This window comes from Larimichthys crocea, chromosome XVIII (genome assembly GCF_000972845.2).
Source record: "Larimichthys crocea isolate SSNF chromosome XVIII, L_crocea_2.0, whole genome shotgun sequence".
Classification (NCBI taxonomy): Eukaryota; Metazoa; Chordata; class Actinopteri; family Sciaenidae; genus Larimichthys; species Larimichthys crocea.
Window position 1 is genome coordinate 10940383 of NC_040028.1, and position 245964 is coordinate 11186346.

At 40.9% G+C, this 245964-nt stretch overlaps 10 protein-coding genes across 24 annotated transcripts; 5 read left to right on the top strand and 5 right to left on the bottom strand.

Annotated features, from left to right (window-relative positions):
• Positions 1-13223: 13223 nt before the first annotated feature.
• On the bottom strand, positions 13224-30581 carry LOC104928724 (neuroligin-4, X-linked-like). The gene is made up of 9 exons (XM_010743064.3): positions 30229-30581; positions 27951-28933; positions 27094-27246; positions 24247-24432; positions 23256-23706; positions 22211-22424; positions 21549-21673; positions 17956-18565; positions 13224-16308 (listed from the first exon to the last, which is right to left on the bottom strand). Exons 2-9 carry the CDS (start codon positions 28426-28428, stop codon positions 15901-15903), a joined length of 2625 nt encoding a protein of 874 aa, XP_010741366.2. The 5' UTR covers positions 28429-28933; positions 30229-30581; the 3' UTR covers positions 13224-15900.
• A 19471-nt stretch (positions 30582-50052) lies between these two features.
• sona (SON DNA and RNA binding protein a) lies at positions 50053-60687 on the bottom strand. 2 transcript variants are annotated; one of them, XM_027290954.1, is made up of 10 exons: positions 60476-60687; positions 57563-57652; positions 56987-57194; positions 56201-56277; positions 54222-56093; positions 53603-53996; positions 52860-53377; positions 52269-52756; positions 52060-52152; positions 50053-51459 (listed from the first exon to the last, which is right to left on the bottom strand). In XM_027290954.1, exons 2-9 carry the CDS (start codon positions 57588-57590, stop codon positions 52078-52080), a joined length of 3660 nt encoding a protein of 1219 aa, XP_027146755.1. In that variant the 5' UTR covers positions 57591-57652; positions 60476-60687; the 3' UTR covers positions 50053-51459; positions 52060-52077. The 2 variants fall into 2 exon arrangements, with proteins under 2 accessions (XP_027146755.1, XP_027146754.1); XM_027290953.1 differs by having other exon boundaries at positions 56987-57197.
• A 1174-nt stretch (positions 60688-61861) lies between these two features.
• ercc1 (excision repair cross-complementation group 1) lies at positions 61862-65605 on the top strand. The gene is made up of 9 exons (XM_010743086.3): positions 61862-62053; positions 62163-62522; positions 62759-62862; positions 63060-63159; positions 64266-64342; positions 64547-64646; positions 64872-64943; positions 65138-65206; positions 65297-65605. Exons 1-9 carry the CDS (start codon positions 61985-61987, stop codon positions 65357-65359), a joined length of 1014 nt encoding a protein of 337 aa, XP_010741388.3. The 5' UTR covers positions 61862-61984; the 3' UTR covers positions 65360-65605.
• A 992-nt stretch (positions 65606-66597) lies between these two features.
• On the top strand, positions 66598-73242 carry prmt2 (protein arginine methyltransferase 2). 3 transcript variants are annotated; one of them, XM_019267050.2, is made up of 9 exons: positions 66598-66851; positions 66958-67158; positions 69181-69342; positions 70331-70495; positions 70665-70840; positions 72187-72316; positions 72410-72546; positions 72767-72941; positions 73109-73242. In XM_019267050.2, the coding sequence occupies exons 1-9, from the start codon at positions 66765-66767 to the stop codon at positions 73139-73141; spliced, it is 1266 nt and encodes a 421-aa protein (XP_019122595.2). In that variant the 5' UTR covers positions 66598-66764; the 3' UTR covers positions 73142-73242. The 3 variants fall into 3 exon arrangements, with proteins under 3 accessions (XP_019122595.2, XP_019122597.2, XP_010741401.3); XM_019267052.2 differs by lacking the exon at positions 73109-73242 and having other exon boundaries at positions 66963-67158; positions 72767-73092; XM_010743099.3 differs by lacking the exon at positions 73109-73242 and having other exon boundaries at positions 72767-73091.
• Positions 73243-74079: 837 nt separating this feature from the next.
• On the bottom strand, positions 74080-75770 carry LOC109140367 (zinc finger protein 525). The gene is made up of 2 exons (XM_019267053.2): positions 75488-75770; positions 74080-75206 (listed from the first exon to the last, which is right to left on the bottom strand). The coding sequence occupies exon 2, from the start codon at positions 75151-75153 to the stop codon at positions 74113-74115; it is 1041 nt and encodes a 346-aa protein (XP_019122598.1). The 5' UTR covers positions 75154-75206; positions 75488-75770; the 3' UTR covers positions 74080-74112.
• Positions 75771-75921: 151 nt separating this feature from the next.
• On the top strand, positions 75922-94890 carry sacs2 (sacsin molecular chaperone 2). Its single transcript, XM_019267035.2, has 8 exons — positions 75922-76009; positions 77291-77336; positions 78598-78685; positions 79062-79173; positions 79507-79653; positions 79757-81188; positions 82225-82313; positions 82418-94890. The coding sequence occupies exons 2-8, from the start codon at positions 77308-77310 to the stop codon at positions 93382-93384; spliced, it is 12864 nt and encodes a 4287-aa protein (XP_019122580.2). The 5' UTR covers positions 75922-76009; positions 77291-77307; the 3' UTR covers positions 93385-94890.
• A 1476-nt stretch (positions 94891-96366) lies between these two features.
• dip2a (disco-interacting protein 2 homolog A) lies at positions 96367-172921 on the bottom strand. Of its 6 annotated transcripts, none has more exons than XM_019267039.2 (40): positions 172294-172901; positions 129549-129620; positions 125176-125295; positions 124974-125093; positions 121338-121607; positions 119850-119987; positions 118973-119014; positions 116615-116734; positions 115426-115623; positions 114430-114521; positions 113787-113897; positions 112733-112856; positions 112543-112652; positions 112272-112374; positions 111620-111684; positions 111072-111165; positions 110409-110528; positions 110126-110240; positions 109357-109496; positions 108793-108929; positions 108254-108334; positions 107694-107821; positions 107112-107226; positions 106488-106689; positions 106282-106382; positions 105910-105990; positions 105432-105549; positions 105164-105285; positions 104856-104967; positions 104629-104738; positions 104132-104262; positions 103805-103973; positions 103230-103400; positions 102790-102819; positions 100522-100583; positions 99888-99945; positions 99688-99762; positions 98990-99164; positions 98687-98810; positions 96367-98527 (listed from the first exon to the last, which is right to left on the bottom strand). In XM_019267039.2, exons 1-40 carry the CDS (start codon positions 172415-172417, stop codon positions 98275-98277), a joined length of 4833 nt encoding a protein of 1610 aa, XP_019122584.1. In that variant the 5' UTR covers positions 172418-172901; the 3' UTR covers positions 96367-98274. The 6 variants fall into 6 exon arrangements, with proteins under 6 accessions (XP_019122584.1, XP_019122583.1, XP_019122585.1 ...); XM_019267038.2 differs by having other exon boundaries at positions 106273-106382; XM_019267040.2 differs by lacking the exon at positions 102790-102819 and having other exon boundaries at positions 106273-106382; positions 172294-172900.
• A 2520-nt stretch (positions 172922-175441) lies between these two features.
• LOC104928804 (CASP8 and FADD-like apoptosis regulator) lies at positions 175442-179804 on the bottom strand. The gene is made up of 10 exons (XM_010743161.3): positions 179663-179804; positions 179227-179554; positions 179032-179137; positions 178700-178835; positions 177853-177902; positions 177694-177763; positions 177478-177518; positions 177304-177382; positions 176258-176765; positions 175442-176167 (listed from the first exon to the last, which is right to left on the bottom strand). The coding sequence occupies exons 2-10, from the start codon at positions 179520-179522 to the stop codon at positions 176038-176040; spliced, it is 1416 nt and encodes a 471-aa protein (XP_010741463.3). The 5' UTR covers positions 179523-179554; positions 179663-179804; the 3' UTR covers positions 175442-176037.
• Positions 179805-179818: 14 nt separating this feature from the next.
• On the top strand, positions 179819-218132 carry LOC104928816 (protein FAM126B). Of its 5 annotated transcripts, none has more exons than XM_027290794.1 (14): positions 179819-179923; positions 181086-181423; positions 194865-194949; positions 198672-198749; positions 201516-201617; positions 202775-202954; positions 204727-204807; positions 206522-206637; positions 208129-208224; positions 209579-209695; positions 211613-211700; positions 211885-212041; positions 212562-212750; positions 215773-218103. In XM_027290794.1, exons 4-14 carry the CDS (start codon positions 198699-198701, stop codon positions 216429-216431), a joined length of 1836 nt encoding a protein of 611 aa, XP_027146595.1. In that variant the 5' UTR covers positions 179819-179923; positions 181086-181423; positions 194865-194949; positions 198672-198698; the 3' UTR covers positions 216432-218103. The 5 variants fall into 5 exon arrangements, with proteins under 5 accessions (XP_027146595.1, XP_027146597.1, XP_027146599.1 ...); XM_027290796.1 differs by having other exon boundaries at positions 198676-198749; XM_027290798.1 differs by lacking the exon at positions 212562-212750.
• An 8118-nt stretch (positions 218133-226250) lies between these two features.
• trpm2 (transient receptor potential cation channel, subfamily M, member 2) lies at positions 226251-243117 on the top strand. 3 transcript variants are annotated; one of them, XM_027291243.1, is made up of 34 exons: positions 226251-226546; positions 227186-227289; positions 228772-228857; positions 229122-229290; positions 229403-229583; positions 231140-231303; positions 231416-231596; positions 231701-231762; positions 231834-232034; positions 232140-232242; positions 233297-233409; positions 234012-234383; positions 234677-234814; positions 234912-235041; positions 235135-235280; positions 235428-235540; positions 236391-236489; positions 236650-236866; positions 236961-237079; positions 237171-237303; positions 237488-237659; positions 238483-238663; positions 238761-238942; positions 239153-239285; positions 239603-239690; positions 239925-240009; positions 240105-240250; positions 240358-240413; positions 240575-240604; positions 240702-240788; positions 240864-240942; positions 241029-241130; positions 241522-241638; positions 241750-243117. In XM_027291243.1, exons 2-34 carry the CDS (start codon positions 227188-227190, stop codon positions 241864-241866), a joined length of 4404 nt encoding a protein of 1467 aa, XP_027147044.1. In that variant the 5' UTR covers positions 226251-226546; positions 227186-227187; the 3' UTR covers positions 241867-243117. The 3 variants fall into 3 exon arrangements, with proteins under 3 accessions (XP_027147044.1, XP_027147043.1, XP_027147042.1); XM_027291242.1 differs by lacking the exon at positions 226251-226546 and adding an exon at positions 226629-226915 and having other exon boundaries at positions 236653-236866; XM_027291241.1 differs by lacking the exon at positions 226251-226546 and adding an exon at positions 226630-226915.
• The last annotated feature ends 2847 nt before the right edge of the window (positions 243118-245964 follow it).

Sequence of the window (245964 nt, forward strand, 5' to 3'; positions counted from 1 at the left end):
CACTGGACCTTTAACTGAGGACAGCTATAATAATGAGTAAAAGCCACAGCCCATTTATCTAAAGCATCAATCTAAAAGCTGTTTAAATAAAATGCTGTATTGAGACTTCATGTGATAAGACTTTATCATACATTTGGTGTGTACATGCATGTCTCCGATGCCTGCACTACTGCATCAGTGTAAGAAGGAATTCTGCAAGTGTTAGTATGTGAAATCACACCTCGCTTACGTGTACAGCTCTTGTTGAGTCTGAATGAGTCCAGTGTTCTGTTTGCCCATAGCTGCTGGTAGCAATAACACTGATCACTGATCCCCAGGTACCAATAGACCATTCCCTGGCCTGGAAACACACACACACACACACACACACAATCACAAGCACCCAGAAAAACACAAAATTACAATCAAGAAACACACAAATATGGACAACCTTGACCGACTGTCTCTAACTTTATTACCAACACACACACATGCACACACACTTTCGGGGTCAGGTATTACTATAAACATCCTCTCTGGCCTCTGCGTGACCACCTACAGAAAAATAATTACTGACACACGGAAACACTTTCAGACTGAAAGAGCCAGGTACTATACACACACACTCACACACAAACATGTATACAAACACATAAATGTACACGTGCAAACACTTTTGTTTTCAAAGACACGTCACACGGACTAATCTTTCCGCATTTCCTGGATACAAAATATACACATACCAACACACACCCACACACAACAATGCTGCTTGATCCAGTCAGTTTGTTTTCTCCTGGTGTCGCCTGGTTTGATTTGGCTTTTACCTACAAACAATGCAGCCTGCAGAACATTCCCTTTCTTTTCCGCTTGAATAAAGTAGCACGACAAATGACTTATAATAGACGATGCCCACCATCTATTTTCCTGTAAATCACTGCCAACGTTGACAGCCATTTGTGTTAGCTATTGATTAAATGTTACGAGCTGACTGGACACATATTATAAATTATAGTTTCCATTTGGATATTTATTTAATAAAGAGAAGATGGACAAAATTTCATTGGACACACCCTGTGCCATGTGTTGGTGAAGAAAATCTTGTGTGTATGTTGGACTCCATGTTATTCTGGAGTAACGCCTGAGTTTCAGGGAGAGGCATAGCCAAGCATTCAGTTCACATTAACACCCCCTTCAACACACATGCATATCCGGGTGTGTCCACAAACTGAAGCCAAATCCCAAATTAATTAATATTTCTCTTCTCTCACTCTGTGTTGCTTGTTTTGTTTTATTTGAGAAAGAGGTTAAAGGTGTCATGCAGTTTAATTTGTGTGGAAATAATTAAAGAAAATAGCATTTCATAAGGGACTGCTGTTTAAAGCCAAAATCTGATCCACATCCTTGAGATACATAATTCAAGGCCACAACAAACCGGCCAATTTATTATGAATGACCATAACACTCAACAAAATATGAGCGAATTATTATTCCAATGTTATGATGTAAAACTTAATCAGTGGATCCTTCCGTTTCCATGTGCATGTCAACAACACAGCTACACACATGCACACACACACTGCAGAGGCACATAGAGAATGAATCAGGTGGACAGCAGTCAGATTGATTGGCAGAAGGTCAAGGGATCAGAAAGCATGAAGAGTCAGACAGACAGACACGAAGCGTTCACAGTCAGCCTCTCCTTCGATACCACTTCTGTCTCGGGTGATAAAACCGGTTGTCTAGAAATCGGAGGGTCACTGATTTTTCCAGTCCGTGTGTCCTTGAGCAAGATAAATTGCTCCGGATGGCTGTGATGTGAATGTATGCATGAGTTTAGTATCATTTGTGAATATGAAGCGCTGTATCGCTCCTCTGTCATCAGTGAATGGGTGAAGTGTTGTAAAAGTGCTTTGAGTAGTCCGTAGGCTCAAAAGACACTATATGATTACTAGTCCATCCATTTACCTTTCACTCCCTAACACCTGATTTTTGACCCAGACACCTTTTAAGGTGTGAACAGCGGGTAAAAGCCTTAGGAGACATTTTTAGTATGTACAAAAGCTTTTTAAAAAATTTATTTTTTATTGTGTAAAAAAAAAAAAAACAATATTCTGTGTATTTTCTAATATTTATGACTTTTTGAGCAGGGACTTACGGTACATTTTGTTTGTTTGTTTTTACATTTTAATACGAAATCCAGAAAACATCATGACAGTAAAATTTAATGAAACCAGCAGATGTCACAAAAACATTAGATAAAGAGTGAATAACGTAAAATTAATGTTGCAACAAAAATGACAAATTGAATTCCATTAAATATGTTTCAAGAACTGCTTTAAGCAAGAGTTGTTTTTTTTTTTACTATCTCAACTACCTGCATGCCTTCAACATGCCTGTAAGAATTTTACTGCATTTCCACCATGAACCAGGTGTGGTAGTTGGATGAATGGAACAGAGAGAGCAGAGATTAATTTCACTTTTATTGATATAGCACCAAATCATAATCGTTATCTCATGACACTTTCCGCACAGAGCTTATCTTAGACTGCACTCTTCATAATATTATCTACAGAGACCCAACAATTTCATTACAATTTGGAGAGACAGACAGAGACAGCTGATCAGGAGGCTAGATTTTGCCTGCTTGTACTGCAAAAGAGAGAGTAACTAAGTACATTAACTTAAGTTTGTACTTGTACTGTATTTCAAATATTTCCAAACAGCTGATCTCATACAGTTAGTGGTGTAGTTGGCCTTATGTGTAGGAAAATTGAAGTTCTGCCAGAAAAAAAGTTGTCTGACTGCAAGGTGAAGCGCTAAAAAATATTAACAGATATTGATTTATTTTTCTTTGAGGTGGACCTTTTTTATGTGGCTAAAATCAATTTTTGTGCTGACTTCCATCCACAGCAGTGCATAGTTCTGCTTCTGTGTATTTTACACTCTGGAAATACTACAGTACTTTTACTTAAAGCGATAGATATATCTTATGAAATTGTAATTACTTTTAACTGATGTCAATAATTTTTGCAAGCATGATTCCACACTGCTTGGGCTTTGATACTGTAAGCAATTGATCCCTTTTATGATTTATTCCTGTGGCACTGCGAGCAATTAACGGAGAAGGAGGAGGAGGAGAAGTCTGTGGAAATGCATAGTAAGATACCGAAACGGTTGTTTTGATCTATTTTCAAGTGTGTGTGTGTGTGTGTTTGTCTACAAAAGCAATTTTTGTCTCTTTGAGTTAAAAGATTGCAGTTATTTATTTATTTTCCTGACAGAGCAGATTGCAACTTTCAATTCTGCAATGCTGAAGATGAAACTCAGATGAAAGATGGTTATTCTAAGCAGACTATTGATTCCCGAAAGAAACAAACCTTTCCTGCAGAGAGTGTTGTTGGGATAAGTGTTTCTCCAGCCAGTGGATATCAAACCACCCATGAATCTGAAAGCTACTACAAAAAGCGACAACTGTTTTTTATGTCTGAGAGGCAAGATACAGGAGTTACATGATGCTCTTTGGCTAAAGGGAGAACTACATTTCCAGATTCATGGATATTCCATCACTGCAACAATTGCACAGACATACACACTTTGGCTTAACCAAAAGAACAGATTATGTAAAACATCTTTTGTTTTTTTAGTTTAGATCCTGTCACTGGTAACATTAAACTGAAACATGCTGGCTTTCATGCAAACACACGCATGTACCGCTGCACAAAGCCGCATGCATGCTGGGACGCACATGCATAGTCAGGGATTTATTGGGAACAAGGGGTAGGGGCACTTTGAGAGTCACTAATGTCAGAGATAAACTAAAAACAGAGCCTACGGTTAAAATACAAACGCTCCTGGACTGCCTGTGACACACACACACATGCACAGAGTTGCACACCTTTTTTTTTTTTTCCTTTTTTTTTACAAATACACACCTGTTTGACGGCCATGGCCTTGTCTCTGCTGGCCTTGACACACCTGTACTGTTATCTGTCTGCTCAAAAAGAAACTTTAAGTGGGAATCCATCAGGTTTGGCTGCACGGTATGTGTGTGAGAAAGAGAGAAGAGAGAGATGAAACAAAATAACAGGGCGGGGAGGTTGTTTGAAGTGAGTTTGAGTTTGAGAATTTATAAAACAATCGGCCATGGGGAAATGAACTCTGCTGTGCAATGCTGAAACAATCTGCTTCTTCTGAGAGAAACAGTCAAGTGGATTTGTTGTTGGGCAGATAACAGATACTGAACTCCAGCAGACTGTTTATACAACATGGATCTGAGCTTTCAACAAGTTCTACAAAAGAAGCTATTAGCTCTGTTCAATACCCAGGGACAGACAGGACGGCATGAGAAACAGAGGAACAGGCCGACATTCTTTCCGAGCAATCCTGGACTCGGACAGATGCGCATTCAAAGCTGAAAAATATTGTTTCTGTGAGACCGTCTGGTTAAAGAGAGAGGAGGGGTAAAGTGAAGGGGAGAGGGAGCAAACCAGGCAATAAAGCAGGCAAGCCAGACAGAAGGAATGGAGAAGAAAGAACAAAATAGTCACAGGGAGTGAGGAAGGCAGCGAGATGGGAGATGAAAAATTGCCATTCTCCTAGAGTGCTGTGGCAGAGGTAACAGGAGGAGGCGAAGGCGGGGGTGGAGAGGACCTTCACATCAAAGAAGAAGGGGATTATGAGTTTGACCTCTGCAAGAGAGGACAACAAGTTCTGACCCCTGACATCTGTAAAGATACAGTTACCACAAAACATTTTAATAAACACACAGTGTTTGGACCAAGCTGAGGAAGTCGTTATCTGCCATTTTCAGTTTTCAGATTCTGTTTTCCTTCTGTTCTGCATGGCTTGCTTTGTACCTTTATCTCTTCTCTGTCTCACCCAAACACATATATCCACTGAGTTCATAGAGTGAATTAAATAAAAGCTAGCCGGCTTTGTATTCTTCACACTTAAACACACACATACAAAGTCACGGATAAGCATCCGTGGGTGTGCAGCGAATAGGATTTAAATATTGCAGAGTTTTAGAATGACTCCACTACACAGTAGCACACTTCAACTGCTGAAATCACAAAGTGGAGCAATACTTCAGACAAGTCATCTTCTCTCAAATTAAGAAGCTGCAGTTGGTTCAAACAATTAGTATTCTGGTGCCGGTCATGTGCACTGGTAGGAAGTCATATCAGCATAACCATCGAAACTGAAGAGCAGAATACAAAATTGCTTCCAACAGCGTCAACAAAGCTTCACTCGGCAACGGTGGCTGAGGCTGCTGGGAAAACATTTTTCTCATTTCCTGTAGCCACCAAGAAGATCATATTAAAGTCTGAGAAGTGAACAGTTTACTGACATGGCGTTTCAATTTCTGGATGATTCACCAGATTCAGACTTTTGCTGTCTTTTTCAGATGCCAAAATGCATCAGAAAACACAGGCGGCTGTATCTTATTACTCAGAGCAAATGATGCCTTATTTTTATTCATTTATTTTTTTTCATTTTCAAACCACCCTTGACCTTAATTGAAAACACCACGAGGTCAAGCAAGAGGGAATTTGTAAGGAGTTAGGAACGGATATCTCAGTTAGAAAAGGAAGCAAAGACATGGCGTCCTTAATATCCAGGTACCTTTAATTTATACTGGCTGGTTCCAGTTGCTCGTTGGAGTTATACGAGGTTGTACTGTATGAAATATTCAAATCCTAGAGTCGATGTCATGTGTACATTTCTCCAAAATTTAAGCTTACATATATGGCATTCAGACATCAAATGTAAATTATTACTTAAAATAAAGCTTTGGGTTTTGAACGACATCTGGCTGCACAGCAGGAGTGTGTACTAACTGACATACAAGTGGGAACTGGACTGAAGAGGTTAATTAAAGAGAGTTTGATCAGTTCATCTAACTTCCAGGTTAATTCTTCCTAACAAGAAGGTCCTTTCTGCATTTTACGTCTGTTCCTTTGACTTTGTAAGTTCATTTTGTCTTCTACTATAATTAGAGAGCATGGTGTGAACACTATCAGGTATACTCGAGGCCCCTCATACAAGGTGCAGAGGGCTATTTGGTCAGTTTTACTAAGACTACTTTGCACCATCTCAAGGTCAAATGGGAATCCCGTTATAATCAGCTTATCTAAGAACACATCCAGAGAATATTGAGAGAATTTGTGTCCACACTCTTTCTTTGACACACACACACACACATCCAGGTAGTTATCTATCCTCCCAGCTGTGAGCCTTTAACCTTACAGTTACATCACAGCTCAGAGAGACACCTGGGTGTACTTTACATAACACACACACACGCACACACACTAAAACAGACAAACACACAAGCAGGCACATATTCACAAAGGAAAAAAACCTGAAGGATTGCGTGCACGCAGCTACATGCACGTACGCAACAGTCAAGATGCCTGCGCACAGGTCTGGAGCAGGACAGATAAAATTAGGAATACATGAGTCTCAGCAGACTGTGGCTGTGCATCTGTCGAGTGAATCAGCACACACACAGTACAGTACCTGGCTAGCTGGCTAAGTGATTCTGTTTGTCTCATCTGTCTCTACATGACCAGACTGAATAAGCACAGCCATTTGTCTAAAAGAGTCCTGTCAGTGAAACCTCTGAGGCAAGAGCAGCTCCACATCCTGGATGTATAATGAGTGAATGCTGTTAGACTGGGTGACAGCTCCGGTGAGTAAGAGATGACTAACAGTGCTTCAAAAAAATGGTTTAATTTGAAGGCTGATATACAACTTTTATGTGATAGCAAAAATATTAAGTCGACAAAACACAAACGCTGTAAAACTAAAGAAATCCAGGGAGTGGGAGCTAACTGTCCTACGGGTTGTAGAAGTGGGCGGGAAAGAAATATGCAGGGTCCCTTATGTGAGCGGCGCCCACAAAGAAACTAGAATCAATAGCCCTGGATGCAAAGGGGCAGTATTTTCTGGTTGTCCTATAATGTCCAGAAGTATTTGTAATCCATTTATATGAAGGCAGATTAGATTGTGCTGAGCAGTGCAGCTTCAATCCAGAATGCAGCATTTGAACAAGCTAAAATGATAATAATCCAAAGCAATACATCAAGTCAGTTTAGCCTGTCCTGCTTTTGAAATGTCTTATTTGTCAAATGCAGGGTCTGATGTAACATAGTGGAGTTATAACTCATAAGCACGAGGCTACAGGTGCTCTGTAGCTGTATTTACTTGTGGAAGAAAAGAACAGAAAAACAACAATTATATGCTGGCAGACATGGACACATAAGAAATACTGGTAGCAGCTCTCTTGGAAACATCTGGCGATGTTGTTGATATAACAGATAACCTACAGGTTTTACTCTGTGCTCTGAATGTGTGGAAGTGATCTGGTAACCAGCTGACTACGATTTACAAAATACCACCTCAGCTCAGTCTGGCTACTATGCTAATGAGGAAGGGTGCCAAGGTGAGATCTAAAATGGTATTCTGTGAAAGCATTTAATTAGCCTGCATTGTGTGCTGTAATTCGAGTGAAACTAATTCATGCATCCCTTCATTTTTTTATTTTTTTTTTACAAAGAATGAATCATGTCATTAACACATAACTGAGCAGCTTGGCCAAGCCTAACCCAAACATCACCAGTTTGGCTCAGAGGACAAGGAAGAACACGCGCGGCAAAGACTTTAATGAAATAAATGCAGCAACCTTGAATAGAGCCACTCACACATCCAATGGCTGAGGCAGCGAAAAGTGTCAGGATAAAATAAAAATCAGCAATAACACGGGACGATAACAATGAGATGTTTTTTTGCATTAATTCACTACAGTCAGTAATGCATATCATTTTAATGTAGCAAACATACTGAAAAATTAATAAATGAGGCCCGGTGGGGATACGGAGATGTGATGCGTTCTTAAGCAAACACAAGCAGCCAAAACAAACTTACAGCACAGTAGGCTTCAGTGTGACACAGGAGGTCACGTTGCAGTACCAATTAAGGCTGGTTTCGAGGCTATTTAGGGGGCGACGTCATGGCTTCAAGCAGCAGCACGAGAATTTAACTGACTGAGGATGAATGGAAATGAGTTTGTTTTTTCTGCCTGCAAAGAGGCTGGACGGTGTGAGATGATCAGATTTTATCTTCACAGAATAACAGTCAGTTTACACCCTGGTAATGGCTGTGTGTGTGTGTGCATGCATGTGCGTGCGTGCGTGTGTGTGTGTTCGGTAAGCCTTTTTTTGCAGTGAGGAAAGTCGATGCTGAAAAAGCCAAACTTCCTTCCTGTCTGAGCGATATCACAGGCCAACAAAAATACACACACACACACACACACACTCTATTTTCATCTGTCTAACACACTCCTTCTCTACTTGAGGGCAGCAGACAGGGATGATCCCTATGAATGGTACACACCCACACAAACACGCACACATACACACACTCCTCTCAAGCAGCAGGAAAGCCTGGGAATGGTACACACACTCTCCTCCATCCCTCCTTAGGAAAAGGCAGAGTAGTGACAGTATCTCAGTGGAAAGTCTGTTAACATTTCGCAGCAGCACTAAGTTGCAGGAAGCAGTATGTGCTGAAAAGAAAATGCTTACTCCAATAATTGCTTTTATTCTAATAATGTATTAGTAGTAGAGGTATTTGTCCCTATTATGGTCTGTCCTATTTTTACTAGCAGATCTGTAATTTTTGAAAATTGATCTGGTTCTTTATGGACCACTGGAGGTGCATTCACACTCAAAGCAGAGGCTCACTAAAACACACAAAAGGCCCAAAATGTGTGGTATGATTCTCCTGTAAGGGTGAACAAGCTGCTTTGTAAAGAAAACAACTCACATATGGATGGAAAAAAAGAATAACTTCCCTGTCCTCTATGGACTTGTTCCCCTGTGATCACATAATTATTATGCTCTTAAAAAATAAACAAAAACAGCAGAATAGAGTTTTCAAAAAAATGAAACTTTGCCCTGAACTCTCTCCTCAAGACGTTTTCTCCCGTACTTAATTTATCAGGAACAACGCTGACCTCAGCTGGACCGACCGCGCTACTGCTGTTGTTTACGCTCATTTATGAAAAGCAGTGGGCATCAGAGAAGGCTGAATTTATGTGGCGATGCTCCCACAGAGAGACGTCTGACGGGGCATATAATATCAGAGAGAGAGTGAGAGAGACAGGCAGACGGATCGACAAAAGGGGGTTAGACAGGCGAGACAGCAGACAGAGAGATGTAGCAGGAGGATAAATGGTAATATAGAGGTGAGAGAGAGACAGACGGTCAACAGACAAAAAACAAGTGAGACAAACAAGCAGTGAACAGACTAAAGCATCCCACGCTTAATTAATTAGAGAGCCAAAACACTGTGGGGCCATCAGCTGCGTGAAAGACAGTTAGGCGTGTAACATCCCCACAACAGCACACCCACACTAAAGAATCCAGACACGTGCAAAGGCGCACACACAAACACACACACGCTGGGAACCATGTATCACCTCGTCTCACAGCTTTTCAGATGTGCAGAGAATGAAGAAAGCAGGGATGAAATGAGCAAGGAGGGAAGTAAATGAGTTGGGCGAAAAGAGGAGGGTGAAGACAGCACTGAGAGGAGGAGGAGGAAGAGGAGAAGGGAGGAGGGGGTGGGTGGGTGGGTGAGAAAGAGAGACATGGATGGAGAGAGAAATTGGAAGCAGGAGAGGAGAGGAGGAGAAAAGAGAGGCACAAAGCAGAGATGGAGTGAAGATCAGACGAGAGGAGATGAGGCCAGATGAGGTAGAGATAGATGTTAGAGGAGAGGAGGAGAGAAATGGAGTGTGAGATGAAAGAGAGAGAGAGAGAGAGAGACAGGAGAAGAAGAGCAGATTACATGGAAGAAGGAGAGCCAAAAAACACGAGTAGTAAAGTGCAGTGGAGAGGAGTGGAACGAGGCACAGGCAGAGGAGAAAAGAGGAGAAGAGAGAGAGAGAGAGAGAGAGACTGGAGATGCTGTGACCTCACATGCTCGACTGCAATGACGCTTTGAAGATCATCTCAAGGTTGTTAGATAAGAGGGATCCCATTCAGACAGAGGAGAGGAGGGGATGGGGGGGAGAAGATTGCGATGGTGACAAAACCAACAGGAGAAGAGAAGAGGGAGGAAGAATGACGGGATATATGAAATTAAAAAAAAAAAAGGAAGGGAGGAGGAGGAGGAGGAGGAGGAGGAGGAGGCGTAAGACGAGAAGAGATAAGAGGAGGATAGTGTAATAGTGAGAGAGAAAGAGAGTGATGAAGGCCGCAGAGAAAATGATTCAGTGACTCGAGTTGCTATGAGGCATGCAGTAGTGTGGTATATATGGGCGTGTGTGTGTGTGTGTGTGTGTGTGTGTGTGTGTGTGTGCAGATATGAAGCAAGCATGCATTAGCATGTGCACAGTGTGTTTGCATCAGTATCAGCCAACATGCTAAAATGCGAAGGTGTACATTCAAGCATGCATTTGTGTGTGTGTGTGTGTGTGTGGGTGTGTGTGTGTGTGTGTGTGTGGGTGTGGGTGTGCGCGTGCGCGTGTGTGTGTCTTGGCAGGAGTGATTAAGTACAATGAACCTGCCAGCCAGTAAACAACCAGGCAGGCTGTGTCCAATTCCTTAATGAGTTCCCTTTATCTGTTATCCTCCTCTCCTCTCCTCCTTCCATACATCCTTTATTTACTCTCCTTTACATTATCTCATTCACTCCCCCTCTTCATGTCCCATTATCATTCATCAGGCATCCCGCACTTCCACACCTCTTTTCAATATTTCCTTGCTCACCTACTTTTTTTTTTTCTCCAGCTTTATCATCCTCCCACCCTCCTCATTCGTTTCCCCCCCCTGATTCCCTTAGAAAGAAAAAAAAAGGAGTTGACATTGTCACGGTCTTTCAGACTGTGGGATGCAACACTAAGCAGGGATAATTCAAATCAGAATCCAGAACTATTTTCTTCATGTTAATTTTAGCGACACTGGCAGCGTGGCTCTGAGAATGGCAATGCTGCTCTGTCGGTTCACCACTTTTAGATGGAGAGCCGTGAAATTTTCGCATGGTCCCCGCAGAATGAAAAGTAATAACTTTAGTGACCCCCTGACTTTTCATCTACGGCCATCAATGTGTCAAAATTTGACTTTGTCCAATACTGTCTCATACTAACATACTAACCCAAAGCATCACTGTGCCTGTACAACACCACAGATTTACTAACATGGCTATAGACTCTTGTGTAAACCACGCCTGTGTTCAGTCTTTGTTAAACATTCATTGTGTGCCATGGTTTGTCCTTCAAGCTAATTTTACCTCCACTAAGTGACATGTAGGCTACAGTACAAGACGGGCAAGTTGTTGCAAAATATGAGCACTGACTGTTCACAGCATATCACATGTAGGACAGTGAACCTTCGACTGAAGATTTTCATTTTAGAAAACAGCATTAAAACATTTCAGAGTGGAATTAATTTCTGACAGGTATTAAATGAACACTCAGACACTAAATGCTTGAGATTTAGCAGTAATCAAATGAAGCCAGATATTACCTTGAAATAGTTTCCAGATGCTTCACATTCAGTTTTGAAACATTAGTCAGGTATATGTGAAAATGTTCCAATCCACACCATCTGGACACATCTTGCAACACATCACATTTCATTTCTGGTGCTGCACTTAGCAGATAGAGTTCTCACCACTTTCACTGTTTAAAAGGTAAAAAAAAAAAAAATATCCTGCTGAATTAACCTCAATCAAGTTGCAGCCATTCAAGAAAAAGCCAAGATATTAAATATAAGATTTAGTTTAATTAAACTGTGGGAAAATGTGATTCTGTGTCCAAGAGTATTTCTAATTGAACTGGCTTCACTGCTTTCTGCACATGTTGACGGCAAACAAAAAAACACCTGGTCATGACTTGAACGTGCTTTTAAATGTGTTGCCTGCCATAAATCAAATTAACTGCACTTATATCTAGGTAATGGGATTAGATCGGGCACACAGTGTAGGAGACATCAATCTGGTCTGGAAGTCAGCCATGAATTTGGTTCTTTCACATCTCACAGGGTCTCCTTGGCCAGCTGGCAGGGGCTGCTGGTTCCATGATGATTTATTGTAATATCTCCCGATTTTGCTGCAGTAGTGACTTGAGTAATTGTACGACATTAGGCCCTATAGAGCGAAGCTAAGAATAATCCATATGAAAATCTTTTTGCATGGCTTTTGTGATATTTAAAGGAATTGTTGGACATTGTTGGAGAATAGACGTGTTTTCACCATCTTGTTGAGAGTCAGATGAGAAGATCAATACCGCTCACATGTGAGTGCAATACATATGAAGCTATATCAGCCAGCTTAGCTTAGCATAGAGGCTGAAAGCAAGGGGAAACAGCTAAAGGATTGTTGGCTCCACCTTTCTATTTACTGTTTAACGAGAGCATGGTATCAGTCAGGAAAGCAAATAAGTGTATTTCCCAAAATGTTGAACTATCCCTTTAATCCTCGGCAAGTTCTTTCTGCTCTAGTTATTATTTTCTCTGTTTTATCACCAAGTAACATGCTCTGTAAAAAGATAAAAAAATGTCTGCCAACCAGCACCTCCAGCTTCAGTAATTAACATTTTTTATCAAAATATGCAAAACCAAAGTGTCAAAACGACAAGTTGAGGTTTTACAGGGAATATGGGCTGTAACTATTTTCAGTCACTGCTCCGAGCCAAGGAATGGTTTAGCACAAATGCATATTAGAGCACATAAAATGTTAATTGGTGAGTTTTAAAGGTGCAGGTAGATTTTGTTACGTTCAGACATAGCCAAGCTAGCTACTTCCCCCCTGCCTCCAGTTTTTATAATAAGATAAGCAAACAGCGTCCTGGTTATAGCTTCATATCCAGCATAGAGACATGAGATAGTCGTCTTATCATTTATCTCCTAGCAAGAAAGCAAATATTAATCTCCAAATTACTGAGAAACTATTTCTTTGAGGATCAGTATAAATGTAGTATAGTATAAATCAAATGTATCTTTTCAATAACCAATTACCACACAAAAACACACAACAGAACCAAGTAGATCATTGCCTGTTAATATTACAATTAATCCTAATTTACTGTGCAGCATTTGGGAAATTCTGGGAACATTCTCTCTAAATTTCTTTGAACACTATCATAAATATTCTGAATTAAGACATACAAAACATTTAAGATGCTCATAAATTGTAAAATACTGATATTTTTATTTTTCAAAAATGCAGCAGAAATGTTTTATGCTTGACACAATCCAGCCATCCGCTGAGTCAATAAACCCATATGAAAAAAATATTCAGTCAATCAAACACATCCGTTAAATGTTATTTTTTTATATCATTTTTGTAAAAGTTCTTTGCTTGCCATCCACAAATGTCTTCGGCTTTCATTTTTCTTGTATTGTATGTCGACAATTAACTAAAATTTCTCATGAAGAAGTTACCTAGGATGAGAGGAGGTTAAATAGGCCTCACTGTGACAAAGCTGCATGTAGTCGCACAGATGAGGCTGGGAATAGGGTAAGGGCAGGGGGGTGGATGGGACAGGTTTGGGTAAGGAAAGGAGCAGGAAAAGAGAATAAAACATGAAAGTTACAAAATCAGGGATAGGGCCTTTGGTTGAGTTACTGGTTAGGATCAAGTTATGGGAGTTTGGGGTTGGATGTTTCATTGGTACATAGGGTCTTTACAACCTGATAGACCATTTGTCATTTTTTAGTGGCAACCATGACAGTACCACATCTCTGCCATATGATTTGTCAATATGAAATGGCTGGAATCGATTTTACGAATGCTGCGAATCTTATTATCATTATGACACATAGCAGTAACCACTACCGCCCTCGAGCATTTACTGTGAAGTCAGCAGGAAAACCTACAACTTCTCTCTGAAATAAAGTCAGTCAAGTATTTCCGCAACATGTTGGTTTTAATCATTAATTTCAGATCATCAAAAGCACGCCAGGGTGGTAATTTGAAAAAATATTGCTCCATTATCAAGATATTAAGGCTTGAAAGGCGGTATGCTTGGAGGTGTGTTTGCCATCAATGTCAAGCCAAACTTTCGCACAAAATGATGTGATCATCCTTCCTCAGCTCCACCCAAAGCTCCACCTAATAAATCAAATTGGGCTCCAAACAATTGACAACATGGCAGCAAGTTGGAAACCAAACTCCAGGCTTGAGATCGACATTTTTCTACACTTTGGAACGCTTTTAAGCTTCAACAAATCTTAGATTTAGAGAAAGGGAAATTATATTATCGATAAAATAGAACTTGGCTTTATTCTTCCGATCAGTGCCTTTGAGAGGGACAAGGTTTCAGTCAGCATTAGGTAGTTCAAGCAAGGGGCTTTTAAATACTGGGGCCCCTGGTAAGGTGCGAAACATAAAGGTCAGACGAATGCAGAAAAAGCATTCTTGACTTTTTGTGACACACTGTGATTGGGGACCCCCTGAATCATCACCACCTCTCTGCAGAGACATGAATAGATGTCGGGTTAAATTAAAGGGTAAGGTCTTTAAGAAGAGTTTAAGGGATAAAGGAGAATAGGGAAGGGGCTAGGATAAAAGGGTTAAGGGTCATGGTTTTTGGCTGGTGCTCCATCATCAAACCGATATTGCATTATCTACACAGTACTAGTTTATCATTCGATGGTCAAACAAATAGACAGGATGGTGTGAAAAATGTTCTATACTTCAACTACTAAACAAGTATCTAGATGTTTACATAGTTAAGAATTATTGAAATGACTGTGCATAGCAAATATAGCCTTTAAATTAAGGTACTGTGTACATACTACAGTGGGTGAGATAAAAAGACAACCAGCCTTGCTTCAGGACATCTATACAATAATATAGTAATATCTGAAATGAAAGCAATAATGTGGTTAAATAAGTCATGTTTTAATGCAAGAGCAGGTAAATGCTATAAATCATAATATATCATCTGTATCTTTCCATTCTATTTACAAGAGTTTAACACATAGCTGGTTAGAGTGATTCTTCAGTAAGTCTGACAACACTTCAGAGGCCCCTTTCTTCTTCTGAAGCTGATTTCTCTCTCTTGGCACACTTTCCATTCCTGTGTTTTCCATATCACTCTATCTCAATTCGTCTTTCTCAGTCTCGCAGCTGTTAAATCCCTCTCAGTAAAATCTTAATCTCTTTCCCACCATCCGACTAACTTTTCCTTCAGCTAATGTTTTTTTTTGTTGTTGTTTTGTTTTTTTAATCTCCCTCTTCCCGTCTGTCTGTTTTTACATCCATCTCTCGCTGAAATTTGTTATTTTCTCCTCAGCTTAGTTTGATCCTTGGCAGATAGGGCCTTTGATCTTTTAATGGAAAAAAAATTGCTACATTCACATTTCACAGGTTGTTCAAGTTGACATCAGCAGTCTGTGTGTGGTACTTCAGTTCTGCATCTACACCTGCTCTGCTCAGTCCCAGCACTGCTTCACCGTGCAGCACAGGTACAGTAGGAGATGTAAACTGATCCATAACTGACCATTTTGCCACAGCATTCCTCTTCTTCCTCCTCAGTTGTAGAAATAGCAGAAGATTTAATATCCAAAGCAGGTTTTTTTTAGACGTTTGATGGATGTCTTGGCTCGTCTTCTTCCAGGTTATGAGTGAATGATGCATAGAACTGCATCTCCCGGGATCCAGTTTGTCTTCAGTTCCCCGACATGCAACACACAGCTGTCTGTCTTTTCATCCTGTTACTGAAAATGTCTTTCTGTCACTCCATCTGTAACAATCCTGCAGGGTAATTAGTAGAGGTATTTAAGTCTTTTGTATTGTGTGTGTGTGTGTGTGTGTGTTTTGTGTTAGTGAATGTGTGTGTGTGTGTGTGTGTGTGAGTGGGTGTGTTGTAATTATGTCCCTGTATGTGCAAGTATCTTGCTGCGGTTATACACGTGTGGTGGAGTGTGTGTGCGTTGAGATGTGTGTGTGTGGCAAGTGTGTGTTACTATATGGGCTATGGTGTGTGTATCCCTGGTGCGGATGCCCCATCCTCATCCCCACCACTGATCCGGGCGTCATTGGGGTCATCGGCGTCGCTGGGGTAACAGGGTGTGACCCAGGGGTCACAGGCAGCGACCCTGGGGTCAGAGAGGTCATGAGGGGGACGTCGTCAGGTGAGCGGCGCAAGGTGAGGGTGTAGTCGGGCGGGCAGGTGAGGCGCACGGTGTCCAGTGTGCTGTAGATGTCCTGGGTGTCCAAACCGTCCAGGGCGTCCAGCGTATCCAGAGTGTGATGGTGGTGAGCGTTGTTCCTTTCATCTGCTGATGCTGCATCACACTCCAGCTGCTTCACCTAAAAGGTTGGATGGGTGGATAAGGGGAAGGGTAGATGAGAGGATAGGAGAGTAGATAAGGAGCAATGGTTACACAAAGAGACAGAAAGAAACAGAAAATCTGACTCACAGTGAAATAATCAAATCATTATTGAATTTCTGACATTTTTCATTTTCTTGATTAATAAAATAGTCCATAATATTTTAGAATATAAAGCAACAGGAAATAGCAAAAGAAATACCCATCACAATTTTCTGAAGACCAAGGTGACCAGTTGCATGTTTTGTCTAACCAACAGTCCAAACCCTAGAAGAGCAGCTGTTATTAAGCTCCATAATGTTGAGATATATATATATATATATATATATATATATCAGGATATGGCAAATGTATGTATAATCAAGTATAAAATAGTAAAACTGAGGTTCAATGAAATAAATAAAAACTTGTAAATGCAAAACATGTAAAACAACAACTTATATTATAGTATATTATTAGTATTTAAATGCCATTTACTGAATGCAGATAAAATGACATATTTACAGTGTACAATCCAATGAAAATTGATACATAATAATACATAATAATACATAATTATCACTCAGCCTGCCATGTAATAAAAACTATTTCATTTTACATTATGTCTGAAAAGAATGTAAAAGTCTAAATGGTAAAAACTGGCAAAGACTCGACCTGGATGTTAGCGTTATTGGCACTACATACCTCTCTGTGAGCCTTAATCTCACCTTGAGGAGCTGTAAGTTTAAAAAACCCCACCATGACAAAATGTGTGAAATCATCTACTTAAAGACTAAATCCTTGGTGTAAACTGAGAGTTTATTCCAGGTTTTTTTTTACAGCCATTAAAAGCTACAACCAAATGCTGGGTTCAAATAAGACTCAAAGTACACCACTGCTATTTGTCATCGTCATCGCCTACGTCTGAGTGAGTTACATTGATTTTCATGTCATTCTGCCAGGCTATTGTGGCTTTTTCTGATCAGTATTATGTAAAACTCAAGAATACGGTGCATGAAAATCATGCTGAAAAACACTATGCTTGTCACACCGGATCTGATGGTGTGTGAAATAGCATGAAACACCACATGAAAAGAATTGACATTTAAATAAATAAAACACAATTACAAAAGCAGATGCTATGTGGAGCTACATTGCAGCAGTTCAATTGCCAATTAACAGGATTTGTCAGCTATAAAAGAGACCTGACATTTGTGAGATTTCAGCGCGACTAATGGAGTGCAAAAGAGGCCAAATAGTCATTGGATGAATTGGAAGCAATTGGAAGCAATTCAGGCAATTGGACACAGCTCACACATGCACATGCGTCGAAACACACTAACAGATGCACACACACACACTCTTACACCGATAATGTCTGCTGATGACAGGCTGTGTCTCTGCAGAAGTGCTCTATTGGCAGCTTCTCCACGGGCAAGAAAGTGATTCATTCAGACAGTCACTTACACAACCTCAACTGGCTTGACGTTACTTATATTTATACGTGTGATTATAAACCATAAGCACGATCCATAACTAAAAAAATGATGTGACAACAGAAGCACACAGACCCTACACACACTCCAACGTCGGCTTCAGTTGTGGTAAAAATAAAATAGAATAAAAATACAAAAAGCACATGACTCACCTGTAATGACATCAGTCCCTCCCCCTGCAGGTGGGCAGCAACATCCGCAGGTGTGATGTCTCGTCTCGGAGGAGGAAGTGGACGTGGCCGACGGTGCTCCAGTCGCCTCTTGTCTTTCTTGTACAGCAGAGCCGCAAACGCCAGGATGTTGAGAAACAACAGTGACGCTCCCACAGCAATCGTCACTGAGAGTTCGGTTGAGTAGTCCTCATTGGGGACGCGAACCCCGTTTTCCCCTCCACCTTGGCCTAAAGCAGACTCTGGCGGTTGTGGAGTACCTCCTTGTGAACCTGGATGACGTGTACTACTAGGCGGCCAACCTTTGGCTAGACGCTTAGTGTAAGAATAAGGAGTGTCGTCCTGCGGAGAGGGACTATGTGTGAAGGAGGATACGGATTGAAGGAGTTCATTGACATGATGTAAGTGAGGGACCAGCTGGAGCCAGAAGGAGATCTTGGTGGCACGGTAGTGGTCTCTGACACGGGGCTTCAAGCCAATGTGGAGGTACAGCTGCTCTTTAGGGGTGTACTTAGACCAGGCCACCTCCTCGAAACGGTTAGGTTTAGTGTGGATGAACTTGGTATCTTGAGGAACTGGCTGGTTTGGGTCTCTGTAAAGAGTGAAACACAATGTGTTATTTATTCACATGGAGATGGGTTGTGTGCGGTTGTGATGATTATGTAAGTTTTTTGGTGTATGGAGGCGTTAATCATTTGTGCTAGGCAAGACACAGCTTTTTATCCTCTCTGTTCTACAAATAGCTGTAATCACATACAAAAAGATTCACAGAAGAGAAGAAAACAGGAACAAAAGAAAAAACACTTCAATAATAGTGAATTATCCATCAGCAGCTCTGAGAATCTTGACAGATGAAAAACATGTACAAATCTAAAATAAATCACCAAAAGAAGGATTAAAAAGGATTAAATAAACCACAGAATACAAGGAAGCAAGTCACATACTCAGATATTTACATTCAAGAATCACCTTTAAAAAATAAATTACCTTAGTCGAGTGATTCAATGTTCTACCATGTGTGATGCACACATTCAAGGAAAGTATAAATGTCAATATTATGATGCTTTACAGTTTTTTAAATGTCAGAGACGGCAAACAGTGCTGCTGAACGTTTTTCCTCAGCTGGCTACCATCCTCTGAGGAGTGTGAGTGTCTCTCATGCTGGCCAACAGTTTCACCAGCGCTGGCACACATCTTTAAAATCAATATCAAAGTAACATAAGACAAACCCGTCACAAAAAGATTTTTTTTGCACAAAGCAAAAGAAGTAATTTTTTGTCCTGTAAACATAGCTCAGGTGATTTAGTCACGGATCATTGATTTTTGTCTGCTTTATATGCCTTTTACAAACCATTTCAGATAATACACAGAAGAGTGTGTGCTAAAAATAAACTATCAGATGTCTTTATTAGAGATGAATGTGTGCGTACAGTGAAAATCTTCTGAAAAATCACCTATCTGATACGTACGGGCAGGCAATTATTTGTTGATTTATTGACTTATTTGTGTCAGTGGCGAATATGACGTGAATGAAACGGCGGCGCATCTTCAAACGCTTGCCAGTTACACACTATGTGCTCGCTTGTCAGTCAACACCTTATGAATAACACACTAAAGGCAGCTCACGTAAAAAAGACCTACCGGCACACAAACACACACAGCCTGAAGATTTATACGCCCACACGGAGGCTTACAAAATATACATCAGGGAGCATCATATCCTCCCGGTTAAATTAAGCTGTCGCAGAGTTCCATCACCATCTGAGGCACTCTCAGGCAAGTGAAATGTTTCTTCAGAGAAAGTTCCCCAATGATAATTGAAGTGCACACTGAAATTTTATCATGCCTCCTTGGTGATTTTGCTCTGCAGCTTGCCTTGGTGGTAACGACAACACAGACAACAGATGCAAAGAGTTTTTTTTTAATGTCACAGCAGTCATACTCCTGTATGTTGTGAGATAGCAAGGCTCTACCGTGATTTAGATCAAGGTCTAGACTGCAGATGTCTCTGTAAATCTGAAGAGGTCTCAGTGGAGTGAGCCTCGATTGGATTAATTACTGGTAATTACTCTCTTCGAGCAGTGCAGAAAGAGGGTCCACCCTCAACAATTACTTTTATCTTGTATATCATGTCAGAGTGGGCAGATAAAAGGTACCGTTATCAGTATGGATTGTCAGGTATTTTAAAGTTTTAATGCAAATTCTTTCCACGAGCATAGTTGTCTTAGCTACTGGCACATCACTTCATCTTCAATTTAATTAACCGGATCTCAAGAAGCTACTTTTAGCTACTGGCAGATCATTTTAATTTGAACATGTTAAATAAGCTCTTTGTCACATTGCACCAGTTTTGGCGATAAATGAGTGAAGGAGGATGCAGAAGGAGAGAAGATTTATCAAACAGTGGCCAGTTTTTCATTCTTCTTTTAGCACATTACCTTGGCGATCCTCAAGGGCTTTTTTCAAGAGCAGGGTTTCTTTAACTTTCTCAGCCAAGGTCCAAAGAAGATAAGCAGTGTCGAGATTTTGACATGACGGAGAACCCGTGTGCACCCTATGCCAAAATTAGTCCGCAGTGTAGCTTTCATGTTTGTATCTAAAGTGTTGTTGCTCCTCAAACTTCAGAGATCTTTTGAAGGAAAAGACATTATAATACAATATCCTTTGCCTGTGAGCTCATTATTTTTGTTGCTCTTAAACTCCAGTGTTTTCCCCTAATGCATCATAAAATCTTGGCTTCAGTGAGTATAAACTTCCATTCCAAATGAAACCTAATATTTCTGAAAAACTTTTTTTTTCCCTAGGCTATTAAAATGTTACTTATCTTGATAGGAAAACTTGGATGGATTTAGGCGCTTGTGGCCTCTACACACATTGCTGCTAAAGCATTTTTTCCTAATTGTATTTAGCACATGCTAAATAGCTACATATGAACAGCATTTGTGGGAAATACATTTGTTTAATGCTACTTAACAGTAGAGTTGTCTTCTCCCTATTATTCTTTTTGTTTGATTGTCCTCTCTGTTCAAACCCTGCCAGATAATTACACTCCATGCCCATAATTACTATCAATCAATCCAGCGAATTAAACATAAAGAAAACTTATCAAGTGCTTGCCGTTTGTCTTGATCACACCGTAGACTTGAGTCTTGGCTGTCTTTTTTCAAGCATGGAGGAGGTTTGTTCCTGTAAAATCAGGAGTGAGCTGTCCACAGTTACTGCAACAACTCGATGTGTTGCCAAAACCACATCTCTGCAGAGAGTCGGATATAAAAGGAGGAAGAACGACTGATTTCTCACTGACTGCTGTGCATTTTCTTTTTTTACATTTTAAAATGTGATTAAAAGGCTTTCATTTATTATTGTGACACATTCTACATGTGGGTGGGGATTAGATATTAATAGCAGAAATTAGAAATGTATTTCTGTGTCAAAGAACGCAAAAATAAAGAGAATGGAATAAGCCGTGCTTTGTTTTTGTCTTATTTCTTGATTTTCGAACAAAATACTCTTCTCAGTGGGATTTTCTAACTGAAAAACAACGTCTCACATCAGTGTACATTTTAATGGCTCACCCAGTCTTGGCAAAGTTGGTCCAGTAAGTCATGACTACAGCGCTCAGCATCACGTCGTTTTTGGAGAAGTTACAGTTGAACAGATCAGTGGGTCCCACCATGGGCACGCCAAACACGTAGGGCACCTACACAGCCAAACACACATACACACACACATACACACACTTTAGCATAACTCACTGTTGGAGCCAACACATTACATGAAAACTGATTCAACAACATGAAGCTAAACTCTGGTCAGTAAATTCATCTTCTGTTTGACACACCATTCCCAATCAACTGGACTAAAATCCACCCCCACAAATCCCAATTACAAATGCATAGACATGCATATTCAGAGTGTTGAACATAACAAGTATACCTACAACAAAAAACATGAAAAATCAATGGTCCACATCAATATGAGGCAGCAAACCAAGAGCTGATTCATTGTATTTCTAAAATCTTTACGTTTTCTATAATTACCTATTATTATAGTTATCTACATTTTTTCCCTGATGTGTTTTAGTACCTAAACTAGTCACTCTGCTTTTTTTAATCACCTTTATTCCTCTCCTTGATATCTAATCTTCCTTCTGCGACCTCCTACAGGCTCCTTTTCTTCTATAACTGTCATTAATGTTATCCCTGTAAAGCCATTCATCAATGTAACATCAGCTTACCTCATCACCATGGGCAGAGTCAGCCCAGGGCGGTGTGGCATCACTCTGGCAGTGGTGGTAAAAGGAATAGAAGTAGGTTGGGGAGCCATACTGAGCGTGGAGGTCAGCTGTGGCAATCGCTGGCGCAACCCATTGGTGGTCTGTGAATAGCGCAACCAGAGTCTTCCGTCGGGTTTCTGCGTTGTCACGGTCCGCCCAGTCCGTGTACATGAACCTTTAATATGTCCGTTTAAAATTAGCCAGTTAATCAATCAACTGATCAATTGAAATTAAGTCTATTTATTTATCAAGCAGTATACTGACAAATCTTTCATCAAAGAATGCAAAATATTCATACATTTATATTTTGATCAAGGGATTACACTTTACTAATTATAAACACACAACAAAGTCAAATAAGCATATTCAAATATCCGTTTGAGGAAATAGTTTGAGATTTTGGGAAATACACTTATTTGCTTTCTTGCCAAGAGTTACATGAGAAGATTCAGTACAGTTCAGTGTACAGTACACTCTGTCTAAGATGTATAAAAGAAATCCACTTACTAATATCATTAAAGGTCCCTATTAATCCCTACACAAAGAAAATATAAAACATCATGTTGTGGTTTTGCAGGAAGTAATATCTTGTGACTGTTTCTTGGCAAACCTTTGCTGGTTGCCTGGCAACCACACTATTAAGATTCACGGATTGGCCAGCACATGACCCCACATGAAACCGCAAATTGTCAATTTTCCATTTTGTTTCTTTTTGTTTTTTGGTACAAAGAAAGAAACAAGTTAACATAGTAATTAGCGAACTTCAGAGATGTTGGTAGGTATACTTTAGTTCACCTTTGGATAGAGCCAGGCAAGCTGTTTCCTTTGGTTTCCAGTCTTTAGGGTAAGCTAATCCACTAATCATCCAACTGTAGCTTTATATTTATCAAATACATGAGTGGTTACAATGATCTCATATAACTATTGGCAAGAAAGTGAATAAGCGTGTTTCCCTAGATGTCAAACTACCCCTTAAACACATTCAGACATTTACAGAGTCACTCACCTTATGCTCTCTCTCAGGGTATCTCGGCCTTCTGGGTATCCATACAAACTATCCACAAAGTCTGACACAGCAAAGTCAAAGTCCTCAGCCGTGACACCATCCTCCGAGTCCACAATGCCCTCCACAAACTTCACGCCCTCACCCTGATTAACCCCCAGCATCACGTCGTAGTTCAGAAACTCTCCCTGCTCCATCAGAATCTGGGGGTCATCTGGGATAACATCACCATCAATCACCGGGGCAAAAGCCGTGTGATATTTGGCCGGCGTTATGTTCTGCTCCACAAGTTCGCGGTAACTCCGACCCTGAAGGCAGGCGACCAGTTGGGTGCTGTCATCAATGCCGCAACCCACTCTCTCACCAAGCTGCCGGGCGTACTTGCTGGGCTGGTAGTTGACAGCCCAACTGGCTAAAGCGCTGCCGCTCTGGATAATGGCTCTGTGGAAGAGGTCTGAGATACACATGAACACACACATGAATACAAATAAGGGCGCACAGAGCATGTACACTGAGGCACATAGATGTATACATTTATTAATGCACATGCACCCACACAATCATGCATGAACGCACAACCATATGGTTGCATACATACTATATATGTTTCACCCCTAAACAGATGCAGAACAAGAATTTTCAGAGAAAAAAAAAAAAAAACACCTCAAAGATGCAATATTCAAAAGGATGACAGGTCATAGATAGATCACCAGGTTCAAGTAGGTAAGGGTTAAAAGTTTGAAATAATACAGCTCTTAGCTGTATGAGTCATGGGCAGGCTGTATTATTCAGAGAGCTTATTCAGGCATTTACCGGTGAATGAAAGCTGCATAGGTCCACTGGCTACCTTGAAAAGTTTTATAACCCTAAATGTCATTCTTCACTGCACCCACCTCCTTACCAACCATCAAATGTGCACAACTGTCCACCTGCCTGTATTTTCTAAGAATTTTAAATCTTTTAAATGTGCTTTTTGTCCATGATACTTCCTTACCCTCTGAGTAGTGAGACAAGGTGAGCAGGCTAACACAGGAGGCTCCAGCTCCAGATCCAAATACTGTGACCCTGTGTGGGTCTCCACCGAAGGCTGCAATATTCTCCTTAACCCAGCGCAGAGCCTGGATCTGATCCAGCAAGCCGTAGTTCCCTTTAGCTGCCTGGTCACCTGTGCTAAGAAATCCTACAGGCAGACAGAGAGACATGTGTTATTACAAATAGTGGAACATAATAAAATGCTCTACAGAGAATTGAACGGTGAACTGAAGATTTTTTCCTGCAGACTTTTTGGAAATAGAACCTCTTTAACTTACAATCTTGTTCATTATCATACATTTAAAGTGAAAACTAATGAAAACTGACACCCCTTAAAAATCTGATCAAATCAAGAAGGTACATCCATATTCATGTAAGAGAAAATCAACACACACACATAAACCTACACACGCATGCAGCTACAAACACATCCCTTATTCTCTTTACTGCTGACACTGTTAAATAAACACAAAGGATCCTAATGGCTCACTCCACTACGGTATATCTCATTACTGCAGAAGCTAATTTCCACCTCAAGGAGCCATGAACATGTAAGAGCATAATGAGCAAGAAGGATCGTCTTTCTTCTCCATTATACTCTTATATGCTCAGACCGGCTGGAGGGTCATTGTTGAAATAATACATTTCATGTGCTTTCTAAGTAAGATACGTATGGGTAAATGTTTCAGTTTACTTATGTTCTCTACACTAACAAACACACCCTAGGTAAGAAATAATTGTTCATAATTGTACACTGCTTTACATGTATGTGCTCACCTCATGCATCCAACTTATGGTGACAATGATGAGGAAGATGAAGAAGAAGACACAGCTACTCGAGGTGATGGATGATAATGATGATGGTGGTGGTGGTGGTGATGATCATTTTGGAGGTGATGTAACACAGAGGATGGAGATGAAGACAAAACATGTAGGATTGGTTTTGTTTAGGTCGATATGGTGATTACAACCATGGCAACTAGCTTTATCCCCAAAGTCAGAATGAAATAGTTGTTATGTAGATTGTAGATTTACACCATCTTACAAAATAAATATGTAATGAAAACCTTGACATCTTGAAACAGACAACATAGATCTCATAAGCTCAAGTCAGTATTTTTTGGTTTGAACCTTTTTAACATGAATTCAAAATCTTTCTTTGTCTAATTAAAGGAGCAAAGCAGAGCACAGATGTGGCCTTTCCTTTAACATGCTTTGTGTGTACAGATCATTCGCACACACAGATGATCTGCAGAACGTGCTGAAACTGCATAAAGATAGTAATCCAAAATAAGCTCTCTTAGTAATCTTTTACTAAATCTACATCTTTATCAAAAGCCTTATTCAAACATATTTTTTAATATATATATTTAAAAAAAATCATTTTCTGTCACATAAATCCACGTAGTGGATTAAAGTAATGATGGCATGCAGGTTAAATCATTTTTAACATTGCTGAATAAGCCAAATCACATAACTAATTATAAAACATACTGTATGTTTTATTAACCTGATGGCACATTTTAATTAATGTCTTCATGAATTATTAAAAAGTGGGCAAATCCTAATGAGAGCAAGGGCATGATATAACCCAGCCAGTGGAACGATATGCAGCTCATGCATCTGACTTAATCAATATGACGGCTCAGACAAATCTCAATACTAATGCCCTCAGTGTTGTACAGTAGAGGATTCCTTTAAAGTATGTTTTTAACCCTCCTGAATCCCTGCTGCTCAGGCTTTGTAATATTAACAATTACAGCTATTAAATGCTGGGATTCTATGATATTATATTTGTACAGCCTGTGAGCTTTGCATAGCTGTCTAAAATTAGAAAAACCACAGGGAATCAGATTTTCCCTGTTCAGAGAGCAATGAGTCAGAGAGTCATGGAGGTAAAAAAAAAAAAAAGGATCAGATTTGAGTTAATGCTAGTAGTGGAAAAAAATGTCTTCAGGGGGTTTATTTCCACTAGGGACACCCATACTGAACATGTTTTCACTCAAAAAAATAAAACAAAAGGGCATTTTCACATTTTATAGCTCAGTGAAGGATTTAACAATCCAGATGAATGTTATGTAAAAATGTACGCAAATGTGTATTGAGAAGAAAGGGCATTTACAAAGGGTGCATTACAACAATACACCAGCACTTAGCTTTACCAGATCTAATGTCATAGACTAAACTTGCATCTCCTCATCCAATGCCACTTTCTTTTTTGCTTCTTCAGCTTTTAAGGAGGTGCAACTATTCTCCCACCCTCCTCTTTTTTTTTTATCCATTTATTGCCCTTTAGCTTAGCCCCCAAACGTAAAGCAAATTACTATACAGGAGGTAGTGTGATACTGCGGTGATATTATCAGAATACCCAGAGCACCTTGGCAGTAATTGCACTGCTATTGTTCTTGCTCAAAGGGTGGAGCGTGGAGTTGAGGCACAAAAACAGCCATTTCAAAATGTGGATTGTTTCCTCATATATTGCTTCATTGCTTCTATATGTTTTGCAGGGTCTCTGATAAAGTGATGTTTGTCCGCTAGACACTGTAAAAATATTCTTAAAAGGCACCCAAGCAATGTATCTAACGGACATTCATCGGGTGTAGTTTCTGCAAGGCAAAATAACTCAATAGGATGAAAAATAATTGGAATATAGAATCCCAGGTTGAGAACACTGGGCTTTATTTTAAAATACAGCTGCACCCGTACTCAAAGCTTATACACTCATATTACCATAAAGTACTGTTGTAAGTGTTGAGCAAATTAGATAGATATAGAAAATATATTAGATATAGAAGATATATTATTTTACCCAGTACTCCTAGGCGATAGTTGAGGGTTATGACAATGACGTTGCCGTAGCTCGCGAGAACACTGCCATCCATCATGTTACCGGTGCCTTCAGTGTAGGAGCCCCCGTGGACGTAGACCATCACTGGCCGTGGACCCCCTTCCTCATGGATGTCTGGGAAAAAGAACAAAGATAGATAGATAGATAGATAGATAGATAGATAGATAGATAGATATTGACTGTGTGTCTGTGTGTGTTTATGCGACTTTCCAACTGTCCATTTGTATGTATCTCAGCCTTAAATCTCTCGGTGGGTTTACTTTATACATACAAAAGCAGAAAAAGAAATCTGTGGCTCCCTTGCTTATGCTTTATATCTCCCTACCTTCATTTTCTCAGCAGGTGGACATAAATTGAGGCTGTAGAAGTGTTCATGCTTGCCTTGTCCGTGTGCTCGTGTGTGTAGGGTCACATGCATGTGTATGCACCAATATGTATGCATGAGTGAGTCCGTGTCCTTCCCACTTTCCTCTACAAGTGAAGGCGTAAACCCCTTGGCGACTGACGCAGGTGTCTGCATATTAAGTGTTGATTCAACCAGCGGCATACACAAGGGAGGAGGGGGCACTTAAAAAAAGTATTTATTTATTTAACAAGGGTATGTCTGCGCCCTTATAGGACATGTTTTAATCATTTGCCACAGCCAAAATCTTACGGTCACCCCCAAAATACCTCTCTGGTTAGTCAGTGCTGCCATTGTTGCCACTTGACATGAGGTCAAAATTAACCCAAACATGAGATCTTAATTCTAACCCTGCATGCAGATTTATTCACCTTTGCCCCTGAGAGAGTCTGTAAGATCCTTTGGGTTCACTTACCTTCCTCAGTGGGCACGTAGATATTGAGGTAGAGACAATCCTCACTCTGGTGAGTGAGGTACGTCGCCGCTATATCCAAGTTAGCCGTAAGCCAGGACGGCATCATATCTCCCAGCATGCTCCTTTCATCCAGTGACTGCGGGCACACGGGAGCAAACTGTGTCACATTTCGTATTCCTGGCCAGGGTAAAGGAGGCTCGGGTGCCTGGAAGCGCCTGTCACCCGTGGGAGGTCTTGCGTATGGTACTCCCAGGTACTGGATGACGGGCCCAAGGAGGTCAGAGGGCAGCGGGGTCAGGATACCACGGATACGGCCCTGCGCCGTGGAGATGACAGGCACAGTCTGCTGCGCAGATGAGGAGGCCGGATAGAGTGAAAGGGAGAGGCAGAGGGACAGGAGGAGGTATAGAAACCCGTGCAGGGAGGAAAAGGATGGGAGAGGAGATGAGGGGGTTCTCCTGGTCCTCAGCTGGGACATGATGGTGTGTTTAGGGGAGCTGGGAGATGATGGGGAGGGATGGGATGAGAGGCGGAAGGGACTGAAGGAGGGCGAGGGTTACAGCTGTGATGACTCTTCAGAGGTATCTAACACACACACACAGCTGCTGCTCAGCTCGGCCCATAGCACGCACAACACACAGTCTTTTCCTCTTCTGTATATGTGTGTGTGTGATTGGTCTTGTGTGCGAGTATGTGAATCTGAGTGGCTAGTGACTCAGAGTGGGTAGTGACTCAGTCCGAGAGTCCCTTGAATACGTGTCTGTGCGTGTATGTATGTGTGAAAGTGTTTAAGCGAGTGTGTATGTCCTGGACTGGCAATTCGAGCATGTGTGCATGTATATGTGTGTGCATGTGTGTGTGTGTGTGTGTGTGTGTGTGTGTGTGTGTGTGAGAGAGTCTCTCGTTATGTAAACAGTAGCATCACTGTTCCTCTGTCACTCTCTCTCCTTCCGGTCACCCCCATAACAAGTCCAAACTGCCTTCTGGAAAAGAGAAAGAGAGGCAGAGAAATGGAAAGAAGAGGCAGAGAAGGATTAAATTAGTCTTCATTAGAATAATCACGGTGTCAAATAAAGAAAATATCACACAGACACACACACAGACACACACAGCAGGCTTATGCACATCACATCAGAAGAATAGGCTGTGCCACCTCGCTGCTGTTCACGTTAAAAATAGATATGAGAGCGATAGATAGGGCAAACGAGATGTTGTCCGCTCAGCTTAACTCGGCTGCTGTGTCACACAGGAATGGCTTGTGTGTTGTGTGTTGTGTGTGTGTGTGTGTGTGTGTGTGTGTCCGATATGGGACATATGTCACATCCTCACTACACTACTGTTTCACAGATCACAGGACCCGGTTGAGGAGAGGGGAGGTTGAGGGGAGGGATGGAGAGTCACGTCACATGCTTAATTAAACCCTGGATACACCGTAGAGCTCCTGACCTGCATGTAACACACACACACACACACACACACACACTTTGTTGCATGCACACCTTCTTTATGTCTCCCAAAAATAGACACAAACACAGCTTTTTTCTTTCTTTCCAAAGACGCTCAAACACACTTTCTTGATCTCTGTATATGCACACACACACACACACACACACACACACACACACACACACACACACACACACACACACACACAGCTGCTCCCCAGCCGACACTGCTATCTCTCTCTGAGGGCCTTAGGGCAGAATATTAACACTTGCACACACACACACACACACACACACACACACACACCCGCACAGAGGGAGCAACATCAATTTCCGCACATCCACGCGCACGTCCACGCGCACGTCCTCACTAAGCAGCATAGATATTAGAGTGTAAAAATGATCAGTACTATCGCTCCTCCCATGTTAGATTGTATTGGTGTCTGCTGTCCAAGGTGCTAGTTAACATTCCAGTGGTGATCACACACGCTGATGAATAACGCTCCATTTATCAAGGCAAACCCGCCTGCCACCCCTCTCCTTGTGTGTTTATTATACACAGAGAACAGATTTGGAATAAAGAAAGAAGAAAAAAAAAGCTGCATTCTTATTAAAAATCACCAAGAAGAAAAAAGAAGAAGAAAAAGAACAAAAAAAGCTCGCTTGTCAGGGTTGTTTTAAAATCTATCGACACTGAAGCTGACTACGGCAAAACACACACACACACACACACACACACACATACGCACACACACTCTCAAAATGCAAACCTGCATCCTCGCTGCAGTAAAAAAAAAAAATCATCAAATGACAAAATGTAAGATATACCGTACCCAGCCTGGGTGAGTGGTGTGAAATCCCACGGACCATGTTCCCGTTCCCGTCCACCGCAATATTCGCCTCGTGTTTTCGCTGCTGCAGCTTATCCGACGTGCCCAGGATGGGATATTGGGAGATATTCCTCTGCTGCTGCTGCTGCTGCTGCTGCTGCTGGTGGTGGTGGTGGTGGTGGCGTTGGCACGTCTCCTGGGTGAGGATAACCCAAAAAAAAAGAAAGAAAGAAGAAAAAAAACAACAACAACCCTCAAGTCCGAGAGAGGTGGAAACGAAAAGAAAAAAGACGTTTTAGGATGTAGTAGAATTTTTTTTCTCCAAGGAACGCAGGCCCAGGACGTTCAAATGATCAATCTCCCTCTCTTCTTCTCTTCCTTTCTTTCTCCTCCCTCCCCCATCTCTCTCTCTCTCTCTCTCTCTCTCTCTCTCTCTCTCTCTCCCTGTGTCTCTTTCTCTCCCTAGATGCGATTGGACAGTGTGGCAGGCAGCCGCTACTGATCCAATGATACGCACCTAGCTCCGTGAGGAAGCGCAAGAGAAGAGGAGAGAGAAGAGGAGAGAGAATGGAGGAGAAGAGAAGAGAGGAGAAGAGAGGACCGACCTGTGCGGGGAAACACACTCACAGAAGTGCACGCACGGCCATCATCACACAATGCACATTGGTGCATAAACACACAAGGCTCCACAACGTTTGCGCACACCTGTAGAAGGTCTCATTTCACATAAAGGGAACATATGCACAGACAAATGGAAGTAACACTCAATGCATCCTCACACAAACCTGTAGCAAACACACACACACACACACACACACACACACACACACACACACACACCATAACACGTTGAGAAATAGTGCTGGAGTACACAGTGACCTCTTCAGGACCGGCACAGGAGATTCTGTTGCCATTCTATTCAGCTCTGCCTGCAAGCAGCTTTCTCCCCAGGCACTGCATGTGTGTGTGTGTGTGTGTGTGTGTGTGTGTGTGTGTGTGTGTGTGTGTGTGTGTGTGTGTGTGTGTGTGTGTGAATATGGTAATGCAGTGGGTCTGCAGTCGCCACTAACTGTGTTTGGGAACACTCCTCACGTCAGCACAGCCTTCCGCAGCAGCATTCAGAACTTTCTATTCCTCTACTTAACAATCTTCCATCCACCCATCCATCTCTTTGTCTGCCCGCCTGTCTGCCTCTGTGTCTGCCTGTGCACTTGTTTGCTTATTCCTCTGTGTTGCCCTCTACTCATGTCTCCTGAGTCCGCCCCCCCCTCCTCCTCCTTTCCCTTATTTTAAAAACGGGTTGTATCTTTTTTTAATAAGGCAAACTAAAACATGCAGGTCAATTTGTGGAAAGGCTTTGTTTGTACAGATGGGGTGGAGAGGTGCTTTGGAAGGATGACATTGACTTATAGTCTAAGCTTTTACAAAGCCATAGGGCTCCTATAACAGCAAAAAAAAAAAAAAACTGTCACTCATTCCTTTTTTTAACAACAAAAAAAAGCCCTGCATGAGTATCTGAGTCTGTGTTCAGGCTCAGATCGGATTAAAAGGGTATGAGGTAGAGGTTAGACCAAAAAGAAGTTATCAATAAAATCAGAGGAATAACTGTAGAACCGCCAAGCCGTGACTCTATGGATGTAAAAAAGAAGCTAGAGCAATTTGCAAACATCTGGAGCTGTGTAACATGTTTGTTGGAAGTATTCCCTGGCTTATGTTAACATAATGATTCAGGAGGAGTTGATAACATTCAAGCTCGAATAGAAGGTAATACTAAAAGTCTACTATATTATCTGAGTACAGGACCAAAACAGTAATCTGACTAACCTGTGTCTGATGGTGTGTAACACAGAATTATCTGTGAAATCGATATTGGAAACTATTTAGAAAAATCAGACAGAGTACAGACGGATAAATTGATGAACCATCTGTCTGTCGCCATTGCTGTCTTTCGAGCAATTACTCCTAAAACACGTTGTCACACTCAGCTAATGTTGAACCACATAGCAGCTACCAGGATTTAAAGTGTAGTAACAAAGTATATATAATAGCTTTAACTATGGACAGGAATTCCATCTACCATTACCATTGCTTGCATTCTTTGCCAGCCTCATCTAATTGTACCGTCCTGCTCTTGTCCACTAACATGATATCCACTTTGCGGTTTTGACAGTCTTGGGGCTAGACTATCACAACTGTAGCAGCCACATTTAAGTTTGTTTGAATTCAGTTACTTACATTGTTTTGTGAGTGTGCACCCTCTACAGGTGAGGATGGTGGTGCGACTGATTGAATAGCAGCCCTTCAGGTATCAGGTGGAGAAGGCAGACCAGCAGACACCGTCATTGACCGCAGCGTGTGAAGCTGGGTGGTCCTGCGAGTTGCAAGATTTAAAAGACCCATGCAAACAATGCGTTATTTATGTGTTTATTTAAGTTACAATAAATTATCGGCTTCATTCATCAATCAGCTCTCACTGGATTGTTTTTGGTCACAAACTGCGAGTCTGACACTGCACGACTGCTTTCTCCAAGTGGTGAAACAAAGGAACCTGGAAAACTGGATAAAAAGGGTTACAAGAAAAACCCAAACGAAGTTTTGCCACCACAACAACCATAGAATTGAATTGACATATTTCTATGTCTTCGCCCAACTGTGCCATGTGCGGCGTATTTCACCACAGATCTGACGACAAGGTAAAGCGGTGAGAATATGCTCACTATAGGATACACTTTAACGGATATTGATTTTTTCGGGTGGCTAAAACATGTTTTTCTGCTGACTGTCCACATCAGTGCTTTGCTCTTCTTCTGTGCTGGGAGCACACTGACTAATGTTTACTGTAGGTGACACCCTAACTAGACATGCCCGCTTCCAAAAAAACTGAACCCTTTCATCATTGTGTTGTCATCGTGAGACAATGATTTGTGACAGTTTAGGAATGCACAGACAAATGATGTCATCCTGCTCATAGGGGTGTCAGATCACAAAATGCTTCTGTGTCGCTCTGGAGTGCATAGATCAATGACTTTCTTTTTTTTGTCAATGCCATCTGGTATGACACAGGACCTTAAAATGGGGGAAATGCTCATTTCAGCAGGAGTTTTTTCCTTTCTTGTCACAACAGGCCTCCCTTGTCGACACTGTTGAGAGGTGGATTGTAGAAATGAAGGTTTTATGTATTGTATCTGTGTGTTTCTGTGTTGTACTGGCCGTGAAAGCAAATTTCCCTCTGGGATAATAAATCTAAATCTAATTGGGAGGATTTCATGTTTAATGGGGGATTGCAGTGCAACCCTACTATAATAGTCTCTCTATGTAGTTGTCAGCAGACTGTTGTTGCTGACACAAACTTATCACATCATTCATTGACATTCATAGTCACATAAGGAAGGGTTTATCTTCTCTATTTCCTTACATAACACTCAAAAGCACAAGATTCAGGGTCATTGAAAGTATTCATTCAACCAAACTTTAAAAACCTTTACTGATAATGTTCTTACTGTCTCACAGACATTTTGGCCTGTTTAGCATTTTAAGTGCATGCCTTTAGAGAATAACGGAAGGTTAATTATTGAATTGTATCATTCAGTACACCTGTATGGAAGCATCTGCATTAGTTACATTTCTCTACTAATTTATTCCAGGTTTTAGTTCTCGATTTTAATTAGATCCATAAAACATAGCAATGGAGCTCTGTGGCATGCAGTAGATTGGTAACAAAAGAGATAAAGAACTTCAAATACCATTATTTTACAAGCCTGAACTGTACTTTCCATTTAATTGTCCCTTCACCAAGATTGCAAACTGCTTAAGTGCCGTGTTGGACAATTAGATTAATCCTGTTGGTTTTAAATGCTTTTGGCAGGTGAAAGCTGTGTCCTAGTCGGCACAAGGACCTCAGAAAACCTGGAATTAAGCTTGTGTTTTGTTTGCAATTTTAAAATTGTACATTATTTGAAAAAAAAATGCTATTATTAAGAACATGCTATTGTCATTGAGAATACAACAGGCCCCAGATTGTTATGCTATACTGATCAACCTGTTGATTCTTGAGATAATCAAATTAACACTAACAACAATTCTCCAAAAAACTAAAAATGTTATTCAGTCCGTATATTTTTATTTTTCAGAAATAAAAATACTAGACCTCTGTAAATTATTGAAATACAGGAAATGTTTACTCATTCATACAGTGGATTCAGATGGACATCACAGTCCTGTAGAGACAACCACACACTGGAGCTGAGCCAGGAAGCAATTTGGTGGTAGACAAGTGGAGCTCAGCTCATCTCTGACAAGCTTCAGGCTGGTTTTAATTGCCTGTCTGTCAGTCTTAAATCCTTCAGATAAAGCATAATGTACATTTAACAGATACAGCGGATAATCATCAGCATAGCAGTGGAGCTCGGTGTCATTTGGATTGGCCAAATGGGAGCATATGGTGAGAATCTAAAGAAAAAGAACTGAACTGAAAAAGGGGACATTTCGATTAAGCAAAATTCAGCAAAGTGTTCCAGAGATACAAATCCAAAGTGTCAACATAGCCAGTGGCATGCACAGGGCGGTTTTTGCTACATGTGTTCTCTACTGGCACATTGCCATGCTTATTTTTTGTCTGGATGTAAAACCTGGATGTGAAAGTGTCAGGCTTGAAATGAGTTGCAAGCAGAGCTGCTGACGGACAGAGGTTTTTTTTTTTTTTAGTGCCTGGATTTGTGCTTAAATTTAGCAGATTAAATCTCTCACTAACTGCTCGCCTCATTTTTAATTTGTGCCTACACCAGAGGGGTATCTGAGTGACCCATGTGCCCATCTGATCAGCTCTAGTGCTCCTAATAGCACCTCTGATCAGCCTAGTTGCCCTGCAAGTGGCCCCTTGGTCACCCCTAGGGCCTCTCTGGTCATCTGAAGTGCTCTGCTCAGCCCAAATGCCACTCTTGCTTAACTCAAGTGTTGCTATTGTGTGACATTAGGGCACAAATTAACCCTTAACCTACACACTAGAGACATGGCCCTTGTTCATTTTTCACCATTTCCTTATTTGAATCAGTGACTGGAGACTGAGTTTGTCTGTGCATGTAATATTTAATGATATGGCTCATTTGTTTTCCATCCATGTATCCGTATTTCTCCGTTTACCTGTCCAGATCTCATCAATTTAAAACTGTTTTTTACAAGTATCCTACTTTATAGTGCTTGTTCTAAATCATTTTGTTTTATCTGCACAAACATACACACACACACATACACACACACACACACACACACACACACACACACACACACACACACACACACACACACACACATACACACACACACACACACACTTTGTCTAGCCTGCCCAGGTTTAGGGATTTTTTAAGTATTATACAATGCATTCATTTGTCCATTCATCCATCTTATTAAATTAATGTCAGTTCCTCTCTTCATCCCTTAGTCCAGATTAGTCCACCATTCATTCATCTCCCATCCCTCCAGCTTTTCTGTCTCTCCTCCAACACATTTGCTCTGCTCGTCTATTAAATTATCTCTCCGTCTCTCAGCAGCCCAACTCTCTTTCAGTTCACCCATCCCTCCCACAGCTCCCGCTCAGTCTTAAAATATTCATTGATGTCTTAAACACTTTCTCTGTCCCTTTGACACACACTACCTACTCTTAACTCTTTCTTTGCTCCGTGCAACCCTCAGCCACTAAATAACATCACCTATGTTCAGATGGGTACGTATTCACATATATACACATAATTCCTCATTTTTAATTTAAAAATTCCTCGAGTTTAATTGTATTATAAACTGTATGTCACACATAACAGCCCAATCTAGAGACATAATATTGTGATTTTTGAAGTGGATGTTTGTAATTCAAGTAGAACTCGAAAAACAGAAAATGCTGGAAATGGTTTTATACAATGTCTAAAAAATAATGCGTAATAAATCACTGGCTGAACTGGATAATTCACCATTACCAAAATGCATTTTCTCTTGTCATTTCATTACTTAAACTTCAAAGTTGTGCAACAGGAAAATGTAGAAAATGCTGGGAGTGGTCTTATATTGCTTCTAAAAAATAATGCAAAATAAATCACTGGCTGAGCTAGGCAATTCACTCCAAAAAAGCATTTCCTCTTGTCATTTGATTACTTAAACCTGTTACTCATCCATCCCTGTCTTGCTTATCTGTCCCTATCTTTTCTTAAAATTGTTGCTCTTAAACCACATTTTCAGCCTGTTTTTTTTATATGTGGCTTTTACTCTTATCAAAGCTCACGGTCACTGAGATTACATTTCCTTATTGACTGTACACACAAAAATGCAAAGACAGGCGCACAAATGAACGCATTTCTACATGAAGTAGTTTCTATTAGAGTCATTTTCTCTTAATCAGACAACATAGTTTAAATAAAACAAAGACTCCACCGCTGGTCTCTGCATTTCCTGTGTATCTTCTTGACAGTATCTCAATTAAGTCATGATTGTTCCTATTAAATTCCAGTCAACCTGCGTAATGCTGTCTCTCCTCTGTTGTAGCCATGGTTTAAGAAGTATTTTTATCTCTCCCATCATATTATATGGTTGGGCAGTCAAATCAAGTCAGATTTATTTATAAAGCACTTGTCGCAAAGTGCCCTGTCACAGGGCACAACGAAAAGAAAGGACAACCAAGCAGATATTAAAAGAAAGGCTAAATGAAAGACAAAACCAAGAAAACACACAAACACCAGAGTTTCCATGTGCATGAATGTGTCTGTCAGCATGTGAATGATAACATACTGAAGCAAACAATCTTAAGAGACATGCCAGACTAACACAGACCATAAGAAAGGAGCCATAGGGAAAATTAATGGCTGGTCATGTAGGAAGCTTTTATTGCCTAATGGGCATGTAGTCTGGAGCAAAGTCTGACATGTTGCCTGAAATGATAAAATGGGTGGACTGACATGAAGACCTGCATGTTGTGAGTGGAAATTACGGCACAGTACTGTATTATAAATATCTTAAAGGTGCGGCAGGAGAAAGGAGAGAGAATTCAACTGTATATTTCAGATCAGTCATAGTGGTCGAACCTTTGCATTCTCTCCCTCTTTCTCAAGCACGTATCACAAGTAGCCACACTGGATGGTACAGGCATATACTGTAAGTGGTGTCTGTGAGTATAATCCAAAATATTGAACTTTCTGCCTAATTTCATTTGATAAACGGCATATTTCATATACAACAGACACTAAATATATGCAGCAATGTTTGCAGTGTGTCAAACAAATAACCTTTCCAACATCCGACATTTCTATGCCAAATTTGATTAATTCTGTATTTTGATTTTTCAAAATGTTGCTTACCCACATTCATCTAATGCATGCCTAGGCCAGTGTTAGCTATGAAGTCACTGATTTTCTGTGTGCAGTGCGGTCCAGCTCAGTGGCGTTGCAGGAGCATATCAGGTAGTGGTGCAAGTAGCACTGGCTGACACACTTATGGCGTTTTGGGAGCACACACTCCAGCACACAGCATCAGTCCTTATTGGTATTTCTCACAACATCAGAGCAGTGTGAGGAGGGGGAGGGGAGGTCAGAGACTGGGAAGCAGAAGACAGATGTTGGATGGAGATGGGGGTAAAGGAGCAAGTAAAGGAGGTGCACATGAGGTGGGAAATGAGAAACAAGGAGGAAACAAAGAAAAGGCACGAGCAGGAAGAATAATAGGAAATAAGGAAAGAAGAATATGTGGTGGGAGGGGAAAATGCGGAAAATCGGCACAAGTGAGAGACAGGGGTGAGAGAGGGAGAGCTAATAGAGGGGGCTGAGAGTGTGGAGAAAAAAAAGTGAAAAGCAATTAAGAGCGACACAGCAAGGTGAGACTGATGCAGAGACAGAAAACAATAAGGTGTTGTAGAGAAGGGTATTTTATCAATTTTAAAGTAACAGTTATGTGAATTGACTGCGATCACACTTCAAGGGATATGGATATTACACAGGTGAGGATAAGTATTGATTGAATCACAGCACGTATATCCAGAGGCAGTGGGGAAATTGACATGTCGGTGCCATACTCATGTGGTGTGAAAATGAAAGCCCTGTAATTGGTCATTCTCTGTGGACTGGTTTGGGCAGAGGTTAGAGAAAAATAAAAAAAAGCACCAGACATATATGTTGAAATTGATGTTCACAGGATGCAAAGAGATAAGAATACTCCTGTGAACGGTCAAACATGAGATAAACGCAAACTAATCAGCAACTTAATAATGCCTAATAATGGCTGAACAAATCAGAGATGACTGACTGACTTACTGTCGGTGTCCTATGACAAAAAGAAAACTAATAAATTGCATCTGAGTGATCACATTCACCAAATGAGGCTTTTAACTGAAGCACAGAATCTCTATGCTGTGTATTAGATGACTCTTAGTGTCCTGAAAGTACATCTAAACACTATTATCATAGCTTTTTTTTTTTTCATGTTATATTTGGACCTCATAACCTCGTGATAGTAATTTTGCTTTTGTCTCAGCATGTTGCAGAGAGTGCTGCCAATGTAAATCCACAGTGCCTGAAATTGATGTCCATGTATCGCAGCCCTAAAGGGGCTTCCTGCTGTCATCTCACATCAAATAGAAAAAGACGCCCCGGGACTGCAGCTTCTCTATTTCAATATATGTATGTGTGTGAGGTAAAGCTCTAGTTCATCCAACGGGAACACCACACTAAAACAGTGAGTGCAATGTGAGAAGGTTGTGTTCATGAGTGTGTTTCGTGTATGTGTCCATCCCTTTTTATCTGTGTCAGGAGATTTATTGATGAAGGTACCTCTGAGCTATATCCACTGCTCCGGCCCCCTGAATTGATACGGCAGCTGTTCAATCAAGGGACCTATAGTCACTGCTAGGTGACAAAGCATCCTGGAGTGTCAGTGAAATCCTGTTGCTTAACTTCAAGATCCTTTACTGCCTGTCTCAGGCATCTCACTGCCAGCTTTGTGTTGTGACTGTGCTTTAGTCTCTATTCTATTCCTGAGTTTTAATTCCCTGTGTAGAAAACAGTGCGTCAACCCCAATTTGTCAAATCAGTATGAATTTATGCAGAAGCAACACACCTCCTGTTGCGTTTACTTAAGCAGAGTTCCAACAGAATTATTGTCACAATTTTGATTCTTGTTGAGAAAAAGACTTCTCATTAGTGGGACTGTTTAGTTTAGTGTTTCTCATCCTGAAGGATGTCACAGTATGAATCATTCATACACCAAGCTTTCACATTAATACATAAGTAACATACCTAAGATTTTATCAACAGCTGATTGATACCTACCATTGTGCATTTTTCACAAGGTAATTTAACATTAAATAAAATAATAATAATAATAAACCTTATTTCTATAGCACTTTTTAGAGTAGAGGTTTACAAAGTGCTTCAGCATTGAACTTGGCATGCAGTTTTTATGGTGGTACTGATCACTAGGTTTGTGTTCAGGACCTTTCTACCGGGAGGAAGCTCAGTGATCGATGCTGCCGATGGTTGACCTCGGTTTAATGTATTTGTTTGTGTGTGTGTGTGTGTGTGTGCATGTGTGTGTCTAAACCAACCTTGATGCTACAAGCATGCTCTGAGCATACCTAGCAGTATAGTAAATGTGTCTGGCGGGCCATTTTCGTCCAATAATCTCGTGTGTGGCCATGAGCTCTGCCTGGATCACACCCTCTGATGTTTCTACGGCAACCCACACTCCTGTCACAGGCCTACCTTCCCTTCCAACACACACATACACACATTCAGGAGCACAACAACACAGACACAAGTGAACACATTATTACGCAGAACCCAGATTTAAAATATGCAATATGTATGTGTACATAATGTACATATATATATCTACTTACAGCATCTACAATGACAAACGTTTTATTTAGTACAGCATACTTACACATAATTTCATATCTTGCCCAGTTAGGAGGAAGCTTTTTGTCAGACAGATACATTAATCACCAAAAGCAGCTGCTAAGAAAATAATGAAACATGACGGCGTAACTTTGCACACGAGTTTTACATGAAGTGTGAAATGTAATTTTTAGATTTTCTGCACAGGTTATCCATCACATGCATCAAGTAGAGCAGAACTGATTTCCACCAACACGGCTGCTTAATTGAGCTGCTACTCTGCTCGTTTCCTCATTTCCCTCATAAATAAAGTCACAGACCCAAGTGAACTATAACCTGTGAGGCAGCAGTGCTTGATGGCAATTTTCCAGAAACGTTCACGAACAAGCTGACAAGCCTAACTGGAAACATGCGGTCATCCTTCCACACATGGATTATTATAGTGGAAATTAGATTTTTTCAATTTATTTATTCATTCTTAAATAGCAAGTGACAAACGAAATGTAATTTTAATATTAATAAACTGTTAACGGTGTTATGCATTCTGACAAACCTAGCTGCTGAAACTGTCAAATTCAAGGTATGATCCACTGAGAGCTGAGAGAGTCTCTCAGAGTGTATTACTTCACAAAAATCTATTTCCGATGAACATCTCAAACAATGACAGCAGGGGAAAAACTAGACTGGCAGTTGATATAGATGATAATTATAACTGTATTGAGTCACAGTTGTCATTTTTATTTTAATTTTTTTTTTCTTTGGACTTTTGAACAAAGGAATCTTTCAGCATTTTGGAGGGAAATTATAGTTTGCTGGCTCACAAGGCTACCAGGAAAAGTACCACACTGGCCATTTGTTCAAACACCATGCAAAAAATGACTGGGAGGACCAAGAGTGTGACTTTGACACCAGGCCCCGCTATTTGTGTCACATCTTCTAGATACGCTCAAAATATGTATATGATCTTTCTAACCATAGCCAATTAGTTTGCTTATAATGTTTACAATTAACTATACTTCAGCTAAAGGTGTGGAGGAGTGTTTTTTTTGCAAACAATCTATGTTGCATTTATGATGAGTTGTTGGTCTTACCAAGAATAAGATGAGATCATTGACATCAAGTTAATATCTCAGTACGGAGACAGATCAGTGATGGGTTTAGTCTAGATAAGGTGGACATAGTGGAGAAATTATTAAAAAATGCAGTATAGCAGTATAGCCCATAACTATTTACATAAATTCCAGTTAAACCGCACTCATGGAAACACAGGAAATTATAAAGAGGAACAAATAACAGAACAAAACCTCATAAACTGTAGATACACTGAGTCCTACAGACTGATGCAACACATCAGAGTAAGATTATGTGACAAAGAACCTAAAATTAAAACTCAATGGCACCGTCGATGACGTGTCACATGATTATGGTTACCTAGCAACCCTGAAGTGGAACCGGAATAAGCAGATTGTTGGGATCAGAACTTGAGGTAGGAGAGAGGTTGTTTTGGTGTTCGAGAGACATTCGTCTTTGTTTTTCATATGAAAATGTATTCAATAATGTAGCTTAGACAATAATGCATCATCCACACTCCAGTAAATGCAATACATGCCAATAAAGTGTCTTTGAATTTAAGTGAACTGAGCGAGGGAGAGAGATGAGCATGTCAGCACACATATGCTCAAGCATGCATGTATGCATAGAAGCTCTCAAGTGTGCTCACTTGAGAAAGAAAGATGAGGAGATGCAGAAGAGAACATGATAAATATAAAGTAGAAAAGAGTTCCTGATGGTACTGTATGTATGTGCTGCACCACACTGATGCCTAAAGAATCCATTTGCCATAGATTGTTTGTCAGCTGGCTAATAAGCACAAGACTTCAGGGGCAACAAAGGTCGATACCAGCCTCTGAAACAAAGTACTCTTTCCAAAGATACAGATAAGAGCTCTCAAATTAAAAGCCTGGGACGAAGCGTCTTTTGACTAGCAAGGACTGCATCATCAACATGATATGTTTGAAAAGTGAGTGAAGCTTGAACTCTTGTACTTCTTTGGTCTGTTGCTAAATTGTAGGGAAGCTTCAGTGGTAAATCTGTGGTACCCGGGCCCCCTCAGGACCCTTTGGAGAGTGGGATAGAGAGGAAGAAATCTGAGAAAGAAATGTGGTGGGTGGGAGGGTTGCAGAATACTTTGAAAATGCCTGCTGACTTAATTTTTTTTCCCATATCAGAGGAACTGAAATATTTACACATGCCTCCCAATTCAGGTGGATTTTGGAGAATCTTTGGCAACAGAGAAGACTTTGGTCTATTCTACTGTATAACGTGTGAATATGATAAAATATGAACAGATTCCCCATGAATTTCCAGCAGCTTAGACACAATTTTGCTAACTCCAATCTGAGTCTGCACCCAGTGAAAATGACAATATCAAATCAATCAAATCACATCATAGTTAAAACCTGTGTCATCTCTCTGTGCTTCTTTTATGATGCATATTTTCTGGCTGTCAAGGAAATGCAGAGATAAGACTCTGAGCTTTCATCTAGGAAAACAAATACGGGTCAGTGTTGTCATGCAACAAGCATTCACAAGTGGAGAACATCGGGTAACAACAGGAGACAAGCCAAAAGACAGCCTCTTTTATTCTCAAAGTTAAACATGTCCTGCAGGAAAACAGAAGAATAACCAAAACAATGACACGCCAGACTTTCTGTCTTCTCTGTAATATGCACAGTGTTGTTGGTGACAGTTGAAAACTGAAAAATGGATTCTTGATAGTTGATAAAGCTTATACTTAAATACGTACACAGAATACACGCTGTAAGAGTAAAAATTACTGCATATTCCACATTATTTGTCTGATGTTAGATGACAGCACAGTGTATCAGCAGGCCAACCTCTGATAAGGAATATAATATCCACCCACCAAGGCAACCAAAATGAGGGTCATAATGTCATAAATTGCCAGATTTGTATTTACTAGGTTGGTGAAGGTGGACTTGATTTAGTTGGACTGAAGCAGGAGGAAAAATCATGTGAACTCCACAAATGCCTCAGCCACTCAATGAAGTTGCAGATCTAATCTATTTTGCATGGATGCCATAATTAATGCATGCAGTAGTGGGAAAAAAAAAACATACATTTCTTGGCTGTCTCGTTATGTCAGGGTACGGTGAGTTAACGTTAAAAGAGTGGTCATGTATAAAAATGTGTACAAGTACAGTCAGCGGTAAAAGTCTTGGGATGGGAGCCGAGTGAAAATGTTTGTTGCTGCTGAAAGTGAGTCAGCGTTTAACACCTTGCATGAATAAAATGTGCTAAGTGCAGTCCGTTGAGAAAAGCCTTGGGATAGTGTACAATAGACATTTGTCTTTTATGCAGCACATAGAAGAGATTTCAGTACTTGAATTTCTCTAACATGCTGTGCTTTACAAGAATAAAATACGTGTATGACTGCATACATTTCATTCAGTGTTGTATGTCAAATAACCACAATGATTTTTAAGCGGCCTGCAACAAACAAGACACCAGAGAAATATGGGTGGGATAGGATAGGATATATTTCATGTTATATGAAGCTGAAATAATAATTTCATGCCAGTAGTCAGCATGTAAAGCCAGTCACTATGGATTCATTAAAAGTTGGTTTAAGCCTGGCTCATTACCTTAGTCATCTCTGCCTTTCTCATCTTTCTTATTTCTCCCTGATGTATATTCCCTAATAAAGCCAAGGTACAAAGAAATAACCCTGGACTCTCCCTCTACCCATGTTTCCTGTGACTTCTCACAATCTCATTAATGCCATTTAAAGAAACATTTTCAATGTTACGTCTATCAGCGAGTATTTTTTTTTCCAAGTGAAAGCTTAGAAATGGAAGTCCTCTCCTTTTCCTGAAATGGAAAAACAGCCATCACAAAAGAAGATGCATTTTACTATCACTGTGAGAGGTGACTAGCGGATGAGTAAGTAAAAGTGATTCATCTCATAATTAAAGATTACAATAGTTTATCCAGGAATAGAACGTGTGATCTCTCAGTAAGCCAGGGAGACCACTCAACCTACCGATGTGAGTACTTTACATCCCGGTGGCAAGTATGAATATTTGATTACCCAGTTGCAGATTTCAATATTTGATTAGCCTGTTGCAGGTGGGCATATTGTAAAACCTGGATATTTCCATCCCCATGTCTCCTTTACTCTTACAGTGTTCAATATATTTGTAGCAGCCTGTAGTCTTACTAACCTATACTTGGGAAACTACGGACCTAAATATCTTACAAACACAAATCAGTTGTTTTTCATAACAGGCAAGTTATTGGTTCCTGTATGAGTCAGTCTGAATAGATTACTAGCCTATATGTTCAAGTCATGTGAAGGGAACACATGCAGGTAAGTGTCAAAGCATGAATCATGAAGCAGCAGCTGCTCATATGCTTTGTGTATTTGAAGCACATGCATGCTCACTGGCACACACACACACACATAGGATCAAATGCCAACACTACTCTACGTTGATGCTTTTGTTGTGTAGGTCAGCAAGAGCGATGAACTAGATCTTGCTCCTGTACAAGTGACAAGCGCACACAAACACACACAGCTGCACCACTCTACCTTGTTGTAGTATGACCTTACATCGTTTTGTGGCTGTGACACAGTCTTGGTATTCTCACTGTGAGCTGTAACATGGGCGATGGACTGGAACGTCCATGACTCTATTATACACACATCTCAACAGTCGGGTTGGAGGTTTAGGTGTGTGAATACAGTTGCAGGATGCTGGTGCAGGTGACATCCAGAGGGATTTTGGGGAAGGTTGTATATGAAGAAAAGTATTTTTTGCTGCAGTTACATACGTGTTACAGCTGAGTCTCACCTTTGATACTTGAACACATGCCACACTAATCGGTGTAGACGCAAGAGGAACAGACACAGAGACACACATTAACCTTGATCTACCTTGATCTTCGTGAACATCATCATGGGTTTTCCCTCCATCCCTATGACAAACTATACACACACACACACGCACACATACACACACTACCTCTGCTCTCATTCTCGAGCAATGGACTGGAACTAACATACACATTCCCGCGGCTGTCACACACACACACACACACACACAGAAGTGGGAGAGACAAAGAGGACACGTGCACACATTAAATGTGCACAACCTTGCTGCTGTGTTTGTTGAACGCACAAACACACAACACACGATATGAAGTCTGACTCACACAAACACACACCCTCACCCTATAGAAATGAATCACTTGGAGTCACACACACTCACACACACACACACACACACTACACTGTACTATCTCAATGTTCTCATCATTCACACCAACACGTGCTGCAGTCAGGAAGCATCCGTCTCTGTGGCTGACTTCATAGGTCAACTCTGCGACAGTGGCCAGCGTCTCCTACGCCCTCGTGGATGGAGTTCAGTGACCCACATCCAGCTATGATGACTAAAGCCACATTTCAAATACTCCATTTCTACATTAGATATAAAATGAGATACACGACACTTCAATATTTACTGTTTAAAGACATTTAAAGGAAAACACTATCTCTGCCACTCAACCTACCATTGTGAGTACTTTACAGCCAAAATGAATATTTTACATCGAATGAATATTTGATTAGCCTGTTGCAGATTGGTATAATATGAAACCTGGATATTTCCAACCCCATGTGTCCCCATGCTTTGATACTTTACTGTTTTCTCTTTTCATGAGTGGATATATACCTGGATAGACTTCTAAATTGCAACTTTGCTAACTACTTTGTAAAAAAAAAAGAAAAAAGATGACGTCCTTTATTTCCCCAACCTTCACCCCTCTTTCCTTCCTTATGCCCACCTCCAACTGCCCAATCACTGGCCCTCGACCCTATGCCCTACTGCTCCCAACCTCCACCCTTCCCTCACCCAAAGAATTAAATAATTACTTTTAATAAAAGCTTTAATAACTGCTGTCAGTTAATCTGATCCACACATAGGTATGCAACAGCATAGTCATTTTTAAATTTGTTTAAAAAGTTTTAGGATGTGGTGTGTCTTACTATTGCAAACGTTCTACAGCAATTCAGCTTTCAAATATGAATTGTCATTTGAATATTAACCATAGATTAGGACGTGTTTGAAGGATTTTTTCTAAGCAAATGTGCAAATATATATATATATTTAAATTTTCAAACTGGGATGGAAAATCAAAAGAATCATTTGAAATTGCATTTTTACTTTCCAGTTTGCATGAATAATTAAATGGATTAACTTCACTCATCCATAAATTAAGATTTACAGTTGCTCTGTCCAAGCGCCCTCATAAATATTTCATGAGACAGTCATGCAACACGAGTGTCAATCATAGACGTACATGTTCGTATGACTTTGTGGCAGCAGACTCGCCTGCTTTCATACATTTTTTGGTTTGGTAGGATTCTGTCCTGTCAAGGACACAGACACACACACACACTCAGTTTTGACAGTACGATGAACAGACAAGTACAGTCAAAGCCACAACCTTTATTGCACTGCAATGACCAGTACATTGACCCTCACAGTTACAGACACAGCTCACTTGGCTCTGAAGGCAATGCTCCAAATTCTCCTCAGTAAAATTAGTCATCTCATTTTCTCTTTTGTTCTCAGTTCTCGCCCTCTTTTGTCTCAGCCTTCGTCAGCTTTTATCTCAGTGAGCCTCTCATTTCTCTAAAATCCTCTTTTCTCCTTTTCTCTTTGCTGTCTCTGTTGTCTTCGTTAGTCTGTCTCACATTGTAGTGAAACACGTTCCACTCTGATCCAGAACTCTACCAACGAGCTGAATTCATCGGCTTATCCAGTGTGTGTGTGTGTGTTTGAGTGAGTGGAGTGTGTGAGTGAGTGGAGTGCAAAGCAAAGTTGTGAAAAAAGTGTATTTTGCGAAAATGGAAAGCAAAAAGGAGCGGGTGGAAATTATGTGTACATGACCTCCTTTCCTTGATGCCTGACAAAGTTGGTAGAGTGCCTGGATTGGATGGTCGTTGCAAAGCTCTCAGCCGTCCATCGACCAACAGCCATTGATCTGCAAAATCCAATGACTCACTTGCTGCTCAGTATGCAACCCACATACAAATACATCCTTAGTGCTATGGGTAAACAAGTGAACATGCAGACTGACAGGAAGGCCTGTAACTGTAATTACTGATTAATGTAATTACAGTTCACAAATTATATAGTCCCCAGTAGTATAATTGGTTCAGAATATAAAAACAGTTACTAACAGTTACTAGTTTAATGCAGATTATTAACCCTAACCCACACAGTATGGAAATTATTATGGTAAGGAGTGGACAGACAAGATTTATGTGAGGGTTATGTACTACTTGTTTTTGCTGAAGGGATGGTATTCTTCTAGTTCCTAGATTTATATTTTATTTCAGCCCTTGTGAGATTTATCATACAAAATAATCTGATAAGCATAGAAACGATGGCCATACTGTATGTATTAGGGCTTTATTTTTCTCATCTGTTGCCGCTTATTCTCATCAGGGTCACCGTTGGCCTGGAGCCTATCACAGCTGACTTTGGGCGGGGTACACCCTGGACAAGTCGCCAGCTTATTGCAGGGCATACAGAGACAAACAATTAATCACACCTAACAGAGTCACCAATTAACCTAGTAAGTGCATGTCTTGTGGGAGGAAGCCGGAGTACCTGGAGAAAACCCACACAGACACGGGGAGAACATGCAAACTAGGAACCTTCTTGCTGTGAGACAACAGTGCTAAACCAGAAGATTCAGTATTCAATCCCCCTCCTGTCTTCAATCATCTTTGTACAGTTTCCTAATTTTTTTCTATAATACTAAAATACTGGAGTAAAGTATTTTATTTTTTAAGTAAATCAGATGTGTGCACAGCACGAGTCATGCATCTAAGCGTGCATTCACTTAACTAATCTTACATAATGTTGTGAATGAAAAAAATGTGTTGCATTTGAATTCATGCCTCTTGCTTTTCAACCAATACTGAGAATAAAAACAATCATGGACTGCAAACATCAATTATTATTACTCAATCATGTCGACAAGGCAAAAAAGCTAGAAATGTGTTAATCACTTTGAAAACAAGGTGGTAAAATAAGGTGTTGAGTCACTCATGAAAACTTTCCAAGACATAAAAAGGACTACAGCATTTTTCCCTCTTCTTCAGGATTTGTCTCATTCATTTGAAGAGATCAGTGGCACTGTTCAGTCCAAAGCCCTTAATCCACCACTATGGTAATGATTGTATTTTTCATCAAAGTGTATGGCATGGTGAATTGCATTTTAAACCCCATGATAAAGAATAAAGAAGAAACTCTCACTCTTGAGTTTTTAACTTTTTCATCCAATTCAATGAACAAATCCACAGATTAAAGTCTTTTAAGCTTCCTTCATGAACATGAAGTCTGCCCTGGGTCGCTCCTCTTCCCTCGACATATGAGTAAATCAGAAAACTTGTGACTGAAAATAAAAAGTGTTTAATGTGTTAAAGCCCTTACTTTGACTCACTTTGCTACTAGACACTCTGTTACAGTGTTACAGTTGTCGCAGTGTTTTAAGGCACTTTTTGTTGGTGGAAAAAATCCAAAGTTGATTGATTTAAGTCTCTGACCTCCACAATAAACGTTCATTTGAAACAAAGAGAAAGTGCACCACTTGTAGGAGAGTTTCATAACTACAGGTGTTTTCAGTGCCTAAAACATTTTCCAAAAGGATATTTTAATTATCTGAGCACACAGGGAATGACATGGTGGATTCAGCCCACTCCTATTAAAAAAATGTATTCATCTTTCTTTCACATAGGCAAACAGACAAACTGCCCGCACACAAGCAATGCAGCGAATCGATGCAAATCGATAAATTCTACAGTCAGGTTGTACTAAAGTCTTTCATGACTGATCTGAAATCTGGTTGCTGATTCACTGCTAAACAGTGCACAACTGGGCCAGTGTCAAGTCACTTAACATTTATTCTGTGACCTCATTCACACCTGGCAGTGTGGTCTAATTTTAAACAAAGAAAACGTGTGTCCTACCTCACACAGCACAAAAGCTACTTTATAAATCCATGTGGATTCTTTGCAAATTGCAGTTATTCACCTTTTGATCCCACAACAGATGACCTATTACTTCCATAATTGTATCAGCGTAAAATTACTTTGATCAACTCAATGAAGCTTTATTATAAGCTCTGACAACAAGGTTAGTAAAATAGACTATTTTACATCAACTCAACTATACAACCCTTACCATTTCTAGCAGGAATCTAATATATCCTAACCTTGTAGATGTGTAGTAATACACAATGAGCCTTACTGAAGTGAACATGGTACAGGACACAGGTATATACAGATCAATGAGGTTTTTAATAATCATCAACACATTTATGTACAAAGCAAGCGATGCCATACTAAAAAAAAAAAAAAAAAGTAAAAGTAACCTAAAATGCATTTTCTTCTTTTTTTTCTCCATCATTAAAATAGCTAAAGATTATCTGGGGGGGAAATCAATGAAACAGTTCCAACACTTTTGGTACGGCGTCAGTTTAGTTACACTTTGACGAAACCTTCACAGATTTTCTTCCACAGTTAAACAGCCCTGGGCATGGTGGTGGTGGGGTCGACAAAGAAGATCCAGAATCATTTCCTTCTCCAATGAAACTAAAGGAGTTAGGAGTGCAAGATTTCTTAGAAAACAGAAAAACCAATCCCTGCCAGTTTTCCCTAAAAGCACCAATTTCGTCTTTGTTCTTCAGTTATCCAAAGAGACTAAAGCATTCAGCGAAAACACAGATCCTGTTTACCCAGACACAGCTCATACAGAAGACTACTATGGGCCAGGGCAACATTTATAAGTAAAGCAGGTATTAAACATCAGTGGATTTAATGGAAAGGACTAGTTGTTCTTTTCATTGTTTGCTATATATTTCATTCTGTTACGCAGAACTCTCCCATTTGTCGTCTGAATGCGAGATGTGTACATTTCATGTGGGTTTTAGTTCTTTCTTCATAAGAAAAAAAAAGGCGTCTTGAGACAAAGAACCTGATTGTCTAATACACAAAAACTTTGAACGATGTCACAGTTCAGGACACATTTAACTTTCTTCATGCAACTTTCAAAACCACTAAAAGTCATTTGTCACCCCCAGTGGAATAATATGGATTATGTTCTCTGTGTGCCTCCAAAAACAAAAACAAAAAAAAGGCAAGCAATAAGAAATGTTTTAATAATGTAAACAGCAACAGAAACGCAAAATCATATCTCAAGTAAAAAAAAAAAAAAGAAAGCCAAATGTTTATCATGTATTCAGTCACAGAGTGAATTAGAAATATTCTTCTAAACAAGTAATAATTACCTCCATTTATTTACACTGTGAAGTTTAAGTGAGATTGCATTCTCATCCCTCTAGTTTGATATCAGAAAAAGGAAAAAAATACTGAGATACAGTGATAGAGCTTAAGCATAGTACATTTAATTGGATCTTAGTTGTGATCTGAAACTGGGACTATGGTAGGTTTTGCTCGCAACAAAGCCCAACAAAGAAAGACCAGATCAAAGATGCGCTTGGTGCCATTTAAATGGGAAAGAAAAAGAAATAATAATCACACCCAGGGCAGTACTAACTGAATTTAGTTATGTTTTATCAATGAAGTGATCTGTGGCATAGCCAAAATTTGAAACCTTCTTCTTTTTATTCCCGTCCTTCAAAATAACCCTGGCACTATGTTCCAGGATTAACAACGTGGTCACTCAAACAAATCTTCACGTGAGGATCTACCAAAACTTCATCTGCATTGTTAGTTTATAAAACCGGGGACTAGAGATAACCGAGGGAAATACAGTAGAACGAGGAAGCAGTTTCCACTTAACACAATCCTTTAAGAAAGCATAAAAGTAAAACAAATTTAGAGAAACTAATCTTTTACAAAAACATTTGCGCCACTAGTTAGTTTGGTTTTTTTTCGTCTTCAGTCTTAACAACAGTGACTGCTTAAATGAGCAGCAACACTGAGGAGTTGGTGGTGAAAGTCACTATATACACACACACGCACAATTCACACAGACTCACTATACAGTCATACAACTGTGCACACACACGTCGGTGTGTCCAGTTTTCTCAGTGGTATCACAGGTGACAGTCTCTCCATCTCTCACACAGACAGAAACAAACTGGGGAGCGGGGATGGTCTTCTTCTTCTTCTTCTGGGGGTTTATGAGGCTCAGTCAGGTCATCTGTCTGCCAAAGGGAATTGTGGGAAAAGTAGGTCCTTCCTAAAGCGTTTTTTTTCTCTTTAAAAAAAACAAACATTTTTCCTTAAGTCCTTTGAGGAGAGTGACTGTGCAAAGAGAGAGAGAGAGAAAAGACTGTTACAACATTTTGTTTATATTAATCAGAGACAAAATCATCATCAGTTAATGCTTACAGGGTCTCATAACTACCACTTGTCTACACAATAACAGCGAACGAATTGGCACAAAATTATCTGTCTCAATAAATATCTGTATAATACTTAAACTTTGTTAATTATAATAGAAGTGACAACAAATAAAAGTACAATGCGAAACGTCATGTCAGGTATTGGGTAAAATGGCCAGCAGTTTTAGACTTTAAACTTGGAGAATGGGTCCTTACACTGAAGAAAATGTATGTGAGACTTGAACAGAAACTCAATGGTTTGATTGGATTTTAATGGGTCACAGATAAATGACTTAATCATAAATGTAAATGTAGGGAAGAGGAATGGAGGACCCAAAAAAAGGGCAATGGTGAGAATGCTAAGCCAGCTAAGTGAAATGCTGTTAAAGAAAACAAAGAATATTTTACATAATTCATTTCAAAACCCAATACCTACAAGAGAAAGGACTAAAATGAATAAAACACTAACATAAAAGACAGACATACAAAGAAATTAAAGAATAAAGAGTGAAAATCTTACCGTGAGGGCTCGGTGGTTTTAGCTTTCATCATCTGAGACATGGGGTTTAGCAATGGCCATCTCCTCCTTGCTATTTGCGATCATCTTACACTTCTACAAAAACACAGAAAAAAAAACACATCGATTACTTTAAGTTGCCACAGTTGTGCACCTAGACACCATATAAACTTCTTCAGGTAGACAAACATGTCACACTGCCCTCCATTTACCTCTGTAAGCTCTTTGATGGTATGTATGTTCGCTTGCTGAGTGACCTTCCGCTTTGCTTCCTCTATGTGGTCCAAGTTGAGGGTTGGCGTTGGGGGCGCGAGGCACGGGGGAGGCTTGTTAGTGATGGTAGGAAGCGGGGCAAGGGGAGGCATGGCCGCCAGGGCACCCATGTTGGTCAGAGCAGCTGTCATAGTAGCTGCTGTCATACTTGCCATAGCAGCACTCATGGTGATGTTTGACATGCTGGGCATCCCTGGAATATTGGGTAACCCCATTGGACCCATGTTGGGCATATTGGGCATATTGGGCATTCCCATGCCCATGGGGAGAGGTAAAGGTAGAGGTAAGGAGAGGGGGGTAGGAGATGGAGTGGGTAGAGGGAGCTGGAGGATGGCTTTTGGCCGAAGACTTTCAGGAATAGGCACCCCCGCTTTAGCACACATGGCAGCAGCATTAGCTTTGGCTATCTCCAGTAACTGGTCCTTATCTGAGGAAAGAGGGGGTACAAAACCAAACAAAATGAATGAGAAATGCAACATAACAAATATATGAGCTATCAGATTGTTTTAGTTTCTCTCAAAATGTTGTACCTAGTTCAGTAAGCCGTGGAGGAGTCTTGCTAGTGCTGCGACGTGTCCGGGACCCTGAGCGCCGCTGTTTGCGGAGAATGAGAACTGGAGAGTGGCTAGGTTCCCTTTTCCATCTGTCCCGTCTATCAAACGAACGACTGCGAAATGCCGGGCGCCTCCCTCGACCCCTTGACCTAGACCTGCGTCTGCGATCAGAAGAACGAGACCTTGATCGCCTGCTTCGGTCTCCTGACCTGGACCTTTTCCTTCGGCCTGTGGACCGGCTCTTGGATCGCTTGCTTCTATCTGTGGACTTGGACCTCCTCCTCCCACGGGCGTTTGGTGAACGGGATCTCCTCTTGCGGGTTGGAGAGCGGGACTTGGACCGGCGAACCCTGGTCCGTGACTTGGATCGTGATCGCTTGCGCCGTGCAGCCGAGCGTGACCTCCGCCGTCTGGCAGGACTCCGGGATTTAGAGCGTCGCTTTTTCCTTTCTGAAGGAGACACCGATTCTCTTTTCCTCACTGGAGACTTGGACCTGAGGAAGGGTGAATAAAAAAAATATATACATGCACAATACTGACTTTTACACTTACAGTGCAGCATAATGCCACCATTAGGTCTGGTGAATAGATACCTCTCAAGTCCCTGTTTCATGTGGTCTTTAATATTTAATAACTTTCAAGACCTTATAGTAATTAAATAAAGCTCTTTTAGGACCGCCAGAACTGACACACAGGATAAACCCATACACACGACAAACCTGGACTGCTTCTTTCTGGATGTAGACTTGGATGTAGATCGTCGAGGTGACGAGGTTGAGCGCGAAAGCTTTCTACGATCTGTAGGTGAGCGTGACTTTGACAGCTGCTTCTTCTGCACTCCCGGAGATGCTGAGGAGCTGAGGAGCCTGAGGAGAGTTTTAACGGGAGATTCCTCTTCTTCATCTGAGCCTCCTGTACACTCTGACCTTTCGGGACTAGTGCCGGGCTCTTTGGAACCTGACCTGGACCTGGAAACATCTCGTTCATTGGGTGAGACGGTTAACTCCATTTGTTCCTTGGCATTGGGAACAAGCTTCAGGGGCTGCAACTTATCTGAGGGGCTTTCAGTGGGGGGGCTAGAGGCAGCTGCTGGGAGAACGGGCTTCCACGCACCTGCATGGTACATGTTAAATGACAAGGAATAAGACACATTAGGCAATTTCAAGGCAATAATTGCATGTCACTGTCGATTGAGTGTTCATTGAAATTTTTGAGCTCCTATTTTTTGGAGTCTGTACTTCTGTACACACCAAAATAAACTGGTTTTCACTGCCTGTTAGAAAAAAGAACAAACAAGGAGCAAAATGCTTGAAAACATAGCAATGAAAAAGGACTGACCTATTGTAGCTGAAATAGTTCCACTTTCTCCAACTGTCTTCTCATCAGATGACTGCTCTGCCTTAGGAGAGGAGTGCTTCGTCTCTTTAACAGGGGAGGAGGATGTGGACCTGGCTGGGGAGGAGCTCTCAGACCGCCCATCACTTGACTCGGACCTGGAACTAGACTTGGATCTGTTCAAGCCTTCAGAGATGGATTTAGACTTTGACCTTCTTCCACTCTTCCTAGGAGATTTGGATCTGCGTTTGCTAGGTAGTGGTGAGCGTGACTTTGACCAATGCCTTCGAGACAATGAACGGGACTTGGAGCGTTTCCCAGACCTTGGTGGAGAACGATTTCTCCTGGCAGGGGATCGTGAGCGCCTTCTGGCTGGTGACCGGGATTTAGACCTACGTCGGGACGGAGGGGTCCTGGATTTGGTCCGTTTACGGGCACTCCTAGATCTGGAGCGACGGTTGCGCTTAAGGACTACAACGGAACGTGAACGAGTCCGCCTGTTCCTGCGGACTGACCGGGAGCGTGAGCGGCGGGATCTTGGGGGTGGTGATCTCCTTCGCCGAGACAAGGACCGACTCCTGGAGCGTCTGCCTCCTGCACGCCTTCCCAGTGACCGTGAACTGGAGCGATGAACAGGACGTCTTGATCTAGAGTGAGAGCGACGGGTTCTAGTGATAGAACGGGACCGTGAACGCCTACTAACTGCACCACCTCGCCTTGGTGAGCGGGTCCTAGAGCGCCTTGTCCCTCCACGGGGCCGTGACTCTGACCTACGACCTCTCCTTGGAGACCGAGATAAAGAAGGGGATCTGCGCCCACCACGTTTAGGGGATCGTGATACCTTTCTTTTCGGAGAGAGAGAACTTCTGCGTCGCTTTGGGGAAACAGACAATGAACTCTTCCGACGTTTAGGAGACTTGAGCTTCTTTGGAGGCTTTGACACCTTCTTCTTGGGGGTAGGGGAGCGTGAAGTCGACCGGGACTGACAGCTAGTTCTCTTGTGCAACTTTGAGGAAGGGGAGGGTGACTTCCTCCTAGATTTAGGGGACTGAGAGCGAGACAGAGAGCGTGACAGCTGGCGACTCTTTAAAGGAGTTGTAGAACGTTTTCCCTTTGAGGTTGACCTAGAAGGGGTTCTTGGTCGCTCTTTCATTACTGCTGCCGCTGTTTGACCATCAGACTGCTGCCTACCAGGACTAGGTGTTAGGCTATGACTTGACTCAGACTTCTTAATGTCCACACCCCTGGAAGGGGAAGGAGACCTAGACCTGGGAGAATCACAATCTTTAACCTTTGCCCTCTGAACTGAATTGGCCTGATCTTTCAGGCCTGGGTCATCTCTGGGGGTAGCACCTTCCTGTTTAGGGATGATGTCAGGGAGTTCCTGGGCATGGCAGAATGCAACATCAGCATGACTACCTTCAGTCTTAACCTTTACTGTTGCTGTCTGTGTTATCTCATCCTGGCATGCAGAGGGGGACCTCATATCCTTTTCTGAACCATTTGTGTTACCACCCTTGCCTCCAGATGGGGTCACATCCATATCTAATATCTCCTCTTTCTTCACTCCAAGCAATTCCTGTTTTTGTGTAAGGATGGGAACCCCCTTCTCCTCCCCTCGTTTGCTTTTTGACACCAGTTTGGACACTGGTTCTGGCAGGTCAGATGCTGCAGCTGGAGAGCATTTGCCATCAGTAGCCCCTTTACCGCCTTCACCTTCAGACTCAGAACCTGAAGCTGAGCTGCTTTCAGATGGGGAGCGAGATGGGGATTTCTTCTCCTGCTTTTCATCTTTCTTCCTCTTCTTTTTCTTCTTCTTGCCAGCGTGTCTTTTGTGCTTTTTAGATTTTACATCTCCCTCCATATCCACACGATCTAAGAGGAGAAGTTATGCTTTCTTTAAAAACCAAATAGCGGGAATTAATCCATTACTTTCAAAAGGAAATATGAATCAGATGTGTCTGTGTGTGAGGGTCTCATACCTGTAATTACATCCCTTTTGCCCTCCTCCTTCAGCCCAGCATGCTCTCCAGTTCCTGCTGCTGCTGCTAGTCTGGCACTACAAACACAAAAACATAGAAAGGTGTATTAAGTTTCCAATACAAACAAACTACAACTTTCATTTGGGTGAGGTGCAAAGTCTTTTTTGTTGAAGAATGCAGACATTTCTTGATTCTAAGATGCATCGTGTTGCATATGTGAAAGATTTTGCACTGTTGCAGTAACGGAACATAATGGAGTTTGCAGCCTACACAGAAATATAGCCTACTAATGTTGATCTATCCTCAGCTGGACAATAAAGTTGTGAAGCTACGCCATTACATTGCTCTCTTGCATTCAATTGTGGGCAGATATTAGGCGTTACTTTTATACGTTGGGGGTTATTAAAGACGGAGGCAGGGATCAGCAGCCATTAATAAAGATGCACCTAGTATTTTGAAAGCATCATGGCACATTTTGGATTTTAAAACTTTACTGGGAAACACAAAGTGGACAAGACACATGTGTAAAAAGTGCCTCAAATAAAATACTTTAGTAGCAAAAAGAATTTGAGGAAGGAAAAAAATAACGCAAGCCCAGCTAATTATCCAAGAATTGAGAAGGCGCTGTCAACTTTTCCATCTGACTCAGAGAGGGAAGAGAATCATGATGGACTGAAATGGGTCACACAGATACTGATAGTAAAAAAAGAAGAAGAAAGCAAGACAGAATACATATGTCAAGTCTCAGACAACACTTAGTTCAATTAAAAGTTCAGTTCTTCTGACCTGGCTCTGGTGGTCCTGACAGGTCTCAATGGAGGTGGTGGCTCCGAATCCGACTCGGCACCAGATTCTGAGCTGCTCTCCTTCTCCCCCTTCCTCCTCTTCTTCTTCTTCTTGCTCTTGTGTTTCCTGTGTTTCTTGTTTTTCTTGTGGGGTGGCTCATTCCCTTCCTTAGCATTTATGTCATCTTTCTCAGGTGCCTCATCCTCACCTGCTGAGGGATGACAGTCAGCATTGCAGATTACACAAGTATTTGGGAAATCCATCACATGTACAAAACCTAGAGCAATTTATTTGATTAGTCCATTCATTATCCATTAGCTATACCCACTTATCCTTTAAAGATGGGAGCTGGGGCCAGTCCCAGCTTCAATCTACTGTGCACTGTACCCAAGAATCCTGTGTAAACTGTTCAAGCTGTGAGGCTAAGGGACATTTGGCAAACACTGGTTAAGTCTATTTTCAAAAAAGGAGCATGCTTTAGTTAAAATATTCAACTTAAAATCTTGGGGAAAGACAACTCAATCAACAGGGTAAAATTTAAATGACACATTTCTTTGTTTCCTATCCATCACTCACCTGAGGGAATGTCCACTGCACATTCCATTGTGCCGGTGGGTTTGTCAAGGCTCTCTTACTGTCACTGGTGTGCTGCTCCCTCACTCAACACTGGTGAGAGGGGGGAAAAATGGTAATGTAACTTAAGCATCAAAGAATGCAGAACCAACAGAAAAAGAAAGATCTCATTGCAATGTTAGAGTAAAATGTTGACCAACTACTAATTAGGGCTGGGTACCAATATAGCACCAGATGTGCAATCACTAGTTTACAATATGGCAACACTCTCTTTACATGGCTCTGGTAGCAAGTAGCCTCGAGGGAGCTACTTTGAAAACACAGTTAAAATGCCACTTAACGATCAAAAGTGTGCCTATATTTTATTTAAAAGGGTAGACCAGGCGGCACCCCTAATGGTAAAGCTCAGTAGTCCATATAGCCACAAGAATTGTCATGCATCATCACACAAACTTTAAAATACAGTATAACAATAACGACACAATTTAGGACTAATCACAAGATAATATAATTCTTATGATTTCTGGTGTTTGTCCCTGTCAACAAAAACAATGTATTAATAGTTAGTAGTAACAAAAGTATAGCACTTGACCAAAGGCAAAAGAAGGGATAAAGCAGGCGAGAAACATGGATGATTGGGACCACCCAATAGACCATTGACCGGCTGATCTTGACCATGGACAGACCATGCAATGGCTCACTGAGCAACTACCGTAGTCTGGACCACAGGGACCATGATGGACTACCAGTTCACATTTGTAAACAGTTAAATAAAAAATAACCTACTCATGCGCAACAATGAGAACATAGGCATCATCGATAATAGTTTAGTTAATCGACAAAGGATTCTGATCTAACATACCTGGTGTTGCCAACATGGCCAGAGAAAAGAGAAGTCAAAGACCACTCGCTTACTTGTCCAGACCACTAGCTTTAGTGCCTCTAGTGGTAGTACCTAGTGGTGACCATCAGCGGACAGGCCATTGAATTGGCTACAAACCCTTCTCCAAGCTAAGCAATGCCTTTTACTATACCACCACACACTGTAATGCGTTGTGCCAGCACAGCACGCGTAACCCCACAAAGAGGGGGAAAAAAAAACCTTTAAGATTTCCCCAGATCATATGTAGAGACAGGTAGAGAAATGTTTTAAACGGGTAGCCCATTAGTCAGGAGCAAAATAGCTGCGTAGTCACGCTGCTATGAGTATTTATAAAGTGGTCAAAATATTAAGAGACACCTCTAAGTATAACCCACAGCACCACAAACTACAGCCTTGAAAATTAATTTGAAGTTGAACAAATACTTCTCGAAAACATATTTCTACAAAAAGTGCACTGCCTCTGTATCCTCTTGTGCCTCTAACAAACCAGGTCTCATCCTGTGGTAAATATTAATATCAGAAGAACACCTTCTGGCCATTGTGATATTTAATTTCGCCACCACATACTATAGTCCAGACACAGAAACTCAATTCTTCTGGTAAACAATTTGATGGTTAGGCTGGGAAACAAAAACAGCTTTTCCTGAACACATAGCAACCCCAAAGTATCTCACAGCGAAAAGATCGAACTGTGAGAGGATAACTTTAGAGTAATTATGCTTTTGATTTCACCGTCTGTAAACAATTTTGAAAGAGTCAAATGAGATGAGGCATATGGGGAGAGAGGCATGTGTCTGCCAACAGATCGGCTATCTTTCAGTAATAAATAGACTGCAAGCATCAGAGCTTCCAAACATGCCTTAACGCCATTAATCGAGATGACCTGAGATGTATGAGACAAAACATGGTTTACCAACACTTAAATACAGGAGCAGATAAATCCCATAACTATAACTATGACATAACATCCAGACCCGCTTCTAACATAACAAAGGCAGCATTTCCTACAGGCTGGATTGCTAACGCAAAACACAATTTGTATACATCTAATTGTAGAAGCTGCTTGGCATATATATATAATTTCTTCAAAATCTCCTTCTCAATTGAAATCTCTCAAAGGCAACTTGTTGTCCTTGTCTAAAGGACTAAGCGTAGCGTGTGCATACAGGTATCATTTGTTCTCATCAAGGCCGATAAATGCTGAATTTTGACCACATTTTGGAGAGAAAAAAAAATACTAAAAAAAAATACTTACGCTTTAATAGAGTCAACATTAGCCCTGCTACCATGAATACATAAGACTGCTGTTCAAAAATAGTTGCAATCTCACACGGTTTACTCAACTCTTACACACGCACTATTTGCCTAAACAATAACAATAACAAAGCAATAGTCATACATTCGACATTTAAGGTATAAAAAATACTAATATTCGAGGTTACGTAGGCTGCACATTCACCGCATCCACCGTGTGAACATTGCCGCTCCGGTTGATGCTAAAGCTAACCATTAAAAAAGGTTGCCAGCATGTTATTTTGGATTTCAAACAACGTTAGCTTGCATTAAGTGAGCCCTTCTATTGTCGACACAATTATTCCAGAAAATTATATTATTTTGCAAATAGGTAAAAGCTGCACGGATAAGAGAAGCAAAAAAAAGGACAAAAGACAAAGTTTGAAACTGCAGCAGACACGTTAGATAATGCTAATCACTGTCGGGCCTAGCGTTAATGTCCATTCACAGACCAGAAGCCAGCTAACTGTGGTGTAAGTTAGCTAATCTAACAATTATACTGATTTTTTTTTAAATAAAGCTGTTGTTTCTTAAAACCAAAAAGACTTCACAGGCCGATCAGTTGGACAATGTATCCGCGGTTGAAGCTGAGCATGCTTGCCTGCACGCCGCGGCCTAAGCGGCGGTGATCCGCTAAACGTCCTAACTGCTACGCTGCTCGGACGTTTAGCTACCACTTGTTTCAACAAAGTGAGCTCACTCGCTCATCGCAGCAGTCGGTCCCTGTGGCGTATAATTACCCAGTTTCTGTTCGGTGGCTGGAGTCCGACGTGTAGAAAAAGCCAGATCGCCGCAGTCTTGGATCGCGTGAAACCAAACAATCGTTGAATATGCTAACCGTTAACATTAGCCGACTGCCTGATCCGCCATGATAGAGAAAGGTTTCCCAACATGCCATGCTTCGCGGTTTGAATGGAGGCGTCACTGTCTCCTAGGCAACTCCGCGCTCCATGGTAACAAACCGTAGCAAAGTCTAGGGGGTTATTAAACATCTCTACTCGTTGTTTATTTGTTATACACATTATGTTATTTACTACATACTAAATACATTATGTTATTTACTACATACTAAATACATTATGTTATTTACTATTTTATGTAGTGAACAATGTCCAAAAAGTCGTCACAACATGGCTGTATGTACAGTACATAAATCCACATAATGACACCCTAGTTGCTTAAATCAAATACAAATATAAACGGCCCCAGCATCTGAAAGTATGCTACCTGTATTTTATGTAGTATTTAATTTGACAATGTTTTTTTTCTTATTTGTCAAGTCAACTTTATTGTCAATGCTGTCATATGTACAGGACATAGAGGATTGAAATTGTGTTTCCCTCATATCCCTGGTGCAAACAACAATATTCATGAAATATAAATATAAATATAATAAATAATAAGAATATTAATAAGAATAACATAATAAATATAAAACATATTTATACGAGTAACAAGATATCAAAGAAAAATACGGCAAATCTTGAAGATATAAACAGTATAAATATGGCAAATGTAGCAGTATAAACAGAATGAACACTATTAACAGTGATCTATCAAAAAATAAAAGATGTGTACAGTGTAAACAGTATTGCAAACAGTTTTTTTGAATGGTGCTCACAGAATAAATTCATATGCAAATATTTTTCATTTCAAAAGTTTAACAAGATGTAATTCTACGTTTCAAGTTCACACGTCACACTCTTGTACAGGCACTGACAGCATAAAGAAAGTGTAAGCTGCATATTTAAAACACAACTGGCATAGACTGATAAAACAGTGTGGATTTAAATTTGATCAAAACCGTTTACGTTTACATTTCATTTCATTTTTTTCATTAATATTAAACATGACTAAATTATATTTAATTGTTAATAATTAATTAATTAATTATTAACAATAAATTGTTAATAATAAATACAGGAGAATGCATTTAAGATTAGAAACACTCTTGCACATATATTATTATCCACAGTGAAAGTCAAATATTTTGTAAGCAAGACACATATTTTCAGTGGAAGAGTGTTATAAGGCTCAAAATGTTGTGCATAGCCCAATTTTAGGATATGTGCTATATCTTTCATTCACATATTTATTTTATTTCCTACAGAGGTGCTCTTATTTTGAAGGATTCGCGGCGGAAGTCTTGATGTTGTTGCTCTGTCGCCTGACAGTAAGGCAAGAGGATAGTAAAGCTACAATAAGTCGCAGTAGTAGCGTGTTTTTACTGTTTTTACAGTCTTCATCAGATGAAAGACATGAAGAAGAGGTTTAACATCAACTTGGACGACTCTGCTTTCACCAAAGAAAGAATACCGGTCCGTATTTTTCCAGAATATCTTCACTATCTTTCGGCTAAGAGTTAGCAAACTAGCCAGCTTGTCCAGATACAGATTTTAAAATTTTCTATTCTGATTTTAATTCCAGCCAAAGCCGCAGTTTCAGTCTTCATCCACAGGAGGACAAAACACCTCAGCAAAGCCCGCTTCAGAGCCCGTGGACCAGCCGCTGTCCTATGCAGACTTTATCATCCAGAGTAAAAATAATGTGAGGGAGGGTCCCTCCAAGCCGCTCAGGGCTGAAGCTGCTGCAGCCACCAACCTGAAGCAAAGTGAATCAGCTTCAGTGTCGTCTGCCACAGGAGGATGTGAAACAGCTCAGGACTGTAGCAAAGGGGTGAAGAAGAATGAGGACACACTGGTTCAAAAAGAGGGGAATGGTCAAAGCATCAGCCTGGGTCCAAAACAAATGGGGTCTGGGAGCAGCATTATTGTCAGTCCTCGTCAGGTATGCATCAAAATGTAACACCAACACTCTCCATTCTTAAATCCATTCTCTACACATTTTTATTCCCCTTGAGTCACATTACAAGGTAGATTAGTTTGCAGATGTTACTCCCCAGGGGCTCGAAGTTTCTTTAAAGCTTTGGGTTTGTTTTTGCTGTTTTCAGGCTTGTTAGTTGACTTCGACAGCAGGAGGTGTCGCCTCATATATTTGCTTTTTTTTTAATTATTATTATTCAGAGAGGAAATCCCATTCTGAAGTTTGTGAGGAGTGTCCCGTGGGAGTTTGGAGATGTTGCACCAGACTATGTTTTAGGCCAGACAACTTGTGCGCTCTTCCTCAGGTAGGTGTTTGTGCCTCAAATAAATTTCATGTGTGTGGATGTGAAATCAAAAAGAGACGTTTTGTATTCACATTTGTTTTCCTGTTGCCCTGACGTTGTGTTGTCTTACACAAGTATATGATGACATTTTGAAATTAAGAGTGGCTGTGCACTTTGTTCATATATATATTTTTTCTCTCTATGTTGGTCTGGCCCAGTCTGAGGTATCACAATCTCAATCCGAACTATATTCATGATCGTCTCAAGCTGCTTGGACAGACTTTCACCCTGCGTGTGTTACTGACACAAGTAGATGTGGTAAGTAAAGAACAGACTGTGACATTGACAAGTTATATTAATTTAGTCATAATGCTTGGCAAACACTAGTGTTTTAACTCCTGCAAGGTAGTACTACTGTATTATTATCACATCCACAGAAGACATATTTTAACTGATATCTATATATTAAATCTGATCAAATTGTACTAACTCGTCGTGTTCCAGCTATGTCAGCTGTTTCCTTTGGTACTTTGGTAAAAAAAAACTGTGCTTATTTCTAATACACTTGTTCAGTGTTCATGTTTAATTAACAATGCATTCATTAAAGACAGACTTAAATTAATTTGTTTTATTTTTGCTGTTCTATTTAATAATCTGCCCGTTTTATTTCATCTCACAATTCATTTAGCTCCCACTTTGACATTTACAGTGAAAAAATATGTAATTACTCGTGTGGTACACTCAAAGGTGTTGCTTTTATGACAGCTACATTTGAATTTTTATATTTTTGTTTATGCCAGAAATAAAGAGGGGCTGTCCAAAATCTATTCAGAGCTTCTTGCTTCAGCAGTTCAAGAATATTAATTTTAGTTTCATCTAAATATAAAAGTGTTTCTAGGAGACTTAAAAACCTTTGGCTACATCTGGTTGGCTGTTAATACTAGGAGAAAAACACTAGTTTTAAAACACTGATTACAAAAATAAAGAGACAAAATACATTATTTCTGTATGGCAGCTAGTCATCTATAACATCTCTCGGGTAGGTAATGTAATATTCCATTACGAGGTGTTGACAAGGATTAAAACGTTCAGCAATGTTATATTTAACCAAACGGAACAGCCTATACAAAATGCTAATCCCTTAAAGGAGAGCTGTATTATAAGCTATCCATGCAGAACGTTTAATTTGTCAAGTATGTATATCTTGCCTCAATTGAATTAGTTTCTCTAACGTTGGTGTAATTGAAGCATGAGCTGTGCAGCTGGAGGCAATTTTGCTATTGTATGTAGGAAAATGTGAATGCCAGAGACGAAAGACGCTATATACTTAATTATTAAATAAAAAAACAGGAAATCTCTACTCTATGCAACAAATCTATTGCTATGTTTACGAATGAAGACTTAATGTAGTTTTTCCATCACAGAAAGATCCTCATCATGCACTGAAGGAGCTTGCTCGCATCTGCATCATGGCAGACTGCACTCTCATCCTGGCGTGGAGGTAAGACCTGCAACATACCGAACAGTTCGTCACGGGAACAAAGACATAAAAAAGAGTGTACATGGTATCAGTTTTAAATGTGCCCATGCCACCTAAAGTGTATTATCATAAGATAAAATGTGATATTTCAGTTTTTTGAACCAAGCATCTCTTGTTTTAATAAAAACGATACTCATTCCTAATATTTTAATGTTGATTTGACAGTCCAGAGGAGGCAGGACGTTACCTGGAAACATATAAGTCATATGAAAAGAAACCAGCAGACGTGCTGAAGGAGCAAGTCGAAAAAGACTATCTGTCAAAGGTGTGTAGATTCACCATTTTCTATTCAAACATTATGAGCTCTATTACTGTTTATATTTAATAATTTGTGCCCATTTAAAAAAGGGGGAAACACTTTAGTGCGATTGACTGAATATGATTCATGACGCAGCCGCACAGAATGCTAAAAATGATTATCTGCAATCAGAGTTTGAGTGTTTTTCAGTCTTTTAACAGCGCAGCGCTGATTCGATTGGTTTGTTTTAAGGTTACAGATTGCCTGACCACTGTGAAGTCTATAAACAAGACCGATGCCATTACTTTACTGTCCACTTTCTCAGTGAGTACCACTACAGTGAAAATTCATCCACAGATTGATGCTATACTATAATCTGTTTTATCCACAGGCTGCTTTGATGGCATACCCTGAATTAATCTTTTCATTCTACGTAATTTCATATAATGATGTTCTCGGAGGGAATGATCTGAAGAGTGTGCTGAGGTAATGAATTCTGTACATTTTTTTTTTTACAGTCTGTAGAAGGAATCATTAATGCCTCTAAGGAAGACTTGGTTCTCTGTCCAGGCCTTGGACCACAAAAAGTGAGTAAAAATACATGTGCAGCATATGAACACTCAGGAGACAGATGGGACATTTCATTAATTATCATGTTTTATATTTTGTGCTTGCAGGCAAGGCGACTACATGATGTGCTCCATAAGCCCTTCCTCAAATCTAAGACAAAAGACAGTTGAAACTTCTCACCAAGGATGTGTGAAATGCTTCTGAACAGAACTCTATAAAGCTGAACAGCATGCAAACACACATCGGAGGACTGAATTAAATACTGTGAACACTCTTAATTAACGAAGGCCAAGAAAGAAATGTGTAAAATGTGACTGCTCTTTTAAGATGTGAGCTCTTCAGTTGTTAGAGATTTAATGCTTTATTGAGTTATGGTGTGATATTTGTTCATTGTTTAATTATTTTTTATGAAAATAAACATTTTGTAATATTTTTCTACTATACAGTGTAGTGTACCTTTCATTTCGTTCTTTGTTCTCAATGAAAAATAACCAGGTAGTGCTAAAATCTGTGCTTATTCACAAAATCTAGGGATAATAATACTAATAAAGCTAAGATAATAAAGCTTGTTGATAGGATAGATGAGGGATGATGCCATTCCTTTGTGATGGAAAGTAATAAGTACATTTAATCAAGTAAATTAAAGGTGTTACACCTTTAAGAGGGTAATATTGCAGAGCAGTTACTAGTTACTGACCTCTTACAAAAAAAAAAGCTGGGGTCTTTTCTCATGTTTCAGATGTCTGAGTTGTTTCCTCTCTAAACTTCTCACATGGTTTCACTTCAGTAACTGATCAAGGCCCAAAGAGGTCAAATTATCTAATATTTCACAGAAAAATCAAAGATTAGAGACATATCTAGGCGATAAATCATCATAGATGGTAGATCATTACCTACCACTACTGTGCAGTAACTCATGTATGAATCTGAATATGAAGAAGAGCAGTAAAGTTACTCTAAAAAAGGAGTAACGTGAAAGCACTTTTAACATCTGCTCAGCAGGTTTTGCATAAAGAGTGCGGTGCTGCCTTTAGGTGCTCCTCCGAGATTCCCAACTTTTGCTACTTCGAGAGTCAGCTTTTTAAATATGTACTTTGAAATAAACCTAAAGTTACACTGTAGTAAGACAGAGGACACTTTCAAAGTAAAATTGGCTATGGTGACAAGAGAAATATGTAGAAAATATGTGAGATGCAGGATTCTAACACGTTATAAAAACTAAAGGAATATTATGACAAATATATAAAAATAAAAACCTCGACTATTTGCTATAATATTCAGTGTCCTTGCATGTGTTTCTGGTATGCAAACATGACCACGTACAGAAACCCCCCTTGTGTTTTTGCATAGGGTTTTTTTGGACGGTTACTTTACGCTTGAGTTGTTGTTATTTCCGACAGCACCTGAAGGCACGGCAACGTCAAAAGAGGAAGTGTGTCTGCGATATCCACGCAAGTCGACGTGTTGTCGCTCGTTGTTGTGTGTTTTTACCGCTTATTTCACTGTAACACGGTGTTTATTTACTCACAAGAGACACCGTGTTAACTCGTGAAAGGGAGGAGAGCAAAAACAACCATGCAGACTGAGAAAGAGGACGAGGACGACGCGTCTCCTGAAGAGTATGTGGCTCTGTCTAGTTTCACTGGAAGTGGCAGCGACCAGGTGAGAGACCCACACGGATGTCTGCTGGTGTCATGACTGCACACTTCGGCCTGGAAAGTTGTTGTGGTCCTTAGCTCTACAGTAACTTTGGCTTTTTGTCCCGCAGCTTAGTTTCCACAGAGGGGACAGACTGCTTGTTCACGCCAAGCCTTCATCCGAGTGGTGGTGGGCAGAGCTGCATGAGGTCATAGGTTATGTCCCTGCCCGCTACCTGCGCCAGGATGCTGCTGAGGAGGATGATGATGAGGAGGAGGAGGAGGAGGACCCATGGCAAGATGAAGAATACTTTGGCAGTTATGGGACACTGGTTAGACTGTCTTTTAAGTTATCGTAACCTTTTTAGATGTCACAATTTCATTATCTACAGCTTGCACATGCTCACATTTAAACCTGCAGCCGTGCTTAACATCAGCATGCAGAGACCTGAAACCTGAGTCAGCCAATCCATCACACCCATCTGACAGTAGCAGCTAATGCAGCCTCTCAAGCAGAGATGAGGAACGAGCTACAGAGGTCTAATACTTCTTACCAACTCCAACTCTTTCTTTTCATTCTCAGACTTGTAGTCTTCAGTTACAACCGACAATTTGATATATATATATATATATAAATAACCTTTATTTAACCAGATAAAGACCCATTGAGATCAAGACCTCTTTCACAAGGGTGACCTGGCCAAGAAAGGCAGCAGCGCACGTCATAGTGGTAAAAAAACAGACAAACAACAATAACACACGGTTATGGATAACAAATTACGGGCCTCTGGAGTCACAAAAGGCTTTATATAATTATTTTTTTACATGCAGTATTAATCTACAAGATCTGTATCCAGACTTTCAAGTTTAAAATCAGAGTTTTCCTTTAAACGTCATGCCCATCTGGCCAAAAACGGTTACATAAAACTTGGAAAAGTTTGACCCGAAAACTGTTGCAGAACATTTAAAATGTGCAAGATATTAATCAGAATGAGGTTGAATAATGCAGTAGTACTCGCCGAGACCTGTATACAGACTTTAAGTGTAAAATCACTGGAGAATTACAACGAGTTTCCCTTTAATGTCATCCTGTCTGGCAAAAGGTTTCGGAAAAATTAGTAATTTTCACAATTGAACATTTAAATATCATAAAAAATGTGCATACCTTTTGTACCGTGAGCACATCTCAAATGATAACAAAACTCACAGGAAAAATAACCTTCAGGTTTCAAGTTTCAAGTCTTTTATGTGCAGGTTAACACAGGGTCAACAATGCAATGAAATGTGTTGGACAAGAGGAACCCGTCAGCTCGGCATCAAGAGCACTACACATGAGAATAAATATAATAATATAATAATATTAATATAGAAATATAAAATATACTAAAATAGAATATGAAAAATATGTACAAGTGTTGATTTAAACAGAGTAAGTGACTACAGACAAGGTAAAGTGACTAGCGTTTTACAGTATTGCACATAAGAATTTCAAGGATGTCAGTAGCAGCCATGATGTGGGTGCATATTTTTTACAACAGTCCTGTTAGATTATCAACAGTCTGATAACTCTGACTGGCTGACAACGAACCCTTAAAGTTATCCCTGCAATGTAATGCAACTTCCATAAGGCACTTCCTCAGAGAGCCTGCAGAAATTCAATAAATTCACAACAAATGTTAGAAAAATGAAAATCAAACCCAGAATAGATTTGTAGATGACATTTAAATGGCTGACTTTCCTTGAATGCACCACCCAGGGAGACACAAGAAAACATGCCCAGCTGTATTACAAAGTTATTTGTTGTTTACTCGGATTTCCATTAGTAGTTACCTTGGCAACCACCACTCTTCCTGGGGCAAAAAAATAAAGCTGTGATAGATTACCTCTCAGCCAAGATTTCAAGTCTCTGTGTAGTGATTGTCATCCTGCACTGAAATAAATTGAAAACAATGGCTGCCTGGAAGGTAGGAAACTGAATAAAAAACTCAAGGCATGCTTTGAAAAGCAATCAGTCACTGTAAAAACTATGGAGACCCAAAGTCTTCAATATCAACTAAAGAAGACACTATGAAATAAATATCCATATAAATAAATACAGAATAATATATGATAACCATAACATGTCCGTTTCTTTTGACTTCACAATGACCGTTTTATTTCATAATGCTACGTTTCATCACACAGTCTTTGTCAATACAGTCAGTTCAAGCACAGATATATTTGAGGATTTTGTGGTTGTTTATTTGTAAAGCTATTTATTTCATAATGTTATCTTTATTTAACATATAACACTGTGGAAACTGTCAATATCGCCCTGACTAATTGTACTTTTTTTTTCTTTTTCTATCATACAGAGGCTTCACTTGGAGATGTTGTCAGATAAGAGCCGCACTGAGGCGTACCGGCAGGTTATTCTCAGCAATAGTGCTTCTCTGAGGAATAAGGTGGTGATGGACCTCGGCTGTGGGACTGGCATCATCAGCCTGTTCTGTGCTCAGCTGGCACAACCCTCAGTGGTAATGTCAACAACATGGCTGATGGGGAAGTTACACAAACATTGAGGCTCTTCAACACAAACAGGACCACAAGTTAGATATAATGACATTTGAGGGATTTCAGTTCCAAGTTAAATTTGAGTCTGTTGCCTTATTGAAGTTTTTTTTTTCTTATATTAACTTAAAACATGCAGTAAACGAACTGAAGTTTTTTTTATACTTGCATCTAGCACGTGCAAACACGCGTTCACACATATAAGTATTTGGTGTGATGAGTTTTATTGTAAGCTTGTGATTCTGCAGTTCTCTCAGGGTATTGTCCTGAAATTTAAAAAAAGTCATACGATGAACAGTTAAATATCAATGCAGCAGAATCTTTCTTTTTCTTGTTGAAAACTAGTTCCTACATTACCCACAATCCAACTTGTAGCCTGGAACTGCGAGTCTCAAGCAGAGACGAGAAATGAGCTACAGAGGTCTGATAACCTCGCTTCTTTCCAACTCCTCACCCCTAGATTTCTTTTTATTTTCAGAGTTGTAGTCTTTAGTCCCAAACAACACTGTGACAAATGACAAATTATGGGCCTCTGGAGCCACAAAGGGCTTTATACATTTCCCCCCCACCCACATAAGCAGTAGTATACAGACTGTAAACAGACTTTCAAGTGTAAAATCAGTGGTGTTTCTCTTTTAATGTCATCCCATCTGGCAAAAGGTTTAGACACTTTCACAATTTAACATTTAAAAATCATGAAAATGTGCATGCCTTTATACCCGAAAACAAAGCTCTAAGAACATCTCAAATGATAAGAAAATTGCCAGGAAAAAATCCATAGAAATGTATAAAATAAGTCAGAAGAACCGATTCTCTCTCGCTTATTATACCAACCAACTTAGTTTACCCAGGTGTACTGTATATCTAGCATTGGTGTACTTATACTCCCATCTGCTGGACAAGGAGTGCTGCTACATGATATAAACAGCAGAGTGTTTATCTGTGGTGTTGTAGGTGTATGCTGTGGAGGCGAGCTCCATGTCAGAGTACACCAGGCAGCTGGTGAAGCAGAACGGCTGTGAGGAGGTGATCACGGTGCTGCAGGGACGAGCTGAGGAGCTCGAGCTACCCGAGCGGGTGGACATCCTGGTCTCTGAATGGATGGGTAACTGCCTGCTGGTAATAATGACACTGCCAATACTGTTTAATACTGTTTTAACTGTATTAATAATACAAGTTTTTCCTACTTTAAGAAGCTTTATCTCAGTATTATTGAATCACATCATGCTCTTCCACTCTCAGCCCCACACACCACATCTTGTTTCTGTCTCTCCTTCCTCCGGACTAGTTTGAGTTCATGGTGGAGTCAGTCCTGCTGGCAAGGGACCGCTGGCTTAGGGAAGGCGGCGTGATGTGGCCCTCATCTGCAGCCCTCACTCTGGTGCCATGTCAGGCCCACAGCTATTATGCAGAGAAAATGGCCTTCTGGGAGCGGCCCTATGGCCTTGACTTCACTCCTCTTCAGTAAGGGTTGTTAAGTCAGCTGTTCTCAGTGAACATTGTCCTGTCGCACTTAGATTCCTTTATACTTAATCGGAACTAACAGGGTAAAAGATCTACGATTTACTGTCATAACATGTGATGTCAGGTTGATGCCAGGTAGGGATGCTGTGTTATTTCACATTTAGACAGATGTCAGATCAGATTAGAGCCCACAAATATGGTCACTATTTAACTTAAACGTGTGTCACAAAAAGTACTTTCTATGTAATGACTCTTTTGCCACAATACTTTACTGAATGTCAAACACATGGTGATCTGTTGACTCATTAATTTTGTTCACACCATGCACATTTCTATAAAAATTCATTCCTGCTTCTTTATTTTTAACATGCATCCCTCATTATGTACATAGTAACTGTGTTTTCAAAACAGATCCAGTTTGGCTGATCAAGCAGCACCTCAGGCAGCAACTAACTGGCATCTTTGTATTTCTGTAAGTTGCCTTACGTTGCCCTGAAACAATGAAAGCTGATCTATACTGCGTGTTGTCATTTCTGTACCGGCTGAGATACCTCAAAAGTTGAGTTTGAACTCATCTACATCTCATCTACATTTACCACTCTTCTTCTTCATCTCTTCTCTGGTAATGGAAAACAAAAAAAAAATGCCAGAGAATGATGGCAAACCTGGTGTTTGCTTGCTATAATAGCCTTGTTTCTATCACAGCACTCCAGCTAACATAACCAGGTTTCTATCTCCATCCATCATGTGTTTAAATCCCCATCATGCAACTGGTAAACTACCCCAAAAAGCTGACTTAAAACTTAATTACTTATGATACACAGGCACAAAGATACCAGAATTGCATCGTTAATTACTGGTGAGTCAGGCACAAACATTGAATTATGAAGCCTACACAGGGAAACTGCATCAGTGAAGAGAAACAGAGGTCAGCCAGAGGATGTTAAGATCGGGTTATTTGCTACAACACTACAAAATGTGGCAATGAGTCAAGGCAGCTCTAGCAGTCTCAAATAACATGAGAGGCTACTGTTCTGTAGCTATTTTATCCACTTCTCATCCATATTACTTAGCATTTTATACATATTTAGGCAGCCAATTGTGACCACTTATAACAGTTGTGACCAAACACATGAGCAGGTATTAGCACCAATATTTCTATTCCAATACAGAAAATATTCCATGCTGTATGTTTAAAATTTCGAAGGTATACATAGTTGTTTACGCTGTGTTCTGTTTCTCTTGTTGATGTTTCGTGTGCTTAATTCGATCTGTCCATTTCCCTCTAGAGTCATTCAAGATATCCTAATTTCCTCATGGTGTTGAATAATGTTTGATCTCTGCAGGCCCCTGGCACAGCAGGAGTTCTTCACCAAGCCCAAGTTCAGCCACCTCATCGAGCCCGATGACTGCCTCGCTGCTCCCTGCAACGTCATATGCCTTGATATGTACACCCTGCAAGTCAAAGACCTTGAGGTACTGTGTGTGGGTGTGTCTTTATCAGAAATTGCTCCATCCCATAGAGATTGGACTAAATGGCTAACTGAAATGCTCTGTTTCATTTCCCAGGAAATAAAGGCTCAGTTTCATTTTTGTGTGGAAAAGTCCGGTGTTTTCCACGGATTCACCGCCTGGTTCACTGTTCATTTCGAGAGCCTGGAGACAGGAGGAGCAGCGGTGGAGCTTAACACCGGACCTAACTCTGAGTAAAACACTCACTCTCACTTGTGCAGATAGAACAGTTTATCAACTCATTGCTCCTGAGCCTTTACGGCAAATTCACAGAAATCCAAATAATCAAAGTGAGAATTCGTAAGTGCTAAACAGAAAATGCTTTATAACATCTCTGTGTTTTACGGGCTAATTTTTGCAATACTTAAAACATAGTGCATTAAAAACAGTATTAAGAAGAAATTTCTTCTCCAGGCCGACACACTGGAAGCAGACTCTGTTCATGCTAGACAGGCCAGTCAGTGTGTACGCTGGAGACTCCATCCGTGGAAACATTGTCCTACGTAGGAACCCAGTATGGAGACGCCACATGACCGTTACCATGCACTGGAACATCAACAGCAGCACAGAGGACACAGACAACTGCCAGGCAAACTTTGATTCATTGACCATATTCATAAAGTAGCGGCAGAGTATTTTATCTCTTATAACATTACAGTCTATTTATAATTTTCATGGAATGAAAACACATACGTTTCCCTTTCACTTGTCTCATGGTCTTGGTCTCATTCTTCATTCTTTTCTCTCTATCCATAGGTTGGGACAAAGACTTTTCCAATGTGGAGGTGACAGATTCTCTGCCAGTGGTGGAGATCTACAGAAAAATAGTCAAATACTATCTTCAGTTGAGTTCAGGGTCAGTGAGGTTTCAGCTGCGAGCCGCCGACCTGGAAAGAAGTCCGACTGTCGCAGGAATGCGACGGTCAAACGAGGCTCATCTGGTTGGACTTGTAGTCCTATAGCCTGATAACTACAGGCTAATGTGCTACAACACACCCAAGATACACGATTAACAGAAGAAATAACATGCCAAGAATGAACTGTGAAGCATTACTGGGACTTTGACTTGAATGCGTATTGGGCCTGGTGGGAAAAAGAAGTTTTATAAAGGAAAACTTTGAAACAACAAACAGTTTTTAAAAGGAGATTTGTGGTCTCAAGGTACAACAAAAGAAACGGTTCAGTCCTCCATGTTATGCTTTTATGTTTATTTTTACTCTGTGTGCAAACCGCTTTACAATATGCATTTCACTTACATTGTTTGTACTTGGTATGAGTGCTACACATGGCAACAGGCTTGTATGGATTTAATAAAACAACAGATTAACCATGAATTATAATGGTTAGAGATATACTTTTTTAAAATTCTATATTAAAAGATTAGAGTGAACATTGTATGCCACTGAAATGTGAGTTACTAATGTTAATCAGCCTCGTTAGCTCAAATATGCCTTAAAAACAACTTGTAGTACTTAAAGATAATTCATTGTTCACAATAAAATTAATTAAATAAATGTACAATTAGTCAACACATGTTGCTATAAATCACATTCATTAATTAAAACAATATTTTGGGAGTTATTCAACTACGAATTTGCTCAATTGTAAACGTAAGTTTTCATTTGTTCTTTTGGTTGCAGGTGAGACAATAAATGTGACATTACTCTCTTCATTTGTCGATATGTGCTGTGGCGGAGCCGTTACGTTATTTCATATTTAAAGATCATTTTTGTGTCAGTGGGTGGAGGCACTCCTCTTGGTCATGGCTCCGTTTTACTTTTCGCTTTTGCTCTGGAGCGTGTATTGACCTCTGAGGGTAGAGGTGGAGTGGGTAGGGATTCAGGAGATGGAGGTCTGGAGAGTGGGACAAACAGGGGAGGTTTGACAACTTTGTCTTTAACCATCTTGTTTTTATCCCTTTTCTGCCTCAAGTGTTTATCACAGTGATTGACAAACGTATCCAGCTTGACAAAGGTCTTGTTGCACACTTTGCAGTGATAAGGCCGCTGTCCTTTGTTGAGGCGTATGTGCAGCCTGATGTAGGATGATCGTACAAAGGTGCGGCAGCAGACACCACACTTGAGATCCTCTGTGCTACTTTGTGTCTTCTGGGGCTGGCTGACTGCTGGTGCTGGTAGTGGCACTGGTTTAGCCTGCCCGGACGACTCTTGAGCTTTGTGAGAGAGCAGGAGTGATAAAGAGCGAAAACCCTCACCACACTGCTCACACTTGTACGGCTGCTCCCCTGTGTGCAGACGAACATGTGCCAGGAGCCCGGCTTTCTGTGTGAACGACTTGTCGCAGTAGGTGCACTTGAAGGGCTTCTCTCCTGTGTGGAGCCGACGGTGGGTCTTCAGATGTGAGGCACGGCCGAAGGTCTTGCCACACTCTGGGCATTTAAACGGCCTGTCCCCACTGTGGATTATCTTGTGTGCCATCAGGTGGGACGACTGATGGAAGTACTTGCCACAGGTGTTGCATCTGAACTTCCTCTCCTTGTTATGAGAGGCGAGGTGAAGTGCCAAGTGGGAGGAAGAAATGAAGGTTTTGGTGCACAGGCTGCAGCTGTGAGGGTCCAGGCGGATGCGGCGGTGCGGGCGTCGACCGTTAGGGAGGCTACTGCCAGCTTCACAGGATGGACATTTGGAAGGACTGTCTGCATTTTGCACAAGCTGCTGTTGGGGAGAGGTTGAAGTGTTGGCTGAATCTGGGTCAGAGTCTGGCTGTGGGAGGCTGAAAGCGCATCCACAATCTGAGCAGCGCCCAGTTTGTTGGCCTTTGTCACTGGTTTTATCCAGCATGGTGCTGTCTACAATCAGAGTGGGAGGGAAGAGGACTTCATCCTTTGACCCATCTGAAAATAAACATATTGTTAATGTTTACAGTGCTATAGCGACACAAACCAAGGCTTAGTCACGAATGATCTTACATTTTTATAACTGGCCATCCATGCAGGATAGTACCAAAGCTCATGTGACTATGAAAGTTAATGGACACGGCATGCAAATCCGGAAAACCATAAACACACTACTAGCTTAGCAACAGTATTGCACAACAGGCCTCGCTTCGCCTTCAACAATGAGGAGGTTGTTCCGAGGATGCGCGTAATAACGCGCCAACAAACATCATACATACCGCGTTCATTCTCATTAAGCAGACATGCATGTGCTGAAAGTCTCGAAGACGCGGTCAAACATTATATAATATAACAAACAGCTTGGACAACAACGGGGTGATTGTTGGATCGTGTTTCATCTCCTGCGTTTTCCTGCAAGAAGCTCGTTTTTTTTTCCCCCTCATCAAACTGGGCTGCAGCATCATCTAGCGTGTGGCGGAATAACTGTCTCAAACACGCTGAATTAAATATAAATCATCCCCCTGACTTGCTTTAGTAATTTTATATTATAGCAAGGTGTGATTTATACAGACATCAGTTAAATGGTACATCTCATGAAACAGATCCTCCTCAGTTAAGTTTCGTTTCACTGAGGGCCGCAGAGGAAATGATGTTTAATGATGCATGTTCAGTTTCGTTTCATACGAAGCATGACTTGGTTGAACCATCAGCAAGCCTTTATAAAGCAAGCACAGCCGCTTTCTTCATGTCTTTCTTGGCAGCAGGACACCTGACGCGACTCTTCGACAAACATGACTGAGGTATTCTGATTTTACTTAGACGGCGTCATTCTTCTTATTAGTAACTTATTATTATTATTATTAGTTATCATGTTTTATTTTGATTTGGCAGGAGGGGGTGACCCTAAGAAACAGGAGATTTATTTGTTTTATATAATCTTACATTCAGTGTTTTAAGGGCTTTAGACTATCAAGACAAGTACTTTGAAGATTGTATATTTAGCCCAGGAACTGACATAAGGTAATATAAGTCCAAAAATATCACTATAACTAAATAATTTAATAAATTGTGATGTTAGTTGCATTTGTAAAAAGAAGCTTTTCACTTTGTGCTCTGCTCAGTAGGTGTAGTGACTGTCCAAGCTTCAACTTGATGTTCCCATTTATTTAAAAGTTGCATGAGCACTGTTATTTATATTTGTTGACTTCTATAGTGTATGGTGTTGTTTCTGGTGTATAAATTGTGTGATTGTATGATATTTCACACTTTCAGACTGTGTGATGTCTGGCAGTTTAACACTGACACTATTTCCTGCTTTGGCAGTTAGCATTGTTCTAGAAATTAGGTGGCATTACTCAGGCCCATACACATGCAAAGGTGTGACCAACCCTAATTAAATTTTTTTTCAGTATGCACAACATTTATACTTCTATAAAACTATTACAGAGGCAGCAAAATCAAGTTCAGACAATTAGAAAAATCAGAATAAGGCTTAAATTAACTTCTAAAAAGTTCAGTTTGTATCATTTCTTACACTTTATTCGGCATTTCTGTATCGATTTATTCATGTTTTCATTCTTTTGAACATTTATTCATTCATTTATTCATTTATCCATTTCCTACTTTGGTGTTTAGCTGGTTCTTGGAAATCTGTGGCAGTACAGTACAGGAAGTACAGATGCAAAAAAAAAAAAAAAAATTACTATGGTGGGATTACAGACACTTTTTCACTACACTATTCTTGCTTATACATCTCTAATAATCATACTTATATTTCATCTAGTGTCAGTCTGCAATAAAAGACATATGTATGTGCATATATATATATTATGATTCTTGGACTACATATACCCAATAATGTCTAATTATGTAGGGTTTTAAACTTTAATGCATTAGAACAAATATTCAGCCAAATTCATGAGTCACTACAAAGTCTTCTGTTTGACATGCTCAGGCCATACAGCTTTGTGTACTCTCACAATTACTGCCAGAGACTACACTGATTTCTTCTGAGTTTAATGTGGATTCAAAGTTTGTTTGTTCTGCAGTGCTTTTGTGACATGATGTTCACTCTGTTACAGCATCCAATCCAGGAAGGATGAGTGCGAAGACAAAGAAAAAGACTCGGTGAGTTGCACTTTTGTCTGTCTCTCATTTTCATATTCTGACTAATGACAGGCAAAGGCAGACCAGAAAACCAACATCATATCAAATTTAACTGTGTTCTGATTTTTTGTTTTGTTTGACCTTTCTACAATATTGCTGGATCTGTGTCACATTAACCAGTGGACTAAGAGACTACTGAATCATAGTGTTACCAAATATGTATGTACACATCTAGATATTGACCATATTGTCAAATCATCAGAATTTACAGTAAAGGATGGCATAGTGAGAGAAATGGGCAATGATACGTGCATTAGTAGTGTTTGCCAACCCTGTCTTGTGCACGCAACAAATGAGGAACAGCATGTGATACGAACTTACTTGACAGGTTCATCCTGCTGAGCAGGTTTGAGAGATAAAAGTTCAGTTTGTATCATTTCTTACACTTTATTCAGCATTTCTGTATTGATTTATTCATGTTTTCATTCTTTTGAAAATGTATCCATTGATTTATTCATTTATCCATTTCCTACTTTGGTGGTTTGGTGATTCTTGGAAATCTGTGGCAGTACAGGAAGTACAGATACTTATACATCTCTACTAATCATACTTATATTTCATCCAGTGTCAGTCTGCAATAAAAGACCTTGTGCACGCAACAAATGAGGAACAGCATGTGATGCAAACTTACTTGACAGGTTCATCCTGCTGCATAATAATAAGTAATGACTTGAAACCATAAGGGTAACTAATAAGACTGAGATATGTCTCATATTTACAGTATACTACTTGTTGGCATAGAATATGCTTGATTAATACATTATTTGAGTTATTTGGACGACTGATTATAAATGACAATTTCACAACTACTTACAAACCCTTATACATAGGATTTTTATTATTATATTATTACCATTTTTTTATTTTATTTTTTTCTATTCATTAAATCTAACAGTTTGTAACTAGATACCTTTAAACGCTGTAAGATTCAAAATTGATATTCACACAGGTGTACGTTAGGTAGAGTAAATGTCTTTTTTAATTCCTTGTGTATAAGAAAGCAAGGTCACATATGATATAGTTGTGAACATTATCACTCTGAATCCATTTTATTGGCCAATAAGAATCTACCTTTAAATAAAGCACCTAATTTTCATGAATACATATGTCAAATATATGAACTTGAGTCTGACTCCAGCTCTTCCTGTCGCAGTTGGTTTATCAAGACATACCCTGTGTTGATTTTAATTTTAACTCTCTTTACTCCTCCTGCTTTATTTAGGGAGTCCTTCGGGGCAACAGCACCGCCGTTCATTGACTACCTGAAAGATATTCTACGTCGATATCCAGATGGTGGTCAAATCTTGAAGGTTGGTATGGACCTAAATAGTGGTTATAATAATTACTTTATATATCTATAATTGTAATTAAGAAACAACCCACTAATTTGTAAGGACATTTCTTTTGGTATAACCAAATACTATGGTATGGTATAGTTGTTAAACAATTCTTTTTTAATTTAATTTAGGTGTGTCACTTTTAAGAAAGTCTAGTTGCTTTGATCACCAAGCTCAGTATACAAATAAATATGATAAATGTGTGCGGTTCCTGACTTAAAAGGTGCAACTAATCTGTGATTGGAGTTTGGCACAGCGGGAGCAGTGCAAAGGAACATGGGAATCTTTGAGTGTTAACTTTGGTTTGCAGACCCAGTTAATGGTTTTTGTTTTTTATAAATGTCAACAGGAGCTGATTCAAAATGCAGATGACGCTCAAGCCACGGAAGTGGTTTTCATCCATGATGAGAGAAGCTATGGGACTGAGAGCCTTTGGAGTGATGAATTGGGAGAATACCAAGGTATGCAGGATATTCAGAGAATAGTAATGTTCTATGGTCATTATCAACATCAGTCGTATTTTTCAATAAAAATATGTATAAAAAATTTGATAAATAGAGACAATACGAGGTAGCCCAATGACACAGTTTCTTAGTCTACCTCCCTATGTTTTGTATGTATGCTCTGCTTGTTTTCATGTGAGTTTCCTCCCGTAGTCCAGCTTGGTTAAAAGAGCATGTGTGTAATATAAACTTATTTTCGTTCTCACGATCACTTGATAAGATAGCATTGTAATGCAGTCTCTCTGATATATGTCGCTGGTTCTTTGGCTTATTTTTTTCCTCTTTGCAAAGGTCCTGCTCTCTACGCCTACAACAATGCAGCATTCACTGATGACGACTGGAAAGGGATTCAGTTGGCAGGGAGGAGTGTCAAGCGCAATGATCCAAACAAAGTCGGGAGGTTTGGAATCGGCTTCAACTCTGTTTACCACATAACAGGTGAAACTATGTACATTTACCACACAAATACCCAAAGAGTTTAGGTTTTAATTTACATGCATGGTGAACTAATCAGACAATATTCGTTTTACTTTATTCACAGATTTGCCAGGCATATTCAGTTCAGGGCATCTTGGCATCATGGACCCCCAAGAAAAAATATTTGGTCAAAAAGAGCCAGGTTTTTGGTGGTCTTTGAAAGATCAAGAGGACCAAGAAACTCTGACTTCTTTGCATGATCAGTTCCAACCCTTTCGAGACATAGTTTCGCTTGTAAGCAGACAAGAATGGTCAAAGGTTGTCATGGAGGATGAGCACTTTGACGGGACGATTTTCCGATTCCCCTTACGCAACAAGACATCAGCTATTTCGGATAATCTGTATGACTCTGATAAGGTGGTTGATCTCTTTGATAGCTTCATTGCAGATGCAGACTTAAGTCTCCTATTCCTGAAAAACGTGACCTCTGTGTCCTTGATACATATTAATGTACATGGCACTGTTAACATCAGACTTGAAGTGAAATCAACAGTTCACACAGATGTCATTTTGAAGTCAGAAGACGAGTCAATCACTGAGGGTTCAACGAGGTTCAAATCGATAACCCTCAGCTCAGAAAACCATAGAGAAACAAAGTGGCTGTTGACAACCTGTACCATGAAAGAAGGCAATGTAGAAAATATCGATTCACTCGCAAAAAAGTTGAGCTTTTTCCCACAAGTTGACTTGGCATTCCCTTGTGGTGAGACTAGAGGCTGTAGTAAAAGTAGACTGTGCTGCTTCCTCCCCCTCCCAAACAATGAATCCAACAAGACAGGACTCCCAGTTTATGTCAATGCATGCTTTGGCCTCACAGACAACAGAAGACACATCAAGTGGCAAGAGGAAGACCAGAAACATGATGAACATGCAGTCTGGAATGAATTGCTGATGAATGAGGTGCTCCCACAGGCATACCTCATGATCATTCAAGATGCTATCAAACTTGCCCAAGAGTCCATTCTGCCTGTCTCCTCCGTGTATGATCTGTGGCCTGATATTACCCAGATAAAGCACAAAGACAAATGGTATGCTGTTGCCCTGAATGCTCTTCAACACTTATTCAGACAGAAAGTGGCTGTCCTCTCTCTTGCCAAAGATGAAACAATGTTTATCACACCAGCAGAAGCTGTGTTCCCCTGTAATGGTCCAACAAGCCCTAACATATTGGCCGCCATTAAAAGGACTTTGGTTTCCTGTGGAGAAAATCTTGTCACTTTACCAGACAGTGTTGCAAGAGCTATGAAGGAAGCCTATCCAGACTTCAACACCCTGAAACATGTGACTCCAACTTACCTAAGAGATATTCTCCGCAGGTTTGGCGTGCACATCATGTCTCAAGATGACAAGCTTTCTCTTTTGGAGTACATTTTGAGCGACGGAAAATACAGAGAACTGGAGGGTCTTCAGCTGCTTCCACTCAGCGATGGCTCTTTCAGATGTTTCACAAATAGAGAGGAGGACACCGCTCTCATTGACAGCAATGAATTTCCAAGGTAGCATTTTCATTTTTGGCTTTATCCTCTAGAGAGAAAATATATTACTGCTAAAGGTGTTTTACTATTGGAAGTGCATCTGGTTTTAAATATAGTTTTTCATGACCACAAGCAAGCCAATAACCAGTCATCACTGTTAATACAGTACGATCACTATTAATATACTGTCCTCGCAATGAGTAATGCTTTCAAAGCTAGACAGTTAGCTTACACTTGAGGTCCTTCAAAAACTACAAGGCGTGACTTTTCTTGTTGAAACCGAGGGACTACCCATTTATTTTGTAAAACTGAAACAAAGCACAAAACATAACACAAATTAGGATACACTAAGACAGCTTAGTAAGACACAAATCAAAGAAAAATGCAGCACCACATGGCAAGCAGGCTAATCATTATTAAATTACACATGTAGAGAAAATAGCTGCAGAAAACTCAGTCGCCTGCTCTGCCACTACTGTGGTCATTATTCTACACCACCAACCAATAGGTGGCACTGCAGTACAGTACAGTACAATCTATTCAGTAACTTCTAAATGCACTCAACAGAGGGCAGAACAATTAATAATGAGCAAAATGTAGACCAAACAATGTGATGGGTGCCTACGTTCATAGCCAGCTGTAGGCTGTAAACAACTTCAGTTTTGCAACAGATGATGAATAGATCATGATAATGATTGTCTGAAAGTGTTCTGTAGGGGAGATGCAGAGTTTGGTAATAATTTACTGTGATTTGTCATTACAAAGGACCCCTTTCACATTAAACATAGTCATTTGAGCCACTGTTAATATAGAAATATTGATTAGTGCACTTCTTACTTCTTACTTACTATTTTATCTCTGTTAGATTGGAGTTAGATTTATAATATATATATAACTAATAATCTATTATATATCTCTATATATAGATACTATCTATATCTAATATATATAATTATTATTATTATAACATTTTTGGGCACTTAATGTACACTAAAATGATATGCAAATGTTCTTATTGTTGCTTCATGCACACTGAACAAACTTATCTTTTTTGCAGAGCCCTGCTACCATTCTGCAAACAACTCTTCATCCCAGATGACCTTAGTCCAGTATGCATTAACCACCTGAAAGAACTGGCCAGAAAAAGTAGGAATGTCATAAACATTTTCAACATATTTTAAGAGTAATTTAAAGGTTATTTTCATTTGTCATGTACATGTTTTTATACTACATATGTGTATATTTTTCAGATTTATTCAAGGTCATCAACATGGATGCAGACCAGGTGGCTGAACATACAAGAAGATATCTGCCACAGGACTGGAAGAAGACGAGGACGGGGCTTGTTAACTGGGACATCAGCAACAGTCAACATCCACCGTTAGACTGGCTCCAAGAATTCTGGAAATTTCTCAACACTCACTTCAAAGAGTTAAGTAATTTCACTGGACTACCTTTAATACCAGTCAGTCCCCTGTCTGTCAGTCAGCCTGTATCACTAGCAAGATTACAGCAGAACACAACCCTCATTTTTGAGAAAAACAAGCAGATTCAGTTGCCAGAACAGATAGCTCAGTTGGTGAACAAAGTTGGTGGCACAGTGGTGAGAGGAAACGACTGGCTCAAGCATGAAGACCTAGATTCTTTTGTGCTGTGCCCATCTCCAAGGAGTGTCATGAATGTCTTGGTGAATTTAGATTCTCGGGACCTCATCAGAGAACTCAAGACTGTCTCTCAGAGAGAAAGAGAAGAACTGAAAGTTTACCTTTCTCGTCTGGATTGTCTCTCAGTCAGTGAGAAAGAGTTGCTCTCAAAGTTGCCTCTGTTTCAAACCATGAAAGGAACTTGTGTTGCGGTTCAATCAAAACAGGCTGTGCTTCTGATTTCTGGTCTAACAGTGCCAACAGAGTTCCCTATGCCTGATTCAGTTGTGCAATGTGCAACTGAGGCTGATCGCAGACTGTTAAAGCTGCTCAAAGTTCATCTCCTGGACACAGCTGAAGCAGCCAATCTCCTCGTTGACTCTATTGAAAGAAGAGCTTGCAAAAAAGAAGACACTGAGAAAATTATGATTTGGATTTTACAACATGGCAGCATCCTTTTCTCTCAAAATCAGACTTTGAAATGCAAATGTAAGGACTTGAGCTTCATTGAAGTTAATGGAAAACTAAAAAAGATCTCAAGCTTTTTCGATCCAACAATTGAAACTTTTAAAATCATTTTTGAGTCAGATTTCTTCCCACCACCTTTGTACACTCAAACACCACAGATGCTTAAAAGTCTAACAGAACTTGGATTGCTAAATAAAGAAGTAAATGTGTCACCTGACCACTTGTTGCATGCCGCCAAACTGATTGACCAACTGGATGTTGACTCTCAAACTAAACTAAAAAGAGCTCAGGTGCTCCTGAAAATGTTGGACATGAATGATCTACTGTCAAAGTTTTCTCAAGACCAGCTCTGTTGCCTCAAAATGCTAAAATGGGTCCCATGTGCTAAATCCAGTGAGGACAAAAAACGCTGCATTGACAAATCTCAGAAAAGTTGTTTCTTCTGTCCAGAAGAAATAAGAGATTTTATGTATGAGGACATTGTTGGACATGTAATGCCTCTGGTGAACTGCTCTGGACAGTTCAGTGACAGGGTTACCAGCAAACTTGGTCTCAAACGCCCACCCCCACCTGACAAAGTGGTAGAAAATTTGTCAGTCTTGACAACAAAAGCAGAAACAATGGCAGATCCTGACACAAATGGAGATTTCAAAAGGAAGTTACGTAGCATTTACGAACACATGCAAAACCACATCTCTGAATTTACAGCAATAATGAACAAAGACACACGCTGGTTGTGGTGTCACAATCAATTTGTATCACCACGGGAACTAGTTCTAGACTACCCATGTAACCTAGATCTGAGCTCTTACATTGGGAAGGTGCCAGATGAATTTCGGCAATACAAGACATTACTCCAAAAGTTTGGCCTGAGAACATCACTTTCAGATGAAGAAACTGTTGGCATTCTTCATTCTGTCCAGGAAACCATTGAAGAAAGGCAACAGCCATTTGCAACTTCCTCTGAGATAAAAGTGTCAATAGAAATACTTAACTGGCTGTTGAGAGGGAAGAAGAAAGTTCAGGATGATATCCCAGTTCCAGTCCTCATAGGGGATGAACGCTATACCCTTAAGCCACTGTCAACAGCAGTCTTCTGTGATGTAAGCAAAAATGGGCTGCATGAGTTTGAGTACAACCAAGAGGAAATGTACATCTTACATGAGGAAATACCAAAAGCAACGGCTGAATGGTTGAACATCCAGTTTCTCAGTACCTACATCCTCGATCCAGAGTTAGTGGGAATAGAACAGTGTGGACAATCTGAACCGATAACAACCAGGATTAAAAACATACTTAAAGAGTATGATGAAGAAAGTGACATCTTCAAAGAGCTCATTCAAAATGCAGAGGATGCCGGGGCAAAAGCCTGCAAATTCATGGTGGATTTCAGAGTGCACAAAGACGCCCCTGAAAGTCTCATCGACCCTGACATGACTCTTTGTCAGGGACCCTGTCTTTGGGCATTTAATGATGAGCAGTTCACGGCTGAGGATTGGGCAAATATTGTCAGAGTTGGCTCTGCCTCGAAGGAAAACAAAATGGAGAAAATTGGAAAGTTTGGACTTGGTTTCAATACCGTGTACCATGTGACAGATGTCCCCTCTATACTCAGTGGGAACAGTCTTCTCATACTTGATCCAAATGTAACTCACCTTAAGAAGCACATCAAACATAAAACAAATCCTGGAATCAAGCTGGATCTTTCCAGGCAGCGACTTTTTCATTGTTTCCCTGGTCAGTTTGGACCATATGAACACATTTTCGATTGTAATTTCACCAAACAAAGTCCCTGTGCACCCTATCCAGGCACCCTGATCAAACTACCTTTCCGAACTAAAGAAGAGTCTGTTAAGTCAGAAATAAGCACAAAAGTATATTACAAACATGACATCATCACTTTTCAACAGCACTTCACTGAGAATTCACAAAATCACCTGCTGTTTCTGAAGAACATCAATACATTATCTCTGCAAAGTCTCTCAAAAGATGCATCAACTCCACCAAGAGATGAGGAAATAGCAAACATCCTCGCCGTTTCCAAAACCACTCTGAGTACAGTGCAGATTCCTGATGAAACCAATGTATCAAAGCAGCGTCAAGCTGAGAAATTACTGATGAAACTTGATGGAAAATGCAAAGAGGTCATTGATAGCTGCACAGTCAGCATTGTCCAAATAACCAGTCAACAATCTGGTGTTACTGAAGTCCAGTCCTGGCTCCTGTACAACTGCTTTGGGACACAACAGTCTTTGAAAATGGCCCTTCAAGAAAACAAGAAAGCCAAGTTCTCTTTGCCAATTGGGGGGGTTGCTGTGCCTTTGCAAAACACTTCAGAAACTGTGAAACTGGGCTCATATCTTGCTGGACAGGCATTTTGCTTCCTCCCTCTTTCCATTCATACAGGTCTTCCAGTCAATGTAAATGGAACATTTGCTGTGACGAGCAACCGAAAAGGTCTGTGGGAGAGTGGAGTGAAATATGACTGGAACAAAGCCCTTCTTCAGGATCCCGTAGTGACAGCATATATCACTGTACTCTTGGTACTAAAGATGATGTCTGAAAACAAGCAACTGAAAACGTACAATTATCACACGTTTTGGCCTGATAGAGAAAAAGTGAGTGATACTTTTAAGCCTTTGGTGGATGCATTTTATTCCACCATTGCCCAGGATCCCGTTGGTCCAGAGCTTTTTAGTGATGGAGAACACTGGTGCTCAATGGACAATGCCATATTTCTAGATGCAAGCATTGAAGAGGATAAAGACATCAGCACACTTGCAGTACAGGTGTGCAAGAAACATGCAAAAGCACCCAACTATGTTGTTCCTCTTCCGCTGTGGTTGAGAAATAGCTTCAAACAGGCTGGCCTAGAAAAGGTTTTACAGAACAGAACATGGAACTGGGAGAAGTTTTATCAAGAAGTAGTGTTTAACAACCTTGATACCATGGACCCTCAGAGTAGAGATACTCTTGTGCTGCATGCTATTGACCTTAACAACAAAGAAATTGACAATCTACTGGTCTCCTATCCATGCATCCCCACAAAAGGTGGACAGCTTCAGTATATCAAGAAACTTGTGAGTCCGACTGGGAAAGTGGCCTGTCTTTTCGAACCAGAAGAGGGACGCTTGCTTGGTGGTACCAAAAATGACTTTTGTTCCCCAAAAAGAATTCAACGTTTGCAGGGACTTGGAATGGCACATGATCTTCTCCCACTGAAAGACATCACAGAGAAAGCAGGCACAATTACCCAAACCTGGAGCACTGACAAAAAGAAAGCATACGTGCATTTGAAGTGCCTTCTTGAACTCATGAAGATTCACATACAAGATAAGACAAGACAAGACTCTCCCCACTGGGAAACACTGAGAATGACTGAATTTCTCCCAGCATTTTATCCTGGTGACACAAAAATGGTAGGAAATGTAACACTTAGAAGACCCACCGATATTTTTAGTGACAAATGCTCCCTACTTGTTAACTTGACAGAACCTGTGCTAGATCATACCAACCTGAAAATACACAACACTGATCCAGTCCTAAAGATTCTGGGAGTTCATGACAGTCCAAGGCCTGAGACAGTGCTTCACCAGCTGCAAGAAGCATGTAAGCAATCTCAATTCACTGATGGATCCATGTTTCACAAAATAGCATATGAATGCTACAAGTTTCTGGATGACTGGCTCATTGATTCTGAGGATTCCAGTTTCATTTCAGAGAGGGCAAGTTCATTCCCATTCATTCTTATTGGCAGCACATTTGTGAATGTGAATCGTGTAGCAGAAGATGAGCAATTTGAAGCAAAACCCTATCTCTATGTACTTCCACCAGGCTTCACTAAGTTTGCAAGGCTTTGGAAAAGTGTAGGTGTTGCAAAGTGTTTCACAGTCAGTCAGTTCCTAAATGTGCTTAAAGAATTGCACTCTAAACATGGCAACAAGCCCCTGCCAAAGAATGATCTATCACTTTGCCTCACAATCTTAGACAGAGGGATATACGAGACCAATGAGAAAATGACAAGTGACAAGTGTTGGATACCCAATATACATGGTGTTTTACAACTTGCAAGCCAAATGTTTTACAATGACAGCCCATGGATGCCAGTCGCTTCAGGTATCACATTATGCCACGAGAATATTGCACGTGTTACAGCTTGCTACTTTGGTATCCAAACTACCAGGCATCATACTTTGGACAAAAATGAATTTAAAATGGAAAACATTTTACCATTTGCTTTTGAGTTTGAACAGCACGAACAACTACCTGTTAGAATTAAGAACATAATTAAGGACTATCCATCAAAGAAGGATATCCTTAAAGAGCTTCTCCAAAATGCTGATGATGCAGAAGCAACAGAAATCCACTTTGTTTGGGACAAACGGCAGCATGGCAAAGAAAAAACATTTGGAGAGAGATGGAATCATCTGCAGGGTCCAGCACTGTGCGTGTTTAACAATAAAGTGTTTTCTGAAGCTGACCTAGCTGGCATTCAACAGCTGGGAGAAGGAGGAAAGCGCAATTCTCCAGGGAAGACAGGAAAATATGGAGTGGGATTTAACTCTGTTTACCATCTCACTGATTGCCCCTCAATCCTCACTGAAGATAAAAGACTCTGCATTTCTGATCCCAATCGAGAATACATTGAAAGTCAATCAGACAAACCACGAGCTGGCATTGGCTATAACCTGGTTGAAACCTTTAAGAACATGTACATGGATGTCTACCAATCCTTTCTTCCTGACAAATTCCCTCTGAAAGAAGGCACCATGTTCAGATTACCTCTAAGGATGGGTAATATGGCAAACGTCTCTAAAATATCAAAGCAGGAAGTCACTGACCATGACATGACTGAACTATGCTCTGCCCTCTCTGAAGATCCTGAAGGACTAATTCTGTTTCTGAAACACATCAACAAAATACAAATCCATGAAATCAATGAACATTCAGGGGAACTCAAAACTATCTTCATGGCTGAAAAAAGTGTACCACAGACAAGCAGAGGAAGAAAAGATGACTTTGTAAAATGTCAACAAAATGCCCTACAAGCTGACCAGCCAATATTGCCACAAACGGCCATCTATGCAACCACAATTTCAACCTCAGATAAAATAAAAACTAAGTGGATCATTGCAGAACAGTTTGGCTCATTCAGAAACAGTGGTGAAAGAGAAATAACTCTATCAGACAAACTTCCCCAAGCTGCAATAGCAGCGTGTGTGAGCTGCAGCTCTAGCTGTAAAGGTTTCATTGGAAAAGCCTTTTGTTCACTTCCTCTGCCAGGTGAAACGGGGCTGCCAGTGCATGTCAATGCAAACTTTGAAGTAGATTCTGCCAGGAGAGGTCTTTGGAAGCAAGATGGGCAAAGTCTAAAATCTAACTGGAATGAATCTTTGAAACAGAATGTTATTGCTCCACTGTATGCCGATCTCCTTAATTTCATCAGCAGTAACATTCCAGAAAAGAAAGTCCTTTCTTCTGAGATTGAGTCATACTTTAGGAGCACATACTTGTGTTTTTGGCCAACTGTGTCTGAAAATGTTGGTCAGGACTGGCATGAAATGATACATGAGGTATACAAATCAATCCACGAAAGAGGCCTTAATGTGATTCCAGTGTTGAGGAGTTCAGTACGTGTAATTGGAAAAGTAAAACTTAAGGAGTATTCTTTTGACCGTTGTAATGTCAAAGAAACTGAATCAACTAAGGCACCTTACCTGACAAACTCAGCAATTGACAGGATTAATCCCATTTTGGAAGATCTTGGAATGACATTGGTTCCCTTTTCCACAAAAATGAAACAAGTTTGGAAGAGTTTCAAATCTGCTGGCATTGAAGTAAAAGATGTGAATCCTTCAACTGTGCAGACATTCCTAAGAGAAAAACCCCTTAATGATCCAAAACAAACAGATAAGGGTTTACCCCTGAACATAACTGCCACTCTGATCAGAGATGAAAAAAGATGTTCAGAGCTCTTGAGTTTCTGCCTCAAAGCCTTCAAAGAAAGAAAGAAAGAAAAGGTCACTGACGTCGATTACAGTCTACTCAATGGGCTTCCACTTCTTCTCACAAAAGATAAAGTTTTGAGAGTGTTTGACACCAAGTCTCCCAAGCTGATAACAGGATATGACAATCTATTCTGTGGCTTCGAGAAAGAATTTGCAGATTATCAGACAAATAAAGAACACATTAAGGTTCTACAAACTTTCAATATTGTCAGAAAATTGACAGTTGAGTGTGCAGCAAAATATCTGAAGCCCATATTTCAGAAACTTCTTCAGGACAGTGAAGTTGATCCATGCAGTGGCCTTCATGTCGCAAATGACACAACATCGAAGTGGTTGAAATTACTGTGGAGGTTCTTAACAAGTGAAATAAAATCTGCTGCACCTAGTACTGACCAAAGAACTGAACAAAGTCTGACATTAAGTGATGTGCGGCAGCTCTTCAGTGACTTCTACATTTTACCAGTTGTGTGTCCAAGGTTAAACAACAAGCACCTCCTGCAAACAATGAAAGACATGCCAAGTGTGATTAACTTGGCCTCGAAAAAGGACATATCAAGCATCCTCTTTAAACTTGGTTTTATGAGGCTTGACAGTGTATTCTTTGGTGAAATACATGTATGTCTACAGGCTGAACTTTTGGATGTGAATGATAAAAGCTCTGTGTTGGACCAGGTCTACAACATTGACCACTCAGAGTTTCCCAAGCTTTCCAAAGATGAAAAGGAAGAGCTTCAGCGTTTCCTACAGGATGGAGTATCCAAGTCTGAAGACAAACAAGAGTATCAGAGAAAGTTCAAATCCTTACCATTATTTGAAACAGTACATGGCACTCATGTGAGGATTGACGGACTTAAAGAGGTGTTTATCCTCAACAGCGGCTATGCAGTGACATTGGCACATTTGTTCACTCTGACTGACACCAACAGCATTTTTCTCCACTACAATTCACAGAACATCAGACTGTCAGAAATATTGAAGATTCAAATCCTGAATGATTTGGAGTATTTCATGAAATTCATTCTGCCCGTTGTACACAAACTCACAGAGAGTCAGCTGCTTCAATGCCTCAAACTATTACTGACTCTCGATTATTCTCAGCATAAGGACGAAATCATCTCCTCATTGAAGACAGTGAAATTGATTCGCAGTTCTCAAGACAGATTGGAGATGGCATCATACTACTTTGATAAGAGTGTCAAGCTATACAAGAAAATGTTGCCCCAAGAGAGATTTGTGCCTGTAAGATTTTGGGATGAGTTGTGCGAAGGAAATCAAGAAACAACAAGAAAAACAAAAAAGTTACTCAGAGAACTTGGAATGAAGCATGTTGTGTCAAACGATGACATAATAGATTTTGCACACCAGTTAGAATCAGAAGCAAAAGTAAACCGCAATCTTGAAGACTTGAAAGAGAAATCATCATTAGTTTTCACATCAGCCTTAGAAATGATGTGTGACGACAAAAACAAAGACGTAAATTTGCTGAAGAAAATAGCTGACATCAAGTTCATTTTTCCTGTGGCAATTCGAAAAGACCTGTGCGACTATCACCGACCATTTGTTGCTGAGACAACTGCTGTTCAAATCAGAGGATCATTGTTTGGAAATTATAGAAATCAAGATCTGGTTTGGTCTTCAATGCCAATTATACATCTACCAGTGTATACACAGAAGCTCCTCGAAATGATGAAAAATGCAGGAGCTCATGCACAACCACCTTCACACTGTGTAACCAGAAACATGAGCAACATCTGTCAGTCACCCTGTAAAACTAAGGAGTTGATCAAAACCCGTGCAAGTGTGTTTCGACGTTCATATGAGTACCTGCATGACAATGGCTTTGAGGGCCAACCACTGGCTGGTCTTCCTGTTGTGTTGGTTGAAAGAGACACAAAACTTGTGAAGACCGATGATGTTTGTATCTCCCTCCCCGAAAGCAACGAGTTCCGACCATATTTGTACAGAATTTCTCTGGAGGATTTCAGGTTCACAGAGTTTTTCAGGAAAATTGGTGTAAAGGACAAGCCTACTGCAGTGCAGTATTGTAATGTTCTGGCAGCAGTTTATAATGATTCCTGTGATAAATCACAGCTAAATCCAAATCAACAGATAACTGTGAAACGTGCTGTTGAGCAGTTTTTTCAGCTCATCAAAACTCCAGATAACCTGTCCCTTGTTGATGATGTAAAGACTTTGTATCTCCCTGCAGTAGATGGTAAATTATACCCATCATGCTCACTCTACTACAATGACACAGTGTTTGAAGCCAAAAGGTTAGAAGATGCACTGGAGAACAAGTACCTGTTGCTTGAAAAGCTCAGTGAATGTCATTTGAAAAATGACATCTATGAGCATCATCGGTTGCTGCAATTGCTGCCTCAGAAATTCAAGCCTAAAATGTTGTCTGAATTCACTGAGGAGAAAGTAGTGGAATCACACATGCAGCTTTGTGAGTTTCGGACTGACTGTGATTTTAGTACATTTTTTGGCGAACATCTCTCCTCGCCAGTATTTAGACATGGATTAATTTGCCTTATCAGAGAGCAGTCTAAGGGAGAAATAACACAAGAGGATGCCAATGACATGTGGAAGAAGAGTTTTGGTAGTATTCAGATTGTCTGCTGCAAAAACCTGCAAACAGAGCTTTGGGTGAAGAATCGGCCACTACACAAAACTGCAACTGCAACTGATGTTTTCGTCCAACGAGAACAACAAGGTTGCATCTTTTACTTGAAACACTACAACAACAAGGATAACAAGGTGACTATTGGCATTACTATGACATTGACAAAGGAGATTAATGCTCTTTTAGGCAACAAAATTGCATCAGATCACCTCCCAGTCCTGGGGGAACTTCTCATGTGTGACAGTCTGGAAGAAGTTCAGAAAACTCTGGCTAAGAATGGGATCCATGACAGTGCTGAATCTGGGAGCATCCTGTTCAATCCACCAGCTCCCGGGACAGATATTACAGAGGAATGGCATGATTGCTTGGACATGGACCCCCTCAATAACTTTGAAGTGGGAGAGTATGTTGGCTACAGCACTAACAACAAGTACATTTTTGCAGTTATTGTTGAAGAACTGCCTGGGAACCCTGGACCATATTTAAGGCGATACAAAATTGAAATTGGAGAAGATGAGCCAACTGAAGTTAGTTGTCTTGACCTGTATCAGTTTAAAAGACAAAAGGAACCAAAAGCTGAAGGGAAGTCTTGCACATCTGCTGAAGCTCCTTGCATGGAGCTGGAGCCACTAGCAGGAGCTGTGCCACATTCGACCGGACCATCAACTTCAAGGCCCTCATCCACGAGATCCTCACCAGCCTCTATTGATGAAGCTAAAAGGGAAATTGACAAATGTTTGGCAGAGATCTGGCCACTTCCTGAGAACGAGAGGCTTAAGGCCATCAAAAGACTGTACCTGAGATGGCATCCTGACAAAAACCCTGATTACGAGCTTCTGGCCACTGAGGCATTCAAATACTTGCAGAATCGAATTAATGAGCTCAACAATGGCCAACGCAGTGGCAGAACTGCAGGCCCATCCAATTCAAGGGGAAACTCACATTTCAGAGACTTCTATCAGCAATGGAATCAGGAGGCCAGGCAACACAGGGATAGTCGAGAGAGATTCTCTAGAGCCCACCATTCCTACAACTTTTGGTCCCATAATGAGAATGTTCCGAGACCAAACAGAGAGGAGGCCCAGCGTTGGTGTAGGCAGGCCCGCTGTGATCTCAATGCAGCCTACAAAGACACTGGTGGGGGGAGCACGGAGTGGTGTCTGTTCAAAGTCCATCAAGCAGTGGAAAAGTCTCTCATAGCTGCAGAGTACAGAAGACAAGGTCAGCGTCCGACCAGCAGATCCATTTTAGCTATAGCTTCAAAGGTTTCCTTTTACAACGCCCAACTAAGTGATTTACCTCAAATTGTGGAATATCTAAAGTCGTTGGGAGTGGACGGCAAAAATACTCAGTATCCTGACTGCCATCCATTTCCCCATATTCCAAATGGACAGTTCAAATCTGAGAATGAAATGTTAGCACTGAACAAGGCATCTGAGCTTCTCAGTAAAGTAGAGGCATATGTGAATTAGAGGTTCAAGAGAAGCTGAGTCATGTTGAGTCAATTTAAGGTTTTTGTTAAAATGCTTTTAGCCATATTGAAACATTACTATGAACAAAACGACCACATGATCTGTTTAACAGGACAAACAGAGTATGACTACGTTATGAATACTCTCAAATGAAAGTTTATTTTATTTGCTGGAGAACATATATCCGTTTCCATATATCCATACAAGATCCATATATCATTGTTATGAAAATGTTAATCTCATTTTGTGCATTGTCGGACCAGTCTAATCACTGTATGACTTTATGAAAAAACATATATCAAAGATTTTTTTTTTTTTACATTTATAACTATTAATTAAGGAACAATATAATCACTGTATGACTTTGCTATGAATATGAAAATATGAACGTTTTTTTTTTTACATTTATAACTATTCATTTTATAATCGCTGTATGACTTTGTCTTTTTTTTTGCAATGTTGTAAACCTTCATGACTATGACTTTCTTCCATGTTTTAAACATTTATAACTACTTATTAAGAACCAATGTCATCACCTATGACTTTATGAAAATTAAATTATTGAAAGTTTTTTGCAATGTTGGAAACAATTATAACTATTCATTAAGGGCCAATATAGTTACTTTACTTTGTTATGAAAATATGAAAGGTGTTTTTTTTTTTGGTTTGTTTGCAAACATTTTTAACTATTCATTTAGGACCGATATAATTAGTGTTATTTGAAAATATGAATTGTTGTAATGTTGTAACTACTACTTACTGAGGATTGTTATAATCACTCTAAATGAGAAAACAAATTCTGAAATTAAATCAAAACTGCAATTCCTGTTTCATATTTTATATGTATAACTATTTTTATATCCAGTAGACACTGTATGACTTTATGAAAAAACATATATCAAAGTTTTGTTTTTTTTACATTTATATCTATTCATTAAGGGCCTATATAATCACTGTATGACTTTGTTTTGAATATGAAAATATCATTTTGTGCATTGTCGGACCAGTCTAATCACTGTATGACTTTATGAAAAAACATATCAAAGATCTTTTTTTTTACATTTATAACTATTCATTATATAATCGCTGTATGACTTTGTTTTGAATATGAAAATATGAAAGTTTTTTTTTTTTGCAATGTTGTAAACCTTTATGACTATGACTTTTTTTCTTCCATGTTTTAAACATTTATAGCTACTTATTAGGAACCAATGTCATCACCTATGACTTTATGAAAATTAAAATATTGAAAGTTTTTTGCAATGTTGGAAACAATAAATAACTATTCATTAAGGGCCAATATAGTTACCTTACTATGTTATGAAAATATGAAAGGTGTTTTTTCGTTGTTGTTGTCTGTTTGCAAACATTTTTAACTATTCATTAAGGGCCAGTATAATTAGTGTATGATTTTGTCATGAAAATAAAAAAATATGAATTGTTGTACTTACTGAGGATTGTTATAATCACTCTAAATGAGAAAATAAATCAATGATGAAACTGCAATTCCTGTTTGATATTTTTATATGTATGACTATTTTTATATCCAGTAGACACTGTATGACTGTTTCTGTCCTTCGAAGACATCTTAAAGGTTATGTAGAAGAATACTTTGATCAGTGAGGCATTTGATAGTGAGTGATAGTGTGTATGATGTACAGTATCTCTAAAAAAGCATAATCCATTTTTTGTTTTGTTTTTAAATTTATATGATGTACTGCCATTACTAAAAGATTATCTTAAATTTGTAAGCAGAGTAACAAACATTTTCAGTCATATGGCATCTGCAAAAGATATGAACAAATGACATGAACTTTGAAGGATTTGAAAGATTTCAGGACATCTATTTACACAATATGGCAAAAATGGAATATAATATGCATAACTATGTTTTCATTTGTGTATAATCACCTGAAAATAAGAATGATTATGTTTTATGACCTGAGAATGCGCCTTGGTGCTGCTTTTCCTTAGGCTAACTAATAGTTTTTTTTGTATTTATTCCTAACCAAGTAATTTAGGTGCCTAAACGTAACATAACCATTTTGAAGAAGTCATATAGTGCTGTGCACCTGCAGATAGACCTAGTCAGGTTCACATTCAGCATTTCTTCCAATGGTCGTGATAAAAAAACGTTACCGGGATTTACTGCTTACATATTTAAAGACAAGTGAGCATCTACTTACTGAAAGACGCTAAAAACTTTATAATTTACTTTGTGAGCACAGAAAAAACTTTAAAGGTCAAGTGTGTAGAATTTAGTGGCACATAGCAGTGAAGTTGCAGACTAAATAAATACCCCCTCAAATCCCACCCTCTTCTTCCAAGTGTGTAGGACAAACTCTGGCTGCAAAAATCACATAAAAAGCAAAAGGCCGTATCTAGATCAGTGTTTGACTCTGGAAGAGGACCCACTCTCACTATAGATCTAAAGGGTTTATTTTAAGACAACAAAAACACAGCAATTCTTATACTTGTACACTAATGGAAACACACTAATGAATATTGTATTTGCATTCCTGCACAGAAATGCACCTAAATATTACACACTGGACCTTTAACGTGGGTATTCACATCACTAACTTGGTTTCAGCACTCACTTTTTTGGGTGGGTGGTTTAGTAATTGGAGGGCTGTCAGTTCGATTTCCGACTCCTACAGTTCAGTTGTAGTTTGCTGAACCTCAGACTGCCCCCGATGGCTGTGGGGAAAGCTGTGTTCCAAGTGTGGGTGTTTAGCTATTAGCATAGTTACAAATGCCACTTGAATTTTAAATTTAGCTTTCTTACCTCTGCAACAAAACCCACAAGTTCCAGTTTTACTTCCATCAACCAGAATATTGGACACGTCTTCGTGGTTTTTACTATGAGCTGAACCTGAATATGTGTTAACTGAGGCCTCAGACTGTAGTATTCAAAAAAAAAAATTAAATATTCTTACTAAACAGGACACCTGGATATTCAGCTGCCAGTGAAGACAAACATTTCAAGTTAAAAGGACTTTTTTTATTCATTAAGAAATCATGTTATGAAAATAATGACAACTAACCATATATCAGACAAATGTATCTTTCCATATGTTAACAACAAAAGTTTGCTCTGGAGGATGTGACATCTCAGCAGTCACGGGAGCATAACGGTCTTCTCCTTGTGCTCGGAGTGTGCTTCGTGGCCAGTTCCCACTGTACTTTCATACTATAAAAATGTTTACAAGGCTTTTCATGTCTCTTCCCAATGTCCACACATAAAGGATACATTTCAAATAGTTTTTTTTTTTATCTGTGAGGGAGAAGTTGACATATATATCAGATTCAGTCTTTGTGTTATGCTTCCTCCTCCATCTATTAATAATTTACACAAAAACCTGTACATACTTACAGCAGGCTGTAGAGCCTGTTTCTGAAGGGATGTGCACATAGAAAAAAAAGAAGCAACATACAGGGAAGTGGATCTTTACAAAGTCAGTGAAATACAGCGGGAGGTTGTGGTGTTATGAGCATGTTAGACACTTAACTCATACAGTACATGCAACTAACATTTTTCAACTCTCATTCAATTTTATGGCACTCGAAATGAGGCTATAACATTCTGCATCAAACCCAAATCAGCTACTATTTCTTCCAGTCTTTTGCTATAAAACACACATTCGACACAACCGACAAAAGGGACAGACGTTATTAAAAATATTAATGGAGTAAGTGTGTGTTTGTAATGGCTGATAGGATCAAGTATATTCATCTTAGATCAAGACTTTGGGTGCAATAAGAGCAGGATTTACCATACCTAACCTCCATCTGCATATTCCTCCCCTATCCAACAGCTAATAAACTTCACAAAATTAAGTTAAACAGGAGCTGGGATAGGAACAGACGTCTGAAAAAACACTTAAGGCTTAATTCATATCATTTGGCACGTTGCTAACAGTAAGCAACGATTATATTCCTCGCCATCGCATCTCTTCAAATGATCGGCACTTACTGTCTGCTGTCATTCAGAGCAACATCACTCATATTGCATGTTGTTTAGATAAAACAATAACTATATTACACATTTTAGATTTAGAAAAGAACAAGATTGAGTCAAACCACATCATTTTTTTTCTAAGGTTTCTGTTACTGACACTACAAACTAAAGCACTACAGCTGGAATGAGCAAAAATAAAAATAATAATAATAATAATAATAACACTAACTGTTTCTCCTCCAATATTTCTGTGTGCTTCTTTGTTGATGCAATAATCTGAAACACAAAAATTAGGGTTCACTTCACAATGCAAGCCATAATCTGCTCCCACAGCTGTAATGATCAGAGATCAGAGAGAACATTTCGAATGAAAAGCACACGACCTGCAATGACACAGGAGGCTCTGTGAACATGAAACATGTTAGAGCTTGATTAACCAGGATTATGGTACTGGTGTTTGTCCTGTTCTATGGCACAAGGGTTTGGCAAACACAGCTAACATTCACGATTTGGAGACTGACAAAAGTAAATTATGTTAATGGCACAGTGTAGTATTATACCTTAACCACCTGCTGGACTGCTTATCGGGTGTCCTGGGTTTAAGGAGTCAGACGTTATCATACATACAAAACTCACTTCAACAAAACCAGAATGCCCTTTAAAAAAATTTGTTGAGGCAAGAAATCACAGGGAGAAACAGACATGAGGTTTGTGTCAATCTTATTTGTCTTGGAGCTTCTCCCCATTTTGCTGTGAAGTTTTGCATCCATGTTTCTATATCATATTTCCACTCCATGAGCTGAAAGAAGAGGGCAGCTTGCTTTCTTTCGACAGATGCATCAATTAAGAGCCTCCGTATTTACAGTCCTGCAGTCTCCTCTTGTGTGATAAGCCATGTGGAGGGGTATAACCCTCCTGCAGCAGGGCCCTCACATGTTGTAAGCCACATATATGGGGTCCAGCTGGTCGGCCAGGAATCCGTCTCTGAGGTGCATGCGTTGCTTCTCCCCTCTTGAGTTGATGGGGATGACGCCGGGGTCGACTACCACCACCACCCCTACGATGAGGTAGTGCTCCTCCAGGACAACGTTGGTGACCAGGGCCACCAGGTCCAGGGCCTCCTGCTCTGATCCCTCCAGCTCCACAACCACCACAAGGAGGTTGGTCCAGGTGAACACAGCACTGGTGGGAGGAGGAGGTGGAGACAAATAAAAAATGAAAAAAAGAAGTCAGCATACAGTAGTATTTTGACTATGAAATGGTAAACATCCGACTATATAAAGAATCATTCAAACTGAACAGTGATAAAGTGGTGATCTAAATTCGATGTGAATTTCTTACCATTCAGCTATGCTCTTGTGAGAACGGATAACAGAGGTCTCGATGTCAATCGGGTGATACCTCATTCCCCTCAGCTCCAGAGTCTCATCGAGAGAGCCCACCACGTAAAGGGCGTCATGGCGCTCTGAGACATGCACACACACACACAGTCACAGATTTCTCAGTTAATATCTGACAAAATGCTGATGTAGAAAACATTTTTAGACTTTTTTCTAGTTTTCTGCATCAAAGTATGAGCTCAGTTTACACCTAAGACAATTCACTGACTGTACGTTAGTGAGACCCCCCCCCGATGAGTCTCACCTCCGCTGGCATCGGTCAGCTCAGTGCGCCGGAGGAAGCCCAGGTAGCCCGTCCTTGCCCAGACAGTCTGCGTGTCGCCAAAGCTGAGCTTGGTGTTAAAGTGGTCGGCGTGCAGCGCCTCTTCGCCATAAACTGTGTAGTAGCCTGTGGCATTGTGGGGACTGCTCACCCAGATCTAATACACACACAGTAATGACAATAAATAACTGTTACACAGATGACCACACATCTGTCGATCAAAGTTACAGATCTAGTGTGTCATTATCTGACACTTGTATAAGAGAATAAATGTATTGAATCGTCTGCACTGCCAATAAAATTATGACTAAAACTGTTTTCTTTCTGCTTTGAAACCTTGACTATTTCTAAAATGTCAAATACTTCAATATTCATAACCTGTTTGGTGGTTACTGTAGTGTGCCTGATCAGAATGAGCCAGATAAATAGGATAATATTAATCACTAAGTGCTGCTACATGGCTCCATGTCTTACACACAGCAAGTTTACATGAACTGTAGTAACATGGTTACTGTAAATCTGTGTACATGTAGCAAGTCAGTAACAAAGAATCATATTATGTCTAATACTCTGTGGTGAATGTTATTTACTTCTAACAACACCTGTGTAAGTTTCAGTTTTAGTCAGTGGGTGACAACCAGGTGAAACAAGTCTGCTCTGAAAAGCTCAGGAGACGTTACCTCTCCGAGATGGGAGTCTCCCAAAGGTCCTTTAGTCTCTGTGTTGGCAATGATCACCTTCACTCCTGGAAGGATCTACGACAACAGACAAACAGCAACATGTCAAATAACCACGACAGCTTGAGAAAAGAACAACTCTTTTGTGGTGTGATATCACAGTTATATGTGGGGTTGTAGTGAATGTTTACACGATGCCGTACCTTTCCAGACTCCATCAGCGGCAAGCTGTGTGGTGACCCTCTCTCTACCAGGCGAACCCTGAAGAAGATGTAAACAAAAAGGACAAAATGAGTTCAGAGTGAATTCTCAGCATTTGTGAGGAAAAACACAAAACATCTAAAAAGGATGACATAGATAATCAAAACAAGAATACCGTGGAGAGAACATTGCTGGAGGAATATTATTAAGACAGAAATATGAGTTTGATGTGTTGGAGACAATGTGGTTCAAGTGTAAGCAAGTCATTATCACATATTCTGGGAATGGGATCGAATTTATAACCCCAAAGTGAGCAGACTTTATACAAGTCCACTGAGACTTAGTGCTACTTCCCTTTCTTTGAATTATTAATTTATATGTAATTGACTTTATGTGAGAAAGATGAAGCTAGGGGCAGATTTAAGCAGAAGTACACTTGGATATAAAAACACCTGGAAATGAAGATCTGTTGGATGTAATACTTCTTCTTATTCTCTATATATGCATATGTATGTATATAGCTAGAAATGTTGAATATTTTTATACTTCTTTTCTGAATAAAAACAATATCTAAAAAAAAATGTAACAGAATAATAACAGCACTGATTATTTCATATGTTGTTTGTATGTAATTACCTATCATGTCGTAGAGCTCTCATGTCCACATAGACAGTAGTGGGGTCCGGACCAGCTGTTCCCTGGAGAAAAAGTGGGACGTGAGTCAGTAATGTAACTCTTGCAGCCCTGACATTAATGCTGTATGTGCAGGTGGAAGCTGCTTATGATACAACTGTTGACAAAGCAGGGAAACGGGGGCAGCCAGAAGCCAACCAGCCAGGCTACGATAGTTAGGACTCAACCATGTAGCCACAGACATTGTAAGTACCCACAGAGTTAAATTCGCCTCATCTAATGCTGCCAGTTTGTTTTCACACAAGCATAAGAAGGTTGGGAAAAGCTACAGTGCCAGTTATTAGAAACCTGGAAGTAATTATGAATGAACTGTAGTCTATTTCCTTCAAATATTTATCTTCTGGGACAAAAACGCCACACAAATGTTAGAAAAATACAAACTGAGCACCATTAGTTTCGATTAAATGTCTTTCGCTCTGCCACCTGAATTCTAATTAACCCATCTGTCAAGTACTGATTCTGGATGTCAGATATTGATTTCCTCAGCTTTGGGATTTGTCATCATTACTGCTGTAAGACTAGTCACAACACATTATGTTTTCCATCACTCCTTTGCCAGTTTATAGCCAGAGCACAAGCTAGCAATGACTTGCTGTATGGTCGTATGTGAGGTCAAAGCCAAACACAGAGAGAGCAGACTGATTCAGTTTAATGAGCCGGCATGTCGAGCCAAAGCAGACGTTCAAAAACATTTTTACAACATTTGAGACTCAGTCCAGAGATTTGTCTTGACTTGTCAGATGTCCGATTAGCCTAATTAAAAGTCACTTAATGACTACTGTCAAATATTTTATTCTTTTATGAAACTGATCAACATGTTGGCTCATCCGATACAACTGAAAGGTGTGTGTAGTATTTGTTAATCAGGAGCTTAATTCCAAAATAAATCAAACAAGAGCAATTTAAATGGCAGAAAAGAAATAAAATGATACAATAACTTCTCTCAGTAAATAACTACTGGTGTGAAAGAAAAAGAACATTCATTATATAAATGACTAAATCATTTATTGTTATATCTAAAACAACTAATACAAAAACAAATTCTGGCAAATTGTTGTAAAAGAAAGTTGTAATACCGTAAAACTTAAATTAATGACCTGCGCATTTTTATATTTTAAAGATGGGACAACTATCATATTGTTTATTTAAACTAGTATTAATATTACTTGTATAAAAATTTGGCTATAAAATATCGTATGAATTGCAAATCATTCATTTAATCTTATTCTTATTTATTCTGTAGCCAGCAAAGCACAACAAAGAAAACATGCAAACAGTACATTTTGTGTGCGGTCTTTGTTGTGAGCAATGGACTTGACATGACAATAAAATACTCAACAATTAATTATTTTTTTTCTGAAAAAAACTTCGATTCTTTGATCGGAAGATTATTATGGACTAAAAGAATATAAGTAATCGAGGAATGGACACATATTTGGACTTTATGACTCGTCTCTCTTGTTTTCCATGGCAGTAAATCTAAATAAATAAAACTTAATATGGAGAATGTCCATATGAACAAAAGGTTAAACATTTATATACGTATATGTAATCTGATCAAAGCAGCTTAGAACTAGCTCAAGCGAGTAACCTGGTGCACTTCAAGAGGTGTTAAATATCCAAAGAACTTCTACAAAAACATTTTTCAACATGTTTCAACACCCAGCAAGTAACGGGGACTTGGTGTTTCATTGGGGCTCAACTTTAATTGAGGTTTTACGGTATTGGAATTGGAAAAAACTAATTCATTCATTGATTTCCCTCATGAAAAAAACAAAACATACATAAATGATTTTTCTTCCTTGTAAACATTTGTATCACATTGTGGATTTAAGATCATAGAGTTTGACAGGGCACTCTTCAAATTAGAAGTCCTTCTAAATGAACTGAATTATGGTAGAGTTCATGCTGCTAGCTCATGGTATAATGTAGTAGCACATCAGATGTAACACACATATATCATATGGCAATAGTAGGGAGCCAATCTGTACAAGACTTGGCTAAAATGAACAGTGGTAGAGTAAGTCGAAGCTTGTCAGAGGAAAAAACAAAACAAAAAAACAAAACAAGAACCAGTGAATTAAAGTTAAGCATGTTCAAAAATCATGCAAGATAAACAACAAACACACACATGAACACAGAGACACACACACGCACACAGACTCAGCAGCAGCCCAATGAGCAAACAACAACTCTTATCCTACAGTTTACCTGCTCAGCCAGTTTCCCTAACCTGTTGGGCTGACGGACAGGGCAGGACAGATAAATAAAGATATATATGTGTATATATATATATATATATTTCTAGATGTGGACACACATGCATACACACACACACACACACACACATGAACTAATTGAAGGATAGGGAGAAATAAATAACCAGAACATCAAAGAGCCACAGGAGAAAAGAAAAAATGATCAACAGTCAGACTGTGAAGTATTTAAAAACCGTACATCTCTGATATAAGAAGCTTTATACGTTTTTACAAATTTAAATTAGTTTTTACCTACATTCAGTTGAAAACTATAATAATAAATAATTCATTTTTATCCGAACTGTTGCATAAATTCATGCCCCTAAAGCATTGTACGCCACAGACCTCTCCAACTCTCCTCCTCCTCCTCTTCATCCTTCACGGGCTGCTTACCTGTAAACAGATCGCCACATTGACCCTGCAGCCGAAGGTGGTGCTGACAGCTCGTGGTGAAAGGCCCAGGTCCTTGAAGATCTTGGAGAAAGACTGAGTGAGTGCAATGCGGGGCCTCTCCTCTGCTACCACCATACATGTACGCACGCACGAGAGGTTCACGTTTCGCAGCTGCAGGTTGGAAATAAGAAAAAGCAAGGTGTAAAAACACAATGCAGTTATAGTCATCAAGTATCATTCTCTCTCAAGTTGCAAAGATGAACATGGGAGTTGCACGTAAACAAGGTTTAATGGTTATAGTTTCATATTATTAGAGCTTGCTTTAATCGAACAGATTCTACCCGTTAAACCAAAGACATGATTTGTAAAAAAATCCCGTCTCAGGTGCTTCAGACAGTAATCAGCACACTGACACACGAGTGTTTCACCCCAGGGTATCTTAACTCTGTCTTGATAATTACGGCACTGTGGCAACACTACCATAGGGAAAGAGAGTAACTTGTTTGTGGAATAAAATGCTGCAGTTTGTTGCCTCCACAGTGACAACAATCAACACCTGAAGGAGACAAACTGACCCGCAGTGCTTCTGTCTGTGAACCCAGGCCCTTGGTGCACATCTCCATGACCGAATACGAGCAAAAGGTGACGCGCACTTTGTACTGGCTGACAGCCGCGAGCCACAGCGACGCGTTGCTCTCCAGCTCCAGAGGGGGAACCAGGATCGACTGGTGGCCCGAGTACACACTGAAACCAGAAGCATACGTGCAAACAGAGAGAGGCTGAGAGGGTTAAACACAGAAAATAACACCATGTCTGTTCCAGCCACTAACGCAGACTCTTTAACTCTGATGATTCTCTTTCTGGTTTTACTGCCAGTCATTTGTTCAAAGCTGCTCGTTTACCTGCAGAGACACCAGAGAGCGAATCCTAGGCCGCAGTAGGGGTCCAGACAGATGGCAATCTGCCGGGAGGGGTAGAGCTCACACTGTAGTTTGATGGAGCGACACAAGGCACTTGTGGCAGCATGAGACATCTAGAGAAAATTATGACACACACACAGACATTATTGATGCATCAAAACTGGAGTAAAATTCAACTTATTGAGCTTTTAGTAATCTACTATTCCACCTCAACAATGTGTTAACAGAGAACAAGTAAAACAAAACACTCTTTGGATAAACTCCAGCTGGAGACAGTGAACTTAAACATACATTTTGTTTTGTATTTTGTTAGCTTCTAATGACAGTAACAATATCATTGTTTTATTCATGATTCATCTGTAAAATATTAAGACGTATAAACTTTCTGCTAACAGGAATAAAGAAAGACTGACAGCATGACAGCTACACCCGATAAACTACCCAGATGATGAGATCATGTTTTTCATTATTCAACATACTTTGACTCCTGCTAAGATGCCCGTTGTGGACACACTGAAGTCCAGGTAAGCTAACATCTCCGGGGTTGGGGGCTTGTACATCTGGGGACTCTTCTTCCTGGGGAGGTCATCTGGAGGATGAACAGAGGTAGAGGAGGTTTTTAAAGCAGGAATAGAAATCACAGACCATGTCCTCTTTTTGCTCATACTAAATATCTACTCTTTAGGGTCATGTGTATATAATTTACCTGTGTCCAGCACCATTGGCCAGCTCTTGACATCCACAGCAGCAGCAGCCTCTTTGGATTTCAGCAGCTTCATTATTGCTTGAGTGGTCAGGATACACACCGACTTACTGACCTTTCCACACACAGACACGATGGTATTACTACATATTACATTACTTTAATTGTTCGCAGCACCAGTGCAGTGCTGATTATTAAAATAATTCAGTTTATCATATTTTTTAATTAATTTTTTAATGTTCACCAGGTTTAATGACTGCAGAGAGGGATTAAACTAGAATTTAGATGCAGGTCAACAGACTCTGTATTACCTCAACAATCATCTTGACGGTGGGCAGGGTGGTCGCCAGGTTCTGGGGGTGAGGGGGTCTGACAGTGACTGGCACACAGCCAGCGTACAGGCAGCCGTAGAAGGTGGCAATCAGATCGATTCCTGCACATGAATGTTTAATAACAGTAGCATACAATAATATTAAGAACTTTACCCCTCTGGTGTTTGATCTTGTTGTAAACAGACTTGAAGACTAAGACACCGATGACATTTAAGAACAGTACTAAAGTAGCTTTAAGGCCTCTCACCTGGCGGGTAGACGAGTGCTACATGGTCTCCAGTGTTGAGGCGTCCCATTAGTGCCGCAGCCACCCGCTCTGCCCGCTTGTGCAGCTGTAGGCAGGAAGCTGTACTAGCCACAGTGCCCTGAGGTGCAAACGGGATAAACACAAGAGTTATTTTAATTATCTACACTGCTGTTTTTATTGAAAAGATATAACATTTCAAGGATAACGGGTAGTCTTCATCTTCCTGATGATTCATCGAGCAGTAGAGATTTCTCGGTAGAGGTAGCTTTTCACTTAAATATATATGTTGTTTTATATAGTAGCGTTGATTCATCAGGTATTCAACTAACTCAATTAGCCCAAAACAAACATAAGCATCTAAATGTTTGATCTATAAACAGGTTATCAAGTGGATTTCTAGGTAATTGACTATTTCAAAATATATATTGCCATGGCAAAAAAAATAAAAAGTCTATATACCATGATAAAAAGTCAGTACCTTAGCATTGAGAACAAGAAACAGAGGATGGTCTGGAGTGGCCTGAGCTCTCCATTGCAGCACATCTTGTATGTACAGGAACTATACGGGAGAGAGACACACAAGTTTAACTACAAAAAAATGAAAAAGTCGGAGACGATGAATAATTATCATACAAACAATGTGGAATGAATCACGCATGACGGCACACGGTGGGTTTTTGTAATGAATGAATGAGAGATGTGACTGAGAACAGTAATGTGTTCACACACATGAAGTGATCAGCTGAACGTGTTTCCGATTGCACTGCCTCCACTGTGGATCCTTACCCATGTCTGCAGTGTATGTGTAGAGGTGATGAGTGGATGAAATGAGGATGACTACCTTACGTGCCTGGTCATTGTCCTCTAGCTGGGCCACGTCTCTCCCACAGGCCTGTGCTATCCTCTTGCCTGCCACCAGGTTGCCCACTATCATAGAAGCAGGACCGACTTCTGTCCAGCACAACCACATTCATCAAAGTCATCATACTGTACACAGCAATAAAGTTAGAGCTGACATTCATATCAATGTAAAAATGAAGAAATTGGGTAAGGTACCTGGCTGTTTTTGTCTCGGCTTGGGCAGGTTGGTGACACACGTGTGAGGGCACATGAGGACGTTGCAGGGGTGCAAGGCGCCCTCCAGGAAACGCTGTTTGGTCTCAGATATATGGATGCCGCCAAGAGGAGCTTTCGGAAGCGTGTTGGCAGGCACAAGAGCCAGGCAGTACACCCCGACCTGGTGGATGCTGTCTATGGCCTGGAAACACACAAGGCGATACATGCAGAAACAGAGGACACGTGGAGATCAGCAAAGCTGTCAAGTAAATCAGGGGAAGCATTTTTTATGTTACAGCATATAAAAAAAATTGTTCTTCAACCCAACATTAACTTCAACCCATGAATATTTCAAGCACATAATAAGGCTTGAAATATTTGGTATTCTCAAGCACTTTTTCAATGCATTCAAGGATGCCGCTTCATGCCAGATTTCAGAATTATTCACTGTAACGAATAACTGAACAGAACTGAAACCAATGACTTCCTGGAAGGTAAAATATCAACCTAAAACCCTGGTGTGATGTGTACAAAACAGTATATATATTTTTGCACTTGCTTAAATAAATCATAGAAAACCTCAGGTGTAGTACTTTAATAAGATTTGACTAAGACAGCAAGCACCTGAAGGACGCGGCTCATCCACTGGAAGCTGTCTTCCTCAGAGGCGTCAGGTCTCTGCTCTGCCACGACAACGATCCTCTCGTCATGCAGCACGGACACGGAAAACACCGCTATCCTGGAAACACACACAACATAAAAAGAAATATCGTTACAGCTGAACTGTACTCATCACATCAGTTGCTGGTGTCCAGAAGAGAACCGACTCAGAAGACATCACATTACATAGGTTTTAGCTTATTGTTCGTTTTGATTGTTCGGTTTTCGAATTGATTTTAAGATTTTACTGTTTTACTATTTAATCACCTTTAAAGCACGCTAAGATCTGGCTCCATGCTACATAACAGACATGTTATGAGCCAGCTCGCAGCCTTTGGTCCTCAGGTCCTCAGGTGGGGCCCTTCTGGCTGTTTCAAAGTCGAGGCTTAAATCTAAAGGTGCTTTTGCCATCAGCACCCCGACTTTGGAACATTCTGTCTGAGTCGGTTCTCTGTTGCTATTTTTGAGTGTTCTGTTTGTGCTTGTCTGTCAAATCACTTTGTAAACTCTGGTGCTATAGTCTATATTTATATTATATTATATTACCTCCCCCTGTACACAAACTTCATGGGCTCCACTGCCAGTGCTGTGGCAACGACATCATCAGCATTGTGTCTCCGTCCACTGACCACCATCAGCCCATCCATCTTCCCCACAACAAACACGAGGCTATCCTGTTGGGAAACACAATGCACATGTGTTAATGCAAATCTTGACTTTTTCCTCTTTCCATCCAAAGCACAATGTGCATCTAAACAACAAGCACTGAGGGCTTGCAAATGATCATCAACCTTTTTATATCCTCAATCTTTCATGAAAAATTATTAAAACTATGATTACTCTGGCAAAGTTATGCCTCTATGTTTGTGTTACTCATTGTAGTCTCGACCTCATCTCAGGTCGGCTGTATAAAATATGAGTCTTCACTGCTTTTAAAGTGTAAAAATGTGACAGAAATAATCCCTATGTCCCTGTATGTCATATCACATATCATACGACAACTAGGAGATTTCATAAAAGTCATATGTTTTAAACACATGCTATAAGACAGACATCAAAGTGGACTAAGGTTAAAAAAAACGGCACATTAATGAGGTGGAACTTACCGGTCCCACAAAGCCCAGCAGTGAGGTCCTGGTAAAGGGTCTGTCACTGATGGGAACCCCAGATGACATTACTGGGATGGTCTGCAACAAGACAAAACACTGATGAAAAACACACATTCATGGATAAAGTACAAAACAGTGTTCACTGCCTTTACTAGACTCATTCTACATAATGGGGTGGAACTGCACTGACTAACTTTTATTTGAGTTTCAAGTGACATTATTTACAAAATGTATTTCGCGGTAAACAATTAATTAAATTCCCCCACTATCCTTGAGAAAGGTTTGTGCCACTTCATGCGTGTGTTGACATTTTTTAAAACTTTGGGCCAAGGCTTTTCTTCATTCTTTAAAATGGAACATCACCAAGCTAAAAATACTTTCCTGCTCCTAATAATTTAATATTTTGACAACAAGGTTTCATCCAGCAGCAGTAGGTCTGGATGATATATACAGTTTACTCATATAACACACTTAAAAATACAGTAGCTAAAGACTTAAACAGCAAATAAACAGCATGTGCACAGTTGTTTACTAACCTCAAAGACGTTCTTGGTCATACCCGGGAGGCCGTAGTAAGCTACACCCGTGCTACCTGAGCTCACGCAGATCTCTCCAACCTCATCTGTCTGACAGAGATAGGGTGTCCCCTCCACCCGCACCACACAAACCACAGCTGGAGACACAGACATGATGACAGGAGGGTGAGACATGACATATCATTTAAAGCAGATGTCTAAATTGGTTTTAAAGTTTCCTATTTGGATGACTTATGTCTTAATATCTAAGAAAAAGTTTAGAAAGTTCAAAACATAAAAGTCAGTTTGAGCAAAATACATTTTTAATTGGATGAATTGTTTATTACTGTCAGAAAAATGCTTTATAAGTCGGTTTTAAATGTTGTATTAAGGTATAAACAAGAGGTCTTTGAGCTCTACTGTAAACACATCAAAACAGATGCTAATGATGCCACTGAATAACATAGTTAAAACATTACTGCAAAACTGTGGGGATACACAACGGGGTCAAAATGAAAATCGTGTATCTTTATCTTCAGTATTTTACTCATTAACAGCAGTAAAAAGTAGTGCAGTGTGCTGTACCTCCAGGCATGACCTGTCCCACATCCTGCACTGTAAGGACAGACAGTTTCTCTTCCGTGTCCACACGGATCACACTGTGGCTCAGCCCCCCCATAGACAGCACCGCCTTCCCTGGAGGAGGAACACCCATTTCTGGAGGTCTGCGGGACAAAGACGTTGTTACATTTTTTATTTTTGTTATTACAGTTACACTTATATTATTATATATACTATATATTTATTACTAAACACAATGAAACACATGGAAAGACAGTTTTCAGAGACCAGCACTGTCACTTACTCCTTATACACCTTTATGGCCGACAAAACAGGCAGCAGATCAAAGTAGCATCATAGGCTTGTTCCGTCTTAATTCATTAATTACACCTTTTTTTTTTTTAAATAGCAGACTGAGCCATCCGCACCCTCGGTGTATTGTCTTTATTACAGCAGGATTGACACCGTCAAAAGGACACAGATATGGTTTTGGTGGAACAGAATGAACATGTGACTCTAGGAGACTCTGGATCCATTACAACATTTCTAAGCTTTCACATATTCGTCTCATTTTAAGAAATAGAGCCAGTTTGCCTATTTGAAGCATGTGTTTTTAGTCTGTCTGTCAGCCTAATCCTTCTCCCTTACTGATCAGCAGAAAGCTGTAAAATCCTACAGTTCCTCTCTGTGTTAAAGAAGCAAAAATCTCCATCCTCTCCCTGTAGAAATCAGAGTAGTGCAATTTGGCAGTGGGTTGCTTTTGTTCTTATAAGCTGCAGTAACGGCAGCTCACCTGCGGATGGCGACAGTCATGGCTTCTGAAGAACTGGCACATGGACAGATCACCTCAGGTCGCAGCCCACGTGCTTGAAACACGTTTAGGAAGGCGTCACAGGAGGATATCGACCCTGTGGTAACACAGACACACACACATACAAACATGTATACACACATACAGAGTCAGTCAAAAAGAAAAACAACCACAACACAAATACAGCAAATCAATGATAATCGCCTGTGGCTTCAGGGTGTTTATAAGGTTATTTTCTTTAATTAGAATCTCCAGGTGGACTCACATGGGTTAGCTCCATCAGCTACGATCAACATGCGCAGGGAGCTCAGGCTGATGTCTCTCTGGTCTCTCTGGGCCAGCAGAGACCAGTGCATGTCCCTCGACTTCACCACCGCAACTCGTGCTGCGCAGGGGACAAGACAAGGAGACAGGCTCGCAATACAATCACCCAATCAACACCTCTGTCATCCAGCTGGATAGCCAATCACAGATCGCAAAATCAGACAGCAAATAGCAACGTGGTCTGACTCAGTTGCCAACAGGTGACTCAGCTAAGCTTGGACCAGAGAGGAGGAGGACGGATTTTATTCAGTGCAGCAGGCCTCCTGTCCTCGACCTCCACCGGGCTAATACAACTGAACGAGAAATCAATGAGTCCAACAAACTATTGCTTTAATCCATCCAGTCCTGTCAAATCTGCAGTGAGAATCAAAACTGTAACGAGCAACAGACTCTCTCTGGAAGCCAAAGCTGGTCTTACGCAGGCTTATAGACACTAACAACAATAACAAAATGATATAGTAAACAATCATTTCACCATTAAGCAAGATATAAAAGCATTTTCTCGAGGTACTTTTAATGTGAAAAACCTATACTGCTCTGTATGAATGCTACTTTATAAGTATAATACTACACAAGTAAGAAAGTAGAGTGGTTTGACTCTCACCTTTGTATGTGTGAACTTTCTGTATCCAGGAGAGAGGGTTGACTTTCATCAGGGAGTAAGGAATGCTGATCACGTGCATCCGATTCATGACACTCTGCCAGGGGAGCAGACACGAAGCATCACATCAGCATCAAAATATGTTACAAGTGTGTTATAACTACGTGATGTCACTGTACATAAGCTGCGAGTCATGACAAGACTTTATCACTTACTGTTAAGAGTGTAAATAAAATCATGTTTGTGCTACCGCTGTGTGATTTTAGAAATGTTTACATGCAACAACAGGTTATAAATTAGTGTAAATCTCACTGCATGTTTTAAAGTAGTTAATCAAAACTGGGCATATGCTGGAAGAAACTGAATATTCAGCTATAAGATGAGACGTTTCTGCCCATCAGGACTTCATTAGTTTGAATATATTTCCGTACTAATCAAGCCCTCATTGGCAAAAAGTCAGATAAATCAGATTTTTTATTTAAACTGAGCGTGCATCTTTTCTATATCTGATTATATAACCGTCCTGGTAGCTTAGGTTCAAGATCACTCACAGTAAGAACACCATGCCATAATCCCGCTTCTCTCTTGAAGTCCAGGACGTTGGTTATGGTCTCAGCTGGAAAAAAAAAAAAAAAAAAAAAAGGAGGATTGGTGATGGTTAGAAGGCAAAAAGTGTTTTAGACATTTCTTTTCTTGACTTGAAAAAATCATCCCATTGCTTTTACACAAAACAAGCCTCAGAGACAGGCCTGGAGAATCACCAGGGGCTGCTGGTGCAGTTATTTAGAGCAAAACTGGGACACCGGAGGAGAGGAGGTGCCTCACGTTCTCTTTCTTTTTAAGCAGACCTGACCCAGGTCCGACAGAAAGAAACACAACGAGCTGAGCAGCTGCATTCATCAAACCAGACTGTAATTATACTGTGATAAGATCTGTGAGCAACATGAAGCTGGAAGTCTGTATGTTGTACATTATAAAGTAGGTTAATTCGATGAATGTGCTCTCTGTTGGCTCCAGTAGCAATGTATGCATTTCTTTTGCATATCCCTACATTTTTATCATTACTAATTCTGGTTTAGTGGTCTGTTCTCTGCACAGGCCAACGCAACTGGATGCTTTTCTGTCATAAAAATAAAGAAATGGTGGGAAATATATAAATAAGGTACAGGTACTATAGAAGTAAATGCAAAGTGTCATCCTCACCTTCAGTGTAGCCACAGGCCTGTGTGAGGGCATGACAGTGAGCCAGCATGGCTGAGTGTGACACCGTTATCCCCATAGTGCTTCCTTCTTTGCTGGTTTTATACTGGGTGAAGGAAACAGAAAAAAACATTTGAACAGTTTTATTCTGAAAAATGAGACATAGATTATGTGAACAAAATATATATATATATATTAAAAACACAGAAAATAAATGAAAATATAATAAAGCTGTCTTTGTTTTATTGGAAACATCAATAAAAACCACACTTACCTCTATGTAGGCTATGTCATTACTGGCTTCCCGTATCGGAGGATGCCAGTCTTTCGGAGGCTTCACAACATGTTTTCCATCTGTCACAAACCACAGCAACCGCGGCCAGCCTGCGGAGACAGAGCGGTGGAGTCAGTTCAAACCGAATGAAACAATACAGACAGGCAGTCAAAATGAAAATAGACTGTACCTTTAAAAGTGGCTACCTCCCCCGTTTGTGCTTTAGGCAAGCCTTTCTGACAAGCGTCGGTGGTCAGTGCCAATGTGACGCCACAGCTGCCCAGCAGAAAGCCAATCTGTTGACTGCCTGCATCCTGGGAGAGCAAAGAGGATGAAAACCTGAGGTTCAACCTGTCAAAAACTTTGGCAAACAGTGTCTGCCACACAACAATCAACTATTAAGACAAATAAAATTCAGAACATGAAAGCTCTAAGAAAGATGCTCTGAGGGAATGTGACAATTGCAACATAGAGAGAAAGAAGGACGATGAAACCTCAGAGCGTCGAACATCAAAGCAGCAGCAGGTAAGAAAGTAGAGTGATGGCCAATCACTATTAAAAACTCTACCGCTGAGCATCAAAGCCCAATCGCAGCAATAATAAAGCCCAAGATCTGACACACGCTCACTCATATTTGATTGGCTGCACAAATTAGCTTACAGCTAGACTCGTGCTGCGCAAACCATACTGTGAAGAAAAACAAAAAGGAAAAAAAAAAGAAAAAACAGGTGAGAAGAAAAAGACAGAGGAGGAAAAACAGGATAGAAAATGAAAGGAGAAAACAAAAAACGTGAATTGGCAGCATGAGTGACTCCGGAGAACAGTTGGCCTGTGATGTAATATTTTGACTGAAATTACACATCACTCAAATCTCATTAATTACAGCACAGCATCTGCAAACAGCATGCTTATAAAAGACAATCAAGGCATTAATATTCAGCCTGTGTAACTAATATGGATGTATCTGGTTCAGTCGGAGCTGATCGATGTGCAGCAAACCGCAATGCATTACAAGACTCTTTAATTAGAACATTTAAAAGATAATGTGACTGCTACAGTTGTAATCATGCAACACATTACCGAGAAGTTAGAGGTTCTTCAGTACAAACTAAAAACATCTGTGTTGAAACAACAACTATACACATTTTATCCCTCCTTCAACCCCAGCAGGGGTCACTACTACTCTTCAGGGCTTCTGTATATATGTTAGAAATCACCATACATGTATTTGCATTTGCGTTTACCTTTCTGGTGAGTGGCACTTCAATAGGCACAGGTACCAACTCTGCTAGGAGGCAGCCGTAGAAGGCCACCATGAACATCACTGGGTCGTTGTTGGGGAAAACAAGTGCAACCTGCAGGCGTATCAGAGACATGACATGTTAAGGTATGACATGCTTCATGGTTCTTGTTTGAAGTAAAAGGTCTGATGTGCAGCAAGTACCGCGATCACAGTCTGAAACCACAACATTTGCTTCCCTTCACAAGTAATGAGGGAGTGATATTGTTTCTGTCATAGAAACATGAAACATGAGTGCTGTAATATAGCCTTCTGAAAGGGAACAACCAGAAACATCAAGATTTGAAGTAGGCTGGCTTCATAATAACAGATTTTCTTAGCTTCAGTGCAAGGACCAGCCATCAACTTTTCTTCTTTCTCCTCTTTCCCAACTTCATTTTCAAAACTACTTTATTTTTCAGAGAAATGCAGTCTTGGTACTTCACTATGGTTCCAGACTTTGCATATTTAACTGTTGATCGTTGCTTATATTGGTATGTCTGGAAATTGTTATTGCTGAATAGCATTTTAGGAGCCTTAGTAAAATGCAAAAATGAATGTAACATACAAACAACCACCATTAAACACAGTTTCATATCATGACTTACTCTGTCTCCAGGCACGAGCAAAGGCTCATTCCTGGTGCTCAGCTTGTTAAGAAGAGTGTAGGCCAGTTTCTGACTGCGGGTCCATAATTTACCTGCAGAGGTGAGCAGTGTCAAGTATTTCATTTCATTTAACAACACCAGATACATAAATCAATGTGAAAACAAGGTATTATATATATGAAAGAATCTCTTTCGATATCACATGTTTTGAACGATAAGATCTTCCTTATTCACAAAGTTATTAAAAAAGCTGATTTATAATCAAAGCAACACCATCCACGATTGATTAACTGTGTAGTCTACTGACATTCACACATCTCTGCTGCAGTGACAGAGAGGGAGAGGCATTATCTAGTATTATGTTGAAGAGGCGCGGAGCAGGTAAAGTGTCAGTGAACACACGTGGTTGGTGTCCATGCCAAATGGTACCACAATTGTTTCGCTAGGCTACGTCATTAACAACACGCCTCTCCCACACTTGGCTCACCTGCTGCTGTGGAAACAGAAATGCAGGTAAGACAGAGACAGAGAGGTGGGACGAGCAGGTGTGTGTGTAGTAAGAGACAAAGGTGTAGGTGTGTGTGTGGAACAGAGAAGGAAAAGAGAGGTGAGCGGGTTAAAGAAGTTTGTGAGTAAACACCAAAATAAGGTGGTATAATTAAAAGACATAAGAAATGACCTGAAAAAAATATGGTAATGTATTCAAATTAAATATACAACTCAGCACAGTTACACAGTCACTCTGTGGGAAACACTGCGACTGGTGCTCAATACTTGTTCAGTGACTATTTTATGTGCCTAGGACTTTTTTTGCCGTGGTTTCAAAAAGTGGTATTGAGCATCATTTATAATATTTAATATATTGTATTAAAGTTTAAAATTCTGCTATTGTGACACATCTTGTCTATTATTTGTACAAAACATGCAAAGAATGGCTGACAAGAGGCGATATTGTTTTGCATCCACACTATGGATCATCCACAGGTTGGTACCTACCATAGGTGAGTGTGTACACGGGCTTGCCAGCATTGTCGAGTGCCGTCAGACAGGAGCTCTTGGGCTGAGTGGTGCCCCACCGTTGTAAGGCTGCTGGCAAGGAGGGAGGCCACTTGTTGACCACCCCGTGATGCTCTCCCTCCAGGGGACTCATCTGCTGGCCTTCTGGCTTTGGCTGGTTGGGATCTGGCTCCTGGACTAAATACGTTGGGAAAGAGGATGGTGCATCACTGTGTGTGTAGTTCAATGGATATTTTGAGCAACAAACTAGCTCCTGGTGGGCTGGTAAGCAGAGTGATATAAGGCGTGTGAGGATGGAAAGACAATGAGATGGATGAAGCTGGAGGATTAAAGGTGAGCTGTCCTTATCAGTCTTAGCTGCCTCAGATAGCAGTCTCTGAGAAAGCTTATTGAAAGGCACAGGTTTCTCTTTTCATCTTTCCACCTTCCCTTCCTTCAAGCACCCTTCTCACTCTTTGATTTGGACTTCCATCTCCACATCGCTGTTCTCCCCATACACCCCCCTGAACTCTCTGATAAGTGGAATTCAGTGCTGTTTAACTGAGCTGGCAAGATGTCCCTGCCAAATAAAACACCTCTATCAGGAACAGATAGTGTCTAGCCTGCTGCCATTTCAGCTTTGTGTGTTTTTTCCGCAGACCAATCAGGTTTTGCCATGACACATATTCTGTGCCTGAGTCAGGGCGGGCTTTACAATTACTTGCTGATGTATTACTATTCCTGCCACTTATTCATTTTCACAATGTTTATTCAGCCTGGCATAGTACCACCCAAAACCCACAAGGGGCTGGTTGGAATGGAGGAAATGGTTAGACACGGCCGGTCCACTATGTGTGTTTCTATACACAGAATTCCCTAACCTCTCCCTTAGCACACCTGGTGGTCTCAGGTCCTCCCAGAGACAAAATAACAACCACTGATCTAAAAGTGTTACCATGACTGTGTATTTGTGAGGCGTGGTGAGGTCAGTGTGACACTTTTAGCTCAGCTGCAGAAAGAATTTGATAAATTACCAAATAACCATAGCTGGAAAACTCCTGCTGGAAAGCTACTGCTCACAGATGAAGTCTCTGATCAGTATGCTGGTCACGCCACAGAGAGAAGGATGCTTTTTGGCATGATTTATTGATTTAATAGAAGCGATGTAATTACTTTCAGGGCAGCTTACCATCCAAAAGCTCCTCAAAGTCGTCGACAAAGAACTCTCGCAACGGCGGTCGCTTTGGTCTCTTCAGAGTGTTGAGCAGCTGCTGGATTTTGGAGGAGACGCGACTGTTGACTGGAACACCTACACAATGAGAGTGGAGGGGATGAAAAGAAAAGGGCAGGGGGGGGGGGGGGGGAGGGGAAAAAAAAAAAGGGGGGGGGGGGGGGGGGTGAAGAGAAATACAGACATGGGAAAAAAATAATAATATCAGGGCAGAAATAGATGTAATTGAGAAGGTGGGGGGATACAGAAGATTTATGAAATAAGGAAAAGGGAATGGATGACAGATAAGAAAGAAAAAGAGAAAAAGGTCAGTGGGGTGCTCTAATGAGACAACCACAGAGGACAACCAGCTGTCACTCACATTGTAGCAGGACAACAAAACAGTGGACCACGAGGTCCTCTACAGTCACCTGGAGGTCTAAGGTCGCCGCCTTTCAGTCACTCTAGAGTCACTGACAAACCTCACAGGCTAAATAAACCAGGAAATGGGGAACCTCTTCGCCTGCTGCCTAGCAACAAAGCAATAAGTGATTCATGAGATCTCTCAAAAGGTGTCTGCTTCACATACGCTCTGCAGAATTCACAATTGTGGGAAGCCAAAATCAACTCTACCCCAGTCAAGTCAAAATATATGACAGCCATTTGACAATTATGTTAGAACTGCCGAACCAAAGCATAAATACAATAATCGTACATTTGTAAAGACAGAAGAACATGAATGAAGGAGCACGACAGGAGACGAAAAGGGAAAAAACAACAGACTAAGAATGACAGAAAAGTCTAAGTGTCCAGTTAGATTTTCCTTACATTTTGGATGGTGCAGACTATAATCATCATTGGACATCATTTCCTCCATATGAATTCATACTTAGTTTGGGAAGGGTGGTCTATGTCAGACATTCCAGACAGCCACAGGAGACGAAGGCCACAGCTGCACACAGCTTGCATGATCTATCTTACTATAATAAGCCCAGATCAGACACACTCTGCCTCCTTGTGTAGGGACAGATGTACTGGGAGTAGGCGTGTGGGGGTCAGCGCTGCACCTGATGGGCCAATTAGAAAGCCCCCAGACACACAGGACAACATCTGAGGGGACTGAAACCCACCCACTCAAGGGCATTTATATCTCATTAATATCACAGCCGGCCAGGACCTGCTTGTGATCAAGACTGTAATTAATGTATTCATTTCAAAGGTTATCCATCCACAGTATTAAATTACTGTAGGAAACATTGGGTCTCGTCTATTCGGTCTATATACAGTACACAGAATTGCTGACCATAATAGAACAAGCCTGTCATTAATGTGTACAAATCCCTGGAAAGACTAAAAACAATGTGTCAGTCCGTCTCTTAATATTTTTTGTCTTCGTTACACTGTGTGGCTTTCAGTCTTAAATATATTTGTTTCTACTGGAGACATTCAAAATGAGTTATTTCCTATATCAAATGTTACTCAAAGGAAACGCTGCATTTGTTTGGGACTATTTGCAGCCGTGGATTAAAACACATTTGGTACCCTAGAGAGCATTTACAGCACCAGGCTGACCAGATGAGTGCCTGAGTTGTGTTTTTAATAGTTTTCGGTAAACACTGGAGGATTGAGGATTAAGATATATCAGCTATACATCACACACAATACCTGTTAGTGGGATTAATGCATTGTTTGTTTTGGTTTATTGACAATAATGCACCATGCTCCATACAGAACACATACACCAACACACTGAGCGTTAGTATCTGAGCACAGATGGAACTGAGGTTATTGTGTGGCATGTTTTCTACACCAAACTATGTGTTGTTGTGAAAATGGCAACAGTGCTAGATGTCTGCTGTCAAAGAACTAACTGTGTGGCTGCAGGCTAGCAGGCTTGTGTTACAGAGTGTAGTGAGGAACATGACATGTCTTGGTGTCTCGGTGTGAACACAGAAACCAGTATGTCAACATGCAAATTATTCACAACCCCCATCAATGAATAGTTACACCTGTCACGGAAATGGCCTTTTCACACAGTCTGCTTCAGCGCGATCAGTTTGAAGAGCATTTAGCTTAGACATAGCTTGAAGATGCTATAAATGCTAAAGCTGTATGCAACACACTCAATTAAACAAACACACACACACAAAAATCTAATGACTGGATTCACTGCAGCTTTGCATCTATTTTTGGAAGAAACGCACGGTTTGGACAAGTGCTAGACCTGACAGTGGAGGCGAAGGCAGAAACACAAACACACACACAAACACAAATGCACACGCAGCAGAGTGCACATACAGCCGAGTGCCATGGAGTTGGAGGAATAGTTATAAATACCATCCATTAAACTGAGGGATCCTTCACCTCTCCACTCACAGCCTGGAGGAGAGACATATCAGGATGTCAGTGAAACAGTCCTGTGAACTTGTGTGTGAGTCAATGTGTGAAATGTGTCATAGAGAAAATCTACCAGCAGCCAGACGTAGGTGAGAGTAGGCTTAAGAACAGACAGACTGTTGTTGTATCGTACCATAACAACAAAGATAGCATTTTCATCTGTTTTCATTTTTTTGTCATTTTATGTTAACAGCTCATGTGGGAAAACCTACACACGAGGTGTGAGTTTGAAACATCTTGAACACCGAGCAGCCAAACGGAAACAGATAAAAATGACACTCCATATTTTAAAAGTCCACAGATTAAAAAAGAAAAACAAATCCGTTCTCTTCTACGTGTCAAGCCGAGCTGAGCTGGTTTAGCATTTATTAGCAGTGTAAAAACCAGACAAGGCGCACATTCTTAATGACAGACGATGGATTGGAGGAAGGTAATAGCTGTGTCGAAGCAGTGCTCCGTTTTTTCCTGGCTGCTAGCGTATTAAAATATTGGAAAATAATTCACGGCAGCATTTCAGCTCTGATGGATGAATGACGATGGAAGGGTGACAAGAACATATACGGACTGGTCGACCGGATTGTCAATGCATAGACTGTAAAAACCTCCTAAATAGACCTCCAAAAACGGATCTGGGAGGTTCAGTGTTACCATAGCAACGCAAGAGGGTCAATCGGCAGCTTGTGCCAGTCTGAGAGGCAGACTGACTAAGGAGAGGACAGAGGGACAGACAGCAGGGGAGAAAGGGGAATGGAGGTGATTGTATTTCTGTGTTGTGTGCGTTTTTGTGCGTGTGTGTGTGTGCAAGCAGGAAACTCACCATCTGCAGTCTCCATGACGCTGGTGTGGTGGTTGTAGCCCCGGGAAACGCCTCGCACCGAGGCCACCTGGGGCCGCTCCGTGTGAAGCGAGGAGCGCTCCGACAGCCCCGTCACATCGGGGGGCGCTGAGTGGTTATCTGTGGTGAGTGGGGTGTCGGGGGTTAAAAGGTCAAACGCCAGGCCTACTTTGGGCTATCGTTGCTAAATGAAAATCTACCTGCAAACAAATTTAATTGAGAGGCTGAAAGCCTTTTTGTCATCTGCAAGTGAAAGTCTTCAAGTGCATAAAAGCAACAAGGATTTAATGTTTGTACCCATCTGCTATGATAATGAATGAATGTTTTTGTTCAGCAGATACATTAAGTTCAGCAAGTAATGCATCTACAGAGAACAAGATGCGTAGTATGATGTAGTATGTGTCACTGTTTCTGAAGTGGATGACTGACAAAATCAGAGTTCGAGGGGCCACGGAACAGGATGATATTGGAGATTTATTTACAGCTCTGCACCAGTCGCAGCTGCTACTTTATAACAGCAACCTTGAGAAGAGACAAGCTGGACAGAAATCAGACAGCGCCATCCTAATAGGACATCGCTATGCCAGCAACACATACAGACACACGCACACACAACACACACACACATACGCGAAGAAGACGCCATATCACTTTGCCACTGTGGAGAGACGGAGACGGATGGAGATAAATCCCCTGAATCTCATTAACTAGCTTGTGACACTCGCATGGTTAAGAGGAACGAGGAGCTTTGACGGGGAAGTGGCTGTGAACCCTTTCACATGACTGAATGACAGTGAGATGGCAGACGGAGACGACTAATTAGAGAGACATGAATTAAAACACTGTGTCTGGTTCCCTTTTGTCTTGCCTCATCAAGTGCTTTTGTGTACCTGGAGGGAGATGTGGCCTTGACTGTAGCAGATGTATAAGACACTGCTGTCTGTCTGCGACTGAGCTGCAGTCTGAGCAACATAATACAGTTCAGACATCAGCTTTGATGAGACAGAAATTCGGATTGGCTGGTGATAATAGAACGCGCTGAAGTTCTTATGATATCAGCAAAGGTAAGACAATGGAAAAAGTTTTAAAAACCTGTCTGCAGACATGATTCACGGGGGAATTCAAAACCATACAGCTAAGCAGATGGTTCTGTAAGCTTCTTAAAGGACTGCAGATTTTAGTCATTTTACCCCCAATAAAACCTAACTGAGGATTCTCCTACCTGCACACTTGAACAGCACTTAAAGCATCTAATACTGCTTCCTAACTTGGCATAAAACGTCCTTCTAGTTCTATAATACCGTCCTAATTCAGCCACAATGACGATGAATGGGAATAATTCATGTTGAGCAAAAGGTATTCGCCTCTGGACTGACTGGATTAGAGTGCTGCATCAGTTAAAAGGGGACAAGAACATACAGATCTGCCAACCGAAATGTGATGGCGTGTGAGGCTGCGTGTGTCACTGACCTAGCTGGGTGTGTGCCATTAGATCGGCCAGTGCGGTAGCTGCAGCGTTGGCGTTGAGGGCTGCGTGGGCAGTGGTGTTGGTGGTGGTGACGGATCTCCCTCCCGGGTGGGATGAGGTGGATGACGCGGAGGATGAGGTGGACGAACCCTGGATGACACGGTTAAACCAGTGCTCAACGGCTGGGTGGCCGTGGCCCTGGTAGGGCGTGGAGGTGGCCAGACGTCCCTGCCGGCGCAGCGAGCCCTCGTCTTCTGACGCTGAGGAGGTGTCTGTGTTTGACAGGTCAAGACAGGGCAGCGTCACAACAGTGGACAAAAACCAAGATGGAAAAACTAGCAATGGAAGACTGCTGAATGATATGCTGATGATACATTATTCTACTTATACATACTGGTGACAGTACATATAAGCCAGTGGAATGGTCAGATGTTTTCAATGGAGATGTTGTTAAGCTGAAGGATGCTTGTTTTTCTTACGGCTTCACTGGTAGAGTATGCATTTGATTTGCCCATCAAAGTAGCCCCAGAGTGTTTTTACACGCTAAAGGTAGACAGTAAACATAATCAAAATGAATACAACTAACAAAGGCTCTTGACATATATATGGTACAAACTATATGATGACTATATAGTAGGTATTGCATAAAGAAAATGAATAACATATTGTGTGCTCTTTTAGACACACTCAACTAGACAGCAACACTGGTATTCCTGTTTGAAGGTGTTGCTACAAAAAAAGTAAAAAAAAAAATATATACACATACTGTACTTGCATATAATACATATACAAACTGAAATGTCCTTAACAACCTAATGTTGATGTATAAAACCTTAAACTAACTTAAAACTAGTGTAATCTATGCGTATATTATCATGGCTTGGTCACTGATGATTTTACTGCCTCTCCAAGAGGCAACTGTGAGTTTCAGCAAAATCAGCGCAAACAGCAACAACTTAAAAAAAAATAAAAAAGGTAAAGATCATTCAAAACGAACACATTCGACTTCATCTGCCAAGCTCCCAAAAGTGTCTGCTCTTTCGATGGGATCACTGAAAGTAACACAAGAGCAGGCCAGTCTGAGACTTTGTATTCTGCTGAGAGCTGAGTGCAATGAAAGGGCTAAAAGGACTCAGGCATCATCCACTCGGGAATATTAAATGCTCCAATTTATAAACAACTGTTTTCAAAATTACCAACAAAAGGTCACACGATCAGTCATGCTCTGCAGCCTCCAGGAAAAGTACGAAACTCATTCACGTCTTAAAATATTACACTGAAGTCTAAGCATATTTTACAAAACAAAGACTGAATAATATGGAAAACAAGTCCACTGAAAGATGAGAAGAGACATTTAGAGAACAGAGATTAGGTCTGTGTCTGCGATCAGCACGTGTGATGATGTCAACCTTCATGTGATTATTCTGCCTCCTGATCACTCACAGTATGTACGCAGTAAGTTGAGTTGAGAAACTATCACACATCAACCTCGTGGCCTTGCAGAGGCTGTCAGAGGGAGGCTGGAGGAGGTTTGATTATAACGAGCTAAAATGTAAAGTCTCTACAACCAGCAGACTCATGGGGGTTATCTCACATTTATGATTCTGTTTGTTATTCCTCTGCCTCTATCCAATCTCTCTCCCTATCTCAGTAACCTTGACACAGTTGCGCAGAGGGAGAGGGAAAGAGGAGGTCAGGAAACAAACTGAAAGTAGAAACAGAGAGGTGGAAATAAAGTGAAAAAGAAAAAAAAGTGTTAGTGCACAGATAAACAGACAAAAACAGGAATACACAGTGAAGTGTGAGACAGAGAAAGACAGGCAGAGATGGAGGATTTGAGAGAGAAAACCTAAGCTGAGACGCATATATGCAGAGATCTCAGTTACTCTTGAGTAGCAATGAAATACTGTGCTCGAGCAAACAGTTTTCACTGACTTGTTTCTATAGAAAATCGATTCAATCCTGTTGGCTGGAACAACTACATATTGTTGGTGCCTGAACAATCCTGTTGGCTGGAACAACTACATATTGTTGGTGCCTGAAAAATTCACAAATTCCTCACAAATTGCACAAAGTACAGCTGAGACAGAGGTTTTGCAGGTAATTGGTCATCAACAAAAATGCAGACATTTTGACCTGATGAAAAGTCACAGGGATCACCCCCAGCGATTAACAATTCACGTCTGAACCAATCATGACAATCAATCCAACAGCGGCCGAGACATTTCAGTCAGAATCACAAATGTCAACCTCGTAGTGGTGCAAGAGGAGAAATCAGAGCATCACAGAGATCAACAGGCTTCATCCTTGGGGGATCATTAATGTCTGTACCAAGTTTAATAGCAGTCCATCCTTGTCTGGACCAAAATGCTGGACTGACTGATAAACCAACATCAGAGCAATGCATGGCTACAAAAACATTTGAGGAAAACTTTAATGTCAGGCTTTCATACATGTGGTTTTTGCATGGTTTTCTATGTATGAGTTCCAATATTTTGTTTATAGTGTAACTAAGCTGTAGTGTAAGTATTGGTCTGTACCTTGGCTACGTTAACTGTGTAATGTTAAGTTATGTTATGTAATGTTGTGTTAATGAATAAGGCTTCCATCATCCAGTCATGCCATATTGTATTGAATGACAAGACCAGCAGTATAAAAACAGGTTTGCTCACATTACTACTGGTTTGTCACAATCAGTCATGTAGTGACACACAGTGTGATCACATATAAACCAGTCACCGCAGATTAGTATGATGGAAAAGGAGAAAGTTCAATCAATGTGCACGTGCACCAAATACAGCTACCAACAACGGGATCTGTTCATCACTCTACAGCAGCTTTAGAGGCCAAACTTTATGGTCCCCGATACCTACAGTATGCACCGTGCCCCAATAGATTACAGTAGATCAGTCAGAGTGACTGAAAACCACCATGAAGAGCCTCCTCCTTCTCCTGTTCAAACTCCAGTGTCTGAGCTCTTAATCCGGTTACTCGCTCCACCGCTGTGTCCTCTCTCTTTACCCAAGACATGAGGCTCTGAGGCCCCCCACCAATTAACTCTTATACAGCAATGATGAAGCCACAGCAGTGTTTGAGATAAGTTTTCTGTCATCAAGTCTTACACAGATATCTTACTGATTTAAAGATAAAAGTTTTTTTGGTAAGTATTCAGGCAAAATCAACAACAGAAACGTTTTTTGGGTTGTTGTTTTTTTGTGTTTTGAAAATCTCAACAAAAAAGAAGCTGCCTAAAGCAATAAAATGACAAATATTCAAATGAACAGGCCCACACAATACAAACTGTTATAAAAGCAGGAAAAAGGTCGACATTTTGAGACCATGTTAAAAATCTGATTATGCACCCATTATGCAACTCATGTGGGAAGGTCTGCCTGGAAACACAACAGTGAGAACTGGATCCTTTATAGTCACAAAGAATGGACACATTCATCAGACTGCACATTTCTCTCCAGTGGCAAATGCGTGGCAACATCGTCTTCGATTACTGGACACAACAGAGTGTCAACATCCTACACTCCAGTGCTCATGGGAACACATGAAAACATTGCATGAGCATAAACCTGTGCTGTGTGGATAAACTCTGCCCTTGCTGAACAGTAGGTTTAAAAAGGTCTCACCTGGCGGGGTGCATGCTTCAACAGAAGACTGAACTAACACAGATCGTCTCTTGGAGGGCATTGGCATTTTCCTCTCTTTGTACTTTGCCAAAGCTGCTTGGACGGCTTCTGTGTGCAAATCTAAGAGAGCACATCGACACAGATTAGCAACAGAGGAGCACCAGGCGTTCGGAACTCTCTGGCAGTACGAACACATGATTACCCGATCTAAAGCGTTCATCCCGGGTGTTGGCTGCCCGGGACTTGTTGTGTTTGGAACCTGGGAGAACAGCTTGGGTGGAGGCCTGGATCCTGTTGTCAATTTGCAGAGAAGGATCTACACCTGCAGAGAGATGAGACCAAAGCAGGCACAGGGCAGTTTATAACAATACGCAAACAGAAGTTACAGCTTCCTCTAATGCTCAAATATAGACATATCAATATGAGAAATATGAGCACATGCACTCTTTAAGGAGAATTTGACTTGGACATAGAGAAACGCTGCTGAACCCACCAGATAAAGTATCCGCAAGCTTAATGGTAATCCCCTACTTAGGCTGCTTTCTTCTAATAAAGTAGCTTGGAGTTGAGAAAGTATTCACTTTAATTAATCTCGTCTCTCTTGCAGTTTTCCAGCTGCCTTCCAGCTTTCCAAGGGAAGTAAATGCAAATGACACAGACGTAACAGAAAGGAGGTGATTAAGAACCATGAATGTCAAAGACAACATCTTCTAACAAGAGCCTTCTAAAATTATCAAACTCTCAAACTCATCAACCTCTCTGTGCTCTGCCTGACGCAGGCAGTGATTCATCCTTTAGCTTATGCAATTCTCATTTGCGCTTCATAAAATAACTCGTGGTTAGGATCAGACGGGAAACCCAAGACTAATGCCAGAAGGAAGGTCACGGTTCGAGCTCAATTAGTAGTCCTCAGTTTTTCTTCACTTCTGCTCTTGTGTCGACGTATCTGAAGTATGTAAGGAAGAATAAATGTAAAGGAGAAACTCATGAGAGAATACTGATGAGCTTGAATCCCATGGCATGCAGGATGTAAAATGACTAAATGAGATGAATATGTACTGTACTGTACATGACCAGTTTGATCTAAATGAACTATTAATTATTGACAAGACACCTTCATCTTCCCTTCTTTTATGGGAACACATAAATCATGTAATATTTATATGACTAAAGAAAAGCACAACCCACAACTTGCTTGTATTTCATTGTTGGGTAATAAAAGACCTTAGCAGTTATTTTAGTCAGAGCTGAAGGACACACACTTTACACACAATGGAACAGGAAGATCTAACATCCGTACTATAATTTATGGCAATACATCTGATATTACAGTTCTATAATATACAGTATATTTTCCTGAGAGTGGGACAAACCAGAGTATAAAGTTTTAAAAGGATGCTTCTGTAGTTCTGTGGCTCTGTCTTGATAAACAATAGCATCTTGTGCCATGTTTGCACAGCCTCCTACAGACCGCCTGTAGCTGTACTTGCAACAAGATTTATCATTCCCAAACAATGCATGTTTTGTACTTGCATATATAAATCAAGGTAGCAGCATAACAAATAACTAAATATAATTTACTGTATATTTGTAAGTACTTAAGCCCATGTGGAGGTGACGATGTAGAATAAGAACTAAAACATTTGAAACACTACAGGTTCATGCTACATTGGTGTTTTGCAGGGAATGTAGCTAAAATGAACAGAACACTCTTTGAAATTTACATAAAATATTTGTCTTTTAATTTATTCCAACAAATCTGATGTGAAGACATGGTCAAATATGCAGACACAACCAATAAGCCACCAGTACCAAGACCACAAACTGAATCCCACCTTTACTTCTGCACTACCTATTTCTCTGCATGATGATCATGAGAAGATGCTGTCTTGTGTTTTTACTGCTACTGTCGCTTGATGCCTACCACTCATGGCATCACCCCCACTGTTGCTAAAGTGTTTTAAATAGCTACAGCGATGAGTAATTTATACAGAAAATATATAACCGTGGGTGTCACAGAATGACTGAGTGTGAGTGAGTCATCATTAAAATCACAACAATCCAGCTATATTCACGCACTTCAGCTGACATTTAGGGAGTCACAGCCCCTATCATTGGCTGTTGATTGATACTTAGTTCAACTTAAATTAACAGTGTAGCTAAAAAGCATCCATGGAAACACTGTGGGCAGCTTTAAGGTTGCCGTGATGCTGCAACTTTTACTGACCTGTGACCAAATGGGCTACACAGAGTGGCTGCTTTTGCAAGTATACCCCATTAGAAAACAGTCTTTTGAGGACAGAGCTCCACCACGTCACATTCTGTCAGCGAGATCCAACAGCTAGCTGGCTAGCCAGTCAGACACCCGGCCAGCCATCAGCTCGCCTTGCTTTTCAGCGGCAGCTTAGTGGGGATCAGTGAGCTCAACACTGTCAGCAACTCTCAGACAGCGGCAGCACACACTGCAATGCTGAGCAACATTCACACACGCTTCAACTTAATCTATTCAATAACACAAGTTTCAAATATTACACACGGTTCAATAAGGCCCGAGGACATTTAAGGACATGATGCATGGAGGCTGACACACACACACACACACATATACACACACATACACACACACGCAGCATCCCCTGAGCGTGGATAGACAAATTAATATATGCTGGTCCCTTATATCGCTCTGACAGCCCAGTCACACAGCAGCCTTTCCCAAGCTCCCAGAGGAGACAGGTCTATAAAACAAGCCAGGACACCAGACCCGGTTGCTGGGCAGAACACGCTTCAGAGACACACCGCACTGAGCCAATCAGAGGGGTGCTCCGTCACAGCAGATGTTGTTATTGGTTCGCAGCGTATCCTGATGAATTTTTAGCACCTGTCTGAGGACAACGCTTACCGGTGCGGCGGCTGATGACACGTGTGCCGTGTCTTACTCGAGAGGAAACGCACTTCGCTAATGGGTTGCATCAAGATCACAATAGTGTGACATGACATGACATGTGCCTAACACAGATGAATGGATGGGAAATTCAGTTTGAAGAGCTACGACTCTAGAAACTGTATTCATAGTCAGAAAATGAAGATAAGACTGGGCACAACACCTGTACACTCACAGAGACGATACAAAAATTACTTTATAGAGATAAACTTACATTCAAATGCTGATGCACAGTACAGTCCTATTATATTTTGTATAGAGATCAGAAGCCTACTGGTCTCCTGTTTCAATCCTGCAGCTGTTGAAGTCTAACCCAATGATTCATTATGCTTGATAGATGCATCATTAATTCCCAACACATCCATGTGTTTAATATGAAGAATCTCACCCACCCCAAAGCTCATCTATTCCTGCCTCATATCCATCACTTCCGTTCTTTAGGCACTGCGATCTAGACTGAATGTATCGACAGAAAAGGAAACAAATCTATGATAACAAGAGAGGGAGAAACACAGAGAATGAAAGAGACGATCCACCCAAGCTAAATAACAGGCCTGCTAACTTCAGTGGAAAGCCTTCGAACAAGCAACCCACACCAGACTCTGGTTTCCACTGAGGCTTGGTGTTCTGATAGCAGGCCAAACCAAAGACTGCCATGGACCCCGGATAGAGGACGGAGAAGTATGAACTATACAGCTAGCGACTCCTCTCTGGGATTCACCGCAAACCACCTCGACCTTAGAGTCTGCCTGAGGCTGCTGGGACTGACCAACAGCACGACTTGGGCTAAAAATATCCTGAATACGATGATGATTAAATGCATGTAGCCCCCTCGACACAGTCTACAACCAAAGACATACAGTATAATAAGTAGCAACAAACCGCTAGGACACTTTACGCCTCCCTGTTAAGTTAATACCTCAACCACCCTAGGCCTAACGGATGATAAAAATATGAGGATTAAAAAACAAAACACTCCTGAATAACGTACCTAAATTCATAATCATTTCCGATTATTGGTTAGGTTTTTAAGAGATTTGCATTATGAGAACAATCGAATCTAGCTCAGTTATCATTCCTGCAGAGGCGCCTAATGTTTCCATCACAGCGCGTCTTCCTTGACTTGATTAGTTAGCGTCTATTTTCACTTGGCCCCAACATACACTATGATATATGGCTGATGCAGAGCTGAGGCATTAATAAGAAGACTCAAAGAATCAAAGACGCACCAGCAGACACATGATTTAACCAGATGAATAAAGTATAGATGTGCCAAATGTGATGCACCATCTGGTATCTCTGGTTTCAAATAAATATTCCATTAACTCCCAATTAGTTTTGGCTTTGCTTTTATCCTGTTTGCTCATGTTTTGGGATTTTTATTCCTCTCAGATTTTGATGTTTTTTTTTCCCCCTTTAACTTCTCTCTGTAAGCTGTAATAAGGTTTGTTTTATTAAATATAATATGCGATATATAAATGATGCTACAGCAATTGGTATTAACTTTTTTTTTCTCCCATTCTGTTTGCTCTTGCAAGGACACTGTGCTAACTGCTATGCTACAGTAACAGGCAGCAAAGATAAAAACCCTGTTCTGGACAGCACATGCTTCCCTGCTGGCCTGTGTGTCTTACCTTGTATCTGTGGGATGTACGGTGCCAACAGCTTGCCTCGTTTCTTCTCATAGCCCTTCTGAGTGATGTCTCCTGTACAGACAGAGACAGAGCAATACAGAGGAACAGACAGATAGAGAGAGAGAGAGAAGAAGGGGTGGGGGGGGCAGAGAGATGAGTCATTAGCTTAGCCGTGCCCTTGTGGTGTGTGTGTGTGTGTGTGTGCACAAGTGCCTCAGGAACACACTGCCAGGCTGCTTACACTGGCACCTCGGGGCACCAGAGGAGGGCTGCAGCAGCAGATGACCAGCTTTCACCAACTGGATGTCTCCCTCGCTCTCTCTCTCTCACACACACACACACACACACACACACACAGAGGAAATGACCTTGCGATTGTCACACATGTCCGTTGATTGATACGTTAGTGTGGCGAAGTTCCTGCTGAATACTTGAATGAGAACATCGGCGAGGCAAGGGGCATTTAAAAGATCATTTGTCTGGTGCGACTGGAAACATTTTCCCTCCAAGCGTTTTTACCAGAGGTAAAAATACTGCTGATGTCAGCATGAACCGAATCCGCCTCAGTTGTCTCCCGACACATAATTAAAAAGGCGGTCTGTTAAATAAGATCAAGCTGCACGTTATTTTAATAGTCCTATTTCAAAGGATGTTTTCCAAGTCTGGAATTTACCTACAACAAATTTCTTAACGGTCACTAGACCTAGCAAAGTTCGTTGTGAAAATAGTGATGAAAAAGATGACCATGATTTCCCGAAACTGACACAACCCCAGCACTGCCTCTGTATTGGTTACTCATATTGTCTCAGAGGACAAAGTCACATTGTTAGGTCATGCAAACTGCTAAACATAATTTGGTTTATATGCACGCTCGGCATAGTGGCCACGCGTGACACAATAATAAACTACTTCAACATCATCGTCATCAGAATGTGACAGGGAGGTATGTATTGAACATTGTATCAGTATGTTATCGGATGTTCATCTCCAACCCAATCTGACTGAGTTACTGCCAGCACCAATCCAGTGTTTGCCACAGCAACTCTGACCTCATGATACCCAACATAAAAAAATATATTCAAATCAGCTTCACACGGTGAGGTATACAGTTTTTCAATTTGTGAATAAGAGCATCCTGGTATCGGATCGGTAACTTGAGGTATCAATTTTTAGGAAAGAAAGAGCTGTATTGATCATCTCCCAGCTGTAGCGGATTGCTTCACCAACTACACACAGTATGAAAGGCCCTTTTATTGAAGAAACCAACAGAACGCAGCCTCTTTGCAGTGTGACGTAAAAAGCATAAAAACAACTAAACTCATCACTCAAATGCCAAAAAAAAATGTTGAAACATGTCCACATGGGACCTGTTCAAAAGACAGAAGTAGGTCACCGGCTAATGTTTTGGCTGTGTGTGGTTGATTTGGGAATGTCACTGTGTTCCTGCAAACCAGACACTGTTGTGGGTTGATCAGGTGGAGGCTTGCTCTTTTACAGACAAAGGACATATTGATTCACACGGAGACGTCTAACTGACAGCACCTCAACACACAAACCATGAGTGTCTACATAGCTATGCTCATATATATATATATATCTATATATATATATCTATATCTCTATATATATATGACCTCTAACAAGCTCTAACATCCCCTAAAGATTTGTGGAAAATATTCCAGTTAAACAGTCGGGCTACAAGGAGTGTCAAAGTCAAACAGCAACTTGACGTGACGTTGTTTTGGCCGGAAGCTACAAATGCTCATGAAAGTCACTGGAGTCCAATGAATAGGGATCACACTGTGTCATTTACATTCATCTCTACAGGCTCTCGGTGGGGGTCATCAGCGTGCAGGTCAAGTGAAAAAGCAATAAGTTCAATAGGGCCATGTGAACAGAACAAATTGATTAAAATCTGCATGTGATCCCATTTATTCATCTCACTATGGGGAATACTATGTTTTGCTTGCTCCTTTATTGATCTGTATTATTAAAAGGTGTATTGTGTAAACACGCCCGTGTCGTATAAGCCATCATCTGCCCTTCATATTTAGTCATGTTGATTTATCTGGCGGTTTTTCTGCTCCTCGAGCTTCTTGACCACAACAGTGTGATAGTGTGAAGGCAGGTGTTGTTGGTCACACTGGTTGCTGTGCTGCCCGCTGGTCCTGAGTCACCAGTAACAGCTGAATGCTTGCACTGTTAAATGTCCAGGAGAGCTGGAGGCTAGCAACAATACAGCGCTGTCCACAGGCCGAGCCGGCTGACCTGACACTGACTCTTTCTGGTGATAAGTGTCTCTGTTTGTATGTGTGTACAACAGTATAAGTCTCCGCGCATGCCAGCTTGTCTGAGTGTGCGCACCACAGCCAGCCAACCGGCCTGACAACCACACAATAGAGGGCTATTCTCCGCTCCAGCTCCGAATTCTGGCTAGCGGCCTCGGTGGCCGAGCGGCCCCTTTGCCCACACTGATCCATCAAGTTATGTCTCAGTGAAGCTAATCTTTTGAACTGAGAACAAACAGCTCCGTCATTAAATATGTAGGAATGGACTCAAGCATTCAATGGTAGACAATGACCCTTACCAAACCAAAAAAAAAAAAAAGTCTGACACACCAAAGGATCACAATATTTTCTGTGTGTGTGTGAATAAACAAGAGCCCGTTTGCATATGTTTGCACATGTATTTGTGTGTGCATGTCTGCGTGACTGCATTATTTATTTATTTTTGTATTCTCACACAGACACTCCATTTCCCCTCTCTGTTTGAGCTTTGAGTGCCTCCATGGGAGGATTCAAAGGTCAATATGTGTCCTGCCGCCTGGGGAGTAAAAGAGGAGGAGGGGAGAGGGGGATATTGGGATGCAGCGAAATAGAGAGATGGAAGGATGAGGGGAGGGAAGCTTAGCACCTTCACCAAATTACTCCATCACAAGGGGCGAGCTGCAGCTTAGAGAATATTTACAGCAGAGGGGGAAACACTTCATTTGGCCCTCGTCACCGTTCTGTGCTGACTACAGGCTTTGCTGTGTAATTGAGCTGTAAAGAAAAAGGGAAAGGGTATGTTTCCACCTGAGGGAATAGGGGGGTGGTGGGCTGGAGTAAATAAAACCGAGAACGAATGTGTCAAAGACGGAGATGCACAAGAGGGTGGCGTGAACCAAAGAGGAGGGGTCTCTTATGTCACGATGGTTAGAGATCAGCAGGGGCTCAGCTGGAAGTATTTTTTTCTGAACCGGCATCCACTTTCATCAAAACCCACCTCCTTTGTAACCTCTATCCCTCCACTCTCACCTCCTCACCTTCTTCTCAGCCTTTAAGGGCTCACTGTCTCCACGTGGCTCAGCATTATTAGCATTCTTGTCATCTTTTGACCTCATCTTTCTGACTACCTGCAGCAGTTCTGAATAGAGCCCGCCTGATAATGGCTCATTGCAGACATATTGGTATAAATGTTATCTAGTATGTCTTCCTCCAGTATAATGCAGAAAAGCTGCTTGCGGTGATACATTATTGTTACTGCGTTTTACGATACTGAGGCAAGCAGCACAGAGCAAGAGAGAAGAAGCAGCTCTCAGTAAAGTTGCATTATTTGGATTATTAAACATGTTAAAGAATATTTACCTTAAATATTCTTTAACACATTTATTTGCATAATTATATCAGTGTAGAATCCACATTATATTTTAATTTCAGCTCAAGAATTCACTATATTGGCTGCCATATCATCATCGGGAAGGGCACATTTTTAATAGTATGCTGGTCTTGTGAAACTAGCCTCCATCCATCTGAAGTGGGAGTGAGAAGATTTTATTTCCCAGAGACCAGAGGCATTTTTATCTGGAACATCATCCAACGCTGTTACCGTAAACATTCCTCTGACTCTGCACTGAATCCAATTTCCAAAGAGAAACGGTCAATCTTGTGACACACTGAACAATGACAGCAAGAGAGCCCGCTGTCCTCTGCTTTGTCTTATTGACTTTAATTGACTGATGGCTATTGAGCATAACTGACTGATGGCTATTGAGTGGAGCTGTTCCTCCGATGGGGCCCATTAGAGAATTACCTTACATCTGCCCAGACGGAGCTCTTCAATCGGGAGGGAAATACTGAAACACAGCACATTCCTCCACAAACCAGCGCAAACACATTAAAGACGGATAACGAAGCTCTGGATGAAGATGGTGAGACTGGCTTTAGTTAGGGTATGAGGCTCACCTTAATAAGACCAGTTAAGATTAAGATTTAATACATCCACACACACGCACTTTCTCTCTTCTTTTAGAGGCAGAAAGTCACACAGGGACGTCAACACTTGCTCTCAACTATCTCCCCTGTGTATCATAAACACACACATAGATACACACACATATAGACACACTAGTGGCAGCAATGTTTTGACAGTCATGCAGCAACAGTTTCACTGTCTAAAGCCCTGCATCTGTGTGTTTTCCTCTCCTGCTGGCTGCCTATTAAAAAACACAACCCACACAGCCAGAGTGTGTGTGTGTGTGCGTTTGTGTGTGTTTGTCTGTGTAGCTATGAGGGCAGACTGTCTATGTGCCTGCTTGGCTGTGAGTCTGACATATTTAGCAACACTACAACTGGTATCATCATTGATTATCAACATAAATGTGTTTTGGTTAATTGACTTATCATTGGATCGTTTAAGACATTAAACATTAATACCAAGAAAACTCCACGATGATTACAGCGATGCTAATTTTGTCCATTTGTCCAAAAACATGTTCTTTACCCTGAAATAAAAACCCCTGGTGTCTTTGCCATACTGCCTCCCTCTCTTCCTCAGTGACAGACAGCCAGAGATGTGGCCCCACCCACCCTTAATGTGAGTTCCTGTGCCAGACTGACCCACATTGTGCCAACACTGCTACCAAAGCCAGCAAACCAAGCCTTCTGCCCTTCAGCCACAGAAAACCACAGTTAAATATTTAGGCAGGGTAGCATTTACTCTCCAGACGTGTGTGCTGAATCCAGAAAAAGCAGATGTAGCCAGCTGTTGTTTAGCTTAGCTATCCTGCGTACAAATATTAGTTTTACACATGTGGATTAAGCTTTACCTGAGACAGACACTGCAATCCTTCCCGTGCATATTTGTAGTGGACGGTTTACCTATTTCAGGTGTGCACGGTGCACAGCTTTGTGCGTTATTCCACTCGTTCAAACAGCCGAGAGGAAAAGAGCACAAACCTGCACTACTCACAGCTTTTCCTCACTATATCTGACAGATGTAGAAATTGTACCTGCTGCCTAACAGCTGAAAAAAAGGAGCAGACATCTGAAAGAGGCAAAGAGGGAGATGGATGGAGAAAAAGCAGATCCACGCCACAGCTTCAACCACATGTCTAGCTTATTAGCCTGTACCACATGACAAAAAACACTAACCAAGCTGCAGAAGAAGTACACTTAAAGTACAGTGTGCAATGACCACAGCAGACCCCTGTTTAATTGTTTCGACACACACACACCCACTGTGACTCACGTGCAGAAGCCAGGGAAGCAAGCAGAGCAGCGATGAGACGTCTTGAGCAGGGAGAGAGAGATGCACAGAGGGATGGAGGGAGAAGGAGAAGGCAGTTCAGCAACAACTAACCAGCTAGAAGGAATGTTCTAAGAAGTCCTGCTGTCATAAGTCAGGCCCTTCAGCATCCTTTGTTTCCTTTCCTGGTGAGAGCAGGAGAATGAACGAACCCCATCTCCCTCATTCTCCCTTCCCATCATTCCCCTCCCTCTCGCCCTCTCTCAAACCCCACGCTCCAGACCCCCCCTTCTTCAATCGACTGCCCCTGATACCCCCCTCCTTCTCCCGCTCCCTCTCGCTCTCTCGCTCTCTCTCTATCCCTCTCTCTTTCCATCTCTCGCCCCATCCCTCCCAGCTAAGGTCTCCACACAAAGCCAAACTAGGCTGCAGGATTAGGGTGTCAAAGCAGACCCCTGCCCCCCACCTTCCCACATACCACTCTCACACACACACACTGTACAAGAACTATGGAAGAGGCTTTGTTAGCCTGTTACAACACGTTTATACGAGTCGAGTTACAGAGCATGCAAGCCCTTAATTCACTGTGGAGAAGAAGCTTCCATACTGACACAGACAACCACAGCATTAGCGTTAATGCTTGCAACAACATTATAAAGACCACAGGTGACGAATTACAGAAGAAAAGTATTTTATATAAAGCTGCTGGATGGTGAACGTAACCACCTGGACATCCAGATCAAACCTGCCAGACAATATACCGGAACGGAACATTGTCTCAAAGCTCTAAGGGCTGTAATTGTACTGTAATTTCCACCTTGAAATCGCTTTGTGAACATTTGTGACTGTACGAGGGAAGGACAAGCTACGCTGGGTAAGATTAGGCTTTTTTTGTGATGAAGAGCTCTTTGATGTAGGAGTAAAACCTGCCCTGTCTTTAACTGGTTGGAGATGGAGCAGACCCAGCAGGCTTATCACCCCCAAAGTGTGTGTGCATATTACTATTTCATTTTAAAAATTAGAGCCCTATTCACCCTATGGCAATAAGTTTCAATGAATAGCTGCATGTAATTAGGCTTAATTATTACTTGCCAGCACACACACACACACACACACACACATATACACTAATGGACCTGCACAATTACACCAGCAAACACCCCCACACACAAAAAACAGATCATGTCCTCGGTTTCTAAAGCCTGAGATAAACAACACGTCACCTTGGACCGGTGGGTCAGGCACATTGTAATATGTCATATTCACATGTTAAACACCATAAACTGAGCAGGCAAAGGATAAAATCCCTTTACAATATAATAGAGGCCAATAGACAGGCCCTGCAGTAGGTACTATCGTTGTTGTAAACATTTAATAATTTGTCAATTAATGGATAAGCATCAAAAATATAATTGGCAACTACTTTGACAAGAATTGAGAATTTGACATTTTTCTTTATCTGTTGGTAAACTGAATATGTTTGGATTTTCATCTGGAAAATTACTATGGGGACATTTTTCTTGAATTTCATTCATTATTTTATGTCATATTATAGTCCATGATAAAGCGATTAGCAGATTACACAACAGCAGTTTAACTAGGTTCAACTACGCCGACCTGGGCTTTCCATACAACGATAACTAACGGCAACAAATTCAGAAAAAAAGAGCATTGCACCATTTATAAATGTAGCATTCACCAAAACAGCATGTAATCCCCTTAAGGGCATAAAAAGCATAAGAGATCTTTTCAATTTCCTTCTTTCATTTTGACTAAAACTACAAAAACAACAAAAAATAAATTGCTCGTGTGATTTTATGCATCTGTAGTGTTGAAGCTGAGTAGTGAACATATAATAAATCAAAGAAGAAAATAATTAGATTATTCAATAATCATAATGCTTGCATCCCTACTGATAGAAATTTTAACTTAACCTTAGATACACAGGTCATTACACGGGGACATCAGACATATAATGAAATGAACTGTTGAATAACTCAGATATGTACTGTATAAATAATATACTCTGCTTAATGAAGGTTGTAGTTTTGTGTTGCTCTGGACTGCAACACTGCATTACATTGATTACTTATTATTACACAGAAATTCAATACGATTGCATCACACTGCATGAGGGTTTCTTTTTCAATAATATAGCAAAGAACAGACAGCATGACAGTAGACCTGGACCGGTTCCCATCACGGTTTGATTCCAAATCCTTTTAAGCAACATACTGCTTGTAGATCTCAGCAGCACAGCACATTACCTTTCAACAGAGCCAAGAAATGTCATGAAACCTCAAGGCTATGCGAAATGTGAGACAACAGATTTATCATTTTGTGCAGCTCGAGTCATACTGAATGACATGAATGAACAGTGTACGATCATTTATATGACACACATCCTACTGGAAGGTTAAAGACAGTCAGGGTCGGGGAGGAAAAAGGGTAAGTGTTGCAGAAAAGAGGGGTTGATTGAAGACGACAAGGAGCTTGACATTGAGAGCCAGCTGGAGAAACGGGGGAGGGGGGGGGGGGCAGGCCAACTGGAGGAAGCTTTAGGGAGAATTTACAGAAAGGGGGGGAGCAGTGAGGAAAGAAAAGAGAGAGGAGGGAAAAAGGGTAAGGAATAAAAGAGGATATGATTAAAAGGTAATGACTTCCTCTTCCTTTCTCTAGACACACAGACACATGCTGACACACACACACACACACACACACACACACACACACACACAGATACACTGATATCCCTGATCCTAAAGCGCCTGGGCGTCACTCAGTCTCCATCCATCAACTCCTCCAATCACTCTGTCGCATCGCTTTTAATTAAGTAGTGCCAACGAATTAGAAGACAGAGCGAACCCTCCATTACCATTTTGCTAATACATAACCCCCTCATCACATATTCACACATACACGCACGGCCCAAAATCCCCTATCCGTCCCCCAGGCTCTGAATGGCTGGTGAGCAGACAGACAGTGTGAATAATAAGACATTAGATGGAGCGCTGCCTTACTCAGGGGGCCCTGCAGCTGTGCACTGATTTGGGGAACAGACAAGAAGGGGTTGGAGGGGGGTGGCATAATTAACAGTCACAAATAAACACTGACACTGTACGCACACACATCAAAGGAACACACACACACACACACACACACACACACACACACACATACACACACACACACACACACACACACACACACACACGTGCAATGATTGCACATTCTCGCAAAGAGGCAGATGCTGATCATCTCAAGAGTAAACACTGAAGCGGAGGAATCAGATGAGGGATCAGGACATTGTGTCAAATGTGAAAGTGGTGGAGGAGTGTGACCTGATCTGTGTGTGTATATGTCTATCTTTATGAGGACCAATTAGTTTTAGACCTAGAATGATAGCATTTTGGTCAGTAAGGGTTGTAAGGTTTCTGAGGTTAGACATTATGATGGTTAAAGGTTGAGATAACAGGCGAGGGAATACGCCGTGTTAAAGAGCGTTCTCACAAATATCCAGAAATAAGTGTGTGTTAATGGGTGAATGTGTGTGTGTGTGTGTGTGTGTGTGTGTGTGTGTGTGTGTGTGTGTGTGTGTGTGTGTGTGGCTGGCTCCAGTCCAAACATACTCATCTCAATTCCATTCAGACACTTGATACCCAGGGTGAACTGAGCTTCACAGTAGCTGAGCGATGTGCTGGCTCTCAGCCAGAATTTTTCATCAACATGCATCTCACCTACGTGGATCTTAGCAAAAAAAAAGAAAAAAAAGAAAAAAAAAAGAACAATAGGTGTAATCTGTAATACTGTTGACAAGGTCATATCATATACACAGCTTCGTTTCAGCGCATATGATGTCTTTCCCACATCAACTTTTGTTTTAAACCGGTGTGAGAGAGTCGGGAAACGTGGGAAGTGACAACGAGAGACTCTCTCTCTCATTGTTTAAGCCCTTTCATGTTGCTTATGTGTTAGTGTGTGTGCGTCTCTATAGAGCATGTATGTGATTTGTGGAGCAAGACATCTGTGTGACAGGCGTGACCAGTATGGGAGCCTCGGAGTAGACATGAAACACAAGAATCCGTTCACAGCCAACAAGCACTACTCTGCCTCCAGCTACACGGTGATGGACTAACTACTGTAGTCTAACATGCTTGGCTTACGAGTGCCAGCCTTACTGTACTCCCTGCTGGTTCAGTTATTTGATGGCATGCCTACTGTATAAATCAGCTCTGCTGGTGGTGACAGCTTCCACCTCTCTCTCTCTGGAGCTGCAGAAGACCATGTGTGCTACTATCACTTGGCCAACACATCTGCACTAATGGTGTAAGCTACAGAGTGAATAAAGCTGCAGTGATCAGCACAAAAAGGCAATACTAGCGCTTAACTAGCCGCTAATGAATAGCTGAGTCTAAAACTGGAGCTCCATCCAACTTATCCACAGTCAAAAAAACTGCTTCTTGTGTGTGTGTGTGTGTTTCGTGCAGTTCTCACAGAAAATAATGAAATATCCAGCAATTATTATCACTAGAGCTAAAAGCAGCCTTTCACACGCCCACTCTTAAGTGAGATTTTTAGGGGGCTGACACCAGACTATGCACCAGTTTGCATGCATTGTGAGCAGTTTTGAGTAGAGAGAAATCAAGTCCAGCAAAGACAAACTCAGCTTCCTTCCATTCGAGGCATCACATCTCTACTCTCAAACTCAACGATCTAGTTTGTCTCAGTTCAAAGAGAGAGTCTAAAACACAGAGCGGCTCTCCCCGATGAGAAATCTTGTGCCATTGTCCAGATGCTATTCAAACATGCTCTGCCACACATGCTGCATGCAGTCCGACTGTTAAATAACCTGAGCAGGAAGCTAATGTTTTCACAGACCAAGCCTCTGATTGATATAGGAATGAAAATGACATTGCATTTTTTGTTATAATTGCAGATTATCATTACTTTGTTTCTGCCCTCCTTATAAAAGCATACAGACTCAGTGACAACAACAATAACTCCAACTTAAACCTATTGCTCTAATGAAGAACTAACACTACAGTCTATGGCTACCACCTACTTGGCACAGGCAGCGTTTTCAGCATGTGGAGAGAAACCCTGCGTCCCTGGTGAGATATGACTGAGATGGTGTCCCATCTGAAGCCCCCAGCTCTGTGTGATCTGCTCGCTTCTCTGTACGATCTCAGATGTTGTGGTGAGATTTATTGTCTTCTTCTTTGCCTGGTTATTACCATATGAATGACCATGTTTTCACCGGCCTGACACAGGCTTAGCCATTAAGCCCCTTGCATATACGCTCACACATAAACACCTTTGCTATAAGCGAGGGACGGTGGGGTGGGAGAGAGCCGGGTGTTTTTGCATGAACACACAAAACAACTACACATGGACACCGTGGCAATCCAATTAAAAGGCTGCACAAATAGATACACTTAGTGGTATTATAGATGCAAGCTAACACCCCCAACTGAGCGAGTGTGTTTGTGCATCCATATCTATATGTCAGCGGCCAGGGCTAACCAGCCCTGCTCTCCAACAAGCCATACCGCAAAACCTTTTGTTCCTCGCCTGTGATTCATGACCGGGTCTTGGAGGGGAGCCCAGCATCAGTGGGTGATTACACGAAAGCGTGTGTGTGTGTGTGTGTGCGCGGCGTGCCTGTGTTTACCCTACACAAAACATACCACAGGCCCATTATTTCTTGTCAGCACTGCTAATGTAAAATTGTATGTTTCTAAATATACACAGCTCTTCTCTTGACAGAGAGCAAAGCACAGCTATACAGGTGAGAGAGGGTCAACAGCGGCGTCAGTGCAGGTCAACAGAACACGCAGGTGGATACACAATGTAGAACAAATGTGCTCAAACACAAATATGCAGCTTACACCTGCGATGGAGTCTGCAAGGCGCGATGCAAGAGTCAAACTGAATGGTGACAGCACTGTTGGCAAACAGCAACGTTATCTAGCAGCTACGAAATATGTTGCGTTTATTCTAATTTAAAATTGAACTTGTTATCATTTGTATAATGTTTTAAAGCACATTGAGGACCTGAATATCCTAGAACTGGAAATAAAAGCTGCAACTAGTTATTTTTGTTGACTTCATTGAATCAGAAATGCTACAAGGTTTTCACTCAGTGATATGGATTACATTTAGACAGCAGGTCTGAGGTATCTAGCTGTATTTTGCTTACTAAAAATGGCCCACTATGATTCGGTGTGCACACACACACACACACACACACACACACACACACAGTAGGACAGGCTGATCACACCAGGCTCTGGACAGGATGAACACAAGCCTCACCTCCCCTCAAACGCCATCTGTTCCTCTCATGCCATTTCCCTTCCTCCCTGGATCACAAACACACCGTTCCAACACCTGAAAATACACACTGGACCAGTGCGCGTGGGTCTCTATAGCTACATTTGGGCTGTTGTGGCTCAGAGGCAGAGCGGGTCGTCCACCAATCAGATGATCGGCTCCTCCGGTCTGCATGTCGAAGTGTCCTTGGGCAAGATGCTGAACCCCAAATTGGTCCCGAAGGCTGTGCCATCGGTGTGTGAATACATATAAATGCTTAGCTCCTGAAACTGATGAGCAGTTGGCACCTTGCAGGTAGCCATTGCCATCAGTGTATGAATGTGTGTGAATGGGGTGAATGAGATATGTAGTGTAAAGCGCTTTGAGTGGTCGGAAGACTAGAAAGGCGCTATATAAGTACAGTCCATTTACCATTTACATGTATAACTAGTTGTTGTATGTGAATCAAACTGGAAAATCAACCCTGTACTGTTTTTTAACTACCATGGTGTCTACAGAAACATATCCACAATTTAAAAATTGTAAAGCTTGCATCAGTGTCACTCACTTTCCCTGGTTTCCATGTTTCTGTCCTACTTAATTCTTACTTTATTCTTTCACTGCCAGAAAGAGACATAACAATGGAGTGCTAATAAACATAAAATTGATGAGGACATTTAGATTAAAATAGCCCCGCTGCTATCATTGACAACCAAGCTGCAGAATCCTTAAAAAGGGCTTTGCCACTACATATGTACATACAAACTCTCAGTCTCATGTATGTACGTGATTGTTCATTTATTATTCAGCAGCGTGGCACTTTCGATTTGTCTGCCACACAACCAGCTGAACTGTGCTCCTCCGGCTGCACCCAAGCAATTAAGTGAAGCAGTGATAGGGCTCTCAAGGCCGCACAGAAGCCTTTTAAATTTTAACACTCGTAGCTCACAACACTGCCCTGGCTCTTGTTAACAAGACGACGGCTGGCTGGAACATCTGGTTGTCCTCACACAAGATATTTATTACTGGAGGAGAAGAATAAAATTTTGCTGTACATATACTGACAGCCAGCACAGTAGTTAAGCAGAAGAATTTGGACTGATTTGTTGAGACATGGCTTACTAATTTCTTGAGAGAGACGGCTCATTAAAGTCAGTCTCATCTGAGAATCCACACACACACACACTACTAGACTCAGTACCCTGCTGTGATAAACCCACTAATACAACACAATCATTTACACTCACACACACACACACACACAGAGTGTATGCCACACAAACTTTTAAACTATACAGACACAGATCTACTCACCTTAACTCACACACACACAGTGAGCAGTACATTAATGAGAGCAGAGGTAGGATGAGGAGAGAGTCCAGCTGGACTCACATGTGCAGAGCTCCTGTTCTAATTAGTCCATTAGTCAGTGGCACAGCAACCACAACTGCTACCACACGCACATACACACTCTAAACACACACTTTTAAACATATTCATGCCGTACCTATTATCTGCCACATATCTGCCCCTGAGCTACAATCAACATGACACACTAATTCTGCTGTGATAAACTGATACTCCACACAACTGGATAACAGTGGGAATAGCGCTTCTGTCCGGCTTATCGTGTTACACGATAGCATCTCTCAACCCAACCCCGACGGAGCGCATGCTGACGGTGAAACAGAGGAGGGCTTTTGTCTCATCTGTCCAACAGAGGGTGCTAGAGCGATGTGTGTAGCCTGAAAGCTCCCAAACCATCACCTCTCTTTCCGTCCTTTATCTCATCTAGTCTTGTCTCTTCTGTCCTCTTCCTGTCCTCTGCCTTCTTCCTCCTATCAGTCTCTGCACACACAGTCACACAGAACTATATATAGATACATCTGAATGGAGTTTCCCCACTGGAGTGTATGTTTGTGTTACACGTCATCCTGTTTGTCCAGTCACTTGCATGAAAAAAGAAAAAATAAGAATCATTTTTTCGGTAAACTCTCATTCATAACATCCCATTACACCATTATTTTAGACTATTAACAGCGTAACTCCACTATGGCCTGTGGCAGCTCTGGGCTCTGTAACGAGTGTGTGAGACACACTGTGTCTGAGCACCAGCAGCTTGCAGACAGAGGCTGACACTGTCGTGTATGGATTGACAGATTGAGCTACAGTATGGAGGTAAATCCTGGCTTCAAAATGTGTGTGTGTGTGTGAGTGAAAGAGAGAGAGAGGGGAAACTGACAGCACTTAGCCTGTGCTCATCTATCACAGTGGTTGTGTGAGTGTGTTTTCTAATGAGTGTGCTCTTAATGAGGCTGAGCTCTGTGTGATCAGCTCTCTTCAACAAAAGGCCAAGCTATAAAAACACAATCGCTTTACCTCCGCGGCGGCACAAGCAAAGAGCGACTCTTGCACAAAGTATGAAGCTCTTGACCCGCCCAGGCAAGTAGCACGCCTTATCTTATTATCCATATGGGTTTATGTTTACACCGGTGTGTTTACAGCTGGGCTGCACTGTGAGTACTGAAATGGTGAGCTCTATTATTTTAAAGAGATATAATCTATTAATCTGTCTGTAATCTGATGCAGGCAGAGAACAGATACCTCATTTAAGCTGCACGAGCCTTTCAATTTTCTGTGAACACATCTTCCTAACGATCTATGATTGTTTTTGCAATTGTGCATTGTTTATTTGGATCAATGAGCAAATATGTGAAGTATCCGGACATATTTTTGTTTTGTTTGATGGAGTCCAACATTGATTGTAACACTAATACGATACACCTTTGGCAACTGGAGCAGCTACTGATCTCAAAGGCAGTTAAGCACCTCACTAAAAATGAGCCATGTCCCTTTATGCGCAACCGGAGTGCTGAGAATGCAGATGTGGGCCACTGCAGACAGAGGAGAGAGAAGGAGGGAGGGAGAGAGGGAAGGAGGATAAGAGAGGGGGTTAGGGAGGGACGCAAAGGTGAGTGACAGCTCCTTATTCTACCTATGAGAGAGCGATGCCAGCCTGCGACCTACCCTCAAAATGATAATCCAAGTGCACAGCTCCCTTCAGGCACACTGGACATTTACCTTCTACCCTTGACTGAAGGTCAACACTGACTGAACAGAGCCAAGAGCAAAGGGGCATGTGTGTGTGTGTGTGTGTAGATCTACTGTACCTGTGTTAATGTCCATGTGTTAGAATGTGTGTGTGTCTCTCCGTCCTGCAGGACTATGTCCTCTTGACTGTATTGTCTTAATAGAGCAGAGTGAAGGGTGCAGCCCTGACCTGACAGGAGCAGGGGCCCCATCGCTGGTGAGTCATCAACTAGATAACTTTCTACAAACAACTAGACAAAAAAGGAACCGTACTGATACTTTGATGTATCAGTATGGGGCTATTTTTAAAGAATACATACATCTGATAAACAAGTGTGCGTGCTGTTCTCTATATTAAGCTGTACTTGACTGAATTCAACTGTAAGAGCGGACTATTTTTACTTCAAAACGGCCCCTTTCTTATGCTCATGCAAAGCATGACAGTAGCAGAACAGGAATTTGATAATAGAGGCATGTCGTTGTAAAGTCCCATGGTTAAGCCTGCCACACAATCCCAACTGAAGGGAGATATTATGTGGTACAAAGTGCAGCGGCTATTAAAATAGATGCCATTCAGTGCCTCTCAGTGCTGCCTGTCTTGTATATACATATATTTTTACGCTTTGACAACTGGCTTTATGGCGTTTCCTGGAAAATAGGAAGCTCTTCTAAAAATAGTTGTGAAGATGGAAACTAAGAAACCGAAAGAAGAAATGTCATCACAGATTATAGCTTTGTTGTCAGTCCTTCACTCCCATGCAACCTAACAATGCCGACTATACATTTCACCACTGTTTGTCCAAACATTCCACCAAGTATGACATAATTCCTTAACATGGGTCTTTACTTTTTCCAAACTTGCTGCGCCAGATAAGGTGCAGTGTGTTTCCACGCTGCTCTGAATCCTCCCCTGAGGGTACCTGGCCTTGGCATGAAGCCCGCCTGCCTGCCTAGTCGGCCGCCCGAGTAAAGTAAATGACTGCTAGAGCACAAGAGGGGGAGATATGCCTTTGATGTCTCTGGGCTGGTGGGATTCACATGAAGAGAGATGGAGGGTGAGCAAAAAAAAAAAAAAGGAGGGAGGGAATGAACAGGAAAGGGAAGAGGCGCTCGGAGATAGAGGACGAAGGCGAAGAGGGAGAAAACGCAGTAAAGGGGAAAGATATTGATTGAACAATGGAGAGAAGAGAGAGAATACAAATAAAGGAAGAGATGGATTGAGGAGGTTGACAGGAGAAAAAAGAGGAGGGGGCATGTACTTTGAAGTTATGAGCCGAGCAAAGACCTGCCCTCCCTAGAGTGACGCCAGGGGAGGGTCGGAGCCTGCATCGTAAAGCGTGGACGGCTGGAGGAAAAGGGAAAGGTGATGAATCATGATGAGCTGGATAAGAGCTATAGTGGACTTCTTTCAGCCTCTATATAGTTTGTCTCTGTGCTACATGTTTTATCTGTCAAATGACATGAAACAGGGCAGCAGGGACTGTGGCAAAAACCTGAGGAACTTTGTTCTTTGATGTCTTTATTGCCATTCAGTTACTTCAGTGACTTGTCTGCATTAAGACTGCTCTCCCTTTTTTTTTTCTCTCTTTCCTTTCCAGACTTTGGCAGCATGTGAGTCCCTCTGTCTGATTCAGCCGGGCCAGCAGTGGTGATTTAAAGCAAGGCTTTCAGCATCTGCAGCGCTAAGTCCAGAGTGCCCCGCTGTCCAAGATTGTCCGTCCCAAGCAAAGGTCACCATGGTGACAGCAGTAGTGCTCTCTCTCAAGGGTCGTCTGACCCTGAGGAGTGAATGTAATGAAAAAGATTGATTGTTCGATTTTCACTCAAAGAATAACTCTAAATTTAGAGAAACTAGGCCAAACAAATGCAGTTTTTCCTTTGCATGCTGTAAATTTACTCCACTGTGCATTGCTGAACTCCAAGACAAACAAATTTGTCCCAAAAAAGGAAAGAAAAATAGCCATGAATTCTTAAAACATAAGAAATCTGACTGTAGGAGAAGAAGGATGTGCTTTAAGGGAAAATAAAAAGACGCAGCCATGACAGATAGGCTGATGGAAAATGACAGACATGAGAGAGGGAGTTGGGGGGCGAGTAGAAAGAGCAGTTTATAGGATAGAGAGACCACTTTATCTTTCCTTCACACTCCGTGGCCTCCCTTACAGTTGCCAGACACTTCCTGTTCCATTGTGCGAAACACTGGCTGTACGTACAGGAAGTGGGCTCTTTGTTTCCTTTCTCCTTCCTGTTGGCGTCGAGCACAGCGAAAAGAAGAATGTGTGTGGATCTGGAAGGGGGGTGACAACACATGCTGTTGTTTGCAAGTAACCAGGAAGGAACTCCTGAAGACCTTTGAACTTGAACACAAACACACAGACACACGAGCAGAGTTGGAGGGAGGTGGGTTGTACTTCAAACGTAAAGAGAGCGCAGATGGGGCGATACATGATACTTAACATACAGACATTTAACGCAGCTGCATGCCAAATGTTAAAGCTCATGTGATTAGACACCTGATCCTTTCTGTTTAATTGATCGGTTTCATGACTCATCAGGGAATGGAATAAATCATCGATGGCAGGCTCTCAGCTACAACATATGTCACGTCAGCCGAGTCTATTTGCCACTCTTTATTGATTAAAAGGCCTACACAATAGCCTCCAGAAATGTGCGGCTCTTTTTGGCTTGAAATATCCCATCCGTCCTCCACTTAATCTACCCTGCATGGCTGATAGCCAAGTAAAGAGGGAATTTATCACGACGCTCCATCAAAAAGATTAAAAGCTAAATTTATGGCCCCAAATCTTTTGGTGTGTTATTTCAGGCACAGTAACGACACACTGCGATGCTCAGATCAAAGATGTAACCTACTTCCTTCTTCAGGGTAAATGAGGTTATTAGATCCTGTTAATAAGCTATAGATATCGCTCGATAGTCTGTCGCATATCAGTAATAGGATTTTAAATTTCCCTCTCGTGTCACATTTAAAAGGATATTTTAAAACAGAAAACTCAATTCAGCTTAGAGTCTGGAATCTAATGCAATTTTTTTTAAAGAATCGCTTTGATTTCTGTGTAATTTCACGCTTTTGAACTGTGTTTACATGTTTTTTGATGATATCACTGTCAACAATCAGCAAATTGAGAACTTTAACAGGCTGCAAAGTAAAAAATATCATACGTGTATTAACAATATGCTGCATTTTCACGATTATCTTGTTTTTGTTTGACTGTTCTGTTAAGTCTCATCATAGTATTTTTTCTATTCCTCAACATGTTGTTCGTCACCGCTGTAATGACCCACTTTCATTTTGATTCTTTGAGATTGCTTTGCATTCAACCGCGTGGAGGCTGTTTGCAGTTTCGGTTTTGCAAGTCACATTCAAATCTGCATAATTGAAATAAATAAAAGCAGAGAGAAAGGTCGACATGCTGCCAACGGCAAATACCCAGTAAAACTAGTTTCACTGGCCAGACAGGTCAGAGGAGAAGGAAACGGAGAGATGAGGACAGTGAGGAAAAAAGGAGCAGGGAGGCAGGCAGGCACGGGAGCAGCTGTCGGAAAGATTGATTTAAGGAGAGCAGAGTAACGACAGCTCGGCATCATCCAATCAGACCCCGGTTTCACAAGGCTGACAGAGCGGGGCAAGAGGGTGCGTTTGTCGGGATGGTAAATTCTCTGAGGGAAGAAATAAAGGGAAACAGAAGAGAAAGGCGAGAGCTAACAGGCAGTGTGAAGAAAACCTGCGGTGTTGTTGGGCTGTCAGATGTCACAGTGAGTGTGAAGATCAGTCACGTCTGCAAGTAGAAATAAGAATAATGGAGGATACAGGAGGGGGAAGATTTAGACCTAGGCTCCTCAAGTCAATTTCATCCACCATGCTAAGACGCTGGCATTTAGCAACTACAATTCTTATCCCGTTCACCTTCTTAAAAATGTTGAAGCAAATTCAGTGGCAATGCATCCAATAACTGGGAAAAGTTGGGATAACCAAAGTCTGCAGGATTCATCTTCAGAGGAGCATGAAATGGAAATCCAGCTGATATTCAGCATTGTGGGGCCTTTTTTTTTTGAGTTTACAACTTCAAATGTCATATTTTATCTAACCTGATGACAGAAATGGTAATCACAGTTGAGTTGACTGCCACCCATCACCCCCTCCTTGTGTTAATCTCCACCACAAAAACCTGTACTGTTATACCCTCCCTCAAAGCAAATAGTCTGACAAAGCTAACCAGCCCTCCACTGCTTGGCTTTGACTCACTGTTGTCACCTCAATCTCTCTTATCCCCATTGTGTCCACCTGAGTAGTAATGTGTGTACTCACGTGTAAGTATTGCACACATGTAGGCCTAGTTTGTCTTACTTATCCAGTTCAAAGACAGAGCTGGAGGCGTGATGACCCTGTGCATATGTGCGTGTCTTGAGGTCAGCGTGTGCGCCTGTATCGTGACATGAGGCGCACACTACGATGATGAGGATCTGCAGATTAAACTTCAGAGGAGACAGCTGGGGCCCTTGACTTGTGGCCATCTCAACCGTTCATGGAAGTTTAATGGAGTGTGATAATAATGGCGACTAATCTGAGGGGGTGATGGGAGGTCAAGAGACCCTAAATGAGTCGGGGTCAATGCATGAAGAGAACAAAGGGAGAGAGCATGTGTGTGTGCGAGACTTGAAAGACGCCACGCATGAAAAAATAATGGCAAGCTTTTTGTGCAAACAATAGCACACCAGGAGATGAAATTGATCTGTAACTGAATCAGATCAAAGTAGCGGCCGACTTGCGAACTCCTTCAGCAGCACACACACACACATAATGGCAGACAATTAAAAAAGTTACCAAACAGAAATAGAGATATGGGAGGTGAAATATAACACAACAGAGACAGTTATAATACAGTATCTGTCTGCTCTTTGACGGTCTTTTCCCACGGGGGCAATCCCCACTGACAGTGCTGATGTGGAAAACAAATAACTACATTGCCTGTCCTCCCTTCCTCCCTCCCTCCCTCCTCCTGTGAGCTTATTTTAACCCTCCATTAACCCCTTTCCTTCTCTCTTTCATTGTCTGTCTCTCTTCCTTCCGCTTCTTGTGTCTAAATGTTGAGAAACAGCAAAGATCTCAACACAAATTTGGGTCGCTTCATGTCTTCTTAGACTATTTTTTGCCTAATTAAGTTCACTTTTGTCCTACATAATTAGCCAGTTAATCAAAAGAATATGAATCTTTTTCTCGCAAACTTTAAAATGTATTAATCTTTTATACACCAAAAATAATTCTGGTTGCAGCTTCTCAAGGGTGAGGATTCATTTTTTCCTCAATAACCTAGAGCTTTTTTGCCTTGCAGGCTGTAATCCTTTACATTTTACAGAGGACACAATCATCTGATCATTAAAATGTACGAAGGCTCAGCAGGGTTCAATTTGCTGCTTGTTGTTGTTCCCCATCTCTCTCTCCCAATATTCCTGTCACTTTTCAGCTGTCTCTGTCAAAAATGAAGCTTGAAAAAGCCCAAATAGTATCTTTGAAAAAAAAAATCTATAAATCAATAATAAATAGTGAAAATAGTCATTAGATGGGTTGCTAAAGATTTAATTGTATTAACTGTAGAAACTAAAATCATGGCACACACTGTGCAGCCCTGAATCTATAGTCTCTGTGAACAGACCATGCTGGGAGTCGGAGTTAATCAGCCGTTGCTAAAAAGAGGAAATCCTCCCATTTCCCAGCTGCCACCTGTCACTCCACCTGACACCTGCCCCGCTGGCTATATATCTCACACTGACACACACACACTCACAGCAGAGAAATGTCTTCCCATATGACTAGGCGCATGCGTGCATTTTAAACACATGGTGGGAAACGTAAACAAGTTAATACACATGTACACACAGGTAAATCCCACATGCATGTTTGCACATGCTATTTACCAGGCAACACCTTAATATAACGCGCCGACAAAGACATAGAACGTGAGATGAACACTACAAAGGAGCTCTGACACTGATGGTTTAGGGACTGCGGGACCACACACGAGAGACACACAAGCAACAGTAATTATACACAACCATGGAGTGAATCACTTGTTCCAAAATAAACCTTATTTTTTAATTAAAACACAGATTTTGGGTGAATTACTACACAGAGACATTTGGTCATAAAAAATATAGACAATTTAGTTCAATCGTATGCAACGTTACATAAATATTTGTATTCCCATGACTTGTAATAGGTAATAAACAGTCCATGTGTTATATCTGTCTAGTACAATTGTTTTAAATGGACAAAGGAAGGTAAACCACAGATTTTTACTTTGACCCACACATGAACTCTTTTAACTAAGAGGACAATCCCTGTTTCACCCTCTGGGCACATCTGCACAGAGCTCTACACCAATTGCAGAGTGCATTATCACACACACACACACACATCCATCCTCTCAGACACAACCATAAGAGGCCCTAATCCTTTGTCTCACGCTTGGATTCCCTTCCAAAACACACCCTGAACTGATCCTAATGTGGACCTATAGCTCACAAACCATGTCCCCTTTCTTTTCTATAAGCACATATACACGTGTGTGTGTGTGTGTGTGTGTGTGTGTGTGTGTGTGTGTGTGTGTATGTTTTACAGCGCTTGAGTGCTTCCGTCGACTCCAGATATCAATGTAGGTTGTGTTTGTTTTGCTGTGATGTGTTTGTCCTGGAGTACTGATGTCTTCACTCCAAAAAGGAGAATGAAACCAGGGTGAGAGAGTTTACAGCAAACTGCTGTTGAATCAATGCTCACTTAAAGAGAAGTTCTGGGGCGGTTAAGCGGCCGCCCCGTGTGTAGAGGCTATAGTGCCTGCTGCAGCTGGCCCCGGTTCGAATCCCGCATCGGACGGCTAATTTACTGCGTGTCACTCCCCCTCTCTCTGCCCCCTGCTTCCTGTCTATCTTCAGCTGTACTATCAATAAAGGCATAAAAAGGCCCAAAAAATAATCTTAAAAAAAAAAAAGTTCCACAATCATCATTCTATGAACATGCTTTGCTCCCAGGTTTTGCAAGAGATCTATGCAAACACATGCAGATACATGTGTGCCCTCATGCGTGTATTGACACACCCGCATGCACGGTTTCCTCTGTCCGCTCTCACGCCACACGTGCTCAATGAATACCATAACACAGACACGAGTGCACACACCCAACACACTCATGACAAGTTTGACATACAATAGCTTAATCCCTGGATTCCTAATCCACCCAGATTCTCTCGATATGCAGACATAACCTAAATAATGTGCAGCTTACCCTGCAGATCCCCATTAAAACCGGAGTTGTTGCCACTCAGCTGGTATTATCTCCTCTCCAGCACACTGTCCAGGTCTAATGAGTGACATGGATAACACAGAGCCATTGTGCCTGAGGGATTACTAATGTAAACATGAGCTCTCTGACTCAGGACATGGTCTAGCAGCTTCGTTGACAGACTTGATTATTTCACCTGTCTATCCCAAACTCCAACTGTCTGGGTTGTTTAATAAAGTGTGTTATTATAGCAAAAAAAAATCTACATCTCCCACAAAGATCCCTATTGTGTCATAAATGGTTAATAGCAAATCTGGGACCAGATCTTTAGCACAACTCCACGGCAGTCTATAAACACAAATGCTGACTCAGGTCACGGAGGTGTGCTACGCGCAGGCCAAATGAAACCCAAGAAATGAGATAGAGGAGGAGGCATTACAATAAATCATCAGCTAAACATCGCTCTGAGGCAGCCGGAGCTCTTTGGATCGTTTCCTTATATGGACCAACGGAGTGGTGATGCAGGAATACAATCGGTCTGCTGTAGGTAAAGAGTAACTGTAGTGCAACGGGAAGTTTGACTTGAATAGGACTGGAAAAAAAAGCAGGGAGGTGGACAGGAAGAATATGGGGGGATGGGGAGGGAGGAAGGAAAAGACACAGAGGAGAAGTGTGGACACAAAAAATGAACTATGAAAAGGAAAATATTAGGAGAAGTCAGGAGATAAGATGAAAAGAGAATGACAAAGAATGAAAGTAGATAAACACACACTGAGACTTCCTTTCTGTCTTCATGTCTCTCTGTATGGGGGCCTCCAACAGGAAACAAGGGACAGGAGTCATGGCCAGCCTACCTCCATCAGCTCAGACAACACAAACACTAACCGACACCACCACCACCACCTCAGACAAGGAGCTGCCACTGAAATCACTCTTGTTTACATAACAAAACACACTGCTCTGCTGATTTTATTTCAACGTAAATAAATAAAACTAAGTGGAGCAGTAATTTCACACACGACGACTCACTGACTCGTGTGCTTGAGAATCGAGCCGACCTTGAAAAACAATCCTACCGAAAAGGTCAACTTTGTCGCTGTTCTGGAGTTTCCCCATCCAAAAAGCTGCAACAGCTGAGCTCAGTGATACACTGTGTACACATTTTTGAGGTTAAGTTGAAACATTGTTTGCATATAAAGGTGCTCTGCTGTTTTACTCTGGCTTTGTAAAATGAATTTCCCTTCCCCTCCCTGACCTCAGAGCATCTGAAACAAAAGCACACACAAGACTTTTTGCTTCTTCCTTTTTTCTTTTTTTTTTTTCCATTATCTGTAGGCAACACATAATTCACTGTGACCATGTATGGTGAGAAAAGTTAAAAAGGAGCACTACATCATTGGATAGTTTTGCAAATTAGTCATCTGGTTGCCATACCATTTGGTCCTACGCTGCTAGGCAAGATGCTAGCTGAGGTCAGAGATATGTTAGATGACATCAGGGTAAAGGCAGGCTGGAGATCTGCCACGTATAACTTCACACAATAGAGGAGGAACTCTGGGCTTTATTTCTCCCCGTTTCCCTCTATGCCCTTTCTTCCTCTCAGCATGTCTTCTTGTATTTCTTCGTCTGTCTTCATGTCTATCTTTTACGTCTTTCTCACATGTGCTCTACAGTAATGAGGCTCTGCGTTCTTGTGTCCTGAAGGGAGTTTCGTAGCTTAGTCTCATCTTTCAGAAGTCCAACCTCCGTCTCTACATCCTCAAGCTACAAGTGAGAAAATGGAAACTGTCTTTTGTTTGGTTTAGGCTACATGGGAGACTATGGGAAAGGTATAAGGAAAGACTGTGAGAGGCTATAATACATCACTGTAGTCCTCTGTCTGTCTCTCAAGTAGACGATATAGTAATACATTTTTTGCTCTTGATCCAAATGAAACCACTGTTCCATTAATCTCTCTGACCAGAATTCAATAACATTAATCCCGAGCAGCTTTTTCTCCCCTTCTCGATTTCAGCCTCTTGCACACACTGTACATCTGATGTCATAAAGCCAGGCTGTCTGCCAGGTGTGACCTCATTGACCTTTGGTTAATTTGGTGGCACTGCAAAGCTTCAACAGCTCATCTGCGGGTGCAGTGCCCTTTAGTTTAGCGGCTGTGGGAAGACTCGGACTAACAGGGCTTCCAGCTTGGCGGTATAATTGCATAGAAGGAATAAAAAGGTCAATATGAGGCCAAAACCTCTTTTGAAGCCGACAGCCCCTGACTGAGGCTAAAAAGGATTGCAGTTATGCATGACCTTAACATGTGGAAAGAGGCAGGCGGCTAGAAAAGGCCCTCAAGGGTTCAAGAAACAAGTGGCTGCATTTGCCTACAAGTGCAGAGGGGTAAACAATAAGCTAAATTAATTTGCCTTTTAAATGCTACAAACATGAGAAGATAGTAAAGTGCAGTGGAAAGTCATTTTCTCAGTCGTGCACTAGAAGCAATGACATGATTTTAGCGTGTGTACACACACTCATCTGTGCATGACCCCTTAAATATCCAACTTTCACAAAGGGAACGGGGGTCCAGCATCCAGTAGTCGGAAATACCAGCGGGACGGAGAGCCAATGTTTGATCGCTCAGCTGATGACGGACACTTCCTCCTGCAGTCTGACTGATAACACTGTTTACACCGGTTACCTCACAGCAAACTCCTCATCCAAAAAGACTTTACCACACTACCAACCGTGCAAACAGGTGAAAACCGAACATGTCCTATGAGAGATTCGGTCGCAGCACCTTCGTCTGGGTTTATCCTAGTGCAATAAAGCAAAAGAGAGTTTAATAATGTGTTTTATTTACATGCCCATAGAGAACAAGCATTTCAAGGAGATTGAATTTCATGGGAAAGAAATCTGTGTGTTTTGTTTAGGCCTTGGGCGTGTTCCTTTAGTTGACTGAACAGTATATGACAACCAGAAGATCATTTTTCAGCCTACAGTCCTATGCTGCAGCAGATCATTACTCCTGCAGCACATTACTGTAAAGGGGTGAACGTCTAGCAACACCATAAAACAATTTTTTATTGGTATAAAAGTTCTATTAAATACTACAAAGACTGCACTGATATGGCCTCAAAGTATAAATCTTGATTACATATTTTATGAATCATTCATGATTTTTTTTTAACCTTAATTATAGTGATTACTGAAGTGGTGATCCCAGCCTTTGAAAAGCACAAAAGAACTGTCTGAACTGCATCAACCAGCTTCTACAAATGTGCAGTACAGTCGTCCCTCGCTATATCGCGGTTCACTTTTCGCGGACTCGCAGATTTTTTTGTGTGTAATTTTGTATGTTTTTTTTTTTTTTACAGCGCGCTGTACAGTATGAACGCGCATTGTGTTCTACGTCCTAAATTGGCTAAGGGAGAACCGCACATGTGTTCTGCGTCCTGTTTAACAAGTACTGTGCAAAATGCGTGTAAAAAGGTGTATAAAAGTGTGTGGTTAGGGGTTTTACGGCCTTAAAACATGTATAATAATTCTAAAATTCACTTAGCGGATTTCATTTATTGCGGGTTATTTTTAGAACGTATCCCCCGCGATAAACGAGGGACCACTGTACATCAACTCCAGCCTCATCCATCATTACTGAGCTCCTCACCCTACCATAGACCATAAAAATGATCTTTTTGGCCACTTATGATCACATTTTTACTTCACGCAGAGCTTATGTCCACAGGTTGAGTGTACCTCTGGGGCCATTACGTTCATGTTACAACCATGATATACCCCAACATGGATTCTTACATTTAAACTTCCACAGAAGGAGGCTTGAGGAATCCAGAAAGGTCCAGTGCCAGACAGGAAAATAAATCTAAAAAAAGGCATCCTAACTTCTGCTTTATACTTGAATGGTAACAAGAATGCAACACTGTCATTACAAGAGGGATCCACGCACTGACTCCTCAGCTAATCAGAAGGACCTTGCTACATATTGAAGGACAATGAGGACAAGAGTGCAGTGATTCTTCGGAGGACGGTGTTAACTTCACCAATCCCCAACTGCAGGCAAGCTGCCCAGTTCCTGGAGAGAGAGAAAGAGAGAGAGGGGGAGGAGGGAGGGAGGAAGTGTGTGACTGACTGAGGCACTTGCTGACCCGTGACTGTGCTTTGCTTTGCAGACACTAACGCAACACGCATTCCAATCAGCAATCACAGGACACGCATCATCCACTTTCACATTTGCCTGAGCAGACACATAAACACATACGCGTATAAAGTCTAGCTCACTAGCAGCATAGTTGAGGTAAGGAGGGGAAGAAGAACAGCTTCTTACAAGACAAAATGCTTATCCCAGCTAGGGATGCTTGCCTGCTCAGTCACACGTCCGAGCACTGGGATAAAGCCACTTCTGAAGCTCTTATCTGGAGACAGGAAGCACACAAATGGCATGAATGGCCGGAGAATCAGAGTGAAAGTGGAGACTTTCAGTGGTCCCCTGTGTACTAGAGGATCATTACGCTTAGTAGTCAACAACTGCTGTGGGACTAACAGCACTGTGCAATGGGACCTTACCAAAACTTGCATAGGGTCTTAAATTTGACTTTAACTGGAGCAGTCAAGATGACAACTACACATTTATCTGATACAACATTTATTTCAGATCTGTAAATACACAGCGCCACTGTCCATCCATCCAACCATCATCTAAACCCACATGGATTGGAACCTATCCCCACATGCATTGAGCAAAACGCTTAAATTACAAACAGGACAGGTCAGGAAATCGGTTAACCAAGTGCAAAAGTTAATCACAGCCATTAATGTTAAAAGATCGGCTGGATACAAACTCAACTCAATGCAGAATCTGTGTTTTGTCCAGCTGTGATTTGTCATTATTAAACTGACTTTAGCCCGATGCTTGACCCGTAACAATGAGTTTCTGTCTCCCACATCAGCACCTGATTGTGACTGATTGGGTTGTTTGACTCTACTTTGTGAAAGCTTCATTTTTTTCCCCAACATTGCGATGTGCTGCCCTCATTATGTACAAAGGGAAGGGATGATGCGATCGATCAATCAATCCCCTTGCTGAGCTGAATGACTCGGGGTTTACTGGATTTTAATTCGACCAATCCATTTGATCATTAAAAATGTGGCATTTTTTGTGCGATGCAGCACTACTACTCTATTCTCACAACCATAATAGGCCTAATAATATGTTCCATAAAATGTAAGAATGGCATTCACTATAAAATACTGCAGAAAACTCTCTTACATCTTCCAGCTCCATTTCATAACTTGAATGCATTCAAGATAACCACAGATACTTTAATACACTACTGACACTCAGAAGGTATGATGTGAGCCTGTTGGATCGTCTCATCTGTGACCCTGTGCACTATAACACCTGCTGGCTGAGGTAATTTAACCATCCAGCACTGAGGCTTTTTACAGAGAGGTGGTTTTGTGCTTCCCAGCATTGCTTTCAGACCATCTATCTCATCTTCTTTCATTTGGGACATACTGTACCTGAGATGAAAGTGAGACATTGACAGGCGTATCTCATAACTGACATAGCCTGAAGGCTTGGTCTGTAACACATACACCTATCTATCTACTGTACATTGATACACAGTGCACAGTAATTGATCAGTCTTCCATTCTTTTGAGACACTGGTTCTGTGGGATATTACTGCTGCTTGTACAACCCCCTTTTCTGTTTAATTAGATTCTTCTTGATTCTAGATAACGATTAAAAATGGTAATTTCTCTCAGTTATTTCTAGGGTTTATGAACGAATGAATCCCATTCCAATTCTTTCGCTAAAAGCTAGTCAAAGATAAGTCGCTGTTTGTGTTTATAGGTCAGCAGTCACAGGGTATAAATATATGAATGGCAGTACTCAACTCCTTTTTGCTCTCAATGCCATCACTTTAGAAAGCCACACTGAAGAATGCAAGCATATTCTGTATTGTCGAGCATGCAGGAGGCAAAAAAGTGTAGGGCAATACTCACAGCAGTGAGCAATATGGATAAACCCCCCATTATGGTAACCTATAATTTGATATTATATTATATGTCAATGTGTATTTTTGACTACTTCTTCAAATGAAATACTATACTATATAATCAAGGCACTTCATCACATGCAACAATTTTATAAATACCCAATAATGTCATATTATGGGCCGCCTGCGGCTCAGGAGGTAGAGTGAGACGGTTCGATCCCCGGCTCCTCCAGTCTGCATGTCAAAGTGTCCTTGGGCAAGATACTGAACCCCAAATTGCTCCCGAAGGCCTCGCCATCGGTGTGTGAATGTGTATGAATGGTAGGCTCCTAAAACTAAGGAGCATTTCGCACCTTGCATGGCAGCTAATGCCATCAGTGTATGAATGTGTGTGAATAGGTGAATGAGATATGTGGTGTGAAAGCGCTTTGAGTGGTCGGAAAATCAGAAAGGCGGTATATTGGAGCCATATACGGTCCATTTACCATAAACCAATCCTAATTACTGATTAGAAATATTGCTCCCAATGGTCTAATAAGAGGATAATGACTACATTATAAATGATATGGCAAGTTGTTTCACGCTATACATTTCAAACCTCCTGTGGCACGTTTACTATGTTTAATAGGTATTTCCTTACTCATATTCCAACCTCCATAACTCTCATCCTTGTTCTGTATGTATTTATCTCACTGAGCACCTCTTGTTATCTTCCATCTGTCCTTTACTCCCACATATCTATGCTTCATCCTTCCTCTCACTGCCTGCCATTTCTCCCTTTTTTCACCCTCTCCCTCATTTGGTGTCTCGTTTTGTTTCTCCATCCTCCAGCTCCTCAATCAATATGCTCCCCACTGAAACCTCAGGCATTATTGTCAGTGGTCAAACCCCTGAGTGAGCCTCTCCGTGAGGAATCTGACAGGCAGAGAAAAAGAAATGAACCCTGGAAAAGATAAAGTAGATTCCAGCCTAAGGTGAGCTGAGGATAGCCTCATGCTCTTTAAACAGTTTGTGACAGAGAGAGATGGGGGGGAAGAAAAGTAATTGACAGCTGACAGCTCCGGAACATGCCGTTATGTGCCCCAGAGAAACATCCTGAAGCTAAACTCTACCTGCATTCTGACAAAACATGGTAAAGCGCCTTGGGGTGTACCTTCAGGGAAATAACTCATTTACATGTGTAGGTGAATAATCCTATAGATATCTGATAATATGTCCTATTCAAGCAAACAAACAAACAGAATAGCAGCAACCGCCGGGGCTTGCTTGCTCACGTCTGTCAGACAGACAGACAACAGTCTGCGGTCCGTGTAGCTTCCTGAGGTATTCTGCCAGCTCTCACTGCTTCCCCATACATGGGGAAAACAACTGAATAATATGCTTGTTCTAAAAATTTCCCAAAGCCATCCCAGGCCTTTTTCCAGGCCCGCATTCCACATACGCCCACAATTCAAAGTCAGGCTGCCTTCGGACCAGTCAGCGGCAGGGCTCTGCTCACTGTTCTTCCAGGACATGTGGAAGATAAGGCAGAGAGCGAGTCAGCTGCAGTGATATTGTTCACAGCGCTCTCGCTCGGTAACACTAGCCAGCTGATACCGTCTGCCAACTCCACTGCGGGCTAATCGGCCCCTATTAGCTAATGCGGTGAAGTCTCTACCCTCGCTAGGGAAATTAAAGAGTTTCAAGCTCGTCCCTTGGGAATTCATTACGTGTAGTTGCATACAAACAAACCTGAATTAAATATCTGCACATAATTCTTCGCATTAGATCCAACCTGCTTGGAGCAAGAGGTGATTGCAGTTTATTGAGTATAAGTGATAGAAAAATGTGCTTTTTCAAAGTCAGTTAAGAAACACGATTAGTATGGCTGACACCCTGAAACTGTGTGTAAACAACATGCAAATGAACTTGGTTGGTTAAATTCAAGCCTCAGGAATTATTGGCCATTCTTGAGGATTGAGCCAAAGGTTTCTAGAACTCACCGCAGGAATGCATGAACTTCTGTAACATATTGTTTTAAAATAAACATCTCGGAAAAACGCTATTAATGAATACCAGTCCATTACACCAGACAAAATATCCCTTATTTATGGAACCAGTGTTAGATTGCTAAGGGTGGAGTTGAACTTGTTAGCTGATACTTCAAAAACAAGTGGAGCTGATTCCAAGACAAAAACAAACTCTTGTCCTGGCTAAGTCTTGGAATAGCATTTTTCACTGAGCAAGGCTTTTGAGTGCTCCAGACCCTCCACCACTCCTTACAGGAAAAAAAAAAAGACAGAGAACAAGAATAAATGGTCAGTTCCAGAGAGAGACAGATGGGGCGGCCAGCACAGGGTCTGCTTTTGCACTTATCCTCACACACACACACGTAAACCAGGGGCCAAACCCGCAGCCTAACTCAACAAACAGGCTGTGTCACGAGGGAAGGGGGAAGGAGTATCTATGTGTGTATTTATGTGCGCACACATACATGTGGAGCTGACGGTGAAAAAAAAAGAAACAAAACTGAGCAGAGTCAGGGGTCTCAGATGATCGTCCAGGCAGACAGAGGCGGCAGCCAGAGGGCAATTTCTTTTGCCCTAAAGAGAAAGTGCAGATTGATGGCAGCCCTGCTGAAGCGCCCGCATTAACCCGTCGTTCGTCTTCTGTGACCTACGGGGGACACAGCACTCATCCTGGTGTAGCATCAGTAACAGTGGGTGAGAGGTCAAGGCCTTGAGGGCGACCCCGTAGATACTCTTCAAGAAGACAAAAAGCTGAGGTGATGCCTTACATGCAGATGTTAGAATGAGTCTTCATGTTTTTTTTTTATTAGCTGCAGGAGCAAATAAAAACAATAATATTGCATCAACAAAATTAGAAAAGCATACCTTTTTTTCTAACCACAAAAAGACAACAAAACTTGAAGCTCTTTAGATAAATCATAATATTCCCAGTAGTCTGACTGAGGGAATAAGGTGTGTCAGCTCTATTGTTACCATAACAAACCAGAAAGAACGTACAAAGTGAGATCAATAAGTACCTACATGCGTACACACACATATTTTACTCCAGACACCACGACTGTTTGACCTGAGTGAATACACCACCTTAGGAATCCAGTATTCATGAATGCGTAGCTTTAATTCACAACATGATATTTACTGTGTCATGATAACTATAATCAGAGGGAAGTCAACCCCTAAAAAGATATTCTTGAAATGGTTTCCTATGATTGTTTCTAGTATTCCCCGTGTTAGTCTATGTGGCACAAAAATCGGGTACAAACAGGTTACAAACCAAACATAATGACTAAATTGCGAATGACGTCTGACATACTCCAGCTGTTTCTGTGTAAGGGAATTTTTAAATCCAGGACTCATTATTCCTCCCACTCCTCCTTTCTCTCTTTTTTCTCATCCTCCTCCAGCTGACCCTCTGGACACAGACATGTAAATACAACTCTCTTTATAGATTTGACTTGGAAGGACTGACTTTAACCTCAGAAAACCAGACCAAACTGCAAGAACGGATTGGACTGGAAAGGCATTTAATCTTTAAATAGAAACAGGCTGCTTACCCCGACCGATTTGTTTTTCATTTTCCTGTACATTGTCAACAGTTTAGTTCGGTTAACATGACATTCGTTCAAAAAATTCCCCCTACATGACAGCTAACTGCTCGTTTCCAAGTACACAAAGGGCAGAAAACAGAAAAATGAGAACCAGCAGGAATTTCAGGATCCAGCTGAAATATCATTGACGTGTTCTCTGCTTTGACGGCAGACCTTTTTTGTGTAGCTCCTTCCCACTTCAGTCTTCAGACATGGCATTTGTGAAGAAGTCCTCCACTTCCTACTACTCACTTCTCTTCACATTAAGTAAAGTCACTCGGGCATCATCACAGCACTATGATTTAATGTCTTGACGGCTAAATATAGGCCTGGCTTCACCACAGCAACAGTAAAATTAAATTCAGTTTGTCGTCAAATTAGATAACAAGGAGAGGACAAGCAAGCAGCAACTGTGTCATGAGGTAACTTTCTGATTTTCAGGTCATATGGCCTACTCTCTGACTCACATACACACAGACACACACCACAATTGCCAATTATGCTAAGAATTGGATTGCAGTAGTAAGCCTCAGGAGAAAGTTTGCACTCAAGTGTGTGTGTGTGTGTCATCAGGGGCATGACACATTAAGGAGAGGCTGCCAGCAGCTATCTGCCACTTGTTGGCATTTCAGACTTGACTGCTTCTCCCTCCTAATGACAGACAGGGTGGGGTCATGAGTACAGTATATTTGGGTTGACTGCAATTATTAAAGGAATGGAAAACAGACTTCCGAGATTCAACAACTGAGCTCCAACTGTCATCATGAGGCGATTCGCACACACGTTATGAGACCACAGCCATGAGTATCAACCACAGGCCACTGAGGCCCGTGACCTCTATGTCAAGAATGTTGTGAGTAAGAGCACTGAGACGTGACGTGTGCAATTGTGTGTGTGTGTTATATTAGATTACAGGTCAGTTTAAAGTTGTAGCCGTGTCATTGTTCCTCCTCGAGCGCTTGGGATTCCACAAGTAACATTGTGTTATTCGAAATCTCTCGGGCGTGTTGACACGCAGCATAACTGCGCTTAGTGCAGTGACAAAAAGGTGTATGTTATCAGAGTATTCAGAGGCCACGTACTGTACACAGATCAGCACAGATTATCAAGGTTTATTAATGTTTAGCACTTGGAGGTGGGTCATTTTCACCCGTGTCATATCCTGGCTATGCCGTTATAATCTTCTGTAGACTAAGATAAGTCAAAATGGAGTTTAAGTTAAGAAGCCCGGTTCAGAAAAGTTGGAGTAAAAAGAAACTTTAACACCACACTCCTCTCTCTAAACTCCTTATCAGTGAAAACATCTGGTGTGCTCGTGGTAGTGCCAGAGAAAACATCACACTGATTACTTTAGACTTTGAACATACATAGTATGAGAGACCATGTTCATACATCATTACTCAGGAATGGAGATCTCCTTAGATAGTAAGTCCAGCCTAGGCGTAAAACGGCCACTGAAAGCCGTGTTAAATTTCCAGAATAAAGATATGTTTTGGTCATCTTTTACAGATGGATACAAAGAATATAAGGGAGGAAAGCCAAGCGGGATGACATTAACTATATCAAGTAACCGCTGGAATCAAAATTAATTCAATCTTTAGTCTTTATTGTATTATTATTTCATGGCTGAGGTGATTTAACAGTTGCAAATATTCAATAATGTTCAGTTAACTCTTTAATATCTCTCTTTTTCTCTCAAACAAGTCTTTGCAGGCATTGTGGGTCATAAGATTAAGGTTTGCCTTTGATTATATTCTTACAAACAAGATTAAACACTGATTTCATTTTTGTGATTTCACAATGTTCATGGTCTCAGCAATTAACTTGATTGCAAAGTTATTATTACCAATAAAACATTATGGCCATGGTTGCAGAAATAAGACCCAAGTTGTAAACTAATCCTCACTCAGGGTGTTTCAAACGTGCACTAACCCTTAAATGCAAAAACACTCATAACAAAAAAGCTTAGATGTTCATCCCGATGATTTACAACGTATGTCTTACAGTCATTAATTAGTGATTGTTAAAGGCTGAAAGAGACGCCACTGTTTGTCAGTTATGCCTTAGGAGTTTTAAATGCAGTCCTGACTTGCCCTCGCTTTGCAACCCTCTTTTCTTTCTGGCTGTACAGGTACAGGTTGAATACCACACTGCGGAAAACCTCTGGAGAGCAACAGCAGCAGAGCTCACCTAAAACTGTCTGCTTGCACCGAGCACACAGCCTGAAAACACATTTTCTGGTATGCGTTGAGTTATCTAAAAAAAGCCTGGCTTTAGCCCCATAACAAAACAAAAAAAAATAAAAAATCACTCATTTGAATTTATTCTTTCCCTCCCATATTATGCTGGGATATCTAGGGGAATGAGGCAAAGCCTAGGGGGGGGGGCAACTTGGCCTTTTTCTTTTGAAAGGCTGGGACAACCTGCTATTCTGTGCGCCTGTTTGTTGTGTGTAGTCGTGCCCTCCAGCAGTGGTGGGGCTTTGGAAAACCCTCTCCTCATGGTTAAGTTGATAGGTCACGGCACATTCCAGACATTTTCTGTCTGTTTGTTTTCCACCAGGAAGGCTCACAATGCAGCCTGCTGCTGCTGCTGCGGCTACAAAGGGCCCTGTTTTCTGTCTTTGATCTGCACATCACACCTGAGTTGGCCCAGACACTGACTGAACCAACCAAAAAAAAAAAATCACTTCAAAATAGAAAAAAAAGAAGTTTGAACTTTTTATATTGATGTTTCACTACAGTCAGAAGAATAGAGTTGCGCATCACTCTTGGCAAAAAAGAGATGACCTACTGTATATATATAAAAAAAAAAGTTTGTAGTGCTTCTTCCATACTTTCACTGGGGGCTGGCTGCTTGTTGGCCAGCTGCTGACAGAGCTAAGTTCATAGACTCCACACGGTCCTGTCATGCTGTGCCAGCTGACCTCTGCTAGCTCCCGGCCAGCAAAAGTCAAGGGAAGATAATATCTGTTAATGGCACTGACCAAGTACACCATTACACCACCCATCTGGATTTAATTATCATCACTTTTATCAATTAAACACTGCCAAATCAATTCATTGGCAGCTTATTTAACGGGGATTCTGAACAGGACTATAATCAGCACTTTCTGGCAAGACACAGCAGATGATTTGTGAGATAATCAGATGCTTCTTCTGTGTTTTTAGATTTGTAGCCTTTATTATTAACTCGACAGGTTTTAACCATTAAGGTCTGACTTTTAAATGGGGAGTCACTACAGCAAAGGATATTAAGAGCGGCTTAATGATTCAAGAGGTTGTAATATCATCCCTGAAGTTCTTCTGTTTATGTGTGCAGAACAAATCACAACATCGGGAGATGATAGGTGGATGAAGTTATTGAGAGGCAGTGCTAGCGATGATTTAAAAAGTGCTGCAGTCAAGACAACGTACAAAATGAATGTACGTATAAAAAGGGCATATGGGTCTGTTGTCTCTCGCTATGTTTATTACATTCCCATGACAAATGCAGAAATAAAATACTAAACAAGAAAAAATGAGATCAAATAATCAAGACAGCAAAGAGATATGTAATGAAGAAGTACTAATTAATTTTTTACCTAGGGCCCTGGAAAACGTTCAAGTGTATAAACGCTCCTTGCTCAGCTCAGTGACCCCCTCCCCCCTTTATCTTCTGCAAGCAATTCACTCAGCAGTTTTAAAACACTGCAGTGCAAAGTGTTGTGAACATACCGTACTTATGCAGGAAACATAAATAATAGAAAATGTGATCTCAGAGCAAATCTTTATCTTTTGGAGACAATTCAACTATCTGAAGACGACTCCATGTGTGTGTTTTACTTTTGAGTGTGATTGGACCACAGAGAGACCAGATTGAGCTGTGGTGCTGTGGTTGGATGGTGGTCCTTCACTGCCGTCCAACTCGCATGCTAAACCTGTCTGCACCAGATGGGCACAGAGAGGGCGAGGGATCAAAGAAACGCACACACACACACACAGGTAGGTGAATAGACAGCAAAGAATTTACACCAGATAGCTGATGGCGGCAGAACAAACGCCACGTTGGACAGAAGAATGCGGTGCACAGAGCAGAGTGAATTTTGTCCTTGAAGTGGGGCATGCATGCGGCTTGTTTGGTCAGCAGATCTCCCTGGCGCCGGTGCCCGCTGCGCTGCCCTGCTCTGCACTGCACATGCCATCTCTCATGCAGCAAGGACGCATACAGTGACACCCGTTGCAAAGGAGAGAAAATATTCCAAATATTCTGAAACTGAGGAGATATTTTAAGCAAAATGGTGCACACACCTTTATTCGTTATAATAAATGTTGGTTGAGTGGCCGACCACAGAGCTCAGTTATCTCTGCTGTGGCAGGGAGGACAGGATGGCGGCCCGGCTGGAGGCTGGCACCATCGTTCTACATTTGTGTTAGCAAAGGGCCAAGTTTCTGGTGGGCTTAAAAAAAAAACTTCCTTTTGAGTTCTGGGAATGAATAGTCTTTAAAGTCTTTAACGTCCTCATAACAAAATGACAGACGTTTTGATATAATGTAGCCAGCTGTAAAGTTTGATTTGAAATACAACTTAAAATTAATGTGGATAATAATTTTCTCAGTTCACTTCTTTTTTCTAAGTACATTTGAAATCATATAAATATTTTTTTTTCACAATATATTGGACAGCTAGCTGTGGTGGACAATTATTAAGGGCCTGACCAGAGTAATAAAATGTACTACAAGTCAATCAAGCTTCACTGATACACTTCATGTACGATACTCATTTACCGGCACTTTCAACTTTTGTTCCTGCTTACACAGTATATTGAAAAATGCTGATGTCTGTCACAAGCTGTGGACTGTAGGAGTGCGGTGCAGTGTAATCAAATTGTGCTATCAATTGTAACCACAGCAATAAAGTTCCATATGTGATAAAACACTGCTGAAATAGCACCAGTAAATCAGTGAAACTTCATGGTTGAATCAGTTTAAAGAGAATGAAATGTCATAGTTTTGGCACGCGTGCAGAGAGGGGAGTGAACTTCTGTTGTACTCAAGCTTCCGAAACAAAATTTAAAAACCTAAAAGTCGCCACAATGTTTTGACAGTGATGTACAAAGTGGTAATAAATCTTAGTGCTCCTTTCACAATCTAAAAAGGTTACTAGGGCAGAAATTATAAAGAAATAAGTGTATTGAAAATGATTTAATAACTATTGTGCTAAACAACGGATCCTTAAAGTGTCTTGTCATATACTGTTGTAAGTGAATCCTGTTGGGTTTGTTGACAAGACTGCACTGCTATTTTTACGTTATCAATTAGTCAATGACAATGCTGGGACACTGGTGGAAATCTTAGCCAGTAGACTCATCCACTCTTGAATAAACAAAGGAAGGAGAAAAGGCATATTTCTACATACTATATTTCCACGGTGCCCTCCGTTAAATATTCACAGCTCCAATGAAGACAGAGACAGGATGTTGAAGGGTACTGTAAAGAAAACAAACAGGCAGTAGCTACAGAAGTGGATCATTTTTGAAGAAATGAGACACGGCTCGGTGGTTTGTACTTAATAAATGGAAAGAGGCACTATAACAATCCACCTAGAGACACAACTGAAAAGTAAATGGACCAAACGAGCACACTCTGCCATGTGCACAGGCAGAAGCATATGACTGCCGCACAAGAATCTGAAGCTCCACTCTGCTCTGAGGCACTCCCTTGAAATATTTATGACCCTCCACGTTCTATCCTCCTCTATGGCAGGGGCAGAGCAGAGCTGCCTCTTTACCTACAAACTGGACTTTGCAGCAGCTACAGCAGCCAGCAAGCTCGCTTCAAGCCTCAACATTCTTCCCTTTTGGATCCTATTACACAGCTAACCAGCAGCCGTGTACAAAGATCCTTCGGTAATCGCCCTAAATCCTACGTGTTCCCGAAGCTCTTAATGTAGAATGTGGTTCTGCATTCGTCAAATGTTTGGTTTTGATTTACAATAAGACTGAACTCACGGGGTGAGCCCAGTGGACGTTCTTCTTTTATGAGTTGGTGGTGGGAGTAAGTGACCGCAGAGAGGAATGAGTCAGGACTAGTGAGCAGTCATTCCTGCACGGAGTGGTCTTTCCTTAACTAACTCTGTGGGCCAACTCAGTGGGGTTTCCTGTACACTCATACTTTCCAAATGGAGGTTTTATGGAACTGCTCGCCATCAAAGCTATCCAATAACCCAACCTAGTATGCAAGCCTATGACCTTGAGTTTATGATAGGCTTTTGTAACACATTATTATAGGGTGCTACTGCTACTGGTGCTTCTGATCAAAAATCATACCTCACAAAAAGATATCTTTAAGGCTATTTACTAATGGCCAATCCACCTGGACACACAGGCAAAAAGTACATGGATGGAACGAGCACACTCTTCAATGTCATGTCATGGTATAAGATGGATATTAAAATTTGTGATATTGTGTCCTTTAGCCAGACAGCTGCCAACTTGAAGAAATGACCAGAGGCAAACAGAGTGAGGCCTACAGACCTCAGATCATACATGTAAACCAGTGAGAAACTCATACTAGCTTGTATGAACAAAATCTATTTATTATAACTAATTCTAACTATTGCTGTTAAGTATGGCTGCATCAGTGGCTAAAATAACAATGACAATTATCTTACTCAGAACTGAGATCAGGGTTTTGTCTCACGACTCTTAGGGAAACTTTTTGAAATGAAATATTGCATCTTGATTCACATTGTGGGTGACTTTGTCAGGTATGATGATACACTGGGTTGTGGTATCCACTGTATGTATTTCCTTATGTCCTTGAAACTTGAAAAGGTTGAAAAGGTGTTTCATTTCAGATGATTGGATGAAGTCTCAGTGTTGCAAAGTATGTGCTTTAAACTGTTCTATCTATATCTATGAAAATGAAACTGAAAGATTAATCATTAACTCTGTTTTTTGTTTTTATCCTCGCTGTCTATACAGTTTAGGGACAAAAAAGCACTTGTTTTGCTGTAAGGGATCTTCCTGCTAATGCAAATGCTATACTAACATCAGGTAAGAATGAAATCAGTAACAATCGACTACCCAACCCTACTTCAAAATATACACCCTGACTAGAACCACTACTACTACTTGACAGCAGTCATCCTGGTCCTCTTTTTTATCTAGGTCTACAGTGAATAAATTCTCACCTTAGCTACGAGATAAGATAGGACGAGATCGGGAAATTGGGTCATTGCAGCAGCAGACACCCGGAAATGATTACAAAATGAAGACGTGTCTGAACTGACGGAATAATCTGACTGGTGATGAAGAACGTTCTTCCAAAAGCCTAAAACCTGCGACCCAATCTACAACCATTCTCAAACAACCATAAACAATCCAGGCACAAATTAAACTGCCAAAAACCTGCAATGCTCCTATGTAAATGTTTGCTGAATGGGAGCAGGCAAAACAAGCGCAATAACCAACCAGGGGTTTGGCAGTTTCCCAGCAAACACCAGCACTGGACTAAAAATGACTTTGTAATCAGAGGGTTTAGAGAGCAAACAAAGGAGGAGGGAAGAAAACCAGGGAATGATAGAGTGAGCCTATGAATTACTCAGCAGACATGTCTCTCTCCCTCTTTCCTCCCTGCAGGAGATAATGGGGATCATCAGTCTTCTTGCCCTCCTTTACGGCCCATCCTTCGGGCCGTGTCATCTGCATCCAGGTCAGCTTAGATGTACTACAGGTCCTTTACAATACGTACAATGTGTAGAATTTGATAGGTGAGGCCAAACGCCAAAGCGACCTGTCTCACAAAGCAGAATTACCAACTGCACTGATTAAAAAACGCCTTAAAGACACATTTTATCAATCAGCTTCTTACAATGACTGGCGGAGTCCTCCATGAAGATTTCTGCATTGAAGCTCTTCTCATTTGGTTTTAAGTGGCATGGGCTGAGTTTGAAAGAGGACCTACATGCACCAACAAAGGACTTAGAAAGATCTGACAAAGGATCTGATGACAGTTGGTGGCTTGTTTGGTTATTGTCAATCAAGCCACACCCACACAGTCCTGATGAAGCAGATTAGCTAACTGTCAAGCAATAACAGTTAACATTCAGAAATGTGGGTCAATAAAATCATTTTCCTTCATGACAGTTTGATGAGATGATTGATAACACACTGGAAATAGCTAGCCTGGCGGGTGTCTAAAGATAGCAACATAAATAAATGTTATAGAGGAATGCTAAAATCACATTTTCAGGGGCTTTAAACCTAGAAAAGCTCTTTTACTTTCATTCAGTCCATTTTCTAAATTTAAAGCTATTCCAGGTTTAACTTATTTAAAAGGTATAAAGATTATTTAGTAACCCTGTTTATTATGGACAGGCACCACATTAAAAAAGATTTAACCTCATGGACATATTGAATAACAGAACAGCACTGTGGCACGTTATAAAAAGAACATTTGCACCTTCAGTAGAAAGAGAAAAACTGGTTTACATGTTCATGTTATCAAAAGTGACTGACTGAATGGGTTACAAGTTACCACGATAATTCACCTGACAACAGTAGTGTGAAGTAATTGAAAGATTTTAGGACACATGCTCACTAAGAACTACAATCAGAGCGAGATAAATTGAAAATGAAAGCATCTATGGAAAAAAAGAGCAATTTATTATAACCACAATAAGAGTGCACAGATTGTTTATTCACACATCAGCAGGCCTACACTGCTGACGCTGGGATATTATCTAGCTGAGCTGCTGGATTGGCTCAAACTCGTGTTATTCCAATGGCTGCTGCTGCTAAACTGCTTAAGAAAACATACATGACACTTCTATTCAACTTCATGAATAATACAGTGTTCCTGCGCACACACACCTACCGGCACACTCATGCATACTAAAAAACGAGAAACGTGCCTCTCAGTGGGACATGCCTGACTTTAAATCCCTGTGTGAAGAGCTCATTGAGGAGGATAGAAAACCTGCAGGATTATCAGGCTCTCATCTCCTTCCAATAAAACAAGTCGTCTATTCTATCCTAAGACCGGATGCAATGGGGAGGCACCCGAAGGGCATCATCGTGAGGTGAAGAGTTCACGGCAACATACAGAAATGAGATTTGAGGGTGAAAAAATGACGTTGATTTCTCTTTAACCGAAAGGGAATGACATTATCCTCTTTCTTCTGGGAGAAAATAGAGGAAATATGGAGGTGTGGAGTCGTGAGGAGAGGCAGTGAAAGGTAGGAGACGACAGAGTGTGTTAGCAGAAGAAAAGCCAGAAAGAGAAACAGAAGGCAAGGGACAGAGAGATACCGCTATCAGAGCTCCAACACGGCAGGATGTGACATGTGGAGAGCAGGAAGAGGAAACTGGACAGATATAGATTAATTTGGGAGCTGCTCCTGAAAACATGTCTATCCCATTAGCGGCCACAGTAGCAGATAATGTGCTTATCAAAGCGTACACCTTTGGTCTGTTTCTAACTCTGGTGTGGTGCTACTGCACGCAGCTGACATGGAGAAAGAAAAGGCTTTTAAGTTAACTACAGGTCACTGAGTTTTCTATTATTTCAAGTTCTAGGATTACACTGTCTACACATTGGCTTGTGGAGCTTCTCCAGAGTTGGCAAGAAAAAGGGTCACACCCTGGGGTCAAATCCCAAATCTAATCAGACTTAATGTGGGTCATTAATTAGTATAAATCTACCACATGTAAGCTTTTTCACATAAGAGCCACTCAAATACAAAAGGAGCGCAGTTAAGCAATGGGAAATAACCAAAATACAAAAGAAAAAACAAGCACTCTCTTATTTACAGTGCACCGAAATGATGCATGAAGCTGAAGTCGACAGGAGGATGAGCCCAGCTTTATTTGCTCTGAGTGCTGAGGGACTACAGTTAAATGTTAAGTCCTTCTAGCAGCAAATCTGAATAAAGAAGATGGTTTCAGTTGACAGGTGGCACAAACATATTTTATTTTTAACCTCCAGAGGAGCTAAACTCTGAGACGGTTTGTCTCATATACGTGTCGCAACTAGTATTTTCTCCTTTAGGGCAAATTTGAAAGAAAGTGATGAAGAAGCTTAATAAATCATACGATTAAATGCTACTTTTTCATAGTACCGGAGTTATATCAGTGCATGATGTCTAAATATATCACCAAGTAGGTATAATAGTTCAGGGATTTGGTATATTTAAGAAGATAATGTAGGGATTTGACTTGATGTTTGGAACATTACATTTTAATACTTTTGTTTTTTAAAAGATCAAGAGATGTATGAGTTTAAATCCAAACGTCTCTCTCTCTCTCTCTTTGCTCTTTTCGTACTAAAGTTGATCAAAAGTATAAAAATCTAAAAGGTGCCTCTGTTAATAAGGATATAATTCATACAGTTTCCAACTTTTCCGGTGATCCTCCAATTCAGATCCAGAAACCATTATGAAGCTGGCTTCCTGTATGACAACATTTAAATGGCATTTAAATTTTTTTATGAACTTCCTTCTGCTTATGTGGAAAAACACATAGCAGCAGCAGCAGCAGGAGCAGGAGGAGCAGGAGCAGCAGCATGGGTGTGTCAGCTCAGCTGTTACCATTGAGGCAGACAGCCATCTGATCAAACATGGCATTAGGAGTTTGAACGTGTGATATCTAAAAATGTCTGGACAATGGGAACAGATGCAATACAGTGCAATGCATTAAACCGGTGTAGCTTAGTTTAACATTCCTCTGTGCTGCAGTAGGCATCAGTCATGAGGACAAAACTACAGCAGAAGTTCAGTTTTGGGAATGACTGATAGCATGATGTTGGCATGTTTTCAAACATGAGTCACAAAGCCAGGATAAAGGGCGGTGGTGGTGGTTTCTAATAGCTGTCATGCACATAAACAATTTTTTTTTAAACCACCACTACAGAAGACAGCATGTTTTTGCTCTTCATAGCACGGTGGTTCGTTTACATGTTGTCAACTTACCTTCAGAGAGCTCCAGCTCCAGCTCCGCCAGCTTCTCCCGGACCTCCGCCGGCAGGGTCATAGCGACAGCCGGCGTGGGCTCCAACATCATCGTTAGCAACCCGGTGGAGGTTCTCTCAGCCATGGTGGTCCAGTACGAATAGGTCCAGTGAGAAGCAGGTGAAGAAAGACAAAATGCGACCAACAAAAGGATAAAAAAAATTAAAAACAACAACCCCTCCTCCTCACTTGGTTTCGGCTTAGGGAGGGCAAACAGGGTGTTGGTGCTTCTCCCGTCTCGCTGCAACGTCGTACAGATGTGTGAGAAATCTCTCCAAGCGTCATGACACGGCTAGCAGCGAGGCTAGCAGACACACCTGGATGTGTGCGTCCATGTAGTGTGTGTGTGTGTGTGCAGCCCCGCTGTCTGTCCCTCATGCACTGACGGTGTCCCTCCTGACTGTCGGCGGCTGCTTCACTTCAACTGTGGAGGGAACTCATTCAACTCCTCGCTCGCTTCCCACGGCGCAGTCGCCATTGCATCATAGCAACAGCGGCCCCGACCGTGCGCGTCCACGACGGCTCTGTGCGTGTGTGTGTGTGCGTGCGTGCACGCCGTCTCCTGATGCGCTTCAATAAAACTTGCCTGCCTCCTACTGTCACAATCACAGTGCTGCGTGGCACTGAAGTGCATGCAGTGAAAATTAGATGTCTCTGTTATCTCAAAGACGTTTTGTGTTGTAAGGATATGATTTCATTATCACCATGCCCATGCTAATACACACAAAATATCTTTATACCAGAAAACTCCTGATTTCAGTCAAGCAGAAAGGGCAATCTCTGGTAAGCCATACATAAATATCATTAAATATTTTCTATATTTAAATGACTTTACCTGAAAGGAAATTGTAATAATGTGGGGAAATATTTATTTTTATTTATATTCTATCCTATATATATAACGTACATATTTCTAGTCTCAAACTGGTGTATTGTTAGTGTTTTCTTGATGGGATGATGACAATAAATAACATATTGTAAAATATTGTAAAAAAAAAAAGAAAGAAAAAAGAACTAAATTTAAGAAAGTGTGCTTCTTGCAGTTGAAACATTTGAAACTGTTAAGATATAAAATATAAATACAGAAAGAAGTAGAAATAAAAGATGGGAAGTGCTGACGTGTTAGCGCTGGATGAAAAAAGCAATTCATGTCAGTTTTGATGTCCTAAAAACAGTTAGTGTTCAAATGCCTAAACTAAAAGACATTGTCAGTTTGAGTGTATACAGTATGGTCAATGAAAGTAAGTTTATAGCACAACTCACCTGCACTTTACACTCACACTTTACCTGTGATTTAACTTTAAAATGAATTCAGAACATTTGCCAAATAATTTCCATAAAATATATTTTACAGTTAAAAGTGTCTTGGGATGAATGAATGATCAATTATTAGAATAAATTCACGATTGAATTGAACAAACTTTCATATAAATATTCCATTAATGTAGCGAGTAAGACCTCAAACTGAAGTCAGGTTCTAAAGGACAGAAACAGCTGCATGACATATAGGTTGATGGGTGAGCGAGACAGATAACGGACATCCATTCAGCAGGAGTTTGGTTGGTTGAAGTCAGGGTTGACGTCCCACCTGAAAGTAATCCGGACATCATCAGATCAAGGCAAACAATGGAGACGGAGTGGAGGAGGGTTACAAAAACAACAGCACAAATGGGAGCAGATCCTGTCAAAGTCATGACTGGAGGAAGGGAGGAATCCACATGATCCTCCCTTCTGAACTCAAATGATTGGACATGATGTGATGGTCATAATGTATTAATCATCAACTTTATTACAATAAAGCAAAGATAAATAACAGAATAATATTGAAATGTTTAAAGGAAAGAAAGAAGTCAAAGACAAAATATACAACTGGTGTGATAACTAGAATTGGCATGATAGGTGTCAAGCCTGGACTCAAAGGAGGACTCAGATGCAGAGATATTCACCAATAGGATGGGACTTTATTTTAGTAATACTCCACAATAAGCAACACAAAAGACTATGAAAATTACTCTAAATAAACTATTCTAGAATAAACTCTACAAAACCAAAACCACTCCGAAGAGGGAAAAACGTAAAAGCAAAGAGGAAAAAGGTAACAAAAAATCACTCCACAGGGGAGGACAAAAGGCTAACCGCTATCTAACTGAACAGAAATCAATCACCTAATTCTATGAAACTTACAACAAAAAGTCACTCACGTGGAGGCAAAACATCAAAACAAGTTACGTGGCAAGGGAAGGAAGCTCAAGGTCTGTGGGAATGACGGGCTGAGGTGAACGAAAGAACGAAACACTCTGGCACAAGACAAAGGGAGACGCAGACAAGATATACACAGGGTAATGGGGAACAGGTGGAAACAATCAGGGCGGGGAAGACAATCAGACCGGTGACACATGAGGAAGGGCAAGTGACCTGAAACGAGAGGAGAGTTATCTTTCAAAATAAAACAGGAAATGACAAGACAGGACAAAAACCCAACTTGACCTCACCGTGTGACAATAGGTAAATAATGTCTTACTGTAAAATCATAATACATGCATGCATACATATAATAAATATAATAATAATGTGCGTTCACAGATGAGCTTGTATGCTTGGGATCATGAGCGGATCCCTTCTTCAAACTTTAGCCTTTCCATCACTTTGATAAATCTTCATCTTTGTTAGTCCAACATTGTCCCAGAATTTTTTAGGCTTGTCTTTGTACTTTTTTGTCAAATTCCAGCCTGGCCTTCCAATTCTTCTTGCTAATGAGTGCTTTACATCTTCTGGTGTAGCCTCTGTACTTTTGTTAATGAAGTCTTCTGTGAATAGTATCTTTGATACCTTTACTCCTGCCCTCTGGAGGTCGTTGCTGATGCCACTAAGAGTTGTTTTAAGGTCTTTCTTTGGAGCTCTCACAATGTTTCTGTCGTCCACTGCTGCTTTTTTCCTCAATCTACCTGCTTAACCTCTGTTACTTTGTACACCAGTGCTTTCTTTCATCTTCAGGACATTCCAGCTGGTTATACAATGGCTCTGATTGACTTTCCATCCTCTCTCAGCTTCACAGTTGCTTTTTTTTCCACCCACAGACAGCTCTCTGGTATACAGTTGCTTTTTTTTCCACCCACAGACAGCTCTCTGGTATATTATACATGTCTAGAATGTTTTCATGGATTGAGAACTAACAGAAACATTGTATACTAATACACTAATAAATTACTATCTATATGAATATATTATATTTTATTACTAACATACTAATTAAAGAACATGTATATGTTTTATTTATATATCACCTTTCTAAAACTAGTTAAAAAAAGTATAATAAGTATAAAATATAAATGCAATAAAAATCAGTAGAATAAAATAATAAATGTAGTGTCATTCTTCATTCATAGCTGCACTATATGAGGCAAGATAAAGGCCATTCACATTTATACTTCAACAAACCCAAATAAGTTACATATGATAACATGTACAGCCATTCTAATATAAAAGAAAGCAAAACTGAACATTAAAACATTTAAAACTGTTAAGCTGTTAAATAAGTTTCCCTTCATTATGTGTCTTGACCACTAGATGTCAGTATATGCATAGTTATATACAAAGGTTCTTCTGTGGCAAGTGGCAAGAACATACACACTATGAAATTCCTACATAATATTAATGTGTGGCTGCCCGCATTGAGGGTTTAGTTAAGTGACAGTGATAAACTCACTATTGTAAGTACAGATCTTTCCGTAGAGTATGTTTCAGATCGATGTGGTACATTGCTCCAGGATTTCTCTTGTTATGCTCAAAGATGGCCCGATTCACTTCAATATGAGCATCAACAAGATTTGTTTTCCTGTCAGAACACACAACAGTTTAGTCAATAGCTTTTATGGAAACTGTCTGATGCTAAACAGAAGTTGAATTTGTTATTGTGTGTCTTTACCTCATTTGGCCTTTGTGTAAGACGTCTGTCAGAGCCTTCAGGTAAATGGAGTGATGGTCTCCTTGCTGAAGTTCATTTTCATCCGTCCAGCAGTGACTCCAGAACACGTCTGCATCTGTAGGGATGAATTGACATCTGGCCAGCCCATCACACCCATCTGTCTCTAGATCCTCATCCCGGTGGTACGTCCTGGCACAGGGCTGATACTCTTGGATGCTGTACCTCTGGATGAAGAAGAGTTTGGGCTTGCCGGCAAGCATTGGGCATGCCTCAGCAGTGAAAAGCCGTCTGACATTGTCCAGGCCGAGACCTCTGTTGTACAAGTCTGTACCCAGGAGATGACTTTCCGTACCCCGGCTAATAATGCAACAGACGAAGCCATCGGCACGTTCAAGAACCTCCCTCTGTCTGACTATCTCTCTGAAAGCTGACAGAGTTTCTTCCACACTTAGCCACTTGTGGAGGATCACATCGAAGTGAAGAGCCTTAAAGGTCTGTTCCAACATGTCTGAATGAATAGGAAAAGATGAATATTTACTCTGATAATAAGTCTGAACACTGCTACTAAAAATGTTTTCAAATCGCATGTTTTGTCCAAACAATATTCGAAAATGGAAATATATTCAGTTTCCTATCACATGAGACAAAGAACAACACATTGTCCACTTGTGACACATTCTCCTTCCTATGAGCTGTTTCACAAGAAAACCAAAGGAAAAAAAACACCCAAATGATGAAAACAAATGTGTGTATCAGGTGGTTGGAAAGCACTGGACTGAACCAACTAACTAGCTACAGTACAACAGTTAAATGTTGCTTACACATTGTTGCATTACCAATCCATCATGATATATATATATATATAAAGCATCTAGTGGTTTGTATATAATTTACTTTTAAACCGTTAAGTACCTTTTCGCTGAATATACTCTTACTTTTACTTTCACTTGTAAAGGAGTATTCTTACACTGGTATTTTACTGAAGTAAAAGATCTGAATACTTCTTCCACTACTGGACTGTAGGTACAAAGTGTTTTGTCTCTCACCTCCATCATTACCTACGCAGTCGATGATAACACAAACTCCTCTGGGATTAGTGTTAAATTTGTACAATTCTTGTTGACTCTGTAATGCAAATGAAATAAACAAACACATTTCATAAATGCAATTAATTAATTAACTGAGAAATATAGAAATTGTGAGGTCAGTCAAAACCTTACCTGGCGGCTCTGCTCTCTGCATATAGGCACTGGTAAGCTTTCTGTTGATGACAAAGGGTAATACGGCAATATGAATAAAAAGTTAGAGAAAATGAGTGGTGGTGGTAGCGATGCAGCCTCATATTATAAATATTTACTTTGCACACTTGTTCCACTGGTTTAAAAGCACATTTCACTTTCAGTATCTCTGACAAATACACATGTTGTCTGTCTTACCACTGTGACAGGACAGTGCTCGTCTTGCTGGCTGTAGAGGATAAGTACCATTTGGAGCACTGAATGGACGCTAAGGAGAAGATGTTTTTTCAAAAGTGATTAGTTTCATGAGAGAGTTAAGTTAATACAGTAAATGTTCAATTTTGTACTCATACTCACAGGAGATCTTCCCCTTTGTGTTTGAGGCAAATGTTGTTCAGATATTCCAACTGTGAACACACACAGAAATAAGAGCTCATGCAAGTAGTAAAAGATAATAAGTAAAAGTGTTGAAAAAATGCTGCATTTTTTTCTGTTCTTTATATATTTTCAGATGTCAGTATCTCCACATACATTAAACTCTATCAAGCTTCTGCAAGAAAATCCTCATGTGGGACACATGATAGATAAGATATGTAGATATGTGGGCAGATATGTGCTTTATTTTGAAAAGTACAATCTTGGGAAGGATACAAAGAAAAAGTTGAAAATACAAGATTAAAATTTGTTTTTTAGTTGTCATAAATAACTAATGGAATCTGAAATAAGCTAAAGTAGTACAACTTTAATAAATAGAGTTTAATACTGTATTAATATCCAACTATCCAACTGAAATATGGCATCTGTAAACTGGACATTATACTGCTATCACTGAACATGACAGGCTTTGTAAGGTATGTCAGTTAAATGAAACAGAGAACAAAAATTTTTATACTATCCTATATTTCAATCATTACTTTTTGTTGGAATGCTCTGAAATACACTCTGTATCTGGACAATGCATAGAGAAGAAATGTGAATGAAACAGTAGGCGGCTTCTGTATTGGGATTCTGCTTCTGCTTCAGTTTCTTTTCTTTGGATTTAGGAACTGAGACCCTTTCAGTACAAAAAGTCATTCATGTTAAGTTCTCTTTTTTTAGTGTAGTACTTCACGTGTAGCGTAGTCACAGTGCAAATGTCTCAAACCTCACAGTTTGCTCACTTTTTCATATTTTGACAAAGGTAAAAGTAAAAATACAGTCTCACCTTGCAGCTTGTACGCCGTCACTTTTTTGGCAAGGTCGATTCTGTCAATGTTTCTTAAACATTCCTCTAAAAAGTCAACTCTTTCAGGAGAAACTACATCAAGCTTCTCAAGTTCAATGATCAAATCCAGGAAACTCTGTCACAGAAGAGAGATTGAGGGAGGTTAGTTTTTTCCCCCATAGAAGTGAAATATGTTTTTGTTTTGTCTGGACATTTTGACATTTATTTCTGTGTCAGATGATACCACACTAAAACTCCCCCTCCTACACACACACACACACATATACACAAATGAGAAACTGTGTCATCAGACTTCTCTTTCATTTTTTTACCTTTGCTTTTTCCAACTTCTCACGGGCTAATGTGCTGCTTAACAAGAATTTTGCACGATTCATATCTTCATTGACCATATCTTCACTTATATTAGCCATCAATACTCTGCATTAAGTAAAAAAAAATAAAACATGATTACTTTGAGAACGAGTATGTCTACTTTAACTAGTGTGACTTCTTCAAACACATCTTACCTGAATCTTGAGAGAACATGCCTGTATTTCAGAATCCTCGCCACCTCTTCTCTGCTGGTCTGAAACACCTTCCTCAGGATATCATAGCGTCTCAGTTGCCACATCAACTCTGTTAGGAACAGGTCACTTGTGTCATGACTTGTCACCTTATGTTTTAACATATCCTTCATACAGGTCACACTGTTGTCCGTGTCAAAGCTTTCACACAGGTAGAAGATCACCCTGCGTTCACCGCTGTCTAGAGACTCTGCTATTTGATTAATCGCTTGGATTTCATGTTGATCTTGAAGAGCCATTTGTGGGAGTGGTGGCTGATGGACTGGTATTTCTATAAACAAGAACAAGTACTGTGTTAGGCTTAAGTTCCTAATAAAAATGTTATGAAAGTATAACAAGAAATGCAGCATTAACTGAGAACAACATGAAAGCAACTTACCTTAGTCGATCGAAATTTGACAACAGAGACTACAAACCCGAAGAGGAATTTACCACGATCACGATGGAAAGATGACGCACTATAACTGAGACTGCTGGGGATTACCGATTTCCTGTTCACCGAAACGGAACGTCTTTGATCATGCACGGACGAGATGATTACTAATTTATAGAGAGACACCAACACCGATGATCACTATATACGGATGATAATAACCGAGACGTTCGTGTAGATTTTTCTTCAGCTGCACAACAGGCTGAGGTAATTAACCAAAGTGAAAGTGAAAGCAAAAAGGCGGCAACTTAAAGACTTAAAGGCGCAATCATTGTATAAAGAGGGGCCAGTAAAGAAATGAGTGTGTGGTAAAAACTGATGACTGTAGCTTGATGACTTCAAACTATGAACTGAAACAAGTTGTGGTCTGGAACAAAATCCAGTTATTATCATTACAGCCGCCTTTGTGGATTTAAACACTGAATTAACATTATGACTGCAGATGTGATGAGTTATTGGAGAGTTAGAAAACAATCCGCATTTTATAAATGGATTAATACCATTATTTATAACTATTATTACCAAATAAAAAGTCTAAACACCAGCAAGTGGGATTTTTCACAATCTGGCAACCCAATATTTGCATAAAATGCATAAAATGTGCAATTCAATAGCATAACATACAACAGGGATTAAGTTATTAGTAATATTTAAAAACACTGGAGTAAAATAGTGTGGTAAAAATTATGACTGTAACTTCATGACTTCAAACTATGAACTCAAACAAGTTGTGGTCTGGAACAAAATCCAGGTATTATCAGTTAAAAACAGCCGCCTTTGTGGATTTAAACACTTAATTAACATTATGACTGCAGATGTGATGAGTTATCGGAGAGTTAAAAAAAAAAAACAATCCGCATTTTATAAATGGATTAATACCGTTATTTATAACTATTATTACCAAATAAAAAGTCACAAAAAACACACCAGCAAGTGGGATTTCTCACAATCTGGCAATCCAGTATTTGTTATCATATTCAATTCAATAGCATAAAATACAACAGGGATTAAGTTATTAGTAATATTTAAAAAAAACACTGGAGTAAAATAGTTTTTTTTAAATGAAATCATCTATAATAAAATAAGTGATTTATTTTGCCATTATTGCAGCAGCACAACGTAATTTAATTGCTTAGATTAGATTAATTTTCCACTTTATGACTTTATAACACGAACACCAACATAATAACAATATAAGGACTATAAGCGCCTCATCCTATGATGATGAAGTTGACGCACTTGCAAGACTCTTGCAAATGTTTGGGTTGTACATCCACGTGGTTGAATGCAACGTACTGCATTACGCACTGAAATGTGTGTGTGTGTGTGTGTGTTAATGTTTCTTTCTCACTATTTAACTTGCACAAAGTGCGCTCCGAGCCTCGATGTCCGACAGCCGTGAACGTCTCACCGTTGCCCCCTCCACAGCGCCCCCTTAAGGCCGGCCGTGGTCTCTGCCCACCATCGCGCACTGAGTTCCGCTCAGTCTGGCCAATCGTGTCCCGCTGTGGTTCAGCACCATTGCAGTGTGGAGGGATCATACGGAGGTGCAGCTCTCTCACACACACACTCAGAGAGAGAGAGAGAGAGAGGGCTCATTTGGAGGAAAGATACTCGGCCTGGGTGACCGCTGTGGGCGAAACAAGACGCCTGCTTCCCCCCCGACACAGTCACCGTGTGACATTGCCATAACCAGCTTCAGTCGGGGTGAGTGTTTCATTTACAAAACAGTCAGGATTGTGTAAGGTGAAGGGCTTTACTGGTGACTTGGAATATCATCAGCACTGTTGTGTTGATGTGGATGTTAAACGCCGCGGCGAGAGGAGGCTTTTTTTTTTGTTGTTGATACAAGTGTTATCGTTAGCGAGGGTACCACAAGACAGGAGCCAGCCGTTTCGGCCTGGTCACGACTGGGTAGGAAAAAAATAAAAAAACATAAGGATGAGGATGTCCACCAGCCTCGCTGACTACACGCAAGCCGAGCTAAAGGTAGCTAACGTTGACGTACAGGTTCAAGCTGTCGTGGCAGACGTTAGCTCGTTAACGGCTGCGTAGAAACGTCCAGGTAGCACGTCAGTTAGCTACGTTTTAAAAAAAATAAAACACCACAGGATGTTTAACATTTAGCAGACAGCACAAATTAAATATTGAAACTATTCTCCCTGTTGGTGCCTTTTTTTTTTTTAAGTTAAAAAAAAACTCCACCAAAAAAAAGGCTGAAGCTTGTTTGTTCAAATGTGTCTTATTTTGAAAGTTATAAGCGGAAGTGTCCGTTTTCTTTGCATAGGTTTGATGTGTAACTTTTTTTTATTATTTTTTTTTTTAGCACAAATATTCATCTAATATGTCTCATTCAAAGGGTTGGGTTGTGTGTGTTTTTTTTGTTTTTTTAATTTCATGTCTGGGATTTGCAACATGTGTATGTGCAGGCTATGTGTGAACAACTAGGTGTGGTGTTAATTAAAGTTTCCTCAGTAAATAAAGGTGAGAGACCACAGGTCCAGTGTAGGAGCGTCAGACCTGGGGCTATATTTGTGTTTAAACTTCAAGCACAGAGCTTGCACCATTTGGTTAAAGGCAATGTTTAACTATTCCCCCATTTCTGTTTCTTAAACTCTGTATTTTACACTTTTTCCAGCGCTCAGTTACCAGCAACACTCCTCACAACAAGGAACATCACTAATTTCTTCCTCTCCGCTCTGCAAAGCCACTTTAAACAGCTTTCTAGCTAGATCGTTAGACATTTCTGACACTGACATCAGTCAAGTTAAATGCATTCTGCTTGGAGCGATATTGGTGAGACGATAAGAAAACTACCCCTCAAATAGTGGAGTCATGGGCTATACGATGGAGAGCTGAAGATCCAGATAATGCCATGCCATCTGCTGCTCGTCTACAAATCATCGTCCCCCCCCTCGCCTCCTTCCTTGTTCTATCTCAGCCACCATGTGTTTTGGGACTAGGCTATCATCAGAGCTGCGGCTTATTTTAGACAGAAACTCCATTTACCCACTTAATCTGTGTCTCTGACTCCCAGAGTTGAGTTTCTTCTATTGCTCAGTGGAACCAGCGGTAGCGTCTCTAGTCCATGTCTTTGATGAGCAGGAGGCTGTAAATGTATCAGATCGTACTGTGGAGTTGGTGAATTCACTTATCCAAGGCGATACGCTGTAGTTACGGGGGCATTTGCAGCAGATGTGGGCTTATTGAGACAGCTCTAAACGAAAACAAATGTAATCGTAACTGTACTCAGAGTGTGTTGCCTCCCTCCCACCTATGGCGATGCACACGCCTAGGGGATCAAAGCTGTAATTAGCCTGCCATGGATTAGCAGTGGGGACTATTTTCCACTGTAACTCGCTCCCACAGAGCCAAAGGATCACACAGGCAGCCAACCCTTACTGCCCATCCTCTTCTTCCAGTTTGGACATCCAGCATTTCTTTAATTGATTATGATACTTTTTATCTTTTTTGTTTGTCGGCATTCAGCATGCAAGCTGGCTCTCGGTGTGTAAGTCACCAGCGTAATCATTCATGTCAGTCTTGAGAAACAGCTTGATATGTGGTTAGCATGCAGAGACAGAGAGAGCCGTGGTGCTGACTCACTGCACTGCCAGGTATGAGGTCTGTCTGTGTGTTTGCTGTCTCCATGATGTACAGTACACCCCCCCTACCCTCCACCTTCCACGCTCAGAGCCTCGTCTCTCTGTCAGCCAAACACGAGTTCATGCTGTTTCTCTGGAGACTCTAAATAGGTGCAGCAGCATAATGTGTGTACTCTCTTGTTTGTAAATGAGTCGATGCTTTCAAAATCAAAACTGATTGCAACAAGGTTTAGGAAGCAGACTGTATATTGCCAAAGCTATTGGCGGAATTATCATACTAGCAATTTTGCAAAATGCAGCGCATGTCAGGAGGGTGACTGATGTTTCATTACAATACTCGTGTTCAGGGTGGCAGCAAACAATGTTTTCAGCATCGGTTAATCTGCAGATTATTTCCTCAAGCCAGCTTTAGTCTATAATATAGAAAATAATGGAAAATGCCTTGTGTAATTTCCCACATCAGTAGGTGATGTATTCAAATTATTTGTCCGACCAAATGTCCAAATATAACTAGTTTAAACAACAAGGAAAAGTATCCAATCTTCACATTTGATAAGCTAGAACCACTCAGTGTTTGGTGTTCTTCAGAAATGTTGAGAATGATGAATCAAGTATGAGTATGAATAGTGTAGTAGATTAATCGACAGGTCGCTGCAGTTCTAGTTGTGTTGCTGAAGTTCTAGGGTATCATGATTCGGTTTTAGAGGAATTGCGTGACAAACTGTAGCTCTATCCTTTGAAAACACAGATTTGCTTGTACTATCATATCATAACATTCAGAAGCAACTCATAAATAGACATAAATTGGTAACATTTCCAGCATCAAACTGTGTAGAAAAGGATGGCTATACCTCTGCTACATCTTACTATATCTCAGATAAGTTCGATGTTGGTTAATGAAGTTTAAAAATAGCCAAATTTTCTAGGAGTCTGTTTAAAATCCATGCATGCTCGTCAACACTGTAACTCAAATTGAATTTTTCTTTATGTGGTTTGACAGTGAGGTTTGATCACACATGGTCGTGCTGTAAGATTTTAAAACAATCTCAATCATTTTGTTTGGAAAGTGGCCCACGCTGCTAAACTCTTCCGTCATCATTGGAGCAGCGTGAATATGTTTTGATTAGGTTAAATTAACTGTAATATCCCAAAGGAGGAAATGGCTGGTTCCCATGGAAGTGGCGAAGGCTTCGTCATTGTTCTTGTGTACAGTATGACCGGTTCATCTCAGTGTGCCACACACTTTCACCTCCTTCAGTTCATATCAGCAAGTGCTATGTTTGCAACCTTCCATTATTAATACAATGCTGTGTCGGCAGATCAAGTGGTTAACCTTTAAAGCTCCAGTGTGTACGACTTAGGGGTCTATATTTACAGAATACGGCAGACGTATAATGTTTTCATGTGCGTATAATCGCCTAAAGATAAGAATCCTTATGTTTTTGTTACCTTAGAATGAATCTTTTATATCTACAGATGTCGAGGGTCATCTTACATGGAGTTCGCTATAGAGCAGATAAACTAAACTCGGGTTCTAGATAGAGTGTTAGGCATTTTTCACAGACATAATAATAAGACATAACATAAAAAACAGAGAAATGAAACATAGCTGTTAGTAAAGCTATAATTTTCCTTTTTTTAAATGATTAAATTGATATTGTATGGCAAACAGCAGAATATATAGACGGCAACTTTGGAATGAAGACTATGGCTGCCACTAATTGTCATTGTCGTGGAAATTCGATAAAGACTGAGAACACGATCAGTATTAAATGAGAGTTTTATTCCACTACATCATTTAATCTCTCCAGTATCTGGTTATCTATAGATTATTCTTGCAGTTATTGGATTAGGTGTTTTACTCTATAAAATGCACATCAGTTTTTTACCTTCAATAAAAAGATTTTTCTGACTAGTGTTTGGCAATATGACTAAAAATGCAACATTGCAATTTTTTTGGATGGTTGAGCAAGAATGATGAAAGAGCCAGCCCCACTTGTAAGGCTGTCATATTTTAATAAAATACAGACCTGGACTATCAGTATTAGATGCTTCAACTATGTAGACGGCAGAGACATCTATTTTAGTAGATCAGTTTCCACAGTGGGGAGAGTAACACTCTGCATACTAATACATTTCCTGCTGGTTCTTGGCAGGACATTTTTCCTGATATCTACAGACAGCTGGCTAGCTAGCATTAGCTACCTGACAGAAACAGACTGACCAAAGAAGAATGCACCGCTCCTAATAATTTGTAAACAGACACAATGCAAAATCACCATGGGATAACCAGATCCAGTTAGCCACCCAGAGCCATGAATAGCGTAACCATACAATATTATAATATGATAGTATTGAAAGAACAGACGTTATAAAAATCTACAGTCAAATTTCCAATCTAAGGCTACACAAATGGAACAATCAGGATGAAAATAATAATAATAATCTGATCTTTGTTATGTATGTGGTGACTTTTCCATACCAGCACTGTGTGCAGGTTGTTAATCATTTTAAAAAGAAAGAGTATGTTGAGCTCTTCTTCTTTTTACTGTGGTATCAAAAGAGGTATCAAGTATCGAGTTGTATTTTTACTGGTAATGTATCAAAGCTTAGATTGTGGTATCGTGACTTAAGAGAGCCAGTGTTGCAGTGACCTTTTTTTGTCTGTTTTTACAATGCTGTAGACATGTCACACATAGACCAAAAACAAAAATGAATGGACCAGCCCTATTTTTGACCAGCAGCACCACTAAACCCAAAAGGAGCCTGTGAATGTTTGCCGTTTCTACCTGGTAAATGATCAACCCTGCTGCTCTGTAGTAGTGGCCCAGGGTTCAAAACGTCTAGGATAGTTGAACATCACACAGGTCACACTTGCACTTTGACCAAACTGTGTGGTAGAAATAGATTTAGGTTCTGTGGGAGCCTCTTGCTGTAACAAAGTGATCTTTACTAAGAAAGAACCACGTGTATGTTGGAAAACATGTGATTTAAGACTGTTTCCCAACAAAAGTTAAAGCTGCATTGAGCAGTTTGACCAGATAAGCTCATTTGACATGGTTACAGCAACTCTTGAACAAAGGGCCACGATATATCCTGCTGTTGACCTGAACACAGACTGAACTGTACCTGAACCCTCGCACTGTTGTACTGGATGTCAGGGTTTATGTGTGGGGAAACACGAGGTCTAATGTGGCAGCGCGGACGACGGTTTGTTTAAGCCCAGATAATAGGTCATCATCCTCTCAGAGCTGCTGTTCTCTGCTGGGCTTTACCTTCCCCTTGTTCAGCTCTCCGCTCAGTTTGCTGGTCACGACTCAGCGCCTGTCTGAAGTTGAACCGATGCCAAAGCCTGGTTGATTCCAGGAGCCTTTGAATTATTGCCAGTTATTTGTTGTTGTGATATGATGGAAAAGACTTGGAAGGAAAGTGGTGCTGAATCAAGCTGTGAGAGATGTTTACTGGAGAGTAAGGCACCTGTTAACAAACGTGTTCCATTACATCTAGTGAGGTCTAGTCGCTAATGCTGCCAGTGTACTGAGCATTGTTTGGGAATACAGGAATGAAGGATTTCTAATATTATACAACCTAACATCAAATTAAAGTAAAGTAAAGTAAGAATAAATGTGTTCAGAGTTTGTCAGACCAAAGAAGAGACTGTTATTGATCACCCAGCCAAATTTAAATGATTAAAGATATCGACAAGTTTATGAAATTGGATGTCAAAAATCAGGACTGTGGGGGCGTGTCCACTGAATGTTCTGAAGCCACGCCCACTCACGAGAGCAGTCAATCAGTAATTTTGAAGCGACTGAAACGTGTCAGATGAGTTTCGAAAATGACATGACTAACTTTGAAACGCTCTGAGCGAGATGAATTCATCTCTGTCGCTCTGCTAAGGAGTGCAGGGGTATGCTCGGGGTGGCCTCAGCGTGTCATCGAGCCATAGACATTTGGTGTCTAAAAATACACTGAGTCTTTCAGTGACCATTCAAGTCTGGCCACTACTACAGTTACTAGCAGTACTCTGTAAATGTCCAGCTAGTGTAATCTTTTTTGCGTCTGCTGCAGTGGGATGGACGGAGCCATGTAGCTCACATTATTGTTGTTTTCATACTGTAGGAAATCATTTGATTTAACCACTATTACGAGTCTCCAGGGTGGTAGGAAGTTAAGAGGCCAGGATCTCTGTCTTGTTTTTTTTTCTTTGCCCCTCAGCATCTTGGATGTGGTGTAGTAACACACCCACTCTCCTCTGTTTTCCCCCTCCCCGTGTTGTTCTTTTGGTTATGCAGGCTGCAGTCTCTCATGCCTGTGGGCTGTGCACCGCTCTTGGCATGTCACGAAAGCTCAAGGTGGCCTATTGTTAGAAGATTGCTGAGCGGCTTAGATGGCAGTGCAGCATTTTCCTCCGTTTCTCTAGAGTGAAGAGAAACGCACACACACAGTGTCAGCGACTGTGCTTAAATACTGTGGAATTAGCAGTCATGTGTCTATAGTTTGAACTGACAGTGAACCCGTGACTGCCAGAGTTTTCATTAAAAAATAACCCCCTTCTTTCTAACGCAGGTCTCCTTTTATGCCGTTTAAAAGGTGCATCAGTCCTGCTTTAAACCCTTTAGTGGTGGCCGACAAGTGCTGATTAACCTCTGGTATTCTTTGTTGTAGCTAGTGGGGGTGTTATATTGGAGAGCATGATAATGGAAGTTTGGAAGGAAATGGGACAATAATGGTGTTATTTTTACTTGTATTCTATAGTATATTGTATTATCAAAGTATATAGTACTTGCTTATTATGATACTATAATAACAGGGCGTTGCACACAACACCCCATTGCAAGTCATCCCGGATAAGATCATAAACAGAATGCTTGAAATGCAGAAAATCAAAAATGATTTGATGTAGTCAGGATGTTCCTTCTTGATCCCACCACTAATATGTGTTGGTGAGGTTAATGCGGGCCATTCTGGAGGACCTCAGTACAGCCTGCGTGTGTATGTGTGTGTGTTTGTGTGTTTAACCCTGTACGTGGTGAATATTTGCATGGAAAGCATTTGTATGCCTCATTTTGAGGTGCAGGGAGGAAGGAGGCAGGATGCTGTCCACATACACCTGTGCTGTTGTGTGTCGTGGCTCGCCCTGTCTAATTGGTGGAACCGTGTGTGTGTGTGTGTGTGTGTGTACTTAGTTGCAACACGGGCCCATCCCAACACGTCTGGCCCTGCAGCTGCAGCAGAGCTAATTTTAGCTCAGGATGTGCGTATGCCTCAGTTCCCCCTCGCCTGGCCTATGAGAGATGAGGAGAGGACGAGGGAGAAATAGTAACCAATCTTTCACTCTCTCTCTCTTTCTCTCTTTCTATCCTCTGTTCTGCACACCCATCTCTCTTTCTTCCTTCCTTGCTTTCCCTTACCTGTAGTATGCATCTTTCATGCCTAAAGAAGTAGGTCTTTTTGTGACTATGTCCACGTGTCAGGGGCAGCAGTATTCATTCACAAAGGAGCATATTAACTGTTTTTGACCTTTACTTACCCAAAGTCCTTGTCCCAGACAGCTGCTGTCTCTCTGAGGTGTGTACCTGTTTGCCTACCTACCTTTTCTAACCATATATGCTCACCATTTTGCATAGACAACCAGGTAACAGGAGTCATTTTCCAGTACTCCAGTACTGTACTTGCTATTAATAAACCCTCATTCTATTCCTGTGCAGACGGCCTACTCCACTGTGAGTGGCTGGTTCTTTTTACGATTGAGGGAGGCACGGGGATGGAGATTACCGCCGACTAGTTCTCTGTGGTCAGGTATTAGAGTTAATCCCTCTACCTAGGGGAAAGTGTTGGGATAAAGAGTGCATGTATGTGTGTAGTATGAATGTAAAATTCCCTTGTGACTGTGCTGAATCGAAGACTTTGGCAGAGAAGGAAAACCGGTGCAGGCGCGTGTTTGCTTTTGTGCTTTGTGCTCATTTGGGTTACGCTCTGTGTTTATTGTGTGCAAATTAGCAGACAGACAACAAAACATGGGCATGAATCTTTTGATTGCCCTAATTTAGTAAAAAATGTACAACAACGTGCAGCAAAAATGTTTTAGTGACTTTGAGGAAGACGCTGAATCCCTTAAGGAAGACCTTCCTGTTGAAGAGGTTAAACGCAAAGAAAACCTCCCCAGCAGGGATCGATGGAAGTGTCGTGCCATCATTGTTGGTTATTCAGCTTGTCATGTGTCACAGTGACCAAACTTGAGAGAAGAAGGACGGCGTCAGAAGTGGCGCAAACCGAACAGGCACAGGGCTTGCTCAAGCTCAATAATTCATGGCTGACTGAGCTAAGCTGACCTTGAAAAATCCCCAGTGTTGGGACTGTTGAAACCTGGCACTGCTCATTTGGGGCAGAGAGGAGAAGTTGAGACAGACAGATACAAACAAACAAACAAAAGCAGTACATTTGCAGTCTCCCTTTTGGTAAGGGGTTCTTTCATTTGCCCACGTTTGGCATTTCTCATTATCACTTTTAGTGCTCTTTATTTGACTTTTAATTATATTTTGTGACTTTGCTAGGTTCGATTTCACACGTTAGAAAGTGACTTGCTGTGTCAGTAAGCCTGACTTCATTGTGAGAAAGCATTAAAAAAGAATTTTCCATAAGACTGTGACGCACCTACTAAAAAAAACATACTCACAACGTAATTTGTTGTTTAACTGCTCTCTGGTGCTGTTTTATGGCTATAAATAAATGTATGTTGACCAGCCAACACAGCCAGAGTCTGGAATGATTTTCATATTCAGCTATGTTTTCCATCTGGTGTCACTGTACCTGATGGATCAGGAAAAAGTGAATAATGTAAACAAACACAGGCCCGCCATGAGTCGGTGAAGTAACAGTGGCTGGGATCCGATTTGTTTTGACTCTCCTCACTCATCTTGTGCCAAAACTCTCGCACTAATCTTGTGGCCGAACAGTTTGCCAGAATTCAGTCTGATGGTTTAAATAACTGCGCGCGCGTGTGTGTGTGTGTGTATCAGTTTTGATTACAAGTGCTGCAGAAACACAAGAAGCTGTTCAGCTGTAGCGCAGACAACATGAACGGTAGGTGCGTTCACACGACCAATCTTTACTCCTCAGTGTTTGGGACATTTCTTTACACGTCACGCTGAGAAGTATTACACCCAGATATCACGCCCTGACTAATGCTACTGCAGCATTTGCATTTGTTATAACCACAATGTGCTGCTTTGTCTGTGCAGACATGCCTACGTTTTGCCCTGTTTTAATGAGTGTGAACAGTCACTTGTGTTTTGAGCCAGCGCATGTGGGGAAAGTCTTGAAACGTTTTTTGACACGCTTTTAGTCGACTATCATTTTTTTCCTTTCCTATAACATAGCAACTGGAAAATCCCTTTTGTAACATGATAGCCAAATAACGAGTGTTGATTGGTTTATCTTCGGTATCTTCGGTAAGTCCTGTCCGGTTAAGAGTGGCTCTCTGTACTTTGCAGGGCAGTAACCTTATGTTTTGTTTACAGTGGTTAAATGAGTTACTTAGTCACGGATACTCGTATGACTCATCTGTGTGCAATGAATGATGAATATCGTTGGGTGATTTTTCAGGAGTGTAAACCCACAGCGACGGTGCTCATTGTGTTTGTGGACAATTGTTTTGAAGCCTCGAGTTTGGCTTTGTGGATGTTGCCATCTTGGTTTTTTGGAGCCAGAAGTGACCATATGTGAACGAGAGCATGAAACTGATGGGTTTTTCTGCCTGATCACTAATGTTCTGGCATTACTAGACTCATTGAGAATGACTAATAGCCTGAAGCACACCCTGCTTTTATCGTCTGTTCTACTCGACATGATAGCACCATTTTCAAAGTGAACACCACAGCTTATGGAAGAAGACTTGAAACTATCAATTAGGACTATAAACTCATGAGTGAACTGTTTAGTGAAGTAATAAATCAATTGGGGAAGTATGTTCAGGGTTCCAAACAATTGGACTTTTTTGTTGCAGGCAATGGAGCCGCACCCGTAGGTTTTCAAAGCGCTGTTTCGAAGCCTGCTTCTTCTGCCTCCTGGCTAAATCTAAATATTGACAAAGACATAACTGTAAGCCTTAATGTAATTTGAACAGGTGAATTTAAAAGAAATCAGCTTCGGTACATTTGTCATGAACGGGGAAAATTAGCTATAGAGACCAAAACTGTTTTCTTTGTTTCTTTTCGAGGTTGCCGATTGGGGTTTAAGACACTTATGCGCTGGCTTCACTTCACAAACTCTACTCTAAATGGATAAGACTCCAGATACCAAGAGGATATGGACATGATTTTATATTGTGCTGTCGCTGCTGTGTCGCAGACTTTGGCATAATCATCATCACACCTGAGCCTGCCTCCTAATGTGTTGTTCAGTCTTTATCTAAAAGATGTTTGCTTACGTTTGCGGTAAGGTAAACACGCTTACTGTAAACAGAACAGCAGTGTGGGATTAGCATACAAACTGTCTGTCACGTGACTGACTTGATCAGCATGCTCGTAGCGTTTGCTTTCAGAGTTGCACAGCATGCCGATCAGCGTGCTGCAGCTGTTGTTAGTCCTGTATGTCCTGGCAGCTGGCAGAGGAGAGGCCTGGCTGAGATGGCGTGTGTGGGTAAAGAGTGAAGTCACACACATACACCCACACACACACACTATTACCCCAACACTGATGTTAATCTTAAGTTGTTGTTTAGGATCTGCCTTGATTGGTTATATGAAGGGGTTGTTCATTCACCAGCTTTAGCTAACAAATGCTGTGCTGTGTTGAGGTTCTAGGCTCCAATATGAAAACAGTCTGAGTCATGAGTGTGAATAGTGATCATTTCCTTCCCCTCCCTCATAAGTGCAGTTAGAACAACATGTAGCTCTGAGTATCTGCCTGAGCGGGCTGCTCAATGGCCCTTTTTTCTCAGTCATGTATTAATAGTAGAAAGAGAAAGGAAACGTTGTGCACTGTGAAGGATTAGATAGTGTACATTTTGTTTTTAATTTCATGGCCAAAAATTGTAATTATAGTTTATAATGCTATCAATTATTGTGACAGTATACAAGCTGAAACACATTGGCTCTAAAGAACAACAACATTTCATACATAGTAACATATTTCCACTATTGGATAGCTTTTTTTCATGAATTTTGCTACCTATATTTTGATATTCCCAGAAAATTATTCCTAATGACCTTTTGCCACAACTGAAACCGATCCAAGGATACTGTATCTCAACATCTACTAGATGAATTAACACACAATTTGGTACACATTCACCTATCCCATAATACAAATTGATGATTTTCATTTAGCTTTCATCCATTATCTGTAGCTGCTTATCCTCATCGGGGTCACGATGGGGTTGGAGCTTGTCCCAGCTGACTTTGAGCAGGCTACACCCTGAACAAGTCGGCAGCTCGTCAAAGGGCACATAGAGAAAAACAACCATTCACACCTAGGACCAATTTAGAGTCACCACTTAACCTTTTTTTTCTGTCTTCTACTTTGCTTAGTCCAGGGACAAACAATAAGATTAATACTTAATATTTCTTGTAAGGAAAAAATGGTAAGTTGCACATTATCTGGCTCCGTTATACAACGTGAATACACTCAATCGCCAGTTTATTTGGTCCAGCTAAAACGAATGCAGTCTTAATACTGTAGCCCTGCAATGGATCTTACATTCATGAAGGTTTTTGGTTTTTAGAGAGGTGTTCATCTGCCAAACGAGAAGCTCTCTCAGGTAAAATTGAGATGATAAAGGATTACTACGAGCATTAACATTACTAACAGAGGAACATACTGCGTGTTAACTGCTCTGTTTCGAAGCCAAATACACACAAAAATAAAACACTTGTTGGATTCGTTTCAACCCTGTGCGCCGTTCAGCAGTGTGTTAGCAATGTCATTGTGATTCGGGGGTTTGAAGTGCCGTAAACAGGAAGGGTTGGCACTCTCCAATTCCCTCGCGAGTCCCGCCGCAGGACAAAGAGCAGGTCCTGTGTAAAGGAAAAGAGGCCCTTGAAGGAAAGTTTGCTTATTGTCACTCGCCAGGCCTCATTAGGTGTATGACATATTTTGCTAACGGCGACGGCTGACTGGAGAGCGCTGTTGTTATTAGACATGCAAACACTGGGATGAGATGGGTGCAGAGTGGGGAGAAATAACACGGTAGGCGCAAAGTACAGTTCCAGCTAATTATGCTTTGTTGTAACCACAAAGGGAGGACAGAGTTATCATTTCTGTTTTTTCCTTTTCTTGTTCCTATTACCCAGCTTTAGCTCAACGTTTATTAGGTGGTCTTTGGGTTTCATCTGTTTTGATATGGAAAACACAAGCCAGTATCCTAGCCTTAAAGCAAAACCCTTTTCACCAGACCGGGTTGAACTGAGGAAAATGCAGGTTCTTTTAATACAGTGAAACGATTCTCATGAATTTTAAACCATATACAGCAATGCTTTTCAAATCCTTTTAGACTTATAGTCAACTGATTGCAGTCCAAACATGAATAGACTGTATTTAAATAGCGTCTTTATAGTCTTCTGATCACTGAATGGGCTTTTACACTGCATTCACCAACTGAGAGCTAACCATTCTTACACATTCTTACACCAATGGCACAGCCTTTGGTAATAATAATACATTTTATAATATGTTATAATGATGGAAAAATCACATAATAATTCAGTATTGGCACCCAGTGGGACCCTGAAACAGACATATGGGACTTCTGCTTGACTCTTCGTGAGGAATCACTAATATAACACAAGGCTGTGTTGGAAATGCTTGACATCCGATGGAGTGCTCAGCGGTGTGGCACCGTCTGTTTCTCAGGGACGTGCAGCAGTGCAGAGCGGGGCTCTCTACAGCGTCTTCCTGTGTGTCACTGAGGCCTTAATTCATTCTGCCAAATACAGTAAATACTATGGGCGTGCATCCTGAAGATGCATTTTTAGCAGGCGAGGACAACTCAAGTTGGCCAGCCTGACTGTTGCCATGCAACAATGGGAAACTTGAAAATTAACTCTTTGTGCCGTGCCTTAAAATAGAAATCAGAACAAAGTGTTTGTCGAGCGAGCACATCGTTTCTATTACTTATAAACTGAATGCACACAGCACTGCGAAGCTTCTCTTCATCACAGCAATGTCCTTTTAATGTTAAAACCGGGCCGTACTGTTGTAGCAACCATCTGCTGGTCTCCATGTGGTCAGCTGCTTCATGCATTGTCCCCTTGACTGATTTGTTGTGCATGTTCACTTCAAATTAAGTTTTAAAGCCATTCTCTGAAGCACTGTTTAAAGTTCTTTCAAAGTCATCTATCGTTTAAATCCAGTCCCGAAAAGAAACACATTTGAAGCGAGGTCAGCACTCGAACGGTGCAACAAACGATTATTTTCGTCATCGGTTAACCTGCAGATTAAAAACGTCCATCGCGATTTACATCAAATGCGTTTTTGCCTTGCAGGCAGTTCTTCCTGTGATGATTTAATTGTATCTTTTTTTCCCCTTGTTGTTGCTGCAGGTGACCCTCAGTGATCAACAGATGTGTGACACTGCGGAGAACCATTTGCCTCTCCTAGTGGAGATCTGAGTTCTGGGACACTGAGGTAAGCACACAGGGGCGTCTCAAACTGCCTCATATTTTGTATTTTATTGATATTCACGATCACCGCAAACGGGAACTTCTTGAATGCATTTTCTGTCTCGGTGCTACAAAAATCAATTTCTACATTTACAGTGTAAATACATATGTAAATGTATTTGTTGTTCTTCCTACCTGGATTCTTTATTTAACCTGTTTTTATCAACAACAAACTCCAGGAAAGTTCTAGTGTAATAATTTGTTTTTCCAGTTTAGTACAGATTGGCATCAAGCATGTTATTTATCTATTATCTATTATGTATATAATGTGTGTCTCTACTATAATAAGTCATAACTTAACATACCAGAAACTGCAAATTCAACTTAAATGTGAGCTGTTGCAAATTAAGGTTAATTATTTTTTTTACTTTAGGTTTTATGTGTCTTCTTCATGCAATTGAATCAAAGTTGAGCTCCTACTTTAAGCGTCATGGTGCTCCTGATGTGAAGGGCATCTTTCGTGCTTACACTCTCAGAATTTTATTGCGGTAGTGCATCAGCTGCCACTTTACAGCAGCCTCCTGTTTTCTTAAACATCACGAGAGCTGTGCGATTTTACATTTCTCCTTGGTGAATGTTTGCCATTGCCTGAAAGTCACTTGACTACAGTTCCCATAGTAACTGATAAGCCTGCCCTGCCGATGGAGAATCGCACTTCAGTGAATCTTTGACAGTTTGACAAGCCGGAGAAACTGAATGAGTCAGCCTTTCACGAAGAGCTGAACAAGCTTACTAAATTGAGCCTTTCAGTTCACACACTCAGATTTAGGGAGTGTGCTCGCACAAAAAAAGATTTGACTCGTTTAGATCGTCATCTGCTCTGAGCAGCGAACATGATCTCTGTCTCCGTCAGCCCTGCAGCAAATCGGATATCTTGTTCCTCTAAGCCTGTTTTGTAACATGTTCGGGCTTATGTGCAACATTCAGAGAGCTACGCATCGTTTTCTGTTGGATTTGTTTAAGACGGTAACCTCTAAGCACTGCGGTGAAATCCGCTCCATTATAACTATTACAAGGTACAGTAGGTAGCCCAGGTTTAAACTGTGCTTCTGAATGTTGCATTTACAGTCTTAACGTGATTTTTAAAAGAACAGCCAAAGCTGAGCGTGAGAGGCCAGCAAGTTGTAAATTAAGGTGAAAACCCAAGCCTGGGTGCAAATATGGATATGATTTGTATAGAAAGTAAGTTGGGGATTTACGCGATGTCTTATGACTTGTCTCTTAGAAATATAAAAACAGAAATGAAACAAATTTTAGGGAGTTTTGCCCTCCCTAAAACAATACCTACATTATAGCAGTTCAGATATAAACAACATTTATGACACACTACATTGTAATCTTTGTTGTAGATGTAAAATTGTACTTTTCAAGCCATGAATATGGAAGTAATTGTAGCATTTTATGTTTTCATTTGCATCGTTTACAATCAGCAAAAGTAAGAATTTTGTCTTTCAATGTAAATAACTGTGTGAAACAAAGAGAAATGTAAATTCAGAGAGGCATTAGAGCTTGTGCAAATTTCTTCCTCTGAGCGTGTTTTTGGGTGTATCAAATAAGATGAAACAGGGATGTGTCGACATTCTGGTTTACTGTGGGAGTGCGCATTAAAGACATCTGCACTGTTTGGGACTCGCATAAAAAGGAACAATGTGTTCCAGAGGTTGCTAAATCTGACAAATTCTGTGTATGCATATTCCCAATTTTTGCCCCCACACAGCTTTTTACGCTTTAACATAAGCAGTTTTATGCATCTTAAACATCTGAACTGTCTTCATAATCTCCATGTCCTGAGTTTATTCAGTAACTTGAGTGTGTCAGGAAGTTAATCAGGGACACTGACCCAGATACAGCTGCAATGAGTTTATTTACAACACGCTTGTGTCACATGTCGTGCGCTGTGGGAACACATTTTTGTTGAGCGTCTAAGTTATCTTTTGTCTAGACTGCGACATCTGTGCAGTAAGCAAAATTAACAGCACAAATAACAGGATGTCACCTTGCAAGCATACATGTATTCTTGGATAACAGTATGGCATACAGGTTTATCGGCATCTACATCATAGTCTGTTAATTTGTGACAAGTGAGCATCGCCATCATATCCCCAGAATTGAATAAAAAGCTACGGCCGTGGGATTCGTCTTGAAGCATGCAGACACCAGAATCAGTGCGTTGGCTGCACCTTATGATCATCCAGCAGCAGAGGCTGTTGCGTGAAATGTTAAGTGGGTGATCTTCACACTTTGACATGAGAATATATTGAGTTAGTCCTAATCCTTAATCACATTAACTCAAAACCACAACAAGTTTAAGAACCGCACAGTTTTTTTAAGGGTAACGTCTCAAGAGCCCTTACAGGTCACAAGGTTTTTACAGAGACCAGAAATGTCATTGACGATGACTCATCCTTTTCAAGACATAGAGCATGTCGAGGATTCACATCAGGTTGTCGAAAAGTGTGACTCATTTTTGGTTTTGTTATTGAGGTTCAAGTCTGTGTATCTGAAGGGATTTTGATCTGTAATATTTTGCCCGTTGGGTGTGTGGTTGCTGTTGAAAGGAATTGTTTTTTCAAGTTTTATTGTTCAAAGCAGGTTGTTGTAAACTGTGTGCCCTTGGCTCTCTTAAAGGCTAACAATGGTAGCTGAATCAGGACAGTCTTAAGTGAGGGTTGTCAAATTGTGTGAGAGGAATTTGGAGTTTATGGTAAACTATAACTCTAAAATTACTTGAGCATTATTTTGGCACACTGTGTCTCTCACTGACAGTCTGTATCCAAACTGTCACTGGAGTCTGACTGTTCTCACGTCCTGTGGCTCAGGAGGTAGAGCAGATCGTCAATTAATCACACGGTTGGCGGTCGGTCCCCAGCTCCTCCTGTACATGTGTCGAAGTGTCTTTGAGCAAGGCACAGATGCCCAAGTTGAACTGAGTAAAGCGCTTTGTCCTTTAAGGTAGAAAAACGTCATATAAATGCCGTCAGTTCATGACGCACACTTACTAGGGCACATGCTTCCTTCATAGCAAGCCTTTTAATGGGCTGATTTAATATTTTCCGCGGCGTGAAGTCTGAAGGAGAAATGTCTCTTTTTATTTTGGGCAGTTTGCAGAAGTTAATTTTAGCTGGTGGATACAGAGCGCAAGATCAGGGATAACAGTGTGCCTGTTAGAGAATATGTTGAATAAACTAAAAACTGTCTTTTGTTATCTCATATCTCATCTCTCTCAATGTATTATGAATAAAATGTGGATGTGTGCAACATTTAGGAAAGTCAGATCTCCAGATTTCTGTCGTGGCAAAGTCTAAAAATATTCAGGCAATAATTTCTCATGGTTTTTATGGGATTTGGGATGGGTTTTTTTATGTCATCGCTAGTTAGATCACACTAAACCCACCCTGTGCAGTTTTGTGTCCGTTTCATAAGATTTCATAAGATTTGAACCACCGAGTGAAAACCTGTAAGACTGCCTGTTGTGGTTCATGTTCCCTTATCCGCGGTGACAGATGAGGTCACTGAGGTACCTCCTTATGTAACGCCGGTGTGGTCAACATCATAGCTTCTACACACACCGGTGTTATCCTTCTTTATATGATTTGCTGTCCTGCTTTCACCTTGTACTCTTCCTTTAACTAACTGTTTGCTTTGCTTCCCCCACCCATATCTCCTCTGTGTTCGTCTTTGCACCAGGCAGCCGAGGGGGGGTCTCTGAGGAAGATGCTGGGTTCAGAGCGCAGTGTTGTCGAAGAATGGCTCTCAGAATTCAAGGTAAAGGCTCTCCTCTTCTCTCCTCTCCTCTGTTCTCCATCATGACTCATGTCCATGAAATGTTCTCCTGGAGGTCATATTTGGACGATTCGTGGGTGTAACAACTGTGTTAAAGGAGAATGTGAAATGAAAAGAAATGAAATCAGCAAATTCTTACAATGCAAAGGCAGTTATGACTCATGGTCAGCTCTTACATCAGTGCTGATTGTAGTTTGTTAGGTTCAAGGTCTTTTGAGCTCATAGAACAGACAAAGCACTTTTGATGTAATCTGTGAGACGTGTCTTACATTTGTCAGTATCATCCTGGTTTCACTGGTTTGTGTATGACTGTCAAGTATGAACAAGCTTTACACACGCGAGTACTCATTCAGCTCGCAGTAATCAGAGTTATTTCTATACTGTGAACGTGCTGAAACTGTGCAGGTCTTTAGAGTCGACTTCACTGCTGGAACCCACACATGGTGAAGTGATAATAGTTTCCCTGCCGTTTCATGCTAATTTGTCAGTTCTAATATATAATTAAGCTGCACTTAAGTTGTACTTTTAGCTGACTGTTATACACATTTCCATAACTTGACATTCAGTGAGCTTTGTCTGAAAACCTGTAAAATAGTCCCTGTTAAACAGAAGAAATGGGTGTTTGTGTTTTCCTCTTAAAAGTATCAGGATGTACTTGGTAGTATTACAAATATTGACAGTTCTTCTCAAGAAAAACTAAGTAAATAAAAAGCTCAGGACAGTAACATAGTAGCTCATCAGCTCTTACCAGCCTTAATAGCTGTATATAGTATATAGGAAGGGTTAAATATCGATAGGTAGGGGTAAATTAAGAACACAATCTACTCACTGATGGACTATCGTGTGTCTTGTAGTCGTGAATGTATATAAATGATATTATTGTATAGCAAATTGTAATATTTAACTACCTCTTACAGCGTTATTGACTTTGTCTTCAGGCACTTAAGTAGATTTTCTTGTTTCCTGTTAACAGTAAAATGGTAATGGTTTCCTTCGACATATGCACATTCAATAGAACAAGTGAAGTATTACTGCAAAGTATCTCTTAGCAATCAGGAATTAGCAGTATGCTTTTAAAACACAAAAAAATGTCCACGAAACAGCTTGTGACTGCTCGCAGATGCTCTGTTGGACATCGGAACATCAGGGTAAACATGACAACATACAGGTCAGACTAATGAAAGCTGACCCTAACCTGTTGAGTCTGTTAAAGTGACCTGAAGTGACCACTGTACATTAAGCATTTCAAATAATCTAAACAAGTGCAAAGTGAAGACACGCCATTTATAAGGAATAAGTGTGTTGTCACAAGAGAGAGAGTATGATGAATAGGGAGGGGAATAAAATGGTATGACTCATTGTGTGAGTGGTGCAGACCAGGCACATTGTGTTCTGTCCTCGAAATGACCACACTTAGGGCGTGCTGAGAGGATATCTCTGCCTTCTGTCGTCTTCTGTCATCCGCAGACAAAAACACAGTCTTGACCGTTTTAAGAATTTCACCCCAGGATGTTCTGAGCCTGTCGGCTATCATCGCTCTGTGAGAGTTTATTTTGTGAGTGGAGCCACTTTTACTTAACCTGCCTCATTGATGTGACCGGTCAGTTCTCAACACGTCCTGGGATGGTTTTTATCCAAGCGGCAACCTCCGTGGCTGTGAAATGAACCCAATGTAGTAATGCAGTTCTTCAAATGGCCACTTGAGGCTGGCTACAGAAAGTCACTGTCCAACAAAAAACCCTTTGGTCTCTATAGCTAATTTCCCTGTTCATGACAACTGTACTGAGGGTAAATTTTTATATAACTCACCTGCTCAAATTATATTAAAGCTTAAAATTATGCATAATAAAAAGTGTGCCCGCTTTAATTGACAGGTGAGTGCCTTCACAGGTGGCTTGTTTGAGCACCCAGGTGTCATCCAGCCCGCCTCAGCTCCACCTACCATCCACGTCTTTGCCTATTTTTTTTAGATTAGCCGGGTGTTCGGCAGCAGAGGCAGGACTGTCAAATCCCCTGAGATTCACAATACCTATGTTTTTAATATTAACATGTCACAGTTGGAAAAGCACAGTTTAAATAATACAATCAATAGTTATTTAATAGTTATATTTATTTCATTTAGCTGCTTTTCATGTTGGCTCACCATCGTCAGTGTTATAGAGTAACACGTACGTGTGTGTGTTAGAGTATTTCCAGCATTTCGCAGCCAGCGTAGTTTCCTCTTCATGATAAGAAGGAAGCCGAGGGGAGTTTAAAATCAGAAAGTCTACCACTAGATGACACACACACTAGTCCTTCTAAAAAGAGCAAAATCAAATAGAAGACAAGCTCAAATGCTATAAGGCAAGTTAAACGGTAAACAGAAAAGTTTGAAGCCATGATTTGGAGCTGGAGCAGATGCAACAAAACCAACAAAATTATGAGGGAGATGTCAATCAGTTGCGGATTGTACAGACAGTCTCATCAAACTCCACAAGTGAATACACCTGTATGTATGTATGTAGGGCCTTTGGATTGTAAAGAGCAGTCTCTGAAAGTAATGTTGTGGTTAATATGTTGCTACATTTAAATTCTACTGTAGCTGAGCTGGAAATGTTTGGACAATACTGTGGCAGTTTTGGGTGTTCCCCATTCATGTAATACTGGTGACTGTTCAGGAGGGAAATGGTTGCATAAGTCTTGTGCATCATAACCATGTGAAAAATTGTGCGCAGTTGCTCAGCTAACTTTTCTTTCTCCTCGCCCCAGTCCTTACCAGAAACCCACATCCCCAACTACGCCGGCAGCCTTCATCTAAAGAAGACCCTTGTGCCAGCACTCTACAGAGTCATCCAGGACCCCAACAATGAGGTGATGCACAGGACACACGCACACGTGTCCCAAGTATGGCTGTTTTTAGCTTTTAGGGGAAAGTGTTACTCAGTTGGTAACGAGCAAGAAACACAACTCTGTCTGCGGGCTGCACATGCACACTAAAACACAAGCACAGTGTACTCTTGGAGAGAGTGGCAGTGCCAGCCACACTACCTGTGAGATGGCACACAGTGTTCCTATATACACACACACACAGCGCTCTAAGAGACTGGAACATCTGCTGCCCACACTGGAAAGACTACATGCATAGTCAAAGATGCAAACACAGATACTGTATTAACACAGACTTGGTTTATTATTAGATGTGCTGCAACACACAAGGACGTTGCTGTTTTTCAAATGCGCAGGTGTTTCCTGGTCTAGCAAACCCTCAAACCAATATTTTCACTTTAAAGGACCTAATGACACAATTTATTGAGCAAAGGCCTGAGGCACTCACTGAGACAGGACTTAAATTCACTCTAATGATACAGTTTGTGCCTCCAGTTCTCCAGCGCTTTGAATGGGTGTCAAAAAAAGTGTAAGGTGTTGTTAAGTGTGCTTGACTGTTGCGTGTTCGGGTCTTTTCCTTTTCTTTTTTTTTGCTGGTGACTTCGAGGGCCAAATGTCTTACCAAGTTCATTAATGAGTAGCTCCTCATTTCAGGGTCAGCCACAGTCCACCACACTTACACAGTAGTGCTGTGTGAGCACTTACTTCACTGACCCCCGGACAGTTTAAACACATTGGCTCAGTTAGCTCCCCTGAGACGACATCTGACCAGACTTCCATTGTAGTGATTTATCTCTTGTCTCTGCTCGTACACACCTCCCACTATTGACAAGCAGCAAAACATTCCCTCCATCTGTCCGTCCCACCGTGTTATAGTCATGATGACATTCATTCAGGAAATAAGAGCTGTGAAGCAAAGATACGGTATCTTTGCTCTGTGTATTTCTGCTGTTCAGAAAGGGGAGCTTGGTTTCCTGTACTTATTTTTGGATCTTTCAATCACACCACTGACATATTTTTTTTAATAAAGCAGAGCACTTCACTTCAGATGTTCTCACAGATTTCTTTAACTGATGTTTTTACTTACATATCCTATCATTTGAACCCATCAGACATATTTGAACCCCTTCTTTCCAATCCAGCTACTGGAGCCTGTGTGCCACCAACTGTTCGAGCTGTACCGGAGCTCTGAAGACCGCCTGCGCCGCTTCACCTTGCAGTTCCTGCCTGAGCTGGTGTGGGTATACCTGCGCATCACGGCAAGCAGGGATCGACAAAGCAATGGCTGCATCGAGGCCCTCCTCCTGGGCATCTATAACCTGGTGGGTGTCAACCCTTGTGGGTGTAATGTGGCATGGGGGGGTAAAGGCTAGACCTTATATAAGATATATTGGGATGGGCAAGATATAAGTAGTATATTTGTGTGCTGTTTTGCATCCCCACTTCAGAGTATCCACATGGTTACTAAGAGGGATGCAAAATAGCAACTGCTAGCAAAGTGGCTGCAGAAGAAAAAAGATCATCTTAACTATCCTGATGGACAGTTGTCCGTGTCCCTACAGCATGAGGGATGTTGTCCTGTAACTGACCGTAACTGAGAATCGAAACATTGTTATCACCACTGCCACCGCCTGCAAATTCCTGCAGTTGAACTTTGCTCTTCAAACACATGTTGTCATAATTTGCTAACCAGGACGGTGTGGCAGTTATATTTCACACCCATGGCTAGCAGCTGACAAAGAAAGCTTTGTTTCGTCCCTCATCTCCCTTCGGAACCCATTCCACTCATACGTTAATCACCGGGAGCCCCACTCTCATCCAATGAGGATAATAGTTAACAGAGATTTGTCACTGGCCAATATGGATGAATGTAGGTCGATATTTTTAGAGGAAAGGCTGTACTCTTCTTAGAGTCCTACACACAACACGAAGATAGCTCTGAATGGCTCTGTGTCTGCGGTTTCAAGGATGTGATATGTAAATCACTGGCTATCTTTAAGACCTAATATTAGCGAGGCTGTAAGCCTGTTGACATTAACGACGATCTAGAGGGATAGACCCAGGATAGATTGCATCACCAAGAAACACCCTTGGGGAGATGAGCTAAGAGCAAAAGACATCAATAGAAAGAGCTCCATGTCAACCAGCATGGCTTAATGTATATCCATGAATAATTTATTCCTCTGGCTATACCACTATACACACACACACAGTGTACATGCTCTGAGACCTCTCGCCTATGGTCTCTGCCGACTGAGCTCTGATAAACAGCTTTGCTCTCAGCAGTCACATCAGATATTCAGAGATATACTGCTAGCAAGTGAAGGGCAGGACAAGGCCTGAACCAGGAGTACACTCAGGCAGAATGGGAGATAAAAAGAGATGAAGGCTTTTTGGTGCCACACTCCAAAATGCAGATTATGGATGGGTAGCTGGATAAACTTTCACATTTCACTTGTTTTCTTTGCATTGTTTCACTCACAGTGGCCGCACACAGCCTGGAAATAAAGCTGTGACCACTTTGATCGGCTTATTGAAAAGCACGTTTATCCATATTTAAAGATTTAATGGAAATTTGAAAACATCTGCCATAAATTACACAGGATTAATCCGTTAACAATGCCTGCTACGCTCGCATGTAGTCAAAACAATTGTTCCGATAACTGTTACACACCACTGCGCGTAATTGGTTTACATAGTAAAGTAGGAATAACAAATGTTTTCTGCCAAATGGAAAAATGCCTAGCTCTACATCTTTCTGCGTTCTGCGATTACCATCTTGACTGTGATTGTGACTGTTGCAGATAATCAGCCATCACTTCTCTTAGAAATGGCGCCATTTTTGGGGACGCGTTAATCTTTGCTGTATGTATCACAGTGTGAAATTGGAATTGAGCGACGAGGGCGCTGGCAGTGACATTTAATCTGTCATATAGTCAATAACATGTACCAGCGACGGTGGCACTACACCAGCTCAACAGTGTGAGGGGACAGTGCATTGTGCAGCAGTCCACAGTCCCAGAGAAGTTATGGAGGTGAGCCATTCAAATCAATTTAATGACACAGATCTCTTCTTCTGTCTTTGGTTTTGCAGGAGATCGTCGACAAAGACGGCAACAGCAGGCTCCTCTCCTTCACAATCCCGTCTCTGTCCAAACCATCGATATATCATGAGGTGAGGCTCCTGTCTGTCCCATCAATCAATGTTTTTCACCACAAATCTCTTCTCTCTTCATACGCAACATACTTTCAGTCCTCCTGCCTTTCTTCTCTCCTCTCTTTTTTAAAATCTTTTTTTTGCTGCTTCTGTCTCCTAATTTGCGTTTTAACTTTAACTTTTCATTCCTCTGTCACTCTGTCCTGCTGGCTTTGTGCATTTTATGATCCGACTGCTAAAACAGAACGCAGCATTGACTGTTTGCGTGAGCTCGCATTCATTAGAGAGACGTGCTGACCGAAGATCATTTACGCTGCCAGCTTGTGCTACCCAAAGCAGAGCAAAGCGTGTACAGTATATTGTCATACACTATGACAGCCCTCCGCGGGTGCCTGTGTGCCTGTGTGTGTTAGCGAGTGTCGATGAGACTACAGTGTGTGGCGTGTGCTGAGGGCGATTTATCGCTGTAATTACAAGCTTGAGAGGCTCTTTCCTCCATGCTGAGAGAATGAAGAAAGCGTGGAGGTGGGGTAGTGGTGGTGGTGGAGGGGTTTCGTGTGTGTGAATGCGTGTGCGTGAATCACAACAAGCTTCCATAGTACATCACATGGCCTTATCTCCATGCCTCAAGCATTAACATACACTCCAGTCTCTCTTTTTGAGTTAATCCGTCCTCCCCTCCATCGCCGCTCGGAATCGCCCGAGATACTTGGAACAGAATATCAATTCAATTTAGGGGTGACTTTTGCTCTGCACACCATCAGAATGAAGTGTATTCTCGCTCGGACACTCATTTAGATTCTACTCAGTCATTGTTTCATCATCTGCGGCACTATCTCTTTCCGTACACAATGGCTGTGACAATGTGGATATTTTCTTACCGTGATGAAAAACAACACATCCCTGCGCTTATGCGGTTTACTGCCAATGACATAACAGTTATTGTTGTTGTTAGCTGTCCCCTGTCAGCTTTGTCGAAGGCTATGTCTCTGATTTAACACCAATCAGAGGCAGAGTAAGGTGCGTATTCACAGGATGCTGATGGAGGGGGGAAAAATAATGCGTGTGACAGATCTCAGACACACTGCAATGGAATAACCACACACACAAAAAAAAAACTTGCTGTGATGACAGTAATGAGCTCAACACTGCAGTATTGCAGTCGTGCGGTTATTGTCACAGCCCTATGCTACATGCCGTACCTGTTGCCAGTAGTTTAATAAAATAACAAGAAAATGTAGCAGGTGTTTAAAATACAAAAAGTAAAACAAATAAAATAGCTAAGAAAATCAAATGAAGCTCCAAATGAAGCTGCCCCACGATTTGTGCAGCCGTGATGAAGCTGACATGACAAACACATTTCTTTATAATTGAGGATGTCTGCAGGTTTTTCCACCAGGAAATTGTTCCGGCACCCAGATCCTGACAAGTCTCATCTCATGATCAGTTCAGTTAGCAGATGACAGCCTAAACGACTCATTAAAGGTGTGTCATCTGATGTTCGGAGCAGTACTGTGAGAGTTTGGCAGAGCACCAGTCATAATATCATTCCACTCTAATAAAATGCGAGCGCTAACTGCAGCAGTTTTTCCATCCCAGTTTGTCAATCAACAACTTGAAGGGCACCACATCCTGTTCGCAGCAGCATCCCTGTCAGTTTTACTGGCATGTTTCAAAAGCCAACGTGGTGGCCATGCATTTAATTATCTGTTTTTCTTTTGTGTGTATGTAGCCTTCAAGCCTCGGATCCATGGCATTGACGGAGGGTGCTCTCTGTCAACACGACCTGATCAGAGTGGTGTATAGCGGCCTCCACCCTCAGAGAGAGACCTTCACAGCTCAGAACAGGTACTCCACCAGCTGTTAGCAGAGAGGGAATAACTGGAGATGCAGCAAAAAAAAAGAGATTAAAGTGCAGCAATTTGGAGACATTATGTGAAGTCTAACAGACTAAATGAGTTAACAAAAGGGTGAAACCTTTTGTAGATTTTCTTGGATACAGAGAGATGTCACCACTGAACCACACTGAATCCAACTTTGACCCTTTCGGTGTGATTCTCTCATTTATTCTCTCGCATATCATCCTTCCCAATAAGATGAAAAAGGCCTGGAGAAGAGATGATCAGAGCATAACCCCTCCACTCTCTTCCAGCCTCCTCCTCTGGACCGACCTAGCAGGCCTGAAAGCTTTTTTGGCTCTTACATTTTCTCCGCCACTGTGGATGAATGATAATCTTAGCGCAGTAATGAAGCGATGCTGGCCTCCCGCCAGAAAAAGGGCTCAGAAATGAGCAGAGTTGCACTTTGTTTGCAGTGACACATGCAGACAGACAGACGGACGGACAAGCGTCTGAACTATCAGGGGAACAGCACAGATAAAGACTGGTCATCCCCGTGTGTTGTCCAGAGCAACGTGACCTTCAGCTGTGATGAACACTGCATCGTAAATATACTCAGTGGATTTCAGCCTCGTAGCTTATCTGGAAATCCATTTGTGTGGCCCGGGCCTGAGATAGTGTTTATGAGAGAAAAGTCCAAAACTCCTGAGAGGTGCTAACTCACTCCATCTGATGTGCATCCAAGACATATACCTCCCTGTGTGCACAGATTCAATTACTGCCTTTTACACTTGAGGTTCTCCTCCAGGTTGCCCTCCATCAACACACATGCACCAAATAGGGATGCACAATCTGAAAATTGATCATTTTAAAATGGATAGTTTTGTTGTATCTCACTAGTGATATCCACGATGCTATAACTGTAATGCTTTGTGCAAATCGACGATCAAAACTGCACATTTACTGCTCTAAAGTACCTGCAGACCGTCGAAGAGGTGATCACAAATCACTTTAACTCAAATGTAATGCTTTTGGCTAAACATCTTTGCTGCTGCGGTTTCCCTGCTGACTGTTACTCTGCTGCGTCAAGGGAAAATGAGACGTGACCTAGTAATTCACATCACATTTAAACAGAAGTGATCTGTTATAGATTTTTAAAAAAGGCGATACAGTTTAATTCTGCTCATAAATTGGTGCCACAGCAAACGTATCTGAACCGTCAGGTTTGGGCCTGTAGAGTTGCATATCTCTAAGACATTAGCTCACAGTGAGTAGAGTTGCTTAGGCAAGCAGTTTGCTCAGCAGAGTATTTTACAGTTTAGAGTTAATAAATTGCCCGAGCGACTCTACATAATTGTCTACAGTAAAAGTTAAGCGCCTGTAATCAGAATAAAACCGATACTTTAAGTTTTATCATTCTTGGTGTTTTGACTTCTAACCAAGTCTAAGTTAGACCTTTTAAAAAGAAGTCTGTCTCACTGCGATTGTTTTGTGTTTGCAGGTTTGAAGTGCTGTGTTTCCTCATGCTCTGCTACAACTCTGCTGTGGTCTACATGCCCCTGTCATCCTATCAGTCAATCTGCAGAATGAGCTCACGGTGAGGAAAAACATGTGTGTGTAGCGACCAATAATGTAATCATTTTAATTGTAATAAAGCTAATAACTTAATAACTTTCCAATAATGTATTAGTCTTATAGCCAATAATATAATAAGTTGTAATAATGCAATAAATAACAATATTCTGAAAAATAATTTTTAGACAGCAAAAAAATCTCAATTTGGTTCTTACAACCATAATTAAGAAGAGAAAGGATAGTATAGTATGTATCCTTGAAGAATGAATATAATTAATATACTTATTTTTGATGAGCAAACTGCACGAAAACTGCAGAAAAAAATAAAAATTCCAAGAAATGCAGTCCTATTTATCAGAAAAAAATAAAAATTCCAAGAAATGCAGTCCTATTTATGCATTATTACATTATCCGCTGCAGTTATTACATTTTTGTAGAAACTGCCAGCCAAAAAAGTGATAACTTAAAATGTAATTTGCATAATAACTTTCACTTTAAGTGGCCAAAATTATTATATTATTGGACATTATTACATTATTGGTTGCTACGTGTTCACCAAACCTTTCACTTTTGTCCTCTGTGTACCCAATTAGTGACTACCCTCTCCTCTCCTGCCTCAGTTACATTCTCTCCTGAATCTAGTATTAAATCACCTCTACCCTGTAGCCACACACTGACCTCGATACCGACTGTCCTCATTGCAGGAGGATTCGATAAGCGCAATTTCATTAGGGTTCAGTTGCCCACGATTGTCTAAATAAAAGCATCACTGCTTGGGTAGCTGTCCGAGACCATCTGTCTTAGAAACGCGGAGATGCCCCGGAGTTAGGAGAAAAGGATCAATGTGGAATTCACAATATGAGGCTCTGTAGTGGAGGCGCCGCCCCGTGATTGTTTCACTGCAGCGCAGACGATTCAGGATATTAAGACTTCCCTACTGTGAGTGAGCAGACAGACAACGCCTGGAGCGAGCGCAGTCTAGACAGACGGCAAACTGTGACTGTGAAGATTGCAGAACACAAGAACAATGCTCAGTCTTTGAGTTTAGCCTCGCTGTGTAGACCCCCGAACACCCCCGTCGGCTAACCTTGCCTAACCTCTACGAACATAAAGTCATTAAAATTTTTGCTCCCTTTGCTCACTGTTTGATGTGTTTCTTCTTCGTGTAGTTCGCTCCGTAAGTGACTGATGTTCCTTGTGGTTGTTCTTTTCATTTGCTCCGGACCATTTCCTGCAGTGGTTAGAGGGAACTTGTAATTGAAACAGTAGAACATCTCTGAGCCTTTGTCTTGTTTTCCCCTCCTAAACCACCTCCATTTGTTATGGCCTTTCCTCCCCTTACTCATGTAACTGTATGTGTGTGTTCCCCTTCTCAGGTTGTGTGTATGTGGCTTCCCCCGGCAGCAGCAGAAGCATTGGAGGGAACCGTGCAACCGCGTGCTGCTGGATCCCGAGTTCATGGTGCAGATGCTGACAGCCGTCTATCACGCCATGTATGTATCTTTTTTTTAAAGCTACCTGACAAATATAAGTCCATTATTCACTCTCTGTTCACAAGTTAGTTGCTGACTGTCTGTCTGCTGTTTGCTGCTGAGCAGTGGGGCTGAAAACAGCACCCTGCTGTGGCCAAAAATGAACCTATAAGAGCGATGAGAGTGAACCAAAAGCATAAAACTGCAAAACATGAGCTGCATATCACAAGACACAACCCTTTTGATGTTGTCAAAAATATCAATTACAGCTTACGTCAGTGCTTTATCACATCACCACTCTTTATTGGAAGATCACCGAGGATATTAAGTGAGTGGATATCAGCTAATTGAAAGGAAGATAAACCTCACGTTTGTTCCTGATCGTATCATTTCCAGAGCTCCTTTACGGGCTACACATCACGACGTTTCTTATTTTTGTTGTCGTGCCTCTGCGAGACATCTCTAATGAGGGCAGTCTCTCCTCCAGTCTGCTGTGATCTGCTGCAGAAAATCTCCCCGACAGCATATGCTAGCACTCTACCAAGGACAGAAGCTCCCCAACTGTACAGACTGATTACATGGGCAGTGCATTGTGGGAGCAGGTGATTTCATCCCCTAGGAGGACAGTCGTTGCAAAGCTGATTACGTCTCCTCGATGATAGTCTGTCCTCCGAGATGGATCCCCCGATATGTTAGTGACTGAAAATCACCACTGTTAAGGACCATAGCGAGGAGAGAATGAGTATGCATTCTCCCTCATCACCCCCATGAGGGTACACAGCAGCAATCAGGAGATTGGAGTAGCCGGTGCTGCCGGAAGGGGGGGAAAAAAAACCCAGAGTGTTAGTAATCCCTACCATAGGTCAGTTCAATGCCAGCCTGAGCTCTCACATTCACCCTTGGCATGAGCAGCAGCACATGAAGGGCAGATAAACATGAATCCACAGCTCCACACATAGAGAAAGGGACCTTGGCACTCAGTGAGGACACTCTGGGATTTAGGTTAATATGTCCGCTAATGCTACAGCGCTGTAATACCACGCGATGAGAAAGAGACCTGCAGGGATATCAAAACAAATAGACACATGCCTTTTTTTTTTTACTTTATATCAGGTTTGAAATATATTCTGGACCTTTTTTTTTTTTTGTCCTTCACAACATCAGAGGGTCCGTCGTTACCTGCCCATTCATTCCACTCTTTTCATCTCGAGCCTGAAGGTAACCCACACATTTGCCACTCGCTGCTGTTGCTGCGTGTGCAGGAGCGGATCAAAGCGACTTCAAACCGAGCAGTTCTTCTTCTTCTTCATCTTTGTGTGTGTGTTTGTATTTATTGTGGCCGTTCTTTTCATCCCTCTCGATTGAATTCGGGGTCGTGGCGTCACATTATGCAAAGATATTCGTCATCTTTAGGAAAGGAGCAGGTGATGAGCCCCATATTGTGCAGATAGCAGCATGTTTGTTGTGCTCCCCAGGTGCTTTTGGAAGCTGTCCCCTAAATCACAAAAACACTAGAGGTCACCCGGTCTGCACTTCTGTCTGATTAATGGCGCTGATGCTTTCAAATTTAAGCCTTCAAAACATCTCTCACAATGCAGACTTCAAATTCATTTTCAAATCAGTATTTTTGTGATTTTCAAAGAATTCACAATTCCCCTTTTAAACATGTTTATTGTTTCAAGTAAAAATGTAAATGACAGCTTAAGCGGACCATAGTGTGACGGAGAGATATAATCACTCATGACTGTGTTCAGCCTCTCCTCCCTTCCCTCTCTGCAGCCGCAGGCATTACTAAATAACTAATAATAGTTGAGGAGGATGTGACTCAGACATCAAGGCATCTTGTCAGACACTCCTATTCGCTCAAATAAGCTCACAACGTGACACTGTTAAATGCCGGTGTGTGTGCGTTTTGTGTTTTTGTGTTGTGATGTGTAGATACAATGGTGAGTGGGAGATGGGGCGGGAAGCTCTGGAGGACATTCTGTACAGAGCCCAGCTGGAGCTTTACTCCCAACCACTCCTGGTAAGACCAAAAAGCACTGAGTATTTAATCACACACAATTCAAATGAAGTCAAAACAAGAGTAAAATAATGTGTTTGATCTGCAGCCTTTTCCACAATCTTTAAATCTTAATCTTAAATCCTGTAAAAACACTTCTAGTGTCGCCCGTTTGACTGCTTATTAATCTTTTGTGTGTCAACTCCAGCTGGGGAACGCCATGAAGAACTCGCTGCCAGGCAGCGCTCCCGATGAGCCGCGGGGGCGTAAGGTGCTCCAGGTGGAGGTGACACCCACCATTAGCCGCATCTCCATCTCAGCCATCACCACCGCTTCCATACGACGCCACCGCTGGAAGAGAGAGGGTAAGACAGCGGCAGCCCTGGAAACAGGAAAACCTGCCATCGTGGCTTCAGCACACAGTGAAGTGAACCACAGTAGATCCATTACAATATGTTTTTTTATCATCCTCATTGTTAATATAGCGCCCCAGGGTGGTATTTCATGTCAGTTCCTGTGTGTAATGTTGGTCATATAGTGTCTGTTTTGCAGTGCTTGTCCCATTCTCTGCATCTTACTGCTCTCTTTTTTTCTTTTTTTGCTTGTCTTGTCTATCGAGTGTGTGTGTGTGCTGTGTTGTCTCACCATTTAAATTTAAGGTTTGTCTGCAAACGGTGCCTGTAGAATCAGCTGTCTCCATTTTACCCCCATGCATGGGTGATAAACAGGGCGGTTCATTTCTAAAACTTTTATTTTGTGATCTACGAATGAATTAACAGACAGAATTAACAAGCCTGCTGTGCCCATGATGGATGACGCCCAAATCGGTTGAGGCCGTTGGCCACTAAAGAAACACGTTTCCCCGTCTGTGTTGTTGACTCCCAGATTGTTTTGACTACTCAACCGATGCAGAGTTGAGCCTCATCGTCAATCCTCCTAGCCTCGCCCAGCATCAACACCAACACCACCACCACACTCCCTGGGACCCCGCAGCCAATGAGGAGAGAGGAGTGCGGCCTCACAGCCACGGCAGCAGCAGCAGCAGCAGCATCATTCCCCCCATCACATTTGAGGGTAGGGGACAGGGGCGGACGCTCAATGCAGAGAGGGTCTCAGGAGGAGGTGCCCCTTCGATCTGTATCTTCCCAACCTTCCTCCAACTCCTCCTCCTCCTCCTCCTTCTGCCCCTCCTCAGCTTGAGAGGGTTAACTCTGACGTTCCCATTTTGGCTGCCTCTTCACTTCCCCAGAGTATACTAACTCATCCAGTCTATAAGACGCTCAGCCAACAACCTCCCCTGCTACCAGGCCACTGCTATTTTCCGTCTCATTCAAAGGTGGAAGAGTCGCTTATTCTGGGTTTGAAGGAAGTGTGGCTAGTGGCCATTTTTGCATGGGCCATGTCATCACGTCATATCCTCTCTATCCTCTCATCATGCCTCCAACGTACCGCAGACTGCCGCCCTTGTCACTCACTGAGCATGTTCAGTGCCCAACCTGCAAGCTTAACCTTTTTAACTCTGGGCTTTCTCAACCCTCCGTGTCTGACAATTGGTTTCATACACTAGATTTATTTTTTCTGTAGTTTTTAACAGGAAAAATACATCCGTACCGAGTATACAGCATCTTGTTTTTTGCTCTGCCTCTCATGGTGTTTGACAGCACCACACTTTTTGGGTCACTGAGGCCAGCAGCACCCATCTGCTGCCGCCATTCTGTAGGAAGGGGCCTTCCATTTTGTTTTTTTGTTTTTCCAGCCCTGCAGCTTTATTGTACGCTATTTTTGCTCCCTGCCATGTTTTCTATTTCTTTTTTTCCCTCAGCTCAGTGAGTGGGAACGAGCCCGTCATCATGCATGCGCACGCTACGGCAAGCTTCTTGCTCAAACATATGAAACCTTGGAAACACTTCACATTTCAAACGGCCAAGTGAGCAGACCGAGTATTGTCATGGCTAACGAATCTAATAAATCCAGGGAAACTATATCATACGGCCCATTTTGTCTTGTTGAACATGTGTCCATTTCCATGTGTGGTCGCTACATGTTTTGAAAGCTTGAAACATCACTTTTGACCTGACTGAAGGTGAATTGCACTCCCGTCTTCTTCCCATGATGTTTCATTAAAATCCTAAGAGTTGTTGCGTTAGATAGAAATCTACCACCCGGCTATAGAGATTATTTTATAGATTGATCTTCTTTGTGCAATAACTGGACATTCTGTGGCAGAAAGAACCATAACACACAGTGATATTGTAAATATCCATCCGTGGATGCATGTTTAAGCCGGTTAACTACAAATTGCATTTACTTAGCGACACAGCCATTTTCCACGGTGTAGCACCCATTCTTTGATTGCTTTTCTGCCTCATAGGAAGCCAATGGTTGCCATTTATTTCACTTTATAGTGAAAAAACAAAAACATAAGACAACTTTTTTTAGTGACTCTGGATATTGCATTGTGTAATTGTTTTTTTGACGTATTTTTAGTGACTGTTAACTGGCAAAGCACGATAACTAATCAACTTTTCAGCAGTGAGTTTTGGTGAATCCTCTCACCCCTCACGTGTTAAAACATTGGCCTACCCATGCATCTCATTGGTGTAACATCACTCTCAGATCCAAGTAGCTCTTCCTCCCTTTGCTTTTTTATCAAAGAACTTGCATTATCCTTTTCACGTGGACCATACGTATGTTCATATTCATTTTCATTTGAGGTTTTATTTCCTAGAAACAAACCTCATGTATGCAATGAGTTTTAGCAGGCAGCTTTATCATTTCACATGCCCTTGAATGCACCATCTAGGAAGAGTTTTTAAAAATGGTCAACTGCAGAAAAAACCATAACAAAAACACACTGGAAAATATGCTGCACGAACTAAACAAAAGCAAATTGTAGTCAAAAGGCTAAAACATGCAGGATCCTTTTAATTGCGTCCATGTTTATAAGAAGCTTTACAGTAGCTCTTCCTTTTGGGATTGGGTTCGCTTGTGACCGCTTGCAGACCCGACCCATTTGGCCGTCGGCTCTAACTGGAGCGCTATTGATCCCCGCGAGGTGTACGGACTCACCTCGGCGTTTCCCACAGATTGGCAGGCTCGTCTCGGGGGCCAGGCCAACCGTGTGACCTCTGGGCAAGTGCTGCGGGAGAAACGAGGGATGGGGGCAGGAAGAGCATGTGTCTTCTCCTCATGTTATGTGCATGTGTCAGTCCAGACCTTTTTTTTTCTTCTCGGTTCCTCCATTTCTTTTCTGGTGCTGCCTTGTTTGGTTCCCTGTCGTCCAATTTTGCTTGTCCCAACGATGCATGACGGAGACAGACGGCTGATCCCCCGGTCTCTTCTCTTGAACAGGCTTTATCCTGCATACTGTATGTCAATAACATGCTTTTTCTTTCTAACTCAATTTATCATCTTTTTCCCTTTCAGCTTTCGAACAATGAGGTCATAGACGGATTAATAATTGTTCTGTTGTTTAGATTTCTTCACATCAGTGTTGTGGGTGTCTTTAAAATTATCAATATAAATATTAACTGTTAACATTTAACACGTATATGTGACATATTTTGCCAAACAAGCTCTGTTCTCTTATCAGGAAGGTTATTGAACTCACATTTTTCCTAAGCCAATTAGATCTTAGTTGATCTGAAAAACATCAGATGATCAAAGCTCAAGGTCGTTGTGTACTGTATTGAATTATAACTGCTCTGTGCATAATGAGTGAGTTAATAAGGCAGCATGGTGTGCTGAGGGTGAGTGTTAGCGCTGGCCTGTTGTGAAGGCTGCTAATGTAGTCTGCTAATTTATTCTGCATTATTTATAAACATTTCTAATCGTATTGCTCAGATTTATTTAGAGTTTGTTCACGTCACTCTTAACATGAATCAGCAGCTAAAGCTTTTTTTTCTCAGTCTTAGTGTTTTGGAAGTGTTTGCAGCTGCTGCTTGTCAAAAGTTTTTCCAGCAGACTTAAAGCATTAGGTCATATTTTACTCATATGTTAAATTTGTCAGCCGAACTTGGGTCGTCTGACCTTGCTCACTTTTCTGTTTGTCTATCATGCTTTCTTTCTGTGTATGTCCGTGCCTGTTCATGTTTAGACGCCGATGGTATGAGCGGAGGGGAAGATTCTTTCAACATCAACGACCCAGACGAAGGTTTCTCCTCCGGCGCGTCTAACAGCAGCCAGCCCAGCGGCACCAAAGTGGGCGGCAGCATCGGGCCGAGGGGCGGCAGCCTGAACAGCAGCAGCGGGGGCGGCTTCAAGAAGGCCATCACAGCTCGGCTATCTCGGGACAAGGAGAGAGATCGGGAGAGGGACAGGGAGCGGGAGCGAGAGAAGGAGCCCGATTTGTCGGGGGATCACCAGGCAGCTGTGAGGAAGCATCACCAGAGGCAGCAGTCGCCTCCAGTCAGCATCAACTTGGATGCCATCCAGCTGAGCCCCATAAAAAAGCACCTGAGCTTCCCTACGGGGCCCACACTGGTGCGGACTGGCAGCACCTCCTCCAGCAAGTCTTTTGACTGCATGAGTTTCAACCTGAACGGAGGAGATGACGAGCGGGAGGAGGCGGCGGGGGGCTCCGACAAGGAAGGAGGGCTTCCAGTAGGCGGGTCCCACCGCCTCTCCACCATTAGCCTGAAGGAGGAGCATCTCATCAGGCCAGAGGACGCCCAGGACCTCCTGTCTCCTGGAGCTCCTCTCACCAAGCAGTCCCGCTCCCCCAGCTTCAACATGCAGATCATATCACAGGTCTAATGTGCAATGCAGGGCATGGTAGACACACACACACACACACACACACACACACTTACACTCTTATATATACACACACACACACACACACACACAAAAACACAAATACTTCATAACACACATCCTTGTGCAGTTTTTCTCTGCAACTCTTTACAGCCCTACTACAACAACTTCTGTCTACCTATCTATGTTGGTGTATGTGTGTGTGTGCGTGTGTGTGTGTGTGTGTGTGTGGGAACACATCTTCAGATCTCAAGTTGTGTCTCCACCCTTTTAACATCCATTAAACTTACAACCATGACCTGCAGTCGTTGCTGGCGTGTTCGACGTCACTGGAAAAAAAGTAGTAACCGATGACTGCCCACCGCTCATGTGTAAAAGAGGTCCAGCATGTCACTGCATCACCCCGGGCTGACCAAGCTGAGCGTTCCACACGGAAAACTCGCAAAAGGATTTCCACGCTAGCCGTAAGGGGGAAGGATATTTTGACATTTCAGATGTTTTGACTGAATCAGTCAAAAAAAAAAAAGAATCAGCAATAACACTTAACCGGTCGCTCATGTGGAGAAGAGTGGGGTCGCTTCATTCCTTCCCTTTCATTCCCGGGCTCACGTGCAATCGTTCTTGCTGATTATCTTCCTTTTTTTAATTGGGCATAAATGGTTTTATGAATAAAAATTTCTTTAAATGTTTATTTTTTGTTTTTGAAAATCACAATCCAAAGAAAGTAGCATTTTTTTGTTTTGTTTTTCTTTTCTTTCTTTTTTTGCAGAAAACCAGTGATTCTTTTAGTTTTTCAGCCCGTGACCTTTATTTTATTCTGTAATCATAATGTTCTCATTTGATCAGACTTTTTAAGATTGTTGTTGTTAAAAAAAAAAAAAGAAAACCAAACTGGAATGTGGGGGAGGGTTTTGTCTTGCCCAAAGCTTTTAACTGGACAAAATCTGGAAGAAAAGAAAAAAAAATCACTAATGTGCAGCTACAAGAGGAATTTATCTTGTGACTTGATTTAAAAAAAAGCAGCCGGATCTTGTGAAAGGGTTTAATCTTGTGGATTAAAACATTGTAGACGACGGTGCAGGTTTGGGTCTGAAGCTAAAAGGCAATGACTGTATTTTATATTGAATTGTTGTTATGGTTCAAACCATTTAATGGGTCCTTCCATCTGAAAGCACTTGTTGTTGTTTGTTGTTGTTGTTTGCTGTTGGTGGTGGTGGTGTTGGTGGTGCGTGTTTGTTTGTTTGTGAGCCGGTGAATTACTGCCCTCTGGAGGCTCGTACAAGTCACTGCGCATCAGCCCAGTCACCATGACGATCGTCTTAGTGTTTTTGTGCTCTGATTGGATGCTCATAAAAAACATTTTGTTCTACCTCATTGTGTGTTCCCCTGCCACTCAGACACCTGTCTCACCCAATCAGACGCAGGATTTTCAAGACCCAACCCACCCCCTCCACCACCACGCCCCCCTGTTAGGTTTAAAAACTGGACCACTTTTGGGGATTATTATTATGGTGCGGACCAGAATGGTTTCACACTGCAAAACTGTAACAACACAGTGAAATCTGTGTGTGTGTGTGTGTCTGTGTGTCTGTGTGTGTGTGTGTTCACGTGAGGATTTATGACTGAATATCTCGGCCTTGCATTTCAGTTCAATCTCATCATGCACAAAAAAAAACAAAAAGCTGCAAAACAAGAACACAACTGTCTGTCTTCAGGTTTTTTTTCGTATTTTCATGTCGTATATCAGACGAAACCGCGCTGGGATTAACCTGATTTTTATTTAAATTCCCTAAAAATGTCCTGCTCATCTTCTTTTTTTTTTTTTATTATGTAATGATTTTGAAGTGCAATTTTTTTTTCCCCCCTTCATGTGCATGGAGTTGGATCTTCTCTGCTGTTTAAAAAAAACCCCGCCTGCATCTGCTCCCCTGCCCAGGCTGAGTGATTTGAACATGGCGTGCTTGCCTGCATGTTTAGTGCCCCGCAAAGCACTGCTGTTTCAGATGCATTGAAACAGCCAGCGAGCCAAACCCAAGTCCTCGTTCTCGTCTTTGCCAGATGTGCCAATACACATCCTCTCCTTAAGGATTTTTTTTTTTTTTTTTTTGCTTGGGTGTCTTAAGTTTAAAATGCCTCTTTTTTTTCTGTTTACTGTTTCTTATTTTAAAGTTGAGGGACAAAGGGACGTATGGCTCAATGTGCCCTTACATGCAGCTTCACCTACTTTGGCCATGAACTTTTCTCCTCACTCATCACAGGTGTGTGTGTGTTCTTGCGTGCGTGTGTGTGCGTGTGTGTACGTTCACAAGCTTTGCTGTTCACATGTAAAAGCACTGTAGATGTACCGTACCGTAGATGTCAGCTGTTGTATCGCATTTCCCCACACGTCTTGCTCACTTGCTTGTTTCCAAACGAGGATGAATGATAAATGTGTATATAAAAGTTCAGTCTGCAGTGAAAACACCCACCCCAACATACCCCTCATGCTCCTTGCTGTGCTGGATAAAAAGTCCACAGCTGCTGCTCCTGGTCCTGAGTGAGTCCTGTGTGCGCTTTAGCCTTAAACATTTCAGGCCTCTTTGGCCTCACATGCTCCTCCTTTTTTCCCCTGCTGGACTGGACTATGGAAGAAAGGATAAAGAGAGAGAGAGAGAGGAGTGGAGCTTCAGTTCACACTCTCACCTGGTCTGTCTGCTGTCATCCACCGTGCTGTGTGGCTCACGACGAGCCGTTGTTCCCATTTGCTGTATTTTGCTGTGAGTTGAGTGTCACCTTTTTTGCTGTTTTTAAAAAAAAAACTGGTGACGTGTTCATGTCATTATTACGAGTGCCCCTGACCAAGGTTTACCAGCAGCCATGTTGGTACTGTATGTTGACTTAGAGTAACCGGATAGACAAATATCCCTCAGTGTCTGGTGTTATTTGCATGTGATCAGGGCGGGAAATGAACGGCAGCCAGTGAATGACGAGAAAAACACGACTGATTTGTTTTTGTTTTCCATCTGTTTTGACAGAATAATAAGCTCAGAAATCCAATTTACATTTCAAACAAAGTAATTTAAATGTTAAAAAATGTTTTTTTAAATGTGTATGTTGTCAGCCACTGATGCTGGGGGACAAAGTTCATTTCCTGTCCTGCATGTGATAACTGTGGGCTTTGTTTTCATACAGTATGATGCACTTTAATCCATCCACCTCTCTCCTCAAGATAGTTATTAAAATGATATATCTAGATGTGCAAACGTGTATACACTCAATGCAGGGTTTTAGTCTCTTTAAAAGTAGTACTTCTATGTGATGTCACATCCAACACAATGCTATTTTTGTTAAAGTCTAAGGGTACAGCTATTTATTATATTTTCTTTTCAAAACCAAATATTTAAAAAAAATAAATAAAAAAAAGTTAGGTGGTCTGGAAGGTCTCAGGAGTTTATCAAAAAGCCACATTAAAAAAAAAAAATGGCAGCACCAAAATTTCTGTTCTTGAAGTGAGAATTGATTCTATGCAACATATTTTCCCCTTTTTTTGTTGTTGTTTTTGTTTTTGGTGTTACCGGCTCATTGGTCCTTGTTGTGTAGGAAGGGGGCAGCAGATGCATTTAAGCTGTTTTTTTTCCTCAACAAATCTTCAACAGTGTCCCCCGTATTCAGTGATTCTGTTTCTGCACCCTTGTTGTGGTGCTGCAGAGCAAAAGGACTTCTCTCGTGCGGGTGAAAACAAAGAGGACCATCCAGTCGTCATCCTCACAGAGAGAGGAAAAGCCACAGCTGGACTTCTGGTGCATGTTTGAGCCCTTTCTGTCAGTTTGCTGCTCCGTGGCTCAAAGACGTCAAGTTGGTGTATGATTATCAACAATGAATCTCATCTTAAGACGCTTCGAGGGAAGCTGCTGGACCATGTGATAACACTGTACTATTGATGTTGTATAAATGGAGAGAAAGACTTATTTTAAATCTTGTAAATACAAAATGTACAAAGGTTAAAAGCAAGATAAATATAAAAAAAAACTGAAGATCACTCTGAGATGTAGAGAGAAATTAATCTGTATATTGTTGAATAAATATTGTGCCGTAAGGGATACGAGTGTCCGTCTGGTTTGTGGTTACTATGTTCAGTCACTCGTCGTCACAGAAGTGCTCTCTGTTGATAAATCCGCTTAATTATTGCAGAAAGATATAAAATCTGAGAGAAGCAGGCAGAGATGATGATCTAGAGAGCCGTGATCGGTGGTGCTGTGCTGACATCTAGTGGTGGTAAATCAGCCCATATCTGCCTCTACAGTACAGGTGTCAAACTCATTTTAGTTCAGGGGACACATACATCCCAATTGATTTAAGTGGGTCCCACAGTAAAGTCATAGTACAATGACCTACAAATAACGACTGTTCATGTGTGTTCAAATGTTCACATTTAATGATCTCTATTTTTACAAAAACATTATGAACCTGAGATTTTTTTTTGAAGAAGAATACTGCAACTTGTAGATCAGAGTGTGTCTGCAAAGGCACAAAACATTTAGTCAGAGCTGAATTTCCTCAAACAAATTTAGCGTCTGCTCCACTGTATCCCTCTGATTATAAGAATGAACACAGCTATTTAGTTACACCAGTTAATCCAGCTACAGCAGGAAATTAACTGGAGTCATTTATTAGTTTATTAGAGTTATAAAACTCAGAAACACGGATGTGTGTACCAAAACTTAGACCATGTTGAGTCCTGCTTACACATGTTGCAGATATATTTAGTTGAGCTTTTAATCTCAGTTCTCAGAAAATTGGAAATTTGAACATCAAACAATTAAAAATATGGCAACTTGGCAAACTCCGTCTGCTGATGAAGAGGCTGCGATACCACTGACAGTAAAATCAGATTATGTGACAAATTGTCCTGTGTGCAAATCACCATCATGCTTTGGTATATTTCATTTTTTATCCTTGCTCTTATTGATCAAACAGCATCATTAGTTAACGGCTTAATTTAGCAACTAAATTATCATAAGAGGAAGTGCCAGTTTTTAAATGACCTCTCTCATCTTTGTTTTGTGCGTGTGTGTGTGTGGGCGCACATTCAGTTATTAGTAGTCTGCGTGATGGTCAGCCTTGAGTATAAAAGTATAAAAAGTCCAACTAACATTAAAGGAGCACTTAGGTATATATAAGTATATAAAAAGTATAAAAATCATGTATGAGAATAATACTAAGTAACATTTTACATGAAGGACTTTAACTTGTACTGATGTATTTTTATGGTGTGTTAGTACTTACTAATATTTACTACATTTCAAATTTTATGGTGTGTTAGTACTTACTAATATTTACTACATTTCAAAGGGATATACTGCATTTAAGGAATTTTTTAGTACCTGTATTTTATATTTCTACTACATTTTAAAAGCATATCATGTATCGTTCATTTAAATTAATTGCTACAGTTACTTTTCAGATTAAGATTTTGTATAATTTAGTATCAAACAGTATAAGATGTACAGTATATATATATAAGCTCCACATTTGACTACTTACAATGTACAACTGAAAATATCAGAAACTTGATGCGTGCGCCACAAAATACTGACATTTCCCAACATTCAGCACACATCACGTAGCAGGCAAACAACTCACCTTTTTAATACAAGAAACCACCTGTTTGATTTGAGTTGTGTTCTTCTGCAGCTGCTCAAACAGTTGCTGTGGTTGAATCTTATTGTCAAAATTAGGCAGCATTTCTGAGAAAACAAAAAGAAAAAGTCTTACATCACTTGAAAATCCACTGCATGGAAGAAGAGGAAGTAACCTAAGTAAGTTGTAAGAAGTAAATTTATTAGGGGAAGCACTGTAGCAGAGTCTGGGAATCAACATCTATTTCTATCTATTAAAACCGACATGTGATCTGATCTGTTGCATTATCAATATTTCCTCTATCGAGGAGCCTGGAGTAGCAGGAAATCCTCAACTCCAACAAATGTATTTTACATATAATACCACATATTTAAAGTGCACACTAACCTGTTGATTCAGTCATGGTCATGATTGAGTCAAATCCTCAACTAGATTTGAGTTCACCAGTTTAATTCACTAGTCTGAGACTCAATTATACACGTACCTTTACACAATTCAAGTCAGTGTTTTCAGACCCCGTATAGAAGAGAAGATAGCTCACTCATTTAGCAACAATTAAGACAGAAAAATCAACATTTGTTGTAGTTATCATCACCCACCTCACTGCTTTCCAATCCCCCTTTCACTTGGATGAATGACGGCCACAACATGAAGCAATTTCTGGTGTCTAGCTTGACAAACCACACACTTTCAGTTGTCCTAAGTTGTAAAAAGTAAACTTATTAGAGGAAGTACTGTAGCAGGGTCTGGGATTATCATCTATTTCCTAACCGACATGTGATCTGATCTGTTGCATTATCAATATTTCCTCTATCGAGGAGCCTGGAGTAGCAGGAAATCCTCAACTCCAACAAATGTATTTTACATACAATACCACATATTTAAAGTGCACACTAACCTGTTGATCCAGTCAAATCCTCAACTAGACAGAGAGGCTGTAATTTTCGATGGGCAGATCAGAAGTTCACCAAAGACCAGTAACCAAATAAACCATCAGGAAACTCGAGAGTTCTCTGCCGCTACGGAGTGTGGTTATGTTGGTCACTCAAACCAAAATTTTAATAAAATATTTTTTGTTTTAAAAAACATTTTATATTATTTTTTAAATTCATATCACTGGCTTATTTTTATCTTCTATATAGTCTGTTACCTGCAACACGTGCTCTTAAAGCTGACCTCTTTTTCTTACTGTTGACACCATGCTGACATACACATTAAAAAAAAACTTGAAGTGAAACTAGAACCAAACTGAGAAGTCTCTGAGCTGAACTTTGCCTCAAACGTCAGTAAACAAATTTTACTTCTGCTTCTCTGTATCCCTCTGACCCCATAAACAAACGCAGCCATTAACCAGTTACACATAATCCAGCTTTTACAGCAGGAAGTTAACTTTAGTCACTGACACTGACCAAAACTTAGACCATGTTGATCCTACTTACACATGCTGCAGATATATTTAGTTGAGCTTCAAAACAACAACAAAAATATGGCAACTGGGCAAACTCCGTCTGCTATGAGAGGCTGTGATACCACTGAACGGTAAGATAAGCTACCAAATGGACAGATGACATATAGACGCCGCATTGAGCGGGTTGGTCGTTGGTCGTTGGTCACATATAGTAACATATATATACATACTACATGTATGTATGTATGTATGTATGTATGTATGTATGTATGTATGTATGTATACATACAATGTTACATGTGTGTGGTGGTGTGTGTGTGGTGTGTGTGTGTGTGTGTGTGTATATATATATATATATATATATCTATATATATATATTGTGTTGTGTGTGTGGTGTGTGTGTGTGTGTGTATACTATATGTATGTATATATGTTCACGTGTAATGTACATGTTAGTGCTCTTTATTCAGAAACCCTCATGTCACATCTACATTTCAGGATCTGGTTATTATAGACACAGATTAAATGTTAAATATAAATATTTCAATATTTATCATCACAGTAACAGTGTTACACACATTAGTAGCTGTAACCACTCAGCATTAGAAAAATACATACGTTGGTTTGGTGCTTACATAAGGAGTAAACATTTATAATCATCACTTTAAAAGTTACATACGTTGTTTTTGGTGCCTGTTTGTTTCCCAGATATATTAGTGTGTGTGTGAATGGGTGTATAAGAGACATTAACTTAAAGAACTTTGTAGAAAGGCGCTTTATGAAGTTCAGTCCATTTCCTTGTATTAGTTTACGGGCAGATCTGCCACATCCACATGATGGCATTCTAACGTTATTAGCACTAATGACAAAGTACAGTCGTGGCCAAAGGTTTTGAGAATGACACAAGTAAGTGGTTTTCACAATGTTTGCTGCTTCAGTGTTTTATTAGATATTTCTCTCAGATGTTACTATAAGTATAACTACAAGCATTTCGTAAGTATCAAATGCTTTTATTGACAATTACATTACAGTAACTGTGTGCAAGGAGTCAATATTTGCAGTGTTGACCCTTCATTTTCAACACCTCTGCCACATCCTGACTGATAGCAGCCCATTCGTGCATAAGCAATGCTTGGACTTTGTCAGAATTTATGGGTTTTTGTTTGTCCACCCACCCTTTGAGGATTGACCACAAGTTCTCAATGGGATTAAGGTCTGGAGAGTTTCCTGGCCATGGACCCATGGAGGTTTCGATGTTTTGTTCCCCGAGCCACTTCATTTTACTGTTTGCATGACACAGGACTGATGGTAACGCTCATCTTTTCTTCTCCGGACAAGCTTTTTTCTGGATGCCCCAAACAATTGGAAAGGGGATTCATTACGGAAAATGACTTCACGCCAGTCCTCAGCAGTCCAGTCTCTGTACTTTTTTGCAAATTATCAGTCTGTCCCTGATGCCTTATCAGTCGGCACCCTGAACCCTTCTCTCAAACAACTGAACCTCTCTCCTTAAATGTCTTGATGATCCAATAAATGGTTGATTTAGGTGCAATCTTACTAGCAGCTGTCGTATATTCAGTGGTGATGCAGTTGAAGATGTTTGAAGAGAAACTCCGCCGACACTGTCTTAGTTGTATAACAAGTTTATTACAACAAGTTCAGCATCGAAACAAGTAACTTGGAGTAACTTGGAGAGCTCTTGGCCGAATGATGAGACTTCCATGACCTATGCGAGACAAGCCCTTACATGTACATACGTAGGTTATACCCCCAAACCATACAATTAAAATACCTTGCGCCTAATCATACAATTAAGTAACTTAAGTCAAAGGAACAGATGTCTAAAGAAATTCCTTTCCCAGGAAAGACCACCTGAAGGCTCAACCTTTGACGTGCCCCGTATTCATCCATTTAAAAGAAGTCATTATCTCCTTATACCCCTTCCTAATATCCCCTGACCTGGCATTTGACAAGATAACAACCCATGACTAAGCAAGTATCTTCATATAACCCATATGTATATAATAGTATCAACATTAGTATGTGACTATGCATCTATGTGCAGACACCTCACAGCAATACAAAGCAATGCTGGCTGCACATGTTTCTTTGCAGATAACCATGGTTAACAGCAGAAGAACAATGATTTAAAGCACCACCCTCCTATTAAATGCTTCCAGTTTGTTATTCTCACTTAATCAGCATGACAGAGTGATCTCTGGCCCTTATCAACACCCTCAACTGTGTTAACGAAAGAATCGCTGACATGATGTCAGCTGGTCCTTTTGTGGCAGGGCTGAAATGCAGTGGAAATGTCTCTTTTGGGATTAAGTTCATTTTAATGGCAAAGAGGGACTTTGAAATGAATTGTAATTCATCTGATCGCTCTTCATAACATTCTGGAGTATATACAAATTAACATCATAAAAACTGAGGCAGCAGATTTTGTGAAAATTAATATTTGTGTCATTCTGACAAATGACACATGTCATTATGATGCAAGAATAAAAATCCAGCATCATAAGCACAGATTTATTTGTTTGTGCATTTGGGAGAAATATTGCTCCAGATTTCACTGAAGTTGCACCTTCAGAATAACCAATTTTATGAAAACTGGAGTTTCATCTCCAGCAACAACTGTCCTGCCATTCCCTTCTGTCTGACACCTATTTGAAAAGACTTTTTTGATCTGTGCGCCCATTTTTTACTTTTTGTCACTGTAGATTTTAAGATGCATGGCTCTGAGTCTGTATCAGTCACAAAAATTGAGTTATTTACTGAGCTTTTATACCTTGAACTCAATAAACACGACACATTTTCTGTTCTATGTGAATGAATGAACTCTGAACATAAGTATGTATTGCCATGGAGAGATAATCAGAGCTCAATCCAGTAACAAGATCCCTAGTTGAATACTCAGGAGGTGTCACTTGGCAACAAGTGCTGTAACGCCTGGTGAAGGACAAGAAACAGTCACGCACTTCCACAGACAACTGAAAGTGTGTGGTTTGTCAAGCTAGACACCAGAATTTGCTTCATGTTGTGGCCGTCATTCATCCAAGTGAAAGGGGGATCGGAAAGCAGTGAGGTGGGTGATGATAATGATAATTTTTCTGTCTTAATTGTTGCTAAATGAGTGAGCTTTCTTCTCTTCTATGCGGGGTCTGAAAACACTGACTGAATTGTGTAAAGGTACGTGTATAATTGGGTCTTAGACTAGTGAATTAAACTGGTGAGCTCAAATATAAAATTTAAATTTTAAATATATAAATCTGGCCAGGCAGCAGATTTTTTTTTCTAGCGGAAGCACGAGCTACTGTTTGGAGTTTCAAGCAGTAGGGGTTAATATTTTTTTTGAGGGGGTGGGACCATTTAACAGTGTAACAAAAGAGGAAAATTACAGCCTCTCTGTCTAGTTGAGGATTTGACTCAATCATGACCATGACTGGATCAACAGGTTAGTGTACACTTTAAATATATGGTGTTATATATGTAAAATAAATTTGCTGGAGTTGAGGATTTCCTGCTACTCCAGGCTCCTCGATAGAGGAAATATTGATAATGCAACAGATCAGATCACATGTCAGTTATAATAGATAGAAACAGATGTTAATTCCCAGTACTTCCCCTCATAAATTTACTTCTTACAACTTACTTAGGTTACTTCCTCTTCTTCCATGCAGTGGATTTTCAAGTGATGTAAGACCTTTTCTTTTTGTTTTCTCAGAAATGCTGCCTAATTTTGACAATAAGATTCAACCACAGCAACTGTTTGAGCAGCTGCAGAAGAACACAATTCAAATCAAACAGGTGGTTTCTTGTATTAAAAAGGTGAGTTGTTTGCCTGCTACGTGATGTGTGCTGAATGTTGGGAAATGTCAGTATTCTGTGGTACGCGCATCAAGTTTCTGATATTTTCAGTTGTACATTGTAAGTAGTCAAATGTGGCGCTTATATATATATATACTGTACATCTTATACTGTTTGATACTAAATTATACAAAATCTTAATCTGAAAAGTAACTGTAGCAATTAATTTAAATGAACGATATATGATTTGCTTTTAAAATGTAGTAGAAATATAAAATACAGGTACTATGAAATTCCTTAAATGCAGTATTTCCCTTTGAAATGTAGTAAATATTAGTAAGTAATAACACACTATAAAAATACGTCAGTACAAGTTAAAGTCTTCATGTAAAATGTTACTGATTTTTTATATTTTTTCAAGGTCGACCATCACGCAGACTACTAATAACTGAATGCGTGCCCACACACACACACACACACAACAGTGTGTATGAATGTAGAAATGAACATCAATTTATTTAAAATCTGGCACTTCCTTCTAACTTATAATTTAGTTGCTAAATTAAGCCGTTAACTAATGATCCTGTTTGATCAATAAGAGCAAGGATAAAAAATAAAATACTGTATACCAAAGCATGATGGTGATTTGCACACAGGACAATTTTAACATACATATAAGATTTGTCACATAAATCTCATATATAATACAAGATTTCAGCATTGAGGAACAATCAGGCTTCATTCATGATTTTGTATCGCCATAGTAACCAAAAACCTCTTATTGAGAATCATGAGAAAGTTTCAGAGAGTTGCCGTAACCATAGTAACTCACGGTGCCAGACGACAAGGAGATACACTGTGAATGGACTGAATGAAGCGGTTTTTACAAACATACTCACATGTAGCACACAGCACAAGATTCTCCACATCAGACTTGTTCTCATGTGTTGGAAAAAATTTACAAACCAAGTATCAAATGATCAAAAGTAACCTTAAATGGCAATATTTCAAAATGCTGCTTAAGTACAGCATTTTAAGTAAATGTACTTAGTTACTTTCCACTGAAACTGAACTATATCCTTTCTTACAAGTACAACAAATTCATTTCCAAAGTACTCCACACGTCCTTTTGTTAATGGTGCATTGTGGATTCTCCCTTTTGGAATTAATTCAGAATCGAACTAATCCCTTCTTAGTAATGCACTTCTGCATGCTCAGTCCTTCTCTGTCCGGTAAGTGGACTGTTTAGTGCTTCGGCAGTCTGCTCAGCCGTCTGCAGTAGCTCAGCTCTTACATCACTGATGCAGTGCTGATTGTGAGCCCTCCCACAACAGCAACTGCAGAGGCTGCTCTCTCCTGCCGTGCTGTCAGCCCTCAGGCTGAGGCAGATCTCATGTTGCCTCCAGGATGGCGGAGACTAGGGTGCCGGCTCGGCTGTTTCACACCCTGGCAATCAATGCATTCAGACGCAATAAGAAGTTTTCTACCTCCCCTTCTTTCCAGCGCAGCACCTTTGCCTCATGGATGACAGAGAACATCCAGAAGAAGGAGTGCTGCTTCTTTGAAAAAGATGACAAAGAAAATGACAGGTAGGATAAAGTGCTCTGCACTGTGTTAGTTTGGTGATGAAAGTATGAACTGACCTTGTTCAGACCTTGCTGCTGCATGTTAATACTGTATCATCCGCCCTCTGTTGTGCTGATGTGAGAAGGCTTCGCCTTCAAATGCAGTGAGGGCACGTAGTTGTTTCCAGTAGTTTCCTCAAGTTGCCTACTGAGAAATTATGACTTGTTTTATCTTGATGTTTCTGTGTCATTTTGTCAAACAAGTATTAGTTTTTGTTTCTCCACTAGTGTTGATACTTGTAAGTGTGGCTACCCAAAGAACGAGCATGTGCCTGAAGCCATCAAGTCAGAGGACTTTGCAGGTGAGACATGGGACAAACACAGACACATCCACGAAGTTCCCACTGATGCTTTTGGAGACATCAGCTTTGGTGGTCTGGGACTAAAGACCGGCAAGGTAAAACCATCCTTTCTCTAATAATATTACTTAAAGGCATGTAAATGTGTGCCTGCCTGCCTGTCTTTATCCTAGACTTTATGTCTATGTTTGTTTGTATATCCAATCTCAGTACTGCCGAGTGTCAACAGACACCAGCCCTGAAATCCTGTACAAGTTATTGACGGAACAGTGGAAACTTTCCCCTCCCAATCTGCTGATCTCGGTGACAGGAGGAGCCAAGAACTTCAGTCTGAAGGCTCGTCTCAAAAACACGTTCAACAGAGGTCTCATGAAAGTGGCCCAGACGACAGGTCAGCCTGCCAGTGTGTGTGTTTGTGTGTGTGTGTGAGATCAAGGTCAAGGTTTACTGATGATTAGTCAGAGAGTCTGTGAAAGCTGTTTTATGTGTGTAGGTGTAGTTATGGAGTGTCTGCTTGCTCCACCTCCATTCAGATTCATGGAGTCAAAGGTTATTTGCTGATTAAATACACTCTTCTGGAGTGTGTCCTCATTTACTGTCTAACAATTGTACTGACTCTGTGCCACTTTAAACTACTACTTAGAAAAATATCAAAACAATATGTCGTTGGTAATTACGGAGCAACCGGAAAGATTTTTACAAACAAAAAAGTTAAGTGTTAAATCTTTGGAAAAAGAAGTTTGCAATCCCTGAGTTTGAATTTAATTGTGAGTAGCTTTCATGAATGACAATGATATATTTTATTTGCTTTTATACTAACTGCAAAAACGCTCAATCAAAACGATCTAAATACGTATTTTCTACAGCAGTACACACACTGCAACATATATTTGTGTGTTCCTTTGGCTATTTCTCATGGTTTGGGCTTGACATCTTAGTTCCAATTAAGGGAAATCGCAATGCTGAGACATACAGTTTCTTTTATTGTAAAAATTTCACAGAAGTCGGTCACTCTTTCTCTCTTGTCAGTTTCTCCCATCAACGTCCCCTTCGGTCTTTTTGCCTCGGTCATTGTGTCCATAGAGGCTGGTTACATTATCCGTTTGCCCACCTCCACTTCCATTAACCTGATTTCACGTCAATGCAGCATCAAAATGATTTAAACGCTGTTATTTAATAGTAGGAACGTTACACAATGTTGTTTTAACACGGCAATGCTCCCATGCACACAACAGAGAACTGTTACATTTGTATAAATAAATACAGCCAGCAGCCCATTAGCTTAGCTTGCCATAAAGACTAGAAGCAGGTGGAAACAACAAGATAACAAAACGTGTAAGAAAGACAAGATGAGATTTAATGGGTGGTTGTTGAGGTGTCTGCACATAGATGCATAGTCATACTCACATACTAATGCTAATACTATTACATGAAGATACTTGTTTTGTCACTGGCTGTTATCTTGATCCATTCCTGACTCAAAGGTTATTTGGCTAGAGGTGCCAAAGATGTCAGATGTATAGATATGATCTAGAATATGTTTTTTTTAAAACTGCATAGATAAGGTCAGGTCAAAGGTTAAAGCCCGTAGGTGGGATATCCCAGGAAAGGACTCGAGTTATTTTACTGCATGTGTTGGGGCAAGTTATTTTAGTTGTATGGTTTGGGGGTATAACCTACGTATGTAAGGGCTTGTCCCGCATAGATCAGGAGAGTCTCATCATTCGTCCAGGGGCTCTCCAAGTAACGTTTTACTTGTTACGATACTGAACTTATTGTAATAAATTTGTTATACAACTAAGACAGTGTCGGCGGAGTTTCTCTTCAAACATCTTCAACTGCATCACCACTGAATATACAACATTGTCTTTGTCAGGCAGACTCTAGACATATAGTATATGTACAGTATGTAGTATTGATCTGGGACATATGCTGTTGTGTATATAGGTGCATGGATCATCACGGGTGGTACAAATGCTGGTGTGATGAAGCATGTGGGGCAGGCTGTGAGAGACTATGCCCTGAGCAGCTCCATGCAGGGCCAGATCGTGGCTATCGGAGTAGCAACATGGGGAGTAATTCACAACAGGGATGCTCTGGTGTATTCAGAGGTACAGTGAACACATTTACACACATGGCTTGTCCCTTTCTTGTGTTAAGATTTCCGGTAATCTCACAATCTATATTCCTTTCTCTCCTTCTCCTTGTCCTTTTTGCCTGCAGGGCTGTTTCCCCGCCCATTATTCGATGGACACTAAGGACCAAGGCCAATTCTCCTGCCTAGATAACAACCACACCCACTTCCTGCTAGTGGACAATGGGACACAGGGACGCTATGGTGTGGAGATTGAATTGCGGACCCGTCTGGAGAAATGTGTCTCCAGAAAGCATCTTGGAAACAAAGGTTACAAATAGCTGACGCAGTATCGATAAAAGCAGCATGCCGTTGCAGATAATATCTCAAATCCTGCTTTTAATATTGATTTTTTTTTCTTATCTAACCTTCAGGCAGTGGTCTGACTATCCCTGTGGTGTGTGTGGTTTTGGATGGAGGACCAGGCACTCTAAATGTGAGCCATCAGTTTTCCTTGTTGTCTCTTTCTGCCTCTGTCTTGTCTGACTGTCTCCTGTCTCCTCTCAGACCATCTACAACGCCATCCTGAATGGTACGCCATGTGTGGTCTTGGAGGGCTCTGGGAGAATAGCAGATGTGATTGCCCAGGTGGCAGGACTGCCAGTGAGCCAGGTCACTATCAAGCTCATCCACCAGTTAATGAAAAAGTTCTTTGGCCAGGAGTATGAAACTTTCCAAGATGACACGATCATAAAATGGACCAAGACGGTATGTGAAGATACCGGAGACCCCGACATCTACAGAATCTTTTTTGTTTTTTGTTCATGTTTGCTCTGTTGTAACTCGTTTATTTCTGTCTCCTTTGTGTGCCAGATTCAGGACATCATCAGGATGTCTCACTTGCTGACAATATTCAGAGTAGGCCCGGACAATCAAGGGGATGTGGATGTGGCTATTCTTCAAGCACTACTCAAAGGTAGGGATTTCATACAGATGTTCGGACTGCAACCAAAAAAAACAGAATTACATATAAAGACGGAGAAGCTTAACGCCAAACTCTCTTCAGTTCTTCGCCAGTATAATGTTGCTTCTCAGAAGTGACTGGACTATGGTATCAAATGTGCTAAGGTCGATAACCAATGCAGATATTCTTGCACATTGTTTTTCTTTACAGAGAGACATTGATATCCACACTTAGCTCCGAAGCTTCTTGCATCTTTATCCTGGTTTTAAGAAAGACAGATGAAACCCATAGATAAACAGCTTAGCCCGTAGTTTCCATCATTAAGGTCCACTAATGGCGTAATAAAGATGCACATCCGGGCAGTCGTCCTCTTCACTCAGCGAGGACATCAACTGTCTTTTTTTTCCATTGGTGGCCAAAAAAAGATTTATACATATTAGATTATTAGATTTATAAGGGGCGGGGCACTTAAAAGGTTAATTGGTGACTCTAAATTGGCCGTAGGTGTCAATGCTTGTTTGTCTCTATCTGCCCTGTGGGAACTTGTCCAGGGTGTACCCCACTTCTCGCCCCAAAGTCAGCTGGGATAGGTTTCAGGCCCACCGTGACCCTGATGAGGATAAGTGATTACGGAAAATGGACGGATGGATGCATCCTTTACAGAAGAAGCTGTGAATATTTTATGATGTCATACATCATTATCAAAATCTCTGTCATCTGACTCTAGCATGTATGCCATGGAACAAAACTGTAAATGTTATGATCAGTGAAGTTAATTATCAAACAGAAGCTATAAACATTCAGTAGTTACAACTTTTTAAATGTGAGTGTTTATTGCTTTAGTCACTGTAAACTGAATATCTCTACATTTTGAACTGTTTGTTAGAAAAAAAAAAGAAACAATTTGTCACCTCGATTTTTTGACAATTAAATACTTCTTTGTGTCATCTGTTATGTAGCGTGACTTGTAATGTTTCATCTCTTTAGCAGTCAGTCTTTTGGCTTAAATGTAAACAGAATTGGTTAAAAGTGGCTCATAAATTATGTAACTAAATTCTTCACTCAGCTTCGAGGACCAGCGAGTCACTGGGAATTGAGCGGCAGCTGCAGCTGGCTATAGCCTGGAACCGAGCAGACATAGCCGAGACCGAGATCTTCACCGAGGAGAGCCAGTGGAAGGTGGGTTCGCCTATTGAACAACATACTGTAACACAAATACAACTGTCAAGATTGTGTAAGTGTAATGGACTGACTGAGAAGACATGGAGAGTGATCATACTGATGATAATGGTCTTTTCGTTGCAGAAGCAATAGCAAAAAGTTTAAGTGGTAAACCAATGGCAATAAAACACAAAAACTTGCACCATAAAAGTTTATAGTACAAGGTGCAGAGGACAATTGTGTCATAAAAGAGTATCTTAACATTTTAAGATCTAACTTTTCAGAATCAGAATCACTTTTATTGGCCACATACAAGATATTAGACTCTTAGCTCTCAATGTACATACACAGATATATCAAAATAAGGACTTAAAGGTCCAATGTGTCAGATCTAGTGTTGGGTTTTTTTGTGCGCTTCATGATCACCATAGTTTCTCCTTCACACTAGGACGGAGAGGGCGTAGCGAGGGGGTAGCAATCGGAAAGCATTAATGTCAGGCAAACACAAAGGGCTGTCTAGAGATATGTCCTAATGAAAGAGCACCTGCATCACTTGACCGAAAGAAAAGCCGTCAAATTTCTCCAAACAACTCAGATGCGACTGGTTTGTTCCCATCCAGGCGACTGATCTCCACAAGGCCATGTTCTCAGCTCTGGTTGGCAACAAGCCTGAGTTTGTGAGTCTGCTGCTGGAGAACGGTGTGAGTCTGAGGGACTTCCTGCAGAATGAAGACACTCTGTGCGACCTCTACAAACAGCTGCCAAACTGCTTCTTTCTCCACAAGCTGGCCAGGCAGGTCAACAAAAGCAACAGCTTTGACCGCAGGAGGAGGCTAGCCTTCAGCATCAGGGCTCAAGCTCATGCGGGCGAAGGTTTTTCCCTGACTCATGTGTCTTATGTGGTGCGCCACCTGCTGGGCAGTTTCACCCAGCCCCTCTACCCTCCCAAGCAGAGAGACTCCAACATATCCATGGAGGACATATCTGCATCAGTAAGTCTGTTTCTCTGTTATCTACAATGAATGGCAACCAGTCTGCAGGAAAAAATGCACCATGTACAATGCTTCATACCATACATACACACTAATCAATTAAGCGTCATGCCCTTTAAGATGTTGAGGTCACATACTTAGTATTTATTCTAGGAACACTACTATGATAGTGATGTGTCATTTAAAAACCAACACACGTTTGGTTAAAAACACAAATTGGGAGATGGGGATGCCTTGAGAGGATTTGTGACTTATGATATCTGTATTTTGGAAATCTTTCACTTTTCCTCTAGTTGTCTATGAGTCAGGTAAATTCCCAGGCTCCACTCACGACGGACACTGATGAACCAAAGAGGGACGTATGCAGAGACCTTTTCCTTTGGGCTATCGTCCAAAACAATAAGGAGATGGCTGAAATCGCCTGGGAGCAGGTGATTCAAAAACACTTTATACAGACAAAGTTTCAAAAATACTTGTCTGTGTGTGTGCGTATGGCCTTTTAATCTTTCTGTATCTGTATGTGCACAGTGTAAAGACTGCATGTCTGCTGCCCTGGCTGCCACTAAGATCCTGAAGAAAATGGCACAGGAAGGCAGTGATGCAGATGAGGCAGAGGAAATGTTAAAACTTGCCGATCACTATGAGAAACACGCCATTGGTATGACACCACAGACAGAATGAGCTTTACTGATATAAAATACCAAGATTTTACAAGGTTAGCGTCTGATTTTGTTGTCCGTTTGTTTCCCAGGTGTGTTCAGTGAGTGCCACAACAGTGATGAAGAGCGCACTAAGAAGTTGTTGGTTCGTGTGTCACCGGTTTGGGGAAGTACGACGTGCTTGAGGCTGGCACTGGAGGCTGACGATAAAACCTTTATCGCTCTGACAGGTGTTCAGGTAGAGCAAACTTTCAGATTTATCTTCCGATGCTTCCCTTTTAAAAAGCTTTCAAACTTAAGGTACTCTCACTGTAATGTAGGACATGCACTACAAATTCACACTAAACTATGTATGACCTAGTCTGATAACTTGTCTTTCTTCAAGGCTCTTCTGACGCAGATCTGGTGTGGTGAGCTTTCCGTGTACAACTCTGTGTGGAGAGTACTGGCCTGCATGGTTTTCTTCCCACTTATCTACACTGGCTTTCTGGTTTTCAGGTGTGTTTTATTATCTGTAAAAAAAAAAAGAAAAAAGTGTCCTCACAACAAGATAAGATATTACATGTTTAGTAATCTCTTATGCAAGATACTATGCTGAGATTGGTATAGCAAAACTGACAGCGGGCATCGGATAGAGGGATGAATGAAATAAGGAAAAATAAATAAATTACTAGTACCAGCATAAGAGCCTTATCATATTAAACTGAATACCAATTTGTCATATGGTGCAGCAAGCAAAAAAGGAACCACATCAGCAAGTCAGTACAGTTTATGCCAATCTTGAGGCAAACGTCACTTGCTTGATTGAACCAGCAAAGTGAGGCAGCAATTAGAAGATTGATGCTGACTGACAGGGAAAGAAATTGCTCCCTCACAGCTCAATGACTCAGCACATCTGTTGCACGAGTCCAACAAAATCTGCATGTTGTGACTTGTTTGTATGGTTATACAAGTAAAGCCTATCTAAAAGCTTCATGATGTTCCCATATTAACAAAGATAATAGTGTTGGCACAGATCCTGAATAAAATTTACAGTGGTTGTATAATATTTGGACAAAGTGAAATGCTTTTTATGCTTCCATTAATCTCAAGAAAAATCTTATCAGGGTCCTAAAAGAGTAACGTCTGCTGAATAAAATGTGAGGCATTACTGTAACAGTGTGCATACAGAGGTGAAACCAAGTCACAGTCATTATGGACACTTTGTGTCCTTATGTAATGCACACATTTGTTTGCAGACACCACCTAGTGGCAGCAAGTTCTACTGTTTCTTTGTTAACCTTCTTCTTCTTGTACTATATGAATAGCAATGTTCAAAAGTTGCTCAAAGAAATATAATTCTTCCTAGACGTGATGAAGTCATCCAGAGAGAAACTGAGAAGCACGAGGAGATCAAGACGATGGAGAAAGTGACAGGAAGCACAATTTATACAAATTCTGTTGGCCAGTAAGTAGCTGAATGTTAATACACTGACAATGCCTGGCGAGATTGTGTAAGAGTTTATAGACGCCTTACTTTTTTGTTATTCTTAAAGTGGTGATTTCACTACAGAGGTCACTTCAACTCAAGTTTTCTCTGACCCCAGCGACCTTTCTGTCCAACCCAGCAGCTCGAGCCACCTGAAGCCTTTGAATGGCTGGTCCAAACTGTTTTACCTGTACAGCTCTCCACAAGTCAAGTTCTACTGGAACATCGTGTCTTACTTCGCCTTCCTCTTCCTGTTTGCGGTGGTGCTTATGATCGACTTCCAGGACGTGCCCTCTGGTTCCGAGGTGCTGCTTTACATCTGGTTGGCCTCTCTGGTGTGTGAGGAGATCAGACAGGTGAGAGCGTGCAGCTGGCATGCACACATTGTACAAAATATCGAAAAGGAAATAGGAGCCTCTGTACATTTTTAAATTGTCTTTTCTATCTCAGCTGTTTCATGACCCCGATGGCTTTGGGTTTAAAAAAAAAGCCCAGATGTACATCAACGACCTGTGGAATATTTTAGACGTTCTGTCTATCGGCATCTTTATTGTTGGCCTTGTGTTTAGGTAAGTTTCTTTCCTCGCAGACAGTCGCTTCAGGACATGGAGATGTCCTCCAAACGCTGGGTTATCTATAAATCAGTTTTTCCATTTTCAGGCTGACGACTGTGCTGTTTTATGCCGGTAAAATCCTCCTCTGCATCGATTTCGTGGTCTTCTGCCTCCGCCTCATGGCCATCTTCACTATCAGTAGGACCCTGGGACCCAAAATTATCATAGTCAAGAGGATGGTGAGAGGGCTACATTCAAATATAGTGAATGCCGACCTGATGTAAAGTGGTAGCGACTGCAGAGCACATAATGCTATGCTCCAAAACACCTTTAATCTAATATAATATATGACAGAAAGTTATGCACATACATTAAACGTCACTGGTTGCTGTGTTAAGATACATCCTTATTTCTGTCCTCTAGATGATGGACTTGTTCTTCTTCATGTTCCTGCTGAGTATCTGGGTGGTGGCGTACGGTGTGGCCAAACAAGGCATCCTCATCCACAACGACAATCGACTGGACTGGATCGTCCGTGGGGCAGTTTACGAGCCATACCTCGTCATATTTGGGAATTTTCCTACAAATATTGATTGTGAGTGAAGATTGAAAATGATATTGCTTTCTTTATAATGATATATGATGATGTATACATATTATCACTAGCAGTGATTGATGCCATCATGAAAGTGTTAAAAGTTGAGCAAAAATTAAGGCAATTTTCCAAGGTATTAAATTTAGTAGCTTGTTTTCTTTATATATGTTTGTCCAAACAGATTGTATGCTGTAATGCCCAGGTGCTAATGGGGACAAACTTTGTTTGGATATTCTTTTCATTTGATTTTAAAAAAGTACACATGGCTGTCTGTGTTTTATAAATCTCACTCATTGTGGAAACAAACAATTATCCTTAAATTGATGTAGAAACATTTGTTTGTATATCGACATATGTGTTTCATTAGACCTGTCAGTGACAGAGAAAAGTGGAATTGAATATTGCAACAGACTTTACTGACAGATGCAAGGATGAAATTAAACGGTCATTAACAGGGAGCCGTAACATTTTACAGAATGCTGCGTAGGCTGAAAAAATAATAACAACTTAATCAATGTTTAACTACCATTATTCACATCCACCTCATCATTTCACCAGCAGTTATCTCTTAAAAGCTGTGTGCATAATCTGAAGTTGGCATTCTTCTCACTGCAGATTCTCAGTTATCACAAACTAAGACCCAATTCTGCTATTTTATAATAAATGTATAGTAAAGTGTGTTGCAGATGGAACTGCTTAAAACTCTTAAGCAGCAACGAGGTCTTAAATTGTATGGAAAGGGTCTTAAAAGGTCTTGAAACGTATTCAATTTAACTTCAAAGTTCCTGCAAATCCCCATGAACATCTTCTTTGCGTTCTTCAGATACGGATTTTAACATTGATTCCTGCAGCGTGAACGGCACCGATCCTCTAAAGCCAAAGTGTCCTGTGCTGAATGAAAGCCAAACGCCGGCCTTCCCTCAGTGGCTCACCATCATCATGCTTTGTATTTACCTGCTCTTTGCCAACATACTGCTGCTCAACCTGCTCATAGCTATCTTCAAGTGAGTCCTCCTCCACATCATTGCATCTTAATCCGGTCACAGTTTTAGTTGTGTGAGCCCTGTCTCTCTCTCGCTCTCTCTCTCTGTCTTTGCACAGCTTTACGTTTCAGGAGGTTCAGGACAACACGGACAGAATATGGAAGTTTCAAAGATATGAGCTGATTAAAGAGTACCACAGCCGACCAACCGCCCCTCCTCCTTTCATCATCCTCAGCCATTTCTACCTCTTTGTCAAGAAAATGGTGCTGTGCAGGCCCTCTGTCGCATCCAAAAAGTTTAGTAAGTCTTGAATTATGTATTATGATTTCATCTCTACCTTTAAGCTTTGACTGATTCTGGTCTTGTGCTTAAAGACGGCAGATTTTAATGTGGTGAAATTCTTTTTGGTTCAACTCAATCTAATTTGTCTGTAATGGAAGTTGTTGTGGTCTGTATGCATACTGTATGTACAGTATTAGGTGAAGTACTGAAAAACATGTGTTTTTTCAGAGATCAAGCTTCCTGTGAATGAGGAAGAGGAGCTGTTGTCCTGGGAGGCCTTGATGAAGGACAGATACCTACTGTCCACACAGCAGGAGCAGAGCCAGAGCATGGAGCGACGCATCATGGACACGGCCAACAAGTAAAAACCCCACAGGAAGCATAGCTGTGTATACCCGAATATAAGACCCCTCATACCTTAAAGGGGTGTTTTGTGTTTAAATTTCGGTTGTATGAAGTACAAGAGTTAGATAAGAAGATTGATCTTTGTACTAAGGTAAGCTAATCGGCTGTAGTTTAGTAGTTTTTGTTTATGTTTTTGTTTCTCACTTGGAAATATTTCACAAAATTTCTGTGTTTTTAAGGTTTTATGAGGCTCAAATTGGACTTTGACTGAATATATACAGTGTAGTAGTAAGTAAACGCAGCGTCCCACACTGTGTTTGTTTGTTTCCTCAGGGTTACCACCATAAACGATCGTCTGGAGAGGGAAGAGGAGACGAGCTCTGATCCCGTGGTGAAAAGACTGGCTCGACTAGAGGAGCAGGTTGTGACCTGATTTTCGGTTATCGCTAATGTTGCACCTGCGTCTGTAAAATTTCACATTACATTGCTGTAGCAAGACACATTGCAAAAAAAAAGAAAAGGAAATGACACATTTCTTGATGCACCCATGTGGGTTTGTCAAATTTACAGATGTCCCCAATGGAAAATCTCAATCATCTTCAGTGCTGTATAAGCCATCAAAGTTATTTGACCTACTTTTATTACGTCTCATCAGGTTGCCCAGTCAGCCAAAGCCCTGCAGTGGATTATGGACAGTCTGAAATCTCAGGGTTTTGCAGCAAAAGAAGCGCAATCACTGAGTAACCAACCCTTACAATGTTGTTTTACATACTCTATTTTTGCTAGAATCTTGCAAACACGTGTCAGTTCTCTGTTTTGCATCATTTCTCCGCAGCGTCGTCTACAACAGATGAATCTCCTGACACATACGCCAGTACATCAGAGAAGGAGGACGGGTTTCACGTGAAGGCCCGTCAGTTTCACTACCCAGGCAGCAAACTCACACGTTTCCCTGTGCCCGAGGAGAAGGTGCCATGGGAGGTATTTCGCCAGCTGCTGGTCCTCAGAACATCACGGCATAAAAAAATAATGGTTTGGGTTTGAAACCAGGTGGTTTTCATGTCCTTTCTTTTTTCCTTTTTTTTCAGACCAGCTTCAGCTCATACAAGCCAACTTATTATCCCTCTGAAGACCAAGTGGATGGGTATGTTTGGTTCCTACGGCATGTGGATATATTTGCAGTCAGTGTTTGTCAAGAAAAACAAAGAATTTTGAACCAAATGTAAAAATATATTTGACCTAAAGGAGAACCTGGTTCTACAGTGTGATTACAAGTCAGCCGTTGACTCTTTCTTCTTTTTGCAGATCAGAATCAGAAGACTTAGATAAATACAGGTATGATACTAGATAAGAAACACAAAGCATCAAATAGCACTCCAGTCACATTGCAAGCATGTCTTGATGTCTTGATGTGTACCTTATCTGTCATAAGAAACCCAAAAGGGAGGACAGGCATCAGGGGACGAGGAGCGCTAAGACAACTTGGTCCAAACATGAGCGTAGACCTTGTGATTACACGGTAGGTCATCTCATGTTTTAAAATGTTGTTTTACCACCACTGGCACAATCTAAGACTTTGAAACTGGATTTTTAGCTGGCGAGACGGCAAACCACCTGTTTTGGAGTACCTGGAGGTGTCTGGCGAGAGCCAAGGAGCCTTTAGTCTACCTGGGGTGAGTGCCACTGTTTGTTTTCTTCATATAAACGTCATCTAAACTTTTTGAATGTACTTTTCTGATGTGATTTTTGAAACCTTCAGGGATTCCTCGAAGCTACTGACCACTTGCCAAAGGATCTAGAGAGAACTATGGGAAGGACGCTGTATAAAAAACTAAATGAGAAACTATCAGATGGAGAAAAGGTAGGTCTGATTAACACTTTGGTTTGTCTCGAGCAAGTCGGACAAACATGTATGTTGTGCATGTTGTAATGTATATTTTTGTTGAAAAAGCCAATAGTCGGTGCAATAAAAAAAAACTTAAACCAAATCTGGCCAGGAAAGTCTCCAGGTTGAGGTATACAGCCACGGAAGCAAATAAAGTGGGTCAACCATACACTACACTAACAGGTGTTTCTCATCTTTAGCGTGCTGTTATTGATTTGAACGAGTCGGACAAGAAGACGGAAAAATCTCTGCTGTTGATTTGATTACCGTTTAAGAATTAAATGAATAATAACAGTGATTTTTTCGACTCTGACGCTGTGGAGCTTGTTAAGTCTTGACCTGTAGTTGCCGTGTTACTGTGTTTTAGGCGTTTCAGGGTTACGTGGATGACGCCAGGAACACAGATAACGCCTGGGTGGAAACCACCGCCTTAAACATTCACCTGGACAGAGGGAGCCAGATAATGGAAGATATTGAAAAAAAGGTGAGAACATTATGTTTTTTATTCTTTTAAAATATGTAGAACGCCCACTGATGGATGCTACAGTATGTATACTACGTACTGATCATTGTTTGGTGATTATTCTGCTCTCAGTTGATGAAAAACCAGGGTCATCTTCGGTGGCAGGAGGTGAGCAGCAAAACCAGACTCAACTCAAACCAAAGAGATATTCTGCGACGGGTCGCTATAGGGCACAACAGGAAGTTCTGATGTTCACGCTGCTGTAGCTGTAAATGTGCCTCTCCGCGGGTTTTCTTCTGCCTCTACGTGTGGCCTTTTGTCACGGCTGACGTAGATGAAATCACTGAAAGCACTCGTGGAAAAAGAAACCATGAAGCCATAATGTTATGCTGCTGTGGATTATTTTTTCCTGCTGTTTTGCACAAATGTCACAAACTGAATGTTTAGCCAATAAACTGTGCCGTGTGTCAGCGTTCATACACGTTCAATAAGGGTAAATACTTCAGTGGTGCAAGGTGTCTAAGTACACACTCAGATATGGTAAGATTTGCCAGTATTTGCATTTTGTTCTGCTTCATACTATTGTAGTTTTTAATCCACTATATGTATTTGATAACTATAGTAGTTACTTTGCAGATTATAACCAACAAATTAATTAATTAATTATTTTCACCATACTGCATAATGAATCATTTTCTTTTTGGTACTTTAAGTTAAGTTTGATGCGAATACTTTTGTACTGTTTTTTTTTTTTTTAAGTGAACTTTTGAAACATGTAGCAGAGTATTTCTTCACTGTGATACTGCTACTGAAATGTGAATACTTCTTCCACCTCTACTGCATATTGTCTCAGTGACTGCACACTTTACTGCATTTATCCGACAGTACAGTTCAGTTATTTTCTCATTAAAAACATACAAATCATCTTACTGTATATAGAATGATGCACTATTACTGATTAAACTAAGCACCTCTATAGTTCTCAAGTAGCTCGACTAACACACGTTAAAATGTGATACATCATTATAAACAGCCCAGTAATATAGCCTACAGTATATGATATTATAAACCTGTCAAAGGTACCATGCTGCATAATGAGGGCTTTTATTTTTGCTGCTAATAGCTGCAAATGTACTTGTAATAAGGGTATTTTTTACTTTGTGCTGTAACGCCTCCTCGGAGTAATTATTCCACCACTAAAATGCTTTACCTGCTCCTCTATTTGTGTATATGTCTTAATGTCATATGTGACTGTAATGAAGCACTCTTGGCCTTAATAATTATTTAAAAAAGAAAGGAAGAAGTAACAAACTTTTCTCACTGTTTTTCTGTTTTGTTTTAATATGAAAGTCTGTTTTTATTATGAGGTTTTTCTCAGTACAGGGAACTTGTTGCATGCTCCTTTTTTTGTTATCTGTGTTTTTGTCCTCTTGCCAAGCATGCAGCCTTGCGGTAGTTTCGGAGCAGCCTCTGAGTGCGCTCATTGGCTCAAACAAAGGTGGCCAGACAACGCAGTATCGGTCTCACACCCTCCTTCATTCCGCTAATGTTTTTTTTTCTTCCTCATTCAGATAAATCAATTATTCCCCCTTCAGCAGTAAACATACAGACTTTAGTGTGAAGTCAATATGTGGCCTGGTGAACTGATTGTAAAGTTGCTGCAGACAGCGTGAATCAATTAAAAGTCATTTCATTTGTAAATATTAATCTCTGTAGGCAATCCTGCACAGCAGTAAAGTGTCTCATGTGTTCTGCCTTCATCGTTAGTATTTGTCCTGTAAATCCCCGGCGGCGTCGGAGCCAATAAAAACACACAAAAGCTATTTATAACCACAGCGTCAGAGAGAGGAGAAAAACCAAGAGCTGCCACTCTGATCGTTTTTCTTGATACCACAGAGAGTCACTGCTCTCTGATCACTTTAATGTTTGTGTAAATAAAGTGGATTTGATAAGATGGTTTTAATCAAATATAATTATGGAGAACCTCTCTCTATCAGTGGTGGCATGCAACTAAGTACATTTACTCCAAAGTATACCACTTACAAATTTGCGGTACTTGTACTTAACTTTTGTATTTCTACTATTTTTTGCTGCTTTATACTTCTTTTTATTTATTTATTTTTTACTTTTTACGTATATAAAATGTCATATACACATACAGTGCTTAACACATGTCAGAGATCATCCAGCATCATACATTTTTTTAATGCAAACTCCTCCGTTTTCTTTTTTATTCCAAAATTTTGAGCCGGACTCACTGGACTTCTCTGAGAAGTCAGAAATTATTAAACCACTAAAATACTTCTTCTGTTAAGGAATGCAAGTAAATGACTATAATTTGACATCTTAATAAAAAAACTAATAACCTGGCTTTTCACTATTGTTCTTTTTCTCTAAAATTCATGGATATGAATTATAATCATTATATTTTAGCATAAAAAATATCATTTTGGTTAAAGAGCGTCTACATACTGCTGTATTAACCATTACAGAAACATAAAAAAATATATATTTGGTAATTACCAATGCTGTTGATTTAGGGCAGCTGTGGCTTAAACATTACATTGGGTGGTGGTCTAATAAATTTGTTAAGCACTGTACATGTGACACATACACTGGAAGCATACGCTAAGAGATGCTTTTGAAGTTACACTTGTTGTCCACACACCTCATATTGAAATATTTCCTCCTCCATAAAAGGAGGAAACATGAGTAACAGAGTCAAGTTGTACTTTTTACTGCACTATTTAAGAATTTAAGTTACAATATAATAATTTATAATAAGATTATATGTACAAAATCTAATCTAGAAATTATGGCGAGGGGAGTTTGAATGCAGTAAATGCTGCAATATGCTGTTGCATTTTGTTTTAGAGACTGCACATTTGATTGTCAAAAGCAGACAAGCATACAAGATAAGATAGATTTAGATTTTTTTATGTATTATTTTCACATGTCTGTGGACAGCAAAGAAACTAACTGACCGAGAAAACAATTTGATATAGGTCCACTAATATCTCAATTCTATATAGAGACTGAAACTAAACACAATGGGAACATACATGTACATACGCGATTTATCATAATTCCACAATTTGTTTTTAATTTTTGTCTGCTGTGAGGACAGTCCATGCATGATACTGTACTGGATTGATGACACTGTGTGGTCAGAAGAAAACAAACAAAAATGTACAGTGGCTAGACAGAAAATAAACATTAGTTTGGATATAATGAATTGCATGCCTGTTTTGCAATATGTGACTTGTAGGTCAATACTTGTCTATTATATTTATTCGCATTACAAAAATCAAGTGGAGTCAAGTTCATTTACAGTGTCTCTCCTTGTCCCTATGATATACCACACAGGATTTGTCCTTATTCCTGATTAACATAAGGAAAAACAATCTATATATGATCTCTATAGTTATATTTTTAAATTAGTAAACTACCTACAATTTTAGAAATATGTACATGCAGGTACAGTGTCAACGGTCTTGGATTTGTATATGAAGGTTTTATAAAGTTGAGGACTATAGTCAGACTCGAGTTTGAAATTTTTTTTTTCTGTATATTAATGCAACTGGACATACATACATACATACATACGTTTTTACATCATACATCGTTTTTTTTAAATCTCTATTTGTAGTTCTATTTTTTATTTCTATACAAAAATTCTATTTAGTTTTTACTTTTTATATAGTTTGCACATGTTTAATTTCTTTGCACGTTTAACTTCCTTGCACAGGAATTTTAATTTCTTTTACTTGTTTTATGCACATAGTTTTTTATGCACATATTTTGGGCTTCCAGCTCAAAAAACCCATGAAGTCTGCAGTCTTTCCCATATTGAACCGAAATGAGACAATTGAACCAAACTGAAGCAATTTAATGACACCTGGGGAAACCTGTGCAGGTGCTTTGAGTTTAGTAGATGATTAGTGTGCCCTGCAAAATTTGGGCTGATTTCTTCACAACATTTTTGTTTCAATTCCTATTTTCGTGGGTTTTATGAGCTGGAAGCCCAAATTATGTAAAAATAAACAAATAAATACTTGAAATCGTTTGAATTGTGGACCCTGAATCTATCATCTATGAAAGTTTAACCTTTTTAATGGAATTATGGAAATAAGCAAACTTTTCTATAATATTCTAATTTTTTGGAAAGGGTCTATACTTTGTTCTTGTTATTACTATTATATACTGTTATTATACTGTTATTTACAATAACACTACCATCATACCATCAATACTATTATCTATCTATCTATCTATCTATCTATCTATCTATCTATCTATCTATCTATCTATCTATCTATCTATCTATCTATCTATCTATCTATAGGT

Excerpts from the sequence above, each read along its gene's own strand:
- LOC109140367 (XM_019267053.2), bottom strand. The coding sequence starts at position 75,153 with ATGCTGGATAAAACCAGTGACAAAGGCCAACAAACTGGGCGCTGCTCA.
- sacs2 (XM_019267035.2), top strand. The coding sequence starts at position 77,308 with ATGAGTGCGAAGACAAAGAAAAAGACTCG. Across the intron at positions 77,337-78,597 it reads AAGACAAAGAAAAAGACTCG|GGAGTCCTTCGGGGCAACAG; the intron begins GTGAGTTGCACT and ends TGCTTTATTTAG. Across the intron at positions 78,686-79,061 it reads ATGGTGGTCAAATCTTGAAG|GAGCTGATTCAAAATGCAGA; the intron begins GTTGGTATGGAC and ends AAATGTCAACAG.
- LOC104928724 (XM_010743064.3), bottom strand. The coding sequence starts at position 28,428 with ATGTCCCAGCTGAGGACCAGGAGAACCCCCTCATCTCCTCTCCCATCC. Across the intron at positions 24,433-27,093 it reads CTATCGCCTAGGAGTACTGG|GATTTCTTAGCACAGGTGAC; the intron begins GTAAAATAATAT and ends GTCTGCCTGTAG. Across the intron at positions 16,309-17,955 it reads AGGGACTGATGTCATTACAG|GTGAAGCAGCTGGAGTGTGA; the intron begins GTGAGTCATGTG and ends CCAACCTTTTAG.
- LOC104928804 (XM_010743161.3), bottom strand. The coding sequence starts at position 179,522 with ATGGCTCTTCAAGATCAACATGAAATCCAAGCGATTAATCAAATAGCA. Across the intron at positions 177,764-177,852 it reads CACAAAGGGGAAGATCTCCT|CGTCCATTCAGTGCTCCAAA; the intron begins GTGAGTATGAGT and ends TCTTCTCCTTAG. Across the intron at positions 176,168-176,257 it reads TTACACAAAGGCCAAATGAG|GAAAACAAATCTTGTTGATG; the intron begins GTAAAGACACAC and ends GTGTTCTGACAG.
- LOC104928816 (XM_027290794.1), top strand. The coding sequence starts at position 198,699 with ATGCTGGGTTCAGAGCGCAGTGTTGTCGAAGAATGGCTCTCAGAATTC. Across the intron at positions 201,618-202,774 it reads TCCAGGACCCCAACAATGAG|CTACTGGAGCCTGTGTGCCA; the intron begins GTGATGCACAGG and ends TTTCCAATCCAG. Across the intron at positions 212,042-212,561 it reads CCACCGCTGGAAGAGAGAGG|ATTGTTTTGACTACTCAACC; the intron begins GTAAGACAGCGG and ends GTTGACTCCCAG.
- dip2a (XM_019267038.2), bottom strand. The coding sequence starts at position 172,417 with ATGGCTGAGAGAACCTCCACCGGGTTGCTAACGATGATGTTGGAGCCC. Across the intron at positions 125,094-125,175 it reads GGATGAACGCTTTAGATCGG|ATTTGCACACAGAAGCCGTC; the intron begins GTAATCATGTGT and ends GTGCTCTCTTAG. Across the intron at positions 121,608-124,973 it reads TGAAGCATGCACCCCGCCAG|ACACCTCCTCAGCGTCAGAA; the intron begins GTGAGACCTTTT and ends TGTCAAACACAG.
- prmt2 (XM_010743099.3), top strand. The coding sequence starts at position 66,765 with ATGCAGACTGAGAAAGAGGACGAGGACGACGCGTCTCCTGAAGAGTAT. Across the intron at positions 66,852-66,957 it reads CTGGAAGTGGCAGCGACCAG|CTTAGTTTCCACAGAGGGGA; the intron begins GTGAGAGACCCA and ends TTTGTCCCGCAG. Across the intron at positions 70,496-70,664 it reads GGATGGGTAACTGCCTGCTG|TTTGAGTTCATGGTGGAGTC; the intron begins GTAATAATGACA and ends CCTCCGGACTAG.
- trpm2 (XM_027291241.1), top strand. The coding sequence starts at position 226,894 with ATGACCATGACTGGATCAACAG. Across the intron at positions 231,304-231,415 it reads ATGCTCTGGTGTATTCAGAG|GGCTGTTTCCCCGCCCATTA; the intron begins GTACAGTGAACA and ends TTTTGCCTGCAG. Across the intron at positions 235,541-236,390 it reads ACTGGCTTTCTGGTTTTCAG|ACGTGATGAAGTCATCCAGA; the intron begins GTGTGTTTTATT and ends AATTCTTCCTAG.
- ercc1 (XM_010743086.3), top strand. The coding sequence starts at position 61,985 with ATGAAAGACATGAAGAAGAGGTTTAACATCAACTTGGACGACTCTGCT. Across the intron at positions 62,863-63,059 it reads ACTTGTGCGCTCTTCCTCAG|TCTGAGGTATCACAATCTCA; the intron begins GTAGGTGTTTGT and ends GGTCTGGCCCAG. Across the intron at positions 64,944-65,137 it reads CTTTACTGTCCACTTTCTCA|TCTGTAGAAGGAATCATTAA; the intron begins GTGAGTACCACT and ends TTTTTTTTACAG.
- sona (XM_027290953.1), bottom strand. The coding sequence starts at position 57,590 with ATGGAATGTGCAGTGGACATTCCCTCAG. Across the intron at positions 56,278-56,986 it reads GTCAGGACCACCAGAGCCAG|TGCCAGACTAGCAGCAGCAG; the intron begins GTCAGAAGAACT and ends TTGTGTTTGTAG. Across the intron at positions 52,153-52,268 it reads CCATCAAAGAGCTTACAGAG|AAGTGTAAGATGATCGCAAA; the intron begins GTAAATGGAGGG and ends GTGTTTTTGTAG.